We start from the raw sequence: 288,358 nt of genomic DNA on the forward strand, positions 1-288,358 counted from the left end.
GAGTCAGCATAACTTTCACAGTTCAAGCCACCAAAACAGAAAAAAAAATTTTTTCAAAAGTTTTATTAATTGTGCAATAATTTAGACTTCCAGTACTTTAAAAAATATGTCTGTGACAAGCAAACACGCACCTAAAATATACTGGTTCCTTTCTGTAACAAAATGGACTGCCTTTAAAACTTCGGTGAACATATTGCTCCAGTATGGTAAGGAACACAATTACATTCCCTTCAAAATCTACCTTATGAAGACAGTGCTTCCATATAATAATATTTTAAGGAATGTCATAACATCAAATAAAGAGACAGATTTGTTCTTAATAAAATACTCCTAAGCAATTATTACGAAGTGAATGAGGATCACCAAACTACAGCAGTCAGCGCTTAACAGTGATGTCATGTACGTCTAAAATTTATGTAAAAACTGTGCACAATTACAGTAGCTACTGTTAGTAGTAGTATGGCACACATGAGCTAAAAACTTAATACAGCATTCAGAAATATCTGTCTGGATCAGACATGCAGATGATGGGCATCTGGACAACAAAGGGGCTTGGAGCCAGAGACACTAAAGGGTTTGTGTGAGTTATTTACAAAACTGGAAGTGTAACAGCAGCCATGTTGGAAGGGAAATCGTGGCATGAAAACATATCTGCTGCTAAAATTTATTGTACTGTGTCTTTTGTTCATTTTTAGAGTGGTCCGCGTTCAATGTAAAGATGCTTTACTATATATATATAAGAGGGAGAATAAAGGAATGATGCCCGTCATTTTATTTACATGTCAGAGCGTACATGTGTGCAGAAAAGAAAAACTCCTTGTCTGTATTTGTTCTGAAAGTGGTGACATAACTCTGGCTCCAAGCCCATGAGCTGGGGTTTGGAAATCTGTTTCTTTATCCTCCTTCCTATGTCTCCTTTATCTTGTGTATCTTCACAAGGTGCTCTTTTCGTTTCTCATTAATCCACATCTGGGGACACTCACAGTAGCAGTGGATTTAACAGGAGTTTGGTTAGTTGGAGTCCTGCATCTCCACCCCTGAAGCCTCTTCTTCCACCCCAACATCCGTCTTCTCCTCTGGAAAACACACACAGATGTTGGGTTATATTTCAGACTGATTCCAGAGAGCCCAGTGTAGTCAGTCATCTCTTTAGACATTAAATTTTCCCATTTCACTTCACTTCAATTCAGCTTTATTTATATATCATCAATTGACAATAAGGCACTTTTACAGTCACAGTCCAGTTCATTGTAGTCCAATTATGATCCAATTAAAAGGAAGGCACAACCTCCAGCAGAAACAGAGAGTTCGTGCTAAAAACCCTACAGGAAGTCACAGAGAAAGAATGCATGAATGAATGCAATATCTATTTATCTGTTTTGGTCTTTTGTACATTTCAAAGTTTTTTGGCCCTTTGATTTTTGTTTGGTCGTAGATCAAAGCTGTATTTTATATGCACAGACCCTGAATTCTAACTTTATAATAGCATGGCTGTGCTCAAATTGTGCGCTCAGCCTCTGATATCACATCTCAGTCCATTTCTGATCCTCATATATAAATGTTGAACATTTAGTGCATGTTCATTTTTTTTTTTTTTTTTTACAATATAAAAACTAGGGTTGGGCACATTAACAAATTATTATCATGAACGAATAATCAATTAACACAGAAAATAATTATAATTTTTATTATTTTATTTTAGTTTTTGAAAGTCTGTTGCTAACTTATTCTGAACACATTAACAGACAAACCAGGGTTACAGGGATCGGAAGATTGTTTCTGGTTTCTCCACTGAATCTGCCGTCTGCCCACATGTATAAAGAGCCATTCACTTGCTGAAAACTAGTTCCTGATGTACTGCATTCACATTACTGAGTTTCTATGGAAAGTGTAAAGACAAAAATAGTCTCTTAACAGTGAAAAGTCATTTTATTATTTTTTTTTTTTTTACGTCTTTTCTAGAAGTGCTGAGATTGTAATCCTGCTTTTTGTTTGTTCCAGCAGGGAAACACCTAAAGATCACAACATTAATCATGATTAAAAATGTTTTAATTGTTGCCCAGTACTAATTAATTATTCATTTGATCATGGCAATAGTGACTTAAAAAAATCCTCTACACATGAGTCCATAATATAAACACCTTGCTGACTTTATTTGGTAGCCTTATGATTCACTTGCATTAGTAAATTAACAAAAAGAAACTGGGGCTGGAATATGCAGAGAATCAGACTTGAGGACAAAGCCAGCTTTTTATCTATCAGATCTTGCAATCAGAGATTGACCCTTAAAAAATCCATCTTTTTTCCCCTGTGTTCTTTCCCCACCTTCCCCATTTTTTACTACATTTTACCATTTTTAGCCAAACTAACCAGGCAGCCGTAGTTTTAATAGTTTAAACTCTTGTAATGGAAGAGTATTTTTAATAACATGTGGGTCATGTCCCAGCATACAACACATCTTCACATCTTCTATCGAAATAGACCTGCTCACACACTCTTCATTTACCCACGTAGTATACTACAAGTTGTAAAAAATTATGAGGTGCATGACTGGCCAAAACAGCAGCAGGTATAACGTAAAGTTCTGTGTATATAACAGTGTCCTTAAACTTAGATTAAATATCACAGCTACACCTCCGCTTCTTTCTTGGGCGCAAACTGGCTTAGAATCTTTACCCATAGTTGGCAATTTACTGACTTTTTCTGCAAAAAAAAAAGGCAACCAGCATTAAATATTCACACTTTGTTTGACAAACCAGGGCTGCAGCCTGTAAACATGAATATCTGTGCCGCAACTTCAAATAACTGTCATTTCTCTTTTGTATCTTCCTCCATAGACTCCATACTGGTCAGCATGAGCTAAGATGAAACATGAACCTTTAAATCACCCACTCTGCTTAGAAAATTTTAATCATCCCGTGTTACATAACTCTGGCATTCGCCTGTTTATGAGCAAATGACTGGATGGACTAGATAAAACCAATTCTAAACCCAGGCATGCATACAATGGCAAGAACATGCCACACTATAACACCTGTGCCTACTGTAAGGCATTTCCTCACGTGAGAATGAAAGTAAAGTGTGTCATTAGTATAAAAAACTAGGACAGGAATGCATTAGAGGAAGTAACCTTTATAAAGACGACACACAAAAAAACAGATGTTATCTGCTGGTGCCCAGTAAGGAGTGAAATATGCAAATAAACTGGCACAAATGTCAACAGCTTGTATGCCTGTGTGATCTTTACTGGTATGAACAGCATACAGAAAAGCTACTGTGTACGAATATTTATTGCCTTAGGGTTTCAGTGCTCTCTACTACCTTATACAGCACCACATTCAGATAAATATTGTCCTTTTTTCCTGGACTACCATTGCATGACAACTATAATTAATAATACTTTACATATGTTTTCACATAGAGCACATATTTATAAATAAAAATCTGTACTTAATCATGATCAAATTTAATATCTCTATGGAGTTGAATGAAAGCACAATTTCCCATTAACTTCTCACATAATTTCATTGAATCCCTTTTAACTTGCTCTCTCTGTATTTTTAATGCTGTGTGCTTCCCTGCATTGCAGTTCCGTGCATATTTAAATCACCAAGCTTTCTGTTGCAGCTTAGTAAACACTGTTTTGGCTGTAAGTCACAGAACATAATGCATCCAACATAATGTTTATTTAGTAAACAAAGAGTTGAATATAAAGTAGTTAAACAGATTAAATGTGTACAGCTATTAATGCAATAATTTAAAATGGAAAAATGTCCAAAAATGTATGTATGAATGAGAACTTTTTCCTCTTTTTTTTCTTTTCACTGTCATGGACAATAAGACTTATCTTGCAACCCTTTCAAATCCCTGCTCTAAACTGTATGTATGTTAGTTTAAAGTAAATACAAAAAAAAAAAAAAAAAACAGCAAACAGCAAACAGGAAGTCCAGTTGACGAGTTCATGGGACTTTTTTTTTTTTTTTTTTTGTTCTGGTTTATATGATTTTGTGCAGCCTTATGGGGCAGTGTGGCTCAGCAAGGTAGACCAGTCGTCTTGTAACCCAAGGGTTGCCAGTTCGATCCTCGGCCAAATTGAGTTCATGTCGAGGTGTTCTTGTGCAAGACACCGAACCCCTAATTGCTCCTGATGGGTCGTGGTTGAGCGCCTTGCAGGTTCCGCCATCAGTGTGTGAATATGGGTTAATGTGAGGTATGATGTAAAGCGTTTTGGGTATCATTCCAGGTACAGTAAAGCGCTATGTAAATATGGACCATTTACCATTTTATTATTAATAATAACTATAACCGAGTTAAATATAAAAAGGCAAAAGGACAGTTTCCTTTTCACCTGCAGTTTGCTCGTCTGGAGTCCGTCTTGCGGTTTGGGCGTCTGGGGAGCTGGGTTCATCTGGCGGCCAGCGGAGCTCACCACTCTCCACCTCAGCTGCATCTATCGGCTCCACCACAATAGATGGAAGCCTCTTGGACAGCTTTGGATACCTTTCATGGGTATCTGGGAAGATCTGTTTGAAACTTATGTAAGGTTTACAGGAGAATGATCTTATCTGGGGGGATTAAAACATTATTCATTGCACATGTGAGCGAACAACTATGTGGAAAAAATCAGATTAGGGAAAGTGAAACTGGGCACATCAGATGGGTTTGGAAAATAAATACCCTCACAAAGTACTATGACTTTTGATTTTAAGGATTTATGTGTGTCAGAAATTTAGCACAATATATAATATGAAATATTCATGTTTGACTAAGTTGAGCTTATATCTAGGATATAGAATTGTTATTTACTAAAATGGAAAGTTTTCTATTAGTAATAGTAATCTATTTTCAACACCCAATGCATTTTGACTGGGGAAGAAATGTTTACAGAAGAAAATTATATTAAACTTAAAAGTTAACACATCCAACACCATGAAATTGGTTTGAGCTAAACTCTCATTTTAGCATTTTTATCTCATGCTAAGTGCTAGCAATTTACATGCTAGCATCACAATGATGCTAGCAGGTGAACTTCCTAGTTTTCCTTTAATTTTTCATTTCATTTATTTGTTTATTTGATGAGGACAATGCACATTAATGAACACTTTCTACATTTTCATGACATTGTATAAATATGCCAGATTTAGCTAGAAGCTACTTTCCATCCAAAGTCCTCAAACTTTTGAAATAGACAATATGACAAACAATAACAAATAGCACTTACATACACAACAACTGATGTACAATGCATTATGTACATTAAACCGCACCTATGTTGACAAATTTGGTTGGTTTTGAGCCATTTTTTAGCTCTTTTCTAAAAGCAATAAAAGTGGAACTCTCTCGTACAGTTATAGGATGATTATGCAACCCGTAACAGAAATAGTGTTTTGTCCTGTAGCTGTTTGTCTAAGTGGCAGCTCACAGTCCCCTCTAAAAGCAGATCTGGTCCTAAGGTCACTATTCTTACGTCTTATAAATTCCTCCAGGAGAGAAGGAGCTAAGACATGAAGAAATTTATAGTTGAGGCAAGTGTTACGTCCCGTTCTCAAGTCTAAGGGTTTAGGGACGATAACAAATTGACGAACCAGACCAACGGGAGGATATATAAATACAATAATAATTTATTATACAAAAATCGGGTTCAACAAAACAAATACAAACCAAGGGTGTCCTTTCTCAGGTTATATATCCGGTCTGCTAACAAAATAAACAAATGATTAAACAAAAGGTGTCCTTACTTAGGTAAACACTGCTAACCAAAATAACAAACAAAACAAACTTCAACTCTTTACCGAGGATTTCATAAAACAAACCAAAAGGGTCTATAAAAGAAATAACAAACGAACTCTTCTAAACAGAAACCAAAATCTTCTATACAAACACAAAATAGTCACAAAAGAGGAGTGTCTTTTCTCAACTCTACAGGACTAGCACAATCGTGCAAACAACCAACCAAGGGAATCCTAAAGCTTAACACAACCGCAAGGGTTTTACCACAAACACACCAAAGTTCAGACCAGCATCTATTCACAATCCCAGAGCTTGGCACACTGCGATTCCACTGAACCACAGCTGCCTCGATTGACGATGGCAGTTCTCTCTTATGGCTCCCGTAGCGGTCCGATTGGGCCAGGCTGGCGGAGGTGTGGTGCTTTCCGTCCAATCCAATAGCAGGCGGCGCTCAGGAAATCCGGAGGGAACGACGCTGTCCAATCCATGACAGGGGAGGCGTGCCACCCCAGCTGGGTCTAATTCCAGGACATCAGTCACTCAAATCATACATTCCCAGGCTAAAGGCCAGGGGATGTAACACAAGCAGGGACCTCTCATAATTTTGGTGGAGAAATGAAAGTTACAGCCCAATGGTGGTGCCAGATGAATCAGACTTTAGTAAAACCATGAGATGGGGCCCAAAGTTGCCGTAAAAATTGTTCAAGCAGTGAAGTTGTGGATCTATCAACACAAAAGCTCTTCTAAAACTTAGCACAAAGAGTAAGGAAAATTGTGTTATTTCTTCGTTTTAACAAAGCTTTTCAGCAATAAATCTCTTTGAAGACTGAAAAGTCTGTTTATTGTCCTTTAAATTATGCTACGTTTGTAAGTAAAATGCATTTGTAGCATTAGCTGCAGCTGAGTTTGTAGGTTGTGTTTATTAAAATCTTGCCAAATCTTCCCTGCTTTCCAGCAGTTTAAGATTTATTGGCAAAAGGTTTTGTTACAACAAAGAAATAATCCACTAAATGCACATTTCCTTATTATTTGTGCAAAATTTACTACTACAACTGCAAAAACAAAGGATACTGAACCCTGGTCTCCTCCTGCTCCTCCCCCACTGAAGTCCTCCGTTCCTGGCTCCAAAGAGTTAATCACCTCAGTCATCCTGGAAGAAAACACATGTTGATGATCAATAACCATTAAATTGTCTACACAGTTTCTACGTCTCTTTCTCTGTTACTTTGTCTTTGTTTTTAACTCAAACTGGCAAAAGTAGCACTGAATGTTCAAGGTTTCTTCTCGTTCACTGATTACACTGAAATAGCGAAGGATAATACTCAGTTTTGACAGTTTCACAACCCTAATCAATAATGTTTCTAGAAACAGTCCACTTTAACAGGTCAACAATAATGACTATTTAGAGCCGGTTATCCTAAAAACAGCAGGTACTGGTCAAACACAGACACTAAACTAATAAGCAACAACAGCTGGCTGTCAGTTTAGCATGTATGCAACCAACACTCCTGTTACATGAACTTTCCATACTGTTTAAGATTTCTTATTGGCTGAAGAGCTCTTGGAAACCCAATGACTCAAACCCAGACTATGTTAAACAATAAAAAAAAATTGCAAAAACATTTACAGACGTGGACAAAATTGTTGGTACCTTTTGGTTAATGAAAGAAAAACTCACAATGGTCACAGAAATAACTTGAATCTGACAAAAGTAATAATAAATAAAAATTATATGAAATTTAACCAATTGTAGACACCTGTGATGCTAATTAGTGGACACATCTTGGATTAACATGGCCCTTTGGTCACATTATTTTCAGTCTTTTCTAGGGGTACCATCATTTTTTTTCCAAGCCTGTTTCATGAGTTTATTTTTTTCTCTGAGTTCCAGATTTTCCCAACAGAGCACTTCACTCTCAGAATGCAGGTTTACTGGTGTCTCTAAAAGTAGAATGGGAGGCAGAACCTTCAGTTAGCAGACCCCTCTCTGTGGAACCAGCTTCCAGTTTGAGAAGTAGACATCCTCTCTTCCTTTACGGTTAGACTTTAAACTTTCCTTTGTGATAAAGCTTAGTGGTAATGATGGCTTGGTGACCATTACAGATCCCTTTAGTTATGCTGCAAAGGCTCGAATGCAGGGGGGCACATCCCATTTAGCACTGAGCTCTGTATTCTTTCCTCTCCACTTAAGAATCTGTGGTATTATTGCTGTCATTAACATATATTCTTCATTTTCTTTATCAGCAATAATCCCAGGCTTAGATTGAAGGTACCTGCTGATCCCTGTTGAGGCAGACGGCTGCCCTTCCTGAGTCTGGTTCTGCTGGAGGTTTTTCTTCCTGTTGAATTGTCAAACAATACATTGGACAAATGTGGGTTATAATTCCTTTGATTTAACTGGATTTTAATTTGATTACAGTTAATTGACTTGTAATTGGTCTAAATTGGACTGTATCTCTTATAACTTTAATTGTCTCATCTTAACCTCGCTCTTTTTGTACCCCATCACCCAACTCTCCATTCCACAAATATTTAATTTCTGTTCTGCTAAAGACAAATGTTGTTTTTTCTTTTGTTTTTTTAATTGTGTTCTTTTTCTTTGGTGTGTTTGTCATATTTATATGCAATACTAGTCAAAAGTTTGGACACCTATGTATTAGGTTTGAATAGGTGGGTGTGTCCATACTTTTGACTGATACAGTGTAGTGGACTCTTAATTACATAATTCACCGTTCAATAATATAAACTGGTGTTTCATGTTTCAGCAAGTTGTTCACTGTTGCCCGGTAATCCCAAGACAGTATCTGGGGTTTCCTGCGGTCTGTCTCCAAGGGCAACTCCATATTGTTTTCCAAAAAGTATGTTCTTCTGTTTTGAATAAAACGACACGAGTTGTGTAGTTGAGGTGAGAAATTGGCTCTTCGCTTTCTTTCTACAATTTCCACAACAGTATATTTTTAAAAGCACAAATGGTCCAGCACTTGAAATCTCATTATGATAATAAAGCTTTCTAATTATAATTGTAAAATGTTTCTTGATATTATGGCATGGCGTTATATAAACACTGAAGTGAACTGAAATGCTAATAGTTGAACTGTTAACCTGGGTAGGTAGCGAAGTTCAAATTTATGGTCAGTGTTTATTACTTCAATGTTGTTGAGGAGCTATTATTATTCAGAGCTCAAAGTTATTAATAAAAACTTGGGTGTCAGCTTTTAAGATGCTTTGCTATGTTTTTAGTGCTGCTTGACTTTTTTGCTAACACTGTGTAGCACTATTTACATATAAGCTTTAGCATTAACCTGTTTGTCTACCTCATATGCAAAATACTTCCAAAGAACACTTTTAGTTTCATATTCAAGTTAAACTGAACTTGAAGGTCATTCACAATCAGAATTAGCCATGTTAAGCTAGTTTTATGCTAGCAGCCTGAGCTCAGTCGTGTAAATGTTAACTTGTGTTCTTGTTTTTTAGCTGTTAGCTTTGCTCCCAGTTATCTACACCACGGCTGTCTGCGTGAAGCTGGAGGAGACAAAGACATTGGTGCTGAGCTGAATATCAATTGGTTTGGTTACTCAAAAGGGAGTACGGGTGCACTAAGCTACATCTTGTGCATATGTAAAGGTATTTTTAAAGCTCCATGATATAAACGGAGCAACATCTGCTGTCATTCAGATTAGGTTTTCAGAGTAGACCTTTCTTATTTCTTATTATAAGAGGAAGTTAAGTGTTAATAACTTAACATTAGTAATTTTAGTTTCAGTCATTATTTATTCAGTAATGTACAAATAGTGTTTGTGTTTGTCCTTGGTGTTTGGGTAGGTTTAGGAATAATGTAACCCACCTTGTTAATGTAAGTTAAGACCAATATTAAATCTTGTTTATGTTTATTAGCTGGTTATTTACTTCATGCTGCAGCTGAAATGAAGTTATACAGCTGGATTAAGTTATGCAAAACCAAAAGACAAGTCTTGGGTTCATCAATACCAGAGCCTTTGAGTTGATGGTCAGATTGTTTTCATATAGTCAAAAGTAAGCCAAAGTAAACATATTAATTGCAGCTGCCTTATCCACAGCTGTGAGTAATGTTTTAACATATCTTACTGCTTCAGGTTCTTCTGCCACACCCAGAAATGTCTTACACTGTTACACCCCAGTGTTTCTTGCAGGTTTCTACCAGCTATGTGTGGCTATGCAGTGAGTAACCCTGTGATGGAGGGACATCTTCTTTAGAATGTCTTATTCATTTGCCATAAATGTGGACAGGGTGGACACATGAGGAGGACAATCAATAGATAAATGAATAGATGGAACATCATGTTACACATTATATTGTTAAACTGACACCACTATTAAACTGGGACTAATAAATTGCTCATTCCACATCTAAAAACTAGCTAACAATAACAGCGTGCCCGGTGGTGAAAGGCAGACTTTTCATATGACATGATGCCACTTTTCTACAATCAGACAGGCAGTTGCTGTTGCCATGGGGACAGGCAATTGAGATTTTATGCCTCTGATTGTCTGAGTAGCGTACTTTACCTGAATGCACAAGACTGGGGGCTGATTTGGGGGTTATTCGTGTGTGCCTCTGAGCTGCAATTCTGTTGTTGTGAGACTTCTCTGTAAAACCTGGAATTGCTGATGCCCTTTATCATCATCATCTCAGCAAAGAGACAATACAGCCTTTATTCCTCATCAGAGGCTCACATTGTTCCCATGGAAGGAATCGAGGCGGTCAGTGCGGTCGCTCTCTGCTCTGCCAGTCTAAAAGGTAGCAAACGGAAAGGCCTGGGGAGCTCTGCACGTGATTTCAGACTGATCATATTTCTGAAAAAAGCATTGACTGTGACATGAAGCGTAACAAGCAGAAGAATTTAAATGTTGATGCCAGGCGTAACGCTGCAGACGTGCCTCTTTTTGTAGCTGAATAACGTTTTGTTTGAGCTCTGAATGTAGTTCCTGTTGGTCTTTACAGGAAGCTGCTTCACTTTCTGCCTCAGCAGAGATGTGAGATAAAAAACACACTTTTCTAGTCTCCTCTTTGACAGGTTCAAACTAAAGCAGAACACTTAATTTAAAACAAGACTGTAAAACATTTTAAAATTAAGTCCCACTAACAGAAAAACTTCACTAACTCTAACTCTGTATTATAAAAAGTGTAATATGAGTAATAATTTCACACTGACTGCAAGGGAACAGTACAAAAAAAAAAAAAAAGCACACAGACCTCATTCATGTTGATTAAACATCCACCACGGCAATGACCACAGTGCCTCATACTCAACTCTGCTAATCATCTGAAAAATAATTTTTCTTGACAGGTGTGGCACTATTAAAACAGGTTTACCAGATTTATTGCCACGATGCAATGTTACAACAAAGAAATAATCCACTAAACACTAATTTCTATATGGTTTGAGCTAAATTTGGGCAGCAGGTGTTGATAAATATTTGGATTTATTGTCTGAACAATCATCATTAATTTGTATGGGGCCATCAGTTTCCAGTTCATAAGTAATAACTAAATCTGATGTTACTGGCATTACCGCTGAGATGAAACCTTCATTTGACTACCAAAATTATGGCAGATACATGGAAAACTAATAACTTCACCTAATAGCGTCATGGTGATGCTGGCAGTTGAAGTGCTAGCACTTTAACATTAGCTAAACATGCTAATGTGAGCATTAAGCTCAGCGTTACTGTTTTGCTGTTTTTGGATATGTTAACTTTTCATGTAATTTTTCTAAGTAAGCATTTGTTTTCCAGTCAGAAATTGTTTGGTGTTGTAAATAAATTTTACTGAGAACTTTTAATTTTATTAAATACAGTTTTCTACATAATTTTATCCTATAGCTATTGCTAGCTTGAATGAACAAGCCTTTCAACAGCATAAAATAAAATAAAAAAATGAAATCATCCACCAAACACTCATTTTCTTACTATTTGTGCTAATTTTAGAAATTTGAAAACATACAATGATAGTTAGAGCTTTTAGAAAATGTTAAAGTGATGTTACAAGTGATTAAATGAAAGTATAGAGTGGCAAAAACTAAATGCATTAACCTCTGTATGTTTCTTTAGATACTTTCCCACAAAATGATATGATCTTGGCGGTGCAGTTAGCAAAAAAAAGAAAAACTATTCCCAGTCCAAATACATACATGTGGGATTAAGTGGTGATTCTAAATTAACTTTAGTGAGAATGTGCATGGTTGTTTGCCTCTGTGAACCAAAGTTTTTAACACATTTTAAAGTGCATTACTTACCAGGAAATTTTAAAATATCTCTGTTGTCGTGTATTTAAGCTGTCTTCCCTTCCCCCTCTGGGCAAGATTGTCTTGCCAGTTCCAGTGATATTTTTTTCAGTGATTCACCCTCATTTTTGACAAGTGTTTTAGTACCTCTGCTACGAAAGCATAGAGCTGTCGCCCAATAAAAAAAAATTGGGACCTTATCATGTTATAATGTGATAAATTTTATTCTAAGGACATGAATTAAGTAGCCTACTGTATGCAGAAATACTGGAGCAAAATACATTTTATGGAAAATAATCTCGTCAAGCAAAAACATTTGAGTTGTTTTTGTCAAGGATTAATTGTTCTACTCTGATTTATTGTTGTACACAGAGGAATGTGGGACAGTTATGAGCAACATGGTACATCACCTTCCTGCACGCAGTGAGACGTTGTTTGTCTGAAATGCCATAGAGTGTGTGTGCTGCATTTGGTTAATAACATGTACCAGTGATACGCTTATGACTCGCTACTGAAAACTAAAATGAAAAGTATAAAGGCTAAATGCAACACTGGGACTGGGAGAATTAAGTTGCCAACATGAAGATGTAGTCCCGTCTGCAACGTCAGTAACATCACAGTGTCTTCGAAGCTTCACCAAATCTCTCCAATGAAGTACAACTTACTTCCATTTGGTAAATTAGGCATGTCTCTGACCACTGCATGCACAGTTTCCCCATACAAAGATTAATATGGTTTGTAGTCCATGTTTTCACCCAAAAAAAAATGAAATGTTTAGCGCTTTTTACAATAAAACTCACATTTTTACTGTAAAGTCAAACCCTGCCACCACTGAAATTAGCACATTTAGGTTGAGAACAAGTGTAAATGTAACAGGAAATGACTTCTGGTTTGACTTTGAGGAAGTCGCTTGTGGATTTGCAAATCCAAAACTAATATGGGCACTAAATATAGACAAAAATGACATTTTAATTGTGGGTTAAACTTATAAATCTGTAAACTAAAATAATTTCTAAATACTTAAAAAAATATATCTCCTTGACTAACAAATGCAGTGAAACAGACCCTCAAAACACATTAGTGACAATTAATAGTTAGAGAATGCCAATTAATATATCAAATATTAAGTTTTAAGATGTTTTTAAAAACAGTTTTTGAGAGATTGCTCTAATTTAGACAATCAGCTGTGAAAACTGATTAATTTGATTAAATGATTTATTAAACATTTATTTCACTCAATAGTTGTATCAGTTCACTCTTCATGAACACGAGTCATTTCATCAATAATTCCTCAGCTTCAGGTTTGACTTCTTCTCTTTAATTTAATGTGTTCTTGTATTTTAAAGACAAATAAACAACTGTCATATTAATGAATGATTCAAGTCAAAGTTTAGTTAAAGTCCTGATGTAAATGACCCAGAGAGAGAAACTAAGAGCTTTTATTTTGACAATCATTTAGCCTCTTTCTGGGCTTTTATTTTGTTAATCATACAAAGCAGGACTAGTGGTCTCAAACTTTTATGAGCTACAACCTCCAAGATTACATACGTTTGTGTTCTGAGGACCTAGTGATTAATTGTGTAATATATCAAATGGGTCAGCCATACTCTAAATGTACAATTGGAAAACTGTCAATCTTCATAAATAAGAAAGGATAAAGTGGTTTTTGGTTGTTCACCACTATGAAAAGGCACCTACATGACCAAAATCAGTTATTGTCTAATTTTCTGTCTTTTCAGTTCTTATGGTGTTTCTGAGTGAAAGATGTTCAAAAGGAATATGTAAAAAAAAAAAAAAAAAAGGAAAATGAATGATCACTAATAAAAGAAAACTCGAAACATCAGTACGCTTTACTATTGCCTGGCTGGGTCTGCTGCACCTACAATCATCTGTGGCATCATTTATTTATGTTTCTGCTAAATTTTTCTTCTTCAGACAGGGATTCAGCCACTGTCTGACTCTTCATCCTCTTCAAATGAATCGTGTGACCAGGTAAAATTCCTCTTCTGTCCATCAAGAGAGTCATCATGGGACTTTCTGAGCTGGCATCCTCTGGGGCTATTTTTGACAGTCGCTTTAATTCCACCACTTCACTTTTGCAGATCCAGGGTATTGAGACAATCTGAGAAGAATGACTGCTCCAATCTCGCCTCTCATTTTACTGCAGCTTCACTTCAAACACTTTTTCAATTTCAGCTGCTAAATCAGAGCCAGGGGCAGCACCACCTCCTCAAATGCAGGTTCCTCAGATAAATCCAGTAAGGTTTTTACAGCCCGAGGTCATGAGAAAAATTCAATCCATGAACCAAAGTCATGCTCTTTGTACTTGCCTTACAGCCTTACGAAAATATTCAACTTTCATTCTCCTGTACCTGTATTTCTTCTGCATTTGTTGACATATATATATATATATATAAAACATGTAAGACCAACAGTGCCAGGAGTAGCCTATCTGCCTGCATACAACAGGTAGGCAGCAGATACTATTGATAGATTTAATCGACAGCTTCCCCAACACGTACTTTACACTTACACACAGGCTACTAAACACAAAAGTCCGGGCTTTTCTGCACATTATCTAACTCTGAGCAACTCCAGAGCAGAAAGCAGCTTTTTTTTATTCAGATTTCTAAACATCTACGATACCGTTTGAATTAATATGATAAGTTGCTTATTTACTTTTATAATACCTAAATAAATAAAATCAAGACCTTTCCAGGTTGGTTAAAAAGCGGACAAAAGCCCCGTACCTGTCTGCGGGATGATCCAGTATCTCAGAACAGGAGGGTCTCCGTCCTCCGCTTCTTCATCACACTGACGCTGTTGCTGGTGATGCTGTATCCGCTGATGATGATGAAGATGATGTTGATGATGATGATGATGCGGGCTGTTGTGGGCGACAGGCGGAGGGGCGCGCACAACGCTCTTCGGTGAAGTTACCGCTCGTAGGAAAGTGTTTCGAGGCTGCGCAGTGGGGGTTGAATGGTGCTGCTTTCAATGAATGTCGAAAAATTGTGTATTTTATAAGAATAGGAAATGGGAAACGGTTTGGTAAGCTAAATAAATAAGTGGACATATCAGCCTTATGAGGCACTTTAAAAGATTTATTTACTTCATACACATATTCCATACATTTAAGTTAAACACCGTTCACTGGACTGCAACAAAGTTTTTTTTGTTTGTTTGTTTGTTTATTTGTTTGTTTTTTGTTGTTTTTTTAAATTTGCTACAAACTGTTTATAGTATTCAAAAGGACACCTCGAGGGAGTTAGTAATAACCTTTCTCTATGTCCCCCGTTCCTCAAACACAAAACATAAGAAAACCTGCGCTATCTGTGTGATGTCCCAATTTTAACCAATTTAGTTATAAGCATAGAATTTACGAGGTACATTTTAAGTCAATTCGGTTATGCTGAAATTGCCAAGACCACCGTAGTTCGCCGAATTAGTCGACCAATCTCATTTAAACTTTAAAGGTTGGATATATAGACCTGAAGATGTCACATACTGTCATCTTTTTTATTGTTTTAATGTTTAGGTAACGTTTTGGGGAAAGTTCCAGGTCGCTACCCGTTAAAAAGCTGGTGCGTTGGTGAGGAAATGTGGATATTTTGTCAAATTAAACTAATGGTGAGAGGTTTTATTTTGGTCATTTAATTCACCTTCTCTAGCAAGTCATTATTACTCATAGCTGATGGAATATTTTGGTGAGCTATGTCTCCCTCTAGTGTGCTTTTCTCGCTCTTTATTTGAATTAGATTCAAATTTAAAAACTCGATTTTTTTTTCTATTTATTGATTTATTTATTCTTTTGACGGAGTCCCAAGTTATTTAAAAAAAATTTTCATTTCCTTATTTTTTGAGAAAGGTCTCTATCCATAGATATAGTGACCTACCTCAGTAAATCTTTTTGGATTATTAAAAATGGCCAATGTATCATGACACACAGACCAGTCGTCATCATCAAAACACAGTTTGGTATTTAATAGTATTTATTTATTTATTGTGTATACCTTTGCAAACACATTTAGTTAAAGCCTGTCAGGATACAAAACAGAGGAAGTGACCAAAAATAATGCAAAGGCCTCTAAAAGCTATTTACATGGCCAGTTCAATATTCCTATTTTTACAGATATATTGAAGAAAACATTTATCAGATGAAGAGTATACCATAGCAAATTAGCTTCTACATAGCAAAGTATCACAAATATAACTGCAGCAGTACACTTGCTGAGTTTAATAATGAACATTTAATTTGAATTTTGCATTACTGTTGTGTCTTTACATACCAGCTACAGCAACAACAACATATGAACAACACATGTACAGTTTCATTTTTCTCTCAAATACTGCTTTACTCTGTTGCAGGTGATGCAAGCTTTACAGTGAGATACCAGGAAATATAATTTGGAATGTCAGTAACACTGATTGATCTTTGCAACGGTCTTAAATTTGTCATTTCTTCCAATCAAATCCAGTATTGATCATCCTATGAAGTATCACAAGTAAGTTAATCACTATTTTGCAATAAAAACTACAAATTTACATTTACATATGTTTTGTTCTGCAAAAACCAAATGTTCTGTAACATAAGTGAGGACATGTGGTAAAGCTTATATATGATGTAGCAAAAGCAATCATTCACACCGCTTATCAGCATCTTTGTCACATTGTAAGTGCAGTAGTATCCCTGTGTCATATTAATCTGTGTATTTATAGCTCAGTGTACATGCAGAGTGACATCAGGACATCAGGATCATACCTGGACTTTAAGTTTAACCAGTTAATGACCTTTTCTGTTTGTCAGCATGCCTTGTCTTGCAGTTTCTTGTCACATGACTATAACTAGTCAAATTCGAAGTCTATGAGGAATTGAGCTCTGGGTATTTCTATCTTGCTTCACTTCTCAGCCTCATCAAAGAACCTCATTTTCTCAGTGTGCACAGAGTCTTTAAGCCGTTGTATGGATGAAGCTGTCTCTCCTGAGATGGGCTCAGATTTCTCTAGTACGTGTGTTACTTGTTTTGTTATAACAATTGTTTCTTTGCTTTCACTTCTTTCAGTTGACATTTCCTGAACTAAGTGCCTCTCAAACACTGTTGTCTTGCCACTTTGCGAGTCTCCAACAGTCCACGATGCAGCTTCCTTTCCCTCCGATTTTACATCAAGGCCTCCGGCAGATTGGATTTGGATAGCAGTGAGTAGCTTGGTGTGCTGTGTTTCTGGGGTTGCCTGGATATTTGAAGTAATGATGTGTATTTTCCCAGATTCCAGCCTGATTGTGTCTTCAGATGAAGATGAAACTCCGGATGATGGAATGGTGATTTTCTCAGGCAAGTAGGGCACATCTGAGATGAGCTCAGTCCTTGTGGTTATGAAGTCTCCGTGCATATCTCCAGGTCCAACAGCAGCAGGCGGTTCAGAGTATTTAACAGTTACCTTTGTCGGGGATGATAAGGACAAGCCAACAGGTTCACTTGCGATTGTAGAGCTTATATCCGCAAAGGCGTCTGATGACTGGACAGAACCAGTGGGACTAATTTCTTCATCCCCTATTTCCCCTTCTGGGCTTTTTTCATCCTTTTGCTCACCTTTTTCAGGAATCTTGGGTGGCTCCGATGGGGATGACAGACCAAACTTTGGAAATTTAAACCAGCCTGTCCTCTCAGGACTTATGGCAGCTTCTTGCTTGGACTTTACGTCTTTTTCCTTTGCACCTGAATGCTTTCCAGAAGCTTCATCTGTTTCACAAACTTCCTTTGAAGTTTCAAGATTTTCTTCGACTTTTTCGATCTTTGGAACGTCAAATTCAACATCAATAGCTTTGAGGATCTCACCGAATGATATTAAGGACGATTTTGATGAATTACTCTCTGTTTTTTGCTCAGCCTCTATTTCCGGTTGATCTTTTTTGTATTCACTGTCAGCAAGGACATCTTCTTCAGGTTTTGGTTTAGAAAAACTTAGCCTCGGCATTTTAAAGGAAGGTAGTTTGAATTTACTTGGAGATCCATGAGCCGCACCATCAGTTTCAGTTTTGGGTGTTTCAGAATTTAATATTTCTGCTTTGGTGGCATCTGTTTTAGCATCTGTATTTGTATCTTTGATGGTGACACCACTGTCATCTTTAAGTTTTGTTTCATCTGTTTCAGCCAACTTTTCTTCACTGGTAACGTCATAAGATGCACTGCCAAATTTCGGCATTTTCAGTGTTGGCATTTTGAATTTTAATGGTGATGTTTTTACATCTTTTGACTTAACATCCACATCAGTTTCTCCTTCAGAGGTTTTGACATCTGATGAAGTCAAAGCAACTTCAGGTCCTTTTGGTCCCCGATCGTCGGCTTCCACCTCAGGACCTCTGAGCTTGATTTCATGGTGCTCAGTTTTTACACCTACATCAACATGTGGAGCCTCAACCTTCACTTCAAGTTCTTTACTGCTTGACTTTGAAAAGGAAAACCTGGGAAGTGAAAATTTACTTTTCTTAAGGCTTGTGTCAAGTTCTGGAGCAGAAGACTCTTCCAGTGAAGTGGCCTCTGAAGGTTTGACATCTGTATCTGGTAGACTGGTTTCTGCTTTGGTCTCTGGTGCTGTTACATCAACTTTTGGTGTTTCAAGGTTGATATCAAGATCAGGGGCTTTGCTGTCTGTTTTGGAAAGTGAAATTTTTGGAAAGGTCCAGGACGGTCGTTTCAGTTGAGCCTCAGCCTCAACTGTAGGTACATCCGGTGCTGAAACAGCAGTTTGGAGTTCGGCTTCTGGCAGCGTAACATCTACGTCTTTCTTCAGGTCACCTTCTGTAGATTTTACAACCACAGATAAGCTCCCTGTGCTGTAGTTGTTTACATCAGGTGCTTCCACACTAAGTTGTGGAGTAGCAGCTCCAAATTTGGGTAACGTTATGGTCGGCATTTTAAATTTTGATGGTGAGCCTTCATCTCCTCCTGCTTCAGCTTTAATTTTCACATCAGCAGAAGGTGGTTTAATTTCAACATCTGGAAGCTGAGCTTCAGCCTTGATTTCCGGGAGTGTGGTATCAACGTCCTCCCTTGAAAAGTCCACATCTTTGACTTTCGGCATTGTGATGCCAAACTTTGGTATTTTAAACCTGCTTTCCTGACCATCTAAATCTGTTTCACATCCTGGTGGCTTGAAGACGATGTCGGGTTGTTTAACTTCTGCTTGCCCCTCTGGAAGAGAGACATCAACATTTACCTGACTGCTTTCTACTTCAGGTCCTTTTGTGCCTTGTTTTGAAAAGGAAAACCTCGGTAATGAAAACCTTGGCCTTTTCAGTTTAGCATCGAGATCTGTAGTGGTTCTTCCATCTACTGAAGTACCTGAGGTTTCTTTGATGTCCGTATCTGCAGCATGTGCATCTGTTTTGGTGCCTTCAACTTCAAGGCTGATATCAGTCTCAAGGGCCTTAGTGTTTGTTTTTGAAAATGAAAATCTTGGCAATGTCCAGCTTGTCTTTCTCCCTTTAATATCACCCTCTACAGAGCCTGCAGGTTCTTTGGTTTCAACATCTGGAAGCTTGACTTCAGTTTTTGTTTCTTCCACTTTGATATTTTTGTCAATATCAGGCATTTCAACACTGGCTCCAAATTTTGGTAATTTGAATGATGGGATTTTAAATTTTGACGGTGACCCTTCAGTTTTACTTTCCTGCATATCAATGTCTAGAGCTTCATTTTCTACTTCAACATAAGGTTTCTTTAGTTCAGCATCTGTTAGTTTAACTTCAGTTTTTACCTCAGGTAGGGTCACGTCTACATCCGTCTTTGTTAGGCTTAAATCTACATCTGGGCCTTTTGCTTGTGGCGCTGAAAAACCAAGACTTGGGAGTTTAAACTTCCTTCCTTTTTCATGTTCAGTTCCTGTTGTTTTTATCTCTACTGATGGACCTTCAGCTTCAATGTTGGGTGCAGGGATGGTAACTGCAAGAACCTCATTGGAAATCTCTGTTTTAATGTCTTTGTCCAAGGCTGGTACCTCTATGCTGGAACTTGGCGCCCCAATCCCAAATTTTGGCAATTTGAATGTTGGCATCTTGAATTTGGATGGTGATCCTTCTGTGTCCTTGGTTATAACTTTGATCTCAGGAGCTTTAGCTTCCACATCAACAGAAGGTTTTTGCAGTTTAACATCAGGGAGTTGGACTTTGGCTTCAGCCTCAGGCAGGGTCAGGTCTACATCCGTCTTTGTTAGGCTAAAATCAATGTCGGGGCCTTTTGCTTTAGGGACAGACACACCGAGACTTGGAAGTTTAAACTTGCTAACTTTTCCTTCTTGTTCAATTCTTGCAGTTTTTATATCTAGCGTTGCATCTTTGGTTTCAATGCCGGGTGCAGTGATGGTGACTGCAAGAACCTCCTCGGACATCTCTGTTTTAACATCTTTTTCCAAAGCAGGTACTTCTACAGTGGTGCTTGGAGTCCCAATCCCAAATTTTGGTAATTTGAATGTTGGCATCTTGAATTTGGATGGTGATCCTTCTGCTTCCTTGGTTATAACTTTGATCTCAGGAGCTTTAGCTTCCACATCAATAGAAGGTTTTTGCAGTTTAACATCAGGGAGTTGGACTTCAGTTTTTATCTCAGGTAGGGTCACATCTACATCCGTCTTTGTTAGGCTTAAATCTACATCTGGGCCTTTTGCTTGTGGCGCTGAAAAACCAAGACTTGGGAGTTTAAACTTGCTTCCTTTGCTTTCATGTTCAGTTCCTGTTGTTTTTATCTCTACTGATGGACCTTCAGCTTCAATGTTGGGTGCAGGGATGGTAAGTGCAAGAACCTCATCGGAAATCTCTGTTTTAATATCTTTGTCCAAGGCTGGTACCTCTACGCTGGAACTTGGAGCCCCAATCCCAAATTTTGGTAATTTGAACGTTGGCATCTTGAATTTGGATGGTGATCCTTCTGTGTCCTTGGTTATAACTTTGATCTCAGGAGCTTTAGCTTCCACATCAATGGAAGGTTTTTGCAGTTTAACATCAGAGAGTTGGACTTCAGTTTTTATCTCAGGTAGGGTCACATCTACATCCGTCTTTGTTAGGCTTAAATCTACATCTGGGCCTTTTGCTTGTGGCGCTGAAAAACCAAGACTTGGGAGTTTAAACTTGCTTCCTTTGCTTTCATGTTCAGTTCCTGTTGTTTTTATCTCTACTGATGGACCTTCAGCTTCAATGTTGGGTGCAGGGATGGTAAGTGCAAGAACCTCATCGGAAATCTCTGTTTTAATATCTTTGTCCAAGGCTGGTACCTCTACGCTGGAACTTGGAGCCCCAATCCCAAATTTTGGTAATTTGAACGTTGGCATCTTGAATTTGGATGGTGATCCTTCTGTGTCCTTGGTTATAACTTTGATCTCAGGAGCTTTAGCTTCCACATCAATGGAAGGTTTTTGCAGTTTAACATCAGAGAGTTGGACTTCAGTTTTTACCTCAGGTAGGGTCACATCTACATCCGTCTTTGTTAGGCTTAAATCTACATCTGGGCCTTTTGCTTGTGGTGCTGAAAAACCAAGACTTGGGAGTTTAAACTTGCTTCCTTTGCTTTCATATTCAGTTCCTGTTGTTTTTATCTCTACTGATGGACCTTCAGCTTCAGTGCTGGGTGCAGGGATGGTAACTGCAAGAACCTCATCGGAAATCTCTGTTTTAATATCTTTGTCCAAGGCTGGTACCTCTACGCTGGAACTTGGAGCCCCAATCCCAAATTTTGGCAATTTGAATGTTGGCATCTTGAATTTGGATGGTGATCCTTCTGCTTCCTTTGTTATAACTTTGATCTCAGGAGCTTTAGCTTCCACATCAATAGAAGGTTTTTGCAGTTTAACATCAGAGAGTTGGACTTCGGCTTCAGCCTCAGGTAGAGTCACATCTACATCCGTCTTTGGTAGGCTTAAGTCTACATCTGGTTCTTTTGCTTGTGGCGCTGAAAAACCAAGACTTGGGAGTTTAAACTTGCTTCCATGTTCAGTTTTTGTTGTTTTTATCTCTACTGATGGACCTTCAGCTTCAATGTTGGGTGCAGGGATGGTAACTGCAAGAACCTCATCGGAAATCTCTGTTTTAATATCTTTGTCCAAGGCTGGTACCTCTACGCTGGAACTTGGAGCCCCAATCCCAAATTTTGGCAGTTTGAATGTTGGCATCTTGAATTTGGATGGTGATCCTTTTGCTTCCTTGGTTATAACTTTGATCTCAGGAGCTTTAGCTTCCACATCAACAGAAGGTTTTTGTAGTTTAACATCAGAGAGTTGGACTTTGGCTTCAGCCTCAGGCAGGGTCAGGTCTACATCCTTCTTTGTTAGGCTAAAATCAATGTCCGGGCCTTTTGCTTTAGGGACAGACACACCGAGACTTGGAAGTTTAAACTTGCTAACTTTTCCTTCGTGTTCAATTCTTGCAGTTTTTATATCTAGCGTTGCATCTTTGGTTTCAATGCCGGGTGCAGTGATGGTGACTGCAAGAACCTCCTCGGACATCTCTGTTTTAACATCTTTTTCCAAAGCGGGTACTTCTGCAGTGGCGCTTGGAGTCCCAATCCCAAATTTTGGTAATTTGAATGTTGGCATCTTAAATTTGGATGGCGATCCTTCTGCTTCCTTGGTTACAACTTTGACCCCAGGAGCTTTAGCTTCCACTTCAGCAGACATTTTTATCAATTCAGCTTGAGGGAGTTTGACTTCAGCTTTGATTTCAGGTAATGCCACGTCTACATCTGGTTTTGACAGGCTTAAATCAACATCTGGTCCTTTGGTTGGAGGCACTGTAAAACCAAGACTTGGAAGTTTAAATTTGCTTCCTTTTCCTTCGAGTTCAGTTTCTGTAATTTTCATATCTACAGTTGAGGGTTCGGTGTCAATGTTGGGTGCAGTGATGTTAACTGCCAGAGCCCCTTCAGGAAGCCTTATGTCAGCTTCATCTTTGTCCAAATTAGGTTCCTCTACAGTTGCACTGGTGGTGCCAACTCCAAACTTTGGCAATTTAAATGACGGCATTTTGAATTTTAATGAGGATTTCTCTGAGTCCTTTGTCACAGTTTTGATCTCAGGAGGCCCAGCAGAAGGTTTTTGCAGTTTAACATCAGGGACTTGGACTTTGGCTTCAGCCTCAGGCAGGGTCAGGTCTACATCCGTCTTTGTTAGGCTAAAATCAATGTCCGGGCCTTTTGCTTTAGGGACAGACACACCGAGACTTGGAAGTTTAAACTTGCTAACTTTTCCTTCGTGTTCAATTCTTGCAGTTTTTATATCTAGCGTTCCATCTTTGGTTTCAATGCCGGGTGCAGTGATTGTAACTGCAAGAACCTCCTCGGACATCTCTGTTTTAACATCTTTTTCCAAAGCCGGTACTTCTGCAGTGGCGCTTGAAGTCCCAATCCCAAATTTTGGTAATTTGAATGTTGGCATCTTGAATTTGGATGGTGATCCTTCTGCTTCCTTTGCTATAACTGTGATCTCAGGAGCTTTAGCTTCCACCTCAGCAGACATTTTTATCAATTCAGCTTGAGGGAGTTTGACTTCAGCTTTGATTTCTGGTAATGCCACGTCTACATCTGGTTTTGACAGGCTTAAATCAACATCTGGTCCTTTGGTTGGAGGCACTGTAAAACCAAGACTTGGAAGTTTAAATTTGCTTCCTTTTCCTTCATGTTCAGTTTCCACAGTTTTGATTTCTGTTGATGGAGCTTCAAAGTCGGTGCCAAAAGCATCAATGGTAACTGCAAGAACCTCTTCGGGAATCTTTATGTCAGTGCCATCTATATGGACATCTTCATCTGAAGCAGGTACTTCCACTGTGGAAGTGGGGGTGCCAAGTCCAAATTTTGGTAATTTAAATGTTGGCATTTTAAATTTTGATGGTGACCCTTCTACAGTCTTTGTCACAACTTTGATCTCAGGGGCTTTTGCTTCCACTTCCAAAATGGGTTTTTCCAATTCAACATCAGGGAGTTTGACTTTAGCTTCAGGTAGCGCAACACCTTCACCTTCACCCTTCGATAAACTGAATTCTATTTCAGGCTTTAGTTCCTTCTGCATTTTGATTTCTGGTGGCTCCATAGCCATTTCTCCTCCAACTTTCACTTCCACTTTACCTTCTGGGAGTTCAACTTCCGGAAAACTGATATCAACTTCTGAAGCCTTAACACTTGGTTTAGAAAAAGAAAATTTTGGCATTGAAAACCTTGATTTTTTTGATTTTGCATCAACTTCAACATCTTGCTGTTGCCCTATCACAACACTACTCGAAGGTGATTTGACCTCTAAATCTGGAAGGTGAACCTCTGCTTTAACTTCTGGTACATCAACATCTGCACATGGCATGCATGCCTCCACATCAGCTCCATCTAATTTGATTTCTTTTTCTGTGTTGGGTACTTCAGCGCTGACATTTGGTGTTGTGACACCAAACTTGGGAAATTTGAATGTTGGCAATTTAAATTTTGATGGTGATCCTTTCATGCTGGTTGACTGAGGTTCAATCTGAGCAGCTTTGACTTCTACCACAGCTGAAGGCTCTTTTATATCGACTCCAGGGAGACTGACTTCTGCTTTGACTTCTGGTAGTGGGACGTGTACATCTGTCTTTGATGAACCGAAATCAGTTTGAGGTTCTTCTAGTTTTGCCTCTCCAAATGTTGCCGTTTTGAACTTGAGAGCTTGTCCATCTAGCTCTCCGTCAGACTGCAGCTGCTTCATTTCAGGTTTTTTAATCTCGATGCTTGCTTCTGGAATTGAAACATCTTTTTTTCTAAGATTAACATAAATTTCAGGACCCTCTGGGAGTTGAACATCAGCTTTACCCTTTGGTAATTTTACATCTTTCTTTGATAAGCTTAAATCTTTGTCAGACCCTTGAACGGTTGGCAGCGATATCCCAAATTTTGGAAATTTGAACTTGCTTTCTTTTCCTTCGCCTTCAGATCCTGTCACTTTCACATTGAGAGACTCAGCTTCAGCGTTGTTTTTTTGTGGCACGATGTCAACCTCGGCTCCATCTTTAGGAATTTTAAATGTGGGCTCTTCAATTTTTGTTTCTTTGTCCAGATCAGGTGCGTCTGCACTCACAGCAGCTCTAAATTTTGGAAATTTTAAAGTTGGTATTTTAAACTTTGATGGTGATTGTTCTACATGACTTAACTGATCTTGCATTTCAGGCGTTTTGATTTCCACTTTTGCTGAAGATTCTTTGAATTCGGGACCTGGCATTTTGACTTCAGCCTTGGATTCTACCAGTGTCCCCTCTGTGTCTTCCTTTGATAGGTTTAAATCAATTTCAGTACCCTTAACTTTTGGCATTGTTATTCCCAACTTTGGCATTTTGAACCTGCCTTCCTGTTTAACTTGAGTCTGCAAGGGTTTGATTTGTATTTCGGGTTTTTCAGCTTCCACTTGTCCCTCTGGTATCATAATTTCTGCTTTTCCAAGGCTGACTTCAGCTTTAGAAACCTCAGGTATTTCCATCTCAGCTTCAGCCTGTGGCAGTGTGACCTCTGTTTCTTTACTTGGTAAGCTTAAATTTGCATCTTGTAGTTTGACTTTAGGCATAGAGAAACTGATGTCTGGCATCTTAAATGTTGAAGATGATCGTTCTGTGTCATCAGCTGGAGTCTCAGGTGCTGTCATTTCTACTTCTGTAGAAGGTGCTTTTGGTTCAACATCAGGGAGGTTGATGTCTGCTTTGGCTTCTGGTGCTAAGACGTCTCCAGCTTTCTTTGAAACTCCAAAATGAAATTCAGGACCTTTGACTTTTGGCAGTTTGATTCCAAACTTTGGCATTTTAGTCTTATCTTTTTCTCCATCAGGCTGACCCTCAAAATCTAGAGCCTCCATTTCCAGTTCGGGTTTTTCAATGTCAACTATGACCCTTTGAACTGAAAAATCAACTTTTTCAAGATCAGCTTTTGGAAGTTTGACATCAGTTTTGGCCTCAGGTAATGTAGTACCTGCTTCTTTTTTTGATGGATCAATTTTAGGCCCTTTTACTTTTGGCATAGCGAAGCCCAGATGTGGCATTTTAAACTTGCTTCCCTTTACGTCAAGCTCTCTTCCTGTAGTCTCAACTTCAGCACTTGGTGCTTTAATGCCAACTGTCAATCCTTCTTCTGGTGCAGTAATGTAAGCTCCATCAATTTTAACATCTTTGTCCATACCAGAGATTTCCACTGAGATTTTTGGACTTTCAGCCTGAGGTTTTGGTACTTCAAATGTTCTCATCTGAAATTTTGCAGATGCAGATCTCTCCACATCTGGAATATCATGAGTTTTGCCATCTTCCTTGACATCAGGCTTTACATCTGCTTCCGCTTCAGGCAAAGAAAGATCTACATCTTTCTTTGATAGGCTTAAATCCATTGCAGGACCTTTTAGTTTTGGGAGTGAAATTCCAAATTTTGGCATTTTGAATTTTGCTTTTTCATCAACTTCAGCTGCTTTTGTTTTCACATCAAGTGAACCCACTTTAACGTCTGGTGTTTCTGGAGCTCTGATTTCTACTTTAGCTGCAGAATCCTCTATTTCAGCGTCAGTAATTTTTACTTTTCCGTTAGCTTCTGGCCATGTTATGTCTTCATCCTCCTTTGATAAGCTTAAGTCTATCTCAGGCCCTTTTACTTTGGGTACTGAAATTCCAAACTTTGGCATTTTGAATTTGTGACTTCGTCCGTCAAATTCACCTTCAGCCTGCACAGGTTTGATTTCTAGTTCAGGTTTTTCTAATGTTATCTTCGGCTCTGGAACAGAAATGTTAATGCTAACATCTGTCTCTGGGAGTTGGGCATCAGCTTTCGCCTCTGAGAGAGTGACGCCTCCTTCTTTCTTTGACAGGCTTATATCAAGTTCAGGACCTTTAATTTTGGGCATTTTGATTCCAAACTTTGGCTTTTTGAATTTTCCTCCTTGTACATCAGCTTCCACCTCAGCCTGCACAGGTTTAATTTCCAGTTCAGGTTTTTCTGCATCCATTTTTTTCTCTGGAATAGTGACATCTAGTTTTCCAAGAGTAACATCAGTCTCATATTCTGTTGGGATTTGAACCTCTGCTTTGTCCTGTTGTAAAGTGTCTTCTTCATCTTTCTTTGACAAATGTAAATCAAACTCAGGGCCTTTAAATTTTGGCATTTTGATCCCAAACTTTGGCATCTTGAACCTGCTTCCTTGTCCATGAAGTTCACTTTGTGTCTCCCAAGCTTTGATTTCAATTTCAGATTTTTCTGCATCTATTTTTTGCTCTGAAATGTCGGGATCCACCCTTCCAAGGGACTCATCAGCTTCGGGGGCCTTTGGGATGCGGACCTCAGTTCGGGTCTCTGGCATTTTGATGCCCCCATCTTTGCTTGACAGACTGAGTTCAAAGTCTGAGCTTTTAATTTTTGGTATTTTGATTCCAAACTTTGGCATTTTCAATTTGCTTCCATCAAGTTCCCCTTCAACACTCAGAGGTTTGGCTTCTGCCTCTGGTTTGTCTACATCCTTCGTTTGCTCTGGAACAGAAGCATCCATTCTTCCAAGAGAAACGTCAGCCTGATGGATCTCTGCTTCAGCCTCCGGTAGTTTGACATCTTCATCTTTCTTTGACAAGCTTAAATCAAATTCAGGACCTTTAAATTTTGGAAGTTTGATTCCGAATTTTGGCATTTTCAGCTTGCTTCCTTGTCCATCGAGTTCACATTGAGTCTCCAGAGGTTTAATTTCCACTTCAGGTGCTTCTGCCTCCATCTTTTGCTCTGGAATACAAACAGATTCACTTCCAAGAGTTACATCCACCTCAGGAGCTTCTGGGAGCTGAACTTCAGCTGTAGCCGAAACATCTTTCTTTGTTGTACTTAAATCAAACTTTGTTCCTTTCACTTTTGGTACGGAGATGCTAAGATGTGGCAGTTTAAACTTGCTACCCTTTCCTTCTCTTTCAAGAGTTTTAACCTCGGCCCCGTCAATGTTTACATCTTTCTCTCCGCTGGTCACGTTTTCATCAATGTCTGAAGGAGCTGCATCAACATCTCCAACATTTTTGATATCTTTTTCTCCACTGCTGAATTCTGGAAAGGAAATAGACCCTGCTTCATCTATTAAATCTTCAGTGGCCTCAGATATTTTGGCATCACATATGGCTTCACCAGTCTGCTTCTTCTCTTTCTTCGTTTCAGTTTTTGACTGAAAACCTTTTTGCAGGGTGATATTTTGTTTTGGCAAGTCAATTCCAAAGTCAGGTATTCTGATTTCTGGTGTTGTTATCCCAAAACTCGGCATCGTTATCTTTGTTTTCTTTGATTTCTTAGTTAATTCTTTTGTAGCTGCTGATTCACATTCAGATTTTATAACATCTGCACCGTTTGTTTTAGCAGTGTCTTGATCCTGAACAGTGGATGCTGCTTGAGGAGCCTCTGTTTTAGCTTCTTTGTCACTTTCCTTTGTTTTAGTTTTGTGTTCCTTTTCAGTTTTTGTTTCAGTTAAATGTTCCTCTGCTGTTAAATCAGCAGGTGTGATCTTTGAAACTTTAACTTTGGAGATTTCTAGAGAAGTTATATCAAACCGGGTCAACAGCGCTTCATGTTTTGCTTTGGGTTCAGCCACTTTGGTCGGTGTTTTCACCGATATTCTTTGCGCATTTGCATCTATGACGGTAATTTCTTCAAGAACAGGAACCCCAGATGTGTCAACTTGAGGCAGCTTATATCCAGGTAATTTAGAAACTGCCTGTTTTACACTGTTAACATCAATTAACAGCTGTACTGTTTCAGAATGACTTTCATCTGAATGCCCTGTGAAATCAGCTTTGGACTCTGGGATTTCTGAGGCTGCTTTGATTTTAGACATGTCCTCCATGCCTGGAATTTCAATGTCCTCACGTTTGGGAAGTTGTGTTGTGGAAACACGGATTTTTGACAGAGTCTCGTAAGGATCGTCTTTGGTTTTTGCATCCTCGGTTGCAGACTGTTTAGTCATAGATGCTTCAAGAGCAGCTTGATCGCCTTGTTTATCTGTGTGTGACTCGAAACTTGAGATAACATCAGATTTTTCTGCTTCAGGTTGCCCTTCCTTTTCAATACTTGCCCCAAGAGCTTTTAGCCTTTTTGGTGAGGCTTTAGCTTTTGCATCTTTCTTGTGTGATTTATCCTTCCCCAAAATTTTTATCTTTAATTCAGACTTCTCTTTCTTCTTTTTCTTGCCATCAGAGGGGCTTGCCTGATCAGCCAGAGCCACGGTTAGATCTGTCGTTTTCAATGTGCTGTCAATGCTGATGAGCTCCACCTTGTGTTGAACACTTTGAGCATCAGTCAGAATTAGATTGTTTTGCTCTGGTCTTAAGTCTTCCTCTACCTTCAAATCCTCAGTCACCTTGACTTCTGCTGATTCTCCTGAAGGGCCTTCAAGGCTTTCGGGTGAAAGCATATCTGATTCTTGTGTTAGGGGAATGTCGCCGCTGATCTGGCCTGTTGTCGGAGCGTCTGTGTCCTGGTCTTCGGATGAACTTATGCGGCCTCTCTTTGTTAGAGCTGAGAGCTTTATTTTATGCTTCTTTTTTCCTTTGAGAGCATCCTGGGATTTTATAGGTGACTCTGTGTCACTTGTTGTTGGACTGAGCTCGAGTTTTCTCTGCTCGTCTGCTTCTGAGGAACTGTGAGACCTGGTGAAACGGGACTTTCGTCCTTTTCCAAAAGAGGGAAACTTTGGCCATGAAATGCGAGCATCCCCACGCCTTTTGGTCTTTCCCTGCTCCCTCCCTTCTGTAGGATAGACCTCTTCTTCCTGTTAAGCAACAGAAATATTAAATATTAGATTTCAACACAGTGCAACCTCTCAAAAGAAAAAGAGCATGAGCAGAAAAGTAAAGTTACATGGATAACGTCAGATTCAATGGCAGGTTCCATCTCTGTGATGTCCGGTTTGCGTTTCAAGCAAAGCTTCACTTTGTACGCCTGAGCGTGCTCCAGAATCTGAATAGCATCTTCATATGATACGTTGTCAAAATACACTGTGGCACTCAGAAGCTGATCGCCTGCAGGATCAAGAGGAAAATCATTCAGAAACTTTTAAAAACGGTTACTTTAAGTCTGTTGAACTGTTTTTGTGAGTTATTGTGGAAAAAATTGTGGTAAAATGTTTCATTAAATCCACACTTCTCAAAACCTTAATATGTAAATAAATGAAAGACTTGTGTCGTCTTCATTTTTAGCTGCTAACTTACCTTCTTTCACCTTCAGACTTTTTGAAGCAGGTGACTCTGGTACCACTTCCTTAATGAAGATCCCTTCCTTTCCACCTCCACCATAAACGAGACCCTCTGCACACCCATCTTTGGCCGTTTTCACAATCACCTCAGCCTCAGGGCTGGGAACTTCCTGATAACACACCAGAAGAGACAGGACATAGTATTTATCTGTGAACGCTCTCCACTTCAGCACTGCCTGAAGGAATTCAGAACAGTACAGAGACGTGAAGGAAGGTGTAAACGTCTCACCTTCAGTTTACTCATCTTTGGAGTTGAGCGCCTCTCAAACATGGAGCCAAGACCAGATTTTTTTGTTTTGTGTCCACTCCCACTTTTGTGGTGTGGATCATGCTCTGCTTCACACTGAAGAAGGAAAGTAGTTAAAAAAAAACTCACTGAAATCTGACTTGATTTTAGTTTAACACACAAATATGTTCAAATAGAGTAAAATGTTTGAATTAATCGTAACTTAATATACATTTCTTTTAGGTGGTCCTAGAGGCCAGAAATACAGCTTCATTAAACCCTAAAATCCACATACGCTCAATAACTATTAGATCCACCTGTCCTATTGCTTGTTAACATAAATAACTAATCAGCCAATCACACGGCAGCATCTAGCCATGTAGACATGGTGAAGACGACTTGCTGAAGTTCAAACTGAGCATCAGAATAAGGAAGAAAGAGGATTTAAGTGACTTTGAACATGACATGGTTGTTAGTTTGAGTATTTAGTGGGATTTTCACACACAGCCATCTCCAGGGTTTACAGAGAATGGTCTGAAGATATATAATATTGGATATGCACATAAACTGTTTTCCTGCCTCTTGTTTTTATGTCTATGTAACGCCATGGTATTTTTGTGCACTGTACCTCTTTGTCAGTGTATTTTGCAGCTTCAGGATATTCCTCCACTGGGGATGATCCTTGCGGACGTGGTCTCTCCCCGTCTGTGAACGGAGATGGCTCCTCACATATCTGCATGGAAGATGGCATGGTATTCACTTTAGGGACAGATACCGAGGCAGCGTAGAATATCAGACAGTTCCCCAACCCCATAAAAATACTCTGTTGTTTAATCAAATGTAGCACCTGCAGCATAAACAGCAAGAATTGATTGATTTCCATCAGAACTGGTGTAATCACATTTTGCTTTGCACTAACTGGGTCTTTAGATGTTTGGCATCTAGTAAGAAGTTTGTTTCCAAGGAAAACAACGTTGGCCAGTCTGTCTGCTTAAAGAAAGGACTGTTTTAGTATTCCCATAAAATTTTGTGTAGACATTATTTGAGGATATATTCTAATAACATAAACGACTCTTTTAGTTTAAAGTCTCCCAACTTGTCAAACAGGTAATCTGTCCTGAAGAGGATCGCAGACTGGCCATGAAAACAGGGTTATAACATGTTAATGTTTTCAGTGAAATCATGTAATCAGGGCAAATATTAATATGTGAATCAATCCTGTTTATTTAGGAGTGATTCAGTTCCCTATCACTCATAGTTTATTAATACTAAAAAAAAATATAGATAAGTCTGACAGAATTAATAAAATATTGTATGAGATTCTGAAAACTTTGTGAAGCAATAGTCATGTGAAAAGAAAGTCATTTTTTATTCATCAAAAGATAATAGGGGATCATTTGGTACTTTCCAAGTCTTAAAAATAGGTTAAAAAAAAAAAAAAAAAAAAAAAAAAAAAAAAAACCTAAATTGAAAAGCAACTATTACAGTGTGTCATTAATTACCAAGAACTATGCAAAAGTACAGTGTGTGAAGGACTAAACACATCTTTACTGTTTCAATAGGAATTAAGAGCATAAGTAGGAGCCAGATGCTGCTGATCAAAAGCAAAATCTAATTTAGTTTGATGCCCTGGAGGATTCAGGTGTGTGGCAACACAACACAAGGTAATGCATCAGAACTGGTCTTGTAGAAGTAATAGTTGCTGCCCATCAACCTACAGTACAAATGGTTATAAAGTCCACAGCACAGCCAAAGTTTGCAATGTTTAATCCAAATAAAGCATAAAACAAAAATGCACCATGTTTGGAGACAACCAGACTCAGCATATCAGCACAAACACCAGCTGTTAAGCACGGTGGTGGAGGGCTGATGATTGGGGCTTGTTTTACAGTTACAGTACCCGGACACAATCAGTGAATGGAGCATGAATTCCTCTATCCACCAAAGCATTGCAGTCAAATGTGAGGCCATCTCTCCGACAGCTAAAGCTTGGCTGAAGCTGACTCATTACAGAACAATGATGCCAAACACAGCATTTAAATGCTGTGGTGGGACCTTCAGAGAGCTGCATGCAAATAAATACCTGCAAACTTCAACTGAAGCAGAATTTTAATGAAAACGGGGACTAAATTTCCTTTGTAAAGATGTGAGAGACTGAAAACAACATACAGAAAACAGACATCAAGCTGAAGCTGTTCATGGGATAAACTTAGTTTTTCACACACTTTCTGCTTTTGGTTTATGTTTTTGTTAAATAGATAATGACGTTGTGTAATATGTTATGTTTTGTTGTTTATTTGAGGCTGCATTTACCAAATTTTTAGACCTGGTATGAATCAGATTGTTATTCTTTCTACCAGCTGTATCTTTATTGATTTAATGCTAATTTATATTATACATCTATCTGTACAAAATAATTAAACACAGGTGGACAAGCTTTTAATGTGAGGCGTGTAACAAAATCAAAGGTCAATGACATGGCATTTTAATATATCATAAAAAAATATTAATTTGTATCCAATCACTTTATTAAAATAACTGTTCTGTTTTTATTATTTTCTTATAATGGTTCATTTCTATCTATTCCCCACATATATAGCAGCTACCATATTTGTTCCACTACTTTTACTACGATATCTTTGAAAGGACTTTGTTTGATTGGGCTAGAGCACCTTTTGGGATAAGTAACGCCTTAAACAGACAATAGAAGAAGACAGTACACATGTACACAATGCTGACGTAGTTACCTGTGGTGCAGTCATTGCTGCACCGTCCATTCACAACTGTGCTTGGCATTCAAAGTCATTGCTATACCACTCTTTACCACTAGATGTCAGTAATTCTTACACATTGTACTTTTAAGAGTCCAAAGGTGGAAAGAAAAAAGCTCAATTTTACTAAGTTGGTTTCTATAAGTAGCATTATTTAAGCATATTTATCCTAAAATAACTGCTTGCCTTACTAATAATATTCTTATTTCTAAAGAAATGTCTGCTGATTAATTGTTATCTTGGCTGCATACACACCCAGTATTAGGTCCAATTGTATTTGAATGGACATCATACCCTGGAGGAAAACTCCAGATTGTTTATTTCATTATATCCTGGTTTATAAAACTTTAGTTATATGTTATAGGTTATATGTCTTAATCACATGACTGGATTTTTTTCTCTCAACGGAAACTTAAAATATTTGAAGTCAGCAGTTGTCTTAAAGGTGCATGAGTAAATGTTATGGAAAATGACGTAAAGTAATATAACAACAGTTCACAATATAAAACTATTTAAGTTATATTTTGTCATTTAAACCAAGCTTACTACACTAAAGGATAAATTGAAATCAATGATGAAAATTGCTATAATTAAAATGACCTAATTTTTGTTGGTTAACACAAACTTTCATCATAACAAAGAAAATATGCCATGTGTTTCACTTCAAGTCACTCACTGAGTCGTCGTCTGTGGCGGGCTCTGGTGCTCGCAGCCGTCGTCCCCCTGTTCACAAAAACATAAAACAAAACACATCAGCTGAATATGCAGCATCGTATTCATCGTCTTTGTGTTGCTTCAGTTCTGTATTGTTTTTGTAGAGCTACATTCATCAATGGCATGAAGTGGGAAAAAACTTTGGCCTGGAAATATTTTACTTATTTAAAAGTACACAGCATAATCTTAATTCAGAATTAGCCCAGAAACATGACAGGTTTCATGCGGTCTTCCAGAGGATGTCTGGGTTTTATCTGATTACAGAGTAATTGTGTTGAGACACTTAAATATATCTAGGTGATGTCAAACTGTCTTTTAAATGCTATATTTTCCATAAAAGCCAGGCCTAAATTCTTACTGTAACTTCAGATATTGCCTAACCTTTTCAAACCTGAGGTCCTAAATCGGAGACAGGGAAAGAGCTCAAACCTGTTTGAAAATGAAGATTTTCACACAACTAATAAATCTTTACTTGCATGAAGCAAAACACCTCTCCAGAGTTGCACAACAAAAAGCTCAGATCAGCCTCACACTGATGTTGCTAAACATTACACACAGTGATTTGCAAAACTCACTAAGAATCCCACCTGAGACATAGATAAGGACTGTGAGGGTATTACCTTGTCATTACAAAGCTCTGGTTGATGTCAAATGGAACCAAAGTGGGCCAAAATGTCCATTTTTGTGACCTTACCTGAACTGTCTGTACTAAAACTTCTCTAATTTTGTTCTGCTCCATCTTATCAGAATTAATCTTTGCAGAGATAAGTTTCAGATAATGTACTATGATATGATAGAGATATTCATATATATCCTAAAAGTGGGGTGTTTTTTTTTTTGTTGTTTGTTTGTTTTGTTTTTGTTTTTTTTGACAAGCTTTTTTCATTTGTGCTTTGTGCCATCTTATAACAATAAATTAGAGCTAATAACACATAAACTGATATTCTCCAGTGTTCCGTTTAGACCTTGTGGATGCGGAGATATTTCATTGTGGGTATGCATTCTTATAGCAAAGGCCTAAAAGCCAGGAACAAGGCTCAACCCTGTGTGAAAGTGAAAATTTTCACACTATATGCAAGAAGCAAAACACCTCTCTAGAGCTGCACAACAGAAAGCTCAGACCAGCTTCACACGGGGGTGGCATGGCTCAGTGGGTAGAGTGGTCGTCCTGTAGCCCAAGGGTTGCCGGTTCGATCCCGGCCCGTCGAGCACATGTCGAGGTGTCCCTGAGCAAGACACTGAACACTGATGGGTCGTGGTTGAACACCTTGCATGGCAACTTCCACCATCAGTGTGTGAATGTGTGTTAATGGGTGAATGTGACGAACATATATATATATAAGTACAGACCATTTACACTATTTGCTAAACATTACACACAGTGATTTGTAAAACTCATTATGAATCCCACCAGAGACATAAATAAAGACTGTTAGGGTATTTCCTTGCTCTGGCTTGCCAGTGACCACACTAACAAACAAATCTGAAAAATTCTGATTTTCCTTGCTGAATGACATGTTAGTGTAACGGAGTATATGGTAGAAATAAATATTTTCAGTCTGCAACACCAGTTTCATGCAGTGATTACTAAGTTTGTAGTATTTGTGTACTTTCCATGTATATCTCAAAATAATCATGAAGAATGTATTGTGTTTGTCAATATATTTGTCATCTAAATTCTCACAACCATAGAATCCATCACTATATTTTCTAAAAAAAAAAAAATGTGTGTTGAATATTTTATGGTAATGGGTAATATGTTTAAACAGTGTACGATAGTTTAAAGACACGTTAGTGATATGAAAAAAAATAAGATTTTTATGAATTATTTTACGGTTTTGGCTGATGTGTTTCATTTGTCTGCAGCAAATTGGGTTTGGTCTTCGGTTAACTGTCTGAGGTGTTTAGAAAAAAGGAGTCCTGTTTTCAAAATTGAGTGTAAATGTTTTTTTATGTAAAATACATGAGAAATAATTACAAACAGTCAATAAAATGTGCCTGCAGAGAATAAAACTAGTTCAACTAAACCCTGAAGTTTTCATTTGGACTTTTTGTTCCATAAATTGCTGAAAGTTACAAAAACTAAAGAAAAGCTGACATGAAACACTGATATTTCCCTACAGTTGTTAATATCTCAGCAGTAAATTCAGACATCCACCCAGCCCGAATCCTGGTGCTTGTTTTGAGTCTCAGAGAGACACTGGAGCCGACGGTGAGACTATTTAGAGTTTTTCCTGGCAATAATTCCCCCAGAGACCAGCAGCCTGCTTCGCCTGGTAAGTGATCCACCGTATTGATCATCACATTAAACTCTGCAGTCTCTCAGCCTGAACCCTCAAGGTTGCCAAAAAGAGAGTGTCCAACTCAGAGCAAATTTGCTTAGTCACATTTTTAGTACCTTCTCTGATACCTTCCCTATGTTTAAATTGATGCCATCATCTGTTTTCCTGTTAATAGATATTAATATTTTATGCATTTGGCTGCATTCCACATGGAAAATCAAGTTATTCAAACTACAAATAAAATGCTTTTGCCTCTGATTGCTGATATAATGAAAGATATCTGACAATTAGATGGACTACAGTCACAAAACCCAGCACCAGTAAAGACATTAAATAAGAACCACATTCTTTCATGTGGTTGTTACGTCCGTTTATATCTTTAAGGATGAAAGTGGTAGATAGCTGGTAAAAAACAATTTAAAATGAATTATTTAATTGGGTTAGATTGTGCACAATAATGGACAGTATACAGTTAAAATGCATGTGCTGTTTTAAAGTATAAGCAGCACAGTAAAGTTTTCTGAACCTTTTATTACACTCCTCCCTCAGCCTTACAGTAATGTATGTCATGTGAGGAGCTCTTTCAGCTTGTCTAAGTGCATTAGAGGGCCGTTAAGGCTAGAAACTGCAGGAGTCCTACTTCTTCAGGGTGTGTTGTTACATCAAGGTTGATCATTCAAGATGCATGAAGAATGATCAGCTAACATTAAAGCTCTGCTGCTTTGCTGCTGCTAATAGAAATAAATCATTACAAGCAGCAAGCATTATCACCACGGGTCACACTGGGTCACCTCACCACAGTCTGGATGTGTCTCCATGTATATGTAGCCAGGTCAAATGATAAAGTTATCACTTCTATGTGAAGCAGCTATTATTCTCCTTTTTGCCTCGTGTTCTTGTAAGTGTCCAGCAGATGACGCTGTTGCGTTTTTTTTTATTACGCTAAGTGTTTACTGAATCGGGTATATAGTCGCACGCGTGACGTCAGCACAGCGCGACAGCCGAATGCCACTGGACGGTAGCTGACATCGACGGTGCGTATCTAAATAAAGTTGTTCATTTAATGGTCATCAATGGTAAAGATAAACTTAACTGTTATTAAGCAGAGCTCTAAAGGGTCTAGCAGTGTAAGAATGAAAGCTCGATGTGTTTCACACAGCTGATGATTGATGCGGATTGAGGCTGAGAACGGAGTTAAGTGAAACGTGGTTGCTGAGCAGCGCCCATCGCCTCGCTGGGGGAATACTGGACAGCGCAACGGCGTGGGTGTTTCAGATGAGTTTTATTTAGAATTTATAAGTTCGACTAAGTGTAAAACTATGTGTATGTGCCTTTGGTTGTATTAGAGGGGAGATAGCACTGTCTGTTGGTTTCCTGGGAGAGCGTGTTCTTCAGTTGGGGCAGGCTATCCGCCATGGTGAATGTAAGTGCAAGTTGGTATTGTAAATAGGGACTGTTTTCTTTATTTTTATAATATGTCCTGTAACCAAATGCATTTAATAACATGACTGTATTTTGGATGTGTGCTTAGTAGTGTCTATTCTTTGTTTTATAACAGGAATAGTCCACTACTGTTGTCTTATTTTGGGTCTTATTTTGGTCTTATCTTTTCTTTTCTTTCTTCACCGGTCTCTTTGACCTGAACCAGTTTTTTGTTGGGAGTCCTGAGTTTCAGTTTATGGACATTGAAGATACTTTTTGTTCATAAGGAATATATTGAACCTTGAAGAGAGGTGTTTCTTGTTGCTACCTAAATGTTACAGAGGAACCTAAGTTATTTTGTGGAAACACACAAACCAAACAAATTAATGCTGCTCTCCTTTTGGGGAACAGTCGGGAAATAAAAGACCCACATTATTTTTGGAGCTGCCTGTCGTGTGCGGTTTTTTTCTCGTTCCTACACCTGGCCCCACACCCACACGCCACCGCCAGCCCACATATTGGTGTCAGAAGTGGGATTTCCAGTTTGATTTGTCCCGTTTTGAATTTGCATTTTTGTCAGGACTTTATTAATAGGGTTTTTTTAGTGGTATAAGACAACAGTAGTGGTGAAGAGGAGTCCCATCCGCCTTGTTGTGAGTGGTACAGAGCTTCTGAGGGGCCGAGCGAGGACAAGCTGAGCTGCTCGGACGAGACACGGCTGCTCAGGTGCCAGGAGTTACACATCGACCCCAAAAGGCCAAGGGACAGCACAACTCAAAAAAGGACTGTGTGACCCCAGAGGAGACATTCACAAAATGTCCGACAACGAGGAAGGACTGGACATGTCCATGCCTGGAACCAGCCAGGCGGGAGGTGATTCTGCTACTGCTTCGTCTGAGAGTGGTAACAGTGGTAATCAGTTAATACAGTTACAGTCACAAATCACTGAACTGAGTAGAAAACATGATGCTGTAATGTCAAGTATTGCTTCATTGGGTGATGTACAAACAAGGTCCATTGTGTATGTGCCTAGAGAGAAACAGATAGTACCATTTAGTGGTGATCCAGGTAAGGATGCTCACTCTGTCGATGAGTTTATTGAAGAGGTAGAGCGGGCTGTCAGTCTAAGGGGTCTGAGGGAACATGACCAAGTAGACTTTGTGATGTCACTGCTAAAGGGTTCTGCATTAGATGAAGTTAAACTCCGCATACGTGGACAACCAGTAAGACCCAGTGATCTGTTTTCATACTTGCGTGAAGCATTTAGAGAGAAACGCACTACACCACAGTTGTTACATGCATTTTATGCACGGCGTCAGTTAGAGGGAGAAAATCTGAGAGACTACTCACATGCACTGTCTCAGTTACTTAACTCCGCTCTGTTAAATTCTCCTGATGTAGTTGCTGACTCACAGCTCGCGATGCGAGATCAGTTTATTGAAGGCGTGCGTGACTCCGCCCTCCGCCGCGAGCTCCGACGGCTCATCAGAGAGAAGCCCCAGTCCAGCCTTTTTGAGGTACGTGAAGAGGCCATTATGTGGAGCCTTGAAGACCGACCCCGAGGTTCAAACGTGGCAAGAAGCAGAAATCTGGTAGGTGAGAGCCCCAACAGTCATTCAGTTGAGTTGAGCGTTGAGACCCCCAGCAACCCAGGAAGTGATTTGGCCATGACCCTCCAGGAAGTTGTTAAAATAATAGCTCAACAGGGTAAGGCCATCGGAGAATTAACAAATGCTGTACGTGAACTGAGCATTCAAAAAGCCAAGCCTTATGGCGCAAACCTGAGTAATAAACCAAAAATAACACCCAAGTACACAGAAGATGGCCAGCCAATCTGCCTTAGGTGTGAAGGGGTAGGACACATGGCCAGACAGTGTACTGCGCGCAGAGCCCCCAATCAGCCTAACGCTCAGCCTGCTTCGGCGGTGCAGGGAAACGAGGGCCCTCGGTTGCTATGAGCCGGGCAATGCGAGGTAGGTCCGAAGGCTCACCCCCGACTTTGACCAAAGAGCGTTTTTTGGAAAATGCAGTAGGAAAATGCCCTATAGTAGACATACAAATAGGCGATGTCCCCCTCAAGTGCCTTTTTGATTCAGGAAGCAATGTGAGTACCTTAACAGAGAGCTTTTTCAGAGACCACCTCCACGGAGAGGACAAAGACATGCACTGTACGTCTAAATGGCTCAAAATCACAGCTGCTAACAAGCTCCCCTTACCCTACCTAGGTTATGTAGAGCTCGATATTGAAGCCATGGGCATCACTATCCCAGAATGTGGATTTTTGATCATAAGAGATAACAGTGCAACAGACAACAAGGAACTTGATTCATCCCCTCCTGGCATCATTGGAATGAATATTGCTAAACGATGTAAGGAGTTGATACTAGTGGAGTTTGATGCAGCACTAGGAGGAGAGCTGGATTCCGATTGGAGAGAGGCCTTTCAGCGTGTGCAGGAAGCGGAACTGGTAGAAAAAACAGCTATGGCGCGTGTAGCACAAAAAGAAAAATGTCACCTGCCTGCTCTATCAGTCTCCACAGTTTATGTTAGGGGCCCCAAGAGACCCAGTCACAACCCCTCCACTCTGGTGTTAGAGCCAGGCAACACCCCACTGCCGGGTGGCGTGATTGTGGTGCCCACAGTAATATCTGCCAGCAGACACATTTTTCCTGTCCAAGTGATAAACTTTTCACAAGATGATGTCTGGCTCCCTGCTAAAACCAGGTTAGGTATTTTAACTCCCTGTCAGTGCATTGAAGGTGACACGTGCGAAGTTCAGTTCCAGCGCATATCGGCTACACATGAGGAAGTCACTGTTACTCAGAGGGGTGGTGGAGAACCTGACACAGACATGCAGACACTTTTTGATCGGCTACATCTAGGCGGCACACCTGAGCAACAGGCAGAACTCAAGTCGTTGTTGTTAAAATATGCTGATGTTTTTGCAGCGCATGATGAGGACCTAGGCTACACCGACCAAGTCAAACATGAGATCCCTGTACTGGATGAGACCCCAGTTTCCCAGCCATACAGGCGGATCCCACCAAACCAATACCAAGAGGTCAGAAATCACATTTCAGAACTATTAAGAAAGGGTGTGATTCAGGAGAGTGCCAGCTCTTACGCTTCACCAATTGTCTTAGTCCGAAAGCCCGATGGTAGTCTAAGACTATGCGTAGATTACAGAAAGCTGAACTCAAAGACCAGGCGTGACGCATTCCCACTACCACGCATCGATGAAAGTCTTGATGCTCTGTGCGGCGCAAAGTTCTTTTCCAGCATTGACCTGGCAAGCGGCTATCACCAAGTTGCAGTCCACGAGAAAGATAGGCACAAAACGGCCTTCACAACTCCTTTTGGCCTATATGAATATCTACGGATGCCTTTTGGATTATGCAACGCGCCAGCCACCTTTCAGCGGTTAATGCAAGCAACAATGAGTGACCTAGTTTTTCAGATCGTTTTAGTCTACCTAGACGACCTGCTGGTGTTTTCCCAAACCTTCCAAGAACACCTGGAGAGATTAGAAACTGTCCTAAAAAGGTTAAAAGACACAGGTCTCAAAGTCAAAGTCGAGAAATGTCACTTTCTCCAGTCCGAAGTCAAGTTTTTGGGTCACCAGGTTTCAGCTGAGGGTATTGGCACTGATCCGGATAAAATAAGTGCAGTTAAGACCTGGCCCACTCCCAGAACAGTAAAAGAGCTCAGATCATTTTTAGGTTTCTGTAGCTATTACCGGAGGTTTATTGAGAAGTTTTCCCAGGTCGCAGGACCTCTACATGACGTTGTAAATGCCTGCCTTAAAGCGAGCAGCCCGGCCAAGGCTAATCAGTTGTTTCAGTCCGCTTGGACACCAGAGTGTTCAGATGCTTTTGAACTACTTAAGGACAAGTTAACGAGTGCACCCCTGCTAGGCTATGCAGACTTTAAGCTTCCTTTTGTATTGGAGACAGACGCTAGTAACCTGGGGTTAGGTGCGGTCCTGTACCAGGTTCAGGGAGGAAAGAAAAAGGTCCTAGCTTATGCAAGTCGTAGACTCAGAGGAGCTGAAAGGAACGACAAAAACTACAGTAGCATGAAGTTAGAACTCCTCGCATTAAAATGGTCAGTTACAGAGAAGTTTAGGAGTTATCTTCTTGGATCCAAGTTCACAGTCCTGACAGACAACAACCCGCTTTGTCACCTTTCCACTGCTAAGTTAGGGGCTATCCAGCAGCGTTGGGTTGCACAGTTGGCCGTGTTTGATTTTGACGTTAAGTACAGGCCCGGTCGCTGTAACTCAGCAGCCGACGCCCTTTCCAGACAGCCAGTTGCATGTGAGTCAGATCCTTATTCAGAGGATGCAGAGTTTGATGGTTGTGTTGCCATATGTGACAGCCTTCGTGCAGGCACTGTTTTAGATCCCGAGTTAGTGGCTGCAGGGGTTGAGGATTTTCGGGTGAGGCAGTTAAATGCCTCAGACCCAAACAGTGAGGGGGCAGATGAGGAGATACACATAAACACACCTACACTACCTAGTTACACTAAAACTGAGCTCCAGAACTTTCAAGTGTCCGACCCCACCTTGAAAGTGCTGAGAGAGTTTTGGGACAGGCAAAGGAAGCCCTCCTTTCACGAGAGACAAACCCTGCCCATACCAGTCCGGTCCCTTCTGAAACAGTGGCCCCGTCTCAGAGAAAAAGATGGACTCTTGTATCGTGAGATTGAAGATGCTCACCTTGGAAAATGTCACCAGCTGTTGATACCTGCATGTCTCAAAGAAAAAGTGCTTAACAGTGTACATGATCAGATGGGCCACCAAGGCATGGAACGGACGCTTGGCCTGCTAAAACAGAGATGTTTTTGGGGAAGGATGTATGAGGATGTGGAGCAGTATGTTAAAAATTGTCAGAGATGTGTTTTAACTAAGTTGCCACAGCCCAAAGTTCACGCTCCCCAAACTCCATTCTTAGCTACCCGTCCACTTGAAGTTGTAGCTGTAGACTACACTATCCTTGAGCGCGCCAGTGACGGTTGTGAGAACGTACTTGTAGTCACTGATGTTTTCACTAAGTTTAGTCAAGCATTCCCTACAAGGAACCAGAGAGCAGATACAACCGCTAAGGTCATACTAAAGGAGTGGTTCTTAAAGTACGGGGTGCCAGAGCGCTTGCACTCAGACCAAGGCAGAAATTTTGAAAGTGCTGTGATTGCGGAACTGTGCAGGCTGTATGGGGTAAAGAAAACACGCACAACACCTCATCACCCTCAAGGAAATCCCCAGTGCGAGAGGTTTAACAGAACCTTACATGACCTTTTGAAAACACTGCCCCCTGAGAAAAAACGACGCTGGCCTGAGCACCTTTCAGAACTGGTGTATGCCTATAATGTGACACCCCACTCCTCAACCGGTTACTCTCCTTATTACTTGCTGTTCGGAGTTCAACCTCACTTGCCAGTTGATGCTTTGTTAGGACAGGAACAAGTAAAAATGGAAGGCCCTGATTGGCTTACAGCCCACCGAGAGCGTCTCCAGGACGCACATGAGAGAGCCCGAGACTTGGCAGAGAGGAAAGCTGCTGATAGAATGGCTCACCAAAATGCAAAAGTGCACTGCCCACCAGTCGAAATTGGCCAGTATGTTTATCTTCGTTACCGTCCAATCGGAAGGAATAAGATTCAAGATGCATGGTCATCCACAGTATATAAAGTCACGGATGTACAGGGAACGACGCACACAGTGGTACCAGTGACTGGAGGACCAATAAAGAGAGTGCATAGGTCCAATCTGCGCCTGTGTGTGGGCCCTATACCAGCTCCAAGACAAATCCGCCAAGCAGCTCCTATTCGAAAGCCTGAAACCGATTTAGACTCTGAAGCTGAATCTATTGAGTCAGAGCCCGAGTTCCTGCTGTTGGAACAAGTCCAAGAACCTGTTGGTCCCAGTTTAGAGGATCTGGAAAGTAATCTTGGGGAGGAGGTCAGGAGTGAAGCGGGAAGTGAGCAACTACCTGGGGTGGAGATGAGGGACAGGCCCGGTGAAGAGTTGTCCCCTCAACTGGAACATGAGAGAAGCCCGGGTTTGTCTGAAGAGGGAACAGACGAGAGACCTGCACCTGCTCCGCGGCGGAGGGTAGGACGATCCGCTACAAGCACGCCTACGCCAACACCGCGCAAAAGTGTCAGAACAAACGCTGGCAAAAACAGAAACCCGTTTAACTTACCTATGTCCGCGTGTAATGCTGTATCTTTCACGCCGGATGTGTTGTCTCAGGTGTTAGCGGGTATGGTTCTTTACACCTCAAAACTTAATGCCATGGTTGATGCTTAGGAAGTCACCGAGACGTTGACTTCAGGCAGGGGAGAATGTAGCCAGGTCAAATGATAAAGTTATCACTTCTATGTGAAGCAGCTATTATTCTCCTTTTTGCCTCGTGTTCTTGTAAGTGTCCAGCAGATGACGCTGTTGCGTTTTTTTTTATTACGCTAAGTGTTTACTGAATCGGGTATATAGTCGCACGCGTGACGTCAGCACAGCGCGACAGCCGAATGCCACTGGACGGTAGCTGACATCGACGGTGCGTATCTAAATAAAGTTGTTCATTTAATGGTCATCAATGGTAAAGATAAACTTAACTGTTATTAAGCAGAGCTCTAAAGGGTCTAGCAGTGTAAGAATGAAAGCTCGATGTGTTTCACACAGCTGATGATTGATGCGGATTGAGGCTGAGAACGGAGTTAAGTGAAACGTGGTTGCTGAGCAGCGCCCATCGCCTCGCTGGGGGAATACTGGACAGCGCAACGGCGTGGGTGTTTCAGATGAGTTTTATTTAGAATTTATAAGTTCGACTAAGTGTAAAACTATGTGTATGTGCCTTTGGTTGTATTAGAGGGGAGATAGCACTGTCTGTTGGTTTCCTGGGAGAGCGTGTTCTTCAGTTGGGGCAGGCTATCCGCCATGGTGAATGTAAGTGCAAGTTGGTATTGTAAATAGGGACTGTTTTCTTTATTTTTATAATATGTCCTGTAACCAAATGCATTTAATAACATGACTGTATTTTGGATGTGTGCTTAGTAGTGTCTATTCTTTGTTTTATAACAGGAATAGTCCACTACTGTTGTCTTATTTTGGGTCTTATTTTGGTCTTATCTTTTCTTTTCTTTCTTCACCGGTCTCTTTGACCTGAACCAGTTTTTTGTTGGGAGTCCTGAGTTTCAGTTTATGGACATTGAAGATACTTTTTGTTCATAAGGAATATATTGAACCTTGAAGAGAGGTGTTTCTTGTTGCTACCTAAATGTTACAGAGGAACCTAAGTTATTTTGTGGAAACACACAAACCAAACAAATTAATGCTGCTCTCCTTTTGGGGAACAGTCGGGAAATAAAAGACCCACATTATTTTTGGAGCTGCCTGTCGTGTGCGGTTTTTTTCTCGTTCCTACACCTGGCCCCACACCCACACGCCACCGCCAGCCCACATATAAAAAGAGAAAATGTCCTTTTAGCTGGCTACAACATTTTACATTTTCTCTTTTTTTCCACCTACCTTCAGCTGCTGTTTGTCTAACACCTGGAAGTAAATCGATGTGTTAATAAGACGCCATCCAATCCACTCTTACGCTGTCCTGTTGTGTCTGTGTGACTCAGAAAGTGGTGTAAGTGTTTTGTTGAGCCTCAGATTAAAGGAGGCGGGACACATTTGGGTGGCAGTCATACCTTTTCTGAATTTGTGTCACTCTCAAAATCAACTTAGTGTCTAATGAAGGCCCTCATTGTGACTTTGGTTTAGAGTTTTAACTTTTTGCACCGCATGAAACAGAAAGTAATCTCACGTTTACAATTATTTCTCAGTGCCACACTCCTCTTAATTTAGTTATTTCTATTTATGTTAAATCCTTTGTCAACTTTTAGTTTTCACTTGATGGGGAAATCACACAGAATCTACCATTAAAGCAAAATAGAAATTAAGTTTCTTTATTGACATTAAAAATCTTGCAATAAGAAATTTAGTACATTTATTTCTAAACTGAGCACAATTAAGAGTTATTAGATGGGAATTATGTTGGTGAAGAGCTTTAGGAAAACACAACAGCACCAGGATCTTAGACCAGAGCAAACTTCAGCAGGTTGTCAGGCTCTTTGTGGAAAGCCACAACAGTGTCTGCTCTGCTCTTTTCTCTCTGTTTACGTAGGGCTTTCTAGCTGAAAGAACAATACTCATTTGGCATTACAAAGTAGAGCTACAGGCAAGACTCACATATACTCTCACATTAATAAAACCGAACCAACTGCAACACAATAGAGCAACAAAGCTGAGACTACAACACAAAAATGAAATTAAACTTCTCTTTGGTGAAGATCAGTTATATTCAGCTATATTTTATTTTTAAGAGACATTTAGTGTTTCTGGTCACAATCAAAAAATGTTATTATTTTATAGTTAAACTTTAAAGAGTGTGGTCATATTTCCAATAACAAAAAGTCTCTAAGTCTTTTACTTACTAGATCTCTGTAAACCAGTCCTTAAACATCTCTGATACAGTTATTTACCACTTTGTCCCAAACTAAAGATTATTATTGTAAAGTTAAAGTATTGTAAAGTATTATTGTAAAGGGACTATTTCCCCCATTGAAAGGTGAACATTTGACACTTTCCTGCTATAAGTTTTGGACCAAATATCTCCAAACCCACTGCACACAGTATACAGAAGAGGTGGAGGAGGTGGAGGAAGACAAAGACGTCAGAGCTCAGCTTGAAAACAGAACTGATAGTCAACAATGTCCATACAAATTAGTCCATTACGTGGACTAATTTAAATAACCAGAGCTGCAAACAAAACTTACAACTTAAAATCTTTAGAGTGAGTCTTTAAATACAAATGAATCAACGTATTTTGTGGAGGAACAGATGAATATGGAGCATAGTCCACGTCTGAGCCGTAACAAACATATTAGATAGAGGAAAGTAACAGGAGTTTAGTCTTGCTTTAGATGAGTAAAGGTTGTATGGAACACCGAAACTGCCAAAATTAAAAATAAATACAGAAATGTGAAAAAAGGCTCAATAAACACATTGATATGCCAATAAATGTTAGCAGAAAATACCAAATTTTGACAAAACCTGTAAAACATGACCCAAATTTATATTTCTTTTGTCATTTTTAACTGTTTTAATTTAACTTTGTGTTAATATTCCTATTTATTTACAATTTATTTCTGTATTATTTTCCTTTTACATTTTCTTTCCCCCAAAATGATTTCTGTATTTTATTTTTATCTCACATTTTTATCTATTTGTTTATTTAATTATTTATTTATTGACACTTTTTTTTATCCACAGGCATATTTACAGCCTTATTATTTCCAGTCTTCCATTCTCTTCCTATATTTATTTTTCTAAGCATATTCATGTCTCTGTCTCCTTTTCACATTTCTGTATGCATTTCTTCCTCATTATATAAATGAGGGGGGCGGACCTGACAAGGCATGTCTTCGGGGCAGATCCAGCCTATTGATCAATCAACACTGAGCAGGTCACAGGCTGGTAGTGCAGGGAGAGCTGTGCAGCCGACCCTTCCTGCGTGGCTCTGTCTGGCTTTATCAAGTGTGGCTTCGGGAGGGAAATGAAGGTTTAAAGCCGGTAGAACTCCGGCAGAAATGGCTGACTTTCATTAGGAGATTGTACAGGATCTTTGGTGTGTTTAGCTGAAAAACAAGCACTGATGACTGTTTCCTGTTTGGTGTGGATGCAGGAACTGAGAGGCTGTTCCAGCTGCAGGCGTGCACAACCAACAGGCTGAAGGTTCTGGTAAAGTTGGCTGTGATGCTCAGAGAACGTTTTTATTCTTCCACAAATCTAATTTTTATTCACTTAATTGTACTGAAGTGACAAGCTTTGACAATAACTGTCACCTATGACTAAAATCAGTGTTCAAAGGGGTGAAATGTGAATCTCCATTAGCATGATTGTTAAATCCCACACTTTAAGAAAAGTCTGAAAAAAACAGGGCCAAATGTACTTTAACAAAATGAAGGAATATACCATTCTAACTTTTTACAGTAGTTTTACTTGTATTCTTTCCATTTGTGCATTGCATCTTGGGAACAAGAACTCACCTCAAACTTAAACATGTCTGGAGTCCTGTGCTCTGGGGTCATCTGAGATTAGTTTTCTACTCTCAAAATTCAACAAGGAGGTTTGACTTAGCTTTAGTTTCCTAATTACATACACTTCTCTCCAGAATCACAGATCCACAGGTGTGAAGAGACTGCAAAGGCTCATGGGAAAATCCTATTCAGCAGAATTTAACCTTTTGTGTTTGTTACCCTCTAAATATCAGGTATATGTTATATTTACATTTAGACAGTGTTGTTGGGATGTTCACTGGGAATAGAAACGGTGCTGGATAACAACTTAATAACTGATCTTAGATAAATTAAATTTAAAATTTCAAGCAAATATTTCAAATTTGTCCAACTGTTCTCTCTTTTGTTTAGTGTGGTATTATTCTGTGAATTTCCATTTTCAGATTAACAGACATGTCTATACAACGTAAGGTAACTGGCATCTAAGGTAAAAGATAAGATAAAAGATAAGGTAAGGTAAAAGGTAAAACATTCTGGTCATTTTCTGCCAGGGCATTCTCTGGTTTTTATGTCTGAGGTATTGTTTCATTAAGAAAGTCATTATCCAGCAAATATTTCCTGCTTTTGTAAATGATTTTGTGCAGAAATATGGCCTAAATTTATGATTCAGAATGAAAATGTCAAATTTAATATACTTTTTTTTTTTTAAAAATCACATATTCAAAGGAAAAATAAAAGTTCAACACTAAAAAATGCCATTTTCAATTATCATTTCATTTTCTAAAAAAAATCATTTTCATGGTTAACACATTTACTTTTTGAGGCTCTATTTCCAATATATACAATAAAATAAATGTAATTGACTCCTTTGCCTTAAATCAAATAATTTAAAAGTTCTTATTTATGCTGTTCTTTCACTTTTATCTCATTCTGATTCAATTTCATGTTTTAACAGCAATACTTTAGAGCTAAGAAAGAGGATGTTCCATGGAAGCATAATAACTTAAAATTTTGTGATTGATGTGCTACCTCATGTGTGAAATAAACTTTAAATAAATAAATAGAATTGATTTATTGCAGGAGACATTCCAGATTCAGGGAGTCGGATCTGTTTACCAGTGTATTTGTGTTATATTTCATTTTTATGAAAATATTCATAAAGACCAGAAGATGCTGATTTGTACAATCGTAATTCTTAACTATATCTTTTTTGGGTCATGACAGTAAATTTGACGTTTCGCTTTGACAACAGCAGTTTTGCAGATTTGTGGAAAGATGACGTCCAAATACACGTTTTGGTGTTGAATCTACTGTAACTCCTGCACCTTTTGCATTAAATTCCTTTCAGCTTTTCTTGTTTAGCTCTAACTGACAACAGAGTCATCTCATCTCTCTTACAGACAGAGTCCAGTTCAGTCCAATTAAAATCCAATAAAAACAAATCCATTACTATTTATATAACCATGTTAATATAAACCAGTTCAGAAAAAATAATTACATTGCTAAAAAAGAAAATTGGTAATATTTTCCTCTAAATCTTCCTAATTACTGAGGTGAAAACTTTAAATGAGATCAGTCCTTTGGAAAAGAGAGTGTAATGTAGTTATTATATTTAGGATTGTTGCTTCATTTTAAAAATGAGAAATAAAAACAGGGGTGAGGGGATGAAAACTGTTCACATGTTTGCATTATAACAGATTATATACTGTATTATCTCTGAAGCTGAACCCTGCTGTAATGATTTGACTTTGTTCGTAATAATCTACAGTCATACAAGCATGAGCAGACTGAGGCTTCTGTGGTCTGGATCCTGATGTGGGTGCAGCCCTGGATTTGGGCGTGCCTCATCCTTTTTGTGCCCGGCGAACTTGACCTTATAAATTGTTGTCGTGCCTGTTTTCCAACACTCATGTTGACTCTTAAACTCTTAACGAGACACATCACAATTAAAATAATAAGATATTATCAAGAGAAATATTCAGTTTTATGGAAATTGACTGTGAGGTTCTTTAGTTTGTTTCCTGTGTAAAAGTGCCTGGAAATCTCCCTGAACCAGAGAAAAAGCAACAGCTTTTCAATCAAAACAAAAACACCAACAACCAACTGCTACGGAAACACAACAGAGAGCATCCTACGGCCTCTGCAGTTAACAAAGCTGACAATCATCAGGAGCACCAAAAAGGAGATGAACAAGCTAAAACAATCATGAGTCACAAAAACAACCAAAGCATCATGAACACACAAAACAGAAAAGTAAACACAGCCCTGCTGTAATAAATTAACTTTGACTGCAATATTCTGCAGACACACAAGCACCAGCAGACTGGAGCTTCTGCGGTCCGGATCCTGATGTGGGCGCAGCCCTGGTTTTGGGTGTGCCTCATCCTTTTTGTGCCGGGCTAACTTGACAGGGAGTTAATGTGATAAATTGTTGTCACGCCTGCTTTCCAACTTTCGTGTTGACTCTTAAACTCCTCTGTGCTAAAATACTGCAGAGACACATCGCACTTCAGGTACTAAGACCCAACCAAGAGAAAAAGTTCAGTTTTATAAAAAATTATTCCACACTTGACCAAGTGTGTGGGTTAATCCTCAGCTCCTCTTCTGCTTTAGTTTATGTTTCCTGTGAAAAAGTACCTGGAAGGCTCCCTGAAGCTCCTCTCGTCACTAAACTAAAATAAAGTCATACGGCTCATTAGTTTGTGCTCTTGGTTTTGGATTCCGCTAATTTTTGTGCAACAGACAGACACATGCTCCTTTAATTGGAGGGCAGTTTGCTCGGATCCAAATTATAATAAGATTTTAGTGAAGGAGGGAAAAAAAGCAGAATTAGATTTTCTGCATGCATTACAAGAACATGAGACTGCAAAAGCGCATGCTTTCAATCTATTAATCTGCTGCAGACTTACAGCCAGTTTCATCACCGCTCTGGAATTTGCATCTTCATCCTCCTCATGTTTCCAGGACACGCAGAAGCCACATCAATAAACTACAACACAGCTAACACTATTCAGTGTTTGTTTTGACTCGGAGTACCAAGTAACTGAGATTTAATCAGAATCATTTGTCAAGTTACTCAATTACAGGGTCGGACTGATATATTATGTAGAATTACTACCAACATTTACTTTGACCTGAATCATGTAAATATGTTTACAGGAATTCCTTTCAGACTCCTCAGAGTTGTCCTACCCTGCTTTAGTCGGGGTTATAAGATTTTCAGAAAACATTGTAATTAAACAGTTAAATGTGTGTGTGTGTGTGTGTGTGTGTAGCCATGATAAAATGTGGTCCTGGGGACACCTACCGTAGGCAGAGAGCTACCACAACAGTCTGTGGAAAAAATTGTCAACATGATTGCATCACAAGCATGTAAAGGAGTATTTACCCAACTTGCAGCAGGTACACAGACTGACTTTTTCCCAGAGTGACAGCAGTCACACATAAAAACTCTTTAAGTGAACTACAACCGATGTCAGGGCAGGATTTGTGCTTCTAAAGCTGATTGTCCTAATTGATCGGGATCATTTGTTTTAGGCTCCAGCACTGAGTAAATCAGCCACCCTGTCTGGATCTGGATCATTACCCTAGTCTGACTGTCTGTCCTTGAGCATCGCCCGAAGCTTCTCAAAGCAACACAAGCCTTTCCAAATCTTCAGGCAGATTCAATTAAAAGTAGCAGCAGAGAAAAATGAAGAGAATTCATTGTTATCATCACCAAAGTGGATCTGAGCACATCAAACACAGCAATAACACAAGATGTTAATGCTTCCACTGTATGTCTGCTCATCACAAGCACGGCATCGTTACAAGTGATGTAAATGATCAGGAGACATAAAGCGGTGATTAAATGTGAGTCTCTTTAATACTAATGTAAGCTCTTTGGTTTCAGGCAGCATTAAAATACTGAGACACAGTGCTTCAACATTTCCCCACAACTTCTACAATAAATGAGCAGAAGAAAAATGCTGCGACGCATCTTGTCTCATCATGTTGCTGCGCCTGCTTTATAATCTGCAGTCTGTGTCTGAGACGTGTGATTGGAGTTGAGGCTGTTCCTCCACACACTAAAAAACACACTGACAGTAACAGTCATCCAAGTGGTGTCACTGCGCATATCATAAATTTACAACCTATTTCCAGTCGGTAAGTTGAGAAAAGTAAGTCCAAACAGGATGAAAGCTATTTGGGAATGTTTTGAGTTGAAGCCAGACGACAGAGGTGAACCTAAACACGACTCTGCACCCTTCTGCCAAATGTTTTACATCCACTACAGAATCTGACAGTACATTTTGTGATTTTTTTGCCTGTGATTTTATTTAATTACAGTTTTTCTTTATTTTCTGCATTAAAAATAAAAGGAAATATCTATATTTTATGTTAGGTTTTCATGAAAAGTTCACATATTTTACATTTGGAAAATTCCCAAAACTGATAATTGTGGTCACTTTTGATTTTTTAAAGGGAAATTTGCTCATTGCAACACATAAAGCAGAGAATAAATTCCCACAAACATGTTTGTCACCTTCTGTTGGCCCCGATCACATCATCTACCTGTCATGTTGGTGATATAATTTCATTTCCAGTGTTTGATCTCACCACTCTAGGAAGGATCTGTTTTTACCATTAAGTAGTAGTTTTTTTTTACCACCTGTCTGGGCTGTGACGTTGTTCATGCACCAGAAAACATCCGCTCAAGTTAATCGATTGTTCATGGATGTGTAAGTAAGAACGATTTCCCACTAAATTATTTTAAATCAGCCTCTTCATCAGCAACTTCTTATCACAAATGGAAGATTATGTGCGTTTTCCTTCATTGAGAATACAATCTATATATAGTCTATTTCACAGAAAGATGTGGAACATCTGTGTGAGCTGTAGGATCGAAGAGCCTTCGAAGTTTTACATGGTTACAGGTTGTAACTCTTCCCATTTTCACATAAAGCTTGAAGCTGTCAGATTTAGATCTGTGTTCGGTTATTTTTCTCTCCACTCTCCCGTAGAAGTTTCCATCTTTCCCCGGGGGGAGTTATCCTTTGCTGCTATTTTTGCAAACCAGATGTTTTCTTTTTTCTTTGCTCATCTTTTGTTTGCCTTTCAGCCTGGGCTTTAAACGCACCGCTGCAAGGGAAGAGGAGAAATTGCAGAGCTGCCTAACACCCTTCTCTGTGACATCTTCAAGCACTCCCCCTGCACTCTGCAGACACACCCAGCCCTCACTGCAGGTCAGCATCAGCACCAGCTGCCTCGCACATCATCACAAACATGCACTCCAGACATAGCCCTCTCCCGCCGCACAGCTAAACCCTGCTGCTGAATCATTAAACTACACATAGGGAGGGAGTCTAAGCAGAGAAAAACAAAGAGTAAAAAAAGCCCACCGGTCCCTGATGAGGCATGATGCCAGTTGGGGAACGCCAGGTGGAAGCAGTCACACATGATGGCAGCAGAGATGGAGATGAAGTCCTGGGATCGGGCAAGTGGAGGAGATGGAGGGAGGGATGGTGGAGGGTTACGCAGGTGCTGCTTCTTCCCTCCTCCTCGTCCTCAAGCAGCCTGTGTGCAAGTCAGTCAGTTGCCGCGCAGCCAGGGATGAGTGGCAGAAATAACCAGAGCCGGAGGAGAGTGTAAGAGCTCGCTGCTGCCTTCAGAGTCCTCCACCAAGTGAAGGAAACTTCCTCGTCTGAGGCATAAACATGGACCTCCAGCACAGCACGCTAACTTAATTATGGGAGGAGCTGCTCCCCTCCCAGCAAACACAGACACTTCCCTCAGTTCTTTCTTCTCCTCCTTCTCATCTCTCTTTTCTCTTCCGGTCAGTCTGATTGATTTGCCTAATCTGACAAGGACCATCATGATGTTCGTTTCTGGCTGCAGCAGCGTCACAGGGGATGACACAGTTTTTTTCTCGTGGAGATAATTTGATGCTGTACGCTTACTTTATATCCCCTCACCGTGGACAAGAAACTGAAGGCTAATCAATGTTTATCAGCCTGCCAAGCTGTGGACTGATAACCTATAGTTTTTAAACAATCACAAGGCAGTTTATGAAATTATCATTTTAGTTAAGTACATTAAGTCATATTTCATTCTGGGAATACTAACTCCTATCAGCCTTACACCAGAAGCTTCCTGTTTGTACAGTGGTCACACAAAAAATGACAAACACAAAATACTTTGTTTTTAATTGGAAGGAACTGAACTTTGTTATAAAGTGTAGATGCAAACCAGAAAGGACCTGATTTCATTTAATGACTTCATAAATTGATGAAAAAGTTATTCATTGTGTTTACATCAGGTAAGTTTTCTATATTATTAGTTTGAAGTTGTAGATTTTTAGTTTTGAAGATTTTTTTCCCATCATTATTATCATTTAAACTATATTTCTTATAAACAATCGAATGAGAAAATGTTTTACAGTGACAATAAAAGAATTTTCTTATATTATCTTAAAAATACAGATTAATCCCCACTTGTGTTTTTATAGTTGCATTACGCTGCCTCGGGGCTGATTTGTGAACAGGCTCAGTAGCGAGTCATTCTCTGATACAGACTGAACACATGAGTTCAAGCACAAACAGAGATCCTTTTTCACTGACTCAACAACACCAGACGTAGATAACAAGATCTTTATTCACTGTGCAGTTAGGATGTCTGCTGTCCAACAAACCTACCTGCAGGAGGTGGTTTATGATGAGGACATGCAGTGCTTCACAGATCAACACCCCTCAGATTTTTCTTTTTGTCTGTCGGCATCAATTTTATTACTAAATCTATTTAGACGTTTTACCTCTGCAGGAATACCCCACAGATATGAGCAATAATAACCACACTCACCCCCTCCTGATGAGCTTTTAACGTTTGATCGTCAGCGCTAAGTGACGTTTGGACCTGAGTGTGCAGCTAGCAGGGCATTAGCCGTGTTACAAGTACTCAGATCAATAATGCAGAAATGCATGGTGGCATTGTTGCAGGACGGGCAGTGGAAGTGTCAGGTTGCTTGTGTTGTGGAAAATCAGTGCCAAATATGTGGGGTTTTTTGACACGTGTCCTAAACAAACGGTAGTAAAAAAGACTTCTTGCATTGAGTGGACCAACATCCCAGCAAGGCAACAACTGTAAAATAAAGACGGATATCTTTGGGTTACTCTCACTGTCCATTGAAATGATGTTATTTTCTAGCATGCACCAATTTAATAAAGACAAATATTTTAGCCTATTGTGCATCAAGCCACTGATTAGTTAAACTAATTTAGAAATAACACTTTTGACCCAGTTTCCCTTTTTGTTTAATATAACTCTGTTTTATTATTTCATTTATATTATTAATAAATCTGCATTGAAGTCAGAGCAAATGCAGAAAGATGAGATAATATCTTTGCTTTTTTTTTTCTTGGCAATGAGCAGACGAAATGAGACAGCATTTTAGTTTTGGCTCAGAATCAAAAGCCATTTCCAAACCTAAATCAATTTCTGGTTGGAGAAGGAAGAAAGAATATTCCCTGCAGGCTGAACAGCTGCATTTTTCTTTGTCATCTTCAGTAAAAACACAAAAAATCCAAACCAGGGCTTGTTGTTTTGTTCCATAAAGATTATCCATCTTTTATCAACAAACATGCTCCATTAGAACTGCTAATGACATGCTAAATACATGCTACCCGTTCATATTTCTTATCTACACTCACTTTAGCAGGTCCACCTTGCTAGTACTGGGTTTGACCTCTTTTCCTCCAGAACTGCCTTAATTCTGGGGGTCACAGATTCAAGAGGTTTTGCTCCATATTGACATGACAGCATCACACAGTTGCTGCAGGTTTGTCGGCTGCATCCATGATGAGAAACTCCTGTTCCACCACATCCCAAAGCTGCTCTATTGGATTGAGATCTGGTGACTGTGGAGGCCGTTGGAGTCCGGTGAACTCATTGTCATGTTCTAGAAACTAGTTGGAGATGATCTGAGCTTTGTGACATGGTGCATTATCCTGCTGGAAGGAGCATCAGAAGATGCTACACTGTGAAGGAATGGACATGATGAGCATCAAGACTCAGGTAGGCTGTGGTGCAGGCCACGTTGGTACTAAGGGGCCCAAAGTGGGCCAAGAAAATGTCCCCCACACCATTACACCACCAGCAGCCTGATGTTTCCACCAGATTCTGAGCCATTTCAGCTCCACATTCTGTGTGAATGTGGAGCTGAAATGGAGACTCAGACTCAAAATGGAGACCAGGCAACATTTTTCCATCTTCTCTTGTCCAGTGTTGGTGAGTGTGTGTGAATTGTAGCCTCAGTTTCCTGTTCTTAGCTGACAGGAGGCACCGGGTGTGGTCTTCTGCTGCTGTAGCCCATCTGCTTCAAGGCTGGATGTGTTGTGTGTTCAGAGATGCTATTCTGCAAAACCTTGGTTGGAACCAGTGCTTATTTGACTTCCTGTTGCCTTTTTATCATCTCCAATTTTGATTCTATTTTTGCTTCTATTCTATTTTGCAACAATTGGAACTATTAGTTTTCTAAATGATGTTATCAGTCTCTCACATGGTTGTGGGGGGATTTGGGACCGCTCTTCTTTACCAGGTTGCCTCAATTGATTTGGGTTTTAGGGCATTTCTTCATGTATAAGTACTTAAGGTGCCACCACCGCATTTAAACTGGGTTATGTCTGGACTTGGAGATAATTAATAACCAGTCCTAATAATAAATAGGACTGGTGCTTAAAGGCGCATTGTGTAAGAATTACTCACATCTAGTGGTAAAGATGGGTATAGAAATGATTTCAAATGCCAAGCACAGTCGTGAAAGACGCATTATAGAACTTTTGGAATTTTCCCAGCAACGTGCTCCCTATCATTGACTAATCCAGCATCCATCTTGCATCCTACCTGTACTATGAGCTCCCTCCAGCCCTCCAGCAAAAGACAGTTTCATCTTGACTCTTCTGTCTCTTTCTCACTTTCTTTTCCTTTCTTCCTCCGATAATCTCTTCTTGCTTTTCTTTGCTGAATCAGTCACGGAGCGCATTCAAACAGCTGGTGTGTTTATATCTGTTTGCTAGCATGTGAAGCGAAACTCTGCTGCAACATCATGCAGCGCCCCAGATGAAAGAGTTGCATAGTGCAGCTTCTTAGGCTTGAAACGCTGCTGGGCAGAGTTTTAAGATCAAAAAACTATGTAATGAGTCTTTAATGGATGGTGGCTATCAGTGGCCAAAATTTTTAGGGACATATTTTTATCAAAGAATGGATCCGGGGGCCTCAGATAACTATTGTACATGTGTACTGTTTTCTAATATGGACTTTTTACTGTACTGTACTGTACTGTAGCACCTATGAAACAAAGCTGGTACTGAAGTTTTAAAGCTTAGAGGGTTCTCACATCACACACAGCGTTGTTTGTCCATTCAGAGACACCGTAGTAAAAATGGTGGCAGCAGCCATGTAAGTGGACCCACGGCAAGTAGATATAAATGGCTCATCCTTATGAGAATAAAAACATAACAGTTGTTTTATTAGATATAAAAAGAAAAAGAAAACCACAGTTTTAATGATATATTAAATCTTTGTGCGATTTTGTTAAAGCTGAACCTTTATAGGAACATATCTGAAACAAATTAATTTTATAAAAAATATTTTAATGTTGCAAAAAGCTGATGTAACCTTCCTCGTCAACAAAGAAAAAAACTGTTTATGATTTTGTATAAAGCTGCTTATTTGCATAAAATAAGGTCAAATTAAAAGTTAGGTTTTCAGCTTTATTAGCAGCTCTTCAAGGCTCCTTTGGCTTAGCTGTGTTTTCAGCTAAATGCTAATGGTTAGCTCCAGCTGTACACTATCAAAAACAATACCTCCAACTTTAATATTAGTTCATGTTTAAGAATTAGCACTAAATTCCAATTAGATTAGAGGCTACTTTAAATATTACAGAATGACTTAACTGCCTCACAGAATCCTGGGGGTGGGAATTCCTGTCAGCTGAAATCTAAGCCTAGTTTGTTTCTGAATCTGACCTGAAATCACTGTGACTCCAGCAAATCATATGAATCATTTACAGTTTCATCCATGCACAATCCAACAGAAACATCCAAAATTAAAAATGTGTAAAAGAACATACTGTATGAAATCAAAGTAATGTGTATGCTTGCATGTTTTGTGTGTGTGTGAGGTGGCTTCAGTGTGTATGTGAATGTGTATTGTACAGCCATGAAAACCATGTGATGCTGGCCGGGCTCTGGGATCAGCAGATCTGTATTTTACACTGCGTTGTGTGGAACTGAACCTTCATCAGGGTACATTTCTGAACTGAAACGTCTTATAAGCTGCATAGTTCTTCAGGGCAAATTAACTGGAACAAATGAATTAGCACTCTTAAAACAAACAAACAATAACAAACATGCACACAAAATACTCCTATTTGACATCATTACAGCCAGAATATAAAAGTTTTTATACATTTATTATGCGATCAGTCTCTGGAGTTAGTTTTATATCAAATTTCATTCTCATTTAAAAATAAAAAAGAGTAGTTTATGCTGTTTGTTACAAAAAATGTATGAGAAAATCAGTGTCACTATATTTTAATATCATGCACTGAAAGGCAGCTCGCAAAAACAGGTTGCAAAAAGCTGACCTCTTAGACTCTCCAGGCCTCAGTGAAATGTTCAAGTCAGTGCAATTAGAAAAAACTATGCAAGGCTGCAGGTGAAAGATTCTAAAAACAGCATGGCAGCACAACTAGGTTTTGCAGAGTTACATCTGAACAAACCATAAGACTTCTGGAAGAAAACCTTTTGGACAGACCAGACTGAAGTGGAAAAGTTCTGTCATAATGCAGAGCAAGTATGTTTGGAGAAAACACTGATGCAAACTGTCAGCACAGCAGGGGAGGAGAGATGATTTGGGCTTGTTCTGCAACCACAGCACCTAGACACCTTGCAGTTACTAGCTGTGTTTACATGGAACACTTTTGATCAGATTGAGCATCTAAACAGTAAAAATGTGTCATGTAAACACTTAAGCTTCAATCCAATTGAGAGGGGTAGTTTAAACCCTTTCACCATCATATCAACAGAAAAAGTAACCCTGTAGGCGTTAATTCTGATGGTTTCTGTGTATCTGCTTTCTGTGCATACTTTAACCATGTAGTTGAGATGTGACGTTCATGAACGAATCGATTCTTTTGAGCGACTCTTTTAAATGAACGATCGGAACCGATTCACAGCTGTGAGCCGTTTATTTGCGAGCCATTCTTTTTATGTACAAATTTTTGACACTGCCTTCATCAAATCAAATCAAACTTTATTTATAAAGCGCTTTTCATGCCATAGGCAACACAAAGTTCTTTACATGATTAAACATAAGAATAAACACACTCAATGAAATCTTTCACACAGTCACACGCACACATGTATACACACACACGCCAACATGTGTGACATCATAGAAATCTGATGTCCAACATGCTCCATTCATGTGAAGCATCTATTGGTAGAGAGTATTGTTTGGAAACAAATACTGTGATTCTAACCAAAACATTTACTAGAATTTGCACTGACTGCTCCGGTTTATCCTTTTTTATCTATATTTTTCCTATAATTTTTTAATCTTGTATAGTAGATTTTATACAGGTACATGTTTTGATTGTTTGTCATTCTTATATATTTTATGAAATATGAAATTTTGTAAGATATAGTGAGAACAAGCTTGTCTTTTGAATGGCTCTTTGAAAGGAACGGCTCCTCAAGATCTGGCTCCTTTCAAAGAGCCATAAATCCCATCTCTACCATGTAGGTGTTTAGGTAACACAATGAGTTTTAAGAAAGACTTGAAAATGGAGGCAGTAAAACAGAACCGGACTGTGGTGGATATGTTTTTGTTGGAAACTCTAAAAGGGTGAAGGATTGTTCTCAGCCAATACTAAACCCACACAGGGAAACAACACCAAAAGAGTCTTAACCCAATTCGGTGAACTGTGTGCCCACGGTGAACAGCTGCCCTGAATAATGGTGAAGCTGGGCTTTTATGGGAGAGGAGTCCACGAGGCGCCGCCGCTTCGGGAAGTCCCGGCACCGCAGCAACCAAGCCTGGCGGAGGAGAGTGGAGAAGAAGAGCGGCTCCTGATGGCAGTCGTCAGGCAGCAACAAGATACAGCTGATTCCAATACTGGCACCAGGCTGACAGGCCAAGGGCCGTAACAAGCATCTTGATAATTAAAAAAGCTCAAAATTAGTACACCTTAGTACACCTTGTATTAAATCTTTCTGTCTCGGGGTCAACATTCTTCAGGACCGGATTTGTGTTCATGCTGCACTACTCAAGCAAATCAGCCCTTTTAAATAACCTATTCCACTCCTCACCAGAGGTGGCGCTGCATCAAGAATTACTGATAACATGGAGCTGCGGTCGTAGTGGTCTTGCGATGATCATATTTCTATCAGAACTTTTAATGCATTCTTCCACATCTAATCACAAGACATTTCTCCCCGCCAGAGCCGCCTATCGTCCCACACATGCAAATGTTCTGGTTGTTTTTACCCACAATGCCATGTGCTGAACCCACAATGCACTTTGCTTTGTAGGCTGATTCCTGTATTTGGTCCACTGGAAGCAGACCAAGTCCACTTCTCTGATCTGAGTTTGTTTACGCTTTCACAAAGCGGGCTTTCCGAGCAAACGGACTAGGATAAGAATACGAAAGGCTGGTGAATGGTCCTAAAGTACAATGTGAGTCCAAAGAAATTTTGCTATGCAACTTGACACTGGGTCTCATTTACTGATATCTTCTCAAGAATTACATTAAATTTGATCAGAAGCTACTCTTAAGAAGTTTCTTAAGAAAACTTTGTCTAATTCATGAAGTTGTTTGGATCTTTGCTCTTAGATTGATTAATTTTAATCCCCTTTTACTTAGAAAGGACTTCCCAACTGTCCATATTTTGCAGGTTAACACCCAAATACACCCATAAAAGGTCATGAGACTGAGGGGCCATTTTCAGACCCAAACAAAGGTGAGACAGAGACGAGGTAAGTGGTGTTAATAACCAGGGGGTCAGAGCATATCCTCCAGCTCCTAATAAAACACATTTTATAATAAAACGCCAAAATTTTAGTTATTAAAAGATAAGTACCAATGAGTCATGGGCATTTATGAAGTGGTATTGTTTGCAGTTGCGATATAAGAATGGAACTGGTAAAGGTGCTTTAATGTGCATGTGTGCAGTATAATGTACTGATGGTGTTTGACCAAGAACAAAATGAAATCCCCCCTGAACAGGGACTTTATCTTCAGCTGGTTATGGAAACTTGATGTTTTGTGTGGACAGTCACAACTCGTGGTAAAAAATATCTGAAAGCCGGCTGTGAAATAAGAACAGCTCTTGGTAGCCTAAAGGGTCCAAATAAGTACTCGTCACTCCCTGCAAATAAATCTGCAGGTCATGAAAAATTTCCTTCCTCTGTTGAACACGATCTACAATATCTTGAAGCCACATTAAATGTGTTATCAAATGAGCAGGAGTGGGATGAAAAAAGGCCACTTTTGGTGTATAAAAAGGATTAAACCAGTACTTGATGGTCCGGTTTCCAGTTAACATGATATAAATTAAAGGGTTTGTGTGCTTAATTTATTTCAAAATAACTAAATGCTTTGTAAATAACCAAAAGGACTATTTGTTCTTACCTGACAAATCAGGATGAGGAAACATGTCTGAATACCACAATCTTCGTAAACAGTGTTTAAATAGAACTTAAAGGCGCACTACATAACTTTCTAACCTTAAAACTCTGCATTCCTGACTTACTTTGATGGTACAATGACATTTATTATGCACATTTCTAGAGCAGCCCAGCAAGAAGCTACAGGACGTTACAGCTAAGTCTCGCTTTACACACCACATTAATTAAACAAACGCTGGTTTAACTCAAATAAATGCCAATGTTATAATGAAGAACAACATGAAAATAATTATTTTTAAAATATTACTGCTAAGAGGATCTAGATTCATGTGGTGTATGTAGTTTTTTCTCACACTGTTTCTGCATTTTGGCCTGGTTCTGTTGAATGATGCAGTTTATTTTGTCATCTGAGTTATTATTCAAGAAATTTAAAGATCTGGGAGGGACCAGAACTTACCTTTTTTTTAATCATATATCAGAAAAGTTTTTATTACTATACAACTATCTGTTCCCAGGAAGATTTACATTTATCATATTTTTAAAAAAAAATAAAATAAAATGGTTGAATTTGATGTACATGTACTAATATAGAGACTAACTGGTTAATATTTACCAGTGAAATGACATGAATTATTGGAATGTTTTGGGAACGCATCAACATAGCAACACGCATGAAATATTGATGTTCTCATTTGATGATGGGTTTCTAGCTGGACTAAGGTGTTGTTTTATGGCTATTTTGTATTTTGAGCTGGCTTTATCTTCACCAATGCAAACTGCCATCAGCTCCTTTGAAATATTAACAGTCCTCCTCTGTGTCAGAGAGAAACTGTGCAGCTGGGCTGCACCAACATTATGCTGCAGTGCTAGGAATGAATTAAGTCTTCATGCATGCAGCCTGATTTCATTCTCCACTCAGATAAAAACGTATTAAATGTGCAGAAAGCTGCAGTGACTTAGAATACCTCTGAAAATATCCAAGCTAAAGACCTACCTACAATATCTCTCATGTGTGTGCCACATGATGGACCTTCGTGTGTGCTTCATGTATGTCTCTCACTTACCTAATGCCCTCTGCTCTGCCTTTAATTACCCTCTGCTCTGCCTTTAATTACCCTCATTATTAATTCATTTGTGAAAATTGGATTGACCTGCAAGGCCTGCAGAGGCATGTCAAACAGAAACACTCTTGTTTAAGGACTTCAGTTTTTTTTCCATCAAGTTTATTATCAACAGTGTCATCAAGCAAAAATGGTATATAATTAGATTTTTAATTATTCTCTAGTTAGTTTATTTTGTCCCGCAAACACTCAGTCGGATTGTCTTTTATTATTATGATTTAGCCAGTTTAAGGCCTGAAATACTGATGCTGAGTGAGTGACAGAAATTAAATAGCAAGTTTAGTCAATTATTATAGAAATTTTATTATTTCTGGAAAAAAAATGATATTACAGAAAAGTGGAGGATTTACTTTAAGACCTCAAATCTCTTGGAGTGATTGAACATTTTTTCACTCTTAGGATGTATGTAATTGTATGTGATACAATTGACTGTTTAAAATGTTGAAAATGACATCATATCTTATATTTTCTGCAGGGATGCTCAAATTTTGCATGGTACAATAAGACCAACAGTAGGTTCAGCATTTAAAATCGAACACTTCCACACAGCTGGGCTTTTAAAGTCAGGTGTAACGTAAAGTGATGGTCAGCATAGCTCATTGTAGACCAAACTGTAAGTGGTAAAAATGTTCCTGATTGTTGGAAAGTTATGTATATTTGCAGTGGTTGTGGTTGTTTTGTTGTTTTTGAAGTTACTACGCAGTTCCTCATGAAGTCATGGAAAAGGGAGAACAAGCATAGGATTGTATGGAAGCACATTGAGAGAAGTGGTTTGCAAACCTCTCACTTGGATCAAAAGGAGCTGAGTTAAAAACATGCCAGGGTTTGCAATGATCATTTGGTTTGTAAATCACTTTACTTCTTTGGTAGAGTCTGCTATGTTGTAGGTAAATTTAAGCTCACAGGGTGATAAAAAACGCAGTTGCTTTCTTGTTTTACCCATCAAGATTACACAAGCAAAGCATCAACAAGAAAACAAATTTAAACCTGAGATAATATTTCAGCTTCATTCACCAGAATGTCCTTGAAATCTAGATGATGAAGAGGAAATAGACTCGGCTCTGACAACGAATCCAGGCCATGTTGGAGAAACAGCCAATCGCAGTTTGTTTAGGCCAAGTACATGTAGCAACAACACGTTTAAAACACCAAAATACATGCTAACAAGACAGAAACAACGCAGGATTGACATGTTTTAATCCCAACTGCTGTCATCTATCCACACATGAAGGAATTAGAGATTTACAAACTTTTTCATATTTCCATCTACTTCGCTGTGAGGGAGCTGGTCTGAAGCAGCAAATGGTTTGTAAATGGGTATTTCTCTAAGTCAAAGCTTAATTCTTTTTTGGATAACGTATGAGGATATATAACATCCTATAGCTCAACATTTTTTAAATATCTAGAGCTGAACTCGCATCTAAACTGAAAATACACAAACATGTTGCAGCTTCTGTTAACATCAATGACAATTTTAGTTTGTTTGACCACCACTTTGTTCAGTATGTGGGCCTGAACATGTCATGCATCCAAAACCAAAACCATACTTACACAATTATTTAACTGTACTTCCATGTATGCATACCAGGCCTGCAACATATTTTAACAAAAGGAGACTTTATCTAATTGGGTAGATGTCAACACGTTTACAAAAGGCTGAGTCTTTGAGGAGAAAAATAGACAGAGCAGCTCCAGTTTGTCAACAACGGAATAAAAAAATCATTTAGAGGTCTAATACCAATATTACTCTAAGAAAAAAAAGGAAGGGATTTGCATTGATCTCCAGCTAAAGTCATTAAATTATTTTTAAAAAATCTGGAAAAATGTCACTGTGTAAGGGGAAGGGATTCAAGTTTCATCGTTTCATTGTTGTTAAGTAAGATGCTTATTAGCTTACAGTTACTTAATAAAGTAGAGTACTTACATAAACACACTTACTTATTTGGTAGAATAATAACAATAATTTATTCTAAATCAACTTAACAAATGAAATTAAACTAAACTAAAGGTAATTTTAGGATAATCTTTCATGACTGGAATGCTCAGTAGTACCATGATTATATTTCTGTATCTTTATCTTATTCACCAAAATGTGATTATATTCACAGTTTGGCATCTTTGGCCATTTTTAATGTAAAGTTTCAGACATGTGCATATTTTGATTGTGTGTCTGCATGTGACCTGGTCAGTGACTTCCCCTTATTTCCCCTTTCAATTAGACACAAAACACCAACGACTATGTTCTGTCTGTGTCTCCCAGTCTGTCAGTGGGGGCGGTCAAGATAAACAACATACCAGCAGCTAATTCGCTTCCCCGTAAAAAATGAATGGGAGCCTCTTTAGTCTGGAGATTCTGGTTCAAATCCATTTCTTCATGAACGCTGGAGTTCAGATCAGTATCCGTGACCTGTGCTTGAATCACTACGGTGTCTGGAGGAACCTTGTAAATCACTTACAGATAACCAGACAAACGAGAATTTGTTCCTCGGGATAACGTAGCTTTTCGGATACATTCCCACAAATTTCCACTTTGGGAAAAATGTCAAAACCAAAGCAAGTCACAAGATTTCATTCGTCTTTTTTATTCCCATGTCTCATACAGACACACTTGTTTTATCTCTGACCAATCACTTGATTCATTTTTATGTTTTCCCTACTGTTAACAGATCCCTTTATTCATCCACCACCTCTGGAACTCTCTAGGTGGGTTTACAGAGTGGAGATTGCATGGGAAAATAGTTTTTTTTTTCTTTGCAAACACACATACAGTGTCTATGCAGATAACGTATAAATGCCATATTTGGCAATTTATTGGAAATTTAATTGGCAACTCTTTTGATCCTTCTTTTTTATGCTGTAAGCTTTCGGTAAATTCACTGATTTCTAACATTTTGTAGATCAAAGACACCGGACATTGTTTAGAACACATCAGCTTGTAACTGGTTGGAAATGTTGCTGTGCAGATGCACCACCTTTAGATGATTTCAGAAGCCTGTATATCAACATAATTGACAGAATAACCCATTATAACTAAATGTAGCCTGCAGTCTTCACCAGACCACATATCTTCAAGCCTTGTATCAGGAACTTACTAAGGCCATAAGTTTGCTCCACACCTACAGTGCTGATAGGTTGCAGTCATCACATGAAGTTTTCAGTGTAGAAATATTTCTATTTACCCCAGGAGACATACCAGTTGTCTTCCATTTAGAGTTTCAGAGGTTTGATTCCCCAGCTTGCCCAGACTTATGTGTCTTCAAATGGTTGTTAACGCAAATATCTAATCAGCCAATCACACGGCAGCAACTCATGTAGACATGATGAAGACATCTTGCTGAAGTTCAAACTGAGCATCAGAATGAAGAAGAAATGGGATTGAATTGACTTGAAATGTGGCATGATAGCTGGTGCCAAATGGTCTGAAGAAGAGAAAATATCCAGTGAGCAGCAGTTGTCTTGACCAGAATGTCTTGTTGATGTCAGAGGTCAGAGGAAAATGGGCAGACTGGTTTGAGATAATGAAAAGGCAACAGGAACTCAGCACTGGTTCCAACCAAGGTCTGCAGAACAGCATCTCTACAGCAGCAGAAGACCACACCGGGTGCCTCCTGTCAGCTATGAACAGGAAACTGAGGCTACAATTCACACACACTCACCAACACTGGACAAGAGAAGATGGAGAAACGTTGCTGGTCTGATGAGTCTCCATTTCAGCTCCACATTCAGATGTTAGGCTCAGAATTTGGTAAAAACATCATGGATCATCATTGGAAAAAAACATGGATCCATCTTGCCTTAGATCAATACTTCAGGCTGCTGGTGGTGTGATGGTGTGGGGGATAATTTCTTGGAACATTTTGGTCCACCAGCCTGAACTGAGCATGGTTTAAACACCACAGCCTACCAGAGTATTGTTGCTGACCATGTGATTCCATTTATGACCACAAAGGGTAAATATCTGCCTCCCTTTCAACGGAGAATCAAATTCCACCTTTGAGCAGCTAAAATTCCAAGTTAAAGTGAATAAAGATTCTCCGATTGCCTATATGAGGGGTCCTGGGACTCTACACGTTGAGGATGACCTCAGGCAGGTGAATGATCATCATGTGATGCAAACTAACTGATGTCACATTTGTAACATAAGCTAAATGACTGTTATTGTTTTCTTACCAAGAACCACAAGGCCTTCAAGAGTAAAAATAAAAACTAAATAACATGAAATCCTTTAGGTACATAAAATATAACTTTTCATGATGGGGCGGGTCCACCAGCATCTTTAGCTACCTCATTATACATTAACCTCATTAAAAGTTCGATTTCTAAGTATTTTTATTGATGTAAGACTGAACTCTGGCGATCCTGGAAAGGAATGTGTTAAAACTCCTACATAGAAGTTCCCCAATCCACCTCTGTATTTACACATCCTGTGCATTTATACTCAGCATGCAAATACAATAACTTATACGTGCAATAGTGAACTGGGAATCTGTACCACCTCTACTGTGTGCAATGCTTGTTTATATTGTTTTATTAACTTATCTTATTGTTAATATTGTTATATTTATTGCATTTTATTTGCCTCTATTTTGCTTTGTACCTGTATATATTGTGTCTTGTGCTTGTCCTGCTTTACTGTTGGTGTTGTATTGCTATTGGTACCCAAATTTCCCTGAGGGCTCTCTGAAGGGATTAATAAAGTATTTCTATTCTATTCTATTCTATTCTAAATTAAAACACGTTTTCAGCTATTTATTCTCTTTTTTATATTCAGTGGCCACATGCTTCAGTGTAAGGGGTCAGCAGTGTTATTCAAGAAGAAAATGTAGCTAATAATTCTTTTTTTCAGGTAGTTTGGGCCTATTTGAAAGCATGTAAGGACTTTATATTCTGTAAGCCTGTGTGAAGATTTCAGCAACCAAAAGGTTTTTAAGAGTTGAAATACTGTCGATATCAATTTGTTTTTCTTTATTATTTTATCAACAGATCTGACAATGCTTTTAGCTGTAACATATTTCACATATTACTGAAACATGTTTTTATTTACATGAATCGCATGTGTTTAGCATTAAAAATGCATCAAACGCTGTGGGGTCTTATCTATCCATCAGTGCATTTGATCCATCCCATTGTTTTGCAGCAGCAGAGGTTGCTGAGTCAGCCTGGCAGACTAAAGCTTTCTGGGCCAAAGCCTGGCTTTACTGCGCCGCAGCAGACTGATGTGTGCCTGCAGAAAACCAGTAAACCCAGACCGGCTCACTGCAGCACTCTGCAGAGCAAAGATAGATGCATAGCAGGATAGATGGATAGATAGGTGTGGCTCCACTGTCATGCACTAAAATGGTAGCGTTAGTGGATGTGTGCAGAAGTGCACGTGTTGCTCCTCCTTATGAGGCCACTCCCTAAATTCCAGCAGCAGAGACCTCCACCCACAAAACCTACTGTAACTAAACATGCTAACTTTTTTTTTATATATATTTTTTGTTCAACATAATCCAACCTGTAAGGGGCTACAATTATGTTTCAGTTCTGTGGTCATCATAGATGACATCTAATCCAGGTTTTAACCCATGTGAGAAGAATTATCCACAATGCTTCTAGTAACACGTAAAGAGATGTGATACTGCTGCTTTTTGGACTGCAGTTGTTTACTCTGTTGCCTCACCAACAAGAAGGTTTGGGACCCCAGCTCAGATATTTTTGTGCATTTCTCAAAAAAATAAAACAAGTAGAACTGGCGACCAGTCCAGGGTGTATCCTGCCTGTCACCTAGTAGCTGCTGGGATAAGTACCAGCCACCCGCAACCCTGAACTGGAATAGGCCAGTATAGAAAATGGATGGGTGTATTTGTAGAGGAATAAATGAAGTGATCTGTCATGCTGCAGCACGCTCCTGTAAATTACCCTTGTAACCACTGCTACTTTTTGTGCAGTGATTGTGCAAAGGATCAGATTTTGTGATGAGGCTGCAGAAACACAGGAGAGCAGGATCAACAAACACAACTAAACATATTTTTTTGAATGTGCACTGTCATGCTCATCTTCAGCTAAAGTCCACATAATGACCACTAGAGGGCGGTCTCTGCTTCCATTTGACTGCCAGCCATGATTGGAAAGAAAAGTGACCACTGGGAAATTACACCCTCAGCTTTGCTTGCCAGGCTGTGGTCGCCTTTAACATGTTAAACATCTTTTAAAACTAAAAAGTTTTCATTGATTAGGGTGGAGTTTGAGGCTTGTTAAAGGGAAATTAGTGATATTTCAGAGACTTTAGAAGTATTTGCCTGGAATGCTAAACATAGGGCAAAAAAAAAAAAAAAAGGAAGAAGCATGTCCGTAAACCACATGCAGTCAGACATGTATTGAGTAAGACCTCCTTATGCATGCGTGGTTGTCGTGAAGAAAGGCACGTTTTCATAAGTAACACATATTTACTGTTTGTCAGAAGGAATAAAAACACTCTACAAACAGTTGGGGTAGTTTTAATTGTATTATCAGATAAAACATATAAAATATTCCACAAAAAATACATTATTAATTATCATATAACCCAACAAACACATCCTTCAGTTACATTTATAATCATTTGAAGACCCTTCTGAGACTCTGAACTTTGAAATTATTATAAATAACACTGAAACTTCCTGCTTGATTCTGTTCAGTCCTGTCAGTCAGATTTTGTTAAATGAAAAGAAAACAAACGAGTGGTTTTATTTCACAGGTTGAAATTTCAGCTGATTCTTGCTGTATGTCTGTGCAGAGCCACTCATAGCAAAAACAAGTTGGAGCAGCAGTGAGCCTGCTCGTACATCTCATGTGATTGGTCGGTGGTCTGAGTCTGGGCAAAACAAGCTCCAAACCCCTCCTAATGAACAAGTGACGTAAACTGCTTCCTCCCTCCTCCTCCTATTTTTCCCCCCTGGCCCTCACTGCCACCTCCTCCCTTGGCTAGTTTGCTATCATCCTGTCAGGATACATTAGACTCATATGCCTGTAGTATTCAGTGAGTGTAGAAAATGGCCAAGAAGAGGGAGGAAATGCAGCTCTGGCTTTTTGAGTGCTTTACATAACACAGCTCACTGCAGGTCGAAGGTTTTTCTCTCTTTAATCAATGAAGGTTAAGCTCAGACAGAAAGAAGAAGCATATCACAAATAAAGCCAGATTCAGTAGTAAGGCACGTTTTCAACATGAGATGAGGACGGAGTACTTTGGTTGGACAGCAAAGCGTTAAAAGGATGATATAAACTATCAAGAGATGAGCGGTACATGGCTCTGGGTGTAAAGCAGGAGTGTGAGGGTAAACCAGCAACAAACAGGAGGTAGAACAGGAGTAAACCACAAATAGTGAAGGTCAAGCATGTGATTCATCGCGACCCATCACTTGCTGTATCTCTTCTGCAGTGTCAGGTAGAAACACATACAAAAACTTTTAAAAACACTCCCCGAACATTGGAATAAAAAGTCATACCATCAAGGCCATAAAAATACAGAGGCCTCTGTTGTCATTTACAATTTTCTGAAACATGGCAAAGTCTCCTGATTGTTAATCAGCTCCTCAGTCTCAAGCAGACCGGGGTTACATTTCTACATAAAAATACATATTTTATGCTGCGTTCATGTACTGTTGGATTTACCGTAAATACAAGCTGCCATGAGGGTAACTGGCTGCCTCATTTTTTTTTGTGTGTCACAAACGGTACAATTGTGACAACAGCAGCCATTCATCTGACAGGCCAAGGTCAGGAAGAATCTAAAGGATAAGTTACACGCAAAGCCAAGCGATAATGTCTATGTACAAGGGAACAAGTTGCATCTGCTGCAGGTTGTAGCAAATTTTTTATCCATAAATAAAAAAATTATATTAGATAAAAACATTCCAACAAGTCAAACAGTTAACCCTTTCTTCATCACAGCAATCAGATGTCCTCTCATTGCACTTTTCTTTGCAACCAACCCAATAAATACATGTTAAATAGTCCAAAATGCTGCATGATTTCATTCTCTTCTCCCCGCATGCTGCAGCAAGAAACCTTTCAGTCCCAATACTGCAAGCAAACCCAGGCCTTTGCCCTCCTGGCTGGCTGCAGCATGCTCTCTTAAGTAATTGAAGGGATTTCAATTAATAATCAACCCAGGTCCGATCTGACAGCCTGAGTGACGCACGCTCACGGCAGCTCAGGTTTCTTCTTCCCAAAGAGCTGCCGCCGCTTCAGCTAAAACTTGCAGGAACGGGGGAAAGAAAAGTTAGGGGAATACTTGAGGGTGGAAATGTTGAGTTTCCATCTACAATTACAGTCTTAGTGATAGAAGGAACACGGCGAACATGGCTTCATCTTTGGTGCAACAACTACTTATAAACCCAGCGTGTTGCAAAAACAGAAGAAAAGCTACCTGATCTGTTCATAGAAATGATGATGGGAGGAATGGGACAATGTGGAAATGCTACATCCACTTTCAATTCATCAATTTGATTGTTTTGTATGGATTTTTTTTATTTTTTCTGGAAAATTACTAATAAATTATTCTTTAAAATAGTTTTATTTTGCTGTCAAAAACATATTCCTCAGCTTATAGTTCATAAAATATGATAGTTTATAATAAATATTTCATCTAAATTTAGTGCACAAACACAGATGTAAATCTGATTCCTCATAACAGACGTACGAGCGGAAGAATTAGTGTGTTATTCTGCCTCATACCAGATTTAAACACAGGTTCAGATGCTGTCAGATGGAGCCTTAAAAAGTCCAACTTTGCATTAGAGTTCATCAGCCTTCATTCAGCCAGAGCAGCTTCTAACCTTGTTTTAGCAGGTCCAAGAGTTTGTCCTGGTGATCAGGACTTTACTAGGATCTCCATGATGTGGTCCAGCTCATTCAGGTCCATTAGACACGACTGGAGGCTTCCAGGTGAGGAATGGCTGGGAGGGCGCAGCTTCATGTCCTCGTCAGGCCAAAGCGACACGCTGACAGGCCACAGAGAACCTGCTGCCCAGGCGGAAGGCAAATCTGAAGTCTCGTACATCGATGTGTCAATGTCCTCAAAGATATCGTCCAGGGCAAGGTCACTTAGGTAGCCCATGGTGTTTCCTGCATCACTAAAAGTGTTACTGATGGCGGTGGGCAGAGGTTTCTGCTGGTCGGGGGAGCTGTTCGCCTCCTGAGAGGGGAATTCTGGGGAAAGCGGAGGAGACAGAGACAGGTTTTCGCCATCTCCCTCCACGCATCCGGGGCATGTAACTGGCATGTCCTCTCTGAAGTCGTCCCTGAGAAGACAGGAGTCGGGGTCGACGTCCTGGAGGAGTATATCCGAGGTGCAGGTTCCAGTGCCATCACTCCGGATTTCCTCCTGGATCTGCCTGAGCGTGTTGATGAGGAGCACGGAGCGACGCAGGCTGAGCTCCATACCGGCCTGGTAGTGCTGAAGCTTCTTCAAGCAGAGGCTGAGCACCAGCTGACGCTGCTGCAAGTGGCTCATGTCAGACTTGGAAGGGTCTTCTCGCTCGTCCTCCTCCATGTTTGGCCTTTTTTCATCCGTCGCTGCAGGGTCAGGGAGCACCTTGGCCTCCAGCTCCTCCAAGCAGCTCCACTTCCGCTTGACACCACGACCCAACATTGACCTAAAATGATGAGATCACCAGTTATAACATGTTTATAATAACCTGTAATAAACAGGTAGCAGTGCAGTTTGTTTCCTGTAGCTTTTACTACCATTAATTAAGAAAATCAACTATATTCTTATGATTAAATAGTTCCTTTGGTCCTAAAACCAAATAAACTGATGCAGATTAATTTGTTCTTTAATTGCTTCAGCTCTAACACACAATCACGCGTAATCGCCAATGGTCAGCTTTGCTTTCCTTTCCCCTCAAATGACACCAAAAGCTCACAAACTTTGACAAACAGTGACTGAGACTAGGATTATTTGGGGTGGGTTTGAGGGGGGCACATCTGGCTGCTTTGCAATCTAATAAACCCTCCATCCAGTTTACATAAGAGGACATATCCTAGCAGATATGTATGGTTTTTAATTTTCTTTCACACCAACAGCTCCTGCACAGATGCAGCCACAAAATAAATGCAGATTCAAGTAAACGTTGAGTGAATTGAACAAGTTCAGAGGATGGATACGTGAGGTTTTTTTTAAAGTCGTGTATCAGGGCACATTTGAAATGCTGTGACTCACAGGCAGACACCCCTGCGGGCTGACAGACTTTACTCATCCTTACACATGTTTTTGTCAGTTACCCACATATCACCGTCTCTTCAAGGATTTTACAGCTAGATGATACCCTAGCAAGTGAGCTTGACCCCCCCAGTTTAACAGGTTCTAACTGCTTCTCATACTAAACGAAAGTCCAAATAAAGTGAAATCTAGGATTTAAAAACGTGTCATTTTACAGTTAACATTTGTAAATGGGAACTATTTTTTCTCCACGTACTTATTTGGACCAGGACGCCCCAAGAACACAGCTGACCCCCTCCCACTTCAGTAAGAATACGTTATATCTGTCTAAACTAAGTTTGAAGGAGAAACTTAAGGAAATGAACAAAGAATAATGAGGAGAAAGGGCTAAATATCAACCTTACGTGTTCCTGGATAGTGTCATGTGGTGTAGAAATCCGTCGTGTCGTCGCCTTGCTTCACTCCGTCGCGGCGTTCCTGTACTATCTAGATCCGGAGTATGAGGAATGTACAGTTCATCCACGGCAGCTGGGGGAGGAGGCGGAGCTGCGAGAGGGGGTAGAGAAGGCGGGATCACCGAGGGGGATCCTCCGCGCAGGAGATTGGAGCAGAAACCCGCCGATCAAACCTCCGCCTCCGCTCCTCACGGGGCAGCGAATGTGCGGGGCAGCTTGTTCCGACGACAGGCTGCCGCTGCGTTCAAGAGTAGCTCGGAAAGATGGAAATTTACGACCGGGAACACGTGTGCAGAGAAAATGGTCTGTATCACGGAGAGAGAAAAATTTAATAATAATTCAGTTTTCAGGGTATGGGCTAACTTTTATTTGCTGGTGATAAATTTTCATTAAAAAAAAGGTAAACACTTTTAAATACACTGACATCTAATTAAAAAGCAACATGACCAGCTCTTGGTTGGTTTATTTATTTATTTTTGACAGTCAGGTTGTCCAGGGTCTACGGTGTACCCTGCCTCTCGCCTGCTTATTGCTTGGACCGGCTCCTGCTTCCGCGCTACCCGGAATTGGACTAAGCGGTACAGAAAATGGATGGATGGAGATTGTGTCCAGTCTGCCTTCACTCATCAGGGTTAGTGATGTTGTCAGACTACCTGACGGCGCCAATCCTGTTATCAGTACGGTTTATTGACTCTATTTATGTAATACTTAACATGTCGCATGCTTCTCTCTTTTCCTTCATTATTTGCTCCCTTGTGGAATAATTTTGCATGTTGTAGTGTAATTGTAGTTTTAGGAGCTGATTTACCAAGAATAGTTGCCTAATTGGTTGTTAGAAATATGAGTAGTCCTAACTTCTGTAGACAGAAGTCACTTTAGGGGTTTTTGTAAATGGCTGGAAAAAAAGTGTTCTTTCTAATTCTTGCCTGTCAGAAACTTGTTATTCACCAAACCTGAGAGAGCTCTGACCGCAGTTGACTGGGGTACACTTCTCATTCACAAGTATATAATATGTTATAAGCCATAAAAACACAATGTTTACATGCTACAATGAAAGCTTTCTTTTAAGTCTCTATAAATGGCTTTTTCAACTTAAAGGCAGTGTCATTTATACATTCCTGGAGATGTCGTTGCTCAGCATGATCACATAGCTGTGTCACTTTACAGCAACATTCCCTTTAAGGCACCACACCCAAACCAGAAACTGGATATCAAAGCACTTGCTGTTTTGAACGCGCACTATTCAGCAAAGAAACCCTAGAGGACATTACTGGAGTATGGAAGCCGAGAGCGGTCATGCTCGAAATAACAAGTTAATTTTCTCATTACTACAAGATAACGAAGACCATTCTCTATGCTGTGAAAATGGGATAATTTATTTCGTTAGAGACAACAAAGTTTGTTTTCTCAAGATAACGAGATGATTAAGGTGGGCTCAGTAGTAAGTTTGTTACACCTGTTTTCATTGATCAAAACAGACCCCATGACAGCTGGGAGGGCTAAAGTCCTGATGTATATGTGTAATTCTGTGAATGAGTTATCAGACACATTTTAATTCCAGCCTTTGTCAGAGCTGATAGAAGTACAATCAGATGCATTGATTGGTTATGGATGCTCCTCGATCTGTAGCTCTGTAATGGGATGCCCCTTGGACCCACCAGTTAAGGTGGTGGGCAAGAAGAAGATAATGGCTAAGTGCTCATCCATGTTGAAGGAAAGGCCCCCTCCCCACTGCCCTCAATCCTTCCTGAACACTGACAGCCCTGCAGAGCTCCTTCAGATACAGACTGCTGCACCTGAAGCGTTAAGGAGCACTATTGCACACTCTCCAACTATGCAAGGGTTCCCTCTCGGCTTCTTCCCACAGTCCAAAGATATGCATGTTAGGCTGATTTGAGTCTCTAAATTCTTACTACAAGTGAGTGCGAGTCTGATTGAATGTTTGACTCTGTGTCGGTCCAGTGATGGACCACAAACAGTTCTAGCCCCCTCGAAACCCTGAATTTTAATAATATGTTATCTCAAGAAAGCAAAGAGCTTAGTAGAAGCAGGATGCTGGACGGATGCTAAATTAGCATTAGCATAGTCTTTAGGGGCACCTCAGTGAGAAAATCTGCCCAAGTTCAGTAGTGCGGCTTTATAGCAGTTAATCTGAGTAAAGATTTTGTATAGTGATAGCATCCTTAGCAGAGAATGAAATCATGCTAACTCTGAGTGTTGTAATCTTACTGTTTGTGTCTTGTGTTGATAGCTGTCTGCACGTTACTGTATGCAACTCCACCTCTTTAAAGCTGTGTTTCAATGTTTATGAAGGGACCAAGGCATCTTTTCCACTGGCATGGTGTTTGAGCTTGATTTTAAAACATTAGAAAACCAACAGGAATACATGCTCAAAAAATGATTTAAAAAAATCTACTGGATTTGGTGCTGAATCAGAAGCCAGTATACTTGGAGAAGAACAGCTATAACAAAACAAGGCTCCAAATGTGGAACTGTTGATGTCAGTGGTTTGGTAGAGGCCACAGCACGGAATGCTGCGCCATTTTTAAAAATTACAAGCAGTACAGAAAGTACAATGATATTGCTAAATATCTGTAAAGAAAAATAAATAAATAAATAATAATAATAATAAATATAAATCAGAGACTTTCTTAGAAAAGAGATACATGACTTAGGAGTCATTCCTGTATCTGTGTCACATGTCTTTTCACATGATACAAGCACCAAGTCCTCAATCTGTTCACTAGTGCTTACAATGCATCATCTGCTGTGTAAGGAAGATCAGTTTGTGACATCATTCCACATTCTCAAACCTGCTGAAATGCATGCGAGTTTGGCTTTCGAAAGGTGACAAGACACAACTAACTCCACACCGGCTCTTTCCTGATGGAAAATGCCTCAGAGGGTGATGATCAGCCATCATCATGAAGCAAGACAGCAGAGTGCAGACCAGAGCATTGAGCTGTTGGTAACCTTCAAGAATTTATTCAATGAAACCTCTTTCTTTGCCTAAAACAGAACAAAGAGGGTCATGACCAGAGTCAGAGATGGAGAACCTCAAGACTTAGCAGACATCAGGTTGAAGAGTTACATCTGCATTTGATTTAATTGGCTTATGTCTTTCACGTTTGAACAAGACAAAGACAATAGTGTGTTATATGAGGATTTTATGGGTTATTTTGTATTTTTTTATTATTATTATTTTGGGTTTTTTCACCTGTTTTTCAATGAACAGACTGTGGCTTCTGTTTTTAAATATTTGTTAAAGGCTTCTTGACTATTTTATTTAACCTAAAGATGGAAGGTGTTGCACTTCTTTCATCTTTAATAAAATCTGTTCCAGACACCTCACCAGTATCAGGACTCAGCAGCACATAAGAGCCACTTATTTGTCCTGTTGTAACCACATCGAGGGGCAACTTAAAGGCTTAAACAGACCGTGGAAGTGGAAATATTTCAGGTTAGCAGGATTAAGATGTTGAATAACTTCTTCACGCTCCAAAAACTTTTATTTAGACTCCTCCTTTTTCAGTTTCTAATGATCATTTAAATCAGTTTTAGATCATTAATTTAAATCAGAGGCTTTCAAAAGCTGAGGTGAGCCTCCACAGGGTCTGGGGAGGTTCAGTTAATAGAAGAGAATAACTAGCAAAAGAATAACTTGTTTATTAGAATAAAATGTTTGTGATACAGTAATGGAGCTCAGATACAGTAGTTCAGGAGGTATGTGACAATTTTTCCAAAGTTAGAAACTAATTGTTTCCTTATGATGGACAATTTATGTATTAAGTGCAGTCTGCTAAATGACTAATAAGTGTGTGCAGAATTAGAAGGCATGATTATAAACTTTAGAATGTGTATTAATACTTCATATCCACTTAAATCAAAACTACAGTCAAAAGTAATAAGTATGTAAATATAAGCATGTACGCAATTAAATATTGAACTAGAAATCAGTTTTAGAAATATGTAGAAGGCCTAGAATGTTGCAATGAGCACCTGAACGCAGCATTTTAAAGGGACAGATGACTCAGAAGGGAAGAGGAAAGACGTGACCGGAAAGACGAGGAAGGCTAACACCAAATAAGGCAACTCTTGATTCACGCTTTTCTTTCTCTTCCGCCTGAATAGGTCACAGAGAAACCTCTTCTCATGATTTACTTGTCAATTTCTTCTGATTATAGACCAAGCACTATGATTGTTTTTGTTCGATCTGATTTTTATTGTGATGCGTTTGTCATGAAATACAGTAGATTTTCACCTAAAATGTAAATAGTTAATTATGTAATTAGGGATGGAGAAAATGAGGAATAAGATATTTTTTAACCTTTGTCTTTTTTGTTTTTTTTTTCAAGAAAAATACATTGTCTTTTTTTTCTTTTCTTTCTAAATTGCTGCCTAAATTTAAACCTGAAAATACCACCTACAATGGTTGCAACTTAAAGTGGAACCTGAAGGCAACATGATACCTGTGTGTAATCAGGGTGAGCACTTTCTAACCCATAACTGTAGTTCTCTGACAGCCGACAGCAGATATCTTCTTCATGTGAGAAGCAGCTGCCTGTAGAGTTACTCTCAACATTAGCTGGTTTAAACTTTATATTTAATTTGCATTTTAGGACAAACTGCACAGATTTACTCCTACATTTTTGGGGGTTTTTTCTCTTGTGCAGCTTTTAGACACTTTGGTCTCTCCCTCTGATGACTTGGTTTTTCCTGAGCTTGCCTTTTTGCTGACTCACTTAGAGGCCATTAATCTTTAACTATAGTCTAACCAGGTCTAGGCAGCAGGCCAGTGTTCAAAGTAAGCTATAATTTCTTGAACAAATACATTTTTTTGTGTTAGAAAAGATGTAAGAAAGCCTCCTTCAACAGTTGTGATGTTAAGAACATGAAAAAGTCTCACTTCAGTGGACTACACCTCTGACTGAACAGGTTAGTCGTCCATTCAAACATACAATGGTCCTTTTCTGTGGAATCTGCTGTAACTCTGCATATCCAATGCACAATCTCATGGACCGACATCATGTGAGAGCACGTGAGGACAAAGGTCTTACTGCAGCCAAACTGCAGCTGTCACATCTAATTCAATTTTAGCTTAAAATCAAGGGAATATCTACTCAGTAACTACTGCAGCAGCACTCCTGGTCAACACACACAACTGGTTTTATAGATAGATAGATAGATAAATAGATAGATAGATAGATAGATAGATAGATAGATAGATAGATAGATAGATAGATAGATAGATAGATAGATAGATAGATAGATAGATAGATAGATAGATAGATAGATAGATTTTGAATGTGCACCACCGCTAATTCAGCTAAGAGTGAAAAGAAGACATTATCGGAGGAAGAGAAAGAGAGGGGGACCGAACATGATATAAGACAAGAGTCAAGATAATGTCTTTTACTAGCTGGAGAGAGCTCACACTACAGGTAGGATGCATGATGGATGCTGAAGTAGCCATCAATAGCGAGTGCATTGCTGGGAAAATCGGAAGTTCTGTAGTGTGTCGTTGTAGACAGACTGTAGAGAAAGTTTTAAATGCTCTCTCTACACATGTTCCTTATCCAACCTGACAGAGCTGGGAACGATCTGCAGATAAGATCAGCAGAAAATTTCCAAATCCAAGTGGGAAAAACATAAAAAGACATAGAAAGAAAAAGTTATTTCTGTTAATATTGTGAGTTTTTCTTACATTAACCGAAGGGTACCAACAATTTTGTCCACGTCTGTAGATGAGGAAGTACAAGTACAAACCTATTTTATCCCACCACTTCTTAATAAATCAATAGTATTTCATTATTTACTTTCCTTATAATAAGAAGAATACGAACAATATTATTGTTATTTTTATTATTAGAAACTCTGAATGCTTCAGCATACCAAGACATTTTGGACAATCCCATGTGGGAACAGGAATGGCCCTTTCCTGTTCCATCATGACTGTGCACCAGTGCACAAAGCAAAGTCCATAAGGACATGGATGAGCAAGTGGATGAACTTGACTGGCCTGCAGAGTCCTGACCTCAACCTTTGGGATAAATTAGAGCGGTGGCTGAGAGCCAGGCATCCTCGTCCAACATCAGTGTCTGACCTCACAGATGCGCTTCTGGAATAATGGTCAAAATTTCTCATGAAAACACATCTAAAGCCTGTAGAAAGCCTTCCAAGAAGAGCCGAACCTGTCGTAGCTGCACTGGGTGGGCGAGGCCATATTAAATCCTATGGATTAAGAATGGGATGTCATTTAAGTTCATACGCATGGAAATGCAGATGAGGGAATGAATAATGAACAGTGATCAATCAAACACCCTCTGAATTTCTGTAAAAATACTGTCTTTATACTTTTTTTTTAAACTGGTTTATATGTGGACGGTCCTTGAGCGTCCCCTCCAAACTGTTCCACACTTTAACCCCACAAATTGCAATACAAAAAGTTTATCTTGTTGTGCGTCCCTGAAGTGTTATGACATTAAATTTTCCCCTGAACTTATGGCCCCCTTCCCTTCCAGTGAAAAATGTTAGTGTTTTATGGTTTTTGCTTAAATAGGATTTGTGCTCTCTGAAATTCCACAATATCTGTGAATTTCATGAGTCTTGACTGTAAGAATAATAATTTGTGTGATCTCTATATCCTGCCTCATGACAGTATGGCTTTCCTTTGTAAAAAATGAGTCGTGGATGTATTGTATTTATGTAGTTATTACCCCAGACGCAGTAAATGAAATTTGGAAGAACTAATTAACAATATGGTATCCAGTGATTTATCAGCTCTGTTTTGCTTTTTTTAATACTGTGATGCATCTCAAAATTTAGTTTTTTACATATTAAATATGTGATTTTTTTCATCGTCTAAACATTTAAATTAATTTCCTCTTTTAATAGTAACTGCATCCATCTGTATCTTTAATTGCAAATTAGTTCAGTGATTAGCAAAAAGTATTATTTTTGTTTTGCTCAGGTTTAATGATAATTTATTTCTGTCCAACCACGCTTTCAGTTTATTTAATTCAGTATTAATCACTTGTGTTAGAATTTGTAAGTCACTGCCAAAACAAAAAGCATTTATATCATCAGCAGATAAAACCATCTTCAGTATTTTTGAAACCTTTCATATATCAGTGATAAAAAGCATGCGTCAGACTCCGGTCCCTGAGGGCTGCAGTCCTGCAGGTTTTTGTTTCTTCCTCGTCCCACCACATCTGACTGAAAATAATGGATCATTGTGAAGAAGGTGACAAGACGCTGTTGGATCCATTCGATTGGAATCATGTGCTGGAGCAGGGAAAGAACAACAACCTGCAGGATAGCGCCCCTTGAGGGCTGGAGTTTGACACCCCTGGAAGAGCTTAGGGCACAACACTGACCCCTGGGGGACAGCACGGGTAATGTCCTAATATGTTGGACAAGCATTACCCAATTTCACAAACAGCTTCCTTTTAGATAAATAACTTCTGATCCAGTCTAGTGATTAGCCCTGATCTCATACCAGTCTAGTTTCTTTAGTAATATATAATGTTTTGTGTGGTCAAATTTTTATTTTTAAAAACAGTAACCAATGTAATATCTGTTTTCTTTTGTTATTACTGTCAATTTGATATTATTGTCAATTTTCACTCTTTGTTTTTGTTACTGAAAAAATGTTATTGTTGTTCCCTTTGAAGTTCTTATTTGCCTTGTAAAGTACTTTAGGTTTCTCCATAACTGATTTGAATGTTGTCATGAAATACAAATCGGTTTCTGAATTAATGAAAGGTGACAACAAATAAAACAGAAGAAGGGTGGTGGGGTTTGATTGTTTGGTGGGGAAATCTCTGCTACCCTAAAAAACAGAATCACACTTAAGGCAGTAGAATCCAGCAGCTACAAGAACAACTCCACCCATGTTGATCTGTGTTTACTCTGCAATATATGTAATGTTTAAAGCCTTTCTTCCCCCTGCTAGAAAAAGGACTTACGTTTTTCCAATGCGAATTTTTATTTTTTCTATTTGTATCAAAGTTTGTGTTTATGTTTTTGACATCAGAGTTGAAAGGTGTTTTTAAGCCAGACAATAGGCCTAAATTCACATACTGATTCTAACCAAAATTAACAATGATCCTGCTGGACATTGTAGTTAATATTTACTGTTCAGCCACCCCATTCAAAATATCCTGATATACCATTGCTGGTAGTACAGAGATGGTACAGAGGCCTTGAGTGTGCCAATAAAATGTCATCCACACCATTACACCACCAGCAGCCTTGATCCAAGGCAGGATGGATCCATGAGCCTAGCCTAACATCTGAATGTGGAGCTGAAAGGGATGGACATGGTCAGCAACAATACTCAGGTAGGATGTGGTGGTTAAACTAGGCCACGTTGGTACTAAGGGGCCCACATCATTACACCAGCAGCAGTCTATAGCGTTGACACAAGGCAGGATGGATCCATGTTTTCATGATGTTTCCACCAAATTCTGACCCTAGTATCTGAATGTGGAGCTGAAATGGAGACTCATCAGACCAGCAACGTTTCTCCATCTTCTATTGTCCAGTGTTGGATGGTCTGTGTGAATTGTAGCCTCAGTTTCCTGTTCTTAGCTGACAGGAGGCACCCGGTGTGTCTTCTGCTGCTGTAGCCCATCTGTTCCAAGGCTGGACCAGTTCGTCTGGAACCAGCAACCATGTCTCACTTAATCACGCAAGTCGTCCTCACCATGTCTATATGACTAAATGTATGTTGTTGCTGCCATGCGGTTGGCTGATTATTTGTGTAAACAAGCAGTTGTACAGGTGGACCTAATAAAGTGGCAGATAAATGTGTGCATCCTGATTTTACCAATAAAGCTCAAGTTGAATTTTTACCTTGCAAACTGTCAACTAACAATAACCTTAATGAAGCAAGTGGACTATCAGACCTCAGAAGCTTTAGCTACATATTATTAAAGATGTGAAAGAGTGCATTTACTTTGTATAAACTTTCAGTATTATGTTAACATGAACAAATAATGGAAAAACAAAGTTCAAATAAATTAGAAAACTTCTCAAACCAAAGACCTGAAGATACTTGTGAAAACAAAAAAAGTCAAACAGCATATCACCTATCAATAGTTGCACCTTTTATTATAAAAAATATTTACAAAGATGCTACAATGTTTTAATATAAAAAAATGCATATATTTTACAATGATAATTAGTCTTTGAAATTCTAGCTCCCATTCAGACTAGAGTGACATCCTTCAGGAGTGTTGTGGTAAGGTATTCAGCGCGTGGTAATACTGTATCTTAGTCAATACATTTGTTTTGCCTGAGTCAAATCTCTCTTGTACGGAACAATTTTGATAAAAATGCATTTGATTTTCCACATATTTAGAAGAAAGGCAACCGTTTGCATAAAGGATTTTAAGGACATTTGAGTTGTCTACAGTCATTTGGAAACATGTATGACAGAGCTGCATAGTAATTTGAATATTAACCCGGTCATTAATATTATTCCTTATAATGAGAATTTAAAAAAAAAGAAGCAATAAATAGGTACTGCATTGAAAATGGAAGGCAAAATTAGGATAAATATAATTTCACCGGGCCTCATGGTTGAATTGATAAGTCAATATGGCATGTCTGTACCTAGATAAAATAAATACAATAAATAAAACAATAAATTAGATGGGTTAATACACAGAACTCTTCATTTGTAAAAACAAATGGGAGGAAGAAATATGGCTTCTTGATGCAGTTATCAGCCCGGAGTTTTTCCTGGTTCAGGAAAAAGCTGCTTCTTATTGTTATTGGATCTGTATGGAAATCAAAGCAGTAAAAATTACTTCATTTATCAAGTAGGTACTGTAAAATTAGTGTAACCACTTAACAAGTCCTGACCCACATTTTGGTTGGTGGCCAGAAGTAATTTCCCTGCTCTGCATAAAGCTTTTCAGAAAATGAGAGAACAGCGTCTGTGAAGCGTGACGGTGCCGGTCCTGGCACACGTTACAGTCGACTTAGAATACCAAACCATGGGAAGACACTGTCTCGTCTGGCTACATTAAAATCTTAAAAACAGCTTGGGAGGAAAAAAATAATAATAATAATAACACCAAATGATGCTTGCAAAATCCCCTAGCTGTATAATGCAAAAAATATATTTCTATATACACATACGTACATATACATATATTCCATTCATAATTGCTCAAATCTCTAGGAAAATATGCATTGATTCATAAATCTGGATTTACAATTTGTTCTGTTTTCTGATGCATGTAGTGTGGTGTATTGTTCCTTGGTCCATGTAATAAATAAAACAGGACATAAAGGCGGATAATACGACCAGACGGTGCGAGTATGACAATGTATGGCAGACATAAACATGGAAAATATGTAAATAAGAATGCATCATGGTATAGGTAATTATCTTTGCCTTCTTGCAAATATCAACTCTAGAAATTCATCAAAGTGGGAAAATAACTGCTGTGCTCACAGGGCCTGGAAGCCGTGTGAAAGCCCAAATTTTTCAGATTTCCAAATTCCAATTGCAGCTTATTTGCCCAAGAGTCTATAAGGAGACCACGTATATCTGTAACAGCCAATTTATCATTTATTTTTTAAAGAAAAAGAAAAAAATCTATGAAGTTTGTTAGTTTCCCACCTTGCCCTAAAATCCTTCAACAATCTGTAACAATACCACAAACCGAACATGCACGTGTGCTGTGCATAGTCTGGAGGAGTATGTGGGATCAGTACAGGCCAAAGAAATGTTCCATGTTTCAGGATCCCACAATGATCTCCATGATGTGGTCCAGTTCATTCAGGTCTGACCTGCAACTCGAGCTAGAGCTCAGGGCGGTGGGCCCGTGAGAGGACAGGCTCTCCAGCAGATCGTAAGGCCCTATTTTTGGGGTGCTCTGCATGCCTGTTAGCACTGTATCAAGGTCATAGTAGGACGGGTCCACATCTGAAAACAGTTCCTCGAGTGCAGGGTCAGGAGGTGGTGCTGGATGCTTGATCTCAAAAGTCCCAAAAACCTGCTCCCCTGTCCTGGAATCTGCGCTAAGGTCGTCCCGGTCTCCTTCCTCTCCTTCTGACACGCACTCCTCGCTGTCCTCCTCTTCGTCCTCTTCACAGCCGCCATCGTCTTCTTCCTCCTCCCAGCAGGGCGTCATGCCAAAGGGACCTGCCAGGTAAGAGGTTGAGGACAGCTGAGGGGGGAGAGGTGACAAAGTGGACATCGTGACCTCTGCCTCCACATCTCCCTCCATTACTACTTCCTCAGAGTGGTAGCCTTCCTCTAAACCGACCACAGAGAAGGGCTTTGGGCTCTGCGCAGCCTGAGCTGCCGCGTCAGTCTGCCTGCACAGCACTTCAGTGGCCACCAGGCGGTCAGCGGGGCACTGAGCAGCCGCCAGGGCCTGGGTCATTATCTGCCAGGTACCATCCTGGGTCATCTCCTCCTGGATCTGTCGCACTGTGTTGGCTATGAGCACCGATCGGCACAGGTTGGGCTCCACCAACATGTGGCAGAGCTGCAGCTTGATCAGTGACATGTCAAGCAGCGACTGCCGCTGCAAGCTGTAAGAGGACGACAGCGTCCGGGCTGCTGCAGATGAAGATGCTGGGCTCTGGTCACCGCTAGAAACCGGCTCCTCTCCGGGGTCTGAAAACTTGCGCTTGGTGCCCTTCGGGAACATGATGACTGTCTGCTGTGGCGTTAAAGAAACGGAAACAGAGTTGAGATAGTGGTTCAAAAAAGTGAATATTCAACACACTCACAAACAAAATGTTGAGTTTCACTAGCTAATATAAGAATAAGTGCAATGTAATTAATTAAGTTTATGTGTGATGTAATGAGACTATGTGGTGTAGTATTTGTGTGGATATGAAGGAGCTAAGGATACACTCTGCTCAACAGCAGCTGTGACTTTACAAATAAACTATAGGTGCAAAACTCTGAGCTACAAGTAACTGTAAATTGTTTGTTGTAGTTGTTTTTTCTTAAAGTTTGCTATACCTTTCCTGTTGAGAGGCACAGGCAATAGCAATGCAGCTTGGTCCCGGCTGCAACGCTTCAAGTACTTTTGTACGAGCGACAAGCAGCTTTTGTTCAGCACCATTTCTGCCCATTTTAGGCCAGTCTGAAGCAAGACTCCTGCTGGGCGGAACAACCACACTTTTAACAGACCACTGAGCCACCGAAAATAGCATGGTTACCAACTAAATGCGGACGCTGCATCAAAATAAGCACAGACTAAAGAGACCTTTGTCAGAAAACAAAAAAACAGTACTCAGGTTACATGATCAGGGCACTTATGTTCCCTCCCCCCAACTGCCACCTGTGATCAAGAAAATCAAAAAAGATAATCTAATCAATAAGGTGCTTTTAAAGGGGTAAAACTTTATCAAATGAAAATGAAAACAAAAAGTTAACATTTGTAATTCACAGTACAGTAAACCACCATAACCCCACTAATATTTACAAGGGATATCAGGTTTCCAGGTCTACACACGCAACACTTCAAAAACTAGTAGCACAAGATTTTCACTTTCTCTTCACTGAAGGGAGGGGGAGGGGGAAAAAGTAGTCAACTTCCTTATTAAAACACCTCTTCAACACACATGGCTTACAGGAACAAAACACCCCCACCAACATTAAAAGCCATCTGACTCCCCTAAAAAACGGGATGAAATCAAACAGGACACTGAGCTCTGACAGCAGCCTGTGGCATTTCAGTTTCCATCAGAAAATAAATAAATATGTACATAAAAGTGCAGTGTCCAGCTGTGTCTCCTCTGTAAAACCTGTGGGCAGGGCAATTGGGTCAATATTTCCACTTGTTTCAATTTTCAATTTGAGACACTTGAAAAACGTTTGACAAAGTTAAAATCAGGTGATATATATATATATATATATATATATATATATATATATATATATATATATATATATATGTATGTATATATATATGTATATATATATATATATATATATGAGTGTGTGTTTACACATCAAAAATCAAATAGCAATTTCTTACTTATTTCACAGAAATTGCCTATTTTTCTGTAAAAGCAGGGATAATGCTAAATACTAAGGACACCGCTGTTTTGTTTCTTCTTTTCTTTTAACTTCACTTTTGTCCATGTTTGTGAGGCCAAACTTCAAGAACCTGTAACCTCCACAAATTACACTCATTTTATCACTGATGTCAAAATCCTATAAGCAAAAACTGGAAATACAAACATGAAATCAAAACTGAATGATTTTTAATCAAAGAAAAATGGACTAGGCTGTTTTTACACCTTTAACAAAGGGGTTGATTGCTGTTCTTGTCATACAAAAAACCAGACATAATATGAGAAACATATTTCTGTCTTCCTCTGATCAATCAGATGCGGGAGCTAAATCAGTATAACATTTGTGTGAGGCATAATCCATTAACAAAAATTATTCTAATGTACACTGACAGGCTTGAAGTCTGGAAGTCTTTGAGTCCTCGCTTGCATACAATAACATTTCCTGACAGTGGACAGAATAGAGGGGGGAAAAAAAGTCATTTATGAAGGTGCCTGGAGATCTAAAATACAAAGGGTGAGAAAGCAATTATGGACATGTGTTGTCTTCTTGTGTAGTGTGTTTTTGCTGGCCCCTGTTAAACAAGAGACACTAAAGAGCACTAGTTCCTTAAAGGAAAAACAAGAGTAATATGTAAAAAAAATTAAAACAGGAATGAAAGACAACCAGTAGGGCCTAAAACTTGAGAGAAAGTTTACTGCACAGAGAAAAGAAACAGTTTTGGACATGACAGATTGTTATTGATCTATGTTTTCCCAAACACCCTACAGTTCAGCATTTTGGGATTAAGTCTAAGGGATTATATTAAAATCATATATAAAATGTTAGATAAAACAAAGATATTGTAAACACTTTAATAATTTCTTTTTTAGTTTTATGACTATAATTAGGCACCTGTAGCAGAAAAATTATACATTTGCTTTGCATGTATTTCTATTGGTATTTCAAGGTCTTTAATTTAAAAGAAAATTAACATTTAAAAAGATACTTTTAGACTTGCTTAAGATTGTCTTTTTTCAAAAAATATGTCAATATGTAAAAAGGGAGATGGAAATATCTCCCTTTATTAATTAATAATTAATAATAAACATTATCTACTGGCTAGCGTCCAAAGAGACCGGTGTTTGTTTCTTGATCTATGATGTTTTATGTGTCATCAGAAGCTTTTCCATCAAGTGTTCATTAGCATAAACTGAGTCTAAAAGCTGTGCTTAGTCAACTTTTTATAATTTTAAGTTAGAAAAGTTAAACTTTTTTAGTAAGTGCCAACCAATCAAATCACCTTTCTAATCACATGGTTGACCTTATGACTAACTGCCCCTACAATGTCACACATCAGGAACACCCACCATTAAGCATGAAGGATCAGGTCTATGTGAGTCCAGCAAAACAGCAACCAGCAAGTGGTAGACAAATGAAAATGATTGTGCATTTTGTCCACATAAAATAATTTTATATATATATATATATATATATATATATATATATATATATATATATATATACACACACACACATATACATATATATAGATATATATATATATGTGTTAGGGCTGGGCGATTAATCGATAAAATCGATAAATCGAATTTTTTATTTCTGGAGATTAATTTTTTTGAAAATCGGGATTTTTTTCCATAGTTAGTTAGCAGCAGACTTAGCCCTCCCTCCACACCAGAACGATGTTTGTCTGACAGATTTTCAGGAAAGTGACCATTCACTCACGCCTGGGATTTAGCTGTACGTATAACTGCAGTGAGAAATGCTGCAAACCCTTGTTAAGAGACAACCTTCATCAGGGGAATTATTACTGCAGTGGATCCTGTATGATAAGGATCCAGATGGAAAGAGATCACGGATGCTATTGTGTTGCATATTTCAATGTAAGATATGAAGTTGTTTATATGGTGGAAGAGCTATGACATTATATGCTTTATTTTTGCTAGCATTCATCTATATAAACAAATGAATGTTTTAATAAGTTTATTTATGTTTTGTAAAAGAAAAGGAAAAAAAATCTATTAAAATCGGAAATCGGATTTGGTTATAAAAAATCGGAGATTTTATTTTTAGGCCATATCGCCCAGCCCTAATATGTGTGTATACATACATACACACGCACACATACACACACACACACGCACACACATATATATATATTTATGCACTTGTTTGCACCCTGCTGTAATGAATTATGTAAAGCACTTTGAATTGTCTTGTATATGAAATGTGCTATACAAATAAATTTGGCTTTGCCTTCATGTATGTATGTATGTATATATATATATATGTGTGTATACACACATACACACACACACACACATATATATATTTATGCACTTGTTTGCACCCTGCTGTAATGAATTATGTAAAGCACTTTGAATTGTCTTGTATATGAAATGTGCTATACAAATAAATTTGACTTTGCTTTCATGTATGTGTATATATATATATATATATATATATATATATATATGTGTGTGTGTGTGTGTGTGTGTGTGTGTGTATAATGGCTAGGATCGTATGTTCACAGGGAAGATATGTTGTCTAGATCAATTCTTTAAGTAAGTTCCCCCTAAAATAGTTCCTACTTTGAAGTAGGACCTTAAAAATAAAAGATTAGTTCTATGAACTTTGATTTGTTTTCTGTGGTGCAGACACAATCTGTCAAGAATACCTTAATTATTATAAGGACTAAGAAATGGTACATGCAGTCTGAAAGCACCTATTAATTTTGAGATCCATTTTTATTCTGCTACAGATGCATAATTGTACCTAGTATGTATGTAGGTAATTTATAATAACATAAATCATGTAATTCACAAGCAACAGATTGGTGTTTTGTTAACATTCTAGCACGTATTCAATTTGTTGGAAATATATTTAACCAGAAAATGCTGACATATAGGGTTCAAAAACTGTCTACCAAATATCAGAGAACTGCTTAAAAAATAACATTTAATTTAGTGTGATAGTACCATTGCATGGCTATTAGATATCTCAGTAAACAGTATCAGACGGGTAAAATGTAAACACTTAACTAATCACCCTGAATTGCGCAGGGGCCAAACAAAATGCAGCCTCGCTCTACGTCAATGGGTCCTAGCAGGACCCATCCCCCACTGTTCGCCGTGAAGGCAGCACTTTCACAGCCCGCTTGAACTAAATGAATATATAAAAATAGCTGCACTCCAGCTTAATTGTTCCCTTTCTCTTAACTACACAGTTTAACTATAAACAGTCGACATATAAGATACACTAGAATCGCGATAAAAAGCGTCAATGAGCTGTTGGCCGTGACTGCCGCATGCTTTGTCTTTTCAGCATCAGAGCCACAGGGCGACAATGAAGCCATTTTGCTCTGTAAGCTAACAGCTAGCCGGCTAGCTACGCTACGGATCTGAATTTAAGCTTCTGAGCCCCCGCTAGCTAACTGTCCTAAGATACTAAATTAAATGTTGGACAAACGATGCCCCCACACATTTAAAAACACTCGGCATTCATCTGGCCCCGTTTATTAACTTCCTCTTACGGGGGAAAAAAACACTAGCAAGCGAAAAGCTAATGAGCTAAAAGCGCCCACCCACCCATCCTCCGCGGTCCTTCCTCCTTTCTGGCCGAAAACAAGAGTTTTCGCCGCTACTAGGCTGTTAAGTTCCCAAAAATAACCAACGTTAACGTGGTGCCTGCTTAAAAAAACACTACTACCGAGTGACTGGGTGTTCGTACTCACCTCGTGTTCGTGTTACTTTATTCCCGTCTCGGTCATAGGATCGACGACAGGGAAAGCGGAGATCAGGTTCAGATGAGATCATTCATGCCACGGCTTCAAAAACTGAAGTACCTCCGTCCTGCTGCTGCTGCGGAGCGGACGGCAGGAGGGAAGGAAGGGAGGGGGAGGGGAGCCGACAAAAGCCAGCCATATGCCTGGGATTCCTCTCTAATGATTTCTCCCTGCTTTTCTCCCCACTAATGCTTTTGACAAACAAGCTAAAGCCCATGGCTGACTTAAAGAACAAGAAATAAAAGACCCAAGTTATTCTTGTATATTCTTTGGGCGTTTTGTATCCGACACATTTGCAATCTCTCGTTCTTTTTTCTGAAGAAAAACAATAATGGGGAGGAATAATGCAATACTACAGACTGGTAATGTTTAATAGATGCAATTATGTTAAAAAGAAAGTCTTGAAATATATGTTTAATACAATCATGAGGTAAATTGAGGACCCTGTTTATGCTAGGTTTCTTTAAAATCACGTTTTACTTTTGTCTACATTTATCTGACTTGCTAGTTACTCAGTTGTTCCCTTTTTGCTTGTTTTTGGCTGTTAATAATAGTTCCTCTTAAAGAGAGATGTTATGAACTATCAGAAGGGTTTATTTAAAACTTCCTAATGTTTACACATTTGGGTTATCATCATTCTGTTTTTAATTAATTTCAAAACAAAAACATTGCTTGTTTCTTTAGACTGGGAGCCACTATTCTAAACATACTCTGTATACATCATCGATGTTGAATTTTTGTTAAATTGTATTAGTAACAATTTATTAATGAATATTGGTCAATTGACATTTTTCTTTATTAGTTTACCTACACATTTTCCTACCAATGTTCTTGTTATTTTACAGAAGCTCTTAATAATTAACTGTAAAACTTTTAAAAATTTCAATGTATGACTTTTATTATTATTATTATTATTAAAAATAATAATAATAATAAATTGTTATAGCAACCTAACTTTATGGCCAAGAACTAAGGCAGAGAATATATACGTATGTGTGTTTATCATGGCTGCATATTTTATGCTTGTTTGAAGCGTTGATTGTGCACATCCTCAGAAATTAAAGCTAAGGAACTGGTAGAGGCAGTGTGTTGACCAGTTTGACTGGATGTAAGGTCAGAAGATCAATAGCGTTGAAAATGATGGGAAGTTTCTGCATTATTTCGAAGATAAGTCAGTGTGCTTGGTTTAGGGGGCCTCAGATACCATCAGGCAGTGATCCCCAACCGTGGTCCTCAAGGCCCACTAATCCTGCAGGTATTAGATGTTTTCCCTGCTGCAACACACCTGGTTAAATTAAATGGATCTCTCTCAAGCTCTGTACAAGTCTGCTATTGAACCATCAATTTGAGTCAAGAGTGTTGAAGCAGCGAAACATTGAAAAACCGCAGGACAGTAGACGTTGTCTGCCAGGGATGGGTATTCCTGTATTACAACACTGCTGCTGTAATTTTTGTCTATGTTGCAATTGGTTTGTTTAAACCCCTACAAATTTAACAGTTCTGTCCAGTCTGAGTTCTTTAATGTGCCCCCTAGTGGTATCCTCAAGCACAGTGTACAAGCAAGCATGTGAACAATTTTACAGTTACTTGAATGTGATGTTAAAAAGCAAGAATATTCTCAGCCTAATTGTCTGTTGTTCATGCAAAATACAAAGATTCGCTTTCATATGTGTTTGCCTCCTCCACTGCACCATCGCAGCTGCAATATTTGAAGTGAAAATTCATAATAGGGAATAAAATGGCAGCTTTAAAGTTATTCTAACACCTGAACCACAGAGATGAGAAAACAGTTCAGTACAGATTTTACATGCAGTTGCTGTTCACACAGCATACAATGAAGCTGAGTAGCCATATCTGCAATTGTTTACTTCTGATGTTATCTTGAGATCACTAGTTAATTATTTGGTTATCTACAGCTAATGAAGCTATTTCCATGTGATTAGTTCATTTTTGTCATTATCTCTTGTTTTCTCAAGATAACTACCTACTATAACTGTTAATCACAATTTAATGAGCTTTGTTTTCTTGAGATACAAGCTGAGATTTAAGAATGAGTGGTTAGTACCTAATTTGATTGGTTATTGTTACATTTGGTCAGAATTAGGGACTTACATTAACTTTTTTATTCACCAGCCAATGCGGCTGGTAGATTCCTAAAGTTATCAGTCAACTGAATTTCCACTAGCCACATTTTGTTTGGGGGGATAAATAAGTGGTATATAAAATAAAATAAATAAAGTCAAAAGTCTTTTATGAAACTTTAGATAAACTAATTTCTCCACTTTTTCCTAATGAACTTGTAATTTATATCACACACAACACAGACTCCCCGATGGGAGTCGGTGCTTCTCTTTCACCACAAAGAATCGGCTCTTTGGAGCTGATTTTCTAAAACTCGTTACAGACTCCGCAACAAGTTTGTTCTTGTTCTCAAGAGTGGCGAATTATGGCCCTTTTGGCTTACCATAGGTTTTGGGGGCCTTGTGGAGCCATCGCTTGACAAAGCAAGCAGGGCAATACTACTGGAAACCGCGGGGACAGTGTTGAGCAGCAGGCTATAGCTGACATGTGACCAGCAAAAGGAACGAACCAGAGAAGAAGAAAAGGAACAGGAGGAGTAGGAAGATGACAAAACTAGAGATGGCGGGAGCTTTTGAAGAAAGGCTGTGTATGTGTTGCAAACAACTTTACCATAGTGCACCAGTGTCGTCAAAACATGGACGTGAACTCTAAAGGCGGCGACGTATGACGATTGGAATGGACATACATATTTACGTGTGTAAGGGAACATAAATGGGCTGTAAGAGGTCCTTCCTTCTTTAGTTGTATGATCCTAGTCTTTCCTTGTATGTCATTGACGCATGGCGTGCCTATCAAAATAAAGTCCCGTCCCTTCAAAAGATTCAGCTCTCTTAGATAGGATTTTATTTTAAATTACGTACTACAAAGAATCAGCTCATAGAGCCGTCTCGTTCATGAACAACGCATCACTTTTCAACTGCTTGTGTCACAGTGAGTGGAATGTGTGAGGACCCAAATGCAGGCTGACCAAACAGGAAGCAGATGAAATGCAGGAATGGAGGCTTAATAAGAACTGTACACAGACAAACCGGGAAACACGACAGGTACATGACACAGACGAAACATGACAATGAACCGGGAAGCACTGACTGAGACCAAGGGTTACATAACTGGAAGACAACTAACAGGTGGAATAAGTTAATTAAAACCAGGTGAGCTAATGAACAGGAAATAAAACGGAATGTAACACGCTAGAGGGAGTAACTTCAAAATAAAACAGCAAAGGGAACTCAAAATGACAGGACTAAAAAGAACCCCGACACCCAAATTCACAGACTATGACACCGTGTTGAAGAACAGCTGTAGCTCTGTATTGTGAAATAAATCAATAACTTTTATGTATTTTATGCATGTCCGTAGAAATTGTATATTATAAATCATATAGTGGTTTTCACTTCTTTCATTGTCGACATTCTCTTCTACCCCGTTTCTTCTCAGTAACCATCTTTGTTCTTTACATTGTTCAACTATCGCAACATTTTCCATTTTTCTTCTACAAGTCACTTTGTTAAAATTTTTCTCCTCATTCAGCTGCACTCTATTCAGTTTGTAAATGAGGCAACGTACACTAAAGTAGATGTATGGTCCATATATAATGTAAAGGTGCTCATGGTAAATGTAGTGATAGCACTACCAGGAATAAAAACTGAAATGATTAACTTCATTGATTGATTCATACTGCTTTAAAAAGATCTTTTTTTAATTGGAATAATTGTACAACTGGCATCTATTAATAGGAAAAGGTGAGATCTTGGCACACAAGCTTTAATTTATTTTAGGCTTTTTAGTTTAGTTTGATTTATGCGTGAACACAAGGTCCACAGTACAGTTAAATGTGCTTAAGAAAAGATGTAAGAAATGGAGAACACATTCACTCAGCATTGAGGGACCTAAGATGCAATAACAATAATCAGATTAGCTGGACTTTAAGTTTTACACCTTGCTTGTCTTGCTTATTATTTTTGAGTTTCTAGATCAGCTTCCTCTGAGCTGATAGAGACAGTTTGGGTCTTCTTAAGGACAAATTGACTGTAACAGAATACACAAGGGAAAGAACTACAAAATAAGACAATAAAACCTAACATGACACTAAACACTACAAAAACCTAAATCAAAACCTACAGATCATGACGGATTTTGAAGTCAATTTTTTGACAGACAGGAAGGCAGTGTAAAGATCTGAGGACTGGAGTTATATGATCTACTTTCTTTGTCTTACGGAGGATTTGAGTGGCAGTGTTCTAGACTAACTGCAGCTGTCAAAGGAGCAGGGATAGCTCCGGCAAGCCACAGCGCACTCAGGGAGCATCAGTTCCCTCAGACACATAAGCTGGAACCAGTGGCGGAGAAGGAGCAACCTCCTAGGACGCAGGAGTGCCCTCCTCACAGTCAAGAACCAAGGGCAGAGGAGCATCACAACCTGGGACCCCCTGGGAAACAAGAACCACAAAAGACGAAGGAGCGCCCCATCCTGGGACCTTTTGGAAAGAGGAACCTCAGGAGGCGCCGGATGGGACCTGGGTGCCAGCATAGGACTCTAAAGCGCTGCCGATGACACAGCAGATGTGGGCCATGGAGCTGGGTCTCCCAGGAAGCTTTCAGACCGCTTTTCTGAACCCCCAGAACGCCAACCTCACAGAACCTTGGTTCATTTCAGGGTCATGCCACAGTAGCACACTCACCAGAGGCCTTATTTATAAAACTGTGCGTAGCAAAACAAACTACAGGTGGCGTCTGCTGCGCAAAAAGCAAATGCTGCGCACTTCTACTTTCAGATTTATAAAAGCCTGCGCACACATGTCCCACGCCTGTTTCCGTTTATAAATCAGAATCAACTCTAAAGTGGGCGCACGTGAGGGAACATTTTCTCACATGGTGGCCATAAATGGTTAAGTGGGCGCCTATGATACATATTCATCACATCATTTGCATGATGGCTCGGGAGGGAAAAAGAGGGAAGAAGTGGAATTTTCCAGGGTGTGAGACAGAGATCCTGTTTGACCACGTTGACAAACGTAACAATGTTTAATTGGTGGGCACGGCGTGGGCATAATTTGTGTCAGAAAGGAAGAATAGTGGTAGCAGGTGGCTGATCCTGTTAGCGCACTTTCAGAGGGCAAGACACGCCAGAGGAATCAGACTTGGTGGCTGGATATCTCAGTCGGTAGGGCATCCGTCTCCCATGTGGGAGGCTGAAGTTTGATACCCAGAGTTGTGAATTGCTTTGGAGAAAAGCGCCTGCTAAATGACAATAATGATGCCGGTAATTTGTTTTAATTTACAAAATAAATATGTACAGATACATCTGAGATTGGCAGCAGATTATTTAGTGTTAAATAAAATTTCTTTCTAGTTGCTGGGTGCTCCAGCTGGGTGGGCGGTGCAGAGGGACACAATCACCGCTATTAACCAGGTGGACAAGGAGTTGCGGGAAATAAAGACCATCTTAAGAGAAATTGGGAGCACAATTTAAAAAAAAAAATGTTGTGTACGAAAAGGAAATCCACCTCGTGTGTGTGTTTCATTAGTGTTGCATCACTTCTAGACCTCCAGTTTCAAGTCTGCGTCCTGCTCTGCTGAATGACTTTCACACTGACATGCTGGCAGCAGACTGTCACCCTGTTTAGCTGAATGTATTTTATAACGTCTATTTATTTCTGCAAACAGCTTTAATATCTAACATGTGGTGTGAAACATAATAGTGGATTGTGCACAAATGTCTCACATTTCACATCATTTCCTCAATTTGATTCTGTACCGGTGGTGTCGCAGTTTCCTGTTTTCCCAGATTTCGTGCGTACGCTTGAGTCAGAGTTGCCGTGGAGGTGGGAACATAGGGGTAAATGAGGAACTGTGAAGAGAATGAGCAAATCAAACCAGGTGTACTAATGAACAGGAATCAGAAAGCAAAACAGAATACACAAGGCAAAGAACTACAAAATAAGACAAGAAACCAGAACTAAACATGACAGAACTACAAAAACCTCAATCAAAACCCACAGATCATGACATACCTGTTATCACATGTTTGTTATTTTGTAGAAGCATTGTGATATGGAAATTATAATGACTCTGTAAATGTGTAAATATGTCAAATAAATTAAATATGTAAACAAAATAAAAAATAAAATATGCTAGTGATAGTTTATATAGATAGAAATATGATGTATATGATAAAATATCAAATATATTCAATACATAATGAGTTATTTTAAAAATATATTAAATTGATCAACTTTAAAAAAAAAATTTTAATTCAAAATATAAATATATTTTCATACATTTATATATATATATATCTTCACAAAAATCTAAATATTTATATAGTTAATATATAAACAATATATAATAAAAAATATCAAATAAAATAAATGAAAATACAATAAGATAAATAAATAAGATAATAAAAATGTGTAACTGAAGGAAATATTGTTCAAATATTGTTTAAAGGTTATTTGTCATTTCTTATAAAAGGATGGTTAATTAAATGTAAACATCTTTATAAAGTACTTGTACTTCTTTGCAGTAACATACATTTTAAAAACCTGGATTTTTCATTATTTCTAAGTTTTTATGCTGTTATTTTAACCTGTTCGGTCCACTTGAGATCAAGGTGCCCTTGAAGTAAAATGTAAATTGACACTCCTGGTTTAGGGGGTAGTGGGCTGAAAAATGATTCCACAGGAGGTACAATGTTTAAAAAGTTTGAGAATCACTGTCCTAACTGAGTGAAATGATGTGGAAGTATCTGCGTAGCACCAGAAATGTTAAGGTAACGAGCTGTGCTTTCTTTATCATCTCCTTTATTGTAGGAGATGAACCACCAAAGGAAATGAAACATTTCTGTCCCAAAATTTCTATGGGGCCACATGTTGAAGCATAGTGAAGAGATTTCCAGTTTAACATAATTAACTGTATTTAGCTTCAAACATGCTGCTTTAAGAATTTGCCTTTGGTAGGCAGAGAGAGTACCTGTCTCAGTGAATATCAACCCCAAGCTGCTAACCAGTCTTAAATATTTTTCCCTTCTTGATTCAAAACTGGACAGTATCAGAACAAATGTGCCAATGATACTTTTATGTCATATAAGGTGGGACTGAAATATCTAAAATATTTTCCCAAGTTTTGTTTTGGAATAAAGCATCATGTGCAACCCTTTAAATCAAATCAGTCTGTATCTGGACCTGGTTCAACATCTGTTCATACTAGACAAAGAAAAATTTACTTCAAAGATGAGAATGCAAACTTGTGGTAGTCATCTCTACTTTTCCTGAGTCCTTATTAGCTTTCAGTAACTCTATGATGTTTTCCAAAGAGACTGAGAAAATCAGAGAGAAGTGCATGGAGTTGCTCAGTGCATCATGGGATGCCCCCAGCAGCCTCAGCCTACAGCTGCATAACTAAATGGATGGTAAAGGGTCATCCAAGCCAGCCCTAACTATAAGCTTTATCACAGGGGAAAGTTTTAAGCTTAATCTTAAAGGTAGAGCAGACTTCTGCTTTCTGAACTCAAACTAGGATCTCTCTCCATAAGAGATGTCTTTAATAACTAAAGGCTCTGCCTCTCATACCCAAGGAGACAGAAGTAAAGTAACAGGCACAGTTACAGCTTTACTTGAGAGCAGCTATTTAATAAGATTAGTTAAATGACGATAAAAGACAGCTGCATCATCTAATTGTTCTTTTGCATAGTCCATTGCTGTTTTTCATTATTGCTGTTATATTTATAAGCCTTACATTCTGTCTGCAACAGGGAAGTCATGATGCATCGGTAGTTTTAATCAGTATCCAGTCAGCAGGTTGGAGGACAACGAAGAAATTAAACATATTAGGCAAATAAATCTTCAGCTCAGTGTTATGCTCTTTCTTTGTCTTGTTTATTGCCTTGCAGTATTGATATAAATATATATATGTGTGTGTGTGAAGACAGCTTGATGAGGATTGCAAAGACACAAAGATATTCACGATTTCTCCTGCAGTTCAGCATGGCCACATTCGGTTCCCCCACATTTTAGTTTTGGTTACTTTATCTAAAACATAAATCTTTTCTAAACTCTGTAAGATCCCATATTAGGTTGTAGCCAAAGAAGCAGGTCATAACTTGGATGGAGGGGGGTCAAAGGATCTTTGGACTTTGAAGGAGGCTGAACTTGAGAATTGTATACGTTAAGAGTTAGTGTGTTTGGTGACCTATGACCCATGTGCCACTGACCCAAGTGTTGTGTAACATGAGTATGGGGCTCTTTAGTTACCCTTTACTACCAATGATCATTTGTTCAGTTTTAATTGGCCATTTTAAGGCAAGTAATATACTTCAAGTCAGTTTGTATGTGTTGCCATGCCTACTCATGAATTCAGTAAAGTGTTATTATTTGTTACCACTATGTGTAGTGGGCCGGTGTCTACAGCTCACTCTTTGGTTGAATTATCTGGTGTTACTTCTGGTTGATGGGTTGTAGTATGAGCTGGAGTTATCCTAATTATTGTGTGTTCAGTTTGTCATCTTGTTTTGCTGCAGGTCAGATGCTTAAATTTGGGGGGGGGGGGGGGGGGGGGGGGGGGGGTCACTTTGTTGTGGTCTTCAGTCCAGTCATAGCAAAGAACCACTGATTGAAAAATCAAAGTGTTTCCATATATTTCCACCTCTGTCTCTATGTTCAACCTGTGTTAACTTCTAAAAATAATTGTAATGATATTAAAAATGCATGCCCTAATTCATCTGAATTTCTATTCATTAATTGATATGTGTTTTATTCAATTATCCTGCCATAGAAAAGACTATTTAAAAGAAATAGCTGAAAGCCCAACAGCAACATACAGTTTTGTATCAATTAGTTCATTGACATGACTGCTGCTTGGTAGATGGTGTAGATCATTTGCTGGGTAATCATCACTGAAGACTCTTCTTATGTTGTACTGTACCAAACACATGTCATGTAGTAATGTTTTCGGTGAAATGAAAAGATGCTTTTTATTTTATTAATCAGTAAAATGTAATTACTTGATGGGTATTCAAGTCCATTCCTCCAGACGGACAGTTGCATTGTTTATTAAAGGAAAATAATAAGTAAAAGAATTTTATTTTATTTTATTTTATTTTATTTTATTTTATTTTATTTTATTTTCATTTCATTTCATTTAATTTCATTTCATTTGGTACTTATTGTAGATTAAAATAATAAGTACACCATTTTTCTCTCTCTTCTTTTCATATGTTTTCCGTTTATTCTTCACGCGGAACTTTTCTTCAGAAACTCTACTTCCGGCGCAAGGGGACTTTTTTCTACCTCATTTTCTACGTACGGTGAATAAACGGAGGAGCACCACTAGAGAACTATCAGCGACCAGAGGCTTCTAGAAGCAGTTAGCATCGTGCTGTAGCGGAGGGTCGCCGGCCGGCAGGCAGATAGACCTTCTCTTTGTACTCTACGTTAAACATTTAAAGTTTTATTGATATTATTTATCTGTACACATGGCTAAGTGGGGAGAAGGGGACCCTCGTTGGATTGTGGAGGAGAGAGCTGATGCTACTAATGTCAACAACTGGCACTGGTAAGACACGATGAAAGGGCATTGACTGCTAGCTAGCCTGCTAAGCCTAACATCAGGCGAGCTCGTATTAGTATTCAATTAAAGTTTTAATTATAAGTCATTATTCTGTGTAGGTGTTAAACACCAATGAGTGTTACATCTTCAATACTAGAAAAATGCAACGTTTAATTTAAAAGTAAAGATGTTACCGCTCTCTAGGATAGCTCGGTTTGTAGCTACTGTAACTCCAGTGCATGTGTTTTAGATGTTACATGTCAGTACTAATTAATACATACATTTACAGTTTCTGATTTAATACACGTGTTTCCATATAATAATATGCTTTGTAGTTTATGATAAGAGTTAAATTTGGCCACTATTTACTAATTCATGTAGGACACGTGAGATGACCCAGCGTGCAACGTGACGTGTATTTCATCGTTTGCTTTTGGAAATGAATATGAATGAATTATATTGTTTCTTAAGTTGTTTCAATCTTATAATGGGCACAAAACAGTTATTGATGGGGTTTCTATTAATATTAATCACCTTTGTAATGTCAAGTCTCATGTACACGATTTCTTCTCCTCATTTGTCATTAAAGTTGTCCTAAAGACTCAGAGGGCTCTGTAATAATAAATCGCAGTCAGGTAAATTTTCTCCAAGAGTAATCAAATTTCCCATATAGTTGTAATGTTGTCATTAGTGCTGTTACCGATTTTTATGTTAATTGTGCTGAAAGACACATTGTGGTTCCACCCAGTAACCCACTAAATGACTAAACAACTTGGAAATGTTAGATTTCTTCATACTTTCAACCTGCTCATTTTGTTCTCAGGCTAAAAATTATGGCAGGCTTGCTGTTCCTTGAACTTCATATTTTTTGTCCCTTGCAGTTTAATTGGACCGTATGAGGGGAGATAAGACAACCGATAACTTTTCACAGCAGCGCATGTACAGATATGACAACTGTAGGGTGCTAAAGAATGCTCAAAAGGCGTTTTTCTCCCTGTTTTGGATGTCCTCTCATCACTTTGGTATCTGCTGGACTTTTCAGGACCGAAAGAGATGCAACAAACTGGTCATCGGATAAGTTGAAATCATTGCTTCTGGGGTTGGATGTGGAGAGTGAAGAGGGGAAGTGTGAAGTGACTGAAGTCAGCAAGGTGGAAGGAGAGGCCTCAGTTAACAACCGCAAAGGCAAACTTATTTTTTTTTATGAATGGAACATAAAAGCTACTTGGACTGGTGAGTAGAGATGCAGGATATCTGTTGCTTTTGACTTAGTTTGGCTGACACTGTATTTGCAGCTGGTTGTTTTGTCTGCTGACATTAGCCGTGATTCTGCTTGTTAAGATGTCCAAATGTCCTTAAATTTCATAACCATGATTTATTTAATCAGTTGACATATATTGTTGCAAACCTACTTTTTTTTATAAACCAGGAAAGTCAAAAGCAGGAGTGACATACAACGGAGCAATCGAAGTTCCCAACTTGTCTGATGAAAACGACATGGAGGACCTTGATGTAAGTGCCACCAGGGATCTGATGCATGTGCGATGATTCTGACAGTGTGGTGGAGCATTTATGTGCTGATGTCCGTCCTTTGATCTGTGTGCAGATTTCTGTATCGCTAAACAAAGACGAACCCGACACAACACTGTTCAACCTGATGAAAACAAAAGGATCTGAGAAAATCCGGACTGCACTGGGGAGTTACGTTGAGTTTCTTAAATCAGGTCAGTGCCACAAAGAAAAGAAGAAAAGCTTGGAAACATAAAGTTTTAACACAAATAATGTCATTTAAATGTGGATTTGTAATGTTTGTAGAGACTAGCCTGAATAGTATTTCTCTTGGATTAAAATTCCTGTCAACGTTAAAATAAAATAAAAAAAAAATCAAGTATATTTTCTCCTAGAAACTAATTTACTAACACTTAAGAGTTATGTATTCATTTGTACTGTGTAACTAAAAGGTTCTGCTGACATTATAGCTTTAGGAGAGTAGAATTAGTTTGTATAGTAGTCAGGGTAAACGTCTTTAATAGCTGAAATCATGTCCAAAAGAAAGTACAGCCTCTTTAAATTGTGACATCTTAAATTCACAGAAATGTATGGAAAACTCACTTGGACCCCAGCATGTATTAAAAATAATTTAATTACTACCTCATATGACATATTACACCATAATGCAGAAGGGTTATGGAAAAACTAGGTAGACACTAACTCCTTCTAATAGGACTCAAGAAGGTAAATAGTAGTTTGCACTGAAAAATAAAAAGAACTTGATATAAGAGCAAAAAAAAGACTTGAGAGGATTTAGACTAGAAAGAAGTTAAATAATCTACCAGTGCAATAAGATAATTACACTTGGTAAGATTTCTTGAAATAAGAAAAGAAATCTAGGCTTTAGACAAGTGAGATATGCCTTAAAACAAGTTGTGAAACACTCATTTCCCAAAACATGATTAACTAGACGCACTCAGAGCATGCAGACCTAATGGCAAAATTATCCCTCTCTCCCCATAGAGAGGGATAGTTTGCAGTTTGGGGAAACAGCTACATCCCAGACTCTCCAGGCCTCAGTTTGCATGTTAAATGTTAAAGCTCATGAAAGTGCATTTCGAAAAACGCTGAACCAGAATGATTTGTTTGAATAAGTGTCCAGAACAACATGGCTGCACAGCTTCAGTTTTCAAAGCTGCATCTGAACAAACCGCGAACCTTCTTGAAAAATGTCCTCTGGGCAGACCAGAGCGAAGTGGAGATGTTTGGTCAGCACAAACACCTCATACGAACTGTCCAGCATGGTGGCAGATGGATCATGATCTGGGTTTGTTCTGCAGCCATAGGACCTGGACACTTTGCATTCATTGAGTGGACCATGAACTCTTCTGTGTACCAAAGTATTCAGAGTCACATGTGAGACCATCTGTGCGACAGCTAGAGCTTGGCTGAAACTGACTCATGCAGCAGGTCGGTGATCCCAAACCCAGCAGCCGATCTACAACAGAATGGCTGAAAAAAAAAAATAATCAAGGTGCGGACATGATGCTGGTATAATCCAGATGTGAACCTGATTGAAAAGCTGTGGGACCTTAAGAGAGCTGTGGATAAACAAATGCACTCAGACTGAGCACTGAAACTGGACTGGACTTTTTTAATGTGTTTATTCTTTTGTTGATTCGAACATCCTTTGCCATGAAACAGATGGAGATTATTTATTTAATTTTTTATTCATTTGCAGAGTTCACACAAGGGATGATCCTGCCTACAGCCAACGGTGTGGCCAAGCTGCAGTCCACTTCACAATCCAACGCCAAGTTGGATAAAACCCAGGTTTGCTCTCTGCTAGGTTTAGCACTCATGTCTCTAAATTATTAAGCTTTTCTTGTAAAATAGTCTTTTTAGTGGTAGTAAAACTAATCTTTGCTCATATGCCGTATTGTTTTGTGGAACAGATTTCCTCCAAAAGCAGCACAGCTGCTCCCATCAACACTGGTGTCAAAATCCCCACCTGTAAATTCAGCATGAGAGATACGTTTCTCACCTCCCCGGCTGATCTCTACCGCGTCTTTCTCAACCAAGATGTGAGTTTTACATGGTTTTATTTATTTTCTGTGTTCTTAATATATATTATTTTTAAGATGTTTAGCCATTATTACATTACCCACAACCATTTACTTTACTATAACAGCCAATTTAGCTTATCTGACAAGTAAAAAAAATAAACGCACCTGTTTTTATGTGGCTAATGTGATTGTTTAACTCTCCCTTTCAAATTAAAGTTGTTTGGTTTCTGTGCAGATGGTTCAGGCGTTCACACACGGTTCTGCCACAGTGGAAGGAGAACGGGGTGGAAAGTTTCGTCTGCTAGAAGGGAATGTGTTTGGAGAATTTACAGAGCTGGTGAGACTTGCATCTTTAAATCTTACAGTAATATAGAATAAATGCACAAACATTGCTGGTGAACGCGTTCACATGCATTCACATTTACTGCTGCATATTACATTTTAATAAAATATCTCATTTCTAACCGTCAATCTTTTGTTCTTAAGGTTCCTGATGAGAAAATAGTAATGAAGTGGAGGTATAACAACTGGCCCTGTGGTATGTACCTTTAGTTAGAGCAGTGTGCATGAGAAACATGACTTCCTGGTTATAAGCAGGTCCCTGTTGTATCAGTCATCGGTAGAGACCGTCCTGAATTCAATCCTACAGATGAAACTTAGAACATTCAACAGTACAAAATAAAATCAGTGTTTATCAAACATGGAGGCCAGTCGTAGCACGTTAGTAAGTAATTTAATGGGTTTTAATTAACGGCGTTTAAAGCCAACCAAACATCTCTGTTTAGTTCACTTAAGTTCAGTTAACATTTATTTTAGAGAAATCAGTTAGAAACTAACTTGCTTTTAATTTGGCTTTTATGAATGCTTTGTATTTTCATGGTGAACTTGTAGTTTAAATCCAGCTCTTCATCTCTGTTAGTCTGTGAACGTTTTTTTTTTATAGATCTGGCAACACCCTGAAATTATCTTGGGAAAGGCTGCATAACTAGTTTCAGTACAACGAACGTTCTCTGTTAACATGTATGATGTCACCTGTAATGGCTTGTTATGTTGACTTGATGCTGAGAGGGACATATGCAGGAACACCTAACGAAACTGAGTCAAACAGGCTGTAAGCGCCGTCGGCCGAGTGATCTGTCAGGTGAAAGAATACAAAAATCTGCTCTGCTGGGGCCCTGCAAATAGAGCAATACAATACAGTTATGTGTCTTATGTAAAATGTGCATTATAGTTAAAGCATAAAACCGCTGTTAAGAAAAACAAAATAAATGAATTGTAAAAACACAAAATCAATGAACAATAATGGAAATAAATATTTCTATTATGTTAAATGGTGTCATTTTAGTGCAGCTCCAGACACAAATGTTAAATTTTGACCATTTTTCTGAATCGCAGAACATTACGCGACAATCGCGCTGACCTTCTTGGACCGAAGCAACGAGACGGAGCTGAAGGTGGAGTGCCGAGGCGTCCCCAACAGCGAGGAGGAACAGACGAAAGAGGGATGGAGGAGATACTACTTTGAAGCTATTAAACAGACTTTTGGCTATGGAGCCCGACTCTTCTAAAGATTGGCAACTGCAGTCTTGTTTTTCCTTGTTTTTTGGGGGTTTTTTCCCTCTATTTTTTTTTCATTTAGTCTTTAAATCTCTGGCACAAAACATCCGGTTGTACATTCGTAGGACGCGTTAAGAGAGGAATTGAGTGGAGGCCAGTTGGTCACTGTGTATGTGTAAATGTTAACATTTCTGAACGTATTATTAAAGTTTTTTTCTTTCAGTGTTTGAGTCGGTCGTTCAGAGGAGTTTAAATGGACTGTGCCTTTTAGACTCTAGATTTAAGTAAAATGGATGAAATAAAGCAAAGAGGAATCAGCTGAACCAATACTGTAAATGCCTCCACTTATAAATATGTAATTACTGCAGGAGTTAAACAAAAGTTTGATTTCTTTTTATTTGAGAAAAATATTGCTTTGAAAATTTACGTTTATTTTGTACTTAATTTGAGTGTAACTGTAGTGGAAATGCTTTTGACCAAGATGCACGTTTCATTTTTAAACAGCCAGGGGGGAGGACTCGGGACTGGATCTGAGCTTTACCCGTGACTTGCTGTTAGTCCAGGACCTGTCGGGACAACTCTGACCTTTAGCTGGACTTTAATGCAGATGTTTGCAGCTGTTTCAGTTCTCACGTAGCTCTTAAACAGACACCTTTTGCTTTATTTGGCTTTAAATCCAGTAAAAGAAAAAAAAAAAGACATTTATTCCTCACTCCCCCATCACATGGAAAAACATTAGTTTCTTGGAATAAACAAATTCCTGTGAGCTTTTGCTTTTTGCTCTTTATTGAACTTCTGCACAACATTTTACAATCAGGTTGAAACAAATCAATTTATTTACAGTTTATCATTTCATTTGCAAAGGTTTGCTCTTTAAAACATTAATTTACAAGTGCTTTAAAAATAGAAGCCATAAAGGCTGCTATTAGGTAAAATAAGCACTCAGTTGGTTTTAAAGATTGTTGGAAGTCACATGATCTTTTTTTCCCCTAACAAAAATGAAAGACGGTAAATGGAAAACAGAATTTTACCATCTGAAGCATCGTTCAGCTGCATAACATTTCAAACTAATAAAGTTAAACAAAAAGCTTCCATGTCAAAAGAACAAGTTCATTTATGTAATATTTACATTTTCTACAGTGAAAACTTTAATGGTTCAAAAACAAATTATAAAGAGCCTGACAACAAAAATCTTTATTATTTAAAAAAAAATGACCAACTTTCACAAAAAAAAAAAAAAAAAAATCTTACAACTTCCTCGTCTTTTATAATTTATGTTGTCTTATTATTTATTTCCTGACCTTGTTGGCAGCGAATCTTAAAGAAACATGAACAGGAACGTTCGTGAAAACGATGCTTTGTTGCGAGTTTACAGCCGTCTCCACCGGTCGTCAGCATCCAGCTACAAGCAGATGAACAGCTCCGACTCCTGGTAGAAGGACAGGAAGTGAGTCACCGAACCAATCAAGCGGGAATGCTGTTCAGTTCCCTGAGGCCTGAGTTCAACCTCTGGCTGCACAGATACGCCAGGCTCCCAGAGTCATGAAGAGCTTTTCTATAAGCTCAGTGGACATAAATTGTGGAGTAACAGGATACGTACGCTAGAGCTCGAGTCATTTTCAAGTGAGGCGAGGCTCCTTCGTGGTGCCATGTCTCCTGCATCTGACGGGTTTTTGACAGGAATTTCAAACCTTTTGTTCCTTAAAAAAAAAAAACATGCAAAAGAGATTATAAGAAGAGGGGTTGTTGTTTTTGTTGGTGAATGGAGTTAAATATACAGATTAGTAAACTAAGCACAGAAAGTAAGGAAACTTGTGTTTGGCTGATTATTTCTCCGCTTTTATAACACCAGTTGGGAGTTGAATTTTACATCATTAGCCTGATTAGTCACCAAAGATCATGCTTCTGTGGAATGAGCAACGCAACTAAATGTGTGAGTAGTGCCCCCCAAAACTGAGCCAAAACCCCCTGTAATATTCTTGGTGGTTTGTCTGTTTGAACTCTCCCACAGTAAGAAGAAATAAACCAAAACTGTAACAACTGATAATGAGCATTCCCGTATCTACCTGTATAAAGGCCACATACTCATGCCTCGATTGTCTTTCTGGGTTGTCATCGACGTGGCTCCCTCTACCAGGTCTGTGAGGAAATGGAACAGCTTTTCTGACTCAATGCACTGCTTCCTAGAAAAAATAAATGAAAACTATTTTTAAAAAAACCCCATCATGCTATGCATTACTTGCCCAGTATTTATATACGCATGCAACATTTATTTTAATATAAACCCAAGATGCATCAGCGTTGGGTTAGTCTCAATTTAAATCCAGCTGTTTTTCATCCGAGCTCAGCAAACAGTGACAGCTAACAGGTTGAACATACTGCACTTACATGTGAGCGACTGATATGACACTACTGAACTTTGACTGAGTTATCAGACAGGTTTTGGTGAGTAGAGACTTTAGGAACATCTCCAACGCCCGAGCTGACCACTGGAGTTTAGGAAATTACAGCTCTATGGGATTTTAATTTCAACTAGTTGTACATAATAGGTTTGACTTGACACACAGCAGATAGCAACCCCTGGAGAGATGCACACTGACACTGTTATGATTTTTGGATGCTTAAAAAAAACTTCTCTTTAAAAAAAATAAATAAATAAAGGCTATTTATTAAACTTAGGAGAACACATGTGAATAGGTTTTCAACCCAGTAATTCTGCAAGGGGAAACAACATTTAAATATTAAACATTAAGCTATATGCTGGCATTGCAACTAATAATTTGACAGCAATTTATATAATCTCTAAAAATTCTATTCTGTTTTAGTCATTTAGCTGACACTTTTCTCCACAGCAACTTACATGAATTATAAGAAAATAAAAATATACGGTTTGGATAATTTGGATAGCCAAACCTTTTTATTTATTTATTTATTTTTTATCTTTTTTTTCTTAGAACATTTTTTAATAAACGTAAATTGGGAGTACATGCGTAACGTTGTTTAGACAGCCTGTTTCACATTAAAACTACAATTCCCAGCATGCTCTGGGACGCAAGAAGACGGTGATGCTTTAAAGGACTGTTGTAAATTGGACTGTTGTAAATTGGACTGTTGTAAATTGGACTGTTGTAAACTGGCCTATACCAAAATTCCAAACATTAACTGATACGGTTAAATTTTAGACCAAAAAAAACAAACAAACAAAAAAAAAAAAAAAAAACAATAAATAAAGGATACATATGATCACCGGAACCGCCATCGCAATCCTCCCCACCTCTGTGTCCTTCTGCATTATTTTTTTGATGCGACTCTGTAAACAATAACATTTCACTTACAATGCAAATACATTTCTGTTCTGTTGAAACAATAAACTTTTCTTTTATAGAGCTTCATATCAAGAACAAATGGAATCTTAAATAACTATTACTTTTTAACTGAGTGACGGTCAAATACCACATTAACCCTCAATTACATTTTAACTCTCGATCAAGTGCACTTAAAATATGACTAACATTATAGACAGACTGTCATTAAGTGTATAGGCAAGTGCATAAAAACAGTAATGTTCCTATTGATGGGTGAATAAATTAATGTTCTACAGGATAACAACTGCCGTTTAGAGCTCAAAACTTTTAGCTGTCGTAGCGTTTGTCGGCGATACCATTGTGACAAAGTTTTCCGACAGTCACTCAATGCCGCATATGCTAATTCACGCCCTGCTATCTGAGCTAGCTGTACTTGTACTATTTGACTTTTTAACAACTTTAATTTACCAGACTTAAGTTTATACTTACGGGAGGAAACCGTACATTATATTTTCTCTTCTGTCCAGGCATTTTCCTCGCTTGAATCCGTACGGCTTGGTCACATTTTTCATGTTTGAACCGTTAATCGCCGTCGCGTCCATTTGTTTACCTTGAGCAAGAAAAGACTTGAGGGAAAAAAAAAAAAAAAAAAAAAAAGGTCAAACCCCAACACTGACGCCATGACACGCGCTCCCGTTAGAGAATCTCAGTGTTAATAAAATAGTTAATAATTTTGTTGTAATTTCGTATTGTATCACATTCTACCTCAAGTTATGAAAAATAAGTTATAGTAAAATTTCAACAGACTCACTACTACTCATTTTGTTTAATATTAAAATCATTCTATTACTAATTTAATCTTCATATATAAAGATTAAAATACTCCAAAAGATGAAGCTTAGAGAAAGAAGTAAAAACAAAACAAACAAACAACAACAACAAAAAAAAAGTCCTTAACATAACTGAACTGAAGGAGCCTCTGATTGAAGACTCTTTATTGTTTGATCACTGTGTTTAGTAGTGGGTGTGCAGTGTTTCATGGCATTACAAATCAGGACTTGTGACTCCTAAATACATCTAAGTGAAATGATCCCATAGGTAATTTATCTATCAGCTAAAATACAACTAAAACCCTTTTGGGTTTATGTAACATTCTTTAAAAAGATCATGGTTAGGGCATAAATACATTAGTTTGTACAATGCAACCATCACCCTCGTGAATGCCATTTACTAGTTGCCTTGCTAACATGTAACATTATGATGTCATTTTGTCACTTCTTGGTCGTGTTTAGCCAACAATTTTACTTGGTTAGTATTGGAAATCAAAACCACCTGTACAGATTAAAAAAAAACTATTGTAGTTAGAAGATAAAATACATTCTTTTTACAACATAACTGTTTTTACTAATTCTGTCGTGTACTTGGAAGACCACTAGAGGTCAAATATTCTTCTAACATGAATATACTTAACATCAACAAACACAACCCGTGGAGTTGAATCTTACGCTGTACTGAGTTTTGAGGAAATACCAAACTAATTCAACAACCTTAGCAAACTATTCTACTAACTGTTACAATTCTACTACTTTGGTTAATGCGACGTGTGTGTGTGTGTGTGTGTGTGTGTGTGTGTGTGTGTGTGTGTGTGTGTGTGTGTCAGGTGGCTTACTGTACACAAAAATAAATTGAGTTTTTGCTCAAACTTTTAAGATATTAATATGCTACTGTAAGAATAGATTTGTTTCAAAAAGAAGCAGCAGCATTCCCTCATAAAGAACTATTTATTCCTTCATTCATTAGTTCATTCATTCTATTTTATGTGAAAGTGGATGCAAAAGGAAATTAAATAGCCAGCAGGGCATTCACATTAAAAAAATCTTTGATCTTCTAAGAATACCCACAAAATTTCTTAAGGGTGAAACTTCCTTCTGCAGCAACAGGACTTGTAAAAAGAATGCAACTGTCTCAAATCAAACTTTGACACTGTGATCTCTTGGTCAAAGTTTCTTGGGCTGTTTAGTCCTTATAGCTGTTAATTTCAGCCTACAAGCAAACCTCTGGTGAGAGTAACATGCACACCAGTTTTCCAACATAAATCAAATATTACTCTGAATAAGGCATTTAATGCAAGCTCAGTGCAAACAAGGTCACATTTGGAACTTATATCTATATGAATTATGCCAGTCTTAGTCACATCATTTTGAATCAATCCCTCCAGACGAAGATAGCTCAGCCATCTGCCTCAACCAGTTTGAAGGTTAGATGACATGTAAACACAGCAACATCAGACCAGAGACACCTGTGAACGGCAAAAAAAAAGAAATTAAATGACAATGTTACAAATAATCCTGTAGTCCAAGAGTGAAATGCCCTGGTCTGGAAAATAAGTATCTATGATATATTTAAGATCCAATGGAGCTTGGTCACTAAGAACCTTGTATGTGAGGAACCGGTAATGTCATCCTGAGGAATTACATAACTAGATTGTCTTTTTTAAGGCATTCAGGTCTAAAGTTAACAACCTCAGTTTGGTCTGAAATTAGAATGAGAAAAATGAGAGTCATCCAGGCCTACGTTTTAAGACATCTTTATAATCAGATAAACTGAGTGGTTACATCAAACTTCATGGATAAGCTAAGTGTCATCTGCATATAATTTATGCAATCGAATTTAAAATTTATGTCTCACATTACCTAACAATGTGAAAAGTATGGGCCCAAGTACAAAACCATGAGGAACTCCATGATTTACTCTAGCATGTGGGAAAGACTTGTCATTTACAAGTGGAATCTATCAGATGAATCTGACTTAAACCAGTGTAATGTGGTTCCTTTAATTCCTATAACATGTTCTCTTTGTAAAATATTTGATGCTATCAAATAAACATGGCTACATCTGTAGGAGTAGAATTTGAGATTTTATCACCTGGCTGGGAGCAATGCAATGTCCCAGCAGAATAACTCATATCCAGTTTTTGACAAAACCTCTTCGGTATTACAGAGTTTGCCTTTCTCATCTTTGAAAACAATGTAGTGCGTAGTTTCTAAAAGCTACTTGGGTTTTAAATAATCAAAATATTTGAAACATCTTGCATTTCTCTTTTTATTTGTGTGACCATTGGGGCTTGATGATGCAGGTTCTGTGTTGGTAGCTGAAAGTGCCTGGTCTGCCAGAAATGGTGCTGGAGGTGGAAACTCTGAGCTGCTGCTGAACATGCTGACACTGCAGGCTATGTACTGCTCTGGTTTTTATCTTCCCAAACCTTATTTAGCCTTACTTAAAGTAACTTAGATACAAGTGCTTTGACCATTTCCGTGAGTTATGAGGCTGAAGTTGTAAGAGTGGTTGCAGGACCCGATGAGATTTCATGAAAGGGTTTGTTACGGGTGTAGAGGCTGTAAGGGTAGCTCCTGGGTTCCAAGTATTCCTGTACAGCCTCCTTAACACTTCTGCTCACATGTAGATGAAATATAACAAAAAGTAAACATGTTCACAGCAGTTTCATTTAGCAAAATTTCCCTTTAAACTTTAATCCTGAGTGGGTAAGTTTCTGGCCACTTTGTGTAATAATAAACATTATGCATATGTACTGAGCAGCGACTACTTATTAGAGAATAAACTACATTTAATGGACCAAAATTAAGAATTTAGTAAGATTTTATTTTTCATTGCTAAATGTGAGAAGAGCCCTTAACCCTTTAACACCTGGATTTATTTAAAATTATATAAAAGCAAAATGAATACAGTCAAAATAAATAAATAAATAACAAAAAAGACTTACAATAAATAGACCAAAATAAAGACATAAATGATATTAAAGTAAAAAGAATGGAAGCAGTTTGATTAACAAAATTAGGCATCAGCAGTTTAAAACTACATGTTTGAGCAGTTTGGGTGAAGAGAACTTTTCTCTGGAAAAAATGATTAGGTATTTAGGATTTTAAAGGGTGCCAGTCTTTACAGCTCAGGCTGGAAAAGTTGCCATCCAATACTCACGATTTCCTTGATAAGTACACATCATGTTCGTTGAACAAATGTTTGCTCAAATCTGCACGTAAACACACACCCACAGGCCACCAGACAGTTTCATCTGTCCTGGACATTCAGTTCATGCATAAACAGCATTTTCATTGCATGATGTTTGACTCAGGACTCTAAAGCTGCTTATTGGCTTTACTGTAAGGAGTGAGTATATTCTGAAGGAGTCCAGTTTCCAGTCAGCTGATTGTGCAGAGTTGTAGATCCTTTGTTTCATCCTGCAGTTCTTTAAACTGCATTTGCCAAACCTGTGCCACAACAGAATCCTCACACCAACTTTTTATGTTCCAGTCAGTCTTGTATGATTTTCTGCCTGAGTAAATACAATTTAGAAAACATGTGGAAGCCCTGTGCACTTGTGATCTTTAGCACCCTTCTAGGGTTGGTGAGGACACCAGCTTGGGATCCACTGATCCAGGGTCCAAAGGGCTGAATTAAAGACATTCAAAAGGCAACTAAAGAAGATATTTCATGTCACAAGTTTAGCCATTTGTATGTTTATATTAAGTCTGACCAGTTTATCATTGTGTTAAAACCATATTTAATCCCATAGTTAGATTGTCTGACTGGACACATCGATGAGAAAAACAGCTCGTATAAAAGTGCTTACATTTTTAAAGTGAAACAATCCTCATTGACAAATTTGAGCATTTTGTATCCTCTGTGCTGTTAATCTTTCTCTGAATCCCATGGGTGTAAAATTTAACCATTTCAGTGCGCGTGGTTTTTCCTTTGCATGTTTATTAACTGGACAACATAATCAAACATAAAGTAAGACCTCAATAAGCTTATTTTAATTATAACAACAAAGATGAAAGTTATTACACATTTATCAGAGTGTAATGTATAACTAAGCTGCTCTTCTGGACTGAGATCTGGTGACTGTGGAGGCCATTGGAGTCAGTGAACTGTGTCATGTTCTAGAAAGCAGGTGGAGATGATCTGATCTTTGTGACATGGTGCATTATCCTGCTGGAAGTAGCATCAGAAGATGCTGCACTGTGGTCATAAAGGGATGGACATGGTCAGCAACAATACTCAGGTAGGCTGTGGTGGTCAAACCAGGCCAAGTTGGTACTAAGGGGCCCACATCATTACACCACCAGCAGTCTATAGCGTTGACACAAGGCAGGATGGATCCATGTTTTCATGATGTTTCCACCAAATTCTGACCCTAGTATCTGAATGTGGAGCTGAAATGGAGACTCATCAGACCAGCAACGTTTCTCCATCTTCTATTGTCAAGTGTTGATGAGTCTGTGTGAATTGTAGCCTCAGTTTCCTGTTCTTAGCTGACAGGAGGCACCCGGTGTGGTCTTCTGCTGCTGTAGCCCATCTGCTTCAAGGTTGGATGTGTTGTAAGATGGTTGTGTGTGAACATCCCAGTAAATCAGCAGTTTCTAAAATACTAAAACCAATAACCATGCCACGTTCAAATTCACTTTTCAAATCAAATCATCTTTCTTATTCCGATGCTCAGATTGAACTTCAGTAAGCCGTCTTGACCATGTCTTCATAACTAAATGTGTTGAGTTGCTGTCATGTGATTGGCTGAGCTTTGTCTAAACAAGCAATTTAACAAGTGGACCTTATAGAGCGGGTGGGTGTAAATTCTATAGCATTGCTTGGGATCACAAAGCACTTTAATAGAAAGAATGTAAATAGACAAAGGAAACTAGTTTGTTTCTAGAATCATTTGATGGATATAAGCTTGCACACTCCCATCTTTTCACTTAGACCAGGTCCATGCCAGGGAAAATGCTCCTAAATTGTTCTGTCCTGGCCATTGTGGCTTCCTGTATGGCCTGCATGAAAACCAGCCAAAGACGAGCTGGCTTCTTCCACACCACAAATCCATTTTGTTTTTACAACCACTTTGTTTTTAGGCACCATTGATTACACAGTTCTCGTCTTTTTAATGGCTTACAGTCCAAAAAGTAACAAACAAAGTCATGATATATTTGATGAGTTTTGATAGCCAGATTAGATTTTATCCACACATCAAATGTTGTTTGTAAAACATTTAGTTAATATTCCAGTCATTTGTGTAATTTGACACACTTTTAACATTTCTAGCAGCACGTGAATCATTAACAGCTAATGACAGCTTTATTTATGGGTCATAATTTTCAGTATTTAAGCTTCTAGGTTGTATTTTTTTTTTATATATTAATGTGACAAAAATGAAATTCAGTTGTTGCAAGCTGGTATTGTGGGATCAGCTAAGTAATTCTGTTGATGACAGTGGTGCATTCATGTGTCATGTCTCAAAAACGTACCCAGCAAAATGTGAAAGTAAACAATCAAGAAACATACACCACATCCTAATAACTATACCACAACTTGGGCTGAGTCGTCTGCAATGCTGGAACATTTCTTGGTGATGCTCAGAATTCTTCCTGTTTAATTATCTGTAATTTGACAGTGAAGTACGAACACTGACGGGATGATGGTTAGATTCCCACAGGATTTATCTCGTTAGTAGATGATCAACCAACATAATTTGACTGATGATTTTGTCATTAAAAATAATAAAAGTCTACTTAAAGATGCGAGATGAGTTTCTTCTGTTCCTTCAGCAGCAGGATGAAATCACTCCAGGTTTTTCAAGCCATATACTTAAAAAAAAATCTTTATATCCAGTCATTTATAGTTGCAGTGTGTAACAAAATCAAAGTTCAAACCCAGAAAAAACATATATATAATTAAAAACTCTGTTCCTATAGGTATCCAATCATATTACTAAATGTCAGAATAAGCCATTTATATTTAATTGCTGGTGCTAAAGCACCGTTTGGAATAAGTAATGACCTAAAAAGTACATAGAAGATAGTACGCATTAAGTGGCTTTGTCTTTATGGTGTGCAGATTTTAAAATGTTGTTATCAACTGCTGTCTCTGCTTTATCACTTTTTTAAATCAGTTTTATCTCACTCAATAATAATTTTACATAGATGGATATTTGTTTTCCTGACAATTTTCTGCTTTTCCTTATTCCAGGAAGCCTTTGTAAGACCTGGCCAGGGACAACGGATGAATACTAGTCCTTTGGCTAAATTTGACATATTTAGAAGCATATAAGAGAGAGAGAAAAAGAAATTCCCACATGATTGATCTCATTAGTAGATGATCAAACAACATAATTTATATGTATATATGCTCTGTCCCTGACAATGAAACAAATAGATAAATTTACATAGTTTTGAGGTAGTTATTGCTGCACCTGAGGCCACTGGATCCACTCACAGATGAAAACACGTTTATGTCTGGAAGAATTTTGCCCACTAATGGCCATTGTCCATTCACAACTGTGCTTGGCATTTGAAGTAATTTCTATGGCAGCTTTAACACTAGATGTTAGTCATTTTTGCACAGTGTACCTTTAATACACATAAAAGTACAGACTCACTTTTACACAGAAAATAGATGGTATCTCATCTTAAATTAGGCAAGGAAGTATAATTGGTAGTATTCAACACAGGCTAAAGCAGCTAAATATAGTAAACAACCTAAATAATTTTAAGGAATCAGACTGTAAAAATCAAGTTGACTAAATTGTTAAAAATGTTTAAAAATTTTTAAATATATATATTTAGACAAGTGAGTTACACACATGGTGGGGTTTAAAAAATGTTGCAATACCTTTGGGTGGCCGCTGGGGGCAGCAGAGTCACTGTTTACAGCATGACGGCAGCAGGCTGCACGAGCTCCTGGCTGGTAGCGTGGAGTTGAAACTAGAGACAGAGAGGAGGTCGCTATAGTACTTTTTTTTTTAAGAAAAAAAAAGTTATTAAGTCTCGCAGGAGAACCGAATCAGTGAGTGTAGTTTTCATGGCAGCCAACTGCTAACTCGTAGATAACTATTCGTTGATATGAAAGAGTCAAACAACTCGGAAAAAAACATTTAACTCGGGCTCGCTGGATTCTGCATGGTCCCTAGCTAGCTAACAGTTAGCTGCGGGAGCTACTTGGCTAGGTGGCTAGCGAGGTCCAGCCCGAAATTTGTTTACCTCGAGTTGTGGATGTGGTCATCCCCTGTACTTTTCACGACTTTTTTTCTGGGATAAGCAAGCCAGGACCAAGAATCCACACTGGATTTAACACTGTGCGCTGTTAGGGAATTAGCAGGATGTCCACTGAGGTTGAGTGTAGTCAGGTTGACTCAGGTTTGACAGCGGCCAGCACCAGCGGAGTGCAGGAGAAGAACCAAAACAAGTCAGAAGGGGCTCATCTGCACAAAGAAGAAGATCAGGGGCTGAAAGGCTTGGAAAAACAGCTAGATGGCCACAAATCCGAGTCAGCCAGGAGCCCGACAGACACGCACAAGAAATGCAAAGAGAATGATAAAGAAAACGACCAAAGCAGCAACGCTGACTCGGCTGTTGAGACGGTGAAGAAAAAAGTTGTTGAAGCTCCGCCACCGAAAGTCAACCCGTGGACGAAGAGGACCACGGGCAGAGTCCCGGTTAATAATATCACTTCTAGTTCCCAAGAGAAAGGTGAGATTATTTTAAATGTCCTCGCTTTTTTAGACAGATTAAACTTAACAATATGGTCTGAGCAGACAGCTCCCCCCAGCAGCAGCTACTGGTCATGTTGCAGCACTTTGACAGCTTCTCTGCAGGGAAAGCAAACATAAAATCTGCTGCAATGGCCTGCCAGACCTCATTTGGGTACAATGAGAGTTTAATAAAATGCATTAACTCGAATGTCAGCCTAGGCAAGAGGTGCTGTTGGTAGCATATTTGCCCCATCCCCCTCTGTGCTCGGATTGCTCCTGAGCACCACGTGTTGATTGCTGACAACTGCTACTTCTTTAGCTACCAACAGGTATCTATACTGCTGCTTATCCCTTAGTGGAAAAATCTGTGACAAAGGGCAGGAGCAAGTGTTGGTGGAATTAAATAAAGGAGAGACTGTTTCTGAACCGAAACCTGCCTCAAGTTTGTGCTGGAGGGTTGCCTGAGTAGTACAAAAGCTAAGACAGTGAGGCTAGCTGCTCCTGCTGCTGTACAGGCACGTTTTGCATGTCCAATGGCCTCTCTTCCCGCAGTTCCTCCCACCAGCCTGCTTCTGGCTGTCACAAGTGAAAGCACACGTATGTGAACAAGGTGATTAAACAGGTGAAAAGATAACGTGGTTGTAAACTAACCCTCATTTTAATGTTGTTTAGATAAAGCCTAAACGCGTTATTATTTATGATCTCCCAGTTAGTTATTTACAAATAAGAAATAAAGATTCTGAGAAACAAGCATAACCTATATTTTTATTTAGCCAGTTTTGGGCAATATAAAACGCTTAACTTGTGTGAAAGTTTCAACAAAATTGGGTAGATTTGTCCAAAGTGTCTATACTTTATACACATTTTGACTGATATGGTAGAAATAAAGGGCAACCAGGGGTTAAAACTTTACTAAATAACCTTGGTAATGACAATTCATTGGTTTTATAAGCAAGAATACCCTTAATTTAATCCCCCAAGCCTAATTTAGTTCAGTATTGTTTCATTTAAACTTTGAGAAGCTGGAAACTACAAGCAGAGCTTTGTTTCTGCTGTCATGTTTTCTTTTCTTAGAAGTTTGTGGGAATAGCCTTAAAGTAAAAAAAAAAAGAGGGGGGATGGATAGAATAATAATAATATAAAAAAAATAATCTTTTCTGGTTCTGATTTAAGGCTTTTTAAGAATTCAGCCATATTTCAACAGTTTTCTGGTATCCAAGCGGTACTCAGTGTCAATTTAAAATATATTTCTGGTGTATTTAGCAACCAGCTTTAAGTGCTGGTGGTCAGCTCATGTTTGATCTAAATGTGAAAGGCATTTCTCACAGCAGCCCTCCTTTAGGCTCTGATATTTGTGATTGAGATCAGGTAAATTTGTGGCGCATCTATAGGTGTAAGAAACATGTGAAATCAGTTCTAGATGGGGACCGGGAACCACGTTGGTAGAAATGAGGCTGCAGAAGGATAAGAAAAACTCTGTTTGGCTCATTTTTCTGTAAGACTTCACACATGTAGCTGAAACCCTGTTGGGGTGCTCAGATTGTGCCGAGCACCCCAACACCCGTTTGTAAGATATCAAAGCTATTAAGTGGCATTATTGGGAAGAAAAGATTCAGTTTTTTGGGGGGGGGAGCACCCAAAAAATCTGGTGTAAAAAGGAAGATACCAGAGTCTTTTTCTTTGAAATTTGAGTAGATTTTTATCTACATGACCTGTCAACTCACTGTAATCAATTAATCATTTCAGTTTCAACAACACACTTTAAATTATTAAGACTACATTCTGATCACATATTTCTTGTAGATTTTTAAAGAAACAGCAGCCTTATGTGTTGAATTCACACCGCTCAGCTAAATGTGAGTTCTGAATGTGTGTCAGAGTACACGGCCACTGAGGGGGAGCTATATTTGAAGTGCACAACTCTGGCACAGGCATCATTTTACAGGGTTACTGTACAACCAGCTCTGTGGGTGGATGTCTGCAGAGTCGCTCAGGCATACACCCATTCATATGGACACCTCGGCCCAGCGTGTCTTATCAATCCAACCATCCTCTGCCGAGCGATAGGGGCCGTCAGGCTGCATCGGGCCACTCCCAGCCTGCGGAGACTCAGCCACATACCGCTGCTGGCTGTACACAAAACACCCTCAACTAGTTCAGTCATTAAGTCCCTGGAGGGGGAGTATTGTTTTTCATTCTGTACTGACAGAAATTCCCAATGCTGCCCAAACACCACAGCGTGGAGTGTGCAGGAGTAGATGACTTGCCATTTAAACTGCAGTGTTGAGCAACCCTTCTCTAGGCTGACAGTCGGCTTGCTGCTCTCTATTGAATTCTGACCCTTAAATCCATCTTATTTGTTGGATTTCGGCCTCTGCTGCCTGTCAGATATAATTATGTCACTTTCATTTATTGATTTAGTGTCTGCAGATCAACAAAATGCTCTGAAAGTTGTCCGAGCCAGCAAGCCAAGACCAAGAAAACCCAGCAAGGTAATATTCCTCATTTTTCTTTTGCATTTTAAAAGTTTCCATTTTTAGATACAAAGAAAATGTCACAAGGTTTAGCATTATCAGTATATCCCGAGGAATAATCCCATAGAAATGCTAAACAATGACCACATCTCAGCATGTATTGTACAACAATTTGTTCCTCCAAGTTATCCCATGTTCACTTTTCACCCTGTGGAGTGGGAAATTCACATCTGTTGCCAAAGGTTAGCTGGTTTAAGTTGCTATCCTGTATTCTTGTTTGCTTTCCCAACCAGTTTTTCCACTGCAGTTCTTCAAAGCTTCGCAGGAGAGGAATCATGTAAAAATACATAAATAAACAAAAAATGTCATTGCGTAGGTAAATACAGCTCATTAGTGATGATTTACACCTGAAGTGTTGGTTTGAACGGTGTATCTTTTCTGTTTATCTTTAAATCTACTTTTTATTTATAGAGGTGTGTTTTATGTTTTTTTGTGGTTTTAAGTTTATGTACATAATTATGGTGTGACACCAACATGGCGGGTGTTACATTCAGAAGGTTTTTAGGAACCCTGTTGACCCAGTATTTTATCATCAACCATGTCAGAAATGTGTGGATAAACAAACTGTTTAACTTCACCTGTTAAAGTGCTGAAATGTCACAAAGTGGAGACATGAACCTTTTTTATGATCACCAGACGCGTATGCAAAGCATTGAATCATTTTACTGCTGAGGGTCACATTAACGCTTTGTTTTTAACAGGAATTAAATATGAATACCCCAGAATGAAGCAGAAGAGAAGAAATCTACTAAATGTGAACACAATTTTTTTCTTTAGCTCCACAATGCATCTTTATTTAGCTATGAATGATGTTTAACAGAAGGATTGACCTAAAAATTCAGCCAAGTCATTTATATTTTCTCTTAAGAATGTAAATAGAGTTTTAACAGATGTGAATTTTCACGTCACAACAAACATTTTAATAAAAAGACCAACTCGGCTATGATCGGAGATTCAGCTCAGGTTTTTGGGGCATCTGTTGGCGAATCAGCTTCTTAGATGAATTTATTTCTTCTTTTTGTATTAATCAGCTGGACGGTCATTATTATCAAATTTTAGTCAATGATTAATAATACAAATAATTTAGATGGAAGGATTTTAATGTATCCGTTCAGTTTATGACATAACAGTATGAGCCTGCTAAAAATGTACGAATACATGATGAAAAATAAAGAGATATTTGACAACTAAAGAACTGAGACGTGCTTATTAGGTAGAGCTGGGTTTGAAAAAGGGTTAATTGATTTGACTCTATTAAAACTGAATTAGTCCAGTATCGATTCATAAAACTCGGATATCAATTAATTTATTACACATTTCCGGTGACCACAGTGACCCTACTCTTACGTGACCTAATGTTCTGCGAGATCTTGGCATATATAAGCCCGAAAGGTTTCCTGTGTCGCTAACGTCCAGAATCAACTTCTCTCGCTGAGATAAGAAAGATGAGAAAAGTATCAGAAACCTCATAAATAAGGAGGATAAATAGTTTTTGGTGCATTATGTTCACAACTGTGACAAAGCACCTTTATGCCCTAAATCAGCGATCACTTAATTAACTTCTCTTAATTAACAGCAAACATAATCCCAGTTCCTTTAACGATTCGTTATAAAATCAGTCCTGCATCCAAATCCAGAGCAAATTCCGACCTTTAAGATGCTCTATGGTGGAAGTCCAAATTTCTGTTTTTCATTCATTTCTCTGCCGACTTTACTCTGCAGCTCTGAATGTAGCTGCAATCTGTGGCTGTTCGCCCTTGATCTCATATCAGTTTGTCCAGAATTACACCACCCAACGTGGTGGATGGGAAATCAGCCTGTGTTGTTTGCTGTCTCTTCTCAGACTGACCTTTTCCTCCAGCTGGTCCATGCCAGCCCCCACCACGCAGCGTATGATTCCCAGAGACAGGGTCAACCTTTGAATGCTGAGATTCCGATTTTATTTCTAATTATGTCGTTGTGTGTCTCTTACTCCCACAGTCGGGCGACTTCAGCGATATCACAAACTGGCCCACACCTGGAGAACTGGCCAAAGAGGTACGGCGTGGTGATGAATCTATGAGAGAAAAGTGGAGAAATGGAGGTTAAAGTCCTGCTTTTGCTGAAGAGGTTCACACAGAGAAGCTTTTCTGATTTCTGCTCACTAGATGGAGCACTAAAAACACTCAGCAGTTTTCAGGGTGTAACTCTGCAGTTAAAAAGACTAAAACCAAAAGAGGTGCAGAACCACGTCACTGGATAAAAGTAAAGAAATAAAAAACCTAAAGTTCTGAAATTAAAATGGATTGTTTTAATTGTAGATATAAAATTGAGTTGGAAGAACTAAACTATATCAATATTGAAATATCTAAATCCGTTTTAGTTAAAAGTTTTTTAAATAAGTCGTCATTGTAAACTTTGTACTGTTCCTTTATACCAACATACATGATCTGTTATGGGGACACGTATAAAAGGACTAATTCAGTCTGTCTTAAAAAGCCATAACAATAATTACTAAATCCCCTCATAACAAACCATAAAACTCACTGTTCATCACACTGAATATACATTTGAAACCTGGTCATTTTAAAAATGGTTCAAATCAAGAGTTAAAAATGACCATTTTCCATGTATGTTGGGAATTCAGATGGAACGTCGTCACGGCTTCTTTTTGTGGCTAAATTTAATGCAACATATTTAAACAAGTACTGGAGCAATTGCGGCCCACACATTGGTAATACCGTGCATATTCTGGTGGTCCCCGACACGCCGACATAAAACACGTAGGCAGAGAAAATAAAATCTCTAAAATTAAACTGGTAACATATTGTCTTAGACTCCAGAGCAACATTTATGATGGTGGAGAGCGACCATGGATTTAATGGTGTAGTGAGGAAGCTCCACACATACTTATAATACAACATAATATTGATCTACAACAGCTTTTTCCCTGTTTCTTTTTATTTTATTTTATTTTAGATTTTACATTGTCCTATACAGCTGCACATCCATCTATTATATATCAGTGTTATCATACCCATGATTGATCTGTGGAAACCATATAAATTGGACGCACTGTATAACACTGAAATAAAAACTTATAAAAAGAAACTAAATTAAGGCCAAACATGACAGGTTTTCCAGCTGAGGGAGAGTAAATTCAGTCTAAGAGGAACAAACATGTTAAAAGAACATAATTTCATAATTTTAAATTATTAAAGAGTTAGGACTAGATAAGTATTTAACTTCACCCTATTCGAACCTTACAAGCTTTGATTTTGTGTGTTAAATGTTCAATTTTTTAATGAAATATTAGTTTTAAATAAAATGCAAAAATAATTGTTTTAAGAGCCAAAGAGAAAAAAGGTATTTCAGCAAGAATGAAAGGCAACATTAAGTTTGTCCTGTGTCGCTCCGTTTTCTTTCAGCAGCAACAAAATGTCGTCAACAACAACGGAAAGAAGCCTCCTTCCCGCAGAGAGAGGGACAAAAGACGAGAGCGGCCGGAGAGGAAATCGGAGAGCAGCCACGACGGAGGCGAGAGCAAAGAGAACCAGGAGGCTCATCTGGAGCCGCTGGGGGAGCTGCCCAAAGACGGAGAGTCGAAAGCGGGACAGGACGCCAAGAGCGCCGGCCTGAAGAAGAGGGGAGGTGAGGGTGAGGAGTTTTTCTTCCTTTTATCCAGCATCATTTCAGCAGATTAAAAACTCTCAGCTGATTTCCTCCATTAAATCAGATTTTTTATAAAGTGGAGAAAAGTTTTCTGTGTTTATTCAGAGATGCATGTCTCTTTACCTGCCTGCAGTGATTCATAAACATGACAGCTGCATAGAAGCATGTTAGTGTGTGTATGGATCAGCGCTGGTCATTTCTGGTGTTTGCATGCTGTGCTGTGATGATCTAATCCAGTGGACCCCCAAAATAACATACGTTGGTGTTTGCGACCCCCACACCTCAAGGTGGTGATTAATTGTGTGATATATCAAACGGGTCATCTTGCACCTTCCTCTAAATGTTTGGAAAACCGTCACAATCTACATAAATAAGAAGGATAAAGTGGTTTTTGACAAAAAAACTCAGATTTTTAATATGGAATGTGTACTAACTTTGTTGTTGAAGGTGCTAATTTCAAAGATATATTTATTCATTAATGGTTTATTTTGACAGCTCTTTTAAAAATCCCAAACTTATTTGTTTAATGTGATATATTTTTCTGAATTATCTGGCAGCCCCCAGTTTGAGTACCACTAAACTGTTGCCCTTCTTACCATTTACCCCTGTCTTTTAAATGTTAGACTCAATAAAATAAAAAGGCAATCTGTGGAGCCCAATAAAAAAACATGAACAAGGAATGAAAGTTATTCTCAGTTGTAGACAGATTGTAATGAAAGTACAGCAGCCATTTCTTCTTCTGTACAGCCATAAGGCCTCCAAGCATTAAATTCTAGCCCCCCGACATGACAAAAAAATAGACCAAAACCTGGGAACAGAGGTGATTCATGATCATATGTTTCCACGTTCTTAGAGAACTGAGTTATCGTATATTACAACATGGACTTCGCTCTTTGAAGCCAACATCGTAGCCCAGTTTATCTCTGGCAAGACTTCGTGATGTGTAGGTGGAAATCTGAGCAGAGCTTCATTCACTCTGTTCCTTCCTGAAGGAGTTGGTAGTAGCACCAGGATTTATAGGCTTATTCTGATAATTATTTAAAAATAAAAACAGCATCTGAGGGGTGTTTTTCTGAGTCTTGAGATGTTCAGTCTTACATCACATTTTAGAAATTTCAGTCTAGAAGCTGTAGTGTTTCTTAAAGGTCCCATATTATGCAAAATTCACTTTCTAAAGGTTTTCTAACAGTCATATGTGTCCTCATAGCCTGTGTATGAGGCCCAAAAATGAGAAAATTCTGTGTCCACTCTCACTTGCTTGCTCCACTTTTTAGCGAATGTGTGCTCGAACAGGTGAGTCTAACATTTTTCCTTTTGTGACCTCATGAAGGGAAAAAATCACTACCCCTGGTAGCGGATACTGTCATTGACCCGCCCCTTCCCCCAGCTAGCTGAGCCTGCCCTCTAAAATCACAGAGCAGGCACCAGCGAAAGCCGGATCCTCTCCCAGAGAGGGGCGTAGACAGGCACCACTCATGAACATGTAAAAGTTCAGACACAGAAACAGCCCGTTCTTCCTACAGCTCACTAGAGCTACTTTAGGAATGGCTGAAATTAAGGACCAAGGCTGAGTTTGGGGTAATACACTGTTATTGTTGGACTACCCATGTGAAATTGTTGAGAAAATGTATAACATGGGACCTTTAACTCAGCCAGTTAAGTCAATACGTTAGAAGTTTAGTTTATTTAGTATTCGAGTTGGAAGTTCAGTTATTGTTTCTTGTTGTGTTGTTAAGAGTCTTTAAGTTTCCAGCTGAATACTGAAGGGAACGTCTTGGAGAAACTGTAGAAAACTCATTTATTCCAAGCTAGACTCTTTTTTTGTGTTTTGCACCAACAAGTCTTCAAGCTCTCTTTTCGGTGTGCAATCACGGCTAGGAAACAAACGTAAGTGGGTTTCTCTGCCACTGGAAGATGCGTCCCGGGACGGTGCCGACAAGACATCCAGCGGGGGCCCGACTCGCTCGGACGCAGAGCCCTTCAGCGCCTCACCCGACCCCACGTCACCCAATCAAACGCTCCACAATAACAGAGCGCATGATAGCAGCCGGAGTAAGTTTCCAGCAGCTCGCTGTTCATTTCTCACCATCTGCCCCTGTTTTGCTCCTTTTTCTCGCTGGTTTGCTGTTTGCTCTTCACCCCTCTGATATGGCTTCGTGTTTGCTCTCCACTTTTCCCCCGAACCGCCATCTGTCTCTGCACTGAGCTTTATTTCTTCATAATGCATGCCTCAGTGACAGCACGGCTTCTGACTTGATTCATTCTTGATTGTCGACTGAGTAAAAGAATTACTTTGATGTTAACTTGAAGTTTTGTGTAAATAAAAATATTCAGAACCTTTTCAGTGACTTAAATTGTGGAATTTCAAGACATCAGCGATAGAACTACAAATATTAGTTTTTCTGCTTTTAATGACCTCGTAATTTGATACAAACTGAGTAGTTTGTATAGATGTTAAAGCGTAAACTCATAGTTTAAGAATTGGTGTTTCAGTATTTTTATCTCCTGGATATGAACAAAACACTCACCCTGAACCGACGTGTTTCCTCAGCGACAGGTTGGAGAGCAGAGCCGCGGGATCATGGCGATGACGCAGCCAGCGTCCGAAGCGACGGTGGGAGCATCCGTGGAGGAATGCGAGGCCGAGGGAAAGGACGTGGACGTGGGAGAGGACGTGGACGAGGTGTGAAGTTCAGTTCCGTCATAATTGACTCTGTTGTTTTCTGCTCATGTTTTCCTTTTGACGTTCTGACCTGCATCTCTGTCCTTTCTCAGGTCGCTATGAATACTCTCTGAACTACCGAGACGCTCAGTCATCAGACGGCTCTGTTCCGGTCCCCTCTGAGTTCGGTACCAACATGGTTTACTACTACGATGATGGCAGCAAGGTCCAGATGTACACAGTGGATGAAAAGCTTCTTAAGGAGTACATCAAACGGCAAATGTAAGTATTTAATAAAATTTATCTTTCTTTCCTTAAATAATCTGAACCAAACTGGCTGGATTTAATGAAACGAATGTCGACTTGGAAGTTTCTCTGCACTGAGATTCTGGGCTGAAACTGACGTTTGAAGATGATAATACATATCATTTACTTTTCTTTTAGTTCTAGGGAAACTGTATGTATTTCAGCCCTTTATAACATTATCTTTGAATTAGCTCTAATTCTTATTTAGCCTTTCAAACTATTGCTAACTGTAACGTTTTCAGTGCTGACATGGCCAACAACTGGTTTTTATTTATGTACAAATCATTCAAGATTAAAGCTGTGAATCTAAACTTTTAAACTATACAGTTCGTTGTTTATTTCATTGTCAAATTATTACACAACCGCCTGTAGTTTCCTATTATTAAACACATCAGTCTTGCTTTAAAACAACAAGATATCAGTGTTCATTATATTATCTGAGTAAATCATCGGAGCTGCAGACATGTTACACAGAAGTCTCTTAAAACCACAGATTACGTTACATCATGGCTGCTTGACCAGCTTTTCCTGGGTGTTAGTTGGGTTGCAGGATGCTGTTTAAGCTGCTTCTCTAAAGGGAATTTTGTGATGGTAGGTTAAACCAAAGCGGTTGGAGAACCAGGTGACCTGAGGTTCCATAGGTCCTTATTTCTGAAAGTTGTGTCAGATTTGATGATGCGAGCAGCTGGTTAATTCCTGACTGATAATCTGGTCGTGGTTTCACTGTAACGTCGACATAAAGTTGGAGCTACTTCTTGTAACTTTTCTTTTTTCTCCCACAGTTGAACATAAACACTGTTTAATCTCCAGCTGGGTGGTCCTGCTGATGCCCTCAAATAATCTGTTAATGATTGTTTTCAGTAGTTTCGTGTTGGCAGTCACAGCATCCATGTAGACATCTCGTCTCAGAGTTTAGAAATATTCACACAAACATGTTTAACTGCTTTAAAAGCCATCACAGGACTTCAAGAGTCAATTTGTATTTAGTAAAGTTTAAATTTGAATGTTATATTTTATTGAATTTTTTTGTTTGATTTAAAAGTTTTATATTGTAATGATAATTTTTTTATAATATATTAAAATATTCTGTTTCAATATTTAAAAATCTGAATTAAATCATTTTTTAAATTTTAATTAAAAATAATTAATTATTATTTAGTCAGTTAGATTAAATGAGTCACTTAAGTTTTAGTTTCCATATACTTCTACAACCATATTTTAACAATGGCTTCAAATAGTAAAATTTGTAGTTCATAACATCAATAGAAACGGTAAAAATTCATAACAATAATCCAATAAATAAAATTCCATTAATAGAATCTCATACATAAGCCCAATAAATAAAAAAAACCCTAATAAAATAAATCAATTTTTATCTAAAATAGGTGGGATCTGTGTTTAAAAGTTTAATAGCAAGAATAAAAGACTGCATGTAGTAATTTGTTTCATTAGCTTAACTAACAGATGCTACATAATATTTTATTTGACATTGTCCAGTAAACCCTTTAAAGAGTCTGTTAATAGAAATAAAGTTAAAATTAATGGCAATATGTGTTTATTTTATAGGACGCTCAAACAAGTGAGCTCATTGCCACATCATGAGATTTTATTGCCAGTGAATACTGCAGCTAAATAGGATGTAAAAGTCTTTTTTGACGTGTAAATGTGCAGGTCTGAGGGCTTGTTGCTTTGGCCTGCAGGGGGCAGTGTTCCCTCTGCCTGGCTGGAAGCTTTGGCCTCATTAAGGATCAGACTCCTACCAGAGGAGGGTGAGGTGAACTCCTAAATATAGACGTGTGCTTCTGAGGGGACAGGCAATGAATTACATGCAGGCCTGAGCAGGGCAATGTAAAAAAAAAAAAAAAAAAAAAACGAGGGATAGCGTGGTGATGGGTGAGAGAAAGAGAGAGACATTGGGGAGATGGGACGTTCTTGTCCTCCCTCCGTGTTATTCAGGCTGCTCGTTACTCCACATGAAATGATAACTATTTACTGCCTGCAGGCTGGACTTGGTGTGCTGAAATGCTTGTGTGTGTGAGGGTGTGTGTGCAAGGCATGCCATGCTGATTTAAAGTGGTTTGACAAGCAATGGACAGGGAGCTTTTAAGGAGCAGTCTACGTTTGGTGTTCTGGAAGAAACTGACTTTCACTCATCTCAAATTTATCAAAAGACAAACATGAAGATAAATGTGGGATATAATTTGAGCAGGAAGCACCTTATTTAACTCTGATAATCACGATTGGATCACTTTTGCTTTTCTAAACACCACAACAAAAACATTAGGTCACCTAGAGGTGACATAGCATGCTGCTTTCACATTAACTCAGAGGTGCAGATGTTAAACTCCCTGTTTGTGTTTGATGTTGACAGACCACGTCTAACTGGAGAAATGAGCCTTTAGATTTGAGATCACACAAATATTTCCTGCATTCGAGTGGGACAGTGGGATTTGATGATCGGGTGTTGCATTTCTTCTATTATATTCTTAATATTTCATCATTGACTCAGGAAAAAAGCGGCCGAAACGGCTGATAATTTGTGTGTTTCTGTGAATTTTTAAGCCCAGTGTGTTAATAAAGTTGGTGAAAAGTGAATTATCAGATCGTATCGGTGAAGTCGTGCTGGACAAAGCTACTAAATGTGGAAATGTTTTTTTTTTTTTTTTTGAGAGGTATATGAGGCTAAATCAAAAGTATGTGACAACCAAAATAGGCTCAGACCCCTGAAGGTTAAACCAAATCTTAAATCTTTAGGGTGTATCAAAGTAAAGTGATGCATTAGGAAAATCAAACCTTAGTGTTGGGGAAACTTGAGTGTAGTGATGGTGTTTAAAATAACTCATAAGCAGTCATTTAGCAGAGATATTACAGTAATGACTGCTGGTAGAGCTGAAGCATTTTAATCATTTTGATTTAAATAAAATATGTAAATATGCTGTTCTGCCTGCCGGCTGCACTGTGCCATCATTTCTTAGGCTTTAGCACAAAGGAGGAACTGTGTTCACCAGTACGTTAGGATTGTTCCAGTATTATGTGACATATTCTCACTTCTTGAGCAGCCCCTGCTGTAGCTGCTTTATTTAAAGTTTCATGCTTTTTCTACTTACTTTGATCCCTTTGTTAATTAAAATGTGCTGACTACTAACCTACCAGCCTGGTAGTGTTTCTGCAAGTCAAAATACATTTGCTTTGTAAACAGATTAAACATATCTGTTCACAATTAATAAAACATTATGCCTTGTGCACATTACACCCTGACTGCAAACATAATTACATTACGAGTTTGGTTTGCCAGGGAGTTAGAGCTTTAGTAAGTAGATAGACAACCTGATGGTATATTTCTGCAGAGATGCAAAGATGGGGTAAAAAAACAGGCAAATAAAACAGAAGTCAAAGAAACTCCATGTTTGCTGCAAGAGGTGGCAGATCCCTGAGCAGCTGGTGAGGAGGAGCACAAAGAAGAACAAACACATGCAGCTGTTTATAGTGCAAATGATTTCTAAAGTTTGAATTCACTTTTATTATTCAGGACGGGTGTGCTCGTTCAGGAAATATTATTAATCCAAAGAAATTTTAAGTTGCAAAGAAAAAAGAGATCCCGGAGGGACTGATTTTGTTTATAAATGATTGAAATACGCCTGTATTAGCAGATGGTGGCTTGTTCATTCTAACAAGACTCTTTATTGGTCACCACTGGTAAAAACGTGGTTGTGTTTGTCTCTCCAGTGAAATTAAATGAACAATTGGTGGACTAAGTTTATTGTGCTGTCTTTTTCTAGCGAGTATTACTTCAGCATCCACAACTTGGAGCGAGACTTCTTCCTGAGGAGAAAAATGGACGTGCAAGGCTTCCTCCCCATCTCCCTCATCGCCAGCTTCCACAGAGTTCAGGCTCTTACCACTGACATCACCCTCATCATGAAGGTAACCCCACATCATCAGCGAGTGAGCTGAGCTGTCGGACCTGATTCTGTTGCTGGGAACCTTCAGATATGTTTGTGTTTCCAGGCTCTGAAAAGCAGCACAGAGGTGGAGCTGGTGGACGACAAGATTCGCTGTAAAACGGAGCCGGAGCGCTGGCCCATCCCCGTTCCTCACATCGTCGGTTCCCCTCGCACCGACTTCTCCCAGCTCATTAATTGTCCCGAGTTTGTTCCTCGTCAGAACCTCAGCTCTACAAACTCTGGTCAGTATTCAGCCACCTTTAGGTCCAGAATTCACACCATGAATGAAGAGTTTTAGTCTCCAACATGCTGCTGTCCCACATACCCACTTGAGCAGCAAATATGGATTAATCACAGCAGTGAATAGGCCTCATCAGATGCACCTTTAGCAGTTCATCCTGTCCTGACATTTTCCTGCTAAATTAAGGTATATATTTGTCAGCTTTTTTTTTTTTTTAAGGAGCTGCCTTAAAACTGCAGCATAAATAACTAAAACGCAGTGAAAAACATGGAAGAGAGAAAACAGTCCAGCTTCTGAAATCTCTCTACGAAGTGAATAATGACAGTTTAACTGAGTGGAGTCGCTGTATGGCAGGGGTGTCCAATCCTCGAGGGCCACAATCCTGCAGGTTTTTGATGTGTCCCTGCTCCAGAACCACCTGACTTAAATTACTGAGTCATTGTGCAAAACTTAATAGGCTGTTGGATCTATTTAATTTGAGTCAGGTGTGTTGAAGCAGGAAACATTGAAAACCTGCAGGACAGCGGCCCTCGAGGACCGACTTTGGACACACCTGCTGTATGGATTCTTACACTTCAGATCTCAGATAACGTGTTCACGTTAATAAAACCTGCACAGAATATTGGATCCATTTTAAGCAGTAATATGACTCAAAAATTACTACAGTGATGGTAGATTCAGCTTTTCTCCGTGATGGGCATGAAGTTCTCGGCATGTTTCTCTCCTGGAAATGGTAAAAAAAAGGACTTTTTTCTTGTTTTTTTTTTTTGTTTTGTTTTTTTTTGTGATATTGTCCAACATTCGTTTTGTCTGCACGTTGATTCATTTAAAACACCAGAAATAGTTCCCAGTCATCTCTATAAGACACATTTCTAAAAGAATAATAACTGTTTTCATAACACTTAATATGACTAAAAAAGAAAACATTTTCAGTGCATGTAAACGGAGTCTAGTCATTTTAGCTCTAAAAACAAAATTAGAGAAGTTGTGTTCCAACAGCAAAAGAAATAATTATTGGAACTGTTGTTTAAACAGACTGAACTTGCAGTAGTAGTAGTTCATGTTCACCTCTTTCCCCGCTGCGAGTTGGCAGTGTGATGAGCTGTCTGAGTTTCTGTGATGTGTCTGGCTTTTCAGCTTCATCGCCTGCGACGGAGGCTCCTCTTGAGACAGCACAGCCTCAGAACTCAGCTGAACCCACCTCCTCCAGCCAGGAGTCCCTCCCAGCCACAGCCGATTTAAAAGATGCACCTGCCCCCAAGCCTGACCCCGACAACTGGATCCAGGTGGAGAAACGCCACCGACAGGCATCCGGAAAGGCAAAGGTAGTCAGGGAGAAAAGGGGAAATAGTCCAACTCTTCACATGCATGGATAACCTTCATATCAGCAGCAGAATAGCTACAACAGGACTGAAGCAAAAAAAAAAAAAGACTGAGATATAAATTACTTTTTACTTCTAAGAGTTTAGTATTTTAGCTTATTTATTCCTGCAGCACAAATATGATGGAGACGTCCATGTTTTCATTTTTCATTCTTCATATCATCACCTCTCTGTTTCTCATCTCCTCTGCCATTTTTTTCCTGCAATCACCTCTTCCTGTCCTCCATCATTTGGCCAGCAGCATGTCAGTGATGATGTGTGTGCTGCTGGCTCCTCTCCCCCCTCAGTGCTCCAACCTGACCTCCTCCCCCCTGCAGTTGAGTACCACCCCCTCCTACTCACCCATCTCGGCTTCTCTTCATCTCATCCTTGCTTTGCTCTACTATCTCATATAATTTGCAGTTAGCTTGGACCAGCTGTGAGCACTTCTAGACACATAAATGTGGTCATTTTCCTCTTGTTTCTGGTCTGAGCTGGTTTTAATGATGCATACAGGTCATTTCACGTCATTTCAACAAATGCTCTACGCACTTGGGTCTCAAAAAATTCTGAAATTTCCACTAGTTGTTGCTTATTTCTCCAATAGGCACGCGGTAAAATCTTAGTTTGCTCTGATGGATGTGGGGGAGTAGGTGGCGATTTTGGCGCGATTTTCCTGCGTCCTTATATTTCCTCTTATTTTCACGTGTTAAGAACTGCACCACATAGGTAACTGACATTTGGTACAGTAGTACATTTACAAAAAGATCTGCCATGTGGTAGGCATTGCAAAAAGGAAATTACTGTGGTTTTGTGGTCGGCCATGTTTGGGCCTTCACAAAGCAGCTTGGTGTATGCCCCCCCAAACTTCTTGATTTTTTTCCAGAGCTTTGTGATACACGGGCAGTTCAAAGCATTAATGTTTAGTCAGATATATGCATCCTCTCCAAATCCTAATAAAAGTTTTCATGTCAGGTTTCAGTGGCCCATAACTCCACGTGGGAAAATATAAAAAAAAGCTGATCTGTTTTATTGAAAGTTCAAATATTACTCCTTCTGGGAAATAAAGTTAAAGTGCCCATTCTGAATGTCACCATACATATAAAATGCATAAAATTAACTGGAAACATCTTGCTGTGATTATGAGTATGAATGTGCAGCTGGAGAGATTTGGTAAAAAAACAAAAAATTTGTGAAAATGTTGTGATAAATGTACATATCTGACGCAGTGGTCATTATATTTTAGGTTAATAATGAACAAATAACTGAATATAAGATACAGAATCAAGCTACACTGGTCTAATACTTAGGAATTTTAATATTCGCGAGTAAAAATAAAGAACTTGCATAAAGAAAAACTCTTATATCCAAAAAGGAGTAATCCTTTATCTTTAAAATTTCTGAATTTTTTAAAACTCAAGCATGTAGGATGTCCTGAAAATTAGTTGAAATGATTCGTAGTCTTGTCAAGATAAAAACCGATCTGTTAATTTTAAAGCCCTCTTTTTGTCTCCCCTCTTCCTCTGTTAATGGCTTTTTGTTTTCCGTGTCGTCCAGGGCGACAGCAAGCCGCCTCTTCCTAGCCACCAGGCTCCCCCACAGGCCGAACCTGACCAGGAGGAGCTGGACTTCATGTTTGATGAGGAGATGGAGCAGATGGCGCCCAGGAAGAACAAGTTCACAGACTGGTCAGACTCGGATGACTCGGACTACGAACTGGACGACCAAGACGTCAACAAGATCCTCATCGTCACCCAGACTCCTCCCTACCTTCGTAAGCATCCTGGTGGGGACCGAACAGGCAACCACGAGTCCCGAGCCAAGATCACGGCCGACCTGGCCAAAGCCATCAATGACGGGCTGTACTACTACGAACAGGACCTGTGGAAGGGAGAGGAACCCACCGAGTGCAGCAAGGTAGGAGTTATCACTTTTCTTTGAAAAAGTTAAGAAAATCATCACACACACTCATGTGTATATATGTATATATATGTATATACATATATATATATATATACACCATGGTCTGGGTGAATACTCGATTCTGATTGGCTGGAAGGTGTCCATTAAAACGTGATAATGGACACCTATGAAAGGAGTTCCGGTCAAATCAACTTATTGTTGTAAATTATTGCGCTGACTAAACGGTAGTTGGTAACCGTGGCAACAGAAACTCAGATGCCGGGCAGCAGACACCAGATCAGAGCAGCCTGCAGGCTTATTTAACAATGTAGGAAGCTATCTGTGGACTTTGACTCTTTGAAATAACATGTCGCATCATCCTCTGGACAAACACAAGCTGTAAGAGCTGCACCCGCCCTCTGAAATGTTTGTGTAACATAACTGCCCACCGAGCTGCAGGTTCTGTGTCAGAGCCTGTTACCTTGGCAACGCGTCACAATTAAATAGTCCACTCAGCCGCGTCTTGTGAAAAACTTATGATTTTACCCGTAAAAAACAAAAGTAACGCATTAATAATTTATTTAATATTTTTTTCTTTCTTAATGGATCATGGTATAAGCGGGATAATGCCCTCCGAGGTGGCCTTTATCATAAATTAATGGACGACGTGGAGGAGTGAATGCGAAGTCCGTAAATTTAGTATTTATACTTATATCAGTAAAGCTGATAAAATCCAGGCTCATTAAAGCAAAAATAAATGTGACCCCCCCCCCAACAAACACAAACACAAAATAACCTGCTCCTCAACACCAGCAAGACCAAGGAGCTCATTGTAGACTTCAGGAAGGAGAAAAGAGGCACACACAACCCCATCTGGATCAACGGGAAGGCCGTGGAGTGTGTCTCCAGCTTCAAGTTCGTGGGGCCCCACATCTCAGAGGACCTGTCCTGGACCACCACCACCTCCAGTCTGGTCAAAAAAAGCTCACCAGCGCCTGTTCTTCATGAGGTCACTGAGGAAGAACCACCTGTCTTCAGACATCCTGGTGAACTTTTACCGCTGTGTGATCGAAAGCATCCTAACAAACTGTGTCACAGTCTGGTATGGAAGCTGCTCGATCGCAGAGCGCAAGGCACTGCAGCGGGTGGTGAAAACTGCCCAACGCATTGCAGGAACTCCACTTCCAGCCATCACGGACGTCCAGAAGAAACGATGTCTGAAACGAGCCCACAGCATTCTTAAGGACTCTTCCCACCCTGCCCATAGACTGTTTTCCCTACTGCCCTCGGGAAAGCGCTTCAGGAGTATCCGGACAAGGACCTGCAGACTGAGGAATAGCTTCTTCCCCAGAACTGTGTCCTTACTGAATTCTTGCTGACCCCGACACACAACTTCACTGCCCACCCCCCATTCCTCCTTGGACCATAAACTGTACTCCTCCACCACTGTACCACTTGATTATCCTGCACTCACGCATATCACTAGTTTTTAGCAATCCTAGGTAGCTACTGCCTATACTATTGCAATATTTCATGTCATTCCACCTGTAGCTTTGTATAGCATAATTTATCATCTGCATATTTCATCCTGTAAATTATGATCATAGTTTGTTTATTGTTGACTATATTTAAAGCCCATATTAATCTGGATAATATGTTCATAGTCCATTCTATAAATCACTAAGATATTCTCATAACATACCGTGTACATATTTAATTTCTTATATCTGCACTTGCTGCTTTCGTTGCATCTGTAAATCACTGTAAATATTTGCATAACATACCATGTACATACTTAATTTATTATATCTGCACTTGCTGCTTTTGCACTTCTGGTTAGATGTTAAACTGCATTTCGTTGCCATGTACCTGTACATGTGTGATGACAATAAAGTTGAATCTAATCTAATCTAATGATTAAAACAGTCATCAAGTAAAAGAAATGAGGTCCTTAAATCACATCCTCTTGGGGTGTGTCTAACACCGGGATTCCTTGTCTCGGTCCAGGTGATTAATGAGACTGGTTTTGGCTTTGATCCTGAACCAGATACTCCAGAGTATCCAATAAAGGGTTTTTCCACCATCATTTCCAGTTTTATCACCCAGGTAATCTGCATTGTGGTTTTTGTTTCCACTGCAAAGTTCCAGAAAATGTATTCAAATAGCTGATATCGCTTGTTGGTACGGCGTGTTGTGGCCCCGCATCTTCTAAAAATCTTCTCAGTTTCTTTAACTTTTCCTGAATTTTTTTTCTTTTTCTCTGTTTTCGACATTCAGCTTGTCGGATTTTCTTCCAAACAGATTCCAGGTTAATAGCAAATTCTGCTTAATATTTTAAGCAGAACGTGCTGTTAACCTTTAAATAATTTTACTGTGTCGTTGTCTTTTCCTTTTTTTATTATAAATGAAACCATGACAAACCAGTATCACATTACATATATGAAGGGAGGGACGGGAGTGTATTTACAGTTAATGTATTAACATGGGAATCGTGTCCAGTTTTCAGTGGGTGATAAACGGTTCGGGTTGGTAAAATTGGACCTGTTCAGGACTCTGGTCTTTGGGTTCTTAATTTTACTGTGGTGTGCAGAACATGTAGGTTTTCCTGAGCACATGCTGTGGGCCTTGTTTTTTCTCCTACCCAAACAATACCCTGCATCACTTCCTTCTTCTTGATGCCTTATCGTGACCGACCTACATCACTTCTTTTTTCGTCCACTGGATAGTCAGTTTGCAAGTGAACCGAGATCCCCGGCTTTCGAGCGGACCGCTTCTTTGATTCACATCAGAGTGCGGTTGGTGTTCATGCTGCACCAAACAAATTGTACTATCCGTGGAAGCGGACCACGGTTTGTTTAAAGCGGACCAAACAGCAGCAGTGTGAATACGCCCCGAGTTTTAAATGAAAGCAACATTACGCTTTTTTTTTTTTTAACATTGTAGTTTCCATCTTGTTCTTGCTGTTTGACCTTCACAATAAGCGTCTTTCTATTGTTGCTTTTCACCTGCTTCACTCGTGAAACCTGAGTTCTTTAAGCTTCACCCAGCTATAGTCACTGAGACAGTGGGTCAGTGGGTCACCTTACCACAATAAACCTCTGCAGAGCCCTGTGTTTGTTGGGGACATGAATAAATCTGTCAAAAACAACAATTCAGTTGTTGACCACAACAATAGGACTTGAAAATATGGGTAAAATATCTTTTCTCACCCCTTTTTTGTTCTAATTAAAGTTGTCGAGTTCAGTTATCAGTCATAAAATCCCAGCTTAACTGCTTTAAATGCCCCATTTAATGTGACATCTAGTATTGTGGGAATATAGAGAAGCAAGTAGCTGTGGAGAATGTTTTATTCTGCTACTGCAGGGCGTTTTGGGCTCTAAGCATTATTCAAAATTAACTATACTATTATGGCTTCCTGATTGTACCGTCCCATCCAGCAGAGAAAGGATCAGATTATGTAAATTAATGGTGACACATTTCATTTTTTAAAATGGAGAAAGGGACAAATCATGATCCAAACTACTGGCTTACAAAGTTACTTTTACCTCGAAGCATCAGCCCGAGGTGTCGACTGTAAAGCTCACTTCAGTTTGGTTTCTACAAAGTCTTTATTTTTATATTAGTATGGAATAAAAACAGAATGTTTTATAGGCAATCAATGACAGTTTAAGCCATATTTTGCAACTAAATTATTCTTTTTGTTCATGTTTCATAATTTTACACAAGGCTGAATGTTATGGCCTTTAAGTACAACTCCAGTTTATCTATATAGCACTTTTAAAACAACATATTTGGCCAAGGTGCTTTACTCAAACATAAGATTAATAAAACAACTCTACATATATTAAAAACAATTGAACCAACATCTCAAACTGGATTAAATACCAAAGATAGATAAAAAATACATTTTAGGAGATGATTTAAAAGCATTAAGAAGAGGCCTCCCTAATATTGTTGGTTCCAGAGTCCAGGTGCAGCTACACGGAAGCTCTGTCACCTCTAAGTTTCCTCTTAATAATAATAACGTGATACTTTGGCTTTATCACAATATGTGATATATATCTCAATGTTTTGAAATCTCCTTTAAACTCTGTAAATGATGAATTCAACATAATCATGTGTAAAAAGACACCGGTAGGATTTAAGTAAATGCTGTTAAAAGGGAAAAATCACATGGAAGATAAATTTAACAAACTATTTATTTTGAACCAGGCACCCGCACTCATTAGCTCGATGGAGCTGCTAAACCTCTCGCTGTGTAGAGGAGGATACCTTTCTCTGTTTTTTCTGGACTCACTGTTGCTGCATCTCCTGGTTGTTTTTGTGTGTGTGTGTGTGTGTGTGTGTTGGGCTGCATACCCAAGTCATCAGTCAGTCATCATCACTGAGCCCCTGGTCAGGTGAAGGCTGTGGAGGACCAGGAAGGTCTTTGAAATAGCAATAAAACATTTTGATGATAGGTAATTATTTGTTAAATAAAAATATAGATTGGTATTTTAAATATAATTTAAAATTCAACTATTAATTCATACAAAAAGGAATCCAGTTGCAAAGTTTACATGTTTTAAATGGAAATATTAAAGAGGAATTTCTTAGTGAAATAATATTTCATTATTAAATACTGTGATTTGTGACTATGTCTTTAAATACTATTCCTAAAAGGAGAAATAAACACAATTCGTAAATTTGGTTATAAATACCTTTTCATTTCATAAATTTAAGAGGGTGATTTCCTTTTCATTTTCATTTTCCCCCTAAATCTTTAAATCATTTTTACAATTGATTTAGTTTACATAGTTTAGGGATGAAGATATTAATTATAATAATGTTTATCACAATTTTAAAAACTAAGTTGTATTTAACGATACCCTGATAGAAGGAGACAGCAGCCTTTCTTTTTATTATATAAAAGTTATATAATAAAAAAAATAGTGCAGAAAAGGTCAAACCTTAAATTAAAAACAGATGCCAACTTAATGAAAGAACCCAGGTCCATCCATAGTATACTATTTATTAATTGTATTTAACCTAGAGTTACACATATAGAGGTTCTTTTCTTTTTATTATCCGTATGACTTCTTATAAATGAGCTTAAAATCCTGTTATTATAGCAATTATTTGAGTTGTAACACGTAGGAGTGGCCAGTAGGCTTCAGTAGACGTATCATGCCTGTCTCAAAAATGACAATGAACTTGGTTGTTTTAACACACCGGTGTGAAAATGGAGGAAAATTCACTGCTTTGTTGTTGTTTCTGTGTCTGGAAGAATAGAAAAAACCTTTTATCACCACCAGGAGAAGTTTTTTTCCAGCCACAGTAACAGTAAGAGAAGCGTTGGGTCAGAGGTCTGCAGAAGTGAGAGTGAGAGCAGGAGCCATTTGTTGACCTTTGATACACATGAGCTGCAGCAGCAGGTCGAGCATCAGGGACTCTCACGCGCTGCCAGCGTCTGAGCACTCGCACATGTAAACAAAGGAGGGTTAGTCCCGGTGGTAACGCAAAGCCAGTCGAGAAACAAAAGCAGAATATGGATTTTTATTAACAATTAAAATAACAACAATTAAATAGAAAAAAAAATTGCAAAAATAAATAAAAATACATTTAATTAAATTTAGAAAAAAGTTTCTTGGCACTTATCTAGGGTCGGGTCACGGGGGCAGCCTGAACTTCCCTCTCCCCAGGCTTATTTGCCAGCTCCTTCAGGGGGATCCCAAGCATTCCCAGGCCAGCCAAACCATGTAGTCCCCCCCCCCCTCAAGATCACCAAGCTTCTCATCCTGTCTTTAAGGGCCTGGCCACCCTACTGAACCCTGAGAAAAATGGAATAAATTGTATAGAAAAAAAAAATTAAATGAAGTAAAAATCTAACTGAACAAAATAAAGTAAAATAAATTAAAGTAAAATTTTACAAAGAAATTAATAAAATGAAATTTAACAAAAGGAACTGAGATGAAAACTAGATAAGATAAAAAATAAAATAACAGAATATAAATTAAATATAATTAATATATATATTCATTATATAATGAATATAATGAAATTAAAGTAATTGAATAATAAAAATAATTCAATAAAAAAATAAAATTGAACAAAGGAAATAACATTAAGTCAAATGACATAGAAAAATAGATAAAATGGAAAGTAAAATAAAATGGAAAAATGAAAGAAAATGGAAAATATAAATTAATTTGAATATAAATTAAACAAAATTAAATAAAAATGAAATAGAATAAGAGCAAATTAAAAAAGTGAAATACAAAAAAAAGTAAAATTAAATATAATTTCATTTCATTAGTGGATTAAATTTAAATAGATCAAATTGTTCCCTGAAAATTTTTAAGCGCCTCCAAATGCCAGTTTGAAAACTCCTCGTCATCGTCAGGAATTGTTGCTGTAGTCAGCGCTTTCTGGGCTCAAAGGTTGTCTGTAACATCATCACGTGGGAAATACTACGCCTGAACACACACATGCATGCTCACAACGAGGCCACATGCGTTTTTTAAAAAACTTTCCTCAGCTGACGTGTAAGGGTCAAAGTCCGCTACACATCTGTTGTGTGTCACACCGTCCTGCATGGCTGCAGCTGCTGACAGCATCCGTTATTTGTACCTGCAGGTGATACTGTTATCAGCTGCGACAGCCACGGTTTAGATCTTTCTGCCTTCATGTCTGAGGGGAAAGTGAAGTTAACTGACTGACTTTTATAAACTGATTTAGTTTTACATCCGTGTTTAGTTCAGGCTCGGATTGTTTGTGTCCTGCTGGTGTTGTTGGTATCCACTGAGGATTTTTGACGTTGCTGTTGCTCTTTTTGACTTTGCAGCAGGACGTGGAAAACTTCAAGAAGCTGAATGTCATCAGTAAAGATGAGTTTGACACCCTCACCCCTAAAGTCCCTGTTGACCCGAACCAGGAAGTTCCACCACCTCCCATGCCAGGTGGGTTTGTGGAGCTGGTTTCCCACTAGCATCCTCTGTGCCGTTTTCTGCATTTTTACCATAAAAATCACACCGTAGTCATAATCTAAAAGTCTAACCATCAGTATGGTAAATAATTAACAGTCTGATAATGTAGATTAAATAAATTTAATGTATTGTTGCCTGCATATGAACATTGTTTCCTCTCAGTGGACAGCGGAGCAGAACTGGCTCGCTCTCTACCTACTACAGTCCCAGAGTCACCCAGCTCCCATCAACCCAGAACCCCCAGAACTCCTCGCACCCCCGGACGCCAGGACCCCAACAAGACCCCACGTTTCTACCCAGTCATGAAGGAGAGTGCCACCGTCGATGGGCAGGTAAGCTCTCTTTTCCCTCTACATACAAAAAGTAGTGAAGCTGTGGTGCGTTTAGGTACTAATGGACAAAGTCTGTTCATTGATTCTTAAATACTTGAGCTATAAGTCTAAACAATGCGAGTCTAAAAGTAACAGCGGCCGATGATAATTTTGAGGCACATAGTGGATTTCTGTGAAATAAGCTTGATGCCACTGGATCTGCATGGCCTTCCCGCTGGAAAGTCGGTAGATAATCCTCTCAGCTGCGACCGGCTGATCAAGCGTGTGCTGTACATGTTGGATCTCTGTGGTTTTTTTGATTGTGCCGTCAGCGTTGTTGTAATTCTTGTGAACACGTTTGCATAATGCTTCACCAACTTCTGCATCAGTTTAAGTTACAGGCCGACAGCGACTTCCTCATATCTGTTTTGCATTTCTTTTCAATAAAGTTTTATTTAGAAAGGTTAAAAATGGTTGAGACTTCTCTCTCTTGTATTTCCACCTTCTTTAAAGGGGTTCAATTAAGTCGGAACCTGTAATTTTTTTTTTTTTTACGATTGTACGCTAGCTCATCTATCCCTAAACCACTAGACAGAGAAAGTTAATGATCATCTTGTACCTAAAATATTTAATTTGTTTGATTTCTTTGTTCAAGATGCCAAGAAAGAAGAAGACCCGCCACAGTTCGAACCCCCCTCACGAGGCCCACATCGGCTGGGTGATGGACTCCCGTGAACACCGACCTCGCTCTGCTTCCATCAGGTCCGACTGCTCGGTTACAGCAGATTAAACTGTATTTGTGGATTTGTTTGCTTATGTTTTCCTCCATCGTTCCACAGCAGCTCCAATGCCTCCCCATCAGAAGGAGCGCCGCTGTCAGGAAGCTACGGCTGCACCCCCCAGTCTCTGCCCAAATTCTGGCATCCATCCCACGAACTGCTGAGGGACAACGGCTTCACTCAGCAGGGATATCACAAGTACCGCAGACGGTGCCTCAACGGTACGGAGCTCTGCAACACCATCCACCGTTTTCAAAACGCACAAGAGAGATATCTGAAAATCAAAGTCATGATTTTTTTATTTAATTTTTTGTTTTCCACCAGAGAGGAAACGGTTGGGGATCGGCCAGTCTCAGGAGATGAACACTCTGTTCAGGTTCTGGTCCTTCTTCCTCAGGGACAACTTCAACAGGAAGATGTACGAGGAGTTCAAACTGTTTGCGCAGGAAGACGCCAAAGACAATTACAGGTCAGGAGGACAGTCGATGTTTTAGTGTTGAAAAAATGTGTCAAAATCTCCAAATTTCTGACCCCTGAAAAATGAAAGGATGCCAACCAGAAATCAGATTTCTTTGTTGTGTATAAACTGGACTCTAAATGGACTTTATTTAACAACAGTCTGTGTCTGGTAGACTGGTCAGAGTTTAATCATATAAGCCAGATAAGTGCAGCTGAATATGTAATTATACATGTTTCTGTAGATTGTTTTTATTTATGTTTTACCTGAGACTGTGTTCTCGTTGCTACCTGTCCTACTCATCTTTGTCTTCAGGCTGTCCAGGTGACTTTAGGCAGTTTTCAGGTCGTTCAGTCTCCACCTTCAAATTGTTTGTTCCAGTTAAAGCATTTTTCTTGGTTACACATCAGCCATTCATGACCCAAAAGGAATAGGACATTTTGGCTAATATATTTATATTTAGTGAGCTGCATTAGTAATTATGAGATTTGATGCTGATTGAAAAGCAGAAGGGGTTGTTAGGAGTTGTTGGTACAGTGAATGCAGCATCGTCTGCAGTTAAAGCTGGGTGGAGATGAGGAGAAAAAAGTGATGTATGTTTTTAAGCACAGAAAAGTGGATGTGGATTTGTTTTTTTATTAAGTGCCCTTTAATGAATCATTCCTAGTTTACAACTTAAGTACCAGCAAACGCTGTTTGAAGATTTGTAAAGGGGGACACCTCATGAGTTACTTTATTTCTTCGTTTAGATGGTTTAACATAATGAAACACTGACATAACACCGGCTAAGCTAGAAGATGTAAATCACTGTCATTTTTTTGTTGTTTATTAGCTTGACTTCGGTCGTTGATTAATTTCAAAATTCTCTGGTCATCAACGAACCAACCAAAGACGACTTTTGTACTTTCACTTCATTTTAAGTCTCCAGATTGAAAGTTTGTCATAGTTGAACAGCACAGGGTTAACAGTGAAGGCCGCCTCTGTGTAACTCTGCTGTTTCTGCCGGCGGCGCCTTCACACGCCTGCCAAACCTTCATTCTTGTCTAAATGAGTGGCTGGCTCAGCCATGCATGCTGAAGTCAGAGCGAGTGTCGTTTAAAGGTAGAAACAGCCCGTCAGCTGTTTCTGCAGCAGCTGAACATGGACTTAAGTACCCAGAAACTGACGGACCCGTCGGTCTGGTTCTGCTGTCAGCTGCATTAAAAGCCTTTAATCACCTGTAAGATGAAGCATCCACTGTTATGAAATGCTGGAGACATGTGGGAAAAGGTCTTAAATGAAGCCGTCACATTTCTCACAGTGAATCTAAACGTACTGCACTCACAGATTTGAAGCTGTCTTGTTTGTTGACGTGTTTCAGGGTGCAGGTAAAGTTTTGTTTCCCTCCTACAGGTACGGACTGGAGTGTCTCTTCCGATACTACAGCTACGGTTTGGAGAAGAGATTCAGGTTAGATCTCTTCAAAGACTTTCAAGAGGAGACCCTCAAAGACTTTGAGAAAGGTAATGGGCTCCAGGATGTTCTCAACCTTGCATCCCCTGTACATTAAAACTCCATTAAAGTGTGTAAATAAGAATCCATCCACACACACTGCTTAGATTTATCCACATGAACGTATGTTGGAAGTGTAACCACGGCCTTGTTTTAAGCCTCCCTGCAAATCAGAAAGAGAAAAAAGATCTTTTTACATTTTGAATGAATGAGTTTAATAATGTAGAGCGTGAACACCAGCAGCGTTAGTCCTGGTTGACATTAAATAAATCAGCAGTTCTGCTCCCGGTTGCTGGTTTTTTCGTGCATTACTCTTCAACCCATGTCCATCTGCAGACTCAATGACAGATTATTAGTAAACTAATCTCATCTGTCTGTGTGGATTTATTTCTCCCTCTGTTTTTTTCCCTTTCTTTTTTTAACAAACTATTAAAGAGAGTCAGCATTGAATCCTTTTAAATTCAGTTCAGCTTTATTTGTACACCAGTTCACAACAAAGTTAACTCAAAGCACTTTTAGGAGGAAAACCTCCCTTTAAACAAGAAGGAAAACTTAAAACTGGCAAAGACTTGAGACTTGAGGCTGTCTGCCTCAAATAATACACATGGAGGGAAAAGGGGTGGAAAGGGAGGGAAATGGATGGGAAGGCTCTGTGCATTATGGGACGCCCCCGCCAGCAGCCTGGGCTTATTGCAGCAGAACTAAAGGGTTGGATAAGGGTCACCAAGCCAGACCTAACTGAGATTTATCAGAGAGGAAAGTTTGAAGCCTGATCTGGAGCCAAACCAGGACTCGGAAGTGGAAACTTTGGCGTGTATTCTTTACAATAAAAATAAATCCCATTTAAGAAAGATATTATTGAATCAGTCATGTAAAATAATATAAATGATAAAACAGAAATAATTAAAATAATTTAATGAAAAATCTAAATAATGAAAATGTAAAATAATGAAATAGGTCATTAAAATTAATTTATTAATGAGTGACGGTACTAAGCATTGACAGAATGATAATAAATGGAAAATGATTTTACACTGAAATTAGATTTTCGGTCCACAATACCTCAGAGTGGATCCTGAGGTCCTCATGAATCCGCATCCACGCTGCTGCTTGCTTCTGGATGTTTACAGATTCCTGGAAAGTTTGATTAGTCAGTTCTGGTCTGTTACAGTGGCCTCATCACACATTTCCAAGGAAATTGCAAACTCTCAAATAACTTTGTTTGTTTTTTGGGTGGTGGGGGGTCAGATACTGGTATAAAGTTTGCATCATAATGAATCAAACTGCATATTCTGGTCTTTTTAGGCTGATTGGATGTTTTACTACCAGAGAGACCGCATGTCAAGTCTGTGTTTTGAGAAAGCGCTGCTGCATTGCTGGACATGCTTTTAAAACAAACTAAAAAAAAACAAGCTGATTAAAACCGAGGGCTGCAACTTACTGATGAGGGAGGATGAAGAGCATGCACACCCTCATGGGCGACCCTTTTCTTCAGGATTTAGCCACAACTTGTTCAGCATGTAGTAAAAAGAGAGCGAGGAGAAGCTGTGAGCGAGTGCAGCTCAGCTTGTTGCCGACAGGAAAAGATGAGGAGCAGGAGGATCCTCAACAGGGAAATGTAGAGTTGGATTATACTGAAATAAATGGTATCGTCTGATTACATCCCTCATAAAAGAAGACTGGTTGAAATGAGTTATTTCCTCAGTATGTTCCCACTTCTGTTCTTCACCTCTGACCCCAGTTATCCATCATCAGCTTTACTACAAGATGACATCACTGTCTTTATAAGATCTTTACTCACCGTGGACACCGTGTTCAGACATGCTGCTCAGAGAAGTGCCATCACAGCTCCCTGTTAAACTAACCTTAGAAACATCTCTTATCCGACAGCGAAGATGCTTCCTTACACAGAGCCACCAGTAGAAGTTCAGAAAAGGACGATCTCTTCCTCTCACTTCTGTTTTGCTGTATAAAAAGTAGGAAAAAAATCAGATTAAAATGGATTTCATGATTTGCTTCAACACCCTGTGACTCAGTGAGGCCGGTCGAGGATTGCATGTAAAGACTTGAGCCACTTTTTTCCAGCTGAGACATTTTGGTGTCGAGTTGTTTCTCACGGTCTCAGAGCGGAGCTTAATCCATCAACGATAAAACCAGGCTTAGCGGCTCCATGCTGTGGTAATGTTGCATTTGTAGATTTTTTATAATAATAATAATCTCAGATAAAACAGGTTCTAAAGAATAAAAAAATGGCTTCAGATTTCTGAAATTCATCAAACTTAATTCTGATATAAATCTGAAAAATTTAACAAAAAAAAGTCTTGTTAGCTTCAAAGAAGTTATGACAAGCAGGAATGAATCAACAGCTTGTTTCTTGATAAATTTAATGAGAAAAATGTCTCCAAACAGACCAGGTAAACAAGTAGTTAATATATTTATTTAGTAGCACATTTGAAAGCAACCCAGTCTGATCAACCTGTTTTAAAAGTAAAAATAAAGGTAAAGATAAAACATACTGGGTAAAAACACAACTATAAACAATATATAAAAGAAATTATATTTATATATTATAAATTATGATTCTAATTGGAAAATCTAGAAGGTCTGACTGGGGTAAAAAGATGCAGAAGTTCACACAAATATGATGGCGTCAGCCCATATAAAACCTAAAAATTAGCAATAAAATCTTAAAAAGTCCTTTTAAAATGGACGGGAAACGTGTGGCACGATGGGGTAACACCGTCGTGTTTTGTGGTCCCGTTTAGGAACAAGCAGCAGAAGTTAATGAAGAGATGAGTGATCCAAACGGACCTGTGGGAACGACGATATTCCAGTCCTCTGGTTATAAAATCATAAAACTCTTCCCAAGTCCATAAAAGTTGTCATTTAGCCTTCACTAGGGCCAACAGTCAAACCTAGAAGAAGCGGGTTTTCACAACAGAACTGTTTATTAAATTTAAAGGAAAGCGAGCGGATGATTAAACGACCCCAAAGAGCCACAAACGGCCAAGTTCAGGTCCAAGCAGCTTTTCATCCCACCGAGACCAGTTCATCCAGAGGCTGGTCAGTGGTCAAACGTATCTAACCATCACATCTCTCAACCACGATAGGAACCGTTTCAGCCCTGCTGCACCATTTCAGGAAATAAAAAGCAACATAAAATTTATTTTCAATGAATGTTGGTAGAATTTTTTTTCCCCAAACATGAAATAATAAATTTTTGGGGTATTTAAAAAAAAACTAATAGTGAATTAAAATCAATTTCGTGAATGAGTATATTTAAGATAAATAAATAAAATTCCCAGCCATCCAAAATCTTTTATATAAAATTTGACTAATTTTAAAAATATTTATTCTAATGAAAACATAATTTTTTTTTTTTTTTTCTAATGAACTTAAGTCGTAATAAAAACTAACGAATGATTATTCAAATGATTTCAGCTATTTAAACTCCAATTTATTTAAATTATATAATTGTTTTTATAAAAACAAAGGAGCTATTTTACATAAAATACATATTTGCATTTTTTTAATCAGTTTCAAATGTACTAAAATTTATTTACAACATTTGAATGAAAATAACTAATTTCATTTTTTTTTTTTTTTTAAAAAATGAATGAATTGAATTAGCATGTACGTGGTTAGAATAATATAAATAAATATTTGGTCATTTGGATTAGGAGGAAAAAGAAGACCCAGATGGGCTGTAAATTTGTAACTAGTGTCCTGTTGGCCTTTAATAAAATATACATAAATTGTTTTTCTTCAGGAGAAACACTTTCTTCCAATAAATAAATAAATAAACAAAAAAAAGCCTTACACAAGAGCCAACACAACCAGAGGGGTGGACAAAAACTGAGGGAAAAATGACCTGAAAAGACAAATAAAAGCCCCTAATGACCTACAAGGTTCATTACAAGTTATCAGACTCACGTTAGTGTTCATCTGTTTGCAAAAACAAAAGATAAATCAGCTCAAAATCATTCATTTGCTTTCAGGTTTCAGTTCCACCTGGATGGTCTTAAAAGCAGTTAAACCGACTTCACGCTCAGTCCGCTCTGCTTTGTTCTTCCTCCAGGTCAGCTGTATGGACTGGAGAAGTTCTGGGCCTTCCTGAAATATTCGAAGATGAAGAACCAGCCCATCGACCCAAAGCTGCAGGAGCACCTCTCCCAGTTCAAGAACCTGGAGGACTTCAGGGTGGTGGTGAGTGTCCGCCAGATGTGGCTCCAGTTCTGAAAATAGGATGGAAGAAGCCGTGTGTCTTGATGCAGTGATTCTTGTCTCTGCAGCCACCGATGGGGGAGGAGGGCGGCAGGAGGAGGTGTCATTCGTCCTCGGCCGGGGATGAAGGGAGGCGTCGGCGACATCCTTCCAACACTACCTCAAAGCCCACACAGGCCTCCAAATCCTCCAACCTGGCCCCCTCCGCCTCACAGACCACGCCCAAAGACAACGCCCAAAAAACGGCAGCAGCGCCGCCCGCCCACGGGAAGAAAGACGCCAGAGCGGCGAAGAAGGGGAATCCCGCACCAAATAAATGAAGCTCCCTCCCGGTGCGGGGTTGAATCAGCAGCAGGGTGAAGCGGCGGCCCCGGCTCTCCGCTCAGCGTCGACTCTTTTCAGAACAAACTGTGAACGAGGAGAGACTGAGCGTTGGTTGACTTCATTTGATTGTTTTTATCAGTGCATTTCATTTAAAAGCAAGCAAGCATAGGCAGTGAGCTTGAATCTGTTCGCCTGACAGCTCGTAGCGTTTACAAAGAAAACAAAAAAATGAAATGCATTCCCTGCATTTTGCCTTTTCCTCTCTCAGATGCCAAAACTCTTCAAATTGATCGCTGCAAACTGCTCTGATCGGTGGAGCTGTTGAACTGTGATTCTAGTCTGCCAAGATAAAAGATGCGGCAGATAAGTCTCATGTGCCTTAATCTTATTCACCATGACGACAGGAGTGTGCTCAGCCACCAAAACTGTCCAAATCCTGCTTTTTAAGGTCTTCCTAATTAATTATTTGGGGTTTAATGGTGTTGAAAAGCGATACTGCCTGTTTTTCTTTTTGTTTTTTTGTTTTTTTTTTAACAAAACATCTTCCGTTTTCATCTTGACAATCAGGTTAACAGCTGCAGTGATAAATTTGTGAAGGACTGACCCCGAGGCCGTTAACTCTTTCTAACTCATTTCTCAGTCTGACTTAGAAGACGTCGCAGCTGAGCTTCAGTAAGGACACATTTATCTGGGAAACTACTTAAAAGGCCCATTTTACACCTGGTAGTTTTAATTTATTGTTTTATTTTTCTTTGTATCTTTCCATTTACTTGATTAATGGAATAGTCTTAGGCAGTCGTTGCAGTTTTTATTGGCTTTTGCTATTGAATGATTAAAATAAATGTTTCAGCTGGAATTATGGGTGTGAGCTAGCATCATAAAATTACAGTTTTATTAGCTTGAAGTTTACTTCATATTGTGTTTGAGGCTTGGTGCTCTAGAGCACTTTAACTTTCATTTTTTTCTTTTGTGGACTTGAGGTTTTAGAGTTGAAATAAAAGAAAAAATGTAAATACTATAAAAAATAATTTGTTATTCAATTATTAATTAGATTTTAAGTGATTTGTTTTATCAGTAGTGTGTTTTTGAGTGTTTTAGGACAAAGAAATGCATGTTAATGAATTGTAAAATGCAAAAAACATATAAAATAACAGCTGATTCTATAAATGTGTTTGTGTGATCTGTCCTTTGCTTTTGCTAACTTTTCCCTTAGGTTTTTTTGATATATGGAGGCAATGCTGAGGGCGAGTCTGGAGCCTGAGCAGCAAGTTTTTTCCCCAGCTTTATCTCCGTTTAATCTATCAATCATTACTCAATTTAAATACAATCTGATCTCAGCTGACTCTAAATCCCAGGTTGCCTTTGTTCCACTGCTGCAAATCCCCAGTTATAATCTCTTAACAAAATATATGAACCATGAGATGGAGGAAGTGAATATAGCGTGCAGGTCAACAAAGAACAGAGAAAGTGGAAATAATTTATTAAAGAATTCACCATATGACAGAAATATAAAATGAACTTTTTTTTTTTTTTTGCATTTAATACTTATTTTCCACATAATACTTCCCTAATAGAGAAGAAAAAAGCACCACAAATCTACTCCCAGTTAAACTGTGGGTTGATATGCTACCTTCATGTGTTCCTTGTAAATCACAGCTCTCAATGAAAGGTGGATGTTTTGAATGTGGAATTCCAAATTGTAGAATCAGGGTGTTAAAATGAAACGTGGCAAATTAAACATTTGCTGTTATTGTTTCAGTACATTTTTACTGTTTTTTGTTTTCTGCCAATAAATCTCTACATTGTATTACAAAGTGTTCTTTATTTGAAGAAAGGTACATTAAAAATAAGCACTTTTTTAATGATTTCAACTCTATATTTAAAGATAAATAATGACTTAAATAACTTTAATGTTCAGCATTTTCTACTGTATGAGAAAGTATGTATCCAAAATTAATGACCACGACTACATCAGAGTATACATACATATTTTTGGTGACTTATTTCAGTTGTTTGTTCTATTTCCGTTATGCATCGTGTACTTCTTGGATAATTCTAGGAGCGTTTGAGACCTTAGACCACTGGGCCTGTGCTCGGCGAACTCGATTATTTATGTGTACACAGTCGTCTCCTTTTCCAAATCAATAATCCAGGACATTGCACGCTCACTCAACTAGTGGTTCCGCCATACCCGACAGGACCTGAACGCAGCATCTTGCCAGGGGCGGGTAGACGCTAACTGTGCAGTATGGCGGACGATGGAGACAGTTCGAGCGGACCCGTTGACACAAGCGGCGGGCAGGGGGCAGCGGAGGAGTCAGAAGGGCTCGGTTTAGGCGGAATGTTGCTGAATATAAGCATTTTGGTTCTGGTGGTGGCGGTTTGTTTGGTAGTGTACCGGCGGTGGGGCAAGAAGCTCGGCTCGGACGCGGCCCATGGCGACGAGGCCTCGGCTCTTCCCAAAATGAGAAGACGGGACTTCACTTTGGAGCAGCTGCGGGAGTACGACGGACTACAGAACCCCCGTATCCTCATGGCTGTCAACATGAAAGTTTTTGACGTGACTAGTGGCAAAAAGTTTTACGGTAAAGGTGAGTAGGTTGTAGGAGGGCGATGCCCTGAAAGCAGAGTGAGTTAAGATGACACGTTGCCGCCTGTGGTGAGTGCTCCTGGAGCAAAATTTGGGCGCAAACCGCTTTAGCTTAGCTCTTTGGCTTTGTGTTTTGAATGGAATGCTAGCTGCTAAGCTAACTACCGTGGCTTCTGGTTGACTCGACTGTGAGGGTGAAAACACTTCACCGTCATTTACGTAAAGAAATCACGTAGTGCCTTTTTAAAGTTGAAGTTATTCAGCTTTGATTAGAATAAAATATTTTAAATATATATTTAGGTAACGGTAGCCTGTTGACATGCAGACAATGCAGTCTGACTGTCTGGTCTGGACCCGCCGCTTGTTTACAGTGATGGGACTCGGCAGACATCAAAATTGGACACTTTGCACGAAATTTTTAACCCATAAGAGTAACATTTTGCAGTGCATATACTAATGTATGGGTTGATTATATGTTGAAAGACTTTATGTAGCTCTGCTGTGCAAAATTAAACTGATAAATGTATCATTAGCTAAAATAAACTGAGCGAGTTAAACATTTCAGACCCCATACGTCTTTTTCATATTCCTTAAAAAGATTGATTTGTCTTCTACTCAGCAGTTCCTCTAACTTGGCAGACTTACCCGTCAACTCTGCAATAAATTATAATTATTTAAGCACATTCCCAGCGGTCTCATATGTCAGTGTGCTACTTCACACCGCCAAGACCGAGCCAAGTAGGCCTGAATCTGTCCACATCACCAGATCGTGACACAGTTTTTGAGCCACACTGGACTTGGCTGGTTCATATCTTGAGCTGGTGTTCACACTGGACTCATAGCAGAGTCAGTCAGTTGACAAACAAGTCGTTCATGACATGTTTGGTAATGTCTTAACCCCTTTAATGTCACATTAATACTAAATTTATAACGTTGGCCAGTTAACATTGATATTGCCGTTTCATATATCAACGAATGGATTAAAAAAAAATAAAAACAAGTCAGTTGCATCCCAAAGAAGCAGTTGAAGTATTTATGGCACTGTGCATTATAGCAGAAATACTAGTGTTAGTATGTTACCCTGCAGCAGCAACGTGGCTCAAACTACGTGTTGAGTGGTGTTTGTAGTTTTATCTGAAAGTTTGATGTTGGTTGTGCAAAGTATGAGCATATTTAATCTGTTAGGTGATATGATGTTTTGCTTCATGGACTCTTTAACAGAGCCATCATTGCATTTATTACTTTTTTTCTGACATTATTTGCACCGTTAAAAAGAAAAAAGGGAAAGCAGAGTTTTCACATGCTGGTCAGATGATGGTCCTAAACATGGAATTTCTTGTAGCCTTTGGCAAACATCTACAACACTTTATCTCACAGTTTCCTTTGTACAGATGTTAAGGTCTGATAACAGCTGCATGACCAGAAACTTGTCAGTATTTATCACCTAAGCACAGCATTTCCTGATGATATGTTGTAGAAAATTAGAAATGTAAAATCCTGAAGATATTTTAAATGACTGGAAAACATTGAACATGATTTGATGAAATGCTTCTCCTGGATGCTTTAGAATTAATAGCGTGACATTGTAGTTAAACGCAGTTAAAAAAAAAAAAAAGTAATTAAATTTTTACAGTAAACTGACCACTAGGCTTAGCTAATAACTTCATAACATATATTTTAAAGTGTTCCAGTCTTTTTTTTCTTTCTTTTTTTATCATACACAATCTTTAGATGACTCAGTGAATTATTCATTAACAAATCAAATTTTTGTGCAGCATTCAGACAGTTATATGAACTTATTTGAGTGTCAGACAACTCCGCGTATCAAATTACACTATTGATTTTATCTTCATTTGTCTTCCAGCTTTCATGAGGGCATCAGATGAAAGACGAGAATCTGCTTATTCACTGGCAAAAATCAGTTTTCAGAAAAAGAAACACATGATTTTACTGGAACCAGAAGTTGTTTAAATAGCACAGTAATACTTGTTGTCTGTTGGAATGCTTTTATCAGTAGTCACAAGATTTAGGTCAGACTGGATGACTCGTTGCTTTACTTAAACCGTATTTATCAGTTGATCATTACAATCAATAGAGAGACCCCTCTGTTTGTAATCTGATGCTTACAGGATCATTTTCTCTCTTCAGATGGTCCTTACGGCATTTTCGCGGGCCGGGATGCTTCAAGGGGTCTGGCCACCTTCTGCCTGGAGAAAGATGCCTTGAGGGACGAGTACGATGACTTGTCAGACCTCAGCGCTGTACAGATGGAGAGTGTGAGAGAGTGGGAGATGCAGTTCATGGGTAAGTTTATTTTAAGAAACATTCCCAACAGAGAAAATGCTGGGTAATAATTTGGTGCAGATTGCTTAGTGACTTCCCTTTACTTACTGCACTTCACGCGTCTGGATGTCTGCATAATACAAGAGATCAAAAGGAGGATTTATTTTGCCATTATGATGCAGCGTCTACTGACTTTTGTTGATGAGGGCTGGAGAAAGTTTGTGGCGATGAAATCGGTAGTTAGACTCATTCGGACACAGATGATTTTAGCTCTTTTAAAAGACTACAATCACAGAAAGTAAATGAACAGATGGCACTGAGATGCTATAATTATCAGTCTAAAAATACAGACATGAATTTTATATGTCTTTATATATCTGCATGTTACTGTAGAGCAGTGGTTCCTATTTGGGGTGGGGGGGTTGCAGCAGAGTTATGCCAGGGGGGAGCGCAGCTAGGCTAAATAAAACTTTGAGATGCTCTAGACATGACCAGGTAATGGTCAAGTAATGGTAACGGCTAGTAATGAAGAGAGACCTTAGTGTGTTGTATGTCTCAAAAGATCAACATCTGATAGTATGAAGCCAAACAAGTTATAATGGCACTTGGGGACCTGAACAGATGGAAAGGCAGCATCCGTCTCATCGAAAGCTCCTCTCACCTGAAGTAGTTTGCAGTTTCCTGGTTGAAAACACCTCCGACTGTAGCAGAGAAAGTTATCATTCCTCCATCACTGATATTTGTTTAACTATAATTAATGAAGTAGCATCATGTGATAGTGGGATTGGGGGGGCTCGACATAATTTTTGTTGATGAAAAGGTAATAAAGTTGGAGTATTTTTCATCATGTGAGTTGCAATAATAATAATAAACTAGTTTACCTGGAACACAAAGCAGATTTGAAACTATCTCCCAGTTTTTGTGTGACATTTGAAAATCTTGAAATCAGAATCTTTAAGGCATTTACACTAAGAAGGGAGGAAAGATATATCCATAAAACGTCAGTGACTGACCTTTAAGCTCCAAAAGAAAACTCTGGAGAACATGTAGAGCAGAGGAAAACTAAAAATATCTCCTGAAAAGTGGTTTCAACAGAAAACAACTAAGCTGGAAGGAAACAAAGACCTTCGTTTCATGACACTTGTCATAATCCAGGATTACTCTCTAACACTGATTATCTTATTACAGGTTGTAATTTAAAAACTGTGAGTTTCCACAACTCTACTGTATTAGTGTCTTAATTCTGGACTGAACCTAAGTAACATGAGGAAACAAGTTTCTAGACACAGAAATCACAGAATAGCTGTAAACATTTAATAAAACTACAATCAAACTACGCTGCATCAGGTTTATTGGCAGGGTGGAGGGTAAATTAGTGAAACCTGGTTATGATCTGTTATTTACGTTGCATATTTTCCGTGTGCACGTGCATATGTCGTTCCACATCGTGGTGGAGGAGATTTGTGAGCATGTAGTCAGAAAGGACACGGCATCATTTAAATAAAAACATCAGGCCGATTAGTTTTTAAACACCGGTGTTGAGAGTGGATAAAGAAATAATAGAATAGCTGTTCTCCAACCGCTAACGGAGAGCAAAATAAATACAAATCCAATAGTCAAATAATTGCACTAAACCACTGTAAAGAGCTGATTTTTGTTTATTATGAATATCTACCAACCAAGCTAGCAGAGCCTTTCTGTTGTTTCCCTCAAATTCAGCTCCGTTATTACTTATTTTACATAGAATTTTGAATTCCTAAATTACTGACTGAACCATTTTAAAAAGGTTTTGTTCTTGTTTATTTTTACAAGTTTAATTAGGATAGTCAAGCTATTTTTATGTATTTATTTTTCAGATTCATCACTTAATTATTTTACATTGGGCGTTATACTCCTATTTGTACTGACTGAACCAAGAGAGGGTTTTTTTATTGTTACATGTTTACCAAGGTTATGAAGCTTATTTAAAGTTTATTTAAGATTGCTGTACTTGTGCACAGTTGTTATATAAGTTGCCTTGCACAAAAGAAAGATCCCAGTCTTTTCCACACAGTGAGACATAATTGTTAGGTAATTCACTGCAGTTTTTCTGTATCGGATCCGTATGCTAAGTCTCAGATATCGATATTGGAAGTGAAAAAAAGTGGATGGTCCTAATAAAATGTCTGTTGTGATGGAGAGTAGGGCTGCACAATATATAGTTTTTAAACAAAATTGCAATTTACAACACTGCTGCTAGAATAACCGTGTAACCTTTTCATCCATTTTCATTTATTCCTGGTCTTTTTATGTATGCAATCTTAGAATTTGCATGTCTCAATTTGCATCTTTGACATGATGCTGAGACAGTAAAAATTTGTCCTCTGTGTTCTGTTTCATCTTTAAGAAAAGTCTAAATTCTAATTTCAGAGTTCCTCGAGACAAACACTTGACAAAAAAACAACTAATATAGAATAACGCTACCAGAATGGTGGTCAAGATATTGAAGGAAAAATTATCTGAAAGGAAAAATGTCCCTAATGACCCTCAAGGCTTAAAGCAAAACCTGCTTTATGTGCAACCGTCGTACTGTTTATACCGTCAGTGAATATGCATAGATTACATGCACCAGATTATCAATACATCTTCCTGCAAGCGGAGGGTCACCAGAAGATGCCTCTGAATAAGACCTGGGAGAACAAGTGTCCTGTTTGATGATGCAGATGTGCACACATGGGGTTTGATGAAGCTTTGTGAATGTGTCTTTGTAGCCATTTGCTTTACCAGAAGGTTCACCACTCAAAGCTCGAATAGTTTGTTTTAAACACTAAATGTCTTTGTTTCAGAAAAATACGATTATGTCGGGAGGTTGCTGAAGCCTGGAGACGAGCCGTCGGAGTACACAGATGAAGAAGACATCAAGGACCACCTGAAACACGAATGAGCAGTCCCATCACACCAACCAAAGCCAGAAGCCCCAAACAGCTGTGACAGACCGTCCCAGACCTTCTCTTCTACCTACCCCATCAATATACCCTTCACTCCTGCCCCACGACCCGAACTTCTCACCTCCCCACTAAATCTGTCTGGTGCTGCGGCTGTTTTTGAAGGGCAGGACTTGAGTCTGGTCGGCCAGACCTCCCTCCCTCTTCATCCTGTGAAGACCACCACCAACCGAAAGCGATCAGGAACCTTCGACAAGGACAGCTAACATGTCTGGGGATGGAGACGGCTTGTGCCACTAGATGTACGTCAAATAAAACCCTAAAATATCTAAAGTCATTTCTCCAGGTGGGGAAAGTTTGCTCACCACAGGCTGTCGGGTGGAGGTTGGTCAGGAGTAGTCGGGAGAAACGCATTGGTCTGAGATGATCAGTGGACCGGGATGGGGAAACAGATTTCTCTCTCTTTTTATCTTTGGTTTAGTCACATCGCAACTGAAACTGCTTCAGCTTTGGAACGCTTATCAATCAATCAATCAATCATTTCTGTTTTTGTTCGGATCGTTATCCCCCCTCCCTTGATAAGAGGGCAATTCTGTGGCCTAACCAAAGGCAAATGGCGGGGCGTCGCATTTTCCTATTGTGTTTGTAGTGTATGCACTACTAGTTTTCTTTGTTTGTCACCATGTGATTGTAATTGTTCAGTAGCATAGAGGGGTTTGAGCATGTGGGAGGGATTTATTTCTTTTAGTTTCTTTTTTTTTTTTTTTTTTTGGATGGGGTTGGGAGGGGAAGGGGTCAAAGGTCCTTGCCATATACAAAGTTTTGAATTTCATCAGATGGACTAAATCAGTGATTGGGAACACAAAGGGAAGGTGATAAGGCAGTCCTAATCAATCGACTCAATTGTTTACATGCCTCACAAGCCAGCTGCAAGTCTGTAGATTTCCCCAAAAATGGTCCAAGTATTAACTGTGCCTTATTTTGTCTGCTGTGTCAGTGCTGACCGGTCTAAACAGAGGGTGAGCAGAGGGATGGAGGTGTCGGTTTTTCCTAGACTCGGTCCCCGACACCGTAAAGAAGGCATATGTTGCGTCAGTCGTCCATGCACAGACTGTAATATTCCCCCACCTCACAAACTTTGTAAATAGACCCAACGAATATTCAGTGTTACTGCCATATTTATGTAGTGGATAAACTCCATATACGTATAATGCTGTGTCGTATTGGCCAAATTCCCCCTTTTTTTATTATTTTTTTTTTCTTTTCCTTCAGTTCTTTTTAAATGTGGGTGAATTTCCAAGAAAAAAACAAATAAAACGGAGCGTTGCAAAGTGCTGCAGGGTGGGACCGAGATCTGTTCTTGCAAATTTTGTTTGTTTATCCTGTAAATATATCTATCGTTTTATTAAAGCATGTGCAGCAACAAAGTGAGCTATGCCGAAGTTCCACCACATCTTGTATTTAAATGTTGGGCGTGTGTGTGCGTGCGAGTGTGTGTGTGTGTGTGTGTGTGTGTGTCTGTGTGACAGAGACAGGAAGGGATTTGTTCATGCATAATAAATCAGTTTGGTTAATAATGGAAGATGTCTGGAATTTATTTGCTTTTAGGGACGGCATGATTGGAGCGCTGGAAGGAAAACGGTTGATGGGTGATGGAAATATTTTGCCCTCAGTGTGTTTCCATCAGGGCTGTTTACCCTCCAGAGATTCACAGACGTGATGATGGGAGGTTAAATCTTTGAGAAAACAAATGCATGACGCTCCTTGTCTCACTAATCATACTTCATTCTCCATTTATTAGTACGACTCAACAGATGAGAGCAGGTTTTATCTCCAGAAGGATTGTGCTATAAATACAAAAACATCTCTTGTTACAAACATCTGAACACTTAACATCAATCTATCGGAGAGTGGGACTGACCGAGCAGTGAAGGACCCTCTCGGTCAGTGCAGTGCTGTTAAAAGCAGGTAACCATGACGCAGCCATCACAGAGAGCCAATTAGAAATAAGACAAAAATATATAAAATAGTAATTATTTTCATTTTGATTTTTTTTTCTTGTGTATTTGTCAGGCACCATGTACAAAAACTATACACGGTGAGGATTCTCTGTACCAGGTTTTAGCGTTCACGCTAATCTCCATCTGTAGTCCCTCCAGCATTCAGAAAAAATTACAAAACATACTCAAAAAAAAGGAAAAATTAAATTAATGGAAAGACATTGCTGCAGACAGGCTTTATTTATAAAAATCCTCTTTTTTAATCTAAAATTTCCACTTGTCTTCAGTGGGAAGCTTGTTCCGTTGTGTTATGGCCTCGTATGAAAAGTTGATTGTCCAAAAGCAGTTTTTCGTAATGAGATGCAACATCACCAGCTAGATGAGGACCTTGTTATTCTGGCTGTTTTTTTCAGACCAGACACACAAATGACTTACGAGGTGGGGTGCAGTACCATGAATTATTTTAAAAGCCAAGCGTACATTTGCATTCATTATCATGTTACCAAAACACAAAATCTCATGTTTAGCAAGTATATGACAGCGGTGGTTTTGCTCTTTTCTTATCCACCATCTTAATAGCTTGTTTATATGGAGATGAAAGCAATTTCAGAATTGTGGTGTTTGCTTGTGACCAGCACGAGATGAAATAAAGTGGAACAAAATCAAAAGTTTTTCTCCTTCTGGTGGTATTGAATTTCTGATACATCTGAAATTAGCAAGATTGTATTTCAGAGTGCGGCTCATATGTTTTATGTGCTTTTTAAAGCTGAGCATTGGATCTAATATCATGCCCAGATACTTGCATGTTTTATATTTGCTCCATTAACTGTTATGACAGGATGGTCCACATGTTTTTGTTTATCTGTAAATTACTTAGTAGCTGTTTTCTACACATTTAAAGTGAGGCATGATTGATTAGGCCATTTTGCCACTTTCACCATTGCAGCTATACCAGCCACTTGTTCAGCATTCTTCCCATACGTATACATAACTGTCATCAGCATATAACTGTGTTTATCTATTACCATCACAAATTCTTGGGAGATCATCAATATACAAGGTAAACAGCATGTGACCTAAAATAGAACCTTGTGATACTCCCATGGTGCAATGCCTTATTTCAGATACTGGATCATTTACACACTGAGAGCAACCTGATAAATCTCAAGCTACAAAGAAAAGTCCATAAAACCTATTTTGGTTAGAGCAATTACAGGAGTTATGGTAAACACATGAGCAGATGAGAGTAACAGTCCAACTGCAAATATATGAACATGAAGTATTTATTTCTGTTTTTTTCTCCCATTGTTTTGTTCCGGGGCACAAATATGAACACCCATACCTCTGTCTGCACTGGGATGAAGGTCAGACAGGTGTTACCCATAGGTCTGAGCTCTGCTCACAGTCAATATAAATCAAAATTTGGTAATCATTGGTTGACCACTTTCTTACAATTGCATGCAATGATCCATCCATCCACTTACCCGGGGTCGTGTCGCGGGGGCAGCTCGTTCTTTCAATCATTACACACAGCTCGTAAACATAGGTGAGGGTAGGAACATCCTTCTTCAGAGTCCTCATTACTGCAGACGCTTCACTAATTCGCCTGTCGAGCTCCTGCTCCATCCTTCCATCACTTGTGAACCAGACCCCGAGATACTTGAACTCCTCCACTTGGGGCAGGACATCATTCCCGACCCGGAGAAAACACTCCACCCTTTCCTGGCTGAGGATCATGGTCTCAGATTTGGAGGTGCTGATTCTCATCCCAGCCGCTTCACACTTGGCTGCGAATTGCTCCAATTTGAAGTTGGAGATCACGGGGATGTATATTGATTTTGAAATAGGAGCTCAGAGTGCAATAAAATAAAGATAAATTTCCCCTTTAACAAAACTGGTTACACATATTAATTTCGCGTTGGCTCAGTGGTTTAAAATGATTTAACAATATCTTTTATAAAAAGAGAAATACATCCAAGCATGTCTTCACTTTCTGCTGCTTTGAATGAAATGTTTAGACACCTGTTTCCTCCAAGGTTTCAGGTAATTTTACATCATTACCTCCACGGTGGAAGGATTTTATAATGAACTAACTCCAGTTTCTTAGTGCATTAAAACACCTGTCTGTAATCTGGTCCTTTACTACACATCACACACATTCACAAGTTCACAAGAAAATACTGTATGTCAAACAGTTTTAATGGTTTTTGCAACAGTTATAAAGCATTTATGTACAAATGTGTTATTTTTAGTGCTGGTCAACAATTAAATATTTTAATTGCGATTAATCGCATAAATTTTTACGATTAATTGCCATCAATCGCATTGTTACACGGAAGATGTCCTTCTTCTTTAAAAGTACTGCTACATGAAGAAAATGCAGTAACTTATGGTTTACAAACACTAAACAAATAACCAGCTTTTAGTTTTCTCTTTACACAGTAAAAATAATTTTGTAAATCTCATCTTATATATTACTGTAATAAAATCAAATAGTTATGACAAAGAAGGATGAAATGTTCAGGATTTACTAACTAAAAAGTAAAAAGTCAGCAGGATGAATTTAAAGCTAAAACTAAACTTAAAGTTTTAAGTTTAGTTTCCATAGTTTGATATTCTGTATAACAAAGTTTAATTTATATAGTGCTATCTCATGAAATATTTGCATATATATATATATATATATATATATATATATATATATATATATATATATATATATTCATTAATCTCTCCTGTTTTATTCTTTGTGGGTGTCTGTATGTTGAAGTATTAACATAATGTACTTTTTTTGTTACAGTTAATTAAATTATTGATTATATATTGTTTATTTATTTACTTTCCTTTGTGGATCCTTCTTATATTTTGTTCAAATTTAAGTTAACCTTTATTAAAATGAATTTTTTGGGTGGCCATTAAGGAAACAAAGTGTTTAGACATTTGAAGGGTGTTCGATTAACAGAAGATTCATTATCATTCTCGCGAAGCTGCTTAAAGGACCATGCAAATACTAATCACTGGCATTTCAAATCAATTTTTATGCTATTTTATGAGATAGAAAGATTATTATGAGGGACTAAAAATACCCATCTTTCATCAACAGCTCAACAGCGCCCCCTCTGCTGTTGCGGCTAAACATGGTACTGCATCATTTATGTGCGAGTGTGTTTTGAGTCCGTTTATGTTGCTGCACATCGACCAACGCCACTGTGTGAAGCTAAAGGAGCTACCATCTCTCTCAGACAGATCCAGAGCAACGGTGAGACTCGGATAATCTGTTGAGCATTTTAAAACACTGACTTCTTCCCGCATCAGCTGCACCGCCACCGACATCTTGGCTGTTTTTGGCTGCATCCAAAAACTGCCTGAACTAAATTCTTTTGGGGGGAAATAAGAAGAAGAACAAGAAGAAGAAGGGGGAAATAAAAATCAGCTGCTTTCCCCTGAATCGCATCATCCGTGCGGGTTTTCAGGCTTAAGAACCAGACATAAAGAATAACAGGGGTCTGGGCGCACTGACTTTAACCTTTAATTTCTGCTCGGATTCCTCCGCTTTGTGTCCAGGAGTGCAGACATGGCAGAGCATCTCTCCCAGAGTGAGCTGGACTACCCATTCAAACTTCTGGAGTATTTTAATGGCTTCAGGGTGTCAAAGGTGACATTTCAGCTTGTTTTTGTCAGTCTGCAGTAATGTGTGTTATGAGCTCCTTCCTACTATTCTGGTAAATCTGCTGCAGCCAAATTACTTACAATTTCAGATACTTTAGCTTTAGTCCCTTTGCAGATACATATTATTTGTACAAATACACTTAAAATTAAATGTGATGTATTATATATTGTGTATTACAAACTACCCAGCAGCTAAAATTACCTCCAGCTTAACTATGTCCACATGTCCTAAGGTGATATTTTCAGCCTGTGAGCTGGGAGTGTTTGACCTTCTGCTGAAGTCCCAGGAAGCCTTGAGTGCCCAGCATGTGGCCCAGGAGCTGGGCACCAGCATGGATGGCATGGAGAGGCTCCTGGATGCCCTGGTGGGGATTGAAATCCTGGAAGTGGAGAACAGAGATGGGACAGGTGAGGTCCTCTGCTGTGATTGGTAGATAGTCTTTTAAGAGTCAGACAGCAAAGTCGATCCAACTGAAAAGCAGACAGAATGAATTACCACCAAAAGCATCAATATACCACAATTGCTGGAAGCATGTGGACACGTGAAGAGATGTCATGTGTCATCATGTGATCCTTCCTGTGCATGTGCTGCCCTAGAGACTTCATTTCTTTTGGGAGGATTTTCCCAGATTTTGGTCCCTGTTGAAACAGGAAGGGATAAACTCTTGAAATCAGTTTGGAAGTATAAATTAATCTCTTTTTGTAATGCTGGTTTTATGTATTTAAGGTCCCACCACAGCATTTCAAACAGGTTGATTTTTTAAAGACTGCAGCCCCTTGATTCTTTCCTTTTTCAGTCACTCTAGATTTGCTGCGTTGCTTTGGATCATTATCCTGTTGCATGAGCTTTAGCTGTCAGACAGACGGCTTCACACTATGACTGAATATGTTAGTGATGTTAGTTGATGATCCACTCATTGACTATAAGGACAGTCATCCTATGAATCTTCTTAAATTTGCTCTAAAGTCTGACGAAAACCCTTCATCAGATTCACAGACATGTTCATAGACCACAAAATTGTTTACATCTTTCCTCATAGATGGGTGAATACCTCCTTAAAGGTAAAAGGACAGGCCAGATGGCCGTGATTTGCAGTTAATGTCTGAAAATGTTCATAAAAGGTCAAACTGACATGCAGAGACAGAGGATGAGACAAATAAAAGAAAAGAAAATATAAAATGATTGAAAATAAAATAAAAGAAAGATGTGCACTAAAACCTGTTTGTAACACTTAGTTATTAATAATAATCCCACTGTGAGAATCACATAATATAAAATAGGTTTTATTTTCAAATGGTTAATTAATTACTCTTGAACTTGGACAGCAGCCTGCAGTGTGGTGTACACGCATTTTTGTTTTGCTTTACAAAACCTACAGTTTGTAAAGCAAATGAATGTGGAGTGAGTTATAAATCTGATGAAATAAAACCATCAGGTGCGTCTGATAGCTGGTCAGTGGTGTTTTTAACCAGGGTTTAAAAAAAAACTCCATCCCCTTATAAAAACTATTCATTATAGTAAAAAACCGCTGTTGTAGTTCATTTTAATTATTAAAGACCACGTTAGGCAGGTGGATCTACCTGTAGCTGAGGGAGCAGATCGGTGAGGATGCATTAATGAGCACGTGTGCAGTCCATTGCACTGATAGTTTTAGTGAGACTAGCAACAGAATTAAATCCTGTCTTGAGTGCGATTTTTTCATGATTGAAGGAAAAATAGTTTAATTTTCCTTTGGGGAAAATTATAATGTTGGGACACCATCTGTAATATCTCATTTTTTATTTTAAAATAACAAAATGTTTTGTAAATTAGCAAAAATTATTTATAAAATGTGACAAAACATTGCTGTTAATTTATTATTGTTTTTATTGAACTAATCTGAAGAATTATCAATCATGTCAGAACTTAAATGTTTGTAAGAACACTTCTGAGTGTTTGTAGTTTTCTTAGCTAAGGACAGATCTAAGGTATAAGCATTGTAATGGATGCCACCATCTCTGTAAATGTTTTATAAGTAGGACTTAAGAAGAGATTTCTTTGTAAGACCAGTTGGTGAATGAAGCGTGTTGTTCCAGTCTTGTAGTTTATTCAGATCCAGCTACGCAAAGCTAAGCTGCGCCACGTCATTTTTCCTGCAAGCTTCCACACAAGCTAAACTTCTTCAGTCTTTTTCTAACTGTACTGTCATGAACTTTAACATTTAACAAGCTAACAGAGAGTGTGAGGATTATCACTGCAAAAACTCTTTTAAAAACAAGAAAAAAATGTACAAACATTGAGTATTTGTTGCTTTAAATAAGAAAAATTATCTGCCAACAGAACGAGAGAATTTGGCTTGTCAAGACTTTTCAACCCAAGTGAAAAAATCTAACCTCTTAGAACCTAAAAATACCTTAAGATTAGTGTTTCCTCACTAATCATTTTTATTGATACAAATACAGTATATGAGACTTTTATTTTGTCTAGCCTGAAATAAGAAATTATGACTTTGCAAAAGCAGTTTTACTCTTATAGTCTTTGTTTATATTTATAATGAAACCTCTGTAACAAGCCTTCATATCTTATTGAGACGATTAAGGACCAAAACACTTAAAATAAGGGAAATACTCTATCATAAAAACTACTTCTAACTACTTACTAGAAAAAAAATAAGCATATATGACCTTGATCTAGTGAATACATGTGGCCGAAATGAGTTTTCTCCGCACGGTGGCCGGGCTCTCCCTTAGAGATAGGGTGAGAAGCTCGGTGATCAGGGAGGGGCTCAGAGTAGAGTCACTGCTCCTCCACATCAAGAAGAGCCAGATGAGGTGGCTTGGGCATCTGGTTAGGATGCCTCCTGGACGCCTCCCTGATGAGGTGTTCTGGGCACGTCTCACCGGAAAGAGGCCCCGAGGAAGAGCCAGGACGCGCTGGACAGACTACATCTCTCGGCTGGCCTGGGAACGCCTCGGAATCCCTCCGGATGAGCTGGTGAATGTGGCCGGGGAGAGGGAAGTCTGGGTTTCCCTGCTTAGGCAGCTGCCCCCGCGACCCGACTCCAGATAAGCAGCAGAAAATGGATGGATGGATGGATGGATGGACCTTGATCTAAGATAGTTGTTTGCATTGTTTGCGTTGCATTTTGATTTGTTTTTTTCCGTTTCTTCAGGGTGAACTTGCTGCGATCCACTCCTGTGAGGATTGTCAGCTATCTTGGATATTTTCCATCACTAAATAATCTTTCTCACTGGAGAATGATGGCGTCTTTGTTTAGAAATGTCATCTTACCCCTTAGATTGATGAGCAGCAACAGCTGCGTCTCTAAGATCACTGCTGAAGTCTTTCCTTCATGTTAACACACTGTCGATCAGGAAACATCTGCTTTTATAGAGGTGATCCTACTGATGATGATCAGTTAATCACACGTTGTGGCTTAGTTAAAGGAACATAGTGAAATGTTGTGTGTTGTATTTATATTGTAAGGATCAGAAGATTTTTTATGAATTCCTGAAACTTTAGAACTGAAAGAAAATGTGATTCTTTTCTTTTCATGGTCGTTTCCTTTGCTTGTTCAAACAGCGTTGTACAGCAGCACGGATGTAGCAAACCTTTACCTGGCCAAGGGCAGTGCCAAGTCTCTCCATGACATGATCATCTACCAATCCCAAACCATTTACCCACTGTGGAACAACATGGTGGATGCCATCAGGTCAGTGGGATTGTCTGGCTTCAAATGATTATTCTGAACCACAGATTCAAACTTTTTTCTTTTTCTTCTCCTTCATACAGGGAGGGAAAGAATCAGAATGAAAAGACCTTTGGGCTTCCGTCTGAAGAGGTTTTCCAAGCTATTTACAGGTTTGTGGTGAGCTTTTATTGTGTCATTTAATCAGTCTGTAGTTAATTTATTATTAATGTAAAATCCTGAAATATACACACAGGTCAGAGGAGGAGATGTTGAAATTTATGGGTCTAATGAACTCCTCGTGGGTTCTTGACGGACACGACATTGTGACAGCGTTCAACCTCTCTTGTTTTCAGAGGATAGTTGATCTTGGAGGTGAGGTGCTACTGACAGGCGACTATATTCACTTGCAGACTTTCTTATATCTCATAAACGCAGCTTTAAGATGTTTACTCTGAATAAATAACTCTTAGGTTGCACTGGTGCTCTGGCCTGTGAGATGGCGAAGGTGTATCCCTCTTCCTCCATCACAGTGTTCGACCTGCCGGATGTCGTACAAGCAGCCCAGAAACATTTCCCACTGGAGAATGATGCTGTTGTATTTCAAACTGGTGAGCCTTACTGAAAGAAAAGATTAAAGTTCAGTTAAATGTAAACTTGTATTGTGAGTGATGCTAAAGAGGTGAGGGACCTATAAAATTATGGCACATAAAATGATTATTTTGAGTGTGTAATTACAAGCCTCATTTGCAGAAAAGCTAGAAATAAAAAGTAAATATGTTCATTTATTTGAACCTTTATTTAACAGACACAGGCACAAATTAAACGATTGGCTATTGGACTGAGATCTGGTGGCTTTGGAGGTCATTGGAGTCCAGTTAGCTCATTTTAATATTCTAAAAAGCAGGTGGAGATGATCTGAGCTTTGTGGCATGGTGCATTATCCTGCTGGAAGTAGCATCAGAAGATGCTACACTGTGGTCATAAAGGCCTACTGAAAGTAGTTGAAAGTCTTATATTTCAGTATATTTATGTGTTTATTTAACAGGTAGTTGGGTGTAAATTATAAAGTTGCTTTAATCTTTCACATGCAGGAGATTTCTTCACTGATGAAATCCCGGCTGCTGACTTGTACGTTCTGGCCAGAATCATTCACGACTGGCCCGTAGAGAAGTGCCTGAAACTGCTGAAGAAGATCTATGACGCTTGTAAACCCGGTGAGTTTAACGATGCCCTTTGAGTTTTTGTGTTTGGAAATTCAGCTTTTATTCATTTACATGAAAATATCACAAGGAGTTACACAAAAACACATACTAACTGGAAAAATTTTACCTTCCTTGTATTACAAAGGTATATTTTCTGTTAATTCACATTGAATTTAAACTCAGTCATCAGATTGGTGTTAGTGGGATGCTATCTGATTTCTGTTTTCATCCCTTTTTATTTATACACAGCTCAGTTTAGCTTGCAGTATCAGTATCTTTCTCCATGCGTCTGTCAGGTTGTGGCATCCTGTTGGTGGAAGCTATGCTGTTTGAAAACAGGCGTGGGCCGGTCATGGTTCAGATTTTCTCCCTCAACATGCTGGTGCAGGCAGAGGGCAGGGAGCGTCCACCGTCCCAATACACCCACATGCTCAACAAGACAGGCTTCCACAATGTTCAGGTCTGCAGAACTGGCAAGTCCTACGACGCCATTTTGGCCACCAGATGAGCCTCTCACTCAGGTCGTCCGTCTGATGAAGTGAAAAACACTGAACTGGAATATTTCAAAGCCATTTTAGGGTTTGGAGGCAAACGAGAAAACTAGAAGCTTTGCTAAAAGACATGTTGTACACACAGATGCCCAGTTTATTTGATCAACCTGCTGTGACATATTAAAATATTGTGTTTACAACTCGTTTTTCAGGGCTCATACATCATTCAGGGCAACATTCTCTGGCCTGTTGCTGCTGAATAACATTTTTTTTATCAATACAGTGTAAATTATGCTGGTAACATATTTCTGCATCTTTGCTCAGAATTTGAACAAAACATAAGAATCAATCCACACAAAAAGAGTAATTATGCATTTTATGAAAAAACTGATTTTTGTGTGAAAGTTTGGAGTTGGATCAGGACAGTCAAATAGCTATAAAAGTTGTTTTAGCTTAGCATAAAGATTATTAATGGGGGAGGCAGCTGGCCTGACTCTGTCCTTTTGAGACTGACATTTAAAAGCTCTCTATCAGCACATTGTTTTTTAACTGTACACATTTTTAAGAAGTGGTGCATGTGCAGTGGTTTCTGTTTCTAATCTAAACTAAGCTGGTCTTCTCATTGACCTAAGGCAAATAGGGAGTTTTGTGAACCACTTCTTTTATAGTTCTCAGTATAATATTTCAAATAATTTTGCACTGATAGACATACTCTGATTAGGATGACTACTGACGTTAGTTAAAAAACTAGGCTCAGGGCACTTACAGAGAAAGTAAAAAAAAAAATGTTAGCATGATACCATGCAAAACAAAAATACTTTGCATTGTCATTGGTAATTTTAAAATGTTAATATACCTTATAAGTGCAACTTTCATATTAGCATTGAATTAAAAATGTTAGCATAGTGAGATCCTTAAACTGTTCCAGAAAAAGTTCAGATGCTAACATCTTAAATTGTTAAATACATTAACTTTGTCATTCGTAATTAGTAAATGTAAACCTGTTTATGTTGTGCCTATGTAGCCTCACAAAGTTGATATTATGCAGAACTGAGTTTCAATTTTACAAGAAAAATTTTCTCATTAGTAATAGTAAAATGTTTTTAATATTCCATTTAACCTTAACAAGAATCAAAATCCAAATAGTTCTGTGTATTATATCAAATTGTTGTTGTGACTGGTCAAAATGTTTCTACAGCATTTTGTTGGTGTTATCTACAATTTGTGGACCACTTATTCATATATCAGGAAAAGCTTCTTATAATGACCCAAAATATTACAGCATTATTTAAAAAGCTTAGCTTTTGATTCATTTACTACATTATAGAAATTTTTAGAAAAGAGAAATATGTATAACCCTGGATTGGTCGATTTTGTCATGATATTTTAACATTTTTTTCCATACATTTGCAATTATATTAGCAATGTTCAGTGTTTAGAAAAATAAATAAATAAGAAAACTATCAGAGCAAATCTCTTATGAAGTTAAAATACAATATTTCCCTTTGTACACACTGATTATATGCTGTTGTCCAGTTACAATAATCAGCCATCAGAAATACTGTGTTTTTATAGCTTCGTTGCTGCCAGTTTGCACAGAAAAAGGAATTTCGTTGAAATATATGTGCATCTTTAAGTCCAGCTCCGGTCCTCGAGGGCCACAATCCTGCAGGTTTTCGATGTGTCCCTCCTCCAAAAACACCTGACTCAAATTACTGAGTCATTGTGCAAAACTTAATAGGCTGTTGGATCTATTTAATTTGAGCCAGGTGTGTTGGAGCAGGAAACACTGAAAACCTGCAGAACAGCAGCCCTTGAGGACCGACTTTGGACACCCTTGCTTTAAGTCAAAATGATACAACACGTGTAATATTAAAAATCTACATAATACATGGAGCATTAAGGAATAGAATTTAACATGAATTTAAAATTAGAATAATAGCAGCTACCATGCATTATTACAAATATTGCAATGATTATCCATTTTATCAGTCTTAAATCATCACACAATCTAATGCATCTTACTCAGTATATTTTGTTAGTGGCTCTTAGTTGTTGAGGATGCAAACACCCAGAGAGATGTTGTGATGCTGTGTTGTGTTTAAATGTGTCTTGAATGTTTCCTTCTCAGACTGCACATTAATCAGGCTAAGCTTGAGTCAACCCTTCATCATAAGCTACATTTCCTTCAGTCATTCATTCCTTCTCTTAAAACTGGTTGAAAGAAAATTACAGTGATATTGTTCAGTAAGTTGTTGTTTGATGCATTTCTGGGTCCATTTAGCTGCTTTATGTGTTTTTATGGTGTCATTTTATGGTGTTATTTTATGGTACTGAGAGCAGCAGGTGTGATTTGACATCTGAAATGAGTTAACATTTTTTCAGATAGTAAGTACAATCATTACACAGGAGATATGAACAATACAGGTGCAGTGAGGATTTGTCTTTTTTAAAAAGGAGTATGTCATTGATTGGGAGTGAATTGGTATTTTGACATTAAGACACATTAAGACCTTTCTGAAAAGGCACAGTGCTAAAAACTTGTTTGTGTTTTCCTGTTATATCACAAAACATATTGAAAGCAGAGACACACAAGATGGTTATTCTCTGTAAAGATTCTTTTTCTTTTTAAATGTTGCATTCATTAAAAATCTCATGTATATACTCGGTCTTGTGGTGGTTGAGTTTCTTAAATATACATCATAGAAATTGTTTTAGACAACAGTCTTGTCCCGCACATACAGAGATTTCTCTTAATTCTATCAAACATTTATTGCAAATATTTACTGATAGTGACAAGATCTTGAACACTGACATTATTCTTTATGTTCCATGTTCTGCTTTGGTGTTACATAACCGCTACAGTCTTTTGTTGCTTTTTCTTTTACCATGTTTTATGTAACATTTAATTAAATATAGGGTCTAAATGACACAGGTAGTGGGATATTAAAGACCATCTGTTATATTTCTTCTCACTTTACTATGTGTGATTATATTAGTGTGGATTTGTTTATTTACACAAATACAAATGGATGGACATAACAGTAAAAATAAATCATTTTAAAGAAGATAAATTAGATTAATGACATACATCAAATGTTTAGTTTCATCAACCACAAGAGTTGTTTTTTTGCAATATTGTTGTTCTGTCCCTTTAATAGATATATCGCGTTTACTTGCCAAAAAAGGAGTGACCACTGGTCAGTGCGAAAGGTGGGTCATAAAAACTAGTGCGCTCTATTAAAAACAAAGGAAAGAACTGAGCTCCATTGTTGTTTATACACATTCAAACTCGAAACCCAGCGACGTAAGGTTTGTGCTGCGGCAGTGGAAACTTTTTTTGTTTTAGTCCATCTTAAATCATTGGATCTGTTGGATCTGTTGTTGCCAGAGCTGGTACAGGAAGAATCTGCTGCCCTCCAGCGGAAAACAGGAGCAGCCGCAGTCCGGGCTGGGTAACCTCCTCCCTGCTCACCGCCGCTTTGGGTTTGTGTATGTGGAATGCGGGTCAAGCGGAACTCACAGCAAAAACTGCGCTTCACATCAAACTCAAACACCGGCTTGCATCGGCCCAACGTGCTCTGTATGTACTGTGCAATTTGTTTTAAATAATTTAATCCTTGTGCATATGTAACATAATGTGTTTATCGGAGTATTTAAGATAGTTTATGTTTTTGGTATCGTCGCACGAGCAGTCCGCTAGAAAAACGCGACATAGTCATTTAAAATGGCGCCAAAGATTAACCTCAGCCAGTGGATAGCTGGTAAACATGTCACACTGTACCCTGCTGGTTAGCCCCTAAAATATTATATTACTGTTCTCATTTTAATTAATACTTTTTATTTATATATTCGTACTGACTTCTGCATAGTTTGTTTGAATCAATACATGACCCCTAACCTTTGACAGATAGCTGGCTGTGACTGGGTTTTAATGAGGGGCACCGTAAGCAATGTTAGCAACTGTGGCTAATGCTAAACACAAACCACTGTAACTGACGTGTAGCCTCCAGCTAGCACACTATCTGATGTTGCTAACCCTTAGCGTCAGCTAAAATCAGGCATATTTTTATTTTGCTAGTGTAAAAATGTCTTATGTAAACCGAATTATAGTGTGACGTGTGTATAACACACTGTAGTTCGTTATGTCTATTCAATTTGAAAACTGTAATAATTCTAATACTAAAAGTATTTTTATTTGAAGTGTATGGGTGGGCCCGCAAGTTGCATAACGACAGTAAGGGGATTAGCAATCAAGCTAACATTAGGTAGCTAAAATCTGATAAAAAAAAAAAAAAAAAAAAACTTCAAGACGGCCAACCTAAACGTTACATTTATATCAACGGAACACTCCACTGTGTTCTGTTTATATAACAGTGTTGCCAGCGTAATAAGCGTTTCTCTGCTCAGTGCTATTAGCTGCTAGCAGTTTTCTGCTGTCATATTGCTAGAAGGCGGTGTTAGACAAACCGGTGGATAACTTGAGTTTAGCCTAGCCGGCTAGGTTTGGATAGCATCTTTATCCCTGTACAGATCTCAGGACATTTCTCACTGTAGGGAGATAATTGTTCACTTTGACATTTACAACTATCTGCCAGAAGATCTGTTGAACTGTTGATGCTGCATGTGAAAACTTGTCGCCACCTGGATCCTTATAGTGATGTGTTCACGTCCCTGACGCTGTGAGATCACCAAGGAAACAGGTGAAACGAGGACAAGCAATTACAGTCTTGGCACATTGTTGTGCTTCCATACAAAATTATCTGAATTTAATATATATATATATATATATATATATATATATATATATATATATTTGGAATAAAGTTAACTTGTTTTTAACATTCACCACATCATGGTGAAATATTAAATGGGGCATGATTACTTTTGTAGCTCATGTTACTGGAATGGTGCAGGCTCTTAACCTGATTGTCAAGATAACAGATATAAGATTACCCGTTTTTATCTTTTCCTTTTAGCAGCAGTAACCATCAAAATATGAATACTTAAACCCTATTCTCCTTTTTATATTTCTGTACTTCGTGAAATGTTACAACATATGCATTTTATAATGTGTAAAATCACCAGCCTGGTAACTATATTAGTTCCCAGCTGTCTTGCAGATTATTACACTTGGAAAAGTAAGTTTTCCCGTCCTTTCCTCCCCTTTTTTTTCCCCCTCTTCCTCTATCTCCCTGTCAGGTTCGGCACTGACATATAAAGACTAAAGAAAATAAGATTACAATAAAAATAATAAAAATATCAAGGGCAGCCATGTATATAACATGTCTGCCTTGGTAGAACAAATCTGTCAAGCAAAATATGGCACACAGACCACCGTTCTGTATATTAGGATGCTGGAAAGGACAGGGTAAAAAAAAAAAAAAAGAAAAGTGAGTTTTTTTCTGTTTTTGTTGTTTATTCTTTTAACACTAAAATCAGTTTGAAATAAATTGTGTGAGCATTTCTAACTCCCTCCTTATTGTTTTTTGACAATATAAGAATAGTGACATTTTGTGGCTTTTTGCCATTTATAGAGTCAAACTTCTAAGACCTAAATCCCTCTTATTTTTTTCTTACAACTATCTGTATACCTCAAAGCTTCTTGTCAGCGCCCTATGTAGCTTAACATCCTGTTTCATTTGTGAAGTGTCATCACGCCAGAGCTCCAGAGACCGACAACAATGAAGCGAAGCAGGCATCCTAGCAGCAGTGATGACTCGGACAATGGAAGTAAGCAAAATATTGTCTGTGCTGACTCATTGTGTGCCAAATATAGACAAGAATTGGGCTGGTACAACCTGCTAGTGAAAGTGATGTGAGTTCAGACAAAGAAAAGGATCATGAAAATCATGATTCAGTAATTAGAGGCTGTAGCTGTTTAAAGTGTAATGTAATATTTTAAAAATCTTGTTACTACCAGAGTGAGTAAGTTTGTGCTTCATGTTCAGGGCCTAGACAGAGAAAGAGAAAGAAGGGCAGCAAATGGACAAAGATAAAAGGAAAGCAAAAGAAGGTCCACAGTATAAGAGAGAGGAGACAGAGTAGGGACAGGAGACGGATTTGGACCTTTAATGACGTCCTGGCAGGTCAGGTGAAAAGGCTCAAATCTGACCTTGGTGAACAAAAAAAAAACAAAAAAACAAAACACTTGTTACCACTTCGGTACAATTCCCAGAGATGGGTTTTACCACATTGTGCAAAATGTTTGGATGAGTTATTGATTATTTAAAACCCCGTACATGAAAACTAGCTTCATTATAACAATTTAAACTAAATAAATATTGCCTCTTTAAGGATTTTATAAGACAATCAGTTAAAAGATGTGGTTGTTTTCAGAGGAGCAGTTCTTATTTGGTCTGAGCATCATCAAAGTTGTCTAAAATGGTATTTCACAGCTACTACTGCTTCTAATTTCATACTTGAGCAGAAAATGTCCCACTTGGATTAATTTAACTATCCAGTACATGCTGTTACATGTAGAGCTTTTTTTTTTTACTTTTCCATGGGGGAGAAATCCAGGTCTTTCTGAGGAAACAGAACAAGAAATGCTGAGACCCATAAAAGTGTGATGTTTCTCTTTCAGGTAACTCAACCTGCTGGTCTCAACATTCATCGCAGCATCGGAGGGGGACGGGGCAGAAACCGTCTGAGGTACGTCTGTTGTTGAGTGGACGTTGGGAAATATATACAGGTTAAAGTTGATGACCTTTTTTTTTCCTTTGCATCATTTGGGGAGTAGAAACCTATGTGTGTCACCACTTGTCAGAGCATTTTTATAAACTGAGTCTTTGTTTATAGTTGTTTTTGTGGTTTTTTCACTCATTCCTTCATTATTTTAACCGCTTAGTTCATTACGGGTCGTGGGTAAGCTGGAGCCTATCCCAGCATTTTAGCAGGTGAAAGGCAGGGTACACCCTGGACAGGTCACCAGTCCATCGCAGGACCAACACAGATATTGACAAACAACCATTCACACACACACTCACTCCTTGGGAGAATTTAGAATAACTAATTAACCTAACATGCATGTCTTTGGACGGTGGGAGGAAGCCGGAGTACCCGGAGATAACCCACGCATACACGGGGAGAACATGCAAACTCCACACAGAAAGGGCACCGCCCCCAGGTTCAAACCTCCCCCCAGCCGTGGCATGAACCGGTGACCTTCTTGCTGTGAGGCTGCGGTGCTAACCACCACACCACTGTGCAGCCCAGTTTTTGTGGTTTGTGCATTAAAATACTCGCTATCTAAGATCCGCAGTAGAGAGTGAGGCGTTGAGCTGGAACAATTTCTTCTGTTATCTATTGTACAGTCTGTGGACTTGGTCCCTGCAAGCAGCTGTTCACTCCCTTTGAGCAAGAAACCAATCAAATTAAAGCATAACAGTCCTGCTCAGCAATGGATCAGCCTGATTGGCTGGTTCTTTGCTGCTGCTACATCGTAGTGTCTTTTTTAAGCTGCACAGTTTGTGGTTGATTAGATTGAAAAATGTACAAAAGAATCCTACTTTACATTGTTTTACAAAATAAGACTAATTTCACATGAATTCTTTTGACTTTGTGGCATCTTTAATGCGTAATTCTGGTACAGCACAGTTACAACAGAGAGAAGGAAGTTTTAAATGATGTCTTGGTATATTTTCTCTAAATGCAGGTTTTCAGGACAGATTTGATCACAGCCATGAAACTGCATGACTCATATCAGCTGAACCCCGAGGACTACTATGTGCTCGCTGACCAGTGGAGGCAGGAGTGGGAGAAGGGGGTCCAGGTTCCCGTCAGTCCCCAGTCCATCCCACAGCCTGCAGCCAGGTAGGACTACTGAGAGCTTTGCACCAGAACAAAAGCCTGCAGCCCTCGAATGTTTAAATCCTTGTGCACAAGTTGAGTTAGAAATTTAAAAATAGTTTGTCTTGTAGAGTATTGGCAGAGAAAGGAAAGGAGGTCATGTTCATCAAGCCGAAGAAGCTGATCCGAACGTCAGGCTCCGAGGCGCTCGGATACGTGGACATCCGGACGCTGGCGGAAGGGATGTGCCGCTACGACTTAAACGAAGAAGACGTTGCCTGGCTGAAGATCATAAATGGGGAGTTTGCAGAGATGGGTGAGTCACCATTTGTTTGAACTGTGGCCGATAGTTTGGTTAACCCTACTGTAATTATGGCAGGCTGTTTTTGTTCAATAAATGTATCAGAAAAAGTCTTATGTGTAAATAATTTTCCCTCTTTGTTCAAGACAAATGTAACTTTTAAAATTGTGGCTAGTAAAGATGTTCCTGCCCAGGTGAAATCCCCAGCCGTGCATACCTTAACACCTCCAGGTTCTGTTTCTTTCACTGAATGCTGAGTGGCCCCTGATCAGAAGAATTTCTGAAAAATATTAAGATATATTAGGAGATTAAATACCATTTATTCAAAACAAATCTGTGTGTATATAAAAAACATTCTACAGTACAAGAATAGGAAAAGTAATGTATATAACACAGAAAAAGTAAAAAAATATAACACATGAAAAGGAAAATAAAGCAACTTATGACAAATCCAATCAGAGAAAATGCACTGCATACTAAAATCTTTATTGTAACAAAGCTGGTTAAAGATATCTAGTGTAGGGAAGTCCATCCTCCACATCTCCACAGAACCTTTCTATCCCTGGGACAGATCCTGGACATTTCCCCTTTCAGTATTTACAAAAGTTTTACTAGTAAAATCTATAAGTTCGCAGACTATTGTGAAAAAGACCAACAATGGCAAAGAAGATGAACTACAGGGAAAACATAACTCAGAAACTACTAATATTTACAAAACTACAGTATTATTCACACAGACAACACTGCTAAAATATGGCTGACGTACCGTTACAATGATCAGATAATTCTATTCTCACGCTAAGCTTCTGGTTTTATCTGAACTGTTAATTCCTCACGCTGTAACTTTTATTTCAAGCATTTTGTCTTATTCTGTTTGAACTTTTTCTGTCTTTAGTTGAATTGTCTTGTACATGAAATGTGGTATATAAATTTTTCTTGCCTCTCCCGCACAAGCAGTCCCACAAGCACTGTAATACACCACATGCTGCTCAGCTTCCCAACTCTGTTGGAATTATGTGGACAGCGAAAATGGTCGAGAAGTTGTGGTAATAAGATGTATAAAAATGTCAGATCTGCCTTATGCACAAGACGTGGAGATTTGCAGAGGTTTGGTTATGAGAATATGTAGGTATCATGTTCTCGCCTTTCAAAAGACACTAATTAAATATCAACAAGTGAGACAGAGATGCTTAACATTTGTTTATAAATAAAAGATACCTTGTCTGCTTTCACATATTAAGTTATTATTGCAGCAAAGCATTGACGAGGTCGTTTTTTCAGGTTTTGGTAAAATAAATGGCAGCATATCAATTAATTTCAATTTTATTCATAAAGCAAATTTTGCTACCAAAGGCAACAAAGTGCTTTACATGGTAAAAACAATTTATGCATATAAAGTAAAAGCAGCCTTTACACACCAAAGTAACATAGCAATAAAAAAAAACATGCATTATTATCTTTTTCATAGGTATCTCCAAACAAATAATCAGCCTGATGTCCTCGTTGCTAATGTGTGGCCTCACTTGTAACTTTTTAGACTTTATAGTAAATTAGGACGTATTTATCCTCCTTTTGTTTTCAGCCTTGCCGCCGCTGGACGAGATCACTATGGAGCGGGTGATGGAGGAGTTTGAGCGCTGCTGCCATGAAAACATGACGCACGCTGTGGAAACGGAGGAAGGGCTGGGCATCGAATACGACGAGGACGTGGTGTGTGACGTCTGCCAGTCTCCGGACGGGGAGGACAACAACGAGATGGTGTTCTGCGATAAGTGTAACATCTGCGTTCACCAGGTCAGCGGTCAACACACATGTAGAGATGTCAGAGTTCAGACATTATGGTTATGTTAATCCCTTAACGTCTCATATATGTCACCAGGCCTGTTACGGCATCCAGAAAGTCCCAAAAGGCAGTTGGCTGTGCCGGATCTGCGCACTCGGTATCTTCCCAAAGTGCCAGTTGTGTCCTAAAAAGGGCGGCGCCATGAAGCCCACCCGAAGTGGAACGAAGTGGGTCCACGTCAGCTGTGCCTTGTGGATTCCAGAGGTGAAGATCTTTCAGGAAATATGATTCAGGAATTTTTAAAGGATTCTTTATTATAGGAAGACAGGGATAATTTTACCATTAGAGCTTCTAACTTAAATATAATGCCCACCATCATCGCCAAAACAAAATTACAATGGCTTGGCTGAGGTCTGCGCTCTCCAGAGTGCTTCTAGTTTTAAAGATATTTTAAGGAGTGTTTGAGTAACGTTTTGACGTTGTGTTTTAAATCTGCTGTGCAGGTGAGCATCGGGAATCCAGAGAAGATGGAGCCGATCACCAATGTGTCCCACATTCCCAGCAACAGATGGGCTCTGATCTGCTGCCTGTGCAAAGAGAAGACGGGAGCCTGTATACAGGTAGACTCACTACGCACGTTAACGTGAGGTTAAAAGCCAGATCTGACCCAGAATGTTGAGTGGTGGAGAGCGATGTCGCTGTTGGTGATTTTCACCAGGTGTTCAGAGCAGACCTGAGGCTGCAAAGCGGGAAATAGAGATCTTGATTTCTCTGATCAACAGAAAAGAGGAGTGAAGTCACAGCTGAGTAGTGGGATGAAATGTTTGTGTATTTGCAGCTGATTATATTTTACATTAAGCATATTAATCAGATTTATGAAGGTAACATTATAAAAGTGTCCAGGACTATAAATGTCACGGTTATAGATTTTCTTGGTAGAAATAACTTTTCTTTCTTTTGAACATTTCTTTAGAACCTGAGTAGAGACTTTAGAAACACAGGAAAAACATCGAGCTCGCGCTGACGACCAGCTTCCTTTAGCAGGAAAGCTGTTGTTTAACACAGAAATAAAACTGGAACCATGCAAATAAAGAAACAAGAAATTAAATGTGGCTTCTTCTGCAGGCAATTGCACACTGACGACTAAAAAGGCATCAAGCTCATGCGAAATCAGCAAAACTTCAAGAAAAAGACTTTTTCAGTTTTTCACATCCTTTTAATGTAACGTTCAGCGAGCGCTGCTAAACATTAACAGCATTCTTCCCAGTTACTGAACTTTTAACTTTATTGTACAAAGCTGGTGGTTATCCTGCAGGTGGTGAAAGTATTTAATGTATTTTCCTCCTTTCACTGCAGCTGTTTGATGTCATGCTTTACAGGCTGATGAGCCATCCTCCACATTGATCCACCTTCGCATTTATTCTATAATCACAAACTCTGACAAGGATTATTTAATCTAATAATCCTAATAACTCTTCCCCACTTTAGCACGGCTCTTCTGGAACTCACACAGAATGAAAACAGAGAGGCAGATGACTGCTTTATAACTCCATAAAAAATATGGAATCACAACGTGGAAGATGTTCATTTAGCTGTTTTATTAAGTTTATTTTTAAATGTAGCACAGATTTAACACAAAACAAGCTGTAGACATCCCACAGTTAGGGAGTCTTTGCAGTTTTGTCCATGTGGAAATTAAAAAAATTAGCATGGAGATGAAGAAATTCTTCATTTTGCTTTTTGTTTTCCTTTAATTTTAAAAAAATAAACTGATAAAGATTTGTTCAACCTCATATATTTGCTAACTTTTGTTTTTATTGCAGTGTTTTGAGTGAAGATGAGCAGTAGTGTTAGCAGAAAGCCACCATTACGTATAAATTGGTCTGTTTTTTTGTTATGTGTTGTGTTATTTTGCAGTGTTTTGGTGGAAAACCAGATTTTATTGGTTTAAAGAACAAGGCTCACACATGTTCTGTTGTGCTTGCTTGCTAGTGCTCAGCGAAAAACTGCCGGACTGCCTTCCACGTAACGTGCGGCCTGCACGCCAGCCTTGAAATGAACACTATCCTCACAGAGGACGACGAGGTGAAGTTCAAGTCGTATTGCCCCAAACACTCTGGGCTCGAAGGTACCGAGTCAAGGGACCGAGACTCAGGAGACGAGGAGGAAAAAGACAGTGTTAGAGACAAGAAGAGAAGGAGGAAAGGCAGGATGAGGGGGGAGGAAGACGCTGGCGGCTACTCTTCATCTTCCTGCGTTGCTCCTCAGCTTATTGACAAATCACCCACCAGCCAGGAGGAGAAGAGAGTCAACCTCCGCAAGCTGAAGCTGCAGGAGATGGAAGAGGAGTTCTTCCAGTTTGTGGAGGTGGAGGAGGTAGCCAGTAACCTGAAGCTGCCACCGGAGGTGGTGGACTTCCTCTACCAGTACTGGAAACTGAAACGCAAAGCCAACTTCAACCTGCCGCTACTCACGCCTAAGAAGGACGAGGAGGAGAGCCTGGCTCGCCGTGAGCAGGAGGTGCTGCTGCGCCGCCTGCAGCTCTTCACCCACCTCCGACAGGACCTGGAGAGGGTAGGTTTCCGGTTCTCCTGGATCAAGACTCAGAGGAGCTCAGGGAGCAGTAGAGGCCAGAAGGAGCAGACCGTCATGAGGAGGAGGGAGAGGCAGTCTGTTGACCTGAGAGTCAGCTGAAATACATTAAAATAAACTCTGACTGTTAAGCAAAGTGTTTGGTGGTAAATCAGTTTTAAAAGAAGATTTAGAAGCTCACACACATTTACTTTCAAAACTTTATACTGCAGGATGAGCATATGTTTTGAAAACTGTTTGAGCATGTTTGTCTTATAAGACAATTAAGTCCTCGTGTCCCTCGTGCTGCATAGAGAACATTGTTGAAACTATCCTGACTGCGTTCAGAGTGGAGCTTTACAGCCATTTATGCTGCAAGGAAACAGCTGGAGCTAGAGGAAGAAATTGGCAGCAAGCTAGTCAGAATTGGTCACTGGTGGGTGGAGTAAGGCAGAGTCATAGATCTGACTACAGATTAAGCTGTAGGGCACTGATACTCAATTCGGTCCTACGAGGGCCGCAATCCAGCAGGTTTTCCATGTATCCCTGCACCAACACACCTGAGTCAAATTAGGTGGCTCTAACAGCCAATCAGGTTCTACACAATGACTCATTAATTTGACTCAGGTGTGTTTGTGTTGGTGCAGGGATACATGGAAAAGCTGCTGGATTGCGGCCCTCGTAGGACCGAATTGAGTATCAGTGCTGTAGGGTCATACCAATCTACAGGTCATGAGACAGTACATTCATGACAGAAAGTCCAAATATGCCATCGCAATTAACGTAATAGTGCTTATGGAATTAAGAACAACTCCATATATAATTTTTAAGTTGTCATAGCTGAGTCTGAGACTTATCTAGGTTTATTAAATCAAATACAAACACCTTAAAAACCTGCTTGTGAATCGTTAAATGTCAACATTTGTCCACACTGAGAGCAGATCTGCACTGATGCCATCAGTCGGGCTTTCTTCCTGCGTTTGATGATACCGTTGCTGTTGCTCCTCAGGTTCGTAACCTGACGTACATGGTGACGCGGAGGGAGAAGATGAAGCGCTCACTGTGGAGAGTCCAGGAACAGATCTTCCAGCACCAAGTCCAACTGCTCGACCACGAGCTGCTCAGCGGTGAGTCAAAAAGAGCTTTTGCTCTGTAACATTTTTACTTATAAAACAAGCCGGGGGGTCAGCCAGTTGTTGGTTCTGGTGATTTAAAATACTTTTCTCAGTTTGGAAACTTCCCAGAAGCAACAAATATCCTGAAGCTGCTCCTCTCGTGTGTGTTGCAGGCGATCCTTCAGCAAAGGATCTGGAGAAGCTCTTCTCTCTGGGCTGGTTATCCTCTCAGGGCTCCCAGTCTAGCTCCTCCTGGAGCCACTCTGGACTGAAAACCAAACGAGGCTCGCTGAAGCGGGAAAGGAGAAAAAGTAGTGAAAGAAAAAGCCAGCCTGAATCGTCGCACACTCACAAGAAAGACAATCAGAGCAAGCCACTGGAGATGAAGGAGAGCAAAAGCTCCCGAATCAAAGAGGCCGTGTCCACAGAGGCCACAGGCAATGCCCAAATCCACAAGTCGGACATGAGCCTAGGGGGGCCGTTCACAAAGCTGCAGAAGCCAGAGGCCATTCAGGAAACTACTGCCGTCAAACTACACAAGCCTGAAAGCAGGAAAGGCCCCAGAAAGGAGGCTCCAGGACCAGAACATGAAGTTCTACTGAGACAGGAGCAGGAGGATAGAGGACGGAAGAGGAGGAGCGACGTCACAGAGAGCTTCTCCTGCCAGGTAAAGAACAAGTTTGGCTCCAAACACCTGGAGAAGACAGTGTCTATCCGGCTGGTGGATATCAGAAACTCGGACTCAGATGAATATTTCATCGATGAAGGAATGACCAAAAGAAACTCTGTCTCCCTGGAAGTGACTCCCAACACTAAGTTTAACACCAACGGCTGGCTGAGAAAAGCCCCGAACAACAGCTCTCACACCCCCAACGGACCCGTGGCCGGACATCTGAAAAGCTGGGGGAGGTTCCGGATCCCTAAACGGAGCGAGAAGCCTCCCAGCGCAGCTTTGAAGACGCAGGAGGCGGAGCCACACAAGCCGCTGCTTAGACCGCTGACCAACACGCCGGAGCCGTCGTACCCCAGGACTCGACACCGCACAGGGACGGAAAACAACGGATACGCCTCCGACTCCAAATCAGGCGACGGCGAGCTGGAGCCCTGCTTGAAACGGTGCCACTCCCACGAGCTGAGGGGCGACTCGTCTCTGGGACGGCGCTACGGGTCCGACATCATCCGCCGAGGCGTGCTGGCCTCCTGATGGCGGAGCAACACTTACAATAAGCTGCACTGTGTTAGTCGGAAAAGAACGATGTCGCTCTTTGTACCTTTATTTTTCTTGAGAAATCCTAAAGATGGCTAGAATAAAAACAGAGCTGATATTTATTTTTTACGTGTAACATAATGTAAAACTGGGAAATATTTCTTTATTTCGAGCTAGTTTATATTTTGATTTTTATTCCCTTAAAGTAGAAAGATGTCAAGTTGCCACTTAAACGCTTGCTCCGATATTTACAAGCAAAAGCATCAACTAGGGAGGGGATGTGATTGTTGCTTGGGACCATAAGCTTGCAATGTAACTTGTGTTTAATCCAGTATTAAAGTCGGCCACGAGTCAGTTGCACACCGTTTTAAAAAAACAGCTTAAACAGATAATCCTGATCCTGACAGCTAATAGGAGCCAAAACATGACGTCAAACTGCCCTTTTATCGCTTTTTAACCTCATCAGGCTGCAGCCATAAAACATGATAAACTGGGGCTCTGCAAACAGAAAAGGAGCCAAGAATTTTTCTTCTCATCAGCACTTAAGTGTAATTGAACCGCGATCATATCCATCATGTGCCTAACTTTGATTTGAAGCGTTTGCACTACGAGAGGATGGCACAGTGTGAGGAATGAGAAAAGTTATTTTTACACTGAAAAAACACGCATTTTGTACCCTCGGCCGCTGCTGTACTACTGTTATGCAAAGTGAATTTTTTGGGTTGTCTTGAACAGGAATAAAAACTGAAGTCTGATCGATCCAGTGTGCAAAATGTTTCTAAATCTTGTGTTTAGATGGTTCTTTTATTATTTGAACAGCTAAGAAGTGACTTTACTCTTAAATAAAAGCAGCTCAGATGGTGCAGAAGTGGATTTTAGATGATGGCACAGCAAGTTTGAGATGTCATTCAGAGTTCATACTAATAAAGGGTCGTGGTTTCCTCCCTCATTACAAACTGAGCAACAGTGTAATAATTCAGCCTGCAGTCTTGACTTATCTGGTTTTTAAACCAATCAACTAATCTCTCAAACTTGGAACTGAAAATGTAAATGCATGTGGGTTATTTTTCTTTCTGAATTAGCCATGATTATCACCAACAAACATCTAAATAGAAGATTATAAAATGTTTTTCAGTGGTCCATTTTGCAAACTTATTTTTTTTCATTTCTAATAGCAGCAGAGTTGATGTGGAGCTGCTTATAATGTCTGATTAGACCACCAGAGTTGACCAATCGGAGGCAAGCGGCCTCCATAACTTCTGTTGTCACAGCAACATTTAAACATGGAGAATCACCAGCCTTAGACTGGGAATTTTGCATTAACTAAAGTAATAAAAATCATATTGATTCATTTAGAAAAGACATATTTTAGTGGAAAGTATAGAAAATCTATAAAACAATGTAAAAGTTCAGATGACCTCTGACATCAACAAGACATTGTGGTCCAGACAACTGCTGCTCACTGGATATTTTCTCTTCTTCAGACCATTCTCTGTAAACCCTAGAGATGGTTGAACATGGTTGTTGGTCCGAATATTTCAAAACCGTTAAATCCTTAGTTTTTCACTCTGATGCTCAGTTTGATCTTCAAGTCGTCCATGTCTACATGACTAAATGCATTGATTTGCTGCCATGTGATTGGCTGATTAGAGTTGTGTTAAGAAGCAGTTGAACGTAACAAAGAGGTCAGTGTGTGTAAAATAAACCACGTAAACATTAACTTGTTCAATAAGAGAAACAAATCATTTTGTTAATATACAAACTGATTTGAAATGGTTTTGACTTGGCTGCATCATCTCATCGGAGCAGTGCATGCAGGACGGGGATGGGACTAATTTTAAAAATGTGGATCAGAAGGATTGACGTACAAAATAGTAAAGAAAAAAAAAGCCAAAACACATGAGGAGACATGAAGGGAAAAGATCTTGTGTATAAGCTTCATCTTCTAATTTTAATCCAAACAGTCTCAATTAACTAAAAGGAACATAAATTATTCTCCCACAAGTTGTGGGATCAGCAGACAGAGTTGCTGAGGTTTTGAGATTCTAACCAGTGTAGATAAAAAAAAAAAAAAAATAAATAACTTGAGACTTCTTTGCATACAGGCTGATTTGAGCCCTAAAATCCTAAAACATAGTGACATTTCAGTTAATCAAAGCTTGGGATTTTGTTTAAAACAGCAGTCCGACATTAACAGATAAAAACAAACTGAATTTAATTAAAATTTTCAGCTCAAAGATAAAAAAAACAAACAAGATACCAAGAAAAAGTATAATCTTGACATTTTTATTAACAAAAAAATCATTTTAGTCAACAGATGATGTTTAAGCACTTTATTGCACGATTCAGCAGATGTGAGATCCTGCACAAAGTGTTTCTGCAAAAAGAAAAAAAAAAACATGTCAAGAACTGTATATTTACAATAGATGGATCACTATTACCACTTATACATTATGTACACATTAGTCTCTGGTTTGCTATGACAGTAGTTACAGAATTAAACACCTACGCGTACGAGACTTCAGCTCTACGGGGAATTACAGTGCTTACAAAAAAAAAATATATATATAAAAAACATAACTGGCTGGACTACATTCACTCGACACGACGTTAGGATGAAGAAAGTTACATAGAAACATAAAAAAAATAATCGTATGACATGATTTGCTCAAATGAACACGCCACAGAAAGGGGGGGTGGGGGAAGGTGCAGTTATTTAAAAAGATGGGGGGAGAAAAAGACACGGTATGATAAAACCTGGAGGATTAACTGTTAAATGCCCCAAAGAAAGCAGCTCCTAACCAATACCAAACATGTAACTAAATTAGTGATGCCCAAAATACGGAGAGGGACCGATCACATGACCTTTTGGTGCAGTGCAGCACACACGCAAAAAAAGCAACACCTCCACTAATGTGCACGTTTTCATCACAGTGGTTTAAAAGCTCATCGGCTCAGTTTAGTGTCGCCAACAGCTCCGCTCGCGTCCAATTATTTTCTTCTTTCTTTAAATCCTCAATTTTTCTGCTTTCATGTAGTGAAACGCTGCCATTTATTTCCAGACCTCAAAGACGAGAACTGATTCAGGACCAGGTTTTAACAAATATTATTAGAGGAACCTGCAGATCAACAACTTTCTAACTTAAATTTCAGAGATGATTTTGGGTCTTAAGCAAAAAAAAAAAAAAAAAAAAAGTATGATACAAGTGGAAACCTTAATGAAGTCCCTTCTTCAACAAAGCCATTTCTACCTCAACATCCGACACATTCGTTAACTTTTCCTTCTTAAAGCTTCAGATTTAACCGACTCAGCAGTTTCTGCTCCCATATTTCCAAACTTTTCTCCAACCTTGATGTGACCAGTGTTTAGAAAAATAAGAAGCTCCCAAACGGATGATTTAGCTGGATTTCTGCAAACACATGCAGTCATAAAATCCTTACAGGAAGTGGGTGGATGAATTTCACACGCATATGGAAAGTAAAGCCAAAGTTGCTCCCGTCACTCTGGAGCTGCTTGATTAGTTAAAACACGAGTCGATCATCTAAGTTTAGGTGCAAGGCGTTCGCCAGTGTTAAAATCAGAGTGCATGTTTGAGCCTGAAACCTCCTGAGGATGAAAAACACTGAGGTCTCAGAACATCAATAAAAATTTTTTAGATATTTTTATTTTATATATATATATATATCCTGATCAGTACACTTTCAAGCCTCACATTCCACCCACTGAAGTGGGATGTCAAAAAGCACCTCAGAGCTCAGAATTGAGCTTTGACAAAAAGATGGATCCCACCCCCCCATCATCCAAACCAGAGCAGGTTTAATGTGTAACCAGTAGTGTTTTAGTATTAAGACCTCAGCTCGAAGGATTTACAGCATCGTTATTCAGCATTTTTGCTTAAAAAAAAAAAAAAAGGGGGGGGGGGGGGGGGGGGAACTGAGCTAAACAAAAGGTTGTAAAGTAAACACGTCTACAGTTTAAATGTGATCTATAGCTACGATAACAAGCACGGAACCTGCTCATAGTGTCTCCTCATCTGGCATATACACTTATATACTGTATCATTAAAAAACAAAAACATTTGGCAGCCTGTTCGGTGTCCTAAACTTTCCCAGGTGTTTTGGTTTTTGATAAACACACACACACACACACACACACATATTTATAGATATAGATTTAACTATAAAACTCTGCTGATGAAGGAGAACTGAATGACATTCAAGTTGAGAGATGCGACGCTGCTGCTCAGTGTTACCTCTGACCGGATCAACCAACTGGTCTCTGGTTGAGCTGAGCATCAAGTAATCAGAAAAAAAAATAGAGAGAAGCAGTTAGGTTGGTGGAACGAAGCCAGAAAAGTGTCCAGACCTGTGCTCGCTCTGCTGGGTGTTTGGCCTCAGTGAAGACTAGTTACAAACAAAAACCTGAAAATGTTGACTGATAAAAATGAGAACCTAGAGGTCGATGCTGAGCGTGAGATCAGCAGCTTTTCCCTGATGAAGAAGATGAACAGTGCCTCGGTTACGTTGTTTACTGGGAGGAACGAGTCTGGGTTTGTTTCATTTGGCTTTCGAAAGGTCACTTCAGGCTTCTGCTGCTTTCCTCTTGGAGCCCCTCGATTTGGCGTCGGCTCCTGCCGTCTTCCTGGAGCCTTTGGGACGGCCGGCGATATCGACTGCTTTGGCGGTGCTCCCGTTAGTCTCCGAGCTGACGTCCTGCTCGTCGTGCTCCATGCAGCACAGCTGTCCCGTGGGGGGCCACGGGCGCAGCGCCCCCTCCTGGTGAGCCTTGCAGAAGGAGTTGGGGCAGAGCTGGCAGAAGGCATCAGAGTTTTTCCCACAGACGTCACAGTGATGCCAGGGGCAGTCCCAGCGGCCTGAAAAGGGTTAGAAATATTATTTCATTACCTATTCTTCTCTTTACTGTTACAGTTCCTCACAAAACAAGCTTCCTTAAACACAACAGTCTGTCTTACCAGCAGCCCAGAATATCCTGTCCAGGCCAAATCTTTAGTTGTAACACAAATTTATTTGGTACAACTGTCTACAATCACTGAATTTTGGTCCACTTTGGTATCATATCGTTGGACTTCAGCTGACGTCACCCACTTTCCTCTGTGCCAACGAGTACTTTCAGTCATTTAACAGCCAACTCAGAGTTGAAATCCTCATCCTTGTCTATCAGCAGTGACTGCTTCTAAAGAAATCTCACCACTTCGGATAAAAACAGCCTCACATGCACCCAATAGAACCAGGTATCAGATAATTAAAAAAGGTGGTAAAGGTTTCAGGACCTCTAAAAGCACCAGGACCACCTCCTTGAGAGTCAGTTATGACATGATTTTGCCAGCAGTGCAAAGCTTCTGTTACATAAAGACATTTGGACAAAGGGCTTGTTGTCAAGGACGAGAAAGAAGCTACTTCTCTACAAGATAAAGAACAGACTGGATTTCTGCAGAAAATACAAGGACTGGACAGCAGAAGGCGGCTGAGGGGTGATTCTGTCCAAACAAAAAATCTAACACCGATTCGAGCATCTTGGCAACGCTGGGAACGTGGTGCAGCAGGAAAATGACCTTTTACACCACTAAACATGCAGCACAGCAGCTGTTACTGGAGACTGGGAAAGTTCAGAAAGTGAAGCTGTAGCAGAGGTTGAAGTAGAACATTACGACAGGAACAAAGAAGCCATATCTGGAGATACTTCGGTCCATGTAAAACCAAACATCTATTTATTTAAAAAGCTGTTTCCAGACCAGGCAAGATGTGTGTGCAAGACTCAGAACCATTTGGGTTTGCAATATTCTTCAAGTCTGAGTTTGCTTTTAGTCAAATGAACTGGGCCTTACTTTTTTTTTTTTTTTTTTTAAATCACATATTTACGTCCTCGCCAGAAGTGCCGCTGCATCAAGAATTAATGGAGAAAACCAGACAAACAAGAAACAAGAAACGCCTCATTGACTTCTGTTTCCACCACATAAAAGCAAAACATGGAGCTGCATCAGATCCTTGTGATCTTTGCTTGACTAGATTTTTATCAGAGCATTTACTTCATTCTCACTTCATGTCTGGCCACAAACCATTTCTCCTGGGTATCATTCTACACGTTGCATTTACCCACAATACCCTTGGCTTTATACCCACAGTGTAACCTCTTCCTTATTGCCCACTTCCTGAATTTGGTTCAGTTAAATGAATCAATAGCTGTGTTTTCAGGCAGACCACAGTTCAGTTGTGCATTCACACCTCCACAAACAAACCAGACCTCGCAAGCAAACAAATCATGACTTGATTAAAAAAGGGCGGGTGTGAATGCTCCCTAATTTTCTGTACTACCTTATCCACAAATGTGTTTCAGAGAAACCAGGAACGTGTTCAAATAAGATCAGCACCCTCCACATCCTCAGATAAAACTGAAAAAACACTTTTAATATTTAATATTTGCTTGAGTCAACAACAAAAAGCAGGAGATGGAAGGAGATTATCACAATCCATGCAGAGAAAGACCTGGTTCTGATAACACCAAGCACAAAATGGTTTTTCTCTTGATAACAGCACAAGTTAATTCTGAGCACTTCTTTCTTATTTGGTGGAAAATGTGGTTAACATCCAGTCACACATGGTAAAATACACTTAGGTATGATTTTGAAAGAACAAGTGACCCAGCACCAGTATAAAGTTATGTTCTCATATGAGGCCCCCCTTCCCTCCATTTTGGGACATCTCAAAACTTGATGGTCTGAATATGAAAAGGAGAACCCAACGATGAGTCCCGAGTCATGTGAAGCAAACTTAGACTGCATGTGTGGTGCTGCTTCTCATCTAAGAAAGCACCATGTCACGGAACAGAGGTAATAACGAAGGGGCTTACTGATCATCACATCCTGGAAGCTTGGAAACTCTTCATACAACCAAGAACTTAAACAGGCGAGTGGAACAAAAACTCCACGTTTACAGTGTTGACGGGTCAACACATGGACGTAATAAAAAACAGTCGTGTTTGCCTTTAACTCACCGAATGGTCTCTTGGTGAGGTTGAGGCAGGACAGGTGATAAGCTTTGGTGCAGGTCTTTTTGTCGCAGAGTACCAGCTGTCCTCCGTCTCCGCAGCGGAAACACTCATCCTCAGACTTCTTCTTCCCTTCGCTTTTCCGTTTCTTGTACTTCCTCTTTAACCTCTTTCCTTTTGGCTCTGCTGTTTGTCCGTTTGAGTTCTGTGAAGGAGACGTAAAGGTGGTTAACGCAACCAGAGTGTGATACAGTTGAATCAGTCCATGCTGCATAATAAAAGACTAAGAGGAAAATGCTGTTTATCCACATGTAACCGAAACCTGAGCTAGTCGGTCCGTTCTACAGTGATGAATGAAAATGAGGTGAAATTACAGTGCTGATGCTCACTTTGGGTCGATCTCCTAGAAAACCGCTGCAGTTGGGAGCGCCACAGCGACAAATGGTTTTCTCATTACCGAGGCAGTCCAGGTTGTAGTTAAAGGTCAGCTCGGTTCCTGGGATGCACAAAATTTCAACCACATGAATTAATAAGTACTCCATTAGGTTGCATTTGGATTAAAAAAGAAAAAAAGTCTTTATACAACACTGTGCAAAAGTCTTGAGAATATTTGCAGGCGAACAGGAAATGTTTGTGCAATTCGAACAAGCTGGAAAATCAATATTTGGTCTGAGTAGGAGCATTTGAACCCTGTGTTTTTTGAGCTTTCTTGTAATTTCTTCGTAGTTCTCCAGGTTTCTTAAAAGGACTTTACAAAGCTCTTCATTGAATGATCCCACATTGCTCCAATAATGTTGAGGTCCAGATTCTAGGGAAGATTCATCCCTCCATCAGACATGTTATTACTGGTTTTCAGCCTATTTCTTCTGCCCATTAGCATACCTATTCTCTCAGTTCTTAACCATTTAAAGCCCGATCCCAAAAAAATAATGGGAATTAATTTTTTTATTTTTTTGGAGTCAGAAGCTGTTATTGAGCCTTTTACAAAAAATATCTTAAAAAAAATAATTTAAAGACATTAATGTTTAACATCTCAAAATTATTGTAGTGCAATATGTCTCCACCAGGGGGCAGAAGACAAGTGTTACAATATATACGACAGGGTTTTTACCATAAAGTGATGCAAAAGGTCTCAGGAACTGTGTATATCATACACAGCGTTATAACACTACAACTATGAAGGGATCTTACTTCATAACTTTTCCTAAAAATATCATTTTTATCATCTTGTAATAACAGATGTCTGAGATGAAAGAATCATGACTATTTATACTTAGAAATACGAGGGAGTCGTTTTTATCTGACAGAAATAAATGCAGAATGCTGCAATCAGTCGTGCCGGCACACCAGGCTTTGAGTGATGGAGGAGGAACCACCCAGCATTGCCTTTTCGGAGCTGGCTGTGGATATTTTGACAGGTCAGCCCACACTTTTTGTAGTTTAGCCATTTTCATGGGGACTTGCTCGACGGAAATATACAGCCTAAATATTTATACTCATGAGGATCAACTTCATGAGACGACGGTGGTTCTGTGTAGTTTTATGCAGCCACTGATGCAGCGTGCGCAGTCATAAAACAACCACATGCCTGCTGTAACACTAAACAGCGACAACTGGTGTGTTGCAGTGCTGCATGATGCGATCCATAACACACAAAAAGAGCCCGTTAGCTAGCAGCTCATCTTCTCCACTGAGTTCACAGAAGCCTCGTTTATTATCATTGCTAATTAATGTTAGCAGTATTTCATTGATCTCTGAAATATGTTCATTTGTCTCAGTTGTTGCTTCATTCTTTGTGATAAATTAAATCAAATTCAGCTTTCATTAAAAAACATTAAAAAAAAATTAAAAAATACTTTTATTATCCCAGAGAGAAATTTAAAAGCAAAATGTTTTAGGACTTGTGCACAGTGCATTTAGTTTACTTCAAAAAAAAAAAAAGCCTGATCAAGCTGCAGTCTGCTCATCTCACCTGCAGGTATGTCGCAGACGGCGAACAAGCCAACACGTGTGTCACCGTTCACCGTCCACTTCTGCGTCTCACAGTTGGGCTGACAGCTGTGGTTCATGAAGCGAGAGTAGTTTCCTTTCGGACCTGCATCGATAATCCGGTCCTTAGAGACAGAAAGAGAAGAAATCCATTTATTTCATGTCATGGAGCCTCTCAGACTCTGCTCATCTGATGGAACTTCCCTCTGTAGTATTGACTACTGTAACGTTACAGCTGTCTGTCATGTAACATTCCCAATGCAATACCAGTGTTTCTGTAGCTCCCAGCAGAAATGGTGCTGCTGCAGAAAAGCAGCACCCCGACACACTGCAGAGCAACCGGACTGAACACACTCCTATTCTCTCATGGCTGAAACAAACCTTGTCAATGGTGAGCATGTAGAAGTTGGAGATGTTGTTTTCGTGGGCGTACTTGATTCTCGCCCTGCACTCCTCCTCATCGATCAGCTCTCCAATGTACTCGTTGACAAACTCGCCCTGTTTGGGAAATGCAGTCGTAAGACCAGAGAGCAAGTTTCGAGCATCCACGATGCCTTGGAAGTCGGCCGCTCCCCCTCCTCACCTTCTTGATGTCTCTCAGGGAGATCAGACCCCAGCCTTTGCCGGGTGTTTTGATGATCTTGGTTTCAGGGTAGAGCCGCTTGGTGAAGTCTTGGTTGCAGCAGCGCTCCCCGCTGGGACAGACCTGAGGGTGACACTCGTACTGCAGCATCCGGTTCAGGCACTCGGACTCGAAGCCGCATGGCCGCTCATCTGTTGGCTTGCAGTTGCACTTGGGGATCTCAGAGATGTCCGCGGTGTAAACCTGAACCTTTCCAAAGGGTCTGTTGATCTGATTGACAAAAGAAACTCAATTATTATAAAAAATAAAACAACCAAAAAACAAAAAGAAAACATGCTTTAAATCCAGGGGAAGAAAGCCGAGAACAATGTTGCATTTCAGACCTTGATAAATTTGTAAGGAGGTGGTTTGCGGCTGTTCTCTTGTGCTTCCTTGGCTTCTCGTTTAATCTTCATCTCCTTAAATCGAGCCTCAGCCTCCAACAGAGCTGAAAGAAAAGTTGTATTTATTCAACTGATCAGCAGTTTCTTTTTTCTACATAAACATGTAAAAGAACTTTATTTATCCTTGTCGTTTTTAAATGTGCAACAAAGAAAATTGACCATTTCCACTAAAGATGTCCTTTTTATATGTATGTATGTATATATGCAATTTTCTCCATCTAGCTTTAGCTCCTTAACTCTTAAAACCATTTTTATGTAAATATGTATGTAGAAGCTTAATCATTTTAAGCTTTATCGACATCCAGACATCACATTACAGGACAGGAAGAGGCTTCATCATCATGTCCAGGTCTAAATAGACGTCTCTTAGCAACATATTAGTAACAGTGATCTGAAAATGTGATAATGATGTGATCATGGACCACTCCTGTGGATTTACCACAGAGTCTCTGAATAAACACTACATTTCGCAGCTCGATTGCAAACCTCCTGGACGGGATATAACTGTCTGGAAAACTAGAAAACTAGATCATCTAAAGGTTTAGTTATTGATCACAATCTACCCCAGAGTGGGGACAAATTAATTGATAGTGTTCAAGGGTGCCGGGGACCTAGAAGAGTTTTAAGGGTTCATGCCCCTGGGTTCTTGGCATTTTGCCTAGGACCTTATTGGAAATGTGTCTGGTGGTAGTGGATCACAGTTTAAGGGCTGCTGACAAACAAACAAAAAAAAGGAATCAATCTTGTCTTTCTTCATCCACGAATTGTTGCCGTCAGTGTCAGAGCCCTTTGATGCAGGACTGAACCACAATTAAACACTATACGTTTTTTTTTTTCTTCTTTTAATCATCACATAAAAAGCACCTCAGCTTAGATGTTTACCATTCTTAAAGACTTTCCCGATGCCGTTCCTCTGATGTTTGCTGCCCCTATCACCTTCCATGTATGGAAACACTCTGCCCTGGTGAGTCCAGAAGTAATCCTTTGAGCCAAAGAAGAAGACTGGGAATTCTCCAATCTCATGCCGAAGGTGCTGGATATTGGTGGGAATGTTTCTGGGGTGGTGGATCTCAGCTGGCCACCACCTAAATTATAAGAGAAGACATGTATACATTGTCTCTTAATTGTTTGCAATTTTTTTTTCTTGAGGTAAATAAATATCTAACCAAAAAACCAAAAAGTAATTAATTTGTTAGTACCTGTATGTTCCCAGTTTGACCCATATGATGTCTCTGTACTTGGGTTTCTTTCCAGCTCGGCAGTCGTTACAGAACCAGCTTCCATCAGGCATGGCGATGTTCAGGCAGTCGGGGTGGAAAGCTGCTGGACAAGACTCACAACACAGCAGCTGTCCTCCTGCAAAACAAGAAATGCAGTTAAACCTCTAAAAATAGTAAAACCTTCAACGGCTGTGAGTGAATATTAGTTTATTTCCCAATTGCAGCTACTACTTATGCAGCTATTTACCAAATAAACTGGACTCTATGGTTAGCTCATCATTTAATAATTCAGTTAAAATGTTAGAATTTAACCTTAATTTAAGGGGACAAACCTTTGGAGCAGACGAAACACCAGCTGACGTTGACATGGCTGTGGTGGCTGTAGCCCTTCTTGGCGTTGAAGTGGTTGGTGCAGATGATGGCGGTGTTTGTGATCATCTCACTGCCTGCCGCCACACACAGGTCACCGATGTGGTAAGCTACCGGGCACCGAAGGCATCGCATCAACCGACCTGCGGCACGGAAGGAAATCAGAAAATTTGTAAACATGGCTTCTAGTACATTTCAAAACTGATCTCAGACATGAATGGTGGAGAATTTCTGCCATTTATTAGTATTTTTTATTTCTATTTATTTAAAATATTGATAGCAGCACTAGAAAACACCATGTTTGGGTTGTACCTAATGTCCTGCAGACTCAGTAGCTAGCCGTTTACTTTCCTCCCTCTATATTTGCTCCCCTTTACTGCGTTTTATGCTCCACTTTCTCTGCTTCTCTTATCAAACAGAAGAAAATGGCTCAGGTGGCTACAAACACAAGACCAGTGAAAACCACAAGTTAATGATTTAAAAAACGTTTGTCTGATAAAAATCACCTGACGTATGTGTTTTGATTTCAGTTGCATTTCCGAGAAAAATGCCTGCGAGGCAAATTCACTGAAAGTTAACAGGTGGAGGTAAAGACTGTTACTGGAGGAGGAAAAGAGGGTTTCTGCTGACAGGCCAGTTAATTTTATCCAACCCATTAAATGCTGGCCACTTCACTTTAAAATGTTATGAAAATGGCTTCTAACGAGTGAAGCTGTAAGCATGTGGCGCTCAGTTTGTTGTGAAGCAGCTTTATGGGGAAATTGGTGTCAGATTGTATCTGCATACGCAGCATTATCTGGTTTCTAGTGTTTATCTGAACTAATGGTCATACTGATTTAAATTAAAATCCAAACAAACAAAAACAAAAAAGATATTTTGTTGGTTTCTCTTCTGTGGACATCATTATAGCCTAATCTGATTTTAAACCTCAGTTATTTTCCCACTATGCCTTCAAATCAAGCCTACACCTGTACTGTATTGTAAGCAGGTTGTTTGACAGTTATACACAGTGTTTGGGGTACGCTGGTCCATACTGGAAACCGGTTTTTATTTTTGTTATGGGAACGTGGTGGAGCAGGAAACCATTTGAGGGGAACCTTTTTCAATGCTGCACCGCTAAACATGCAGCAGAGCAGTTATTTGAGATGTTGTGTGGTGAAAATGGATGGAGAAGGTTCAGAAAGTAAAGGTGAAGCAAGACACTAATGTTGGAAATTATGACAAAAAAAAAAGAACCCTCTGTTGACATTTTGGTTTTAAACCAACCAACCCCATCACAATCCCTACAGACAAGTAAGTCCTGTGAAGACAGACAGATTCAGGGCTGTGATGGAGACACTGTGGACAATAAGATGTTTTTCTCATGAATTCTTAGCTAAATTCTTTGTCAGTGGAAATGTAGTTAACACCCAGTAATGCATTAAATAAATAAATAAGGTGAGACTGCTCTTATTTAGAAAAATATATCATTTCACTAGAACCAGTAATAACCATCTGTGCAAAACAAACTCCAGAACACGTAAACAAACACAGATAAATATCAAACATATATCAACCTGTTTAATCTACTTCACGTCTTACCCTTGTTTGACTTGTGTTTGGTGCGACAGCCATAGTGGCAGCTGAGGCAGGCGTGCAGCGGGCAGCGGAAGCCCTTGTTGTCGAACACGGTGAGGGGGTTGAGGCGGACGCAGGCCTCATGGTAAAATTTGCCGCAGTGTGGGACGTGGCAGCGCCGGACCTCGCCCTCCGACTGCTTGCAGATGAAACACGAATGAACGCCTGAGAAATGAAAAACCAGAGAAAGTTGTTACTCTATTAGCATCCAGCTACAGCCGGGCTGCGTTTCCAGATTAAAGTGCTTCCACACACCTGTGCTGCACTGCTGGCAGAGCAGCTTGTCGTCAGGTTTGAGGGACAGACCCAGGCAGTGGAGGTGAAACATACCACAACACTGGCCTTCACACGGCACCAAGTCCTCACCTGCCTGCTCACACATCTGTAACAGAAAACAGATCAACATGTAAATATTTCAAAATGAAAGTCTAGAGAAAGTTCGTGGAAATTCAAGGACACAGACTGAGGAGCTACCTGACAGACAAACTCCTTCTTCCGTTCACCCTTCTTTGTCCCGTCCAAGCTGTCACTTGGTGAATCAGGACGCTCTTCACTCCCGGATCCCTGCAGGAAACAGTATGACACACTGAAAATCAGAACCACTTCCACGCTGGGCGACATGGGGAAAAAAGTTTGTTTCATTAAATCTTCTCAAGGTTCCCAAAGATTTACATTTAAACTTCCAGACGTCTGGAGTATATTCTTTATTGCGTAATTAGAAGAAATAAAGTCAATTGTTTGGTGTGTTACATTCTGAATGCAAAAAACAAAAGGAAAAAGTCATGCATAAAGACACTGAGTGAGCTAAGAACTTGTGTAATTGTAGTTAATCTGCTCACCTCAGGATCAGGACAGGGTGACGCCCGCCTCTTCTTCGCCTTGGACGCCGTGGTCGGGGTCTCTCCATCCTGTTTCCTTTTCCTCCGTTGCTTCGGTTTCTCTTGATCATCTGTGTAGATAAAAGCATTTGTTACTGGTATGTCAGATTATATAACACTAAACAGTTGCATCGGGCCACAAAGGAACAGGCAATGGTGTTATTTTAAGACAGAAAAAGCAGCAGAGGCATTAATGGTTTACCATGAAGAGGACCTTTTAACTTCTTTGCCCGTTTTTGTGGTTCTTTTACATCCTTAACATCAGTTTTCTTTCTTCTTCTCCTCTTCTTGTTTGTTTCTTCTGAAACTGAGGCCTGGGAAAGTAAACACTCAGTGAGGATGTAAAATGACGGAATCAAGTTTTTCCTCAAGGTTTATTTTGGGTTTAAAAAAAAAGTCTAAATGCACATACAAACTAAAATATTACATTTCTCTGCAGCAACGTTTTCATTTTTGTGACTGGGATACGAACCTGTTTGTCTGCGTTTTTGCCAGTTTTACGTCTCTTTTTGGGCTGCTGATCCTTGTCTGTTGTAGAATCCGTTAGGAGACTTTTAGACCTCTTCTTTAGCTCTTTTCTCCTCACTAAAAAAAAAAAAAAGAGTGAGTGTAGAATGATGCAACAAAGACGAAGAGTAAAACAAAATAGCTGCTTGTCAGTTTATGGTTGACGTACAGCTTTAACATTTTTATCCAAAGATGTGGTAACTGGTTCATTTTCTCAGGCACATTAACAGTCTGGACACAACTACCCATTCATTTTCAGAATTTCCTTTTTATAACAAATAAGCAAATGAGGGTCAAACTACGAGATGTAAAAAATTTAAAAAAAAACATTGAACTTGTTTTCATCAGTAGCCAGTGTGGCTGGTAGATTCCTAAAGTTACGAGCCAGTCTGACTCTCCACAAGTCAAAAAGGCCAGACTGAATGCATTTAATCAGAAATGTTTTTTAAACTGATTTCTTTGATGCTTTTCATGAAAATGCCAAACATTGTCTCAACGCTGTCTTTTCCAACAAGTAACTCACTAACCAGCCTCATTCTGTACATTGTCCAACCACCGCCACATCTTTTGTTCCACACACTAACTTAGTTTAAATTTCTCTCTTCATTCAGCTGCACTTTGTTCAGGCAGTGGCTCATAAATGATGCCACACATGCTAAAGACAGCATGCAGCCAATGGCTGAATCTGAACAGAATTATCTGTGTGGGGGCTCACAACATCAGAGAATCAGCTAAGCAACGACGGAGTAGCTGATCTGAGCGATGATGCCCGCTTTCAAACTCAGTCTGTTTCCCCTCAGAGATGGCTGAACCTCAGCCCCGCGTTCAGCATCTATACAGTCACATGACATCAATACACAACAAAGATGCATTGGTCTCCAACTTCAGTCGCAGGTGAAAAAGCCTTTCGTTTAAGCAGTTTCTCGTCAGGAGGGGAAAATCTCTGAATACATTGACCATGTAAAATGATAAAAATCCATTAGAAAGTTCAAAGTAGAACATTTAGGAGGTCTTGTGATCCCATATTAGCCATGTTCAAATTCAACTTTCAACCAACCTGGAACTGAAACCAGAAGCGAGACTGCTTCTGGTTTGTCATCCGTCAAAGAAACCAGTTTTGTTTTCCTTTTCTTCGCGGGGTCACGGGTGTTAGTTACAGATTTCATCTGGCTCCTCTCCATTTTGGTCACAGACTGAACCTCTTTGGGTCTCCTCTTTTTCTTCCGAGGTGCAGCTGCTTCAACTTGTGCGTCTGCTGCAGAACCTGTAGGATTCTGCAAAGAAAACAAGAGTGTAATTTGATTCAAAACAAACATCTGTCATTCTCTGGTGTGTGCCATCTCAGGATTCAGCAGGACTCACCAGCTGTGAGGGGAGTTCGGGGCCGAGCCTGGACTCCATCATCTGATCCACCGTCTTACTTTGTTCTGGTTTCAACTTCTCCAAGATTCGAAAGTTCAGGTGAGGTCCGTTGTCATCGTAAAGAAATCCAAAGTTCTCTATACGCTTATCCAGCGGCATGCCGAGGGCCTCTTTGGCCTGAATGATGCCCATGTTCCACTGGGCCTTAAGTTTACGGGGTACAGAGGGAGCAGACTGCATGAGGAAGGCAGGAAACACAACAAATCAACATGATAAAAAAAAATGGTTTAAACTAATGAATATTACTGAAAATGATTCATCCTTCAACCTTTCTAAAATTGTAAAACAATGATGATCAAACCAAAACTTGCATAAAACATTTGAGGAAGTGTTTCAATGCTGCAAGATGGCTGAGCCAAGTCTACAAACAACTCATTCTCTACAAGGTCGACATGCAGGAGCATCACATAGAAAGCTGATCTACCTTTTTATGGATATGAGAGGCTGGCTGTTTGCTCCCCTGGATAAGCTCCAGGTACTGATCTTCCCCCGTGAAGGACACCATATTCTTCTCAAAGATGTAGCCTCTCTCTGGAGCATCTCCAAAATACTGCACATGGTAAAGGAGGCCTAACCTGCTGCTTGCTGCTAAACCAAAACAAAAAAATTTACATAAAAAACAATAAATAAAAGTTTTTCATAAATCACCATTAAAGTTACAGCTAGCACAGAGAGTTTCTCACCTTTTTGTTTCTGTTTGAAGTGAATGTTGAATTCAGGATCTGTGGTCACCATACAAGGCCACCAGGGGTATCCTGACACTTTTGTCCAAACCAGATCCCCGACTGAGAAACGGATCAGTAACGGAGACTCTTCCTTTACCTGCTCCATCATTTCTAACATGACAGCGGGCTGGGGAAAACAAGGAGGAGCGGATCAGGAAATTAAAACATCATTTCAAATCAAATAAACTCTGTTAACAGCAGCTAGCAGCAGCATCTCAAATACATTGTGAAGCATTTAGGATTTAAGATTGGATCTTTTTCTGTCAAATCTAGATTTTCTTACTTCAGTTTTCACTTCATTGATGTTTATTTATAAAATACTTGATGATAAAAATTGAAGTAAAACCTGATCAGCTGCTCCAGTTTCTTCAACAGCATTTGTGTGGTCTTGTGTCTCTACAGAGATGGAAGAGGAATCACAGCTTATTTGGTGTTTAGGTTTGTGAGGTCTCCCCCTCCTTTTCTTCAAATCTTGCCTCTCATCTGGCTCAGATAAAGTACCTTCCGTTGCCATCACCAGGTTGGTCCCATTATAACAACATGGCTCAAACAGCGGCTGCTCGATCACTTGGGGTATCATCGCCTTCAGCTCAGGTTCCGGATGAGGCGAGTAGTTGTGCTGGTGGTTGCCATTAGTAGCAGGGGCTTCAGCACCTTTAAGCATAGGCGGCTCTGGAGTGCAAAGCTTGGGCAGGGTGTCTTGGTCGCCATTCAGCACCAGAGAGGTGAGGTCTTTGAGCCTCTCGTGGCTGTGGTTATGACTGTGGCCAGCCATCTTCTGGAGAACGCTGTCTTGTAGTGTGGCAGCCAGCTGTGCAGCAGCTTTGTCCATTAGCAGAGCTGGGTCACTGCCCATGTCCCCCCGGCCTTTCCGCACACTTAAGGACTCTGGTGGCTGCTTCATGCTGATCGGGTTGGCTGGTTCAGGCATTGAAGGCAGGGAGCTACCTATGCTGTCCATCCCATCTAACCCCTCCAGGCTCACTGAGCTAGAGGACAGGGAAATCAGACATAATTAGTCATACTATTGTACTCTTCAAAGTGACTATTTTTTTTTTAATCTATGAGCATAACGTTACACATTTTTCAAAATGGCACTCATTTGCTCCAGCGGAGCATGAGCCGTGAGCTTGGAGGCGACGCTGGATGTTGCACCTGTCACGAAATGTCCAAACCCCTAGTTTTATGTTTTTAGAAGAAAGCAGAGTAACTTGACTGACCAAAAAGTCCTCAGCAACAACAACTCTAAACAATAAATATAAAAATCCGTTAACTAAAATCTTAAAAAGATTGATCACAACTAATGAGGTCAAATCACAACCGCTTTCTTCTACATTCATAAATACATTTTAAAAAGAAAGGAACGATGCAGAGATAACACCAGGCGGTTGTAAACACTCTTACCCGCGACGATTTTAAGCTGGCTACCTCCTGGATGAGGACAAGCTAGCTGTTAGCTGCAGACCGTGGCAAAGCGGTGTGGAAAAGGCAGCCTGCAGGCTCCACCGTATGCAGAGAATGTCCAATGAGTGGGTGTCGAGCTGCGCCGTGGAACAACCGCATTGCTGCTCTGAAAGCCGCGGAAATGGACGCGGCTGACAAGTCGGAGCAGTGTAGCTGAAACGCAATGTATCCCACTCTGGTGATAAGCTATGTTTATTGTGTGCTACAAGATAATGCTGCTAACCTTATTTTCAAAACAGCAGCAACACAATTTATATGGTTTAATTGAACCCTAAAGTGTTTGTAACAGCTGCAATATAAACTTTTCTGTCGGTTTAGGTGAAACGACTTTAGCTATCATGTCATGTAAGAATGAGGTTCCGGCTATCATTTCAAAGCTAAGCCACGATGATGGAATCTATTGGACTGAAGCCACAATCAGGCGGACAAGTAATTCCTTATTGAGCAGCATCTCTGTCAGCACTAGTCAGCCATTACGCCGGACTCCAGCAAATAGACAAAGCCGCCAACTAAAAGCTAAATGCAGATTACTTGCTGGCAAGCCGATTCTAGTAAATACATGAAAAATGGAATTATAATATAGCAGCTCGATTGAGATTACATGTTTAAACTGTTTTGCCATTGTTATAAAGATATACATAAATTGTGGGCGCCATGACAGCTTGTTCCAAAAAAGCTAACCGTGCTAGCCAAAGCTAACCAATCTTCCATTGAAACCAAGCCAAACTGCACATTATCGTTAGCACAGTTAGCTAGCTTGCTAAAATGGAAGGTTGGCCTGAACAGCTATACAGTGCGAAAAGCGCATCCCTACTAATGTCCGCGAATTGACAATATCATGAAAGACCGCTTCTTTGTAGTTACCTTTCGAATATCCTCTTTTGTGGTTAAAGGAAGAAAATTCCCGTATTCATTCTGTATAGCTAAGAATTTCATTCAAGACGAGTCAAAAGCTTGCGGGAAACTCAAACTCTGCGGCCAACCAGCGCGAAAAATACTCACTTCCGATTGGTTGGGAGCACAACGACGATCCAACCGGTCCTTTCAAAAAAAAAAAAAAAAAAAAAAAAAAAAACCGTAGGAAGTAGCTTACACCGGTGTCTCCCGTCTGATTTCACACACGTTCACGTCTTTTTGGTATTCTTATTTAATCATGCTTATGTAAAATTACAATATATGTTTATTCAAGGCAGTATTGGAAACATTTAAGGGAAACGTAAACTATTATTCTGAAAGATATAGATACAGCGTAGAAGTGAAATATGGTGGATAAAACTGTGAAACTAATATATTTTCTTATGCAATGTTTATATATGACACCAATATTTATCACGACTGCTAAAGTACATAATGATAATCTCCGTATGCTGCATATATCAGGGAAACCTTAGAAACCTGTTGAGAACACATCTTTGTTGGATAATTCAAGCAAAAAAACAGAAAGTATTGTGATTTGTTAACTAAAGACACAAAATTCATTATCTGATGTAAAAGATACAGCATATAAACCATGATATAAAAGTTAAAACAACTACAAGTCTTTTTGCTATGTAATTTATCTTGTGTCTTCTGATTTAAAATGATAATTAAAGTGAAAGTTAAATAATTAATCTGTCCTTAATGATAAAATATAACGACTTAAGCACAGCACAAGCCTCTGATCAAGAATGGTTTATTCGAGCATGAACCTTGTAGTACCCACGGGAGACATTGCGGGGCGCGACAGAACGGAATTAATTACCAGCCTCTGGTAAAAGTCGAACTTTCAAAACAAACTCATGTTCCTACATTGAACACGAAAACGCTAAATAACACACACTTTTGGGTTTTTGGGGATGTGATGCAGGCCACGCGCATCTTTGCGCCTTTATTTGATTAAGAAAATATAATTATGGTTCTTTTAGTTTAGTAGACATGTAGTGACTGCATCTTGTTTTGGACATAAATTCTGCAGTTGGTTTCGTTATGTTTATATTAGAATAAAATAAGTTTGAAACTTGCAAATTATTACATTTTTTTAAATTGACATTTTACACAGCATCTCAACCTTTTTGTTGGAATTGTGGTTGTAAAGTCTGTCAGCTGTGGCTGGTAAGGCGATGTGCAGAATATTGGGTCAGATTAATCTGAAATGTGCCTTACATGACATACACCCAAACACAGTATACAATATGAATAAAAGTTTTTAACATCCCTGTGTTCATGTAATCTGATCAGGCATAATAATACTGCACATGAAAGGTAAACAGGTTTTTGAATTTTTATGACTGTACTACTACTGCTAATATTATTTATTTATTTATTTATACTGAATATAGAAACTGAGTTTTCAAGTCTGTAAGCCTTAAGCTTACAGAAGTGGCCTATTTCTCATTGGGATAGTTAGTTCCACTGTGTGGTCAGTTAGAAAACTGCAGTGTTGTAAAGCACAGGAGGAAATTATAGTTCCTGTATGAAAATATTTTAGTGCGGAAAACAAAATGGATGCGGCAAACAACATGCAGCAGCAAACACGCCAAATGCCTTGAAAATGCACTGATCTAAATTTAATTGCTGGGCAACGATATTTTAACAGGAAAATCTTTCTTTGTGGAGCTCAATATTTGTCGATTTATCAATCTTTTTGGTTTATTATTATTATTATTATTATTATATCTCTTTGATAGTTTATTTGTAATTTATTTTTATTAATTAAAAAAAATCTCTGACACGTTGGCAGTAAATGCAAAATAATAAGCATAATCTGTACAGACGACACTATAACTACTCTACTTACAAAAAGTTAGGGATATTCGGCTTTTGGGTAAATCTTCCAAAGAATGTAAAAAGTTTATGCTTTACTGATATATTATGACTTTAGAAATAAGGTAGGGAATTATGTATATTGTGTATATTTCTACTCCTTTCCAGAGATATGAGAAGGGACTGTAAAGGTGTAAATGTTGTAAATGCTAGAACATGTTTTAAATAAATTATCTATGTAATGTATGACATTTAAGTAGAATCATATTGTACTGGGTAAAACCGACGAATGATACCATTAGATGATCTCCCTATGTGTCAAAGCCAAAACAAATTAAAACCGAATTAATTGAAGATGCAGACAAACTAAGCACTTTTACTCGTAAAAAACATTTAGATTTTTATGCAATTAAATCAGAACATCCAACCGAATTGGTTCTTCTTATTAATAAAAATCTCTCTCTCTCTCTCTCTCTCTTCTTCTTCTTCTTCTTCTTCTGATCTCGGTAATTCGGAACAACAGCGGTTCTTTCCCCTCACGTGACTGCAGTACGCTTCCGTTGCAATACGCAAAAGCAAAAACGCTAAATTCCTCACAGGAAATCCACACATCTACATGTAAATGGTGAAAAAACTACAGTCATATTGCTTTTTATTTTCACTTAGAATATTTTATCAGGTTTAATCTGAAAAATAATATTAGTTTTAATATATTTGGAACATATTGTATCATTTTTAGTGTTTGATTTAAAATAGATTTGATCAAATAGTAATTATATAACAAAATTTATTGTATTATTTTGAACCTATTTGTTTCGGTAGGCTATGTAATATATTTTCATTTCATGACAGTAAATCAAAGTATCCCAGAACGTCTGACATCTATGCATCTGTTAAGAAATTAGTAAAACAAAAAAATGTCTTCAAAGACATTTGCACTGTTAAAACTAAGCCCCTTTGATTTTGATTTAAGTTTTATTTATTTATGTTTTTTGTCAGCTGCTTGGAATATTTGAATAACATTCCATGATTATCTTTGCCAATTTGTACTTTTGAAATAGTTAAATAGAGAGAGAGAAAAAAAACACCACCAGTTTTAGAGACGCCGCGATCTGAAAATGACCAGCGGTTGGACGTTGTACAGCAGCGACTGACCCTTGAGGAAACGGCAACTGCCCTGCAGGATCAGCATTTGTCTCTGTCTTCAGTGGCGTTTTTGGATCTCGGAGCTGCTGACCGTTTTGGCTCCATCTCAAAATGTTGACTTTTATTCTCTGAGCGACCGGAAACATGACCTTGTTACAACAAGCTGCTTAATGGGCGCATAGTTTGACGTCAATTGAGTGCTTGGCCCGGCTAGTTGTCATCCGCGTCACAGGGAAGAAAGGACGTGACATGAAGCTAAATTTTCCACAGAAGAGTTATACATGCGTCGTAACTTACTGAAATCGCTTGACGATTTGTTTTTTTTTTCTATGTACCGCCTCAGTGGTACTCTGGTTTCGATATCTGGAAGAAGCTATAGCTAGCTAACCGACGTGCTAGCTTGAAACATATTGTTTAAAGTCAGCGACTTCAGACTTGAATCATGGCGTTAATCTTGTTTACGAGGTCTCGAGCACCTTTAATGAAAACGTCCCGGTCGTTAAAGAACGAATTTCGAAAGGGTAAAGGTAAGGTTTCAATACTGGTTTGTTACATCGCAAATTAGTTTTGGGCTATTTCTGTAATAATTAATTGAATCTTGGGTTAGCTTTGACACATTAGCATCTAGAAGAGTCCTCCTTTTTCGGAGGCAGGTTTTCCTGTTTGGGTCTTATTGAATCTTCAAGGTGATAGCAAATAACTGGGCATAGGACAGTTCAATCAGTCTGTGTGTCACAGATTAGCTCCTACCTAGCATAAACGTAGTTTTAACTTAAAGAGAATATTGTCAAAGTGATAATATAGGAGCAACTATGATAAAGGATTCAGGTTATCTAAGGACGGTCTGGTTTAGCTTTGACCTGACAGCGCCCCCTTTTCTCTGCAGGCTGAGGTGATGGTGTTGCTATGGCAAACAGGTTCCCCTCTGATATTCAGTTTACACAAACCATCCGAGTCAGCAAGAAGAAATAAGAACAAAAGGCTCTAAACAGGGCCAAGGATAAATTTCGATTCCATGTTGATTTTCTGTAATGGATTCTCATGGACTGTTTTATCAATGGTGATGTGCGATTTATTTAAGTATTGCTCAGTTTCTCTTTTTGTTGCTTAGCATTTCATTACCTTGCAAGTGTGTAGTGCACTGGAAACACAGGCTTTTCCAAACTGGAAAAAATAACAACTTGTTTAGGTTACTGTAAAGTATAATTCTCACATCAAGTAATAGTTTCTATTTTTCTTTAGTAAATCTTGTTATATAAGATCTTCCATGAATAGTGCATGTGATCATGTTTATTTAAAAATGCTACAAACATGTTTTTGCACATTGATTTTTTTTTTGTAAATTTACATTTTATTTTTTTGACTAAGTTAATACTATTCATAGAAAATTTAACACTTAATGCCACTCATCCCTATGACTAAAACTCTATCACTACCCTAACTGACTAAATACTTCTGTGCACATCAACTGGTTAATTAAATCTTTTAGAGTAATATAAATGCTCAAATTTATCTGCACACTGACAGGTTTTGAACTGAACATTAGTTAGTACTAATGTGCTTTGATTCCAAGATCATGTCGCCATGTATTTTTGAAGAGCCTATGAAGTTTGTTGTTGTATAACCAGCGTCGATATCAAGGTGATGAGACTAGTTGTACTTTGGTTATGTAATTTGTAAGTGGATCACAGTAATCAGTGAGTAGCATTGGAGACATTAGAGCATAATGCTTCTGAGGAAATATTTAATGTCAGTAGTTCCAGTAATGTGCATCCTTAATGCATCAGGTCTGTTTTATAAATAGATTATGGGGTCATAATGAGGATTTGTCTGTCTGCAGTGACTGTGACTGTGCTCTTGGCTGTAGTCCCAGATTATCAGACAAATTGCATTGGTTCCATGAGTAAAGGTCAGTGCCTTTTATATCTTCACCAGAGACAGACCAAGCTAAATTTTCCCATTTAAAAAGACTGCAAGACTAGGAAAGACCAGATATCAGATGTGATTTAAGTATATTCTATCCTTTTCCATACTGGTAGGTAGGTAGGACTGGGCGGTTAATCGATAAAATCGATAAATCGAATTTCTGGAGATTTATTTTTATGAAAATCTGGATTTTTTTCCATAGTTAGTTAGCAGCAGACTTAGCCTTCCCTTCACACCAGAACGGTGTTTGTCTGACAGATTTTCAGTGAAGTGACCCTTCACTCACGCCTGGGATTTAGCTAGGGCTGGGCGATATGGCCTAAAAATAAAATCTCCGATTTTTTATAACCAAATCCGATTTCCGATTTTAATCGATTTTTTTTCCTTTTCTTTTACAAAACATAAATAAACTTATTAAAAAAATTCATTTGTTTATATAGATGAATGCTAGCAAAAATAAAGCATATAATTTCATAGCTCTTCCACCATATAAACAACTTCATATCTTACATTGTAATATGTGACACAATGCATCCGTGATCTCTTTCCATCTGGATCCTTATCATACAGGATCCACTGCAGAAATAATTCCCCTGATGAAGGTTATCTCTTAACTAGGGTTTGTGGGTTAAGTTGATTTCAGCATCTCATAAGAGAGCAGCATTTCTCACTGCCGTTATACGCACAGCTAAATCCCAGGCGTGAGTGAAGGGTCACTTTACTGAAAATCTGTCAGACAAACACCGTTCTGGTGTGGAGGGAGGGCTAAGTCTGCTGCTAACTCACTATGGAAAAAAATCCCGATTTTCAAAAAAATTAATCTCCAAAAATGGAAAATTCGATTTATCGATTTTATCGATTAATCGCCCAGCCCTAGATTTAGCTGTGCGTATAACTGCAGTGAGAAGTGCAACATACCCTAGTTAAGAAACAACCTTCATCAGGGGAATTATTTCTGGTTCCTGTATGATAAGGATCCAGATGGAAAGAGATCACGGATGCATTGTGTCTCATTTCTATGTAGGATATGAAGTCGTTTATATGGTGGAAAAGCTATGTCATTATATGCTTTACTTTTGCTGGTATTCATCTATATAAACAAATAAATGTTTTTAATAAGTTTATTTATGTTTTGTAAAAGAAAAGAAAAAAAATCGATTAAATTCGCAAATCGGATTTGGTTATAAAAAATCGGAGATTTTATTTTTAGGACATATCGCCAGCCCTACTGGTAGGTTTAGATTACGATCCTAATATTATTCTGTAAGCTGCTAGTCTTTGAGACAACTCTATACCCCAAAAACTTAAACATGTGCTTTTTGCATAAATTCTGAATTCATATTATCAAACAAACAAACAAAGAAAACCAGCCTGTTTTGTATAAATAGGAATGGTAAAGAAAACTTAAGCTTGAAGTTGAGTTATATTTGAGGTTTCAGTCCTGCTGAAACAGCACAACATTGACTAGTATGCAGATTTTGCAAAGTGGATTTCTACAGTCATCCACTTTGGACCACAACATCAATATAATACTGAAGAAACAATAAAGTTAGAGTTGTGGTGAGGTTATGGTGCATGTGAGTCATGTAGGTACAGTATGTTAAATCATTTTTAAGGTGGCATGCAGTGTTTACTCTTTTTAGGTGATTTATTCATCATTTTGTAATCTCCGTTTAGGATTTTTGGTTGCCTCCACATTAGTGTTCAGTATCAGTAAGTGGTGTCTAATGGGAAATAACCCAGAAATATCTTTTATGGGTACTGGGGAGGAAATATCCTTGAAACCAAGAGCTTATTAAAGCTACATGCTACATGTATTTTAGCTCCCAATCAGTATTATTTTGAGCACAAGTCCCATTTGGGTCAAAGCTGCTATTTGTTTACATGTGGATAATGTCCATGTAAACAGTGACACAATTGGTTTGTACAGTCATGTGAGAAAGAGCACATGCTGTTTTAGTTCAACAGTCTTACATGGGATGGCATAATGAAGAATCATCTGGTCCTCACCAGGTTTAAAAATGAGCTAAATACAACCTAAGATGAAAAACAACACATTACATATCAAATGAAGCTGTATTTAATTTATTCCAAAATGGGCAAATATTTATTTAATAATTTATCTAATTATATGAATTATAATAATAATAATAATAATAAAAAAAATACACACACACACACATACACATAGTGTTTCCCAGATACCAGGTAGCAATTTGTGGTGCTTCCCTGGCGTCGGTGAGGGAGTTGAGTGTCGTGGTGGTCGGTGGAGTCGATCACCAGGGTGTATGTAAAGTTTGTGCAGCGAGCGGCTTTTAAATACACACTTTCTGAGCTGCCATATTAAAAATACACCTGTGTGCTTATCTATTGTTCTTCAGTCACCAGCTACAACTACAAGAAGCATTTGAAAATTTTCAGCCTCAATTCTTTAAAATAAGTTTTTTAAGAGAAGAGAGAACTAATCTGTTTCCACCTCACCTGTTCTCCCTCTCTCCCTCTCTCTCTCTCTCTCTCTCCCTCCTTCTCTCTCTCTTTGCTTGGGTATGTGTCTGAGCGAGAATGATGGTGAGATAGAGCACTATGAATGAACGAAATGATTTTTTAGGCCTGTTAAAGGATTTTTAATCAGATTAATCACAGCTTACAAATTAATCATAATTAATCACCATTTGTTTTTACTGTATTGTATCAACAGAAAGAACCACTGCTTATAAATAGTTAATGTTAACTGACTTTCTCTTTAGTAACCCTCATTTTGCATCATTTTCTGTTGCCATTATCAGTTTCTTGCATCACAACAGAGGTCCACTTTACTTTTAAAACATTGCTTCATTTAAAGGTCCCATATTATACACTTTATTCCCAATCTGAGACCATTCATTAATATCTAAATGAAATATTTCCGCCATGGTATTGACAAATCGACCCTCAGTTTGAGTGCAGCGGCTTCTCTTCACCTCCCTCTTTTTAGCAGCTTCAGAAATGTGCCGTTTATGGTGGGTGGAACCCTGGTGGAGCAGCTCAGCTGTTGGCTCCGCCCATCGCATCGCCCGTCATGAGGTGATTGACAGGTTAATATATTTTCAAGCTATCAGACTAATAAGGCCGAAATGATAAAATAACTGCCAGCTCTTACCTCTCCAGCTGTGTCACGGACAGTTGGTATTGAACCTGGCTTCAGCTTCAAACGGTTGGCGAAGCCTGCTTTCCATGCCCCCATGTTGTGGAAACAGTCCTCTTTGAAATGCTGGCCACAGACATGCAAAACCTTTGGAAGTTTTCCGGGTACATTTCCTCCAAAAATAAAATTAATCCACTCAGTCCTCGTGGGTTCAGTGGATGGAAGTAAAAAAAACGTTTTCGTGTTCATTTATGCAGCCACAAACAGAACAGTGCTTCTGTCGCTTAGCCATGTCCGCTAACGAGGGTTGCCGAAGAGGGAAAAACACTGGGCGCTAGGTGATTTTTAGAGGGCGGGCTTTGAGAGCCGGTAGACGGGTCCATCGCTCTGTGGGGAGTGGTTATTGTCCCTTATGACGTCATAACGTACACGCTTTCAAACAAGCTCATTTCAGCGCTTACTTCCCTAGAGGTGGAGCAGGGGGGAGAGAGAGCGCCTGAAAGAGTTTCACACTTACGGGTCTCCTACACATGCGGGGGGACCAGTATGACTGTTCCAAAACCATTAAAAAGTGAATTTTGCATAATATGGGACCTTTAATTAATCTTTTATTTGTTTACACATAGCTCTCTTAAGATTTGGCTACAACATTTCAATCAGGTCGAGGTTTGGACTTTGACTGGATCATTGCAACAGCTCCATTCTTCTCTTTTTTAGCCATTCTGTTGTAAATGTGCAACTGTGCTTTGCTGTGCGTTCCTAACCTAGTTTAATCCAAGCTTTAGCTGTGTAACAGATGGCCTCACATTTGACCTATAATACTGCGGTATCAAAGCCCAAACCATCACCTCTTCACCACTGTGCTGATATGCTGTTTGGATCTGAACAGGATCCACAGATTTCCACTTTGGTCTCATCTTGTTTGCAGATTGATCAGCAAAAAATGGCTCGTATTAGATCAGGGGTGCCCACGCTCGGTCCTCGAGATCTACCATCCTGCAACTTTTAATTGCAACCCTTCTCCAACACGCTTGAATCAGATGTCATTTGCATGTCATTTAGCTCTGCAGAGGCCTGGTAACGAGACAGTCATTTGATTCAGGTGTGTTGGAGGACCGGACTTGGGCACCCCTGTCTTAGATCATTGATTATGTTTTTCCTGCTTGAAACTGAATGATTGAAGCTTAAACAGCCAAAACCGCTGTTGACGTGGAGGCGGTAATGCTAGGCAACGGTCATTTTAAGCAAGAGTGTTTCATTAGCAGTATCTGGCAGCTTCTTAATTGTAGTGGATGCAGTATGTGCTCAGTTTTTAACATGCTACCTCTGAATTTTGGTTTAGATTTTGGTTTAGATGTGATGGGCTGTTATTAATCTGAGGTTGTATTTTCCTTACATGCAGTGATATAAACCTTCTTAAACTCCGGTAGTAATGTTTGGATTGGCTTAGTACAAGGCAGTTACAACTAAATGTCTGCAGGCTGGAGGTCATAGAGGAATTAACTGTTACAGGCAATAGTCAAACAGGCCGTTGCTGGGGTCACGGTGCGGATGAGTCAAGACCAAAATAGTACTGCCAAAAGCGCAGCTGATAGTCTGTGGATTGCTTTAGTGAAGCCAAAATCATTAAAACCGCAGAGGGATGAAACCAATAATAAAACACTGAAGCTTGGTGTAGCTGTGAGTACAGCACAGTTGAGCAATGTAGGGTTGAGTAATCTACTGTATTTCCAGGCTTTTCCTCTCTGTGCTACAGTAGATGTTTGGTCACAGAGGTGACGCCGTTCTAGTAAACTCTGTGTCCCCCAGGCTGCAGGCCACAGCCTGTCATGTTCACCCAGGCAGTGCTGGATTCACTCCATTCAGCCGCGTGAGTCGGAGGAAAGGTGTGGCAGAGCTGAATGCTTTGATCTAATTGGCTGGAAGCGTCTCACCCCTACACCCTCTTTCTGCCTACACATGACTAGTTTATGAGTGTTAGAGCTCCGTGATGGGCTTCTGAGGGTGTGAGTGTCCCTCCTACCAATAGTTAAAAAGGTATTAACAGAAGAACAGTGTGTCATATGTGCTGACAGAGTTTTTAAAGTCCTATTGTGTACCAAGAGTACTTTTAAATAGCAAAAAGTAGTTTGCTGGGGGTAAAAATCTCAAATATATAAATATATATATATAGAGAGAGAGATAGATAGATAGATAGATAGATAGATAGATAATAACTTTGTTTTTTTTATAAATAAAACTATTTTCATACCAGAGTTCTGTACTGCTATGTGATGAATTAGCTTTGCTAACATAGTTGTATATATAACAAAGGGCTTACTCAGGATTTCAACAGACTTCTTGGTAGCTGTTCTTTGATAGATGTTTGCGTAAGACACGGGGAGTGACTTTAGAGTATTTTATTGCATAACCACTATGAGCACTGCTGGTGTAGGGTCTTTAGATCCATAAACACATAAGAACAGGGGGACTCTGCAAACAGCTGCTGATGTAAGATTTAGTCTAATCAGCAGCAGTTCTTGAAATCTGATACTATGTGTGTTTGTGGCCTTGTATAGTCTGTAAGATACATTTATTTTCATGTTTTTTTTCCTTTTTCTTTTCAGAGAAACTAAAGGACGGACCCTGTTTCAACTGCACAACCCTCAGACTTGCCAGTCAAAAGTAAGCCATTTAAAAGTGATGTACACAGAGTTTCTGCAGCTAATGAGAATGAATGAAAATGACAGCTTGCTTTAAGACAAAGTTAAGTTGAATAATTTTATACAGCATATGCAGATATAACTTAATTTGCACTGGTATTCATTTTCAAAATTCAAGATTTTTATTGTCATTATACAAGCATAATACATTTTTTGAGTCTCTTGGCTTAAGCAAACAAATAAGAAAAAAGAAGTCACACATAAAAAAGTAAAAAATAAAGATATAGAATATATAAAAGAAATAAGAACACCTCTGTATTTTCAGAAAATGAGAGAATTCCCAGCAGACAGTAATATTTACAGGGTGAGAAAAAGTTCATCCTAGTGCAAAGACAGAGGTGTGTGTGTGTCTGATAGGGTGTTAATCTTCAGTGTGTGTGGTTGTGGAGGGTTGGGTTCATGTGTGCAAATACTGTAGGGGCAGGCTGTAAGTGTTGAACTTCAGGGGGCTTTTGCTTTCACAGCTCTGGGGAAGAAGCTGTCTCTAAGGGCCGTCCCCACGACGCAGATTTGCAGTAAAACCACAAAAGTATTTTAGCAATCTGTCCTTTCATCCCCACGAAACCAGGGATTAGCCTCCATGAAACCGATCTGAAACCAGATACCAAGGTGGATAGGTTTGAGACCTCTACCATCTATGGCAGGGCTATTCAATACATGGAACAGGGTACATGGAGTCCAAATCTGGTAGATGGCGGCCCACGATCCCCTGAGCTTTCCTGGGCTAAGTACCTCTTGTCCTGTGCTGCCATACCAAACCGTCACACTGAGACACAGAACGCTCTCAATGGTGGCTCTGTAAAAGGTCACAAACAGCTGAGAAGAGTCCCGTCTGCTTCACCTTCCTGAGGAAGAAGACCCTTTGTTGAGCTTCTTACCAGGTGTGAAGTGTTCACAGTCCAGGAGAAGACGGAGGAAATGTGGATGCCCAGGAACGTAATGCTGTCTACACACTCCACCGCTTCTCCTTGTATGCAGAGAAGAGCATTCTCAGTCTTACTGGTCCTCCTGTAATTTACTATGACCTCCCTTGTCTTGTTGATGTTAAGAACCAGATTGTTCTTAGAACACAATTTTATCAACACATATTCCTTTTCAAGTCAAGTTTATTTGTATAGCACATTTCATGTACAAGGTTACTCAGAATGCTCCACATAAAACTTTAAAAATAGTATTACAAGATGCAAAAGAAGCATTAGAATTAGGAAAATTAAAACAAAATATGAATAATAAAAGAAATTAAATAACAGAACAAGAACTATTCCTCTCTGCAAACATTTCATCCAGTCTGGCCCTCCAGTGTTCAGCAACTGGGCTGTCTAATGTTTTATCATCTAGTAAACGTTGCAATTACTTACAAACCAGACTGGAAATGGATACCAAGAAGACAATCTGAAATAGAATAAGACAGATAAAATGCTAGAAATAAGAGCTAGTGTTAGGAATTACCTTTTTTGTTGTTTGTTTTATAAAGACAGTTGCAAAGTTTTTAAAAGCAAACAGTCTAGATAAGTTAAAAGATATAGCAACATTTAAGTGTTCATACACATTCATACACTTCAGAATTTTAATTTCTACTCCTGCTTAAATTTCCTCTTGGTAAGATTATTTGTTTGTTCTATTTTATTTTTTATTTTATCCAAGACTTGTTTACAGCTTTGGAATCCATAACTTTTAATCATGTTGTCCTTTTAGACTTGACGGGCTCAGACTTGGCAGCTTGACCCAGTTGTCTTCGTTCGGTCCTTCCATCCCCTTGTCAGATGAATACTCTGGACCCTGTCAGAGTGTAGACCCACAGCGGATCTACTGTGCTTTAGTAGCGGGGGCCTCGACCTCGCCATACCCTGCCATCACAACAGGGTCCCAGTGGACAATAGCACGACCGCAAGACATCCCTGGGGTCAGGTGGATACACACCTCCAGGAGAAGATGGGACGACTCAAAGGTGGAGAAGTCTCTGCGATTGTTAAAAGACAAGAAGAAGAAGCTGGAGGAAGGAGGGCCAGTGTACAGCCCGACGCTGGATGCAGAACCTGCCAGAAGGACGCTCCGTCAGCGGGTCCTCGATGAAATCAAGCACTACTACCACGGCTTCAGGCTGCTGTGGATTGATACCACCATTGCTGGGCGAATGCTGTGGAGGGTGCTGAATGGTAATCCCCTGTCCCGCCGAGAGAGGAGACAGGTGAGCAAAGAGGAAACACTGATGCGTTTTTAATTATGTTTTTCTATTAGACTGGAAACTGACTTACCTGAGTTCAGAGATCGGGGATGATTGAGTTAAGATTAAGATCTTACTGGCTGCTAAGACATCTTGTTCCCGAATGTTTAATCCATGGCTTCTCTAACCTAATGGGATTCATTACAGAGACTTGCTGCATGCTGAGAGTTTGTTCACAAGTTGTTTAGCTGATTTGTTTGCTTAATCAAAGCTCTTTAAGGAGAAGCTTTGTGTGTTGCAGCTGTGATCAGAAAACTCCACAGTTGACTTTAGCTTCACCCTGTTCTTGCACTTAATCAGTATGTCACATTGTTGTTATTTTACCTCCCTGTTCCAAGAAGTAGAGAAATAAGAACAAAGCAGAGATGCCAGTGGAACTTCTTATCATAATGTCCAGCTTAGTTTAATTAATAGTTTGTCAGCCCTGTGTCTGCTGCAGTAACCTGATAAAAGTGTTTGCTCATAAATGTCAGTTCAGGGAAGGTGAGCCCGTCAGCTCAGGTGACACCACTGTGTCCGCGTTCTTCAGGAGTTCAGGATGGAGCAGATTTAGGTGACATGATTGGACCATTGCCACGGCTTTTCCTAGAGAGAATGCACGTGACGTCACCGAGGCTTTCTTCGCCATTTGGGGACAGCTGGCTACTGTTTCCATCCTTTCAGGTTTCTCACTAGTAAACTGTGTTGAAGACATGTGTAAAATACGCTGATAAGAAACATCCTTACAGTCATAACTCAGAAGAAAAGTGAAGATTTGTTATGATGCAGAAACATTAATGACTTAGACCCTCACAATCTGCTGACCAATGAATGAAGTTCAGGTTTAGACGCATAGCTATCTGCTTCACTTTCAGAGGTCAGTGTTTACCTGATGTTTGGTGTAAGTTCCTACACCTGTCATGAATTTAAAAACCAATGATCATTAAATGTTTATGCAGCCATTTTACAAACGGATGGGTTAAAAACTGTGGGCTGCAACTACACCATCATACTGAAAATTTATATGTTAATTAAACTTTAATTGTGATATTTTGATTTCAGAATTAAATATCTGTTCATCTGTTGAATTAATTATATTCTGGGTGTTATAAAAGGAAAAGGCAAGTGTGTAAATATACAGGCTTATTTAATTTAATACATCTTGCAAAAGATGAGGTTAAACTATGAATGCAATCAAAAATATAAGGAAGTATATTTAGTTACTACAAGGACAATGAAATATACAAATAATTCTGATGGCAGATCTACTCTGAAACGTCTGAAATCAGACGTACTGAATGTGTGACACAACAACACTGAGACTCATGTTAATCAGAGAACAACGAACATTACTGGTGGAGGAAAGCGACGTTTTCATCTGCACAGTTTAATTCAGATTGGTACCGCTGCATTTTTAATCTTGTACTTTTTGTGCCTATAGACAGTAAGTCTTTCTACATGAACTCTCAGGTGTACCACCTCACCTGTTCTCATCATACCGTTCATAGCTGACATGCTGTAAATACAGCCATCTTTACTTCTGCTCACATAAAGCACAAACTGTCCGTGGAGATTAAAAAGATGGGAGCCACTCCTGAACCTATGTAAACAGACCATGGGTGCTCTTAAAATGGCAATTTATTCCCACAGTTCTGTGCGTTGGTGACGTCAGTGCACATTCTCTGCTGTGGTTGTTTAGTCATCTGTTTACCTTGCTACGGGATATTCCCTTAGGCTTTGGTTTAAACATACTAACACTCATCGACTCCTTTATTTATTTCCCCCCTAACGTAGTAGCATAGAACATCTAGATGGTGAATTCAGGTATTCATAAATGTGTGATGATCTCCCACAGAGAAAGTTAGAGGCAGCACAATATTATGAAAGGTTTATTTCCCTTAAATGTTTACTTGGGTAAAGAGAGGAGTCTGAACAAACTCTAACTGTATCTCTACTCAGCCGTAAATGTAATCATACTGTTAGTTTATTTTACCTTGTGCCCCTTTTACACTCTACAAACCGCACTGTCATCTACATTGAGGGCGCATTCACACTGGCACAGTTTGGTTGAACCCTGGTCCACTTTCATGGTTGTTATGGTTCATGTGGAGCGGTCTGTACCCTCTTTTGCAATCTGGTGCAGACCTAAGAAGCGTACTTTGGTTGAGACCAAATGACTGTGGCCTGAGTTTAGTGTAACAAAAGACTGTAGCAGTTGTGGGTTTGTTGTCTCCAGCTCCAGTTTTCAGCTTTTACTAATGATGTGCCTTCTCTGTTTCCGTTTCATAAAGTTTTTAAAAAATATCCATCATCACATCTTCAGCCACTTTCTCATTGTTGAGAAATCCGGCAGGGGTCTCAGTTCAAAAGAAGCTTTACATTCCACTATATTCCAGTGATTTGCAATGTAAATGAGATTTCTGATATTTATTTATGTCTTTGAACCTAAAAGATAGAGGTTGAAATGTCCCATTACATACAGCATACATGTACCAGGCTCTGTGTTAAAGAAATAGGGGAGATAAAGCGTTACCACAGTGCTAACAGCTGCAGGTCAGCAGTAATGATGACCACTGTTTCCCCCACCCCCCATTTAATCAGCACCATGACCCCATCTACACCTTTTCAAATGCAGCGACTCCTTCAGAGCACATGTTCAAACCCATCTACTCCCCATTCATCTAACCTGGACTGCCTTTGCCTCCTTAATCTCCCCCTTTCATATTTACTTACAATACGCAGGGGTCCGTTAAAGTCTCCCTCTTTTTAATGTGTCACCCCCCTTCTCTCCTCTGGGAGATGATATACATGTCAATGGGCCTGCAGACAAAAGCCTTTTCACCCAGGCTGGCCTAAATCCCTCACCCCACTGGTCCACTGTCATGCAGGTGGAAACAGCAGAGAAAGGAGTCCTGTTTTGGCTTTCTCCCCTCTGGGCCATTTCTGTAGATTGTGTCTCAGGATGATCAGTAAGCTGCAGTTGGACAGCTGTACAATGATGCAGACCAGGGTTGGCCTGCTGATTCCATACACAGACGATTGTTCAGGTTGGTGCTTTACTAATGTGCTTCCTCTTGGATAAAGTGAACGGGTTTTGAGCCGCTGTGAGGCAGAATGTTCACTTTGGTCTGAAGCTCTATGCAAAGTGAATCATTGGGGATGTAGAGGCTCAGGATTAAAGTGCTGACTGTTGAAACTGTATGGAGGTTATTGAGCGGGGTGATTGTATGTAGAAACAAAAGAAAGTGATAAACACTTGCTCACATTTATAGACTTTCTCTGTGAGATGCTGCCCTCTGCTGGAGAAATAAAACTTATACTTTTTGCACTGCGATGATGAATCAACAGATATTTCAAGTACCAAAAAAAAAGCAGCATTCGTCTCATCAAAAGCTCAATTCACCTGAAGTAGATTGCTGAGTTTGACATTATTGTTGCTGCTGAAAAGGGGCCCTACAGATAAAGTTTGGGAACCACTGACTCAGGATAAGGTGGTCAAATATACGTAAAATGATCTATTTCAAATATTAGTTTATACAGTAAATGCAGTGAAATTATAGTGTTGTCATTTTCAAATAAAAAATTTTCTGTTCAGTTTCTCAGAACGTGTGCAGACGTCTTCAGACTGCTTCCCTTCCTGGTGTTCATCATTGTCCCGTTCATGGAGTTTCTTCTTCCTGTAGCTTTGAAACTTTTCCCCAACATGCTGCCGTCCACCTTCGAGACACAGTCAAAGAAGGTAATCAGAGCTGAGGACTCTAATTAATGAAATTAAGCCCCATGAGATCAGAGGAGCAATATATTGTTAAATAATTATGCAGTTACTTTTTTTTATTAAAGATTGTAGGTGGTTTTAGGTGTAGATGAAGTGATCAATGACATTTTAAATTTGTGGCATGTATTTCAGGAGGAGAGATTGAAGAAGGAGCTGAGGGTCAAACTAGAAATGGCGAAGTTCTTGCAGGACACCATTGAGGAGATTGCACTGCGGAACAAGGCTGCCAAGGGCACAGTGACAGAGGAGTTCTCCACCTTCTTTCAAAAGGTTGGTGTCAGAGAGCCATGACATGCACCATAAAGGCTCAGCACCACCCTCTACTGGTTCACATAGATATTTGTTATCAGGTATTAAGTCTACATAAAAAATATGACATTTATTTTAAAATCTGTCATCATTGCGTAGTTTTGATCATCAGGGAGTCTGTTTACATAACCTTTAAAATCTGATAACTGGGAGTAATCAGGCAATATTATAATCAGATGTGATGTGTCTACATGCATTTCTAAAATGTGATATTTAGAAACCCCTGGTCTACATTTTCCAGTCCATTGGATTTCTTTAAGAGCACATACATACATAATGGCGCAACTTCCAATTATTTTCCAAACATCAGGTCTCAGAACATAGCAATGCCCATGGTCCTAGCATTAGCTGTTAATGTGGGAGCTAATAAGATTCAAAATTGTCTGTGCATGACTGTTTTACTCCGTTTCTCTTCTCACTTTTCACTGTTGCGTTCCATTGTGTTCTTCTTGTGTGTTCAGCTCATGTTATGACTTTCATCTTTTTAAGAGAAGATGGTGAAAAATATGGGAGCAACAGTTTTTTTTTCCACATGCAGAGATGAAATAAATCAGAAGTTTACATGCATGAAGGCCTATTGGGGAGAAATCTATGTGTGTCAATCCAATTTCTCATACTAATCTAGTATCAGATTATGCTGTCTGCATGATCGCTTGAATAATCTGGTAACTCCAGAAACGAGATTATCAGTTTGTTATGAACTTGAAGGCATCTTTCCAGTAGCTTACATGGGAGAGAAGTATTGTTAGGTAAATACATCTTGGGTCTTAAAGATTTTCATAAACACATTTTTTCAAGGAAAATTGACCCAATTTTAAATAATTTAAAACGGTTTACAAGTCATAACTTGTACATCCCTACAGATTCGTGACTCTGGGGAGCGTCCCAGTAATGAACAGATCATAAAGTTCTCCAAACTGTTTGAGGACGAGCTGACTCTGGACAACCTGACCCGACCTCAGCTGGTGGCTCTCTGCCGTCTCCTGGAGCTCCAGTCCATCGGGACCAACAACTTCCTTCGCTTTCAGCTCATCATGAAGCTCAGGGCCATCCGTGCAGATGACAAGGTACCAACCTCTGTGGTCATGTTTCCGTAATTTTAATGCATATGGTAATTGATCATATTTACTCATATAACAATCACAAGTGTAATCATTCTTTTATTCATACGATACATTTATTCATTTATTATCCTCAATTACATGTCATAATGTGTATTTTCCTTATATAGAACATTGAAGTTATTATTCTCCTGTTGGGTTCTTGTGTGAGGTCAGGCTGACCACTTTTCTTCCAGACTCATGATATGGGGAAAGGTTGAGACTGATGGGCAGCTGCTAGATACAAACAGTTGTTTAGAAAATAGCAGCCTGTTTGGGTGAGACAAAAAGAGAGTGGCGCCTTCTAGTCTCTCTTCTCCTTTTTATCAGTTTAGAGACTGGCCTTCAGCTAGGATCAGGTTGAATAAAACTGATTCCTAAAATGCAGCAAGGCTGCTCTTGTCGGCTTCTGGGGTCAGCAAGATAGCTCTCGAACTTGCAAGTATTGCCTGTAGTTTATACTTCTCCTGTAATAAACCTTATATACTTTTACTCATCCCAGACTCTTGGTAATTTCTTCTACAACACCGTTGTAACACCTATCAAACTTAAACAGACAACCTTAATTTCACAAAGGCAAAAGTGAGGATGTAATATAGCTTCTTTATGTTTAATTTTTTATTTTAAGTTTAATTTTAGGGACAGCTCTGTAAGACCTATGTACTCTGTTGTTTCCAGCTAATAGCAGAAGAAGGAGTGGAGAGTCTGAATGTGAACGAGGTCCAGGCAGCCTGTCGTGTCAGAGGGATGAGGTCTCTCGGAGTCACAGAGGAGCGACTGAGAGAGCAACTGGTCCAGGTAACACCAACAAACTGGTGACAAGTCTTAAACAGAAACAATGTTTTCCATGGTGGACCATCTCATTTTTATTGTCACAAGCTCTGTATTTTTTCTTCATCCTTTCCTTCGTTGAGGTTTTATTTGGATAAGAAAAAAAGCATTTATAGATTTTTAAAATGTGCAGGATGTTAAACAACAGATTTGTCCTCCATTGTTTTACTGTTGTAGTGGCTGGAGCTGCATCTGAACCAACAGATCCCCACATCTCTGCTTCTTCTGTCTCGAGCCATGTACCTCCCCGACACTCTGTCTCCTGCTGACCAGCTGAAAACCACTCTTCAAACACTCCCTGAAATGGTGGTATGTTGACTGCAAAAACTTAAAAAAGAAAACTGGAAAAAGTTCATTTAAAAGGAAAAGATAATCTACCTCTGTAAAAGCTTTTCAATTCACCTTCTCCTCTCCCTTCCAGACCAAAGAGGCCCAGTTAAAAGTGGCTGAGATAGAGCTTTCCAAAGTGGACAATAAGACCAAACTGGAGACGATGCTACAGGAGGAGGCAGCTATACGGCAGGACACCAAGGACCGGGAGATGGAGAGGCTGGCTGATGCTGCAGAGAAAGCTGCCCGGGTAATTTAGTCACTGAACTGAATTCTGACAAATTTCTTTGCTTAATGTTGTTTTTATACAAACATAAGACCAGTGGTTCAAGAACAGTCGTGCCATACTTGAGGCTGTATGACTTGAAATATGAAATATGTCATTTGAGTTTGAGTGAAAAATTAAGCTTTTTATGAATTACTGGAGCCAAGAGGAGAGACAAAAAGAATTACAGTAGAAAACTGTCATTAAAAACAAAGAGGGAAATTAAAGCAGGCTTTGCACAAACTGGGTAAATATGAGCTCTTTAGCTCATATTTAAGTTTATTTGTACAAGACAATCCAAAGTGCTTTACATAAAACATTAAAAGCATTACAGCCGGTGCAGGAAGCACTAACAAGTGCATTAAAAAGAAATAAAAGAAATTAAATAAAAACAGGAGAAAATAAAGAAAACAGATAAAATGCAAGAAATAAAAGTTCCAGTAAAAAGAAACAAGTTGTTTAGATAAAAGGCAGCAAACAGAAAAGTTTTTAACCCTGATGTAAAACTGCTGAGTCAGCAGACCTGCAGTTTTCTGGGAGTTTGTTCCACATGTGAGGAGCATAAAGCTGAACGCTGCCTCTCCACGTTTAGTTCTGACTCTGGGAACAGAAAGTAGACTTGACCCTGATGACCTGGGGGATCTGGTTGGTTCCCAGAAGATCCTGAATGGATTTTAGTCCTAAACCATTCAGTGCTTTGTAAACTAACAGCAGGATTTTAAAGGCAACTCTTACAGACAGGAAGCCTGTAAAGATCTGAGGACTGGAGTTCTAGGATCTACTTTCTTGGTCTTATTGAGGACTCGAGCAGCAGCGTTCTGGACTGACTGCAGCTGTCTGATGGACTTTTTAGTGAGACCTGTGAGGACAGCACTACAGTAGTCTAGTCTGCTGAAGATGGACAAGTTTTTCTAAATCCTGCTGAGTCATCAGTCCTTTAATCCTTTTTCTTTAAGTGATTTATGATAAATGAGATCAGTTTTAAGATTTAACTTAATAGAGACAGTGTCAGCATTTTGAACTCAAACTGGGAGTGGGTTTTCCAGTAACCAGAATCCTTATAGAGATCATTGTAACTACACTGGGACCTGCTTTTTGGGAGCATTGGTGGGCGGTGTAATTATTGTAATTATGGCTGTCAAACGATTTATATTTTAAATTTGATTTATCACAGGATAGCTGTGAATTAATCATGATTAATCACATATCAAGCGCACACCTAGCTTGCGGTAGGTGTTAAACCTGAAATTGCTGCCTCAACAAATGTATGCTTGATGTTGAGATAGAGGTGCATCAGTTAAACAAAAACTGCTTTCTGCTCTGTCTGCAAAGTGGTTGGCTGAGTGGTTAATTGTGTGATATATCAAATGGATTTTTCTGCAGCCATGCTCTAAATGTGAGGCTTGAAATCTGTCAGAAACTTCAAATATAAGGAGGATAATGTGGTTTTTGGTGGATTATGTTCACTGCTCTGACAAAGTACCTACACACCTAAAATCAGATTACATATGCCAAATTCAGATTTTTATTATGATATTGGTAATAACTTTGTGGTTTATGCGTTAGAAAAATAAATGTATTGATTCTACAGATTTATCTCTTTGAGTTAATGGAAATGTAATGGAGCTTTCTTTTGATTATTTCAAAAGGAATAACAAAAAGAATTAAACAGAAAGAAACATTTAAGTAAATACATGTTTAGTGCTTGTTGCTAGCCTGTTTGCTTTAGTTTTCCATTTTCTTTTTTGTTTAGTTCTGTTGTTTTTTTATGTCCTTCATGAGTTGCTCTGTTGATGTCTTCTGCAGGAGGTTGAGATGGAGCTTGAAGCAAGTCGGATGATGCACAGCGAGGCAAATCCAATATTGTCTAAAGTTAACGGGGCAAAAGAGACGCTGAGAGACACCGCTCCTGTTATTGAGGGGATCAAGGTAATATCATTAACATGTAGTGGAATCAACGGAATTTGAACTGACTGATTCAACATTGAGTTGCAATTTAAAAAAAGAAACTTTGAAGATTGAGGTGAAACCTTTTAACACACGTTACTGTTGCACTTCTGCCTTAAAATTGACTGAAGTAGCAAACTTTACCCCAACTAAATCAGCCTTTAGTATCATGTATTATTAAAATTTTTATTTTAATATACTTTATATACGCTTACTGGCCATTTTCTTACGTCCACCTTGCTAGTACCAGGTTGTCATAATGCTTGGTGTCATAGATTCACCAACATTCATCAGAAATTTTGCTCCATATTGACAACACACAAATTCTGCAAACTGTTTCCAAAGTATGTGCTAATACCTGCTGACACATCAGGAAGTACATGCTGGTTCTGGTGATGTCATTCAACTTATTTACTGACCTGCTCAGATATATGCTGAATCTTTAGGATTTATCACTTACACATGCACTCATGGCCACTTTATCAGGTCCACCTTACTAGTACTGAGTGGGATAGTTTCAACAAGGTGTTGGAAAGAGACTTAGCTCTATATTGACATGACAGCATCACACAGTTGCTGCAGGTTTGTCAGCTGTGTCCATGATGAGAATCTCTGTTCCATCACATCCCAAAGCTGCTCTACTGGACTGAGATCTGGTGGCTGTGGAGGCCGTTGGAGTCCATGTTCTAGAAAGCAGTTGGAGATGATCTGAGCTTTGTGACATGGTGAATTATCCTGCTGGAAGTAGCATCAGAAGATGCTACACTGTGGTCATAAAGGGATGGACATGGTCAGCAACAATACTCAGGTGGTCTTCTGCTGCTGTAGCCCATCTGCTTCAAGGTTGGATGTGTTGTGTGTTGCTATTCTGCATCTTGGTTGGAACCAGTACTTGACTATCTGTTGCTTTTCTATCTTCTCCAACCAGTCTGTCGTTGTCCTCTAACATCAACAAGACATTTTGGTCCAGACAGCTGCTGCTCACTGGATATTTTCTCTTCTTCACACCATTCGCTGTAAACCATGGAGATGGTTGTGTGTGAAAATCACGTCATGTTCAAAGTCACTTAAATCCCTTTTTCCCTCATTCTGATGCTCAGTTTGAACTTCAGGTCATCTTGACCATGTCTACATGACTTCAGCTGCCAATCAATGCTGCCATGTGATTGGCTGATTAGATATTTATCTTAAGCAATTGAAAAGATGGACATAACAAAGTGGTCGGTGAGTGTATTTGGCTACACACTTTTCTCACTGAACTAACACAAAAGCTCATGTTTGCTTCTTTGTGTGGATGTATCTGATTATTTTGTGATTTTTTTTTCTCCAAACTTTAAAACACTTGACTCACTTGCTGCCATCTTTTTGTTTCATTCTGCACCTTAAATTTTAAGCAGTGGCAGACGTTTCTACACTTCCAGGTCAGGTTTAATGATGCTTTCTCCCACCTGACCCCTACATTCCAGTTTATCCTTGCACATGTAGTATTTGGCTTTTTTAGCACATGGACTTAGGTCCGGGGTAAACAGTACTTGCTATATAACATTAGCTTTTCAGAATTGAAAACATGATCAGCAGTAAGAGAAAATTCCACAGATGATTTGTCTGACTTTGTTAAAGAAATGCTGAATATGATTTGCAAGTTCTGTTTGCCCACATCTGTATGTTTATCCCTCCTCTTTCCCTCATCAGTCCTTCTGTCAGTGTCCCCAACTGGATGTTTTCTTACCTGAAATACATTTATAGCTCTACATTACTCATATGGTAATGTGCTTGGAGTATCCCAGTATCATGTCTGGCTTCCCTCTCTTACCAGCTCTGTGTTTTTTGGGCCGGTCTCTTATGTAGATTTTTGTTAAATGCTTAGAGTCACTAAGTGACAGGACTTTTTGGTGGATCATTTAGTGATGTTCTTCTATGTTTGCAGGGAAAAACATGACTATAAACTTCACTATCTAGAAGTAATCCTTAAAGCATCTTAGCTGGACCTACTTCAGATAGTTTGTATAACAAGAACATTTAAGGATATAATTTTAATTTCCATATTTACGTTGCAGGGTGAGGAGATTACCAAAGAAGAGATTGACATGTTGAGTGACGCCTGCTCAAAGCTGAAGGAGCAGAAGAAGCTGCTGACTCTGGAGAAAGAGGAGCTGGAGGAGCTGAAGGACGATGTCCAGGAATACAACGAGGTGCCTCACAGACAAGATTCAAGCTTTGTTTACATTCACATAAGCTTTAATTATTTCTTAATCAAATGCTACATCACTTTAGCTGGACATAAATGCTTCAATGCACTTTTCCAGGACCTGGAGGAGATCAAGAAGGAGTTTTCTAAGACGGGTCAGGAGAAGGCCATAGAGGAGTCAAAGGCCAGCCAGCGTCTCTCTAAGAGGGTGACCCGCATGATCGGCCGCATCGACAAGATCATTCTGGAGCTGGAGAAGGACAAGGTCATCCTGGACGGACAGGTGGACAGTGGCGCCACTCCACCTGTTGGGTAAGAGCAGAAAATGCCTTTTTTACATCCTAACCATTCTGCTTATAAAGCAGCACCCACACATCCCTGCTTAGTTGAGTTGGTGTTCTGTTTCAAATGATTTGGGTTGTTTTCCACCTCATTGCAGGGGTTTTAGGCTTCTGATCGTTCACGGTTTGGGAAATATCCATACTTGCTTTTTTATATCAGTATCTTGATGTCTAAATTTATTTGAATTGTTTTGTTTTTCAAATTTGTCTAATTTATTATATATTTTACACTTATTTTAGCTAATCTTGGCATGCCTATCTTTCTCAGAGAGAAAGCAGATACTGTATGCATCTCGTAACGTCACATGCAGTGTATCTAGGAAACTCTTCTCATTGTTTCCCTGGCGTGTGAAGGAAAACCCCAAGATTGCTCACCTACTTGTTTTTAAAAATTCTTCTGCTGCTGTTCATCCATTAATAACCTGCAGAATCATAGTTATGCACAGCTTTCATGTGGCGCTGTTTTACATGTAGCGGAGAAACGGATCTGAAAGCTGCATCAGTTTCTCTTAATAACTGATTTCTGTATCTAAATTATATGAATAACATCTGTCCACATTAGTTTATGTAGCCTTTCAGAGATAGGCTCTGAAAATGCTAAATACACGTGCAAACAGGTATGAGACTAAATGATTTTTACCTCCTTACATAATCCTAGTGAGTCAGAACCACTGGTCCACTTTTAGTGAGGAGTCTCATTGAATCCCAACATTTTATCTCCTCCAAATACAAAACATTGGCTTCTTTTGGACAGCTTGTCTCTTCTCAACTTGTTTGCATTGGATTCAGGCGACTCTTTCCTCTCACAGCTTAATTTTTTTCTACTTAAAGTTTTTACCTTAGCTATCATGATGACGACAACTACCCAGAATGCAATGCACTGTGACGTTATTGCCCTTTCGCTTGTCCTCTCAGATAGTTTAGTTGTGGCTTTGCAGCATCCGTGAGCTGTAGAGCTTGTGTCATTGAAGGACATGGAGATTTGGAAAGTGAGTGATGCAAAGGCAACTTTTTATTAAGAAAACAAGGGAAGTTTTACATGAATTGTCTGAATGGGAAACAGTGAAGACGGACGAGAGGATTCTGTTTAGTCTGTGTTTATGTGCTTCTTGATGATGATCCTTATCCAACCATCTACCACCCAGTGCCTGTAAACAGTCAAGCCAGGCTTAGATTAAATGCTAGTTTACTTTGATAGTTAGAGATCAGAGTAATTAAATAATGGGAAGATTTTTATTTTATTTATCCACTGGATTCAGTTGACCACCGCCACCAGGTGGTCGTAGCTTTGGGTAACTAAATGCAGCAGCCAGGTTCTTGCTAACTGTTTTTTACTTTCAGATTTTTACTTTCATGATTGATCACATCAACAATCAGCTGTTTTTGCAGGTAGAGAAAAATTGGGCTAAGTTTCTGTTATATATGTCTCAGACTGCTTTTTTTTTCTTTCTTTTCTTTCTTGCATCATCTAAATCAAAATTCTGTATTTGTTTATTTACCTCAGTAACGTTTATTAGAGCCTCATTTAACATGAGATTTAAGCCTTAGCTTAGCTAGAAAATTAGCTCTGCAGCTGGAGGGGAAAACGGGGAATACGGACTGGATAAAATGGAAATGTAAAAAATTCATGTATTTCTTAAAATGTTGCCTGTGGATCATTTACTTCAAATGTTTATGAGCTGCAGCTGTTAATTCTATTATTCTATTATTATCATCCTCATCATCATTACCTTCATCATCATTACTTTCATTGTAAAATGGTGGTGGAGATAGCATAAAGAACAAAAGGCTTTCCCTCCAAAAAATAAAGAAAAACAAAACAAATAGTTTTATTAGTTTGCAGTCATTTGACTGAAACCATTCCTCTAACTGATTTAAAATTTTACAGATTATTCTTTACTAAATATAGTGATGCGACAAGGTAAGATGAACCGCTAAGCCGCCATTTGCTTGCTTGTCAGTGCTCGCATTGCATCATTGTTGTCAAATGCTGAAATCGTGCCATAGAGGATCAGTAATTCCTTTCAGCTTCCTTCCATCTCTGCTCTGTGAACCAACATGTTTCTGAATGGACCTAACAATTCACATCTCACAGCACATTAAACAACATTCAGAAGAAAATATTACCCTCACTGCTTGATTTGAGACTGATTGGGTGTTTCTGAGTGTTGAGGTTTCTGAATCATCATCACTCTCCTTATGCAACGCTGCACACAACTTTTAAAACTAATTATTCCATTTAAAGTTGGCCTGTGCAGCTTTAAAAACAATAATCCAGGTTAAGTCAAGTGTGCTGCATTGCATCTTAGCATGAAATTAACTTAGCAAGTTTAAGCTTCTACGATGAGAAATAAAACTATGATCTGTTTGATTGGTGTGATGTGGGAACCTTAAATCCAGACTTCTCCACCACATTTTACGTCCTGTCAAAGCCGGTAACCGTTTCCTGTATACAGTCTGTTCTACACCTTCAGGGAGAACCTGATCAGCATCGACGAGCTCATCGCCGTCATGCGGCAGATCCAGAACATTCCTGAGGACAAGCTGCAGAGGATTGCCGAGGCCCTCGATGACAACAAAGACGGAAAGATCGACATTGATGACGTCATCAAAGTAAGCTGCTTTTTTTATTGTGCTGTTTGTGCAAATATTTCATGCTTGTGTTTGTTTTCAAGTAGTGGAGACGACCATTTTCTCAGCTGCATCAGACGCTGTGTACTTACTGTGGGAGGTAAAATTTAGATTTCATTTTACCGTAGAACCGGTGAGAGAGAAAATAAGACCTTATGTGTGAGATTTGAAGTGTGTGTTCAGCAATGCATTTAGACCTAATTACTACAATTACTAATACAGAGTAGAAGAGAATGTTTAGTAATGAATGTTTTAGTGAATAAATTGTATCTAACTATGTTTTAGTAAATAAACATTGGAAAATATTTATTTTAATTTGTTTATGCTATGAAATTTATACAAAGTACCTGTCATTTTGAGCTCTTCTTTTAGAATAAAGTAACTTAATACTTTTCCATACAGTTTCAATCGATTTCAAATGATTTTGTTTTACCTGATAATTTATTTTTCTGTGTTTATTTTTTGGGCGATTGTTGACGGATTATTCACATAGAAGTAGTAACATGTTTAAGCTCTCTTTCTGGAGAGATGGCCTGGTGTTTGTCGCAGTTTTGTGATTTTGGTGCTTAAGGGTTAATAACACAAGTTGGTGTCACATTAAACCTGACTGGAAAGCATAATTAGTCACCTTTACAAAGAGGTATAACTTTTAAGCATGGTGCTTCTGTGGAATGAACAGCACAGCTAATCGCGTGGATAGAGTTTGTTTTGCTAATTTACAAGGCAAAGTCTTTAATTGAGGATATTATCATTCTTTTTACTGTCATTGTCATGGTGATTCTGTACAGTTCAGTAGTTTTTAGGAATGGTTTAGAGCTCAGATGCCTCTTGTCTTCCATACCTCTTGTTTAACCACTGCGTTTCTTTGTTTTCGAAGGGACAGAAATCCCCGTATCTCTTTCTCTGACGTCTCTTTGTCTCGTTTCGCAGGTGGTTGAGCTGATCGACAAGGAGGACATCGACATCTCAACCTCGCAGGTAGCTGACATCATGGTGATGCTGCAGAAGGAGGAGACGCTGATTGAGAAGGAAAAGGCCAAAGAGAAGGCTGAGAAAGAACAGGCAGCTACACGCAACAGCTAACTCCTTTTCATTTCAAACACGGAGTACTTGTAAAAAATAAATTAATTAATTAAAGGAATTTAATTAAATAAAGTAAGAAAAAAAAAAGAAAAAAGGTCCACTGAGAAGTTTGTGGGTGGTTTCTGGCCACAGAGAACTCTGCACTAGTTAAGGGAGAATCACAGGTTTACGGCTTCCTTCTGAAAGTTAGCTCCTTAAGATTGTTGAAAAATCAAACCAGGAGGCTTATTGCCTTTAAAATCCACAAAGTCAACCTGAAAGATGATCACTTTTATCTTCTATTATCTGGAGTAATAATGCACAAGATGTAGATGCTTGATTTTGTGTAATAATTTATTTAAACAGGAAACACAATAACGTGGAGCCACGGTTGCTCTCACAACTTTAGAGTCAGAGAATATATATAAATATATATATATTATTAATTTCATCATGTCATTATCTTAGACAACTGAGATGTTATTTCTGGATTTTGCACAGTAAACATATTGTCATTATGGTCATTCCAGTTTATTTTCTTCTCTTTGTTCATCCATCAACCTCCTGTGTTTTAAAGAAACTTCATTTTTTCTGGACTGTATTTGGACTGGTTGCTTGTTGTGAACTATTGAATGTTTAAATGATAACTGCAACCAAAGACATTAGACACAAGAAAAATCATAGAAATCTATTTGGAATTGGAAATCGGTGCAGGTTTAAAGCTTTGCTTTTTAAAATAATCCTAAAATAAATCAGATTTAGTTTCATCATCATGCTAATACCACCTCCTTGTATTGGGTTGGTCCATTTAAAACTCCTCCAGCCTGTCTGGGAATGAGCACAGCGGTAATGTATCCTTTAGGTCCTGTTGGTAGCAGTGTGGAGTCTCCATTGTATCCCACAGAGGCTCGATTGAATCAGGAATTTGGGGTTTAAAGGCCAGACCAACAGATAAGGCTCTGTTGTGTTTAATGGATTAGATTTCTTGTTGCATGTTGTGACGTGTTGCTCTGCAGGGTAATGCTGCAGCACGTTTCACTGCATCGTGACCAGATGATCAGTGTTATCCAAGTAAAGTTGCACTTTTAGTGACAGATTCAAGTTATTTTTTAAAATGAACAAATACACCAGCAGACACTGACTGACACGTTCAAGCTGTCAGGATCATAGAGACACTAAACGCACCGCCAACCAAATAAATGTCAGCTGCTGCAGTGACTGAATTTCTCTTTGTACCAGCTGGTTTCAGAAGATAGCAGAAAGCTGTTGGATGTTGAAAGTGGCAGTTTGTGAATGCAAAGCAGTTTAGTGCAGGAGCTGTATAATTATGGTAGTCTTAGCCTGTACAGGTTAAACGCACAGTGGCCTTCTCATGATACATAAATTGTTCATGTACTGTATATTTATTTTTTCATATTTTAAGGAGATTATAAAGCGCTTATTTTTTTTCCATTGATATATTTAAGTATTTTTTCCCGTTTTTGGCTGAAGAATTTTAATTAATTTGTCTGTAGATGAGATTAGTTTTACACACAAAACAAAGATATGTAGATTTTTGGTGATCTCTGCACTGTAGTCATGCATGTCTGAGGGTTGGAATCAAGGATTCATCAGGACTGATGCTTATAATTTCCGTTACCTGTATCCACATACCTGTTGATGCATTTTCCCCAAATAAAAAAACCTACATAAATTAGTCATGATTATGAAGAAAAGTTCAAACATCAGATTTTGTTGATGGCAGTGTTAAGAGTTAATCTACCTCTGCTGAGTGTTGGCTCATGTTTAAACTAATGCCAGCTCTTTGCTGTCCCTCCACAGTAACTAGAGATGATCCCATGTGTAAACGGGGATGACAGAGTGGTACTTGACATAAAGCTGAGTGGATGATACTCCACTTAATCTGTTCCTGGAATCCTATCCTAAATGTGGATGATTAAGAGCTTGTTCGTCTTCCATCGGGTGTCGTCCAGGTTCAGCTTCTGTGCCGAGGGTTCAGCGTCGCCTGGGACCAGTCAGGCTGATGGGTGCAGGGTAAACACTCGCCCCATACATGGGCCAAAGCTAGCTTTGCTGGAGGGTTGTGTTTAGGTTAGAGATGCTCCAGGGGGGAACATGGCATGTGCTGTGCAGCATTAATCAGCGGCCAGTGTAAACATGTCAGGAGACGTTACAACATCTCAGCTGCACTCAGCTGGGGAGGCTGATGTCTGTGTCCGTCTGCATCCTGACAGGTAGAACTCAGGGGAGCACGGCGGATATGAACCGCAGCGCTACTGTCTGTCGGCATGGAGAGGTTAATAGTCACAGGAAGGAGAGACTGGACCTGACAGGATGTCAGTGTGACAGTGTGAGGGTCACCATCTTTGGGTATTTAACAACAAACTGGGTCATTTGAACATATTTGTTTTTATACATGCATTTAGCATAGAGGAAATCGGATAATTCTCACATTTATTAAGCTAAAACCACAGAGATGTTCTCATTTTACTTTTAGAAATTACTTTAACTAATCACTTGTTTGCTTCTGCAGGCCCACAGTTGTTTGCTTTGTCCTATTCTTTTAGCTACTTTTTGTTATTATAGATCACACAGAAAGAGGAGAAAAAGCAGAGGTTCTCTGTCCGGTGTAAATGCAATAGACAGTTATGTTACAGTAGATATGGACTAATTAATAGAGTGACTCAGGGTGTGAATATTCAGATTGAAGCGGTGCAGCATCGGCCTTGGCAGGGAGGCTGAGAGCTGCAAACTGCGATAAAAACCGTCCTCTTAAGGTTTCCAGTGAGTTTTGCGAGTGCACACGTGGATGTGTGTTAGAGAAACAAGTATCCATGTACCCTTCTTAAAGTGATTTTTTTTCTCTCTTTTTAGGCAGAAAAGGTGTGTTTAACTTTTTGAAAAGACATTGCTTGTTCACAATCCTTTTTAAGGATGTATATTCCCCGTTATCAGGACAAAAATAGAGCTTTATGATCTCAGTACAAGTGGCTGTTTTTCTGCTTCCATATAGGGGATGCTTTGCTACTGGGGGTTATGTGTTAAGGTTGAATTTTGAGACATATCCAAGTATCTTTGAATTGGTCCTTTTTAACGCTAGAGGGATGATGCTGTTTGTAGAAGATATAAAAGATTTGTTTAGTCTGTAACTGGGAAAAAAAGCAGCTGCTGCAAATGAAAACCAACAGGAGCAGATTTATGCATTCAAACCGCAGTACAGCTCCCATTTAAAAAAAAAAAAAAAAAAAAAAAAAAAGTTATCCACAGTCGTGCTTAGAAACGGATGTAAAGTGGGATTTCTGTTGCCTTCTGTGAGTTGCACTAATATTCCTGCTGGACCTTTATGTCACCAGTGTAGCGACCGTGTCTGTGGCAGTGTGTTTCCGTACGTTGAAACTAAACTTACCAAAGACTAAAATCTCCCACCATCATCATTTCCCTTCAGTTTCTTCCCCTTCACGTTTTTTCTGAACAAAGTGAAGATAGAATTTCAGCCCCAGCTGTTGTTAGCTCACATGACATTTAACCACTTTGAAATTTAGTTCATGACTAATTAAATGAGACTGAAATCAGGAAAAGTTTGCTATGCTTGCAGTTTAATATTTGATCAGATTTTGTTTTTGAAATCACATCAAAGTGAATCTTAGGGAGCGACTCAGCGTAAACTAAAGGTGGAGTTTGTTGTTTAATGCTATTTATTTAAAAAATTCCATCGTATTCATCCCAGTGTGGAGACAGGATGATGTTCAGGACATGATGTGAAGAGGTACTGGATCTGATTTTAATTAAACTTGAATCTCAAATGTATAATCTGAATAATTTTTCTTTTTTTTTCATTTTTTTGTTTCTGTAATAAAAAGTATCATTTGCAAAATAAGGTGTTAAATAAATTGTGGATGATCTTCTATTCCTTTTTGTTTGTTTTCTTTTTCCCTCCACCTCATCTCCATCACAGCCATCCTCCATCACCACCTCCACATTGTGTGTAAAACATTCAACAAAGACATTTTCTGTTATTTCTCATCCCAAACCCTCATTTCTGACTTTAATTGTAGCCACACTTCACAGAGGAAATGCAGCCTGTGTATAAAGTATAGGATGTATAAAGACATCCTAATCATGAAAGATCTGGTTTTAAATCCAAATTTAAGGGAAAAAATCTTCCTGTGTAAATCTATGCTATTTAATATTTTAAAGAATATGTTTCAAACGGGCTGTTTTTGCTTTAAACATGATGCAGCAGCGTCTTTATGACTTAAATCAGTAAGTGTTTCATGTTCCCTAAACAGCCCTCATTCAATTCTTCATGTAGCACCTCTGATTCTCCCCAACATCTTTGAGCTTTTTAATCCCAGAAGTCTCGTCGGTAATGACGGGATATTTGCTGGGAGCAAATGTTGGATTTTATTCCACAAACTGTTTTCCAAGAATATAACCAATCCTGATGTGTGTGTTTGGCCTGTTGCACTCGTCACAGTGAGCTGACCTGCTCTGGTTGACAGTTTTCAAACATGCCTTATCTTAAAGGATTTGCAATTTGGAGCCATTACACTTGTTTAATCTCATCAGGTTGGTTTTCAGGCTCATTTTGTGCAGCTTGTTATCAGATCTGTTTGGTTATTTTAAGTCTTTGCATCTCATTAAACCTTCATATTCTGAAAAGCGCCGTATTTGGATTAAGGCTGATAGTTGGAATTTTGCTGTGCATGTGCACACAAACAACATGACTGCATATACATGGAACAAAGTGGAATAATGTATACTCACTGGCCACTTTATTAGGTCCACCTCTTCAATTACTTGTTAACACAAGCAAAACACATGGTAGCACCTCAGTAGCATGTAGACATGGTGAAGACGACTTGCTGAAGTTCAAACTGAGCATCAGAATGAGGAAGAAAGAGGATTTAAGTGACTTTGAATGTGGCATGGTTGTTGGTCTGAGTAGTTCAAAAACTGCTGTTCTACTGGGTTTACAGAGAATGGTCTGCAGAAAAGAAAATGGAAGTGTAGCATCTTCTGATGCTACTTCCAGCAGGATAATGCACCATGTCACAAAGCTCAGATCATCTCCACCTGCTTTCTAGAACATGACGATGAGTTCACTGGACTCCAGTGGCCTCCACAGCCACCAGATCTCAGTCCAGTAGAGCAGCTTTGGGATGAGGTGGAACGGGAGATTCTCATCATGGATGCAGCCGACAAACCTGCAGCAGCTGTGTGATGCTGTCATGTCAATACGGAGCTAAGTCTCTTTCCAACATGTTGTTGAATCTATCCCACTCAGTACTAGCAAGGTGGGCCTGATAAAGTGGCGATGAGTACATGTGTTAGGTGATAAATCCTAAAGATGAGCAGGCTGAATTAATTTCTTGAACACTCTGAACCAGAACCAGCATGTACTTCCTGATGTGGCAGCAGGTATTAGCACATACCTTGGAAGCAGTTTGCAGAATTTGTGTGCTGATATCTGAACACCTGCTCGGAGCTCCTGAGCTGTCTTAGGAGTTAAATATGTTCCTGCCTTTGTTCCTGTTCTCTGCCTTCATTTGTCACCACATCCCTACAAAACATCAAGGGGGTTTATTCCTCCGTGAGTTCTGCAGGTGGGTGTCTGAGCTGCTTGTCAGGATGCTCTGCAGGCAGCCCACAGTGACGATGTTTCAGGCCTGCAGCCTCTGAATGACAAAGCATGCTGATCTCAGGTGGAAAGAGCTCTCTGCTTCAGAGGCTTTCTGCAAGTGAGGTACAAAATTTGGATGGAGGCATTAATCACAGAGAAGCAAAAAGTTGCCTAAGGTTTTGCATTTTATGCATGAAGACACTTGCATCTTGCTCGTTTTTAGGGATTTGATTTGGAAAATTGTTCAAATGTGATGGTTGGAAATGAGATTTTGCACATGGAGAGAATTGAATTGTAATGCATCTTTCTAGAGCAATGTAGATGATTTTTATTTTTATGTGGATTCAGGGTTAAAGGTTCAGTAGTTCTGCAATATAAAAAGACTTGTTTTGGAGGACCATGTGTCTGAAAGTGGATTTAATGATATGCTTCTGTAGGGAATGCAGGGGTGTTATGGTACACACACATAATGATGCAGAATGCTTAATATATCAAAACAGGTGACAAATCAATCCTTCATTTCCACAAAAAGAATTCAGTAAATCTGTAGGTGGCAGAAGTTATATCTACTTTTAAATATGTATTCAAATGATAATCAAGGCAATCATTTTTGAAATACTGAGAAAAAAAAAAATCAAGTTTTCCCTTATATTTTTAATCCTTTCCATTTGCAAAGTGAGGTCCTTCTTAAAACTTTTGCAGTATAAAGTTGTAATTTTAGAGATAAAGGGGTGATTTATTGAATAAATCTGCTGATCCGGTGTTGGTGATGGTCTGCTGAGTGCCTAAATATGAACAATGAAATGTTTAACGATGTTTAGCTGCTGGATATTTGTGCAAAAACTGCTCAAATGCATGCTGAACTGGAATTGTTGGAATTCCTTTTTCTTTCATTTTTTATAATGTAAATAACCTCCAGGAGCCCATTTAACACAGTAACTGAACAGAGCATCACACCCAACGTGCAGAGAAATGAATGCTGTGTCTGGGAAGAAGGCTCACTCTTTGTTTTTTTATCAGATGTTAAAACACATATTTTTTTCCTCTGTTTGCTAAAAGTTGAATGAAAGACATCTTAAGTGTAATTTAGAAAGTTAAAACAGAAACGGGCTGCTTATGTGAGCATCAGTTAACAGTGAAACCTAAAAAATGTACAAATACGTGTTCTGGGTTGTGCAAATATTGGGTGATGTCTCATGTGGGACTTTTCTTTAATTTAGTCAAATCTAAGAAATTCTGAATCCATCCATAATGTCTCAGTAATCCTGCTAAAAAGACAGACTGATTTCACTTGTTGATGTAAAAACAGATTGAGAGGGTCCATGAAGTGGACACTTATAACAAAAAAACCTCTTAACTTGTAAATATACACTGTATGTGAGCCTTCTTTTAAAACACAGATTCAATAGAAGTTACTGACAGTTCTTTACTGAACGGTAGACTGGGCATGCTCAGTCAAACCTAACACGCTGTAAAACAATGATAATAATATCTGTACTGGGTTGCATGTCAGACGGTCCTGTGCAGCTGACTGTTCTGTTTTGTAAATGCAGCATCATGTTTGGAGGTTTCTTGCTGCAGAGAAACAGCATGTGTGAACTCATCCTGTATATTTCACTCTTCTCACCACTCGTAACGTTTGCTAAAATATGTGAAAGAAAGTTGATCTAATTTCTCTTCATGTACAGTTTAAAGACAGGAAGATGTGACTCATGTGTACTCACAGCTGATGTATATTAACGCCGTCTCATACTGGTACTTCAAGCTACTGTACTGTAAACTTCAGCTTATTCTAGAAGTTCAGTGTTTCAAGCATGAAAAAGGGTGCCTGGGGATCATTATGTCCATTTTTCCCACTTTTGTTTATATTCCTTAAAACTTTAAATAAGTTTAAGGTTCATTTCTCATTTGCTTGATAATGATGCTGTTTGTTTAGTTATTTATTTTTTTTTTAGTTCAAACTGTAAATTAAAATTTGTTAAAGAAATAAGACCCCTAGGCCCTGAGGCACCTTTTTAAATTCCTTTACACAAAGTATACAAATGTACCAGAATTATTTGGCAGAAATAATAATAATATAGTTCAAAAGTTGCACCTTGTAAATACACAATCTGTTTTATAAAACATAACTGTTTATGTTTATAACTGTTTATTATGTTACTGTCATCTAAACCAGCTGATGCACTGCTGCTGCTGCTGCTGCTGCTGTTGAGGCAGCGTTGCTGGGTTAAAATCTTGCATTGTGCAGAGCCAACAAACAGCCTGATTAGTGGAAACAATGTCGCTCGCTCTCCTGCCCCCACTGCCTGTGGAGCTTTACTTTTTCCAAAACTTTTGACATTGTTATTATGCAGCAAGTTACCACTTCGTCCATACAGCTGGCATGGAGCAACGTTAGCTCTTATATCAGGCCCTGTTTTTATCACCACCATCAGCCTCATTGTCTTTATCAACATGTATAACAACAAATGGCTGCTGCATGGACTTTAATCACTTCTACACCTAAATGTTGGAGAAGTTACAAACGTTTGGAAATGTTTTTTTTTAGCACTGATTATTCACTGAGCTTCATATCAACTGCTGCACACTGCAAGACTCTATTATCTTTATTTGAATGACATAATTCCTAAAAACATACCTAACTGAGCTACAATGGTGCTAAACTGTGTAACACCTCACAAATATGTTCTAAAAATGTTTGATTGTTGGATAACACGTTTTTTATTATATAAAGCAGCCAATAATTAAACAGTATTATATGTTAGTACTAAATTTAAAGATACTATAATCTGAATAATTGTTTTTCAGGATTCTGTTTTCCTTAATTATTATCATTTAAAATCATGAGTATTTGTGGTTGAAAGCCTTAGCAAACAAAGCCGTTTATGTAAAGATTCCCAGTCGCTGCTTCGCTGCTGTTCTTCCATCAGTCATGACAGCTGAATGTTTATATCACCAGCTTCCTGCACTGCTTTAGAAATGTAGAAAATCTAAGATTTTGGTTTTCTGGCAGGTAGAAATAGTTTCTAGCATCAATGTAAATCTTCACAAACTGACATTAAGTGAAGCATTAACTACATCCGTGTTTAGGTTGAGAAGTGTTTACTGCTGATAGTGCAGACGTCTGCTGTCATGCCAACCACTGTACACACTGTCTGCTCTTCTCGTCGGTCTAATGTATTGAGAACTTTTGCGCTCTTAAACGATGCAGAATTAAACAGATCTGAGACATTGTTTAGAAGCTGCTGTGATCATATCGACTGTAAGAACCTGCAATAAATCATTCTGCACAGCTTCTCTCTGGTTCTGTTTTCTCTTGTACTGATTAGTCTGTTACTAAATACTATTCAGCTTTCCACAGTTATCCTGATGTTTGGGCTGATATTTAAACATCCTGTTAATTATACTTTCAGCTCTTTAAGTACTAATTAATTCTTCATTATTCTTTATTTCTCTACCAGAAATCAGAATTGAACACCTCTTTCCTTCATATTTTATATTCAACAAATAAAAAAAAAGTCATCAACAGATTTCAATTTATCTTTCTGTACCTAAAAGAAATGTTAAAAGCAAAACATGTTTGCATTCTTGACAGTTTATGAGACAACACAATTCCTGTCATTTATTCAGGTTGTTTGCTCTCTGGCCACTAGATGGCGGTGTTTGACTGTTTAGGAGGGGCAGAAGGACAAACGCCAACACTAGAAGAATGTTTTGTCCTTGTGAGATGAAGCTGCATACCAGTCCCATAATGAAGACAGATAGAAGAGAGATGCCTTTATCTTCTCATTACAAGTTTTCTTTAAAAAAAAAAAAAAGACCACAATATATTAAGGTTTCAAGTGTCTTTGTCCTTTAATGACAGGGATGTCCTCTATAAGATGATACAAAGATAATGTGTCTGAACATACTTTCAGCTTAACCATAGGCCTGTTCCCTAAAGTGGCTCCTTACAGTTCAGGCCATATTAAAAATTTTAACCTGGAAAAATCAGGCTAGTTCAGTTTATTATCGCAACCACAGAGGGTGGTGCAATATTTTCTATTCGCCTGTCTCTCAGTTTAAGCTCAACAATGAAATAATGATTCCTACAGAATGCACATTGTCTGCTTTGGCTGGGATAGGCACCGGCTAGATGAAATGTATGAAATCATTTACCTAATTTGAGCCTCCTTGTCTTTTCTCTCCTCCTCCTTTCTGCCTGTGACCCAGAAACTGTTCCCAGGTAGCTATTTTGAAGGATTTCTCAATTCATACAATGCACCCAGAAGGGAGAGGAGCAGAAGAGAGGAGCTTTACTGGAACAGTGAGGATAGAACATACACTAATATAACTTTTGTGGAAGTCTTTCCAACATCTGAAGGGGCCATAACACATTATCCTAAAGAAGCTGCATACTGCAACAAATCCCTGGTTTGATGAAATACCTGTACCAGTCTGTCCACACCTTCTCTACTAATGCACCCTGTAGAGGGGACTGAGACCCAATTCACATGTACATGGATTATTTTGACAAATGCAGATTTTTCAACCAAATGGAAATGAATTTTGAAGCACTGAAAACAAACTTTTTGGAAAAATACTTTCCAAGGTGAACCTTTCTGTGCCTTTATATATGTGACCAGGACGGCCATTGTAGGAGCTTGCAGCGTCAGACTGAGCACCACCATGTGTGTGACTTGTGTCAAAATATGACCCACTTACTCCTTTGGTTACATTGTAATGCCAGAAATAGTTAAGGCTGTATTGGGGCTAGCCTTGTTAGCAGGTATTTTACATACTGTATTTGCACATAAATATACAGTTAGCTGCCGTCTATATTGAGGAACAAAGGCATCGCAACATATTATTAAGGGCTCTGTGACATAAAACAACTTTTGGTGTAACATGCTCCTAATTTGTAAACAGTTCCATGTGGCTGCATGAAGCCTGTTCTACGGAAGCTGAGAGCGGCCATGTTTGCATCTTTTTTTTACACAGTTTTCTCTGGTAACGAGATTTTTTTCTTGTGATCTCGAGAAAACGAACTTTGTTCTCCAATTATGGAAATGTAGGTTCATGAGGTGGTTGGAGCTGTTCCTAGTCCATCACAGGACCAGCCATTAGATTCACCCAACTAAGTATTTACTACAAAACAAAAAACTCAGACAAGACACCAGGTAGACCAACTCTGCAGCATAACTGTTCCCCCAAAATTACAAATCCCACAAAAATGAGCAATAGTCTGCCTACACCAGGGGTGTCCAAAGTTTGTCCTCAAGGGCTGCAGTCCTGCAGGTTTTCAATGTGCCTAAACTCCTGACTCACAATAAGTGGTTCCAACAGCCTAAGAAGAGGGATAAGTGATCATGAAATTAAAATTTTTATGACAGTTTTTTTAAAGTCTTGATCAAGATAATCTCTTAAACCTAACACAGTAGTTAGCAAACCCGACAAAATATTAAGTCAAATGGATGAATAAAAACATGAAGGTCTCCCTTCAGCCACCTCATAGAAACGTTATAATAGCTCAAACAGCTTTATTTAGTCTTTTTTAAAAATATATTTCACTGTTTCTTCTTTCTGAAAGTTTTAAGTAGTAGACGGTTGTTTTTAACTACGTGTTTTGAAACATAAAAACAGTATTTTGTCCTGGTGCATATAAACTCTGACATAAAAGGACCTTTTGTGTGCATCTGAACGCCATCAGAGGCTTTGATGGAAGTGAAATATCTGATGCCATGTGAATGGACCAGTGAAATGTCATCTCTACCTGCTGATACTGACCTCAGCTTAGAGCAGGTAAAGCAGGTGAAGACATGGACGGATTCATGTAAATTATACGTGAGGTTGTAGCCTGCAAAGGACTTTATGTAAAATTAAACAATCTTGTCCCACTTAAAGTTTTCTATGTAAGTCTGTATGTGAGCTGCACTGAGGTCTCTTAGTCTTTCCTTTCCAGACCAAACACACATCCATCTCTTGTTCGCGGGCTGCTGTTGACCTCTGCGATCTGGCAATGAGTTAACCTTCACTCTGGCGTCCGTAAACAGCCTGGTTAGTCACCCAAGGCCACCCAGGCTCTGTGGTCACTCTCAGGGATCGGTATTAGCTGGGAGCCCTTCAACCAACAAGCCTCATAATCTCCAAGAGAACATTCAAAAGTTTTTAAAGATGTAATAAAACTCCCAAAACCTCTCACAGCACTGCAGTTTCTTAGCCTCGCATGAGCTACACGGGCAGGAGTGCAAGTTTTACTTTGGGAACAGCTCAAAAGCATAATTGCAGCCTTTACCAACAGGACAAGCGTTTTGGTGTCACTGGAAACCTCTTTTAAGCTGTAAATCAGTTTTCTTATAGTTTTTATGACACCCATCAGTTTTCTATTTGCTTTTGTTTTGATGTTTGTGCCACAGATGATGAAGCATCCCTCTGGATTTAGTGGGTTTTTCTCTCTTTTCAGTCAGTGGCGTCCTTCAGAAAATCCAAATGTTGCAGCTACTGAAAACACAAGAAACGTTTTTTTAAGTAGTAGAAAACTACCACCACATTGGTAATCGACAGGTTGAGCAGGCAATTCCGTCCTCAAAAGGTATCATTACCACTGGATAAAATGACATCAATTATGCAAAGCATTCGCTATGAAGATAAAACCACAAAGAATTATTACCAGCTCTGCAATTTTCTCCCTCTTCACAGAGTTTCTCAGTGTATTTAGCTTGTTTTGGCCAAATGGGTTTCGGCTTTAAACTGTTCTATTTTCTGCCAGCATCAACAAGAAAAAACTATTTACAACCTTAAATAGACCCTCTTTGAAAATGTCCAATCTTGAAAGTGCTTCACAAGTCCCAAGGTAAACAATCAGCATCTTTGCTTTCGACTTTCGAAACTGGACGTCTCTTTTGTGCTTCCAGCGTATTTTGTGTGTTTAGCCGAGGAAGATGGGACTCAGCAGCCATTGCTAAAGTAAAAGGATATTTTGATGTGGAGTACGCATTGTTTAGTGGAGTTTACTGGAGACTAAACTCTACTTTAGTCTCCACTTAAAGTTTCAAATGATTAAATTCAGTTCATCTTAATTTGCATGGAGCTTATTTATGACAGTCATCTAAAGATACTTTTAAAGATACAACCCAATCCAGTTAAAATTCAATGATAATCCAGTTAAATAAAACCATAACCTACAAGACTTCCGTTCATAATAACTGCGTTCATGTGAAGCCATTTCTTTAAAAAACATAAAAAAACTGCCTAGCTAAGAAAACAAACCGATTATATCAACTCTTTGATTCAATCCTCCATTCTAAGCTTGCACTTTCTCTCCTCTGTTCTCCCTTCTATTGTTCCTCCAGTCTAGTCCAGTGGTTTTGTGTAAGTAGGGCAATAAAATAAATAAAATAAAACAAAGAATAATATTTGATATTCAAAGGTAGCCTCAAATCCAAAAGGCACAGAAAAATTAGTTCGGCACATCGTGGCAGCGAGAGAATCATTCCCTGAAAATCTTCCTGACGGCAGCAGTTCAAACAGGGGATGGCCAGGGTGTGAAAGGTCCTCCAGGATGCTGTGAGCTCTTCTGAGGCAGCATAATCTGTAAATGTCCTCCAGGTAGGGGAGAGGAGAGTGCTTCTCTCTGTGCTGCAGAGCAGCTGGTGAACCGAGCAAGGAAACACTAATAGGATGTCACCTGCAGTTTCATCCATGTTCTGTGGAAGTGGAGATGCTGCTTTGCTTTCTTCATAAACTCATCCAGAAAACTGAAGCAGTGGACCCTGTCCAAAGGATCTCCACTGATGTGCAAAGGATCTGGATCAGATTTTGTTCCCCTGGAGTATACTCTATATCATATAATATCTTTGGGCTGCATGAAAAACCTGCATCATGGTCTTTTTCAAATAGTTACTGGTCTTGCTTGACCAGTGGGTTGATATCCTTGGTAAAACTTTGTGCTCAGCTGAACATCTGCTGATGCAAATTTTCATAAATCACAGTGAAAGTAACAAGTCTTTACTGACTATCCTGCCTACAGATCCTCTGAATGAAATGTCTCAAACCTCTAAAATCAGACACAAAAAGGTGATTTCACTGCAGAAAGTGTTTTGAAGTGGCCCAGTCTGCTGTCACTTCGGTGAAATAAAAGGGAGGGAAGGAATTTGTGTGACCTTATGCAGGCTGCAGGGTTGTCTTATCTGGAAGGGAAGCAGGCAAGCTGCAGCAACGTCCTGATGGTTTTTGTACAGGGTTTCCTGGCTGCCACACAGCTGGCAGCTTCTCAGAGTCATTTAAACTTCCAGTGGTTTATTGATGTTTGGAGTTTAACCAACAAACATAATGAAGGAAAAGCTTGAAAGCTGCTTTACTTGCAGGAAAACCATTGTGTTGGTTTGATCAACTGTACTGGGGAATATGAGAACTACAAGTACACGAGTTTGTGTTGTGGATGATAAAAGTATCTCTACAATAAAATAAAGAATAAATGAACAAATAAAAAAATCTAAATCAAAATTTAAGACCTCCTTGGAGGTCTGATAATAGGACCTTCAGTCAGTGTCCAATTTACTGTCATATTTCAAAATCTAAATGATTGGATTTTGGTAGAAAATGTAATACAATGCACAATTGGAAGTTCTTGTGTTTGCTGTTATCCATGTCTTCTTTCAAGAGTGAAACTTTTTAAATTTCTTGTCCAGTTTAAGAGGCAGTAATTTCCCTGAAAAGATAAATGTAAATACGATGCTACACAGACAGTATCCTGTGAAAGCTGCAGTTAAATGTGATTACTCCACATTTTGGGCTCAGAAATCTCAGCTTTCTACAAAGAAAACATTTTATAATTTAGTCTAATGTTCTAATTTAAATGTGAAAGATCATGTTTATTTTTTCCTCTCTGAATGAGATTTGAAGATCATTTTGTGATCAATGGTTTGATTTGTGTAATTTTCCATAACCAGACTCATCATCATCAACTCAGCTGTCTTCATCAGAAATATTTGTCACATCTCTGACATCTTTCCTTATTTTATATGTCTTTCACAAAGGACTTTCAGTCCCACTTCATGTCTTCATGCTGTTCATTTGCTCTATTTAAAGAAACCTTCATGGTAGTACAACATATGAAAGCCATTTCAAATAATACTGTATTTTGTGAGGTCATAAAATACAACAAGACAACGATTTGCACCTAAAACTGAAATAGAGAAGGTCAGAAAATGACCTTACAAAATTTTTAAAACCTCTTTCTTCTTTCTGCAGAATGTTTCACCACATCGCCCCAAAAGACCACGTCTGGGTCTCATCAAGCAGTTTCCTCATGCAATAAGATGCTTCACATTTTATCTCATGCAAATGCTGTTGCATCATCTCAGATGAAGCTTGCTTAGCACAGAACAAGTCGTGCATCTTGAAGACCGCTGCTGAGGTCATTAGGGAGAGATGTGATGGAGCTTTATACAGACGAAGACTCTCAGAAGCATATAAAGTGTAACTCTATCTTACAGTATACACACACACCTTCCTCCTCATCTTCCATCTCGCCCTCCCTTTCAAACTAAACCACACCACAGATGTGGTGGGAGCTCTGCTGTGGGATGGTGTGGTTGTGACGGGGAGGGGATAAAACCGGCTAAATGAGATTGCTTGAAAGAGGAAGAAAGAGGAAGAGCACACAGAAACACTGCCAAGAGGATATTTCCATCTTTCTTGAAAGCGTCTCTGTTAAATAGAAAACAAATGTGTGATTGATGTGTTTGACTTTGGCGATGATGGCAGACATTGTAGGAGGGGGGCGGTCCCCATCGCTAAACGGCCACTTTGAAATTAGAGCCCGGCAGAAGGAAAGCGAGAGTGAAATGAAAGAGAGCAACAGTGGGATGCAGAAGAATGCGTGGCTGCTTAGATGGTGGAATAGCTGGATTTACTTTAAAGCTCGTCACCAAAAACACATATCGCTGCTGTCGGGCCAAAACCTCCTATCTCCAAAACTGTCATTTTTCAAAAAATGAAAAAAACGGAATGGTTTTGTAATAACTGGACATAATGTCATCAAACTTTGTATTATCTTTTAATCATATATCTTTGGTTAAATATTTGTAAAACAACAGACAGACATAGAGGGTGACCAATAGTACTGATTTATGAAGGAAAACAAAAATCACAAATTTTGGACATGGGAGGTTTTGGCCCGACAGCAGCGTTATGCAGGAATTTAGTTCAGAATTTTACCAAATCTATAAGTTTGCCATCAGAAGCTGATGTTCAGCTAAGATTGTGCATCAAATGTCACTGTAATCTGTTATAAGAAAGAAACACACTTCAGGTGAAACATGAAACCTCTCTGAAAACACATCACACTTCCTCTGGAATGATGGCTCGTTTAGCATCCATCTTACATCCTGTCTCTTCTCTGAGAGCTCTCCAGCCATCTCGTCTGTCTCTTTCTCTCTTTTCTTCCCTTTCTCTTATAATGTTTTCTTGCATTCCTTTGATGAATCCTCCAAAGCGGTGTGTTTAAAATGGCCGATGTGACCTACGACTAACTTGTGGGCTTCCTTCCCTCCAGTGCTACGTAGTGCTCTTGGGCTCCTTGGGCCCTGCGCTCTGTCCATCTCTGGGGGGCTGGCGTCTGGCGGGGTTGGCGGTGGCCCTCCCTGACCTCCTGGGGCCAGTGCTCCGTGGCCTTGGGGAGCTCTGGCTGGGGCCTTCTTCTGCCTCTCTCTGGGCGGATATGTGGTCATCCCGGTGGCGGGCTGGCTGGGATACGTGCTCTTGGGGGGGGTCCCTTGGAACAGATCTTTGTGGTGGTCCGGTTGCATTTGCACGGTCACTGATCACTATTCATTCCTGTTACTAACCTGCATGCTGAGACAGTCACTGGGTCGTGTTGTGGGTTTAATCACCAACAACTACAGTTATGTTCATGTTTTTCTTTGTGTTGCTGATGTTTTTATTGTTGTAACAGATTTTTTTTTTGTTTTTTTAGGTGCTTCTGATGATTGTCAGTTTTGTTTTCTTAAAGATGTTGCAGGTTTTTTTGTCATTGTTTCCTTACAGGTGTAGCAGCTGGTTGTCTTTTTTATTCTGCTAAGATTGAACAGCTGATGCTGTTACCTTTTAGCTGGTCTTTTATTTTTCAAATCTTTTCACTCTTTTTCTCTTTCATTTTCTTTATTTTGTTTACTGTCTCCTTTCTTACTGCAACAACCCTCTTGTCAGGTCCAGCATAAATATGTTAAATGAGCAATAGACAATTTGAAAAATAAAGAGTAATGCTTAAATTTCTATCCATATATCTACTCTTAGCAAAGCAAATTTGTTCAGCTATGATGCTGGACAGGACAAGGATAAAAAACAAGCAAACAAACAAACAAGCAAAAAACCCAAAAAATGACTGATGTGTTTATATCCGCTTAATATATACACATAAGTTAAAATTACCACGTTCGCAATTTTTTTGTAGAATAATTATATGACGTAAATAAGATAACATATTATTTTACACATATTTTTATTAAATAAATAAAAATAAATAGAAAGTAGAATATGATTAAGAGCATTACTGGACATGTCTGCAGAAGTCGTATACTGGATGTGAACAAATGAGGCTCTGTTTTGTTAATAATTCATGCATGAAATGGTTAAGGTAAGTCTTAATAACAACTTCATTAAAATTAAGTAATATTCACTAAATATTCCACACAATGTAGCAATTTATGGTGTATGCAAAGAAAAAAAAAAACCATAAATTATAATATGTAAAGAAAAATACTCGAATAATCCCTGAAAGGAAATTATAAAACTTAATCTGAATTACAAAAAAAGAAGAAAAAAAGGGCAAGGAGCCAAAAGCTTAAAAAATATTAATTTTCCCAAATGAAATCAGGATTTTTCTAATATAAAATGAAACACTGTTTCAGTCATTTGATGTGATGAATCTCTCAGCGTCTTCCTCCACCTCCATGAGTCAGCCTCCATGTTCATTCTATGTTGGAGGGTTTTATAAGCCACGACGACCCCAAGCTCTTTTGTTTTGGATGCAGGTTGATGGTGTGGACTCTCTACGTAAACGTGCAAATGGACTGGAAGTGTGTAGGGGAGGGAGCAGCAGGAAAACATCTAAAACCCGTCGGACGAGGAACTGGACATTGTTGCTCTTGATTTAGTTTATTATTAATTTATTTTACTGTTGTTTAATAAGTAAATGTTTTACTTAAAATAAATATGTCAAAACCAGAAATAATACATAATAATAAAAAAGGATGCAAATTCAGCTCACTGTTAGGAAGTGTTTGGATAAAATAAAAAAGCTCCACATAATATGTCCTCTACACACCCCATCTTTTCTTCTTTTTCTACTTTTCACCTGATCCTAATGTTGATGCATCATTAGAAAGGCTGTGCATGTGCAGGAAACTCCACCTTCTCCAACTGTTGAAGCACGCCTCCTCCAGAATAACCCCCCCCCCCCCAAAAAAACAGACAAAAAAAAAAAAAAGAAAAACCTGAAGGACACACAGACACATATGCACTAATTGCACCTTTATAACATTTTTACAGTATTTTGTGTGGCTGCAGACTTGGCGAAGCTTCGTCTGGACAACAGGCTGCCACCTTGGCATCAAAATTGTCTGGACTTTTTCAATGCAGACGGTTGGGGTTGGGGGGTTGGGAGCGGACAGAGGTGGTGGCTCCCTCCCCTTCCTGCTTTTTACTGCCCTTGCTGCAGACTTTGGCAAGGTGAAAAGAATGATAGAGGGATGAGGAAAAAGGTGGAGCCATATCATCCTCCCTCCTCTGGAGTTCCCACCTTAATTGCCAACAGGATGGATGAAGACTCCGTAAGCTCCTTCTTCCCTCCTTCATCTCTCTGTGTTGGAGCATTTTCATTTATACACTGAAGTCTAGCATGTTTGAAGGACACACATACACACATATGTCTGTGGAAAGCTGCCAGGTCACTGCTGCTGTTGATGAGAGAGAGAGAAACCTTAATGGTGACTGATGCAGTCTGGAGCCAGCTCACACGCCCCCACCCCCACCAACTCCAACAGCAACTCCACTTTATGTTTACTGCCTTTGATTTAAAAGGGAAACAACAAATCCTGTTCTAATTTCATATCACAATATGGAGATTAGATGAAAAGGAGAAACGACAGCACAAACTAAGAAAAACAAGACTTATGAATAAATCTTTGAACCAACTGTTTTGCACTTTGGCTTGAAATGTGACAAGCGTGAAACAGGAAGCAAAGAACATAATGGTAATTCCTTTTTAAGTAACGTCTAATAGCCAACCATGATTAGAGCAGATTTGTGGGGTTTTGCTTTTTGTAGATGTGCTGCAGGACAGCAAAGTTTGAGCAAAGTATTGAAACAGAACAAATTGAGGTTATTACCAAAATCATGACATTGATGTAAACTCTATGAAAGCTACTGTATTATTAAGTAAAATCCATGACCTCCATGTAGTGTTAGATTATCTCCAGACTTTCCCATTACGTCTCATCTCTGTGGTAAAATTTTCAGTTTATTCTGTGGTGTTTTGTCTGGTTTGGCATGGCTGACTTCCCATCAGTCTGTTGATTGGTAATTTTAAGGGCCCAGCAGGTAAAGTTGTGGGTAGAAGCAACAGATGAAGCAATTTATACCTCTCCTCAGACTGCAGTGGAGTCAGATAAAACATAATATATGCTGGAAATGTGTCTTTGATAATATTAAATCCAGGCTGGAGCAACTGAATATCAATGCTGAAGTTTTTATTTATTTATTTATTTTTTTTTTCTCATTTTGCAGCTTAATTAGTATGTGATGACAACTTTTCCCCAAAACATGCATTTAATCTACATTTTTAACAAAAGATTAAGACTCACAAAAGCATCTTTATCGACTGAAGCAGTTTCAACATGCAGCACTCTTGATTACATATTTTCTTTTCTAGAAGAGCTAAATTAGGACACATGATGTCGAGATATAAAGCAAATGTGCCCATCTCTAGTGAGGACTGAAACTCTGCACACTGGGTTTCTTGCTTTGCTAGGGGATCTACAGAGGAGACATGAGCCAAAGATATACTTGTAAGTACTAAGTACTGTCTAAGGGTGCATTTCCACTGGCATGGTTTGAGCCACCTCAGACTAAACCTGATCTGCTTTTATGGATATCATTGTTCATTTGGAGTATTGTGAAACTCAAACTCTGGTGTGGAGCAAAGAAGCAAACCTCTCTACACTTGAAAATGGGGTCTTGGTTCACTTGCAAGTGAATCCTAGTGCAGTTCACTTGCAGTGGGAAAGCAAATGGACCATCCAGTGAACCAAAGACAGGAAGTGGTGTAGACTGCATCGTGGCACAATGTTCTGGATATCTCGCCGCCTCTTCTGCTGCTCATACTGGACAGATTCTTGTGAAAACCTGACTGAAACTGCTCTCCTGTCAGTTACTGATTCCCAATGGCTTGCCAGATCCGTTGGTCAATCCTGAATCCTTATACTGCTGGACCTGTCCACTGCCTTTGACACAGTCAACCATCATATACTGTTCTCCACACTCTCGGAGCTTGGCATCTCAGGATCTGTTCTCTCGTGGTTTATGTCCTACCTCACAAGAAGATCCTTCAAAGTATCTTGGCAAGGGGGAATGTCCAGATCACATGGGCTGACAACAGGGATGCCTCAGGGCTCGGTGCTTGGCCCTCTTCTCTTTTCACTATACACCTCCTCACTCGGTGCAGTCATTAACTCATTGTTTCGCCTACCACTGCTATGCAGCTGACACTCAGCTTTTCCTTTCTTTCCCACCTAACGACACAACCGTCTCAATGTGAATATCAGCATGCCTTGCTCTAGTCTCCGCATGGATGAAGGATCAACACCTTCAGCTAAATCTGTTTAAGACCGAGCTTATTGTCTGTCCAGCCAGTTCTTCCATACTGCCACAGATAAGCATGCAGCTTGACCTTATCACGCTTGTACCTATGTCTTCTACCAGGAATGTTGGTGTCATGGTAGAAAACCAGCTGACCTTTAAGGACCATGTTGCCTCGATTGCTCGATCTTGCCGATTTGCTCTCTACAACATCAGGAGGATCAGACCCTACCTAACAGCTCCTGGTCCAGGCTCTGGTCATTTTAAGCATTAACTACTGCAACTATTTACTGTCAGGCCTGCCTGCATGTGCAGTTAAACCTCTGCAGATGATCCAGAACGCAGCAGCACGTCTGGTCTTCAACCAGCCCAAAAGAGCTCATGTCACGCCGCTGCTAATCGCTCTCCACTGGCTCCCAGTTGCAGCATGCATCAATTTTAAAAGTCTGCTTCTGGCTTACAAAACAATAACCCAAACGGCTTCGGTCTACCTCCACTCCCTAATCCAGAGCTACACTCCCTCTCGACAGTTACGCTCTTCCAGTGAAAAACGCCTAGTGCTCCCACCACAACATGGCGCCACATCAGTAGCTAGACTCTTCTCCTCTGTTGTCCCCCAGTGGTGGAACGATCTACCAAACTCCGTCCGATCCGCAGAGTCCTTATCCACTCTTAAAAGCAAACCAAAGACTCAGTTGTTTAAGGAACATTTCCGCACTTAGCTTAACTCTTCTACTCAGAATGAGTTAGAAAGATTTGTCCAGCTCTTTGGCTCAACCAAGTACTGAAGAAGCTGTATGCACTTATGCCCAAGATGATGTTGTGTGAGGAAATCGTGATGTTGTATTTAAACAAAATGACTTACAAAAAAAAATATATATATATATATGCACTGCCTCTAGCACTACATGACAGCACCTGGGTCCAACTGCACTCACAGCAGTCTGACTTACCACTTAATTATGACGTCCCATCTTGTTTGAATTCTGCTTTTGTTATTCTTTAAAAAGTGTCTGCTAAATGACTGTAGAATAGAATAGAATAGAATAGAATAGAACAGAATAGAATACAATAGAAAACTACATTAGGTTTGAACACCAAAGTAAAAACACAAACCCCAAGACTGAATACATTTATTGTTGTTCCAGTGTTTCCTTACAGTGAACAAGCCATTTCTGGTCCTGGTTGATCACTGAGTTGGATTTTCTTAGGTCCTAATGAGGAATTGTCATAACTGCATGACATTGTTCAGGTGGATTGGTCTGCTTGAATTAAGTGCAGTGTGAAAGCAAACCAAACCAAACAAAGGTGGGAAATGTTTTTCAGAATTCCTCACCCAGTCAAACCAAATTTTAATATCCTGGTGTGAATGTGCCCTAAAAACCCATTTATGCTTGATGCAGAAGGCGTAAAGCAGACAGACTGACAGTTTCATCTGTCTCCTGCGTTGGTTACATGTGTCATTTGGTCTGTTGTCACAGAGCTTTCCGTCACTTGACGCGAAAATGAAGCAATACCTCCAGAAATCGCAGGGGCAGTGCTGAGCAGAGTAGCTAACATGCGACCAGCAAAAGAAACAAACAAAGGAAGGAGAAGAGGATCAGGAAGAAAAAAAAACAGAAGAAGAATGGAGGCGTTGACTTAACAACCACAGCAACCTAAAAGACACAAGGAACTACAAGGACAGCAATGTATGTATGACAATGCTTGAAACGGACGTTCCTATTTAGGAGGGAGCATAAATAGGGCGTAGGAGTAGCCACTTCTAGTTGGTGTCATATTTACCAACGCCACCCAAGAACAAAGCTGGTAAATACTCTCCAGAAATACCTAAACACGATTTGCATCATCCAACTATTAACTTTAAACTCTTTGTGAAGAATTTATGAGTCAGCCATAACTTTTCATAATTCTCTCTTTTACAATCAGCAGTGCTTTCCATGAAAATAAATAAAAAACTGGACATCATACTGCACGGCTCATTATCTCCCTTTAACCTTTAGGCACAAATTAATATATTATGTATATATATATAATATGTAGCTTTAAACTGATTTAGTGCAATGCTGCCAGATCATTTGGATTAAACAGATTTAGGAAACTCTGACGTTGGCCTGAAGGTGTAACTGCAGTGACAGCTCAGGAAAACTCTGCAAGCAGACCTCACTTAGATGGGGATGGATGAGCTGCGAGCAGCACGGCTACATCAACATTTATTTTCATTAGGCAGCCAAAACAACCTCATTGGGTGGACACAGCGGACGGCCACAGTATAGATTTTATTCACTGTGTCATTAAGCAAAGAAACTAAACTTTGGAACCCTTTTGGTATTATTTCCCTAGTTGTCTAAGTTCCTCACCTGCTGATCCACGCAAACATAATTTAGGCTTAATCTGTGTTAGAGAGATTTCAGGGGAGCATTAGAGATAGTTTACAGTCATGCAAAGGATGAGACCCTGGATGTGTCTTGGATGTGACATGTTGAGTCACTGCTTCTGCAAACAGGACTGCACCAAAACCGGCTGCAGTGGTATAGAAGTGTTGCTACTGGTACCATTAGTAAAAAGAAAGTCCCATTAGAATATTATGTTGTAAAGAAAGGAACAATAAACAGTAGGAAAACAACTTGTGGCACAGCAGCCAACATTTTTTCAACATGATCGCTTGTTTGTTTAAACACAAAGCAAAGGCTTTATGTTTATGTGACGCTTTCATGTTCACATACTTTTGCTGAACATGAAGCCGTAGCCAAACCAAAATGGCTGATTTGCAAGAAAGATTCTCCATGTTACCTACGTGTTTTCAAAGTTTGGATGTGAGTTCAAGTGCTAGACACCTTAATAAACCGGTCGCGGCAGATGTTAACTCTTTCTGGTTCTACTGGAGGATTTTCCCTCCGATTAAAATGGAAGGCTTCCTCTTTACCACGTTGCAGCTCAGGATGGAGGATGAAACTTTGCTAGGCAATTTTTTTGTATGAACTAATTCACATGAACATAATTGACCAACTGAGGATAATCATAGATTTGTTTTAATAGGATTATGATTGGACTACAATGAACTGGGTTGAGTTGGAGTGGAGATTGTTATGAATTTGGTTTTATCCACATTAAAACTGAACTGGTCTAGATTCTTGTGTGCTATCTAAGAACGATTTAAGCTTTTAATTGGAGAAATACCCAATTTATTCTCCCATAGTTCAGTCTGTTTGGTGCTGTCGACGAGCTTCTACGCAATGAAGCAGATGAAGTTGTGGAAAAGCTTGGAAGTTTATAATTTCTTTGTGTGGACGGTTGAAAGCAGTAGATATTAATGCCGTTCATGACAAATAATGCATATCTGCTCATGCAAGTACACGTTTTGGTGTTTTTATAGCGTTGTTGCTAGCATTGTTGTGTTTGGCATAAACAAATGACACCTAGTTGTTTTACTTGATCATGTTTTAGGTTCTTCATAAGAGTGTGTATGGTCTTTATCATAAAGCTTGGTAGGACATCCTGGTGAAGGAAGCAAAAACAATGAATTTATCTCAACTCACAGAAATGTTGTCAAATTATTGCTTAGCAACAACAGTCTTGGTGAGTAAACCAAGAAAGCAGCTATGGCTTTTATCATCCCACAAGCTTTGATTTACCCACAAACTAGCAGAAGCTAACAGAGAAGGCCCCAAACCAACTCAAGGAGAGTGATGTACAAACCTTAAAAAAATCATCACACTTTGATCCAGTGTGATTTTGTTTTGGTCCAAACAAAAAGTTCACTAACCACTTTTTTATAGTAAAATCCTTGGCTAACTGTCCTTTTTTCACTTCACAAGGAACCATGAACCATTAATTAGTTTCATGATTGAATGATTGGAACAACCAAAAACAACGTAATTTTTCTAGCAAACAAGAGCATGTTGGCCATGCACTCTCATCTTTAGTGAGCTAGGCTGACCACCAATTCTTTTCATGCCTAACTAACAAGGCGGATGGAATACCAAGTGAATACAGAAAATATTTTCATCATTGACCTTAATCCAGTCAAGACATCAGTCCAATTTTGGTGTTAACTCATATCCGTCTTACTGTTTAAAATCAGCCAGTTTTTAAAGCAGTTTCTACTTATGTTAAGATGAAAGATTTGTCATGACATACTTTATTAACCTCTCCTGTGATGTCATTGTAAAGATGACTTCTTTTGCTCATTATATCATGAAATATGAAATAGAAAGAAAAATTTATCATGTATTATTTCAACTTTTAACTAGACCTTTAATAAAAATACAACCATTTTTATGAATAACAGTTTACAGAATCATTATGGACAAACTTACTGAAAATTACTCAGTAAAGTAAAGACTATTTTTGTTTTACTGCAGAAGATCGATAAAGTCACTTTGGGGAGAAAACATCCAAACAATTGTAAACAAAAGCATAAAAAAAAGAACAATTTTAAGTGGTGCAAAGGTCACAGAAACTGTATAAGTATAATACAGTATGAGTGTTAGGGGAAATGTACATTCATCATTCTCACATCCATTTATCTTCATATTAATACTGTGATTCACATTAATGGTAAGGTAAGCTTCATCTGAGAGTAGTGCCAGACAGCACACGTATGAAGACTCTGCAGAGCCCAGTCTGACTGTGGGTGAGGGTTAAATTTAGGCTTTTGTCTGACTCCAATTGCAGTCTTATTGATGTGAGAGTTAATTTTGACTACTTCAGACTGTTTTCGTGTATGCAATGTCCATACAATCAGCACAGGAATTGGCTGAGAGGGGTGTTGGTTGAGACCTTAAAAAGAGTAAAAACACTCAAGCTGAATGAGTTGTAAAAACAGCTTCTGCAGATTCTGCAGGACAACTGGAGCTTTATGGATTTATAAAGAATTTCCATGACAGACGTTAAAGGGTTTAATGTACATTCATTAGCTTTTCAACTATCTACAGTACCCACACAGTAAGGGATCTTGTACAGTAGGTTTATCCTCTCGTTACGCTTGATTTAAATACTCACAAGGACGTATGCAAGTCTCAAACGGTTCCTGGTGAAATTAAAATTAAAGCTCTGGGGCTTAACTTATTTGCCATGACATTATGCAAAACTACTGAGATAGATGCAATTGATTGACTCTGGCTTATCCTTTCAAGTGCATGGGTACTTCTCAAATCTCAAATATTGGCTGATTTCATGGATGACCCCTACAATCTGGCTTCATGTCATGCTCAGCATCATCTTTCTCTTGAATTGTGCTATGTACAGGTCAAAAAGCTCATGGAGCTGTTGATGAAATTTCATGAAAGAGAAACAAAGAGTTAGTCACACTGCTATACTTGGATATGTGGGAAAGTTGATGTGTTGCCCCCTCTGTGCTCCCCAGCACTCCCCTTTGGTTAGATCATGCTGTCTCAGTATGCAATAGAGACCCCCCAGATGTCTCATTAGCTATATCATTAGAGAGACAGCTGGAAGGGGGTGCAGACAGCTGACAAGGGGCTGCGGTGGCAGGATTAGCTCTGACTTTTGGGTCGGTGGGGGTTTGGGGGGAGGGATATATTTATGACTTATGTCTACAATATCCCACAAAGCCAGAAGATGACTTACTCTAAGGTTTTAATTAAATGTGTCAAAATGTCCAGAGCACCTACAAAATATGAACTCTCAACTCATCATATTCAAGTGCTTGATCAGGCCACTTAGTGAGAAGCTACCAGTACAGAAGCTACAGCTCCTCAGTGCAGTCATCCCGACTTCGACTCACAGCCTGGGGCCTTTTGCTGCATGTCATTCCCTGCTTGTCCTGACCACCTTCCTGTCGAGCAACTGTTAAATGTAAACGCTATACAATCAAAAAAAAAAAAAAGACTTAACAATAAAATCACACAGGACTGAAACTAAAGTTCGAGGACTCAAACTCCTACATTAGAGTCAAAGATTTAAGCAAAACCAAACAACAGTATAAAAGAGTTTGGTATCCAGAAATGCACGACACTGTCATGCCATGCTGATTGTAAGGAACTGGGAGGTAGGCTTGGACTGGGAGTCATGGGACAGGTCCTTCAACCAGGTCTCCACAACAGCATCAGGCCTGTTAGGCCTTTGGATCCTTCTGACAGCAGTGTTCTGGTGGATGCTGTGGTTTTAAGAAGCTGGAATATTTTTAGCTGCACTGCAGATGACTCTGTTCAGTTGCTAGCAATGATTTTCTATGGCACATGGCATAAACAAGAGGCCAAGATGGCTAAAATGAGTCACAAGTATAGTGATTTAAGGTTGGAAACTTTTGTAGTGTTGCTTTAAAAGGGCATACCCAACAAGGGGGTATTCAAGGTGTTTTGAAATGAAAAGATGCACATCCTTGTGATGTGAGTCTGTGTGCCCCCTTTAAATCTTTAAACTATCAACTTACTCTTGCAGTCAAATTAATGTGGTTAAGAAAAACAATTTTCTGCTAAGATTAATCAAAAACTTTAATGCCTGAGTTTATTATTATTGGTCAAATCGAAAATAGTATGTTTTTATTTCCAAAACATTTGCGATGAAATAAATAAATAAAATAAAGTATACTGTATTTTGCTGCATGTGGAGAAAGGACAACGCTCTCCATTCGGTGACAAGGGAACAAACAAAGTAGAAAAAACAGCTCAGAAAAGTCATGATGGAGAAATAAAAAAGAACTGCATGATAAATGAACATGCAGGCTAAACATTTGCAGTTGTTTGTGTTGAGTGGGCAATTCCTCTCACCGAGGCCTTGGTACCTCTGCTGCTAATACACTCTCCACTGACTCATGGATCACTCCTAGCTAAATTACAGGCTTGCCTTTTGCCTATATACAGTCGATGGTGAAATTAATGACGTAGCAAGCCACAGCTAAGGCGTCTCTTTTACTTTTGATTCATTTACAGGGTAAAATGGTTTTCACATTAGAACATGAGAAGTTGCTCCACTGCATCTCTGGCTGCAAACCACATAAAAAGCCTTGTGGGGTTTATGTTAGCTGGCATGGTATTTATAATATTGTTTCCCTAACCGCTCCTTTATGCAGAATTAGAGATCTAGTTCTCTATGTGGCAGGTTTGCAAATGTGTCTCTACTTGTCTTCATAAATCACACATATATGGTACATTCAAATAACACTTTCTGAAACCATACAATTAAAATAAGACCGTCATGGATAGAATCTATATTTCCTGGACTGCATGTGATAGAAAAATTGTGTGGAAAGACTGGCGAGATATTGAGGTTTTCAACTACAGTAGCTGTTCTGACATAAAAAGAGTACCAATATTTCATTCTTTCATCACTTAGAGGGAAAAAATTGGTCTTAAATATATGTTTTGATATGTTTGATGAACATGGGAGTGACCATTCTAGGAACAGTGCTGAGGGGGGTGGGAATCGGGGTTTACATTCTTGGGGTAATGCATTTTTCTGCACTTATGTTCCCTCAACAATGTCGTGCCTCATCGGGGGCACAATCCTCAGTGACCACAGGGCTGAGCGGGTGACAGCTGCCAAGCTGGAAAAACAACGGACGCCATTTTACTCTCTGTGAACTCATGAGAAATTCCAGGAATGGCCACGATTGTAATGTGGTCCTATAAAGTTACATAATGAGTGTGCTTCATAAACGTAATCTCCTCTTCCTTTTTCCTTCCTTCTTCCCTCATCTTACCTTCTCATCTCCTGCCTGAGCTCAGGCTCACTTTCTGGCAGCGTTGGATCCGTTTCCCAGCCCTCACTGTCTTTTACAGATCTCACATTATAAATCTTGACTTACACAGCTGCACGTACACAGCTGTTATTTAATTGCAGTTTTGATTTACTTATGCACATTGCTGTGTTTTTTTTTTTCTTTTTCGTTCCTGCCCCTCTGACTCTGGGTAGTGAAACAGTAAACATTTACAATCCCAACATGTTTCATGGCTGAATGAGATTTTCTGAATAATTCATTGACCTCCTGGCTGCTCATCTTGTGTCTCACAGGTTATTGTCCATGATTTATTTTTCTTGTTACAGATTACAGTAATCTGCCAGTTTCAGAAGGTTACTTTCAATTTCCAATTAGATATTTATTTTCTCCTATAATAAACAGATTGATAAATAAATAAAAGTGATGCATTGTCATTTTTTTGACCTGCAAATCTGAGCTACTTTGACATAATCCCCATGCAGATTTGTTAAATATGGCAATGTGAGATTAACTTAAAGCACATAAAATCCAAGCTTTTTACCAAATATTTGCACTTTCAAACATGCCTAGTGGATGCTTCAGAAGAGTGTAATTTAAACTAAACCACAAATTTTTCATCGTTTTATGATCTGACCCCGGCAAGACCATTGTCAGTGTTCACATCTAATCAAGTTTCGGTATCAAAACCTAATTAGTTTTAAAAAATATGACACAGTAGACTGGAATACCAGCCTTAAAGGCAAAACTAAAACCACAGATGCACAGCAGCCCCAACATGTCCTCCACATGAACTGGAAAAACTGGTGCATCAGAGTTCTTCTACAAAAGTTATGGTGAAAGAGAAGAGATAAACAGTATCCAAGCAGATAATAACGATATCAAAATAGCTTAAAATACTAAAGCATGAGAAATTCAAATGTCAAACCAAAGTTTTTGGGCTACAAGTCTTGCAATTGGTTTTGGGTTTTAGTGGATCTTTTCTTACATAACCAAGAGAGAAAATCCGTTGTAGTCAACAAGTAGAAAAAAACAAAAACACACAAAAACCAAACAAACACTAATCCACCTTTTTGATCAAAGATGTACCAGTACTGGTTCAGGGTTGATGCTTGAACCAGTTCTACAATGGTTCCAAATGGTTAGGGTTTCCACCGACAGAAAGCCACTACAAAGCCACATCATTGCATCACTTTAAATGTTTTTTACAAAACATGTTTGAGCCTCTGTTTAGTGTTTTCTCTTTCTTCAGACAACCACAGAGCAGAGAAACTGTTTAACAAAAACAACAACCACAGTGTTTCTCTAGTTTTTCCTGTAAATATCACCCCTCCGTGTAGGTACCTGGCTCTGGTTCTGCTGGAGGTGAACCCAGTTTTTCTTCTCCACTATTCAATCCCTTGGCTTCCTAGCTAGGTAATAATTTTTTATAAATTGGTTTAAACAGTTCTATTACATTGGACTAATGTGGGTCTACAGTGAATTGGATTGAATTAGACTGTTCATAAAAATGTCTTGAGATGACTTTGTTGTTAATTGACACTTTAGAAATAAAGCTACCTCCTACTCTGCCGCTGTCTCTCGCCATCCCTCTCCTTATCACGCTAATGTCCTCGTAAAGACAAATGCTACTAAAAGCTACTAAAAATCTGGACACATTCATGAAAGCAAACCCCCACATGTACACTACCAGCCACATTTTCCCATTAGATTTAATGGAAAAGTGTTTCCAAACTGTTCACTGGTATCGAATGTTTTCACCCACCCACAATGTAAGGTCTAAGGTATAGTACAGAAGAAGCTTAAAAACCGTAAGTGCAGAAATTTAGATTCTTCAAGTGGAAACTTTTTCCTGCTCACGCACATTGTGGGTGTAGTGCACATGGCAGCCTCTAGATGCCAGTAGTGAAGTTTTAGACCTTGACCTTTACAACTTGAACTTCGATAGTAAAGATGCTTTTAACTGAGAAACCCCCTGGTTTAAAACTCGTTCCACCTCTCCAGTTTAATTTATTGTGAAACCCACTTGTCTTACAGTGCTGACAGCCTAAAATAACAATCATTTAACTGAAGAAATCAGCTGGACAACAGTTTATCTGCACGCTCCATAAACAAGCAGATCAACCTGGCTTTGTTTATGCTGCACTCATCCTCATCTTTGGCAAGCTCCTTTCCCTCCTCTTTGTTTCTTGGAGAACTTGGAGTGGGTGTTGTATGAAAAGGTCCATTTAAAAAGGACTTGGGGGACCCTTGGCTCTCCTCATCAGCTGCCCAGCTGTGCCCCTTGTCAAGTGGTCCCACTCCACAGCTACCTCTGTCCAGCCCAGCCACTCACCCAAACCCTGTCATCACAGCAGAAGTGTGCAAACCAGTGCCAGCAGCTTCTGTACAGCTGTAATGAATATTTTTTTCATTGTAGGGTCATGTGAAGGTCAGTTTTGAATCTGTTGTGGTGCTCATAAAAATACCCTTTGACAGTTTTTGAGTTTTTTTTTAATGTGATGTAATGTGTGATGAATGTTAATCAGCAGATCAAAACACTGCCTCCTCTATCAGAACGCTTAACACTGATTTAATACCACCCTGCCTTTCTCTCCCTGCATGCATTGTGTCACTCCCCCCTGCCTCACCCTCGAGATCCACTCACCCTCCTCGCCCTCTTTCCTCAGACAGGAGCGGCAGATGAAAGGGAGCCCGAATGAGCATGAAAGGCAGCGTCTCGGCAGTCAAAATTGACCTCCGGGCTTTTCTCCTCTCCTGCGTTTTTTAATCCCCACCACCTATTCACCTGTAAAGCCTTCTATCTCTCCTTCCTAACACCTGCCTGCACCTTCAGTAATCTTCTTCCATGTCCCTGGGTGGGATTGGGAATTTGAAGGAAGCATCAGTCCTCCCACTTTTCTGTTTCTGCTCCAGAAGTTGAATTTTTTTTTTTGTCTTTCTTTCAAAATGTTCAGTTTTGTTAATCTCAGTAGACATGTTCAATGTTTTATAGTGGACTTATTTTAGTTTTATCCCTTTGTGGATAAGAAAAGAGGATCAGAAGCTGGGAGAATGAGGAGCAGTGGTTATAAGGGTTGAAGAAAATGTGCTGATCTGAGATATTTGACTTTGGACGCAGGAGGCAGTGGGCTGTGCAAGCATTTGTTGCCTATGCAGTCACAAATGTTCTTGAGAGATAAACTAAGAAAACTGAGATGTGAATATAAGATGGGTCAGGACAGTGTCTAAAGGTGGGATTTATTTCACAGGGTTACCATTTATTCATGTGGTACTTTTAATGTTTTAGTGTTTTATCATAGCCAAATCTCACACAAAATCCGTTTTATATCTATTCTTTATTAATATCTTACTTACTTGGAGCAAGATGCTCTGAAATCTCTCCAAAACAGTGTTGGTTATTCAGCTGAATTCATTAAACAGACTCAGATCAATGAATGCACACATAAGACATGTTGGAAAAGAGAAAAAAACAGGAAATATAAAAGCACAAGTAAAGATATTTAAACCATTTCAGCTAGCACATCCTCAGCCTAGATGAGGAACTCACAGCAGGACTAGACAGTGCAACAATAATACTATCTGTAGATTTTTCTAGATGCTGCATAAACTTGAATTTCAAAACACTCCTCTGCAAATCTTAGGTAGTATTCTCATAGCATAATGGTATGCAATATGTAACTTTCACATGCTAATTTTTTATAAGATGACCACAGAAAGGTGGTGTAGAATGCTCTGCAATATGCTTAAAACAAAAACACTTTAACTTGAAGAGAGAGAGAAAAAAAAAAAAAACCAAAAATTAAGTGCAATGGTTTTTGTCTGTGCATATAACTTATAACATTGTTCGTACATATCTTCATTACTCACAACATCTTTAATGAAAGGATCAAGGTTTTTAATCCTTTTACAGACCTCAAGACTCCTGTTGGACAGTTTGAACAAAGGAAAAGGTGAACATTCTTCCTGCTTGGCTCCACATAATAACACAGCACAAATCTTGCCGGCATTATTGCACACCATATTCAGTACATGAGTTAAGAAGCTGCTGCAGCCCAGAACCATTCAGACTGGAGCATTCCACAGAGGAAACAACCGTTACAGGCATTCATTTGCATAGACAACTCATTTATATACAAATTAAATAAAACAGGGGACAGGATTTCTCCCTGCCTGACGCCATATAATATAAGCATAATTCACATGACAAAGAAACAAGGATGCAGCATCTACAATGTAATAACATGTATGATATATGATATATCATACACATATCAGGGAATACGATCTATAATGAAAAACATATACTCATCTGCCATTTTATCAGGTCCACTAGTTTAATTGCTTGTTCAGACAAATATATAATTACATGGCAGCAACTCAACACATTTAGTCGTGTAGACATGGTGGAAGGCGACTTACTGAAGTTCAATCTGAATGAGGAAGAAATGGGATTTACGTTTTTTTTTTTTTAAAGATTTTTGTGCGCTAGTGGCCTTTATTCAACAGTAGCTTGACAGAAAAGGGGGTCAGACAGAGTGAGGAATGATATGCAGCAAAGGGTCCCAGGCTGGGACTTGAACCTGGGCCGGCTGCTTCCAGGAGCTGTAGCTTCTGCTCAACCAGCTCAACACGTCCAACCTTGAAGCAGATGGGCCACAACAGAAGCAGACCACACCAGGTGCCTCCTGTCAGCAAAGAACAGGAAACTGAGGCTACAATTCACACAGACTCACCAACACTGGACAATAGAAGATGGAGAAACTTTGCTGGTCTGATAAGTCTCCATTTCAGCTCCACATTCAGATGCTAGGCTCAGAATTTGGTGGAAATATAAAAACATGGATCCAAGGTTACCATTCAGGCTGGTCGTAGTGTAATTATGACACAATACCAATATAAAACCTTTTAAAACTGTTTATTTAAAAAATATAGCGATAACTTTTAAGGTTTTCGACAACTGCTTAAAAGTGATGGAGAACATTTTAGCACTAATTGCACCTCAGAAATATTTCTTCATTCTTTAGCATTGATTTAAGTAAATGTTGCTGAATAATAGCAGCAAATGTTGTTACTAGTATGAAGCACCAGACAAGAACAAGAACAACTGGATGATCTCAACATCCCATCCCCACAAAGCACCTGTCAGGCCTGCTGGTTGCTAGGCAACAGCTCCCCTCTCCTCCACTTCACTTTATTCATATAGTCTGCTTCTGTTTTCTAGCTCTTTCTTTGTGCTGAAAAGCTAAAACCCGGTATTCTGCTTAGCAAAGGGGTTTTATTACCTCAGGGATTGGCGTCATTTCACCATGCTGAGACAGAACTGCGGTTGAGGTGTGGACAGGTTTTGCACTGGGGCTAACTAGGTTTAGGACCAGGGTGTTTCTTTCTCACTTTTTCTCCCTTTTAAGTCTTGTCCCACTTTTCATGGGGATGAACAGCAAGGTACTAACAGCCATGAGAAATCAGGCATGGAATAATTCAAAAAGCAATTCATTCTTAAACAGTGGGGAAGATATGGAGCTAGCCTTTAACTCAAGTACTAAAAAAATGCTATTCACTTCACTGGGTGAATGATTTAAATGTTAGAGCTACAGTCTTAAAGCACTCTGCATGTGACTTTGGAACATATACTATAACACATGATCTAAGAAGATATTTTATGTACAGAAAAACCTTAAACTAGAAGTAGAGTAGCTGGTGACAGTGTTATAGGGTTAGAACATCTCCCAAAACTGCACAGAATCACCAGACATGGAGCTCTTTGTGGTTGGCATGGGGTTTTAGTTTTTCTCCTGACTTCTCTTTGCTGTTCAGCTCTACTCTGCTGGGACATCACACTAAAGTACAGGTGTGGGATATTTTTATCACATTCTTAGACTTTCTTCTGCAGACATATCAGTCAACAAACAAGGTCCTTTGTTGTTCCCTCAGCAAACGCTGGCCACCAGGAGCAGCCGCTACAGCTGTGAAACACTTTTCAGTCAGGCAGCCAGACAAAAAGCAAAGAGAAAGTGAAACAGCGAAGACAGTCTGACAAATGTTAGTGCAGAGCGCTGTCTTTATGAATTCAGGCTGACGAGCCAACAGGGAACATCTAAGCAGGTAGTGGATGAGAAACACTGCCACCAGCTCACATAATTTGCAGTCTGCTTGCATCATATCAAAGTTCACCTTACACTTCTTTGTTGTGTTTTTTCTTCCACATCCTATATGGGAGTGGTTGGCAACTGGCGGCCCACGGACCACAACTGGCCCGCCAATAATATTTGGTCCACCAGATTACATAAAAAACAAAAACAAAACAAAAATCAAACAAACAAACAAAAAAACAAAACTGAACAAAACTGAACAAAACAAAACAAACAAACAAAAAACAACAACAACAAAAAAAAAAACACGGCCTGTTGCGAGAGTTGTGTCAATGTGCAGAGACAGATATGTGTATTTACAAAACAGGTTTATAGTCTGGGTTCCACTTCAAAATGATATAATTAGGATCATTCAAAGTGTTGTACAACATTAAATCTCTCCTTTTTATTGTGGAAAATAATATAGTTTACAGGTAGGTAACCAAAGTCATTTTCACAACAGGGTCTCATCGTGTGAGAATATGCCCTATTAACTCATAGTAACTGAAATTATCCCAATGAAATGAAATTATGTGTGTACATTTGTACCAAAGTAGTTGACTCTTGCATCCCATTAGCGGTACAGCACGTTTAAAGTGCCTAATTGGCATTGCCTTTTAGGCCTTATGTTAAAAAACTGAAATTTAAAATTGAAACCCTGTCCCTGGTGATTTTGAGCAAAGATTCCTCTTGCACAGATACAGGTTTGGCCTTATTTGACTAATTATCCAGCCAGGTCATGTTTTAAAACATGTTTTGCTATCTGCATTCACTTCTGGCAGAATAATATTAAACACAATTTTAAATATACGATTTTCTTTTTTCCCAGACATGCAAACACAAAAGGCATAGAGAAGCACACTGAAGGAAGCTGCAACAGAAGAAGAAATTATGATGCAACAGGGGAAAGTATTTATTAAACATTTCATGCTCTTGTTCTATCAACGGATGACAAAGAAGACCAGGAAAAGAAGCTTTTTGAACACATTACATGTGATTACCTGCTGCATTTACATGTAAAAGTTCCAGTTGCCCACGTAACGGTGACCCGGTCCTCTCTGGTCAGATGAAAGGTTGAGCAGGTGGTGAATGTTTGTTGATACAGGAGTGAGGACGTCTGGAAGAAAGTTCCAGATGTGATAATTGTTCACAGGTGAATGAAAAAGAAAAGTACGAGGAAAAAAAAAACAAGAAGAGAGGCAACAACTTGAAGGAAAAGAAAGAGAATAAAGTGATGAGAGGTGGTGGGGAGAAAATAAAACCTCTGGGTTCACAGCAGAGGTCAAGAGAGTAAATTACATTTGGCAGAAACAAAAGTGTGTATGTGTGTGCGTGTGTGCATGTATGTTCAAATGCGTATTCTCCACTGTTAAAGCCCCTCAAACCCTCCATCTCATCATATTCTTTGTTCCTTTTTCTCCTCTCATCTATTCAGTGCTTTTATCTCACGCTTGTGCCATCTCAGACATTTTCTTCTTTTCTCCCAGCAGATGCAGCTCTTCTGATGATAATATCAGGTAATGGGTTCACGACTTAGTTTCAAACTGACACCAGGATGGATATCGATATTCGTGGTGTCCGGAGGATCCCAAAGACAATTATATTTGAAAAATTCTGGTAAACCAAATGGTTCAGTCCAAGCTTCTGCATTTATTCATTATTTTGCAGATGATTCATTTAAACCTGGTCACAAAGAAGTATGTTTTAGGATTTTGATCTTTTTCATACAGCATTTGTTTGCTGAAAACAAAACAGAACAAAGCCATCGGAAAGTCAATTAGCAACTTTGGAAAGCTAATAGTTTTATAGTTGGGCTCATACATATTTGGACATTGACACAAGTTTAGTTATTTTAGCTGTTTACTATCAAGATAATAAGCATAATATTCAAGATACAATTATCTAATCAATATGAGGGTAAAGTGCAGGCTCTCAGCTTTAATAAGAGGGCATTCACATCCAAATCAGAGGAAAGATTTAAGAAATGCGACTTTTTGATATGTAGCTGCTTGTTTTCAAGGAACCAAAAGTATTTAGACAGTGAACTTTAAAGCTGTTTCATGGACTTGGTGGGAAGAAAAAATGTATTTAATGGCCACACAAACCCAGCCATCTGCACTGTCTTTTCCTATGTCTCTTTCTGATGTACATTATCATGATCTCCTCCTCCGTCACCATGTTTGCTGTTGTGTGAAACTGACGTTGGATCTCGGAAGTGAACTTGCACATTTGTTTGTTGAAACAGGTACAAAGAAGGAAGATCAGCCCTGAATGCATTCTCACTTGTATTTAGAGATGTCCATATCTTCTCAACAAAAGTGTAAATCCCACATTTCTAGCTTATGAGCCCATAAATTATCTGTAATCAGTCAAAACTGAAGAAGCCTTTTGTACGAAAGGTGCCCCATCTCCAACAACTGGGAAATTAAGTCTTGTTGCCTTCTACTCCAGCTTTTAGGATCAACATCTTTAAGCTTCCCCAGCCTCTTCTGCTCTCTTTTGTTAGGATTAAGATTATCTATAAACTGCTTTGATTGTCAGTTTTGCTGCCACATGGGTCATTGCTTGGGGTGGTTTTCGATGTTTCCGATGGCTCATCTCACTCTCTCTTCCTGTAGCTCTTCTGTTTTTCCAATGTGTTGCTTGTGGAACATTTCCTATATAACAAAAAGCTGATGGTGCATGATCAGACAGAATGACACTAAAATGTTTGGCAATTCTGGCACGCACAAGGGCAAAAACGGCACCCATTAAACAAACTTTATTATTGTTTCAGTTGGCTTCTCTTATGTTTCCTGTTTTCCTTCCTAACCTAATTTCCTCTGTAGTTCATCCTTCTTCCTCTTCTTGTTTCTTTCCAGTTCGGTCGTTCCATATTGTGTCTTGTCCATCTTTCTTCATTTGTCATGACATCCTTCGCCTTTCCTCCCCTCTTATCCCAACCTCCCTCTTCTCTTTTCTGTCTTGCTCTTATGAACTTATTTCTCTGTGCATTGCTGCCTCCAGGAAGTCCTTCATCAATGGGAACCATTCAGTGTGCCTGACATTGGCCCAGTCAGGCGTCTTTGGTTCATCAACTGTTGTCTTGGAGAAGGACAGCACCCGCCAAAGCTGGCTGTCCTCCCACTGTGACCTTTTGACCCATCCCGGTCCAAAGCTTGTGGGCTGCCGGCTTCTGGCCCAAAGAGCCCCGTCCATATGCCCAACGTCAGTTTAACATGACGTTGGGCCTCACTGACAGGACTCTAAATAAACTTTTTTAATCACCAGAATGTTTCTAGGCATCAGACACAAATCAATGAAATGTTCTACTGTTGCAACAAGACTTATGTTTTTGAGAAAAACAGAAATGAATCAATTAGAGTCAAAATGTCAGTCTGAAGCAAGTGGGAGGCTCATTTTTTTCACCAACTGGATAAAAGACAAGATCAGGGTTGCACAGTTGGTCTTTGGTTTTAGACGTTAACACACCTGATTGAAGTTAGATGGATGTCCTCAATACCTTCATGTTCTGCCCAAGCACAGAGATGAGCCATTAATCTGGTTCAGGTGTGTTGCAGCATGAAAAACATCTAAAACGAGCAGGACCATGGCTCTTTCAACAACGCTGGACCAGAAAAAGACTCCTTATACTCTAAAACTTTTCAGTTGGGCCTGTGGGAAAAATCCTAATCCTTTCCAGTTTGACAAAATAGAGTCTATCTTTCATCCAGTGTAGATTGGAGGGATTACCAGTGATAACCAGTTTAACATGATGTTGGGCCTCACTGACAGGACTCTAAATAAACTTCTTTAATCAGCAGAATGTTTCTAGTAGCTTTTTTAAGTTATCAGCCAATCATGTTTTCCACTAGCCAATGTTTTCAGGGAAAATAATCCAGATTATAAGTAAAACTGAATGCAAATTGTTTTAATTGACTATAACTTTAGCTCAGTTCATATTTGAAATGATCAACTTTAACTTTGATTTTTAATATAACTGTTCAAACTGTCTTACCTTCTCCTTCATCACTGACATTTTCCCCTATCGCCTTTCTTTTCTTGCAACCAGCTTCATTCTTTACATCATCGACCACATTTTTATTTTTCCTTCTGCAAGTCACTCCACTTGAATTTTGCTCTTCATTCAGCTGTACTTTGTTCGGGCAGTAGCTTGTAAATGATACCACGCACGCTGAAGAAATCATGCATCCAGTGGACGTATGATACGTCTTGGAATAATGTTTATGGGAAACTTAGTGATAGCATTGCCAGGACAAATAACTGAAATGATTTGCTTCATTAATCACCAGTAAGTTTTGATTTATACCTGCCAGAATTAATTTTAATTCACATGTTGTGTTGCAAGTGTTAATTTATAGCCTTGCTCACTGACCGAGATTCTTAGAAATGGGTTCCAGTGTCAGATGGAAAGCTGAAGACACAGAGGCAGTCATTAGTCTGCATACAGAGCATAAACTCTTGGATTAAACTGCATGGATGGATGAAGTTTTAATTTGCATCACCCCTTCAGGTGAGTGTTCATTTCAGTGAGCTGTAAAATTTCAGGACATGTTTTGTTTATTTTTTTCAGGAAGAAAAAACCTGTGAGTAAAGAAATACTTTGTTCATAGAGTTAAAAAAAGATGTAATTATAATATATAACAGAAATAAGAAAGACAGTAAATCCATGATCTGTAATGAGAGATACATGCTGAACTTCTATGTTGTATTCCTCAGCCACCCAGAACTGGTTAAAAAGATCCTGGACATACCATATAATAACCATGACATCTTGCTTCTGCCTCTGACAGAGAAAAGTCTGAAATATGAGATGTCTGTGATTATATTTTGCTTTGCTTCGACTTGCCTCATGAAAACAATGTCTCTTTTTATATGTGCTTGCAACACTGCAGTTACACTATAGAAACTCTGTTGCAAGCCACAGTTGTGGCCTCCTTTACAGACGAGAGTGGGACATTTCTGTGACTCTTCGTTGGCACACTACAAAAAAACATGTTGCAACTATGCGAGTGCATATGGGAAGATATAATAATCATGCAATGTACATATGTAATTATACTATAAACCACAGGCTGTGGTTTTTTGTCAAGATCGACTGTTGTTGAGAAAGAGGACAAGTAGTCTTCTTTAGCTGTGAGGGGAAAAGAGCACATCACAACCAGTATGAATAACTCACTTCACTTTTGCTGGCTGGTAACAGTTATTATTATATCTCTTTATTCTGAAGGGTCAGATCACAGAGTCTGCCATAAAGGACACCCAGACCCAAATGGTGACTCTGAAGAAGTCTAATTTCCCAGTTGTCATACTCTTTGAATGGATGTGAGTTATTGTTAGATTAAGTAAAGAAAATGTTATAAAGAAATAAAGATCTATTTTTGTGATTTTATTTTAGTACTCTTCAACATGAAGAAAACCATACCATAAATGTATGTATCCGAACTTCTAATAAGTATGTGTATATATGTACTGTATAATTATATCCACCACAGTTGTGCAGTTTCTGTAACCAAGAGAAAAAAGCATTATGATATTTCTGTGTTTCTATTATTTTTTGACATGCAGGAAAACAGAGCAGATAGTATATACATGTATGTAACACTATAGTTTTTACACCACGTCGGCTATGCAACAAGCCACAGGTACTGACTGATGTCGTGTCTAATTTTCTTTTTTTGATAGAAAATAAAAGGTTATAAAAAAGACTTTAAATATATAAAAGACTACATCACTGAGCCGACTAGCATTACTGTATAAAGCATGGTGAAGCAGCCTGTCACTGATTAAATTAGTGTTTTGTTAATTTTTTCTTTGTTATAAGAGTTCTATTCTATTCTATTCTACAAAGTTGTTGGCAGTAAATCTTATATTGATGGAAAGTCTGTTTATTTTTCTTTTAAAAGGTTTGTAAGGAAAAGGCATTTGTGGGATGAGCAGGAGAGTCGAGTGTATGGGCTGTGCCCATGAAAAACTTAACAAATCTTCTTGGCTGATACCAAACACACATTTTCAAACTTGTTGCTTTTTGGTGAAAATCTGTTTTTTTTTTAATTCAAATATGGTATTCACATGGATGGTGTAGATCCAAAGAGTTTTTTAATGCAATGACCTGGTGTCTACTGTTAATAAACATATGCGCTCTCCCTCAGGGACGGGAATTTCAGTAAAAAACTGGAGACACTCTTGACAGTAAAACATCTTTGATGGAACGAGTCAGCGTCATCATTTGGCCAATCACAGTTATGATGATGGCTCAGTCCTCCTTTCTCTACTGCAGATGAGAAAGTTTAAACAACTGTCTGATGCCACTTTGTAAATAACCACAATGTAACTCTCACTTCAACTGCTATGATATAAAAAAACAAACAAAACGCATTTGAATTGGTTTTATTTGGTAAAAGATGAGCTTTTGAGGTAGGTTTAGCATTCCCAAGGAGAGTTTTGACTGCTTTCTAATGCAAATAACACTACCAAACACAAAGTACTTAATATAATACCACCTACAAAAGACTTTAAAGATATCATGTCTAACTTTTCATTAGATCATGTGTAAAGGCTGTGACATAGTGCTTCTCAACAGATCCTACAAATGCATGACCACCAGTTTTAGCTATTGCCACATGGGACAGTGCTTGATTATAAATGGAGCTCATCAGCTTTTTAAAGAGAAAAATAACATTGTAAAACTGAAGTCAGACAACAGATGATGCTTTTGAGCTCATAAGTGCAACATTTTTAGCACTTTATCCTGTTTGTTTGTTCAGTTGTTGTTGGCCAGAGTTGGGCTTTTCTGGCTTGATGTAGCCCGTAGCCAGTCGGCATTCAAACAACATGTTACACCAGTTTTGCAGGCTCTGCATATGCAGTTTTTTGGAGGACTGCACATCTGTCAATTTGCATAAAAAATTGTCCCAAAATTGCCATTTAGATGGTAGATGGTCAGAATTAGGAGGCAACATCATTTGAGCATAGATCCATCTCTTCATTCTATAGACCAAATGATCTGTACAGTGTGACATGTTCAATTGTCCAAAGACACTCAGTAATTGTACTGTACCATTGAGCTATAGATGGAACCTTTTCTGTTATCCAGTTAATGAGTACACATTTTCTTGCACACAATGTCAACAGTCCACACAGATTCCTTTTTTATTTGTCACCAAAAGCATTATTTGCTATACCAAGCAGCACACAATATGGGTCATTCTCCAGGTTGACAGCTGTAATATTATTTATTTTCTGCCCAACAAAATTCCAAAACCTTTGTCATTTCCAACATGTCCACAAACAATGAGTCAAAATAGCTGTCTCTGTTTTGCACTTGAGGCACATTAGTGAGAGTCTTGTGTCAAACTTATGACATTCAGATGAGGATATGTGGGTCCTGTGTAAGCTCTTTAATTACATAGCTTTTATTTTATTGCAGACAGTTAGCATCTTCACATTTTTCCAAGCCATGTCCCATTCAGAATCTGTAATGTCTATGTCAACTCCCCTTTGCCACTTTTGTTTTAAATGACTAGTATTTGCAGTCTCTCTCTCTCTTTTTTTTGGTACATTATAATAGACATTTATTGAATTATCACTTTGCATTTTAAATAACTGAGTTAATAGTAAAGTGGTGTCTTTCCTTATAAAGTCCCTTATCTGTAAATACAGGAATATGTCTTGCTTGCTAACTGATTAAAAGACATTAAGTTGTGGCCCTCAAAGAAATCATACTGGCTAAGGATGCCCTTAGCAGCCCAGTTTCGAAAACAAAAGTCTGTTAAAACTGGGGAAAAATCAAAATGATCCTATATTGGTGTGAATATTGAGGGGACATGAGACCTCCCTTCAGGTCTCCTTATGGCTCGCCATGCTCTTTCTGTTAATATTCCATACTAGGATTTTGACAAGCAAGTTTCATCAATTTCATCTTTTTAACAAATAATAAATTTATTAAGGGAATCTTTAACATGGAACTCTGAATATCTAGCCACAGTGAGGAGGAATCTATGAGTCCAATAGTTTATACATCGCACATGAGCACTTAGTTGATATGTATTAATATTTGGGAGGGTGTTGCCATTTTCAGACGAGAAAAAAAATGATGGGATTAATTTTAATTGGGTGTAATAACCTCAGCAATGTTCCTTTTCAACATAGCAACACGAATAAGCCAAGGACGAGTGCTCCATCTCAACAGGTCCAGTCTAATACATTCAAACAAGGGAATAAAATTTCTTTGAAACAATTGATCAAAATTAGGTGTAATAGATACCCCCCCCCCCCAAAAAAAACCCCAAAACAAAACAAAACAAACAAACAAACAAACAAACAAACAAACAAACAGACAGACAAACAAACAAGACTTGGATAGAATAATCAGGACATCATCAGCGTATAAAGTTATCTTATGTTGTTTATCTGTTACAGCTATCTCATGTATACCAGGGCTGGTCCTAATTGCCTCAGCCATCGGTTCTATAGCGACAGCAAATAGAAGAGGGGAAAGAGGACATTCTTGTCTTGTACCTCTTAAAATTAGAAGACTCTACACCATTAGTGCTGCAAGGGGATCATATATAAAAGTTTAACCCATTTAATAAACTCATTTCCTGCACCAAATTTACCATGTGTGTAAAACAGATAAGGCCATTCAAAGTGGTCGAAAGCCCATGTCTTTGTTTAGTTTTTGTTGAAAAAGCTGAATTGTATTCAGCAACCTATGTAAAATATTCAGAGTGTCAACACTTTACAAAACCTGATCTTCTTTAACAAGGGAACGAAGTACCTTCTCAAGGTGAACAGCAACTTTAAATCCATGTTTAACAATGAAATCGGCCTGTAAGATGCACAATCCTCCAGCTGTTTTCCCTTTGTTAATAACAAAGAAATAACAGCCTCCCTTAGCGAAAATAGTAAAATACCTCTTTTGAAGGAATCATTGAAAATATCTAGGAAGGGATCAACAAATAGGATCTGAAATTCTTTATACAAAGGGTCCAGGTGATTTTCCAGATTTCTTTCCATTAATAGCTTTCAATACTTGCATACAGAATATGTTTCTGATCTTGTGACAAACTGGGCAACTTCAGGGAGGAGAACAAAAATGTGCCTTGCTTGATGCACATCTGGGTTGGAGTCTGATTTAAACATATTCTGTTTAAAAGACTTAAATGTATCATTGATCCAATTGCTTTCTTGAACATGACAATGAGTTCACTGGACTCCAACGGCCTCCACAGTCACCAGATCTCAGTCCAGTAGAGCAGCTTTGGGATGTGGTGGAACAGGAGATTCTCATCGTGGATGCAGCCAAGACATTTGCTGTGTGATGCTGTCATGTCAATACAGAGCAAAACCTCTGAGGAATGCTTCCAACACCTTGTTCAATCTATGACACCAAGAGTTAAGGCAGTTCTGAAGACAAATGGGGGACCAACCTGGTACTAGCAAGGTGGACTTAATGAAATGACATATGAGTTTATGTTCTTTATCATGTAATGGGTAAAAGTTTGACTGATACATTTGAAATTAGAAGTAAGCGCGTGTATATAATGTGATAACCCAGAGGGTGTCATCACTCACCTGACCATCCATGGAATAACAACTAGTCTACTACACAATATGCACTACACAACAGACTGAAAGCATAAGGTTTTATTTGTATGTAATTTAAAAATGTAATCCCATATTTTGTGCAAATTTTCAGTTTTGAAAGAAAAAAAAATGCTGAAAATTTTTTAATTTCACCTCAAACATCATCTTAAACATCATCTAATCATGCCACAGTGTTTTTAACATGCTAAAATTCAGTGTTTCATGTATCTAATGTATGAGATCCTGCATAATTTTTATACTGTAAATAAAATCATTCTACCATGACACACAAACAGTCGCCTCCATTTTAATTGAGCTGTCTAAAAAGTGCTGCAGGTGATTTTGAAAGCTGCTTTTTCAGTATTGATTGTGGAGAACAATGGAGGCCTGGAGGGCCTTTTAGTCCGGCTCTTGACAAAGAGCTTTGTGCAGCTTGCAGACAGTTAAAAATGCAGCGTGCAGCACAGAGCTGCTGGACTTACCTGTCACTACACACTGAGGAGCGTTTAATCTTCACCACAGCTCATCCATCACTCGCTGACAGCACAGGAGACAGCAGCTAGGTTTACATGCAAAGAGCATTCACTTCTAAGTAACCCAGTTACTCGACCATGATCAATTTGCTACCTCTGGGACAAGTAAAGGACTACTTCAAGATAACTTTACTGAAAAATAATTTAAATCTGAAAGAGTTTTTCCTCATTTCAATGAGAAGTTCTGATTCTGAAGAAGCATATTCTGTGTAATACGTCATTTTCATGCACCGAAGTGCTCGGGTTTTGATCGGGAATATGAATGTCAGAACTTTGAACGACCTTGCTAAGCTTATAATCTCATTATAGGTCACAGGTAGAGTTGAATGTCAATAAAGGGGTACAACAAGGCAAGGAGAACCTGCAAATCACTGCTGCTGTGGTTATTCTCATTTATAATTCCCCTCTGGGCTATTAAAGGAAGCCCCTGTCACCACGGGAGCTAGCAGCCAAACCCTTTCATATATATTATGGGCTGGCAGGCTCAGAGCAGACAAGAATATTCTATTAACTTTTTTTGACAAGAGGAAAACTCAATCCCACAGCATCAAAGGTTTGTGGAAGGGTTCGGCAGCTTCACCAGAATGATGCTTTAAGCATGACCAAAAGCTGGGTGGCTCCATAAATGTATTCTACTTGTTGTGCATGTTTACATCTACAATTGTGCCAAAACTATGATGCTGGATGGATTACTTTGCTTGTTTTTCTTTGGTTTAGAGTTTTCCAAGATATGTTTTTTGGATTTAATCCTTTTAAAGAGTTTTGAAAGGGTCTAGCAACATTACTGTCACAGTGCCAATTGAAGCTTTCAGTGAAAAGCAGAAGCAGACACCCTGAGTGGTTTTTAATTGCACGCCAAAGGCACAACTTGCTTTCCTCTGCTCCAAAGAAAAATGATGTGTTAAAAAACTGCAGCTACAAGAGATGGTTCGATTCTCTCCTGTTAAACCGAAAGGTATCTACAAATAATGTTTTGAACAAATAAAGGTGAAAAGCATTTTCATATTCATATTGCACACTAAGGCACTTATTTTTTAAAATGAGGGCTCACAGAATTATAACAATTAATAGCTGCAGCTTCTTTAGCTTTTTAACACCAAAAGTAACTTATTCAAACAGTTTATTCGTCTCATACAGGCAGTTTATTTGCAGCAAACCACAGGCAACAGTCACCTTTCAAAGTACAATGTATTACACATGAGGATGTTAAAAGACACAACAAATAAACACATTTAATAATAAAAAATATACCGATACAAACTAAGAGACCTGTTTGTTGAGTGCCATTTAAAATGACTGCTATCAGAGTTTAGAAGTGTGACAGCTGAAGGAATAAAAGATTTAGAATATCTATTGGATCTCCTTTGAGGAGCAATAGAGAAGCATGGCACCGCTAGCATGATGGCATCAAAGCAAACTGTGTCCTCTCTGTTGTGTTGGGACACTGTCTTACAGCATGGCTCTTTGAAATGGCTAAATTAGGTTATTTTTTTTTTACTTGACTGCCAATGTTAGCCACACACTGAGACTGAGAGTTAGCTGAAATGAAATGAAAAATACTTTATCAATCCCTGAGGGAATTAATAGTATTGTAGGGTCTCTAAAAATATTATTGTCAGTCTTGTTTTGGAGGACGATGGCTGCTCCTCCTGTACCTTTCTGTCTTGCAGTGAACTTGACAAAGACTCTGACTGAAGACACCTTTTCCTCAGTGTGTTGTGTTTAGCAGCTTGTGCAGCATTTCTCTGGACAGTTAGCTTCCGGACCTCCAGAGTTATCCTCAGCTCAGAACCAGCCTTGTTGATCAGTTTGTTCAGCTTCTTTAAGTCTCCGATGCTGATGCTGTTGCCCCAACAGATTCTACAAAACAGATTAAACTTTCCACAGCAGACTTACCAAGAATGAGCAACATTTTGAAGGATCTCAGCTTCCTCAAGAATTAGAGTCCATTCTTGCACACTCTAAGAAAAGTCTGTAAAACTAGGGCAAAAGGTACTGTAAAAATTTTAAGGATTTTTTTGTCTGAACGGTGGTGGACAGGAAGTGGCACCCACCACCACCACTACCCCTAATCCATGTTTCACTGGGAGCAGAAATAATGCTGGACAAGAGCTTAATAACTGATTTTGGATAAATTTAATTCAACCTCTTGCTACCAGTAAATAATTTAATATGGTTCAACTATTCTCTCTCTTGTCCAGTGTGATATCATTTCATAAATGCAACAGGGCATATATTGTTTAAGTACAAAATATTTTTGGATTGCTGGAAGTGTCTGTATAGTTAACATTAAAATGTCCTGATAATTTTTTTTTTATGGACAGTTTTCTTACCGTAGATGCTTCTGTGTTGCATTTCCAGCCTAGTCCATTGACCACTTGAACTCCTATGTATCTGCACCTCCACCTCTTCTTCCAGGATGTAAACGGTGCATTATTTACTCTTGTCCCTCCTGACATTTACAATCATCTCTTTTTAATGTTTGCGTTTAAGATGAAGTGATTGTTTTCACTGTTTTCTACTTTCAACCTTTCAATCTCACAAACTGTGGTCTGTTTGCAGTCATAAATCAAGGTGGGCATGCAAGTTTCCACTTGGAATTTATGGTGCTTCTCACATATTAGAGCAGCTGAATTGTATTAAAGTCACTTGAAAAATAAAAAACATAATTTTCAAAGTGCTGCTCGATTGTTTAGATGAAAGTGGATGGCATCTTCCATCCAGACTATTACGATAAGCAAACTGCAATGGGTCCTGAAAGGTGCTCACTTACTTATTGAGGTAAGCCAGTAACAGTCTTTCAAGGACTTTTGTGATGTGGAATTTTAGGGCAACTGGTCTGTAATCATTTAGGACAGATGGATGAGATTTTCTAGGTATCAGAACAAGGCAAGATGTTCTCCAGAGCACAGGCAGGTTAAAAATCAACTTGTCTCTTCTCTTGTAGTTGTTGCTGTAATTTTCAGAGTCTCTGTATTTAGGATCAGTAAATGTGTATTTAGGGAAATGAGCCATACCCACTCTTGTAGCCTGCTGCACTGTTATTTAAAATTAGGGTTATGCATCCAGATGTTGTGTTCTTATCAAAGTTGACTGCAGCCAGAGCAAGTAAATCTCCCTGAATACTGCATGATCAACAGTGTATGCAGGTTTTTGGACTATATCCTGCTCTCTTGTAGGTTAATGGGAGAAAGGAAACTACAAATATCTTTTAACCACAATGTGTACAGGTTTACAATGTTTGCAACATGTTGTGTTATGAAAAATTCAGTGTTTTTTTTATTTCAACAGCATCATCTAATTTCCCAGAATCTGCATGTAAAACCTGATCAATCAACACTTCTTGGAAAATCCACATTTGAGGTGCACAAGAGTGCTGTTCTTGGTTAAAATGTGTAACAGATCAACAAGAATCCCCTTCAAATGTGCAAAAAGCTGAAAAAGCTGGTTGTACTGCTAAAAAATACATGAACTGTGCTTTTATTTCTCTGCATGAATAAGTGCATTTCATCATTATTACAAGTTTTCAGCTGATGCCAGCAAAGTAGTACATGTAAAAAGTGATGTTTTCATCCCCCTGCAGCTGATTTACTGGATGATATCTTAAGAAATTGCAAACTGATTTAGTAGAAAATCCCTTAATTTTTAAAATTAAGATCAAAACTGAGATCAAACCCACAACCAGTGACCAATGTATGGTCTAACCCATTGCCTGGGCAAAGTGAAAACATAAACGCTTTCATTTATTATATTTTAAAACTTTAACAGCAAACAACTACCTGTGTGCAGATATAAAGGTATTCTGACTTTCTAACACAAGAACAGAGACTCTGGACCTCAGTGTCCTGCATTTCCTGCTCATTAGTTCCCTGATGTCATGAGACGTTCTGTCCTCTGGTCCACAAAAAGAAAATGAATGCCTGGTGACTGAAGCCAAAAGATCAGTCTGTGGACAGTTTAGCTAGACAGCCATGGACGTAGATATGCTCGGACGTGTTTGAACGAGATGGTGCCATCTGCATGAGCTATTTAAGGTAGATGACACTACCTGATGTAGACGGACACATTTACCAGCCAATCAGGATTGGTGTAATGACACGCATGCTTCTGAGGGCTGCAGAGAGGCGTGCATCCCATAGTGAGACATTAAGTGAAATATTATAAAAGAGAACTCCTATCACCTTTTCTCTAACTGCTACTCTGTTCTAAAGGGGCATAAGGACAGAGGAGAGCAGACATGGAGACATGGAAAAAAAGCAAAAATTGCAGTAGCTACAGACCAACAGATGACTAACACAATGCATGAAATGAAAAAAAACAAGCCCAGCCAATTATATATCTCATGTTACTTTAAATAGATTGATATAATGAAAAACACATGGATTTTAAATGCACACATTGTTCACATATTCTTAACTCTTTCTGACCAGGACACAGATGGCTGCAAAAGTCTGTGCTTTCATCAAACAGCTCAACATGACAAATCCAGTCTCGCAGGACATGCTTCATAATGAGGATCTTAAAACATGCAGAGACAATGGGGCACACTGGTCGCAAACCAAAAAGTATTAATACCACATTAACTTGCTTGCAAAGTTGCTAAATCCCACAGTTTCAGTGAAACAAAGATACAAAAAAAAAACCTCGAATGAAGAGCCAGACTCACATATAATGATAAGAGGTGTGTGTCAATGCCACTAAACTAAGTTGGACATATTGCAACACATCACCCAACACACCCAGTTCAAACAGGAGCTGTAAAGGTTGATGTAAATGTAAACAGTGGGTTCATCTGTGGGTTAGAGGGAAATGTGTTCACCAGAAGAGACCAGACATCACTTTAAAATCTAAAATGATATATCAGCATGATGAGGGCTTATTTGGTAATAATTAACAGGAGAAATATGATAGATAATAAAAATGTATTTTTATTTTCTTCTATATTTTAATAGTGACTTTCCAAACAATTTTTATGTGCATTTCTGACACTTTCTAGACAGAAATGCAGATGAGAAAAAAAAAAAAAAAAGTGCAGTGGCTGAGAGACCTATCAGCACTTTGGACCAGTACCAGCAAAAACTTTTTCTTCTTTTGTCTCACATTCACATGTCTAACTGGAGTTCATCTCTGTTTCAGAGTCTTCCCGTATTGACAATCTTAATAATGAACTATAAACACATCTCCTCAACTTCCATGCAGCTTTCATCTAACATTTTTGGTAAATGGCTTGTCGGAGTGTCACTTTTGGTAACTTCCTTAAAAGTTCATTGTGCACTGTTTCACACCCACCTTTAGTGTGTTTATTCTGAATTTTTAGAACACTGACATATCCAATAAAATTTCATCCTACGTGTAATTTTCTCCTTATTTATTTGTTGTCCACAGTATATACACTACCGTTCAAAAGTTTGGGGTCACTTTGCCATGGTATTTAATAGGAAAGTGACCCCAAACTTTTAAACAGTAGTGTATTTATAATTTCATTTTCTTGGAATATTGGAAGAATATCTGCCCTTACTTCCCCTGTCCCACAAAAAAGGAAAGTGTCAATTAAAATAAAAGATCAGCAGTCTAAACTGCAGTAATGAGAGCTGTGAAAAGAACAAACACACAAACCCCCCAAGGACAGCAAATATCGTGGTGGACATACACAAGAAAAAACTAAACAGCCATTCTTCAGGAATTTCTTTAATCTCTGGGAATATCTTGGATCACACTGGTCAGTCAGTCACGTACGTTTAGTGTTGGCTGGCTCAGCCTGAGAGCCGATGCTGAGTCATGACATTTTACTAAATCACAATTTGCAAAGCTGTTTTCGCTCCTCGTAATGTGCATGAAGTCCTCAAGTGAAGGTTCACATTTTTGGTCATCTTTTTTATATTTTCCATTTTCTTATTCATTTTATTCAGTCCACTTATTAAATCAGAGCACAAACATTTAAGCAAAACTGCATTGTGAAACAACCAGTCACAACAGAGCAGAGCATCTTTAAAGCTGATCCAATCTAGCATCAGGAATTTTGACAAACAGTTGCCTCCAGCGTTTGCAAAAATTTCTCCTCCGTCAAAGGAACCACATTCTTCAGCTAAGCAGTCACAAAAAGAAAACAGTATTGATTGTTTTGAGCTGTCTGAGTGCTCCAAGCTGTTGTAGTGACTGAGAGGCCTATATTTCTGTAAAAATACTATAAAAATGAAAATACTCATGAGTAAACTGACTTTAAGACAAAACTTTAAGACTGAAAGTTAAAAAAATATTTCTTATGATCATACACACACCGACCACTTTATCAGGTCCACCTGTTAAATTGCTTGTTTATGCAAAGATCCAATCATATGACAGCAACTCAATGCATTTAGTCATGTAGACGTGGTAAAGACGACTTGCTGAAGTTCAAACTGAGCATCAGAATGAGGAAAAAAAGGATTTAAGTTACTTTGAACGTGTATTTACTGGGATTTTCACACACAACCATCTCTAGGGTTTACAGAGATGGTCTGAAGAAGAGAAAATATTCAGTTAGCAGCAGTTGTCTGGACCAGAATGTCTTGTTGATGTCAGAGGTCAGAGGAGAATGGACAGACTGGTTGGAGATGATAGAAAGACAACAGGAAGTCCAATAAGCACTGGTTCCAACCAAGGTCTGCAGAACAGCATCTCTGAACACACAACACGTCCAACCTTGAGGCAGATGGGCTACAGCAGCAGAAGACCACACCGGGTACCTCCTGTCAGCTAAGAACAGGAAACTGAGGCTACAATTCACACACACTTACCAACACTGGACAATAGAAGATGGAGAAACGTTGCTGGTCTGATGAGTCTCCATTTCAGCTCCACATTCAGACTGTAGGCTCTACGATGTATGCAGCCGACGAATCTGCACTTCGAAGTGCATAGACCCTAAACTGGGACACAGCTAATGTATTTAGTGGCTGCACAGTTGAATGCTGTTACTGTGCTTCCTTAATTTTTCTCTCTTCCTGAGAATGTATATTATCATGATCTCCTCCATCATCTCCATGTTTGCTGTTGTCTAAAACTGATGTCGAAACTCTAAACGCTGCACTGCCCCTCTGATGACTGGATTGGCAAACAATCATACCAACGTAAAGGATGCATGAAAGTATGAGAGCAGTGATGTTTGAAACTGATTAACCTATTTATGCACATAATGGGAGCATAAATGGGCCTTAAGGAGAACGGAGAGGTGAGAAGAAAGGAAACAGTCAGAAGCTGCGTTTCCATTACCCCTACAATTACGCAAAACCTAAATATTGCAATAAAAAACTGGTAATGGAAACCCCTACATTTCGAAAAAACCTCTCAAATATCGCTAAAACGTTTTTACACTCTCATGAGGTGGTTTTTCAGACATGTCAATATAGAAGTATATCATAAAAGTGTAAATACACTTTTTTTTGCATTTATACGTCACTGGACGTGATGTAACGATACACGCGAACAGTTCATTTTAAGTAAAGATGGGCAGTATTCGCAGTATTTATGGGCGGAATAGGACACAGAAGTCTTTTTACAAATACTTAAAGAGAAAAATATAACCATCATCCTTGGTAGCAAACAACAGCGAAATGCAGTTTTACAAGTAATAAGAAATCTCGTTCCTGTTTAAAGTGGAGTCTCGCGGGATTAGATTTTATGAGAATTACGGCTTATGCGCTAAACACCATTCAGTGGAAACACTTGCAAATCGCGATTATACATTGTCGAAGTTTTAGAAATAACACTTTCATTTACCAAAAAACTGTAATCGAAACGCAGCTACTGACAATGCTGTGTTTGTGACATGGTGGATCGGGAGATTCTCATCATGGATGCAGCCGACAAATCTGCAGCAACTGTGTGATGCTGTCATGTCTGAATGGAGCAAAATATCAGGAATGTTTCCAATACCTTGTTTAATCTATGACATTAAGAATAAAGCCAGTTATGAAGGTGAAGGGTGTTCAACCCAACAAGGTGGAGCTGATAAAATGGCTGGTATGTGTATTTAAAAGAGAAATGCTTTTCAGTCATTCTGTCATAAAGAAAAATTATGAAGGGCATTTTGTTAGCTTTTGCTTTTTGGTGTCAAAAATTAATCCCACTTGTCAATCAACAACATCAAAGCCCAGCCATTTAAACTGATGACATCATCATGCATCACACGGTGGAGAAATTTCCTCCATTGCTGTCACATACAGCTCTAAACTTTCTGTTCACACCTTCCCTCCATCGCGTCCCACCCATGGCTCTGCGGACATGGACCTTATGTGCTCTGTTTTGATGGTAGCAGCTAACTTTCACAGGCCAGCTTTAAATTCTACATCAGCCGCTCAGTGCTGCCTCTGTGTCATCAGTCATGTTCATTTCCACAAAGAGGAGGAAGTGTGGTTGTGGACTGAAAACACTTCACAAGGTTAAACAAAAGCATGAAATAACTGGGGAGAAAAAATGTTCTGATGGTGCTGTGTGCTGTTAGGTTTGTCATTGATGCAACTTTCTAGGTCAGATGCCTGCTGAAGGGGGGGAGTTGTACTCTCAGTGGGGGGCTACCTGCACTGAACTAAAGGTTGTAAAAATAAAGGAGGAGGAGAGTGTGAGAGATAGGGCTGCCTTTCTTTGTTGTTTACCTTGAAAATCAGAGGAAAGGCGGTTTATGCATGTGGAACCATTTTTCCTCGGCCATAATGACTGCTAATTTCATGGCAAATAAACTAAACAAAGAACCTTTGAGTCTTGCTTCATTTGTGGAGCAAAACTACGAGACAAAATCACATTCTGTCCCACTCAAAGTGCAGCTTAAATGTTTCTTTCTTATCTACCAATCGTCCTGTAAGTGCACCCAGCTTATTGTGATTTAGTTTTTCAGACAGTTTAAGGTCTGCTGCTTTCTACAGGAACACTGTCAACATATTCACTGTAAATACTGTATCTTAATACAGTATTAATGATTCAGTCTTCCATTTCTTTGTTTTCTTTAACGAAATTAAGTCTGAAACCAAGTGGGTGTTTCCACTTTCTATTTTATTGTCTGTATTTTTAATCTATGCATTATTTGCTACACAACCCATTTCTAGAAAGCTTTTGTTTCAGCCTTTTTTTTAACAGACATAAGTCAAAAGAAAACTTGCCTATTTGCAAAATAAATCTGCCTCCATTCTTGCTGAAAACAAGATTTCAGCTGCTTAACAATCCGTTGTCAAATTATCTTTCTCATAATGAGCCACGCCTTTTCATTATGAGACTGATCTGCTAAGCTAAGTACAATCTCTTGCCTCAAAATATACAAAACATATTTAGTAATAAAGATTTGAAGTATAACTTGAGAGGATCCATTCATACTCTGCCACTTATCTGAGGTTGGGGTTGCTGAGAAGGCATTAGTTTCAGGAGGAAGACCCAGACAACCTTCTTTCAAAAACACTCTCCAGCTCCTACTGGGACACTTAAGGAGATTCTCAGGCTGCAAGGAATATACAATCCCTTTGGAGGGTCCTCATTCTACCCTGTTTTTTTTTTTTTTATTGCTTAAGTAAACATTACGTCATTACCAGTGACATCAAGTTAGAAGTGAATCAGAAGTGAATCAGATGAATCACCAGATTCTCCACTTCTCCTGTGATTTTGTGATCACTCAGCTATGCAGACTGCACTTGCTGCTGGTCCACATCTGACACTCTCCTGGTGTGAATTGATGCACCACAGAGGTCGGAATGAAACGGTGGCACAGCTGGAACATGGTGCACATGGACCCAGTGGAAATTGGCTGTAATCAGATGACCGAACCACCTCAGCTGACTCCTTTCAATATGGAGGAACAGCAGCTCCACACCAAACTCCCTCACTTCTTCCACCAAGCTCTGTGAGCTCCTCACCTGCTCCAAACACCTCACAAAGTAAGTTCATTTGAGCCATCACATCATCACATTCTTTTTGCCACAAATCTTGTGACCGCCACTACCCAAATGTTGTGATCATAGATGAGGGCTGGAATGTAGATAGACCAGTAAATCACTACAGAAGACTAGTACAGTGCCTCCATTTCTGCTGACGAAGCCCAAATCCGGCTGCCTATTTCTCAGCCATCCTACTTTTACTTGCAAACAGGATCCAAAGATACCTTGGCCAAGAATATACTTGCTTTTTAATCTGATGTTTTTGGATGAAACCAGTTCCATTGTGACGTAATTGTTCATGTACTATGCTTGTTGTTGCAAGATTCCACTAGAGGGAGCATCAGAGTAAACAAAGTAAACAAGATTATAAACATATCGACATTGGGTGAGGTAAGCATTTAATTCATTTTGAGGTAATGGCAGTAAAAAAACGACAGCAGCAGTATTGTAGTTATTGATGTTACAAGGCTTGTATAATATTGATTTCTTGACTAAAAGACTAATTCTTCGCCCAGAGAGAGCACTCCACCCTTGGAGAACCATGGCTTCAGACTAAAGGCTCATTTATGCTCTACACTAAATATGAATATCCAAGCAGAGAGAGCGTTTTGCATGTCTTCTGTGTCAGGTATGCTGATGTGTACCTGATGCAGCTAGTAGAGCAGTTCCACTGGAACCCCGGGGGTCAGTGTTGCGCTGACATGCAACCAGTGAAAGGAACAAAGAAGAAGACATGATGTATTTAATGGCTGCACAGACTACCGCCATCTACTGAGCTGCCTCTTTTTATGTCTCTTTCTGAGAATGTACATTAGCCTAATTTTCTCTGTTGTTGCCATTATTGCTGTTGTCTGCAACTGACGTCAGTGTGATTGGCACAAGTGGCTTGGTATTTTATTTGCTTTTAAGTGTGTGCTGTTTGCTTTTTTAGTTTTTTTATCTGGACGGTGCCTTTTAAATAATTTTTGTATTTTAACTATTTTTAGCCCACTTGGTCTTTTTATTGGACTTTTAGATTTAATATTTAAATTTTTTACGTGTGCATTTTTTAAATTAGTTTTTAACTTAATCTTTTGTAAAAAAATTTTTATTGTGGAACTGCCCTGCTCCTGTCCTCAACAATTCAAGGTGTGCTCTCACCTAGTCATTTTTCACCTCAATTACAATAGTTTATCTAGTTCAAATTATTGCCATTCAAACATACCTCCATAGCCTCCACCATTACAACAGAACTTGGAAGTGAACTCTATAAGTCCTTGAGTGAAATTATTGCCTAACAATCATGTCAACGTAAAGGACGTATGGGGGTATGCTAGCAATGATGTTTGACAACTTTTGACATTAGTGTCCCATTTACCTATGTAAAGGGAGCACCAATTAGCCTTTAGAAGGGGTGACTTTCATCCTGACTGCTTTACACTCTGCAGCAAACTGCTGCATGGTCTGAGGAAGCCAGCAGAACCACATATGGCAAGGTAGTATCCACTACTCACAAAAACTTTGTAATATTTGGCTTTTTGTATGATGTCAGAATCCACAGTACCAGTTAAAAGCTTGGAGACATTAAATTATTAATTAATTATTAATTTTGACGAAGCAGATGTGTCCAATCTTTAGACTTGTAGTGTACCTATAATCCAAAATAAATTTTACAGGTTCAGTACTTATTGCAAAATATCCTGTTCTCTGACAAAATGATTAATTTTAAAACAAAGTTGAAGATCCCTAGCTTTTGAGTTGTATATGTCTCTCAAATTCCATTTTAAATTTAATATTGCCTTCCAATGTATTAATGTTACCTTCTAAAATGTCTTTCCCCGCCCAAAAGCAGCTGAAATGTAATTTAATCTGATTACAGAACAAATGTCTGCTGTCTTTCGACCCATCTATGATGAATACATGTCCAGAGAACACAATAGATTTTCTGCAGAATTAAAATATTGCTTTCACTTTGTGCAATAATTTTAGATTACATTTTTGGATGCAGCGACGGGCTGCACTGAGTGAAAATAGTTTTTCAGAGCAATCCAATCCCTATGTGGCTATTTTGATTATCATAACATAACAGATTAATGCAGAACTGCCAGATGTCTTCAGCCTTTACACCAAGATTATCTCAGACTCCCTGTATCTTTTTACAGTATTATGCTCTGCAGAAGTTTAAAAACTGAAGTTCTTTGTCATCTTGCATTGAGAAATATATTTTTGGAACTTACTCATTTCAATAAAATGTTAAACAAATTGGAAATTACCCAATTTTGATTTGAGAGACTGAGCCTTTGGTAGAGTTTACTTTTATACCCAATCCTGACACCCTCACCTGTCACCATTTAATATGGTTATTGTAAAATCTGCCAATCTGTACGTGTAAAAGTTCTACATGTACAGACTATAAACCTTACCTTCTTTATTTTTTATTTTTAGTGTGTTCCTGGGATCAAGTTTATGTTTGTCAGTGAAGAAACTGAAAATAATCTGGACTTGAATTAAGTTAAAGGTTCAAATGAAATATTTTTTTACATTTCTAAGTTTTTATGGCATTTCACAAACGATTTTGTTAATTTAGGTGGTAAATTTGAACTTGGATATATTGTGATAGAAAAACTATTAGTGCCTCTCCAGCATTAACTTGACTAATGCCCCAAGGAACTGTTGTGCTGACGCTGCACTGAAAAGGTAAAATCAATCAAATAAAAAACAGAAAAACTAACACTTACTTTGCTGGATGTGATCACACAGATAATTTCACTGTCTAATAAATATTCATTGTATCTGTTTAAAGCTGCTAGGCTGCAGTATTGGTGGTTGTAATCAATATGTTAAATAAAGGGCAGCTAGAGAGGGAAGCAGAGTTATACTGTACCCTTCCCTCTCTCTAATCATTCTGAATGTGCTATTGAACAGATACAGAGATCCATACAGATACTCTTCCCTCATGATCACACCTCATGGGTGAGCATGCCAAAACAGCTCAGCTACAACTCTCAAGAACCACCCTCTAATCCAGCGCTCCAGAGGGACAGAACAGATGTTCCATAAATGGGAATGGAAGAAGTAGACTTGGCCAGTGATGGTACTCTAATCTCTCCAAGATGAAGGACAAGGGAAAGAGATCGCCACCATGTTGCTGTACAGACTGAGGTCAAATTGTGCACTGCTGATAATTCATGGGGCCCATCTTAATAGGGAAGCTTTGAGCCTGAGGGAGTCACTATCTCTCAAATGGAAGAACTTTTAAAATATGTCACAGAAAAACATCTACTTTTTAAATTAGTTGTTTTTTTATGAACATAATTGTTACAAACTGGTTAATGCTTTCTGGCATTAAGCAGCACAGCACCATCAACACAACTGTTCCTCAGACTCACACCCATTTATAAATGTCTGTAACAGCTCAGGATGGGCCGGGTGTTTATGATGTTTTGTGGTTATGCCAAATAAATGGAATGTATACACGTTGTTAAAACAAATCCACTTCAAGAAGAAAGTTTTTGTTCCTTTCTTGACAACTAGTTAAAATGTTTGTTTCTAAGCTTCTGTTGTAGCATCCCAGGACTGTAGCACTGTACAGGAACAATCCAGGAGCAATATGTCAAACTATAACAACATGCAGCACAAAATCCTCCTTATCCTGCTTTATCAAATGATAATTTTAACTATAAGAATTAAAAGATTCTTGTGTGAAAAGAAAAGTCAAGCCAGAGAAAAACCTGTCATTTTAGATAGCATTTAAATCCAAGCAGATGCACACATGTCATGATGTAGTGAGCAAAAAAAGAGATCCATCCTCTGTTTCTGGGCTTGGTTGGGCTCTTTATGCAGTTTCACCTGCTAATCAAGTGTAGGCATAATGATGGCACACTTTAAGGCTCAACTTTGTTTAATCCTTTGACTGTCTTCATTAGTGGACATTTAAATTTTAATTGACCTATCACTTAATTCATTTTTCTGTTATGCAGATTATTAATCTTGCCTTATTTTTGCAGAGTTCCTTTGTAGCCGTTTGATGAAAAACAGAAATGAAATCAGAGCTAATTGATGCAGCTGTGACTGAAATTGGAGAAGAATCCTGGTATTAGGTGGGCATCTACAAGCTAAGCAGCAAACATACCTACGTAGCTCTCAAACTATCATCAGGTCTATTCCTGCAGCTCAGAGGGTCTGCAGTTCTCTAAGGAGCAGTGAAAACCAGATTGTTTTACACACACCTGTTTCTGAATGTCACTCGGCTACACGCCTGTCTCAGAGGGAGCGCAGTTAATCGCTGATTTGGCACACTTACAGTGACAACATACCAAGGTCCAGTTTCAGGAACTTCGTGTCCACACATACACTTGAACACTCACTTTCAGTGTTGTGCTCACTGTGAAAACCCACACAGATCTGCACACACACAAACACGCGCATCAATAGACATTATATTTCTACCTCATTAGCACGCTGGCTATGTAACAGACTCGGAGGGCAGCCATCTTTGATTTTCCTCTAACTGTTGTCTCACCAAAATAACTTCAGACTTTCTGTGTTTTTTAAGGCAGTCTGAAATGTGCAATTATTTTCCGTTGTGGAGTGGCAGCTTGTATATACTGGAGCGCATGAAGCTTTGCGGCTTTGACTGAATGGGAAACAATTAAAGTCCTTTTTGGCAGCACATGAACCCAGACAGCGATAAAAATGGCTGAGCTTTTCAACGTGGGTGAGGCCTCTCAGTGGTTCATGAGAATCTCACAGAAAACCTCACCAGGACTCACAGTCCATATTTAATTCTCTTTGTCCTATTTTCTCTTCTTCTTGAGTACAGTTTTCATATAATTCGGAAGTTAGCAAATGAAGAAATCTTCTGCGTATAGCCACAGCTCCTCCTCTACATCTCCTCTTCCTTTGATGGGACATGATTTAAAGGTCATACAGGAACCTAAAGAGCTGAGGGTGGTGTGGGGATAGAACAGAGGGAGGAAAGAGGGAATGGTAAGGCAAGGGAAGGAGGAATAGGAGGAGGGGAATAGCCAGGGGGTGGGTTGGTGGAAAGCAGCCACCACCCCAAACACCTCTGAAACAGAAACATCTATTTAGCAGCGAAAACAAGCCCCCCTCACAAGACCTCCGTGAATGGGCCACTTCAGTCGGCCGAGGAAGTTCCAACGAGGGGCAGGATGTTCCCCTCAGGACGCACTTGAGACAGGCTGAGGGCCAAAAGCCTGTTTACATAGACCCTTCTCTCTCTTTCTCTCTCTCCCTCTGCCACTGTCCAGCTCTGCCCTCATTCCACAGCCTAGTAACGTCAGTGCCCATTGGAAAAGAAAAAAAAAAAAAAAAAAGAAAAGAAAGAAAACTGTCCTTGCCCGCCTGCTGGCTCACTCCATCCCCTCCTACCAGCCGTTTACTGAGCTACAGCCAGCGAGGCGGCAAGGGAGGGCGTGGAACTGTACTCAGCAAACAAAGACAGAGGGGCAAAGACTTTCCGTGATTAAAGAGCAGTTAAGGCTCTATGAGAGGCTAATTTGTTCGCTGTGTGACAAAATCAACAGGAAGTGGGTGCAGAAATCACCGTGGCCTGCATTTAATGCTCTGACTTGTATGACTCCAGTTTACTCTTTTAATTTAAGATCAAATTCACTGACCCTTTCTCTGTCCTGCATGCATACCACAAAGTTAACCTATTTTTTTACCCTGTAAAATGTAGCTTTACACTTTCTGAATTCAAAACAATATTAACCTGATCAAGTAAAAGAATTGAGCCAAACCCAGAATTAGTAGAGTTGTGAAACTACAGCGTAATTTGATCTCAAGTGGGCCAGACCAGTAAAATAACAACTTAATAACATATAAATAACCAAACCTCCCAGCTCATTCCTTTCTTTTAGAACTAAGAGGTGAATGAAGATGTTTACATTTAATGAACTT

The 288,358-nt window shown here is 39.0% G+C and overlaps 12 protein-coding genes and 1 long non-coding RNA gene across 37 annotated transcripts; 6 read left to right on the forward strand and 7 right to left on the reverse strand.

Moving 5' to 3' along the window:
* Nucleotides 1-688: 688 nt before the first annotated feature.
* LOC121631857 (LBH domain-containing protein 2-like) lies at nt 689-14,949 on the reverse strand. 2 transcript variants are annotated; one of them, XM_041972959.1, is made up of 5 exons: nt 14,744-14,949; nt 8,004-8,069; nt 6,802-6,880; nt 4,349-4,523; nt 689-1,076 (listed from the first exon to the last, which is right to left on the reverse strand). In XM_041972959.1, the coding sequence occupies exons 3-5, from the start codon at nt 6,877-6,879 to the stop codon at nt 1,012-1,014; spliced, it is 318 nt and encodes a 105-aa protein (XP_041828893.1). In that variant the 5' UTR covers nt 6,880; nt 8,004-8,069; nt 14,744-14,949; the 3' UTR covers nt 689-1,011. The 2 variants fall into 2 exon arrangements, with proteins under 2 accessions (XP_041828893.1, XP_041828892.1); XM_041972958.1 differs by lacking the exon at nt 8,004-8,069 and having other exon boundaries at nt 14,744-14,948.
* Nucleotides 14,950-15,967: 1,018 nt separating this feature from the next.
* On the reverse strand, nt 15,968-30,527 carry LOC121631653 (protein AHNAK2). Its single transcript, XM_041972648.1, has 5 exons — nt 30,466-30,527; nt 30,193-30,346; nt 29,843-30,003; nt 19,173-29,753; nt 15,968-19,136 (listed from the first exon to the last, which is right to left on the reverse strand). Exons 1-5 carry the CDS (start codon nt 30,505-30,507, stop codon nt 16,893-16,895), a joined length of 13,182 nt encoding a protein of 4,393 aa, XP_041828582.1. The 5' UTR covers nt 30,508-30,527; the 3' UTR covers nt 15,968-16,892.
* Nucleotides 30,528-68,968: 38,441 nt separating this feature from the next.
* Nucleotides 68,969-73,201, reverse strand: si:dkey-177p2.6 (uncharacterized protein LOC568712 homolog). Of its 2 annotated transcripts, none has more exons than XM_041972276.1 (2): nt 73,088-73,201; nt 68,969-72,122 (listed from the first exon to the last, which is right to left on the reverse strand). In XM_041972276.1, exon 2 carries the CDS (start codon nt 72,116-72,118, stop codon nt 71,339-71,341), a length of 780 nt encoding a protein of 259 aa, XP_041828210.1. In that variant the 5' UTR covers nt 72,119-72,122; nt 73,088-73,201; the 3' UTR covers nt 68,969-71,338. The 2 variants fall into 2 exon arrangements, with proteins under 2 accessions (XP_041828210.1, XP_041828209.1); XM_041972275.1 differs by having other exon boundaries at nt 73,093-73,180.
* Nucleotides 73,202-82,240: 9,039 nt separating this feature from the next.
* Nucleotides 82,241-90,099, reverse strand: cdca4 (cell division cycle associated 4). 5 transcript variants are annotated; one of them, XM_041972008.1, is made up of 3 exons: nt 89,931-90,099; nt 85,139-85,276; nt 82,241-84,830 (listed from the first exon to the last, which is right to left on the reverse strand). In XM_041972008.1, exon 3 carries the CDS (start codon nt 84,816-84,818, stop codon nt 83,898-83,900), a length of 921 nt encoding a protein of 306 aa, XP_041827942.1. In that variant the 5' UTR covers nt 84,819-84,830; nt 85,139-85,276; nt 89,931-90,099; the 3' UTR covers nt 82,241-83,897. The 5 variants fall into 5 exon arrangements, with proteins under 5 accessions (XP_041827942.1, XP_041827944.1, XP_041827941.1 ...); XM_041972010.1 differs by having other exon boundaries at nt 85,139-85,279; XM_041972007.1 differs by lacking the exon at nt 85,139-85,276 and having other exon boundaries at nt 82,241-84,827; nt 89,931-90,098.
* Nucleotides 90,100-99,374: 9,275 nt separating this feature from the next.
* On the forward strand, nt 99,375-105,488 carry ahsa1a (AHA1, activator of heat shock protein ATPase homolog 1a). Its single transcript, XM_041971162.1, has 9 exons — nt 99,375-99,614; nt 100,651-100,841; nt 101,038-101,120; nt 101,215-101,332; nt 102,841-102,932; nt 103,055-103,183; nt 103,401-103,502; nt 103,652-103,703; nt 104,561-105,488. The coding sequence occupies exons 1-9, from the start codon at nt 99,535-99,537 to the stop codon at nt 104,731-104,733; spliced, it is 1,020 nt and encodes a 339-aa protein (XP_041827096.1). The 5' UTR covers nt 99,375-99,534; the 3' UTR covers nt 104,734-105,488.
* Nucleotide 105,489: 1 nt separating this feature from the next.
* Nucleotides 105,490-108,646, reverse strand: LOC121630727 (dr1-associated corepressor). Its single transcript, XM_041971163.1, has 7 exons — nt 108,517-108,646; nt 107,960-108,032; nt 107,111-107,204; nt 106,789-106,905; nt 106,323-106,422; nt 105,974-106,151; nt 105,490-105,914 (listed from the first exon to the last, which is right to left on the reverse strand). Exons 1-6 carry the CDS (start codon nt 108,556-108,558, stop codon nt 106,125-106,127), a joined length of 453 nt encoding a protein of 150 aa, XP_041827097.1. The 5' UTR covers nt 108,559-108,646; the 3' UTR covers nt 105,490-105,914; nt 105,974-106,124.
* A 1,133-nt stretch (nt 108,647-109,779) lies between these two features.
* On the reverse strand, nt 109,780-116,167 carry LOC121630728. Its single transcript, XR_006008588.1, has 3 exons — nt 116,076-116,167; nt 115,708-115,799; nt 109,780-110,326 (listed from the first exon to the last, which is right to left on the reverse strand). It is a non-coding gene; the product is annotated as an uncharacterized LOC121630728 (long non-coding RNA).
* larp1b (La ribonucleoprotein 1B) lies at nt 115,799-148,245 on the forward strand. Of its 7 annotated transcripts, none has more exons than XM_041971154.1 (19): nt 115,799-116,564; nt 118,988-119,058; nt 121,081-121,137; nt 122,508-122,736; nt 124,564-124,803; nt 125,303-125,434; nt 125,527-125,695; nt 129,499-129,643; nt 129,728-129,905; nt 131,042-131,229; nt 132,823-133,182; nt 139,991-140,105; nt 140,295-140,464; nt 141,099-141,205; nt 141,283-141,443; nt 141,547-141,691; nt 143,072-143,181; nt 147,249-147,376; nt 147,463-148,245. In XM_041971154.1, exons 1-19 carry the CDS (start codon nt 116,195-116,197, stop codon nt 147,712-147,714), a joined length of 3,327 nt encoding a protein of 1,108 aa, XP_041827088.1. In that variant the 5' UTR covers nt 115,799-116,194; the 3' UTR covers nt 147,715-148,245. The 7 variants fall into 7 exon arrangements, with proteins under 7 accessions (XP_041827088.1, XP_041827092.1, XP_041827091.1 ...); XM_041971158.1 differs by having other exon boundaries at nt 124,630-124,803; XM_041971157.1 differs by having other exon boundaries at nt 122,508-122,730.
* Nucleotides 148,246-149,895: 1,650 nt separating this feature from the next.
* Nucleotides 149,896-157,094, forward strand: pgrmc2 (progesterone receptor membrane component 2). The gene is made up of 3 exons (XM_041972344.1): nt 149,896-150,309; nt 152,457-152,612; nt 155,417-157,094. Exons 1-3 carry the CDS (start codon nt 149,967-149,969, stop codon nt 155,512-155,514), a joined length of 597 nt encoding a protein of 198 aa, XP_041828278.1. The 5' UTR covers nt 149,896-149,966; the 3' UTR covers nt 155,515-157,094.
* A 3,550-nt stretch (nt 157,095-160,644) lies between these two features.
* asmt2 (acetylserotonin O-methyltransferase 2) lies at nt 160,645-169,212 on the forward strand. The gene is made up of 8 exons (XM_041971037.1): nt 160,645-161,170; nt 161,418-161,592; nt 164,747-164,876; nt 164,957-165,025; nt 165,109-165,227; nt 165,326-165,463; nt 165,947-166,069; nt 166,354-169,212. Exons 1-8 carry the CDS (start codon nt 161,090-161,092, stop codon nt 166,563-166,565), a joined length of 1,047 nt encoding a protein of 348 aa, XP_041826971.1. The 5' UTR covers nt 160,645-161,089; the 3' UTR covers nt 166,566-169,212.
* A 577-nt stretch (nt 169,213-169,789) lies between these two features.
* On the forward strand, nt 169,790-182,071 carry jade1 (jade family PHD finger 1). 6 transcript variants are annotated; one of them, XM_041971962.1, is made up of 13 exons: nt 170,069-170,131; nt 171,207-171,251; nt 172,199-172,281; nt 172,500-172,637; nt 173,135-173,202; nt 174,206-174,363; nt 174,471-174,655; nt 176,223-176,434; nt 176,520-176,687; nt 176,927-177,043; nt 178,416-178,997; nt 180,004-180,121; nt 180,283-182,071. In XM_041971962.1, the coding sequence occupies exons 3-13, from the start codon at nt 172,233-172,235 to the stop codon at nt 181,311-181,313; spliced, it is 2,826 nt and encodes a 941-aa protein (XP_041827896.1). In that variant the 5' UTR covers nt 170,069-170,131; nt 171,207-171,251; nt 172,199-172,232; the 3' UTR covers nt 181,314-182,071. The 6 variants fall into 6 exon arrangements, with proteins under 6 accessions (XP_041827899.1, XP_041827894.1, XP_041827897.1 ...); XM_041971960.1 differs by lacking the exon at nt 171,207-171,251 and having other exon boundaries at nt 169,791-170,131; XM_041971961.1 differs by lacking the exon at nt 170,069-170,131 and having other exon boundaries at nt 170,138-171,251.
* A 1,443-nt stretch (nt 182,072-183,514) lies between these two features.
* On the reverse strand, nt 183,515-200,547 carry nsd2 (nuclear receptor binding SET domain protein 2). 5 transcript variants are annotated; one of them, XM_041972659.1, is made up of 23 exons: nt 200,404-200,547; nt 198,577-199,064; nt 198,422-198,471; nt 198,034-198,202; nt 197,775-197,938; nt 197,291-197,524; nt 196,986-197,202; nt 195,894-196,006; nt 195,624-195,735; nt 195,383-195,492; nt 195,018-195,107; nt 194,799-194,925; nt 194,508-194,708; nt 192,890-193,069; nt 192,537-192,693; nt 192,220-192,422; nt 191,278-191,381; nt 190,895-191,164; nt 190,693-190,809; nt 190,295-190,436; nt 188,697-188,818; nt 188,329-188,527; nt 183,515-186,190 (listed from the first exon to the last, which is right to left on the reverse strand). In XM_041972659.1, exons 2-23 carry the CDS (start codon nt 199,034-199,036, stop codon nt 185,898-185,900), a joined length of 3,834 nt encoding a protein of 1,277 aa, XP_041828593.1. In that variant the 5' UTR covers nt 199,037-199,064; nt 200,404-200,547; the 3' UTR covers nt 183,515-185,897. The 5 variants fall into 5 exon arrangements, with proteins under 5 accessions (XP_041828593.1, XP_041828591.1, XP_041828592.1 ...); XM_041972657.1 differs by having other exon boundaries at nt 197,775-197,935; nt 198,422-199,064; XM_041972658.1 differs by having other exon boundaries at nt 197,291-197,494; nt 198,422-199,064.
* Nucleotides 200,548-203,434: 2,887 nt separating this feature from the next.
* Nucleotides 203,435-232,068, forward strand: letm1 (leucine zipper-EF-hand containing transmembrane protein 1). Of its 4 annotated transcripts, none has more exons than XM_041971411.1 (15): nt 203,435-203,954; nt 211,084-211,141; nt 212,875-213,367; nt 216,978-217,121; nt 217,290-217,427; nt 218,330-218,533; nt 219,245-219,364; nt 219,575-219,706; nt 219,819-219,977; nt 221,799-221,921; nt 223,997-224,131; nt 224,246-224,439; nt 226,357-226,389; nt 226,925-227,081; nt 228,030-232,068. In XM_041971411.1, exons 1-15 carry the CDS (start codon nt 203,870-203,872, stop codon nt 228,180-228,182), a joined length of 2,328 nt encoding a protein of 775 aa, XP_041827345.1. In that variant the 5' UTR covers nt 203,435-203,869; the 3' UTR covers nt 228,183-232,068. The 4 variants fall into 4 exon arrangements, with proteins under 4 accessions (XP_041827345.1, XP_041827346.1, XP_041827347.1 ...); XM_041971414.1 differs by lacking the exon at nt 203,435-203,954 and adding an exon at nt 205,312-205,336; XM_041971412.1 differs by lacking the exon at nt 226,357-226,389 and having other exon boundaries at nt 203,436-203,954.
* Nucleotides 232,069-288,358: the final 56,290 nt, after the last annotated feature.

This window comes from Melanotaenia boesemani, chromosome 20 (assembly GCF_017639745.1).
Source record: "Melanotaenia boesemani isolate fMelBoe1 chromosome 20, fMelBoe1.pri, whole genome shotgun sequence".
Taxonomy (NCBI): Eukaryota; Metazoa; Chordata; class Actinopteri; order Atheriniformes; family Melanotaeniidae; genus Melanotaenia; species Melanotaenia boesemani.

Bases quoted from the DNA above. Each gene is read 5' to 3' on its own strand.
- asmt2 (XM_041971037.1), top strand. From the start codon at position 161,090: ATGGCAGAGCATCTCTCCCAGAGTGAGCTGGACTACCCATTCAAACTT. The intron at 161,171-161,417 runs GTGACATTTCAG...ACATGTCCTAAG, and splicing joins ATGGCTTCAGGGTGTCAAAG to GTGATATTTTCAGCCTGTGA. The intron at 165,026-165,108 runs GTTTGTGGTGAG...ATATACACACAG, and splicing joins GTTTTCCAAGCTATTTACAG to GTCAGAGGAGGAGATGTTGA.
- ahsa1a (XM_041971162.1), top strand. From the start codon at position 99,535: ATGGCTAAGTGGGGAGAAGGGGACCCTCGTTGGATTGTGGAGGAGAGA. The intron at 101,121-101,214 runs GTAAGTGCCACC...ATCTGTGTGCAG, and splicing joins ACGACATGGAGGACCTTGAT to ATTTCTGTATCGCTAAACAA. The intron at 103,704-104,560 runs GTATGTACCTTT...TCTGAATCGCAG, and splicing joins GTATAACAACTGGCCCTGTG to AACATTACGCGACAATCGCG.
- si:dkey-177p2.6 (XM_041972275.1), bottom strand. From the start codon at position 73,112: ATGACACTATCCAGGAACAC. The intron at 72,123-73,092 runs GTAAGGTTGATA...TCATCATTTTAG, and splicing joins ATGACACTATCCAGGAACAC to GTCAATGTTGGGTCGTGGTG.
- jade1 (XM_041971960.1), top strand. From the start codon at position 170,043: ATGTGGAATGCGGGTCAAGCGGAACTCACAGCAAAAACTGCGCTTCAC. The intron at 174,656-176,222 runs GTGAGTCACCAT...TTTTGTTTTCAG, and splicing joins TGGGGAGTTTGCAGAGATGG to CCTTGCCGCCGCTGGACGAG. The intron at 178,998-180,003 runs GTAGGTTTCCGG...GTTGCTCCTCAG, and splicing joins TCCGACAGGACCTGGAGAGG to GTTCGTAACCTGACGTACAT.
- LOC121631857 (XM_041972959.1), bottom strand. From the start codon at position 6,879: ATGACTGAGGTGATTAACTCTTTGGAGCCAGGAACGGAGGACTTCAGT. The intron at 4,524-6,801 runs GTATCCTTTGTT...AGTTTCAAACAG, and splicing joins CAGGAGGAGACCAGGGTTCA to ATCTTCCCAGATACCCATGA. The intron at 1,077-4,348 runs GTGAAAAGGAAA...TGTGTTTTCCAG, and splicing joins TCCAGACGAGCAAACTGCAG to AGGAGAAGACGGATGTTGGG.
- larp1b (XM_041971154.1), top strand. From the start codon at position 116,195: ATGTCCACTGAGGTTGAGTGTAGTCAGGTTGACTCAGGTTTGACAGCG. The intron at 125,435-125,526 runs GTGTGAAGTTCA...GTCCTTTCTCAG, and splicing joins TGGGAGAGGACGTGGACGAG to GTCGCTATGAATACTCTCTG. The intron at 141,692-143,071 runs GTCAGGAGGACA...TCCCTCCTACAG, and splicing joins GACGCCAAAGACAATTACAG to GTACGGACTGGAGTGTCTCT.
- LOC121631653 (XM_041972648.1), bottom strand. From the start codon at position 30,507: ATGTTTGAGAGGCGCTCAACTCCAAAGATGAGTAAACTGAAG. The intron at 30,347-30,465 runs GTGAGACGTTTA...GTGTGTTATCAG, and splicing joins CAAAGATGAGTAAACTGAAG to GAAGTTCCCAGCCCTGAGGC. The intron at 29,754-29,842 runs GTAACTTTACTT...GTTGCTTAACAG, and splicing joins TTGAATCTGACGTTATCCAT to GAAGAAGAGGTCTATCCTAC.
- nsd2 (XM_041972656.1), bottom strand. From the start codon at position 199,036: ATGGACAGCATAGGTAGCTCCCTGCCTTCAATGCCTGAACCAGCCAAC. The intron at 197,203-197,290 runs GTGAGTCCTGCT...TTTTCTTTGCAG, and splicing joins CCGAACTCCCCTCACAGCTG to AATCCTACAGGTTCTGCAGC. The intron at 193,070-194,507 runs GTAAGACGTGAA...TCCGTGCCGCAG, and splicing joins CAAACACAAGTCAAACAAGG to GTCGGTTGATGCGATGCCTT.
- cdca4 (XM_041972008.1), bottom strand. From the start codon at position 84,818: ATGTTCCCGAAGGGCACCAAGCGCAAGTTTTCAGACCCCGGAGAGGAG.
- pgrmc2 (XM_041972344.1), top strand. From the start codon at position 149,967: ATGGCGGACGATGGAGACAGTTCGAGCGGACCCGTTGACACAAGCGGC. The intron at 150,310-152,456 runs GTGAGTAGGTTG...TTCTCTCTTCAG, and splicing joins CAAAAAGTTTTACGGTAAAG to ATGGTCCTTACGGCATTTTC. The intron at 152,613-155,416 runs GTAAGTTTATTT...TCTTTGTTTCAG, and splicing joins GTGGGAGATGCAGTTCATGG to AAAAATACGATTATGTCGGG.
- LOC121630727 (XM_041971163.1), bottom strand. From the start codon at position 108,558: ATGCCTGGACAGAAGAGAAAATATAATGTACGGTTTCCTCCC. The intron at 106,423-106,788 runs GTAGATACGGGA...TTTTTTTTTAAG, and splicing joins AGTATGTGGCCTTTATACAG to GAACAAAAGGTTTGAAATTC. The intron at 106,152-106,322 runs GTACGTATCCTG...TCCTTCTACCAG, and splicing joins AAAATGACTCGAGCTCTAGC to GAGTCGGAGCTGTTCATCTG.
- letm1 (XM_041971411.1), top strand. From the start codon at position 203,870: ATGGCGTTAATCTTGTTTACGAGGTCTCGAGCACCTTTAATGAAAACG. The intron at 221,922-223,996 runs GTAATATCATTA...TTTACGTTGCAG, and splicing joins CTGTTATTGAGGGGATCAAG to GGTGAGGAGATTACCAAAGA. The intron at 224,440-226,356 runs GTAAGAGCAGAA...AAAATTTTACAG, and splicing joins GGCGCCACTCCACCTGTTGG to ATTATTCTTTACTAAATATA.